At 37.6% G+C, this 288,358-nt stretch overlaps 2 protein-coding genes across 6 annotated transcripts; both read right to left on the bottom strand.

Annotated features, from left to right (window-relative positions):
- Positions 1-54,241: 54,241 nt before the first annotated feature.
- On the bottom strand, positions 54,242-204,056 carry MSRB3 (methionine sulfoxide reductase B3). 4 transcript variants are annotated; one of them, XM_033117818.1, is made up of 8 exons: positions 203,813-204,011; positions 187,141-187,208; positions 174,034-174,160; positions 157,457-157,565; positions 155,739-155,816; positions 120,646-120,674; positions 65,006-65,103; positions 54,242-56,755 (listed from the first exon to the last, which is right to left on the bottom strand). In XM_033117818.1, the coding sequence occupies exons 1-8, from the start codon at positions 203,901-203,903 to the stop codon at positions 56,591-56,593; spliced, it is 765 nt and encodes a 254-aa protein (XP_032973709.1). In that variant the 5' UTR covers positions 203,904-204,011; the 3' UTR covers positions 54,242-56,590. The 4 variants fall into 4 exon arrangements, with proteins under 4 accessions (XP_032973709.1, XP_032973712.1, XP_032973713.1 ...); XM_033117821.1 differs by lacking the exon at positions 187,141-187,208 and having other exon boundaries at positions 203,813-204,004; XM_033117822.1 differs by lacking the exons at positions 187,141-187,208; positions 203,813-204,011 and adding an exon at positions 203,104-203,215.
- A 23,078-nt stretch (positions 204,057-227,134) lies between these two features.
- Positions 227,135-286,596, bottom strand: LEMD3 (LEM domain containing 3). 2 transcript variants are annotated; one of them, XM_033117946.1, is made up of 13 exons: positions 285,043-286,596; positions 259,629-259,666; positions 255,781-255,847; positions 253,475-253,542; positions 239,824-239,903; positions 239,589-239,734; positions 238,563-238,664; positions 238,355-238,457; positions 237,037-237,215; positions 231,592-231,673; positions 229,708-229,813; positions 229,544-229,622; positions 228,201-229,319 (listed from the first exon to the last, which is right to left on the bottom strand). In XM_033117946.1, exons 1-13 carry the CDS (start codon positions 286,571-286,573, stop codon positions 229,156-229,158), a joined length of 2,745 nt encoding a protein of 914 aa, XP_032973837.1. In that variant the 5' UTR covers positions 286,574-286,596; the 3' UTR covers positions 228,201-229,155. The 2 variants fall into 2 exon arrangements, with proteins under 2 accessions (XP_032973838.1, XP_032973837.1); XM_033117947.1 differs by lacking the exon at positions 229,708-229,813 and having other exon boundaries at positions 227,135-229,319.
- Between the last annotated feature and the right edge of the window lie 1,762 nt (positions 286,597-288,358).

Raw genomic sequence — 288,358 nt, 5'->3', positions numbered from 1 at the left:
TATATCACATTGTGTGTTCACCACCCAGAGTCAGTTCTCTTTCCATCACCATAGATTTGATCCCATTTACCCTCATCTACCAACCCCCCCCCCTTATCCTCTGGTAACCACTAAACTATTGTCTCTGTCTATAAATTTTTGTTTCTTTATTTGTTTGTCGTTTCTTTGTTGCTTTCAGTTTTATATCTCACATATCAGTGAAATCATATGGCTTTCGACTTTTTCTGTCTGACTTATTTCACTAAGCATAATAATCTCAAGATCCGTCCATATTGATCGACTGCCTTCTATAAACCCTGAGTATCCATCTCTTCCATCACTTAAGAACTTTAATTTGTTCCTGAAAACCCTGTCATAAAATGAAAAACAGTTAAATACAAGAATATTTCCATTAATATTAAAAGGAAAAATTATGATGTGTTCCACTTCTATCTAAGATACCAAACAAGTTTTACAAATATAAAAATATACAAATGAACAATAAAAGAAGTATTTATAAGTAACAACTTTCTCAAGGAAATAAATGCAATGTAGTGTAAGAAGCACATTGCAGTTATTGGTGTAAGAGAATCACTCTTTGAATGGCACATTCTTTCTGCATCATTTCAATCACTAATTTTTCCAAGTTCGGGGGGCTCAGGATGTTCTTACACTCAAATTGTGCTTATAAAGAGTTTCAGCACAGAAAAACATTTTGGAAGGGGCGCAGTTTTAAAATGTCTAAACACAAGAGTACTTCGACACACACTAATATAGAGCATGCTCTCAATAGACTAAAGAGTTGTATAGATGGCACTACATCCTTCTTACTTGACTGAAGTATGGAAAGTAAAATTTCTGGGTTTATGAAAATATAGTACACGATGCTGATTTATATGAAATTTCTCAACTAGGTACTATTGGCTTGAATAATTTGGTGAGTATTTCTTTGCCCGAAATTGTAAATGTTGAAAATCACTTCTTATGGTATATTTTGTTGTATTCTTGGGAAAAAAAAAAAAATTTAAAGGCGTAACAACAACAATCCAACAATTATAGTGCATTATCTAGAGCTGCATAACAAATTACTTCAAAATGGAGTGGCTTAAAACTACATATAAAAAAATGCACATACAAACATTTAAAAATAAATATTTATTATCTCATATAGTTTCTGTGGGTCGGGAATTCAAAAGCATTTTAGCTAGACTGTTCTAGCTTGGGGTCCCTCAAGAAGTTGCAGTCAAGACATTGGCTGGAGCTGCAGTCATCTGAAGTCTTAACTGAGGCTAGAGGATTCAATTCCAAGATGTCACACTAACATGACTGCCAAACTGACTCTGGCTGATGGCAGGAGGCCTCAGTTTCTTGTCAGATGGGCTTCTTCTTAGGGCTGCTTGAGAGTCCTTATGATATGGCAGCTGGCTATCCCCATAATGAGTCATCCATGAAAATAAGGCAGAAGTCACAATGTCTTTCATGACCTAGTCTCAGAAGTTTATGCTTCATCACTGTCAGAATATCCTATTGGTTACATAAGTCGTCATTATTCAGTGTGGGAATGGATGATGCAAGAGTGTGAATAGTAGGAGGAGAGAATCATTATGGGCTATTTTGAATGCTAAATACAATAGATGGTATAATTTTTCAAGAGATATTATGGTGAAAGTTTGTTAGCTGGACAGACAAGATTCTTGCTTTTATGGAGCTCATATTCACAGTGAGAGGAGACAAAAAACAAGGAAGTAAATAAATTGGGAATTTCGTCCACAGTTGAATGTTGTGAGAAAAAAAATAAAACAAAGTGAGATGAGGCAAGGTAAGCAAGGGTCATGTTTTCTAATGCATAGTCAGGGAAGGGCTGTCTGAGAAGGTGACATGTGAACTGCGATATGGATGGAAAAAAAAGGCCAGCCATGCAAAGATCTAGGAAAGTGTCCCAGACAGGAAGAAGAAGAGCAAAGATTCTGAGGCAGAAGCATGTATGATATATTCAAGAAATGGACAGAAGAAACAAGGTAAACAAAAAGGAAAATAGTAGGAGATAAGATCAGAGGTGCAACAGGGGCTAGAGCATAGGGCCTTATAGGACAGAGTAAAGAATTTGAATTTTGTTCTATGTGTAATGAGAAGCCATTGGAGGGTGTTCAGTAGGTAAATGACATGATCTAATTTACATTTTCCATAAACCACTTTATCGGAGAGATCCTTTAAGAGTCAATTGCAATCATCCTGGCAAGATGACATTTTACACTAAGATAATAACATGGGTGATGGGAAGCTGGTAACTCAGGAGGTACTTTGGACATAGAAACATTTGATGGATTAGATGGGAATGAGGGAGAAGAATCTATGTTAAATCCATGGTTTTTGGTTTGACACCCAAAGAGAATCATGTTGCTATTTACAAAATGGGGAAGACTGGTGGATTAACTGATTTTGAGGGGAGGAATCAATGATTCTTTTTTAGCCATGTTAATTTGAGGTGTCTGTAGGTTTCCAAGTGGAGAAGTCAAGTAAAATGTTGCACAGGTCTGTATGGAGCACAGAAGACATAACGTACGTTCATGTACACAAGGTAAATCTTGGGTGTGTGATTTCAGAAGGAGAGTCTATATCTCACTGGACATGTTACTGAGGATTCAGGGAGGAAATGGTGGCACTGAGCTGCCCTTTTAAAGGAAATTCTACCGCTGGGGATAACGGAGGAAAGTTGAAAGGACAGAGGTACAGTTTGAAGGAAGGCAAGAAGATCACTTAGGAGAAGCTTTAGTAATGCATTTGAGAGTGGTGACGGAAGGGAAAGAAATGGTGATAGCTGGAATGGGAAGAAAAAGCATCTTCCATCTATTTTGTATACGTAGTCGAAAATACCATGGCAGTTGACTGGACTGGAGGAATCAAAGGAGACTGAAGCTTTGACTCACAGTGCAGAACTGTGCTGTGTTGAGGAGCTGCTCTGGGGTTCTTTCTGTGTATGGAAGCTTTGGCTGGAGAAAGATGATGAGTCTAAAATGCCACCAAGTTACCCAAATGGAAATGCCCATTTCTGCTGCTCTAGAAAGAGGATTGGAAATACAAATTAGGGATTTCACTCCCTAAAGATATTCCTGAAGGTAAGAGAAAAAGACAAGATTAGGAGACGGAAAAGGAAAAAATAGGACATCCCCAGGCTAGTGCTGGGGGGCAGGGGCAGTCCCTCAAATCCGTGGATCACAATGAGCATCTAAAGCCTGATCCCTTTGGCTCTCCATTCCCTGAGGCTCGTTCTCTCAGTACCTACCATGTTTCCCCGAAAATAAGACCTAGCCAGACAATCAGCTCTAATGAGTCTTTTGGAGCAAAAAGTAATATAAGACCCAGTCTTATTTTACTATAATATAAGACCCAGTCATATAATATAATATAATATAATATAATATAATATAATATAATATAATACCAGGTCTTATATTAATTTTTCCTCCAAAAGACTCATTAGAGCTGATGGTCCAGCTAGGTCTTATTTTCGGGGAAACAGGGTATTAGGTGCTCAATAAATAAGTGAATTTCCTGAGAAGTGACTCTCTCCTGCAGCTGCAGCTTTCACCCAAAGTCCCCTCTCCTCAGCTGTGGCTTGTACTGTTGGTCTTCCTGAGACTGGGTAGTTTCTTGTCCATCCCTCCCACCCCCCACTCTGCCCCCCTGCCCACCAGGTTGTGCTTTGCCCTCCTTTGAGGCTGCTCTCTTCTCAGAGCAGGTGTGGGGTGCGGATTCTCTCTGAGCTGTTTCCTTCAGCATGGGTGGGGGCAAAGAAACTGTTGTATAATTTGGACCCTAATGCTCTCCTATCATCTTTGTTTTCTATCTGTTTAGCTCCTATAAGCACTGGGCATATGGAGTGGGAGGGATGGTGGGGATCCAAAAGTTGAGCTGAAAAAGAGAGGCCTAAAATCACGTTAGGTCGCTGGGCAATTTGGTCTCACCTCACGGACATTAAAACGAAGCACATGCGTTAAGTGTATATGTCTGAGTGGGGAGATGTATCCCTAGGAACCCCACACATTTCTGTTGTTTACATAAAAATGAAAAAGAAAATGCCTGAGCAGGAAACTACCCCTCAGTATATCAAAAAACACCAGGGTGAATAAAGCAATTTCATGAAATGTTTTGCTTTAGAGAGATGGTTTGTGCATTAAGACATCGCAGCCCCTGCCTGGGGCGTTGGTTAGCTCCCTGACAGACACGGTTTGCTACAACATAGTATCTGTCACAGTCTGACTTGATTTGCCCCCAGGAAAGTGACTGGATCATCACATCACACCCTGCAAGTTGAAATTGCTCATGTTTCTTGGTTCTGACCCAGGGCCAATGAAGCTTTCTTTTCCAGCAATGTCAAGATGTGTTTGAGGTATCACTCAGCCCTTTTCTCACAAATTCCCATTTCAGTCTTCTCAGGGGGCAAAACAAAGGCTTTATATGAGTTGCTGTTTGGGTTGCAGTCCCTAAACGTGTCCCTCTTCTCGCCTCATTTTTCTTCCTTTTGGACTGCAGTGTGATTGATCTACTCCGATTCTTATCAGACGGCCTATCTTTATTGTTAGTCCTGCAAAATAACGTTTCTTGCTCTCCAAACGTATCTGTGCATTAAAATCAAAGGGACAAAGTGTATCTTTCCGATTTTTTGCCTTTGCGGCTTCTGAGACCTGTGTTCTTTGGTCAATTCTTCCTCATCTGGCATGACCAAGTGCTCATTGTGGTAAGCCTGGCTTTCTGCTTTTCCTCAAGACTCACTTCTCCTGCTCGCTCTCCCGTGGTCAAAGGTTAATCCCCAGTCCTCTGGGAAAGAAAAATGCCATCTTTCCCCGATCACCATTCTGTGTTAAGGTTGGGAGCAGGATGGGGCCAGATTCTATCCCAAGGAAGGGGAGAAAGAGGAGTGTAACTAGTCTGCTCCGGCTGCCATACAACATACCGCAGACTGGGGGGCTTAACCAACAGAAATTGATTGTCTCACAGCCTTGGAGGTCGCATGTCCAAGAGCAAGGTGTTGCCAAGGTTGGTTCCTTCCGAGGGCTGTGAGGGAAGGATCGGTTCCAGGTCTCTCTCCTAGGCTTGTAGAGGATCATTTCTCCCTGTGTCTCTTCACATTGTCTTCTTCCCTCTGTCTGTCTCTACAGCCAAAGTTCCTCCTTTTATAAGAACACCAGTAATAGTGGATTAGGGCCTATCCTAACGACCTCACTAATATGATCGCGTCTATAAAGACCCTAACTCCACATGCAGTCACATTCAGAGGTGCTGGGGGATAGGACTTCAACATGTGGATTTTGAGGAGGCCGTGCTTCGACTCACACCAGATTCCCATTCGGCCATGGAGGCAGGATCTGGGGTCAGGCCGAGTCCTGAGTGAGCATTAGTAGCGCCCCTAAGACGCGCAACTCGTGTGCAGGGCTCTTCCCCATGGAGGCCTCCGACTGACCAACCGACTTCCAGCGTGGACAAGGGCACGACATTTGTGCTTCTGTCACCTTGGCAAGGTGGAACGTGTCTCAAATCTATGGGATAATGACTGCCACTTTAACCGCCAATGTAAGAAGCAGTAAGAGGAAGGGAAAAGCCCATCACAAGATGTGATGTTACATCTTTTATGGGCTTCTGTGTTTCCTTTTTATTTATTCCCTGAGTCACACTAAACGTATGGGGTGAGAGGGTGGGTGTGTATCTTTTACCTGAGTTAAAATATCCTTCCTTAATGAAGTCTTTCCTGTGTTCCCACCTCCCTTCCCACACCCAACAGAGTAAAGCACTTGCTCCTCCGCATTCTTGCGTTCTTGTATTTGAGTACTAACCATACGTATACATGTGTGTCAGGGCACACCGCTTGTCAGCCCATCAGCGGAGTATCTTAGACCATTTGGACCACTGTTACAAAATACCATAGACTGGGTGCTTATAACCAACAAAGATTAATTTCTCATCGTTCTGGGGGCTGGCAAATCTAAGATCAAGCCATTAACAGATTCAGTGTCTGGTGAGGGCCTGCTTCCTGGCTCACAGACAGCTAGATGTCTTGTGACTGTGTCTTCATGTGGCAGGAGTGAGGAGCGCTATGAGGTCTCTTTTATACGGGCACTAATCCATTCATGAGGCTCCACCCTCAGGACCTAACCACTTCCTGAAAACCCCACCTCCAAATGCCAGCACAGTGGGGATTAGGTTTGAATATAAGAATGGGGGAGCGGGGAGAGAGACACAAACATTCCATGACAGCAGAGAGGAACCACCTTTATGTCTCCAGCATCAAGCATAGTTAACTCAATGCTTTTATTCAAGGTTAAGGGACCAAGTAAAAGAGTGAGCCGATGTCCATGTATCAGAGAAGTTGCCAGGACTAGTACAGTATGATAATGATAGAGTCCAATTAGTATGTGTGTTAGTTCCGGTCCCCCGAGCAGCAGAGGCCATGACAGGGACTTGGACATGTTACAGATTATTGTTGTCATTGGAGGAAGTATCTGTGGGAGACAACAGGTATGGGGTTGAGCAGAAAGGCAAGGAGAGCCGTCAGACTCAATGCAAGTCTGACCCGTGTGATGGGGTAGAAGCGTCTCAGGCAGTAGTAGCACGTGTCCTGGAAAAATTGAACCCGGCTGAACTCCTGGGGAGTCCTGGAGCTAAAGTCATTGTCGGAGGAGTCCTGGGTCTCTCAGGAAGGAGCCTGCACGGGCATCCCTGCCACACTCCATCAGTGGTTTGGAGCAGCCTGTGGGAATTGTGGCTTTGGGACAAGCATGGTGTGAACGTGGATTTAGAGCACAGCAGCTGGGGCAATGTGTTGTATAAACACATATTTTTTATTTTCTGTAAATTGTGGTGTTTTGACATATTAAAATACCTTTTTCTGGCTGGAGATTGCTGCTTCAGGGGCTAGCCAATTCTAAGAAACAGCAAAGGGCTCAGCCAGGAGCACGGCTTTGGTATGCAAACTAACCAACCAGAGCCATACCTCCTTTATCTGGCCCCCAGCACCTCAGATACCAGGCGACTAGAGACCACTCCTGTAGAGCCTGGAGCCCACCAAAATGATTCAAACTAGCCAATCCTAAACTCTTCTCTGCCTTCCTTTGCCTTTCCCTCAGAAACCCCAATAATGGCTGCAGCCCAGACTTTCCCCTGCAGCCTGTCTCCTGTCATTTTAACAGAACCTGGTTCTACCCCGTGACCTTGCATGGATGCAGTGACCTCCTCCTGAGGACCTGTGAATATAATACACGTTGTTTCCTTGTCTGTCTCCTGTGTCCCCTCCTGTGGCCACACCTGACTGACCATCACCTGGAAGGAAACAGAACAGTCCATCAGTCTCCAGTCAGTGGTCTGAATGGCACCGTTTCCACGGCAGCCACAGTATAGACTTAACAATTAATAATAATAACGAGCATGTATCGGCGTTGCGTTGCGTGTTTTCTATGCTTGATCTCATTACTGCTCACAACAATACTAGGAGGTAACCTTAGTTACCACACGAGGAAATGGGGGCGTTAGAGTTTATATCATCCCTCCAGCACTCTCCCCACTGAGCTGGGCAGAACCCAACTGGCATCCACGAATCCCTCAATTCTCACATGCCAGGAACAAACAGGAGAGCTTACATGCCTAATTGCCAGACCCAGTGTGCCCTGACAGCTGCAGCCTAGCAGCCCTACCCGGCTCCGGGTGCACAGAACCCTACAGGGGCTCAGCCTCGGCCTGAGGTTAAGCGTGTACCCTTTGGTGTCTCATGCACATTTGTGCTTCCTTGGGAATGTGCCTTTTGAGGTCCACCGATTGGGAGAGTGTGTGCTGCTGCCTGTGCTAACAGGATTTAGCTTTATGTGACAGGAAGACTAATATCAGCCCTGAGCCATGTGCTGCTGGCGATGGAGTGTGGATGCTCTTTGTTAAGCTCCCGGGGTCTGGAAGGAAGCAGCTATACTCTTGTTTAATTCCATATGAGCAGCTTTTTTATTTTTACAAATAGTCCTCTTGCTGTTAGGGAGTGAGTGAGCGACATAAATCATCATCATGTCTCTGGCAGCCAGGATTTCTTGGGCATGGTCCTCATTAAAGGCTTTAGTTGCAGGGTTCCTGGAGACCTTCCTTTGATACCTAAAAACATCAAACTGAAAAAGCCATGGTGAGGAGGAGGAGGAGGAAATGGGGGGAGGGGCAGGAAGGGGTGGAAGCTCATGAGGACCCCAGAATTGCTGTTGGGAAACAGCAAGGAAAACTAGAATGATTATTATTCACAGCTACAAAAAAAAAAAAAGAAAAGCAGAAGCACGAGCAACAGGAGCAATAAAATTTCCCTGCTGAACAGAGTCCAATCTGCCCACACAAAGAAGACAGAAAGCTACGCAGGTGGGAAGGGTGGCTTCTCTGAGGTGATTCACGAAAAAAGGGAAGAGTTTTCTGAGCCCTTTCCTCCCCAGACCTCAGCCCAGCAGGCTGGGGCAATCAATGAACTAACCTTTTCCTAAGGCCCTGTCTCCCTGCTGGGCGGGAATCCAATCTCCGGGCAAAGGTCACTGGGAATACCATCCCGCTGTTGGCAGTGGCTGTTCATTCACAAAATGAGCTCCTTTGTGATAAAAGCCGGGTTTGTGTGCATTCCAAGCTGATGGAGGAGAGCTGCCAACACGCTCGGTCAGTGGGAACCCGGCAGCACATGCATCTCAATTTACACGATTGATGTGGCCCTGCAGAGCCATGTACATTGAATTCCTATAAATCAAGTCGCATTTTAAATGCACTAGGGGAGCTGGTCATTTAAAGGAACCCAGCAGTGAATCCTGTGGAAAAGTGAAAAATCACTGCCAAATTGATCGCTTTTGCCATGAAGTAACAAATATTAATTCCGTGCTTATCGTATGCCAGGCAAAGTGCTGGGTGACATGAGCATTTTGGAAAATGGGGTGTCCCTGAGCTTGAGAAAAACACTTTAAGAGGGTGGTTTTTGTCTTTGGTGTAACCAGGATGAGCTGAGCACAGAAGTAAGAAGAAAGACTCCAGCTGGAGCCATATCCTGTCATTGCCACAGGACATCCACCAGTTGGTCTCCCTCTGAGTAACCAGGCAATATTTCTCATTCCTGAAGACAAGTGTCTTTTTAAGGCTTGAAGCAGGCGGAGGCTATGTCCAGGGAGGGGCTCCGGGTGAAGACCAGGGCCTCCTGTCAGAGAATACAACCTGAGTCAGGTTTCCAAATCAACTTCTACCCACACGGGCAATAATCTCTTTCTCTAGTTCTTTCCAGGAAACTCAGTGTCAAGTGTATTCAAGCTAGGCCCTTGTTTATAGTTTGCTGTTACATAGAATTGCATATAACTTGAGTCAAATCCTACCTCCAAGCCATAAATAAAAGTCCTAGCCTCAAACGTTTGGGGAATTTATTGTACTTAAAAACAGACTCTAAAATAATTGAGGCTGTGAAAAAAAAGCTTTTTAAATGTTTGCTTGGATGTAGATTTAACCTGGAAGTTAAGAGCACAGACTCAGGTGTTAGCCCGTATTGGAATCTCATTTCTACCATGTTATATGACCTTGGGTGAGCTATTTATCAGCTTCATGGTTTGGTTGACTTATCTGTAAAATGGGGATAAATAATACAATCTACCTCATAAGATATTTGCAAGGATTAAATCAAAGTGGTTTTATATCTAAAGGCTTAGAAGAACATCTAATATATAGCACATGCTCAATAAAGTTAGTTATCATGATGTCGGAGTACATTTTAAAAAAAAAAAACAAAACACCCTGTATCGCATGGTTTAAGAGGCTCAAGTGTCTGGTAGTAACTGGTTGTCAAGTCAATGAAGCACCATAAAGGAAGGACAATACATGCACTAAAGTCTTACCACTGTTTAGAAACATATGATGTGCCTCCAAAGGGAAAGGAACGCTAAGCAAACCAGGTATTACCTTTGCAGACACTATTCAGAGAAATGTCCCTGGCATTTAGAATGGAAAAAGGATCTTTTCAAGGGGTCATTCGGTCCAACCTCTTAATTTATAATGAGGAAAAACAAAAAAACTCAGATGAAGTAAGAGATTTAGCCAGGATATAAATCTTGGTTTAAAAAAAAAAAAAAAAAAGGCAAAAATCTGAGTCTCTGACATTCTGATCCAGGATGCATGCTTCCCAGTAAGAAAGGGGTTTTCTCCACAGCTGCAGTAGGATGTGATGTGCTTCGTCAAACAGAGAAGATGCTATCACTTTTCTTTTGGTGAGTAGCAAAGGGGAGGGAGGAGGGAAATAATAACATGCTTTGTCCAAACAGAAAGAAAAGTATATAGGTAACAGGCTCAGTGATGGAATTCTTGTTTCCAGGGGGAAAGGTTTGTTCCAAAGTTCTAAGGAGAACTTTGACAGTAACCATGTCATCATCTGCCAACAGGAGAAAAGAGTGCAATGAGAGCAGTGTGGGTGCTACTGACACAATGTTAGCATTTCCCATGCCTGGAGGAAATTTGTTGCTAGTCAAACATGGCACCATGAGATAACACTCATGGCACCACCACACCCCGGTGGTAGTCAGAGCACGGATAAGAAATCCTCTGGGGGACGTGTCTACAACAGCGCACCAGACCTGCTCACGTACAGCAGGACAGAGGTGGGTTTGTTACTACTCAGCTTGAGCCTCTTACCATGAGCACGGAAGATTTAGTGGCAATAAATCCGTGTTGGCTGAGCAACTGAGGATTTACCATGAACAGAAAGAATTCTTTTTGCCTATAGCAGCTCTGTAGGCTACACATGCTCCCTAGATGCTGCCTCCTTAAATGTTCTTTATTAAAATGGAATGTACTGAAATAACGCCTCTTGGAAACCTCTCAGGCAGAACACAGATCCCAGGAAATTCTCGGAAACCTTTCTTTGCACTTGGGTAGAATCCATGCTGCCTTGAGGAATCCCTCTTCTCAGGTCTTCTAAAACATGTATGCCCCAGCTCTGAAGCATAGACTAGAACTCATCCATAACCAATGACAGGTCATCTCTTTCCTGGGGCTCTCCCAACATTTCTTCCAGAGCATGCCTTCATCCTAATGCTTTCTCTATCCAATCGTCTGGGAGATCCACTGGGAAAGTGCCCCCCCTACATTAACTGTGTTTGAAAAATCACAGTATTCTGTATAATACTGACTGGAACAATAAAGAACAACTTCGCTCAAGTCAAAATAAGGCTTGGAAAACCTAGTCCCAGAGTGAGATAAAATCAGAGTACAGATGACAGCATCAAAAACTGGACAGACAGGGGTGGCCAGTTAGCTCAGTTGTTTAGAGCCCGAAGCTCTTAACAACAAGGTTGCCAGTTCAATCCCCACATGGGCCACTGTGAGCTGCGCCCTCCACAACTAGATTGAAACAACTACTTGACTTGGAGCTGATGGGTCCTGGGGGAAAAGCAAAAAGAAAAAGAACTGGACAAACACAAAGACAGTGCAACTCAAAACTATAAGTGATAAAACTTCAGAGATAGCTGGAAATGCCACAGAGGCCAGCAAGAAAGAAGTGAGCCTCCCCTCACGGGGGCACTAGGAGATGACCAGCATAACGGTTGAGACAGAGTAACGGTAAATTGTGTTGTTCTCCCTCCCAGTGTAAAATGATCCATGTGGGGAAGCCTGAAAAGGGAGAGCAGACGGAGGGGCACCGGGATATCACAGAAAGACGCACTATGTCAGGGACAGATTTTGGCAATGAAATGAGGCTATGAAATTCTTTGGGTTGATATTCAAAGAATGAAAATTGCTGAGCTGCAGTGGGGTGTAAACCCTGACCTCGACACTAGCAGGAGAACAAAACTTGCAGAGATACCCAGAGGGACCCTAATCTCTTGTAAAATCATGGGCATCCATGGATTGAATTCAAGGCTCTAAATTCATGGAAAACCAGACCGAGACACTCAATGGAAGGTACATGGCAGTTCTTTGAGGTTTTGCCTCTGTCTTCACCCTGCCCTCAGGAAAGGCAATGAGCCCACTGGCCAGATGACGAGGGATACAGTGCCTCATTGGAGAAGACAGTAACCTAGCTGAGAAAAACGAACGTTGAGGCTCTCAGATCCTCAGAAGGAGCTCTGACGTCCATTGGGATGAACTCAGTGTAAGGAAGGAGGCCTTCTGGAAATACCACTGGACTGCAAGTTTGAGAAAAGTAAGAGCGGTGTCATTTTTGTTTTTGTATGCCCTCGCCAAGCCTGGCTGATAGTTCATGATTCCTGAGAAGCTGCTGAATCAAACACAGTAGTGGGACACTGTGCATGGGTCTCAGAGGTAGTTCATCTAAGGATGGACTCTATCTTTGCATTTACTAGCTGGTGTCCTTAGGCAAGCTTGTTCGTATCTCTGAGCCTCAACTTTCTCATCTTCCAGGTAACAATGACAATGTCCACTGCACAGAGCTGTGATGAGGATGATAGATAAATAATTTTATTTATAGTGCTGGCACACAGAAAGCTAACGAAAGGTAGCCGTCATCATCTATATTTTCATCATTGTCATCTTCTTTTAGTTCTCGCTCAAGTTTGTTGTGGGTACATTTCCAGGTAGTAACTGATACTTCTACCCACCAAGCCAGGCAGGCAGCGTCTTCCACTTCTCCTTTAGGTAATAATGGCAATAATCATTACGTACCCTTCCATCTCCCCCAATGAGTTCTAGAATTCTACAATTTCTTTTCCTTCCAGATTGCTAATGTCTGAAATTTCCATCCCTTCTTCCTGCTCTTGCTTTGCCTTCTCTCTGCTGCCTGGGAGCCATGTCCCTCAAGCCCACACCCACGAGGGAGCAGAAGTAACAGCGAAGGGAAAAGGAAGAGAAGAAACGCACTGGAAAGGGTGATCCCTAACACCAATCCAAGTCCCGCTTGTACCCACATGGTGGAGATTCCCACACCTATGGGCTGGGCCTAGCCTGGCTTCTCTCCTCACCCATCCACTCCTATGAGGAAAGACACAGGAGACAACTAATTGACTCTGGGTTTTCCCCCAAACAGCCCTACAGGCAACTTCAGGCCTTCATGTCTCCAGAACCCTACTGTTATTCCTCAGGTAGCTCTACTCCTTGCTTAAGGGAGTCTAAGTGAAAAAAGAGAAGTAAATGGGGTCGAGGAAGAAGGCTTCTTAGGCCTTGTCTGTTTCCCGTTTTGTTAGAGGCACAAACTCTCACAAAACCTTAACAGTGAGTAGCATCGGTCTCCTCGGAGAGAAAGTTGTAGAGAGAAAGTGTGAGGCTGGCTTCTCTTCTGTTTCTCCTCACCTCAGAGTGGGGTGAGGTGATGTGAAGGCCACCTGTCTGAAGAAACAGGGAGGGCCAGTGTGAGGAGCAGCAGGCGGTTCATTCCTTGTGACCTTGAGGAGAAAATAAAGAACAGGAGGCAAGGGCTTGAGAAGGGCATTCACTGCAGCAGAATTCTCCTCACCACCCCACCCAGCACTGTCTTTGCCCCACTAGAGTTTCCACCCAAAACCTTTAGATTCATCATTTGTGGCTTCTGAGCTGACAGAGTCCCCAGTCTCACTGTCCAGTTAGGTACATCATGGAAGGTGAGACAGGAGGCTGCCCATCCCACTGACTGAACCAAGGGTAGGAGGCCCTAAGACCAAAAACTACATTCCTGTTGCCCATTTTGAACGCAGAAAGGTATTTGTCAAGGGGACATTGGGTGTCATGGTAATTACGTTCAATAGCCAGGATCCCAAGAGCCTGGAAACCCACGCATGCTTGAAACAGCACGTACTCTTGAAAAGAAATCATTAGACACTCATAAAGATTGATGTTGAAGAAGTGCAACAGAGCATTATTTGTAGGAAGGAAAGCCTGAAAACAAACTTGAAGTTTGTCAATAGGGTAATGACCAAGTAAGTCTTGGTATATCCAAGCAGTTGGGTTTTATTCAGTCAGCAACCATGGAAAAATGTTTAGTAGCACAGAAAAATGCTCAGAATGTATGGATCAAGTTGCTAATGCTACATAATTAGCGTTATCCCAATGATGAAAATGTATCCACATAAAGAAAAGACTGGAAAGAAATACAGAAAAATGTTAACAGTGATTATCTCTAAGGCGTGAGATTGGGCTGATTTTTTTTTTCACCTTTGTATTTTTCTGCATTGTAAAATTTTCCTATATTTAATATTAGCCAAAAGACCAAGAAGTGATGCATTTTTTAAATTTCCCATGATTAGCACATTTATTTTTACCAATTATAAATGCATGTTAATTTTAATTAAATAATTAGGAAATAAAGATTTAAAAAGAGAGTGAAAAGTGTCCCTTTGATGACCAAACAGGGCTTGATTGCTCTCTTTTTTCAACCACTAACCTGTTAAGAAAATAAGATCAAGTCATTTAACCCCCCTCTGTAAAAATAAGCATCACTGGCTTTACATTTTTTAACTTGATTATTTTTAAGGTCTGTATTTGAATTCTGCTGCCACGAGGAAGATTCATGATTTCCCATCTACTCCTCCACGGGAACCCCAGTGCCCAGCCACTGAGCTGATCACTGTGCCATCGTCTGTCCTTCTCCACGAAGAAGATCAAAGAAAGGCAGGCCCTCACACAGGAGACGTGGAGCGGTCCCAGGAGATGTCTAGATTGGGTCTCTTGAGTTTCTCAAACTTGATAGATTTGTCAAGGTCCAGTGTCTGGAATTCAGTTTTGTGTGGCTCAGAAATTCTGAAAATGGATCCATCTCCACAGAGGGCAGGTGAAGATGGAGACCGGTAGAGGTGAGGCAGAAGGGATGGACAGGTCTCAGAAGGCTGTGGTCATTTTCAGATGACCTCTCTTCCATCTTGCCCTTCCTCCCCGCCCCTGCTCCACCAAATAACCCCACCAACACCACCACCACATACCCTAGCCAAAACGGTTGCAATTTTCACTGTTTTTTCTTTTTCCATAAATTACCTAAAAGTCTTTCCTGTTACGACGGGGAAATTACAGCCTTAGGAACATTCCCCTGCAAAAGGGACCCTCAACATCAAAACTGTACTTGGACAACTGATATAATAGGAATGTTAATGTTTACCGGACGGTATGTGTGATTTCCAGGGAAAGTGCTAAGGGCACATCTGCAACCTTGAGAAACTCCCTGTGGGCATCAGGACAGCCTGAGTCAGTCAGCAGCCTTTTCTTCAGGAAGCAGACAATTCTAGAACCCTGAGGGATGGCAGCAACAAATAGCAACTTATTTTTACAGTTGGTGGGGTGTTAGTGGTCACTGAAAGGAAAAAAAATATTTTTTTTTAACTCCCTCTCCTTCTCTCTCTGGGCTAGGCTTTCTTAACCTTCCTCATCTACCTCCCACAGGGTGGTACCAATAAAGGTGAACCCCCAGTTAAACTTGAATTTCAGATAAACAAAGAGTAATTTTTTTAGTATAAGTATACCCAAATATTGCATAGGACATATGTATGCTAATATATATATATATATATATATATATATATATATATATATATATATATATTCCTTGTTTATCTGAAATTTAAGTTTAACGAAGCGTCCTGTATTTTTATTTGCTACACCTCACAACCCTAAGCCGCCAGGCCATATCCTAATTTTGAGAAATCACAGGAATAAAAGACTGAAGGAAATCAACCATTTGCCTGAGATACAAAGGAAAGGGAAGAGTAAAAAAAAAATAAATCCTTTGTTAGTCAGGAATGCTTGTGACTTGGTATTTTAAACTTTAGATTTCAGGAAGAGGGAGCAACAAGTTCTAATCTGGTGACTTCTAATAGCTGGTCGTGTTTAAATTAGCATTAATATTATTTTAATTTAAGGAAAAAGAACTGTCATTTACAATAACCTTAAAGTTGTTTTGTGGTCCAGCTGACACATTTTGGGCTGCTTTGAATTAATTCCTCTTTTATTAGGGGCAGAAGTCCTTCGGGCCGCTTTCCAGTTTAGAAATAATCAATTCTTGCTCATCTGTGCTCCTGATCTGTAACTACTGAGCACATGTATTCCTGCCATGGAACTAACAACAGCCACCTCAGGCCACTGATGGATGTTCTTGGAAAACAGGTAAACTTGTTTCAGAGAAACACCTTTGTTGTTGTTTTGAGTAATAACACCTTTATCCCTTCATGTACGGAAGGTTATAAGAATTCACTAACTCAGTACCAAATACGTGGAGTTCTTTGTAAGATGTGCTTGTGCCGCAAGGACTGAACAGTGTCACCTGGGCCGTCCTTCTGCTTCTGGATAAGACTGCATTCAAGTCACACTAGCAGAAGTAGATTTTCTTTAAATTTTGCCTAAGTAGAAAAATCCAATGGTACTCCAGGTAGTGGAAGCCACCATACAGTATTTTAGGGGATCAGGGTTGGTGACTGGGTTCAAGTTCAGGCTTTGCCAGGTACCATCTGTGTGGCCGTGGGCAATTTAGTTACCCATTCTGTGCTTCAGTTTCCTCTGCTGTAAAGTAAGGGTCCAGTGAGGATGAAATGAGCTGATGTTTGTAAAGTTCTTAGAACAGTGCCTGGCAAAAAGGAGAGATCCACAAGAATGAATGATGATTGCTGTTATTATTTTACACTACTGAGAGAAGTGTGAAGAGTCTCGATACTTCCAGAAAGCAATGTGTCAATGTATACCAAGAACCTTAAAGCTGTTCTTAAGCATTTGACACAGTGATTCCAATTTCTAGAAATCCACCCCAAGAAAATAATTGGAGATGCAGGCGCACACGTAGATACAAAGAAATGTGTCACGGTGTGACTTATCATAGCCAGGTACCAGCAGCAGCTGAACACCAGGGGACTTGTTAAATAATTAGGGATATATCAATTTGATAGATTATTTCCCTAGTCCCTAAGTATCATGTTTTTAAGGAATACTTATTTAATGTCATGGGAAATGATTATGATTAACTAGAAAAAGGAAAAAGCATAATAAAACATAATTTTGTTTAATTACATAACCTACAATGACAGACCCGGGTTATAGATCAAAGGCAAGAGCTATTGGCCATGGATTTGTCTTTTTAGACAGAGTTAGACTAATGGTCGATGAGAGAATACTTGAAAATGACATAAGTATATTCAGTCTAACGGAAAGGACAGGAGAAGAACAGGTGACCACGTGAGGATCACACTGACACACTCATCAGTCCAAAAGAGATAAGAAATAAAAGGTGTAGAGGGATGGGAGGATGTGCTCAAAGTGACGCTGAGACGCTGGCCGAGCATGTGGAACAACGTGCTGCGATCAGAAATGTCTGCCAGGAACTCAGGAGAGTGTGCTGGCAGTATGTGCCATAGCTATTTGCCGTCCATGGCCAACGAATCAAAGAATGGTGAATTTACCCAAGAAAAATGTCAAGGAAGTTCCCAGATCCTTAATGAAATTTGCCTAGAACATTTAACTTGTAAATATATAACATGTGACACAAAAACATGGGCAGCAGCCAGCAAAAGATTGACTGGATAAGGAAGAAAAACTGGAGAGCCAAGGAGGTTAGACAGGAGATATGAAGCAAAGGACTAGACTACACAATTCATGCCATTTGTTGAGAGGTCATGGAAAGCCAGGGCCTGGGGGATCTTGGTAGGGACCAAAGAAGGTAGTGGTCCCAGAGTCAAAACAAGGATTATCTAGCATTATCATTGGGAGCATTTAATCATCCCAACTCCCTCACATGGTAGGACTGTGGTTCCTATTTTACCAACAAGGAAACTGAGGCTCGAAGATTTATTGGTTACACAGCTAGAAATAGCGGGCCTTTTTTTAATTGCAGGTCTGTCATATGGCGAGGACTGGGGATTTATCCAAGCCCCCAGCCCTCTAAACAGTAAGGTGATTATGGGAGGATTTTGCCGTGAGGTTAACACCAAGGAAGAAACCAGAGATCCAAAGTTTCCCAGCTTGAGTTTCTCTAATTTGCTTTCACACTGTGTTTCCTTACTAATGTTACCCGATTTGGCTGAATCAATGAATAACCAATCATTTTCAAATAGTCAAACATTGAGCTAAACAGTTATCTCATTGAATCTTCACAACCATCCTAGGGGGTAGGTATTATCAATGTGCCCATTTTGCAAATGAGGCATATGATTTTTTTTGTAAAATGCCTAGAGGTGCACCAATGGTAAGAAAGAGTTTTCTCCTGAGAGAGTTTTGTCCTCCAGGTTGGGAGGTGACGTGTGTACTGAGAATGTCAGAGAAAGAGAGCCCGACATGCCCACAGGTGCTAAACAAACACAGGGTAGACCTGAGACCTGGCTCAGCTATGACTTTTCTCACTATGGACTCCACAACAGTCGCCAAAGGCCAAATCCAATTCAGTAAACACAGACTTCTGGTAAGCAAGTGCTCTTGCTTTTGCTCAGTGTCAGCTGGAGGTTGCATATGCCTCAAGTACTAACAAGTTCTGCAGAGAGGCCAAGTGCAGAAATCTGTGCCTGAGATTTTCTACTCTTACAAGAAGAATGACCATGTGGGGCGCTTAGCCAAGGTCAACCTGGCATTGGAAGACTGAGCCCAGGCTCTGAGGAGCCAGAGCCAAGGTAGAAAGCTCCAGACGCTGGGAGGGCAGGGACGGGCCGGTGAGAGTAAAAGGCCAAGTGTGGGAATGTTTATTGAAAAGAACATGCTGGGGAGAGCCCAGCCCTCACACCTCAGGGATTTGGGAACTGGCCGTCTGCAATCGAGCCCTGCCAGATGAGTTCAGCCATTTCCACTTCATAAAGTTCTTGGTACAGAAATGAATGGCAAACCCAGCCATGAATGTAATTTCTGAAAGCAGATTATTGAAAAGATGGTTCTGCTTTTTCAAAGTTCACATCTGGTGGTCAGGAGGAGGACGGTAGGGAGAAAAGTTTCTGGCCACTTGTAAATATCCCCGGCACATTCCAGAAACCAATGGCAGGGCAAGGAGGCACCATAACCTCTCAAATTTCTCAGAAGAAGAGGGCTAAAGTCTGAGCAGAAATATGGTTGCCAGAAGACAGTGAAAGAGTGGCAGGGATAGTAAAGGGGACGAGTCATACATTTGTGTCCTCATACACTGAACCCAAAATAACATGACCCCAGATTGCACTCTGGGTGATGGAACTTCAAGGCATACATTAGACAGGCAGCTCGAGGAAGAGACATACTGATTACATATCTAATTTGCTGTCACTATCCTCATGACATCACATATGTCACTGTGGTTTTCCGGATTACTCTCAATTCTGAGTACCCAAATCTATTTTCCCTGATGAGTCGGCTTGATTCTTTTCTTGGCAGTAGTTTCATCTTCTTACTTCCTGTTGCCATCACTTCTCGGATCTTTGTTGATGTTTTTGGTGTCTCTCAAACTCCCAAATCTACAGGAGCTTTTTCTAGACTGCAGAGTCTTCTGGCCTTTCTCACTCCTGATCACTCAAAATGATATCAAACCTCACCAAATTGTCTGGCACTGCTGCTTCTGGATATATATAGCCCAGCTTTTCCCCCTTGATCTTTTTCACTGTGTTCAAGGCTAGTGTAAAGTGAAGTCATCACAATTTCTCTTTTAAGCTTAAGGAATTTGATAAATGAAGTTGTGTGGGGTCCTGGCAGGCAATATGCTTGAGCTAAGTACAGTGACCATCTGTGGACCAGTCTCCTTATTCCTTTATTATCGGCACATACTCAAGTTCAAATTGCTTTGTTAAACTTTTTTGTGTGTCTCTCTTTTCATATTTCAGCTTTATGCAATTATTCCCAAATCTTCCAAACTGACAGTGAGGGAGAGTAATTTGAAAGGACTGCTCAACTTAAGTCTTTTGAAGATTTGCACCATAGCTGCATTTTTCTAATTTCCTGGCATCTACTCTGTTCTCCTGGAGTTTTCAAAAAAAGTTGCAAGTGAATGAATATATGTAGTAACTGATTCCATCAATACTCTTGGACCATCCTTTGGACTTTCGGCTTTTGGACATTTTAGATTTTAAAATGCATTTAGCATCTATTAACATTTCCAAAAGAAGGACGCGTACATGGGACATGTGCTCAAAGATGTCATGATCTAGTTAAAGACAAGGAACAGGTACCGAGTCACATGTTGTTTCTAAATATAGAGGATAACGGCTAGAGGAAAGAAGACAGTTAGAAAATTAATTAATTATCCTTATATTTATAATTACAGAATTGATTTTGTCCACTTTCTCAGCTTGGGAAGCAAAATAAAATAAAATGCCCCATCTTGCTATCCAGAGAGCAACTTTCTTTCCCCCGGAGATCCTTTTCCTTCTTATAAGAACCAAGGGTGAGTTCTGATCCTAATTGCTACAGTGAAATTGGATTTAACCACCAGAAGAGATTTGGACTCTCACAGTGCCGAGGGCATTTATCTTGCCTCATGGCCACTGGCTGGCAGACTTGCATTCTCATCTCTGTTGTAACTGGAGCTGGGGCGTTCTCCTTTGAAGTGGCAGCTCTTCTACCAACCCCCCAAAGCTTTGGGGACTCAAGTATGGCTTTACGAAGCCAAAACCTTTATCCCTCTGCCAGGGAAAGTCAGAAGTGCTTCTTGTTTTGACTGAAATTTCATTGAATTAACAGGTTACTTTGGGAAGAATTGACATCTTTTTAATATTGAGTCCCATTGATTACCATGAATGACTCTTAATTTATTCAGGGTTTCTAGCATGTCCTTTGGTAAAGTGTAACCATTTTCTTCATGTAGACCTTACTCTTTTATTGTTAGATTTGTGCCTGTGTGCTTTATAGTTTTTGTTGCTTCTGTGACTAGGATAGTTCTTTCCTTTACACTTTACACCTGAGCTTCACTATATCCCAGATATCTTCAATCTGACTATCTTGCTGGACTATTTTGTTAGTTCTAGTGGATTGTCACTTGAGCTTGGATTTTCTAGTTGGCGTTCTCTTTATTTCCAGTCTTTATACATTTCTTTTTCTTATTGAATGGCTACGACCTCACCACAGTGTTGCGTAACAGCAGCAATTGCTGGGTTCATTGTCTTATTTCTGCATTTAGGGGTCTGCTTCAGTAAACATAGTGTTTGTTGTAGTTTCATGGTAGCTACTCTTTATATAGGGGAAAAAAAGAAAAAAAAAACAGAGAGATTTTTCTATCCCAAATTTGCTAAGATTTCTTACCAGAAAAGATATTGAATTTTATCAAATGCAAAATCTCATGAAACACAGAGTTTTTACAATTGTTGATAATTCAGAATAAGCTTACCTTACCATAGCTTCTATGCTTTTACAACCTTTTCAAATTGATTTATATCATTGCAAAATATCTATAAATAAATGTCCTTCTTTGGAAAAGTGGGCCTTTCTTTATCATGGTGGAACCTCATTTTTAGAGTTGTTAGCAGGACATGATGTAAAAAGTGAATCATTGTTCTAAACGACATTCACGATAACAGAATAACATAAAAAATAATCAAAATTGTGAGTACTAAAGCTCAAATTATAATTGTCATTTCACACTCTAATGAAGAGAAGAAAACTTCAAATCCTACCTTTATAAATCTAATCAATTTCTCCATTCTGAGTCTTAAAATACATCCTCTTTTCACAATATATTTTGTTTCCCTCAAACGCCTAACTCCCCAGGCTCAGTCTCAAGAAAGGACCAGCTAGAAAGAAAAATTGTAGCTCTCCTGTATACCTAAGAATCATACTTCACCTAAAACAAACAATTGGTAAAAATCCAGACGCAACAGGGATGGAATATTCAACAGCTTTGCCTTTCATGTGAAGAAGAGGGAAATAGGCTTTTATAGAATGGGGACCAATATTAGCCAATGTCTGGAAATGTCAAAACGATTAACATGAAATACTAAACTCATGTGAAATCAGTGCTCTAACGGTGTAACTCCTGAATGCTCTCTCTACCATATTGCACACCAGGATTAAGAAAACAGGCCTTGAGTGTTTCACAATGGTGCCCTCTTCACAGCTGACCTCGTGTGCTTTCCAAAGTCCTTAATTCTGCCACTTTCAGCATCCCTGTCTTTGTGGATTTATGATGTGTTGCCAATATTATTACTTTCCCTGCTTCCACCCTTTCCACCCCAAATATTTTAGGCATTGTAAGTAACACATTTCCACATAAGGGTGCTGAAAAGTCAAGAAGCAGAATTTCTCAGCAAGAGGAGCTGTAGGTAAAGCGCCCCGCCCTCTGCCTTCTAAGCTACCCCCAAAAGGCTCTGCACACTATTTAGAAAGATAAAACAGAGAAAACAAGGATATCCCAAAAGACAGAAAGGATGCTTCAGGGCAGAGATTCGCCCCCATTTCCCAACAAGGCGAGTGCCAGGCTAGCTCTGGGAGCAAGACAGGTCCTCCAACTTTCCAGGGCATACTTGATGCCCTTAGCAGGAACTGAATGCCCATACCTATTGGTCTGTGGGATCCCGGTGGCGTTTTTCATGTCCATGAGATTTGGTAGAGTGGAGAACTAGCCAGTGCTTCCAGCCACTCTCACGTTTGTGAGCAGTAAAGCACTGACTGATTATGACATGGCGTTTCATGACCAATTCCCTGACTCTTCTGAAATAGAACTACTATTGTTACTCTTATGTCTCTTTGGTTATGTAAATCTTGGACTCTTTTGTACCCTCTCTGAATTAAGTACTTCTTGACTGATTATTTTTCCCTTGCTGATAATGCAAAGCAAAAGCGGGTCAAATAATGACTCCTGGCCTAACACTCTGCTCTCACCTGTTAGATCATTTCACCCAGAAACTATCCCAATCCCTGCGTCAGTTTTTGGTCCTTGTAGTGGATATTATAGTGACCCACCAAGAGTGCCATCCACCCCTCTAGGACCAAGACTCGCAAACCCCAGAGTGTTGGCTACTGATACTTGGTTCCTTTAGCTTGGTTCCTTTAGCTCACAGCTGAGTCTCTCTGCAGGATTTGCTGTGCACGAAAGAGAACTGCCTCACCCAAGGTGACAGCGACTCCTTGAGGCCAGCCCTATCCAGTCATTGATCAATGGAATGGGTACAAGTGTCTAGCTCCCTAGCCTCCATGGGAACAAGTCTGAGAAGCCCGCCCTGCTCCAGAACTCCCCATGGAATGGAATCCCCTGAGGTCTCTGGTACAAAATACATTGCAATTTAACTTCTTCCTTTGCCCCATTCTGCTTCTCTCACTCCTCACACATATTGATCCTATAATCACTCCCCAGTGTTCACCTGCACATAAAGCTCCATCTCAGAATCTGTGTCCCCAGGAACTAACACAAGCCCCTTCCTCCCTCTGTTGTTTGGTTGCTAATTTGCTGTCTGCTTATTGCTTCTTCATGTAAACAGATATCTCTATCTATATGTGCATGTATTTATTGGGTGTGTTTGTACTGTAGGGCCATACAGATCTTTTTCACATTTAGTCTCCATTTGGTCCAATCAAGGCTTCTTTCCAATGACAAAAGTCTGACCTGAGATGGCTTAAGGAACGGGGTTCGATCAGCTCACAGAATGGGAAAGTTCAGGAAGCAGTCTGGCTCTAGCAACAGCTGATCGGGGTTCAAACAATTGTCACCAGGACCTATGTTATTTTTCTCACTCTATCTCTTAGCCCTGTCACTACCATGTTGGATTCATTCTGAAAGGGGCTGCATCAGTTAGCTATTATCACCATGATGATGCCAAACCAGCAACCACAAAATATCAGAAGCATTCAACAATAAGCATTTCTTCCTCACACATCTGCCAGTCAGCTGATGTCAGCTGGGCTTACTCACCCCCTTTGGGGGTCAGCTAAGGTCAGCTGAGTTAGGCTCTGGGTGGCTCTGCTTCACACGGGGGTCCAGCTAAGCTTGGTTCCTTTATGCAGGTTGGGAACTCACCTTGAGGTTGGGCGGATGGGGGGAGCAGCTGTGCTGAGAGCTTCTTCTCACTGCCACAGTAGAGGCACAAAGAGCAAGCCCAACTGCACACGCCCATTTCAAGCTTCTGCTTGTGTTGCGGCTGCGACCATCTCATTGGCTGAAGCAAGTCACATGGAAGAGCCAACTCTAAGGGCTGCCCGGCATAAGGTAAGGCACACCACCAAGCCCGAAGTCAGTGCAGTGACAACTTACACTCCTCTCATGGAAGTGGGCGGAGGGGAGGAAGGTAAATGTTTGAGCAGTAATCAAACCTAACACTGATTCCTTCCCCCATCGCAATCCCAACTGCACGTAATCTCGTCAGTACATATTTTCGATCCACAGTTGAGAAGCCAAGTATGCGGAGGGCCCACTTAAATTACACGCAGATTTTCAACTGCGCAGGTGGTTGCGCCCCTAAACTAACCCCCGCGTTGTTCAAGGGTCAACTGTATTAACTTCTTCCCAGCTTCTCCTTGGGGAGAAGGATGCCTGCCTCAAGATCCAGCACAGTTATTTCTCCTGGCCCTGGTGCATCCTCGCTCATCTCTGTTTCAGTTCCTATGACAAACAAGATCACCCGTCGTTGACTAAAGCTGGGAAAGTGGATAACGTTTTTCAAACTGCACAGGTTAAACCAGGACATAGTTACAAGAATGAGAGTCAAAGGATCCCGGGAGGCAAGAAACCATAGAGTGTAGGGACCTCATTCCTCCTGCCCTCCACTCTCTTCCCCTGCTCTTGCTCTAATGTCCAGGCTGTTTCTCATGGGCTTGTATCCATTACACTTCCTATTCTGCTTTTGGGTTCTGTACATGACAGTCTTCCTTCGGCCTCTGGAGTGCTGGGCTCAGTCTCCCTTATGCTTGCGTCCGAGGCTGCCCTCTACAAATGCTCTCAAAATTGCCCTTTCTCCTGGGCTTCCTTCCGGAAAGGATCAGTCTCAGGACACCTATTTCTCTGCAGGTACCCACGCTAGCTGCTGGGGCCTGGTACCAAAGACCACCCTGGCATCACCCTTTTCTTCCCTGGGTCACGTGGACTACGCCAACCCTCCCAACCCCTGCCAGAGGCTGCAACCTGCCAGGCCCCTCACTGGCCACCCCGATGGCCAAGTCGCTGAACCTGACAGATCTCCTGCAGCTGCCCGGGGGCCTCTCTCAGGTCTGTTCTACAGGAGAGAGATTTATTTCCCTGAAGTTTTAGGGCAGGAAAAGACTCGCTTCCTGGAGGTATGCCAAAAAGGAGGTAATCCACCCAGGAAACAAACAAGACCCTTTTCTCTATAGTCTTTCCTGCTTCCCCATGTCAAACCCTCCCTGCTCCCCCCGAGTGAAAGGAAAGCTGTCAGGATCAAAGTCCCATATTTGTGATGAACTGCTGCTGGCTGGACCCGCACAGGAAGGGCTGCCAGCACGTTAACTCCTTCCTACCCACTCTGTGCTGGCTGCATATGTAAGACTGCTGGAGTCATGTTTCGGTAAACGACACATCTTTTTACGAGCAGAGAGCCATGACAACTAGAAAGTTTGAAAGAATGATTAAGGACTCAAAAGGCAACAAAGTCTGCCTCGGAGTATTTCTTGATCTCTGTGGCTTCATAATAGATGACCAAATATTTTTGCCCTGGGATAGTGAAAAAGACGAAGAATATGGACTCTGGAGGCAGACTGGTTGTATTACTCTCTGTTCCCTCTCTCTCTCTGGCTGGGAGACCTCCACTAAGATAGTTAACCTTTTTGCACCTCAGTTTCCTCATCTGTGAAGTGGAGATAAGAATTATAGGGATCTCATGGTGGTGTTACAAGGAAATAAAGAAGACAATGCACATGATACACTTAATCCAGTGTCTGGCATATAGTCATTAACTTTCATTGTGGTTATCATTATTACTATTTTTGTTATTCCAAAGGAGAAGGGGCACAGTACCCAGGCCAGCCGAAAGCCAAGTAACTTAAGATACTAGATGTGCTCTGCATAACCAAAAATCACCCAGCCTCAGAGCGTCTGGGCCTTGAGGTTCTGTAAAACAAGCATGTGACAGAATCTTGCCACGCCTCCCAAGACAATACAATGTGATTATTTTCCAAAGAAAAATGAGTTACAGCCTAAGAGTACTGAGCAACCATATGGGCAGAACTAGGAGCAAGATTACATCATCGGCCAGCCCCAGACCTTTCATTCCCTACATATCTTCCAAGGACACTCACAACAGTGAGAAATAGGGGTTTGCGAACTAATAGGAGAAACAAAGATACATATACAATGCTAAACATACATCTGTAGTAAGTGCTCAAAAATAGAACTAAAACACTCTGCAAGGATTTTACAATTCTGTACATGCTTCACTCCACAGTTCCTTGTGGACATTTTAAAGTCTTCCTTGGGGAACCCATCTTAAGTTACTTCTAACTCATGGCAGAGTTGTCAAGAGAATACCTACTCAGTGCTTTTGACATTCTAGATTGTTCCATTGAATTGTAAATGAGAACAGGATGGGACTTTGACAGTTCAGCCCGGCAATTTCCAAGAGGTTTCACTTCTTGGCAAATAAATTTTATTAACTTACTTAAATGAAGTTACAGCCATGAAGACTTCCTGATACCCACTACCGTCACCCAACCTGGATCTGGAACCGTTGTAAACCATAGCACCCCCAAGGAGGATGGCCACAATGCCTGAGGAAACCGCAGTGAAAAACGTGTCACTTGTGGTTTCTTTTCCTAGAGCCATATTAAGGAGAAACAGGGTGGTTTCAAGAAATAAACTGTTAAATTTATAGAGTGAAAAAAAATTCTTAGTTTTAATTATAGTCTAGACTGCCTATCTTGGCAACCGTCTCACCCAACACAGAGTAATTTGTGGAAATGTGGGGTCAGTAGGACAGCAAAAAATGAGGGGTAGCTTGTCTTAGCATGATGTAGGAAACCCACTTCCTCTCCCCCTGCTGAACAAGCATGTAGATAGAAAATAAATGAAGGGTAAAATACTGAGATAAGGCTCTTATCTAAAAATCCAGTAGAAATGGCAATAATAATACTTCCAGATTCTTTATTTATTCCTCTGGTATTTATATAAAAAGGAGAACTTCCATCATTACTGGACTTAAAATGCTGTCAAGTGGGAGAACATTCTCTGCCGATCGGGAGGAAACCACAGAAGGTCTATACTTTAAGGCCTTCCGATTTTCTTTTGTGCAACTATGTTTTAAAATGGTAGAGAATAAAAGCAGTTGATCTATTTAAAGAATTCTGGCAGAAAGTCAGACTCAAAAAATTTTTTTGACACTTCGGTTTTGAGCCAACTAAGGCATTGAAGAAGAGGGAAGTGGGCGTAGAGCAAAGCAAACGACATGGTAAGACCATTAGCAAGAGAAGTCTTTCCTCACTGAAGCGAAGGAGGAGGAGGAAGACGAGGAAGAAGAAATGGAGGAAAAGAAGAAAAAGAGAAGGGGGGGGCAGAGGAGGAGACAGGAAGAAGAAAACACAGAGGGCTTCAAACAGATTAATAATAAAGACACGGACTTCCTTGCTTTAATCCATTTTTTATATTGCTGATTTAAAAAAGGATGTGATGAAAAGCATTGGGAAAATTTCCTTACTGCTACTAAAACAGTCTCTTACAAAGAAAAGACCTATGATTTAGAAAAAGAGACATGAGCCGTGACTTACAATGCAAGGCCAATTGGGCCACCGCTGAATGAATGCTGCCAGACAGCCAGTCAAGCCCGCAGTGGCAAGAGAGGTGGCTTCTGGTAACAGCCACGGACAGCTCTTCATTGATGGTGTGAACCAGTGAACTCTTTGGTTGGAACCGCCTCTAAGTTGTGCAGGCCTCAAGAGTAGAAACAGAGGCACTTATACTTTATGTTTAAATAGTTTAAAGTTTTAAATCAAGCTCACAAACTCTTAGAAAATATATTTGCTATTTAACACATTTATTTCTATTTGACAAATATTCCTTCATATGAACAACATTAAAACAACAAAACTAAACAATAGAGGCCAATATATGAAAGTCAGTAAAGTAGCAAAAGACCAAAATTTCATTACTATTGTTCAGGTCTGGGTATTCTGTTGATGGCCAGTGATGTTTAGATGAGTAATACAATGGAAACATACATAATTTATAACTTATTATGTATTCATTTCATAAAATAAACAGTCCATACCTTCATTTAAGAAAAATTTAGGTTCAACTGACAGTACTGTTATGAAGGATTAAAATACAAGTAAAATTATATTTAATGTGCATAAAATTTGCATATGTCTTTCCAAAATGTAAATTAAGCTAAATGTAAACATTTTCAAATAATTAGAAGTGTTTTTCATTTGTGAATTCAAAAGTTATTTTTTTAAATATTGATATTATCTCTTAAAATTAAAAAGCAAAACAAATTATACGTAATAAATATGAAAGTTAAATCATACTTATTTAAATAAAGCTGGATTTTTATTTAACTTTCTGAAAATCTTAATTCAATCTTATTCAGTATTTTTCTAAAAAATAAAACGATTTCCAATTCTAGCCAATCCAGTGGCCATTAATTATCAATGTAAAGAATTGCTATTTTGCTTTGTGCATTTCAAGTCTAGACGTACGTGCGTGTGTGTGTGTGTGTGTGTGTGTACGAGTCTACACATTCAACAGTAATATGAGTCATTTAATGTCATAAAATGTTCCTCAGCCACCATGACAACTGTTGGGAATACACAATAATTTGTGAGTACCTCTGAAACCACTTTTTAGAACACAAAATGAAGCGAGTAAATGGACCCTAGGAACTCTGAAACGATTTTTTTTTTTAATGCAAAATCTATTGTATTCACGCAGAGAAAGAAGGGTTTGACAAGTTGGTAAAATTTGTGTTTTCTCTAACAGGATGCTTCTGCTGCCCCGTTCTTCCCACACTCAGAGCCTACCTCAATCCCAGCTGTAGAAGGAAACACAGACCTTTGTGGCATGTGGACTGTCACTTTTTGTCTACAAAGAAGGACAAAGAAATATGGAGGATCAGTTCCCTGGGTCCTAAACATTGTAAGTCATGAGAACGGGCGTACCGCCGCTACACCTCTTGCCAAAGGGAACCTCTTGTCTGATTTCTAGCTCAAAAGGGTACTTGGCCTGGTTTTGAACTTTATATAAGTGAAATGGTGTAATATGAACTCTTTTGTGTCTGGCTTGTTTCTCTGGGTGTTGTGCTTGTGAGGTTCATCCATGCTGCTGTGCAAGGTTGTAGTTTGTTCATTCTCAGTGCAGTCCAGTGTTTCAGTGTGTGAATACATCTCAATGTATTTACCCATTTCACGCCTGTTGCTAGAAGTGTTCTAGTATATGCCTTTTGATGACCGTTTCTACTGGGGGTACACCTCAGAGTGCAAGAGCTGGGTCATAGGGTACACATGTATTCAGCCAGTATAGACCACACCAAACAATTTCCAAAAGTGGACGGATGCATTTACACTTCCACCAGCAGCACAGGATAGTATCAGCATCGAATTTTAAGACACTGACTGAGAAAGGACCATATATATATACCTTGGCTTCTTGTAGTCATGGGTTTTGGGGGAGAGTTATTAATGACTTCTCTTCCAGTTCTCTATTTTGGCTTGTTAGCCAATTTTATGATACACAATGCCTTCACTACAAACCTTCTCACACCCTCTAGTATACTGCCCACCATTAGGTGTATTTAGTGGGTCCCTCTCCAACTTTCCTAAAATTGAAAGTCCTTTTTGGCTGCTGGTGCACGCTGATGGTCCAAATGGACAATTATGATTAAAACACGTATACATGCATAGAGTGGAAGCGACCTCTGCGCAAAAGAAATATTTAAGAAATATTTGTTGAATAAAGGCATTTACAGGACAATTTCATACCAAGCAAAATCTAATTTACCAATGGAGAGTAAATTTTTGCCCCAAGGTCTCCCAGTTTCCCATTCCTCAGCCACAATTTCTCTCTTGATATACAATGCCATGGGCTTTGCCGTTACTGCAGCCCCCATCAGGTTCAGGCATGACCCCAGATCTGCACCTTCTGCTATGTGGGAAATGTTGAAACAAACTAGTCATCCCTCCTCCATCAGATTCTAGCTCCTGGAGAACTGGTGACGCCAAAGCTCGAAGCTGACACTGTCTAATTGTCTCTGAGCAGGAATGTCTGAATGGCCCCATTTGAATCTCTCACTTTCATGTGGCAATGGGAAAAGCAGGCCGTTTGCACATGACGGATAGAGTGTAAGACTTGCTGTAAATGTTGTTTATACTGCCTAGGGCAGATCAAATGACTTGAAGGATTAACATATCAGAATAAAAAGACTCAGATGCATGAGGAAAAGCCAGAAAACCCCACTCTCCTCAACACTGAGTCATTTTTTGACAGATTCAACTTGGCAAAAAAATTATGTTGGGATATAGTCCCTGCTCTGTTATAGGAGACTTTGGAAACAAAATGTAAAAAGGCAACTGTTGCATGAAACCATTAGACCCAGATCTGATTCTCTTCCTCTGTCCACTCTTTGAGGGATCTCCAAGCCAGGGAGGCTTTGCAAACAGAACCTGTACCCATAGGTGTGATCTTCTCCTGGCCCATTTCTTTTCTTCTTCCATTCTCAAGGAGGTGGACACCCAGAGCTAGTACTGATTCCTGCTAATAATCAGCAGCTCGTGCAGGGATGAGCTCATTACAGAGCCACTTCCACATTCCCGCCGTTCACACACATCTACCATAACTGCTGGGAGAACAGGAGGATCACCTGGGTGGATCACTTCAGGAGAGCCATCCTTCCTTTACACATCATGCTGGTCTCTACCTCAGCAGCCAGTCCCGTAGCCAGTATTTATGTTCACTTTCAAATCCCTGTGTCATATTACAAGTAGCACTAAATTCCTACTGCTGCCTTTTGGGGTGAGGGTTATAGTATTTTTCCAGAACTGTTTATTTAAAATTCCAAGTTATTATTTCTTCTTGGTGGTTAAAAGTCCAGTTGGAAAGGTTTTCCACAAGACTGAGAATTCCTGAGAAACCCTGACAATATTCAGCATTCATGATTACCTAGACGGACATATTTTATGAAAATTGCATTGCCTTTGAATGCCTTCCCATGAATGAGCTCGAATGTTGAGATTCTATTAGATTGGATTTCAGAACATATTTAACATATTTCCATCTGGCAACCTGGGGATGTCTCTCAATAACAGGGATTATAAAAGGATTGTTATTTGGTATAAAAACATTTGCTCAGGATGGACAAGACTTCCTGAAAAATGTTGTACATCTTTATGGCTGACATTTTTGTTGCTTTGAATTAGGTGGGGGTTTTCTCCCCACCAGTTTGAAATATTTCATTATAAAATTCTTCCTATCCTACCTCAAACAAAGCTGGCAATTTTCCCTCAGAATTGTAAGAACTCAAATTAAGTCATATCCATGAAAATATTTTTATTAGTGGGAAGCCCAAGTTTCCCATACTTATATAAATATAATGATGCTTACATAGTTTCTCATTTCTTAGGCTGGTGATCCAAGGAGCTGAAACTGGGACTACTCCTTAAAATTTAATTTTTTTAATGATGGACTTCATGTTTAAAGGAAATTAAGATTTTTTTTCATTCCCAAAAGATTTCTTAATCTGTGAGCATTACAACACTTAGAAATATCCAAATAAAACAACACTGAGGACTCAATCTTTTGTGCAAAGAGGAGAAACATTGACATGGTGAGGCAAAGTCAAATTCAAGGATGGAACAAGAATACATGGCACAAAATCCTGGAGAGAGAGACAGAAACAATAGGCATCCATATTCACTCAGGCAAATATGAAAGTCTTTACTCACAGGTGTCTTTAGAGATAATCAAGCCACAGGTTAAGAAGACAGTAATTGTAGAATAGTTCCATGAAGGACAGATGTGTGGTCTGGTTTCCCTTCTGAGGGCTCTGTCTCCATGGGTCAGTTAGAGGTGTCCAGTGTTGATCGCCAATCCAAATGTCTAAAATCTCATCTATGAAACCCAAAACATACCCTTTCATTTGGCCAGCTATCTACTTCTCACTGGAAAGTTCAAGAGGTTACTCTTTGGGAGTATGAACTATGTGGAGGCTACAGTAATTCCTTCACGCTATGTGAGCAATCAATTTGGAGCATTTAAGTAAAGCAGAGTTTTAAAGATGGCAGAGTAATGCACTTCCCACCTCTTCCTCCTCTCAAAAATTACCCTAAAATTAAAAGAACTAGAAAGTGAAAACCACAGACTCCATCTCTTTTAAAACTAGAAGACATATGCAAATACACACTGCAATTTATGAAGACAGAAAGTAGATAGGGAAAGGTTAAATGACACAGCAGAATGGAGGAAAGTCAAACCTAAGGATCTTCAGAGGAGATATTGATAGAAATTGTCCTGAAAGAAAAGACAAAGGAATCGGAAGCTCTGGGAACTCATGGTGGGATTATTCTTACTGAAAGAGGGAAATGGAGCAACAGGGGAATTGGTTCAAGACTCAATAAGAGGAGACTTTTGCTTCAAGCAGTAGGGCAGATTTGATACAATAAAATTCCCTCCTGCCAAAATGCAATTAAGAGTCTAGATAAACTACAACAAAGATAATTTTAATGCATTTTGGGATTTCTAAAAAGTAAGAAAAATCTCTAATTTCCTTCCATGCACCTTCCTTGGAAGGGGGAAAAATAAGAGCTGGCTGAATCACAATAGTAAGTTAAAAAAAAAAAAAAAAGAGGATACAATACAGAAGATTGCCAAAACTAAAACTTGGTTGCTTCAAAAAATAAAACAGACAAATTTTTGGTTATTTTAGTCAAGAAAGAAAGAAGGCATGATTAAAATGTAATAGAAATGAAAGGGGTACTTAAATATAGACATGGCAAACATTAAAAACAGTTAGTGAATATTATGAATATTATGATATCTATAAATTTTAAAATAGTTTCAATGAACAAAATCTTAGAAAAATTAAGCCTAGTAAAAATGAAATCAAGAAGAAATAGAAAGTCTGAAGAGTGTTATAACCACTGAAGAAATAAAATCAGTAGTTAAAATAACCCACAAAGAAAACATGAGGCCAAATGTTATTACAGGTGAACTCTACCAAACTACTAAAGAACAAATCATTCCAATCTAATACAAACTCTTCTGGAAAACTGAAGAGAAAAATACCCTAACTAACTGTACAAGATCTGTATACTATAATGCCAAAACCAGCTAAGAACAGAATGAAAAGGAAAAATTATAGGGTACTCTCATTCATGAACCCAGATGCCAAAATCTCACTCCCAAATAAGTCTGGAACCAATTCTACCAAGTTAAGCTTATCTCAGAAACAAAAGGATGGTTTAACACTAGAGAACCCATACTTGTAAATTGCCAAAATAACATATTAAAAACTAAAAATGATACCATAATTTTAATATATGCAGAAATGCATTGAATAAAATTCAATTCCAATTCATGATAAAACTGTTATCACACAAAGAATAGGAAGAAACATCTTTAATTTGATAATCTCCCAAACCTACAACAACAGCATTTTTAGAGGTGAGAATAATTATTTTCCTTAAAATCAGGACCAAGATAGAGATTTCTGCTAACACTGTGATGTTCAGTCATGTAGTGGGCATCCTTGCCAATCCAGTAAAGTAAGAACAAAAAGCGGTAACCATGGAAGAAAAGAATGATAAACTTCACTACATTAAAATTAAGAATTACTGTTTACAAGAGATTTACTATAAAAGTCACCATAAAGAAAGTGAAATGCAACAAACCGGGAGGAAGAGTATCACATGTGTAAAAGAACAAAGATTAATATCCAGAATGCAGAAAGAATACCTATAACTAAATTGTTTTAAAAAGATAGTCAATAGAAACATGGCCAACCATCATGGATAAACTTTTTCATATCAGAAGGAACACATAGCAATCACCTAGGAAACAGGGCTGTGCATCATTAGTAAAGGGGGAACTTCCGATTAAACCTGTGATGATTTACATATACTCCATTGGCAAAAAGAAAAGTCCAATCACACAAAGTATTGACAAGGATACAGGATTTCTATATATTGCTGGTGGAAGTATACGTCGATACAAGCATTTTGGAAAACGATTTTGTCATTTTCTTGCAAAATGGAAAATGCACGTACACTATATGACCCAGCAAATTCATTCTTAGGGATATGCCCTAGAGAAGTTCTTGCACATTGTGATTCATAAAATAATGGCCCCTCTCCCAAAAATGTCCACATCCTAAATCCCAGAACCTATGAATATGCTACCTAACACAGCAAAACGGACTTTGCAGATGTGATTAGGTTAAGGACTTTGAGATAGAGACGTTATCCTAGATTATCTGTATGAGCCCGGTGTAATCACACAAATCCTTAAGAGCTGATAACAGAAGCTGTGGTCAGAGAAATGGCATGTGAGAAGGATTCGATGCTGGGTTAATGGTTCTAAAAGAGAGGCCACTAGGAGCTGGAAAAGGAAAAGAAAATGGATTCTCCCCTAGAACCTCCAGAATGGAATGTGGCACTATTGACACAGTGATCTTAGCCCAGTGAGTCCCATATTGGACTTCTGAACTGCAGGACTATAAGATAATAAATGTGGTGTTGTAAGCTGCTAAATTTATGGTAATTTGTTATGACAGCAATGAAAAACTCATACACACATGTATACCAGGAAATGTGTAAAAGACAATTTTATACAATGTTGTATGTCATAACAAAAACCTGGAAATAATCTCAATGTCCATTTACAGAAAAATCCACTTAAAAAAAATTGTAGTACATCACACAAAGGAATGGTACACAGCAATAAAATAAATGAAATATGGTTACAAACAAGAAGATGAGTGAATCAGAAAAACATCGAGTGAAAAATAGAAAGTCACAGAGGACAACGTACAGTATGATACCATTTTTTATGAAGCATAAAATTAAGCAAAGTAAGACAATGTGTTGTTTATAGTTACTTATACATGTGACACAATTATTTTTAAATAAAACGAAAACAAATACAAAATTCAGACTTGGAGGTACCACTCAGAGCAGGAAGGGGGAAGGGATAAGGGAAGAGCACATAGATCAAATTCAAAGGTATTAGCATTGCTCTAACTCTTAAATGGGATTATGGGTAAATGGGTGTTCATCTTAATATTATGCTCCAAAACTTACAAATGCATTTCACTGTTTGTTTTAAAATGCTACCTTATAAATTACAATATATTGATGTCTATACAATAAAAGTTAAACTCCCAAATCCCCCTCCCCACCTGCTGTAGCCAGGTGACTTCTCCCACTTCCAGCTCCACCAAACATAGGTGGCAGGAGGTACATTCTAGAGCAACTGAACCAGACAGACTCTAGATCCAGAGACAAGAGATTGGATGATCTTCCTCCAGGAAAACTACATCACCATAGAGAAAAAAATACCAAATTTCCCAAAGTGCTTGTACCAATCACACTTCTGTCAAAGTAAAAACAATCAGACATTTGGCATCCCACAGGGGAAAGGGATAACCCAGTTCTTCTACCATAAAACCCATCAGTCAGCAAACTTGCCTCAGGCACAATCAACAGTTCAGTGTTTCACTTTTACTGGACCTGAACAGCCAAGGATGAGCAGGGTTTTGAGGAAAACCTCCTCACAAAAGACAGAGGCCAAGACAAACAGAAAAAGAACTCAAAGAAACACATGCAGAGTGTAGAAGAAAAATATTTTTAAATTATTGTTGATTTCCTTATAGAAATGAGAAGATTTTTTTTCTTAGAGAAATGAGAAGATACTGGTTTTCTTTGAGAAATGAGAAGTATAAGAAAAGGATGTAAAAACAAACAAAACTGAGAATAAAAGCTTTTGGAAATAAAAATATATATGAGAGAGGAGAAAAGTTCAGTAAAATGTTTGTAAAGAAATGTAAGAAAATTTCCTAGAAAAAGAACAAAAGATGAAGTGGTAGAAAAATAGAAGGAAAATTAATTAAATCAACCCAAGAAGTGCAACATCTGACTAATAGAAATTACGAAAAGAAAGGACAGATACAAGAAAAAATACAAGCAAAGGAATAATGAGAAAAGTTCTCAGAGTCTCTAGATTGAAAAGACCCACCAAGTGCCCAGCAAAATAAATGAGAAAAGACCCTCACTAGGGCATATTATCTTTCAAAACTCTAATGGCAAAGAAATACATCCAACAGATCAGAATCTCCACTGACTACCTGGTAGGAAATACAGTGACCCGTGGTTCGTTGCTGCCTGCGCAGGACCTGGAGGTGCATGGGAAAGGCCAGGCTGCAAATTGAGGACAGCTGCCACCAGTACTGGGTTTGGGGTAGCTCTGAAAAAAGCCAGGACACTAGGCGGCGTGCTGCCAGCTGCTGGCTCTCATAAGGTTCAGCTACTGATAAAGCCTCCTGTAGTAGGGAGTTGGGTGTGGCGGGGTCTCAGTGAGTCACCAGGGTGGAGCAAGCGGAGCTCACCTGACCACTTCAGATTCAGATTTGGCCTGTGGGGTCAGACTCAACACAGGAAAGATGGCTCCCACCTGCAGGCTGCATGGGAGAAAGACCCCACACAGGGAAAATGGCAACTGTCCTTCCAGTTCTCCCTTGGAACCCACACAACTCAGTCTTTCTCCATATGTCTCTGATGGCCCCAGAGTCATGTCCATCTGCTGGAGCCCAGGGTGAGACTGTGCACGAGCCCTTTGAGAGGACATCTGGGTTTCCCATAGCCGTCCGTCCCACCGGGATGGTCAGCATCCCCAGTTTTTCACAGCCAGGTGTTGTGGGGCCTTCTCTTCCTGACATCAGTACTCCAGTCTGGGAGCCTGGTGTGGGACGAGGGTCCCTCACTCCTCTGGGGACAACCTCTGTGGCTGAGATATCCCTCCCGATCTTCAACTGCCACAGGGAGACTCCTGTGCGGCTGGCTCATTTCAAGTCTCCACCCCTCCTACCAGTTTCAATGTGGCTTATTCTTTTTATATCCTTAGTTATAAAACTTCTGTTCGGCTAGACTTCAGATGGTTCTCCAGGTTGATTGAAATGATTGAGGCAAACATTTTAGTTGTAATTTTAATGTGTTCATGGGATGAGGCAAACACAGCATTGATCTACTCTGCCATCTTGGATCTCCCTTAACAGAAAATTCTAAGAGGCACAGAACAATTGGAATTGTTTCAATTGATTATTGAGATCGCTCTGCATGATTTCATATTGCATGGCAATTTTTGTAGTCTCACACTACCACACAAAGTAAGGACTACTTGTGCCTGATGTATGGATTGATGCTAGTGTCCTCACTAGCATGGGGTCCAGTGTTTATAGTGGTTACACGGTTACACGTGTCCAATGGTTACATGTCACACATTGTGTCTGGGGAGAAGAGGGAGGTCTTCACCTCCATTGTTGACTAGAGGCATCTGTATGTGTGCCTGCTCAAGAAGACTGATGGATAATCTATAGTTAAGGAAATGAACCTCAGAGTATTGACAAGTGTCTTAAGACAATTTCCACTACTAAAGTGCAGAATGAAGATTTTAAAAAATGCAAACCCAAATGAGCCACAAGTAAGTGACGGAGAATTCTGATTAGAGCTCTGTATTAGCCACATTATGAGGTATAAAGCAATGATCAGATTCATCAATGAGTCAGCAAAAAATGTGAAGTGATTATGATGAGTATATGAAACATCAACTTACACTCACTACTATTAATAATGAACTTGCTCTAAGTACTCATATATATATTGTGCCTTCGGTTATTAGCAGCTGATACTGTAATATGAGACCATCACTTTGAGTTAAACATTTATTTACCAAGTACTCAAAACATGAAAACAAACTTCACAATTTTTTTTCAGTCATGTTTAGCATCACATAATAGTCAATAGACTATTTTATTGACTTTCAATAAATTTAATGCTTCATGTTTAGTAAACTATGAAAGACCACATACCAATTGTTTTTCTTGCCCTGATGAAAGTATCTAAAGTAATATGAAAAGAAGATGGTAGCAAATAAAAATGTATTTACAGAAAGTAAATGCCATTGGAAGATGCACAGAAACCATACTGAAATGTGACAAAAGGAATTATAGAATAAATTACATAGTGTGGAGGTTTACTTTGCAGTTGTATTAAAGTAGATGTGTCTATCATGTCTCAGCTTATGATATTTGCTAGATTTTGTTTCAATAATGAAGAACTACTTTTGTGAGCCAATAAAGATGGAAATAACTGACTTATTAAACATAAAGTGCTTTGGCAAACTCTGTAAGTATGACCACCAATGCTGTGGCTGCTTTGACTAGAGTATTAGGGGAAAGAACGGATTCCATGAGAAGGTGACAGAAAGAGCACTATATCTGAAAGTCATCCCCTTCACGGTTTATGCAAAGACAAGCCCTCTCACCAAGAAACTAAAGCTAGAAGTGCTACAGTATGTCATTGGTGTGGTTAATTTTATAAAAACAAGACATGAAAATATGGTCAATTTTTACAATACCTTGCAGCAAGATGGACAATAGCTATGAAAATATTTTATACTTGCTGGCTATTTCATGGGAGGGTTATTAATCTTAAAGATGAGTTTTATTTATAAGTTCCAAATTTTCCTGTATTTTCTGTGATGACAACCTCCTGTTAGTAGTAAGCTATCTAACAATTATGTTTGAAAAATACACTCAATCTATTCCTTTCAGGTAAAAGTGACATCTCAGCCTTTCAGGTAAAAGTGACATCTCAGCAATGCCTTTTAAAAAGAATTCAGGTTCTGGAGGGAGCATTTTGAAAGTGGATATTTGGAACTGTTTCCATTTTTGTGTGACTTTTATTGCCAAAAAAAAAAAAAAAAGTATGTCTTACCTTAAAGAATCTTTCACATCTGAATGCTTAAAAAACTTAGGATCAGAATTTTAAAATCTGTTTTCAAAACTGTTCAATGGATTTTCACATCTGCTAAATATTTTTTTAATATCTGGATAATTTGCAATACCTTACTGACATCTGAGAATATGAAGATTCACTAACCAAAAGTTCACAGACGCTTTTGTATACTGGAGGTTGGGATTAAAAAATGAGTATCTCTTTTTTTGAGATTTCATTGTTACTACATAGGAATGCAATGGACTCTGTACGCTGATTTTGTAGCCAGCAACTTTACTGTATTTGTTGATTGTTTCTAATAGCTTTTTGGTGGAGTCTAGGGTTTTCTATATATATATAGCATCATGTCATCTGCAAAGAGTGACAATTTAACTTTTTCATTCCCAATTTGGATGCCTTTTATTTCTTTCTCTTGCTTGATTGCTCTTTATTTACGGTGGCCAAGACATGGAAACAACCAAAATGTCCTTTGATAGACGAATGGATAAAGAGGTTGTGGTATATACACAATGGAATACTATTCGGCGGTAAGAAAAGATGAAATAGGACCATTTGTGACAACATGAATGGATCTTGAGATATAATGCTAAGTGAAATAAGTCAGACAGAAAAAGCAGAGAACCATATGATTTCACTGACATGTGGTATATAAACCAAAAACAACAAAAGAACAAGACAAACAAATGAGAAATAAAAACTCATAGACACAGGCAATAGTTTAGTGTTTACCAGAGGGTAAGGGGGGAGGAGGGTGGTAGATGAGGGTAAAGGGGATCAAATATATGGTGATGGAAGGAGAACTGACTCTGGGTGGTGAACACACAATGGGATTTATAGATGATGTATTACAGAATTGTACACCTGAAATCTATGTAACTTTACTAACAATTGTCACCCCAATAAACTTTAATTAAAAAAAAAAAGAGTATCATGAGCCATAAGTGAGCCTATGATGCACCTTTCCTTTGGGATGTCATTGTAGAATATAGTTTTCAGTTATGTCAACCACTTAAGCAAAAATTAAAATAAATTAAATTAAGATCCAGACCTTCAAACACTGTTTCACCAACTATTAAAACCAGACTTTTAAAAATCCAAAATTCATTGCAGCTTTACTTACAGTGGCCAAGACATGGAAACAACCAAAGTGTCCTTTGATAGATGATTGGATAAAGAAGATATGGTATATATATACAATGGAATATTACTCAGCCGTAGAAAAGATGAAATATTGCCATGTGTGACAACGTGGATGGATCTTGAGACTATAATGCTCAGCGAAATAAGTCAGACAGAAAAAGTCGAGAACCATATGATTTCACTGATATGTGGGATATAAAACTGAAAGCAACAAAGGAACAACACAAACAAAGAAGAAAACAAAAACTGATAGACACAGACAACAGTTTAGTGGTTACCAGAGGGCAAGGGCCGGGGGAGTGGTACAAGAGGGTAAAGGGGATGAAATATAAGGTGATGGAAAGAGAACTGACTCTGTGTGGTGAACACACAATGTGATATATAGATGATGTATTATTGAATTGTACACTTGAAACCTATATAATTTTACTAACTATTGTCACCCCAATAACTTTAATATAAAAAATGATGTATACAAATCACACTTCTTTCACTAAAAATATTACTTAAAATCTTAACATTTTAGTAGAGACAAAAATGTTTTGGCACCACTGAGATAATATTTAAATTACTTGTGTATTTGTGTTTTAAAAAATTTTTTATATCTTTTAAATTTTTCCATCTTTGTATATATTTAGAATGTGTATACCATGTTACAGTGGTGATGAATGTTATAATTGAAAGTAAATGAGGGGTTATCACTTTGTGAGGAGTATAAATGTCTATTACATTGTTTTGTACACCTGAAACTAATTTTAAAAAGTAGATGCATATACTAGGTGTTTATGCTCAAGAGTTTTTTATTTATTGAGCTGCAGGATCAAAAAGTCTCCATTTATGAGCATGAGCTTTGGAGTTAAAGGGCCCTGTCTTTGCCCTGACACTTTCTAGATATATAATCATGATGAAGTTATTTAACCTCCCTGTGTGTCAGTTTCCTCATTTGTAAAATCAAGATAATAATATTACCTAGCTCAAGGGTCATAATCCAAATATCTACAGAAAATAGGTAGGTTAAAAAAAAATATGTCCTTCATAGTCTATATTTCACTTTCTCATTTTGGTGGAAAACAGGGATACAAAAAAATTCATCTATTACAAGAAACAAAACATATGAGCACACATGTGAAGATAAACAGGATCCATAGAAAGGGGTGAGGCTTGTGGCAAACTGGAAATGTCCTATCACCTCACATATTCAGTTGCTACGCAGAACCATCTGATAATTACCCAGAATTGCCAGATTTTTCCCTTTATTCAAAAGAATCTGGAAATTTGGGTTTTTATGTGTGATCTCCTGGTTTTTTAGTATTGGTTAAAATATGGTTTTTGAAAGGTGTAGGCAAAGAAAACAAGCCTACAGTTTGTGACTTATAGCTTACCCAGAAGATCAAATGAGATGATGAATTTTAACACTGAGTCTAGCCTAATAAATGCTGGGGATAGGCAGTAGTTGTTATTTATCAGATTAAGCTCCTAACAGGATCATGAAGGGGAAAGAAGTTTAGGGACATAGGCATTGACCTGGGACAGATATGGGTGGAGTGTTAACAGAAAAGATGGTGCACGGCAAAGAAAATGAGAGGAGGAGTGAAAATGAATTTCATCATCTGATTTGTTTAGGGTTGATTCTACCTACCTTGTGTTCCAGGCATCGGAAATACTAAAATGACTTATTCAAAGTCACTTATTCAAGGCCTGTCCTCAAGAAGAGCTCCAAATCTGGTGAGGAAGACAACTGATCTAGAATCAAGGCACAGACAAAAATGGGGATTCATTTGTGCTTGGGGAGGAAAGGAAACCAGGAATGTACTTCATAAAAGAGGGGCTATGCCTTGATTTGAAGGATGACTGAGTCTACCGCTCAGAAAAGGCAAGAAGGACATTTCCAGCAGAAAGTATGTATGTGCCATGCAAAGGTGGCAAGAAGTCTACAGTGATGGGGGGTGGGGTGAGAAAGGGGAGATGAGAGATGAGGCTGGGATGCGCAGGTTGTAGCCAGATTATGAAGGGCCCTTGTGGGCCCTGCTAGAGTTTGTTTGTGCCACATCCTAGAGTGGATGCAGCCAGATGACCAGATTTGATACTTTCAAAAGATTACTGGCTGCATTTGGTGTCTGGAAGCAAGGGAGAAAGCCTGGAGACAGGAAGCCATTTTGGCAAGTGCTGCAGTGGTCTTGATGAGCTCCTGATGGCCAGCCCATGAGCGGAGGGAGTACAACAGAGGTGGAAGCAGAAAGTAAAGACTTCCCAGAGGCCGCTTTCTGCTGAGATGTCGGGACATAGAGAAGGCAGAAATGACTGCTGAGACCTCTTTCTAAGATCCTCCTCCTCCTCCTTTTGGCTCTCTCTCTCTCTCTCTCTCTCCCCCTCTTTTTCTCTCTCCCTCTCTTTCTTTCTATATATGAATTTTTTCTGAGTATAAATGTTTTAAAAAGGAGAGGGGAGGCAAATGAAGAAGTATTGCATCATGAGGTCATCTTGGAAAACCACTACTACTTACCAAAGTAACCAGAAGTATATCTGAAAAAGTTACAGCCCATACAAGTCCCTTACTGCCTGCTTCATTCCCTCTTGTTTCCCTGGACCACCTTGTTTTATGCTCTTCTATGTGAAATGTCACATACTCTTCAAAATCCAGCTTATGTTTCATCTCTAAATGAAGCTTTCCTTGACTACCACCCTCCCTGCTACGTCCCTTTCCTACAGCACAGTTCATTCTTCTCCCAACTGAGTTCTCGTATGTTTTACTCACACTTCTGCCTAACCCTAGGCAACATTCCAGTATTGTGTGTACTTTGCTGTGTGTCTGTTTTTCCACCTAACTTCAAGCATTCCTCACGTTTAGGTTTCCTGTGCCTGCACACTGCTTGGCACTCTAGTAAGCACTCAATTAACGTGCATTGAATGGATGGACCCTGTACAAGGGGATAAGCAGGCAATGGTAGAAATAGAACTTTTTCGTGCTGTTACTTGGTAAGCTAAAGTTTGTGATAGTATCTAATGGAGAACAGAGTTGGCATTTGCAAAATTTTGACTTTACCTGCAATATACATTAGAATTCTGGGATTTGGGACTGAGAAAAAAAAGTCAGCGGGAGAGTCAAAGAGATCTTGAAGTTGGTTTTTTTTTTTTCTTAAAATCTCCCTGCCTTTTCCCTAAGGGCATAAATAGAAGCCTTGGGTGTAGAGAACCAGGAACCCCACTGGCCATGTGTGGGTAAAAGGCCCCTCCTACGTAATTGGATATAAAAAAAAAGAAAATTTCTTTTAGACAGGCCAGGATTTTGGCTGAAGTTCAGCCACATACCTATTCTAAGCTGAATTTGGGTATAGCCCTAATAATTACAGTTACTCTTTAGAAAAAGAGCCCAAGAGGTTTACCTGGAGATTTTTTCCAGATGTAAGCAGGTATGTGAGAAGCGCAGTAATGAAGATGTAAACCGGATGAGGCCATTTTGTGCCCCATAGTCTTCTCTCCAATCGCCCAAATGCTAGGAGATGTTCCCCAGCAATCACCAGGATGATGCAACGCAGCCATCTAACAAACACCAGATGCCAGACCAGCCTACAGTCTGTAGTGTTAAAGAGAAGGGGGGTGAAACACCAAGTTCGAATGCCTTTGCAGTTATCAATCTGTCACGACTTGTATCAAACAGAAACAAACCCCTTTATTCCATCAGTTCCTGGGAGAGGTCCATCATATGCCCTGCAGACCTGCTCTGGGTGTGGTTGGAACCCTCGGGAATCAGTCCCCCTCCTGCAGTCTCCAACGGCAGAGTCTCAGTGACTTACTGCCATTCGTATGGACATCCGTCTCCATCCCCAGGGCTCTACATCTGTCCAGATGAGAGATTAACCAGATCAGCTGCGCCAGAAATGGACATATTTGGATCAAACCCATCTTTAGTATTGCACCTCTATTCGTCCTTTTTTTCATGTGAATCCAGAATGTGGCTTATTTGTTTCTGTGGTAGTTAGAAATTATTAGGAATATTAATGCTAGCCCTTCAAGGAAAAAATGAAACACTTCACCACTGAAGTGTAAAACAAGTAAGGCGAACAATACTTAATTAGCCCTCCCAGAAATAAGGCGGTCACGTCGCAGAATATATTTTGGAAGGGCAAATCGCAATTAAATGGAAACAAATAAGAAATGAAATAAACACATTTCCCCCCACAGTATAAAAACCTATCTTACTGAACTGAACACTATCCAAATAGCCAGTGTCTACATTGGGGGCATTTCAGTGTTGAGAAGGGAGCATAGCCTTGGAAGCCTTGGAACAAACTTGGATTTCAATTTGAGCTTGGCCGTGTACTCGCCATGTGACTTTTCTTAACTGCTCTGAGCGTTAGCTCCACCATCTGTCAAATGGGGATAAGACTACCCACCTTATATTAGACGTAGATAATGGATCAAGTGCCTGACTTACGAGGTCACTTAATACACAGTATCATTAAGGTGAAGTCCCACGGTGAGATCAAAGGCCTCGGGAATATAGCTTCACGTAACCGCACTTTAACTCTTGCTCTGTCCTGTGCTCACACACACAGCGTCTCTGCAATGTGAGCCCTGGCAGCGGGCTTTTCTTTCTGCAAAGCAAATGCCTGACTTAAGCATGGACTTCAAAGAGGCATCCGCTTCCAGGAAGGCTGTCTGGAATAAACACACTGTCAGCAAGACTACTAGATAAAGAGCCAGGACGTGCCCTCCCCCTTCACCTCCCCATCACGAGACTCTTGTTTTAGAGATCCTGGTTGATTTAGATAACTGGCCATTGGGCCACTTGGGGTTTTTATTTTTCCCTTTATTTTTCTCTCTTCCCATGCTTTAAATTCCCACTCTTATGTTTTAAATTTGCCAATGAAGAGTAAGCCCTTGAAACCCTAGACACTCAACTTTGACTTCAATAAAAGCAGACCCCCAGGCCCATGTGCTCACTAGCTCTTTCTTTCTTTCTGTCTGTCTGTCTGTCTCTCTCTTTCTCTCTCTCCCCTGCAACCTCAATGTGTGCCCCATGGTGTGCCTTATATGTTTCATTAGTTGTAAGCAATAAACTTTTTTTCTTTCCAGTTTCCTGATGATTATTGCTGAAAGGCATTTTGCAATCGTAATAAGAACAAGGGTGAGTCCAGTCCTAACACCAATCTGGAAAGGGGAGGTGGCTGTGGGAAGCTCACTAGGGCCCAGGCAAATGCCCACAGGCACTTCTAGCTGACAGCATCATCACAGGCTGAGGCTGGCGCCAAACTCTTCCACTTTGCTTTCTAGTGATTTCTTTCTATACCCTTACCCTGTCAAGAGAGTGCTGAGGCAAGTACTTAGTAATTACTAGCGGACTTGCCTTGCTGTTTCTTCCTGAAAATCTGCCAGGTTCCCGCACAGCCTGGATAATAATATGGGCGAGTATGTGTTTGCTGGGAGTTGTGGTGGACACTGCAGGGAGGGGAATCGAAACCTTGAAATAAAAATGAAGTTCCCAGGAATCCATAATCTGACAAATTGGTGTGATTCCATAACCAACCTAAAAATGGGCCTAAGGATCGGATTTGGCTCCTAAATCTCAGACCACTACAGCCTATCCTATGATAGTTCCATAAAAGCCCCTTACTCGGGGCTGGCACGGTGGCTCAGGCCGTTGGAGCTCCATGCTCCTAACTCCGAAGGCTGCCAGTTCGATTCCCACATGGGCCAGTGGGCTTTCAACCACAAGGTTGCCAGTTCAACTCCTCGTGGGCTCCGCCCCCTGCAACTAAGATTGAACACAGCACCTTGAGCTGAGCTGCCTCCCGGATGGCTCAGTTGGTTGGAGGGTATCCTCTCAACCACAAGGTTGCCAGTTCGATTCCCTCAAGGGATGGTGGGCTGCACCCCCTGCAACTAGCAACGGCAATTGGACCTGGAGCTGAGCTGCGCCCTCCACAACTAAGACTGAAAGGACAACAACTTGAAGCTGAACGGCACCCTCCACAACTAAGATTGAAAAAAACAACAATTGACTTGGAAGAGAAAGTCCTGGAAGTACACACTGTGCCCCAACAAAGTCCTGTTCCCCTTCCCCAATAAAAAAATATTTAAAAAAAGGAAAAAAAAAGCCCCTTACTCGCTTAACAGACTTTCAGGTGTTTTGGAGTGGGAGTTGCCTGATTTAGAATCTACGGTCATCTTCTTTTCCAGATTGTTCCAGGATAAGGCTAGCCTCTGGGAGACAGTGGATGGGAAGAGTTCTTGCCAGACTATTCTCACATGCCATGTGGCACTTTTTCAGGTTGTCAAAATTTATGAGACCTTAACCAAAACAGGAATCAGGAGGGCCTGTGGAAGGATCTGTCACTCTCTCTGTCGGGCACAAAAGCCCTACAGGAACAACTCTAGGATTACAGCAGCGCTCTGTGGTTACCACAGCCCTTCCCCTTCACTTCCTCTTCCCTTCTGAAAAGAACTTCCTGCTGCTTCTTGCTCCCTTCGTGCACATGGCTCACCCTGTCTGCACATGCCAATTACAATCCTTTCTTTTTCCCAAATAAATCCTTTTTTGTAGACGTAATACCTAGTCAACTTTTTGTTTATGGCTGACATATTTGGGGGCTCATCCAGGAAGACCCTCCGATAGCTCCAGGGCTGGTGAGCAAACAGGTGTTGGTTAATAAACCCACTATCTGAGCTCAGTGTTCTCTCCCCAACTAGGAAGATCAAGTTTTCTCCTGGATCCAAGCTTCCACTTTTTTCGTTATGAAGCTCTCTGGGCTTTATTCAGAAACTGGTCAGAGGTTTCTTTCCCCTCTCTCTCTCTCTCTCTCTCTCTCTCTTGTTAACTTTTTCTCTTAAAAGGCATTGCTTGTCTGTGAGCTCTCATTCGGCAATTTGGCCTGACTCCCTAGGAGATCAGGCTGCTTTTTGAAGCTACACTATTTTCCATTGGATTCAATCTGGACCCAGCTTGTTTCCAAGGAAAAAGTGCTAGCTTGTTTCCACCGGATTCTGCCTAGAACCAGACTGCCCCTTTGAACTTGTGCTTCAGCTTTTGGCCTCTTTCGAGAGCAGGCTGTCTCTACTATAACTGGCTGTTCAGCCATCAGCTCAACTCCTCTGGAATTGGACTGATCTAAATGACACTGACTGGTACTGAGTCTGCAGGCTATTGAGTTGTTTTAGACTGTTTTGGGTTCTTGCTCTAAAGAAAAGCATCTGAAAAATAGGATCTCCATAATCTATATATTTTCAGAGCATCCCTCCTATGGAAACCCTGGCTGAATTTATGTTTAAAAATCACAGTTTCTCCTGATGTGTATTTTTAACTAAATGGACTGACCTGACCAAAAGTAATTTAGAATATCAATGGTCATTATGGGGAACCTTTGAGATTCCCAAACTTTCTTTTCTTAAAACCAAACTGGACAATCATAGCTCTGAGACTGCCAAAATTGAATGGATTGCCTATTTCAAATGGTATTTTGAGGCCTTCAAATGTTACCAAAAATCTGAAGTTGCCTCTTTGTGCAATGAAGTTCTAGAATTAACTGAGACTAACAAACTTTTAAAGAAAGAGAAGATGGCTTCCAAAGCCTCATGTTCCTCACCTCTGGAGCCATATTACCTTTCCCCCTTGACTCCTTTGTCTCAGGCCCCACCTCCAGAGCCACCTCCCATGACATGCTGGCCTTAGGCACAGTCTCCAGAACCATCATGTTCTTCTTCTCCAATTCCTTTGTCTCAAGCTCCACCTCCCACCTCATCTCGTCCTCCATTCTCAGCCTCTTGCCTCCAGCTCCACTTCTGGTGCCATCCCCTTCTGGATTTTCCCTCACTCTTCCTCCTCTGAACCTATCAGTACCTGTCCCTTTAATGGCAAGCCCTCTGTAGATCCTAATAAACCCCAAGTTTCACATGTTCCCCAAAGTAAAGCTGAATTAAGGTAACTGAAGAGCCTCACAGAGTTGCTGAAGAGTTTAACGTAGTGGTTCAGACCTACAGGCCTGGGTCTTCTAACTCACACCAGCTAGTTGGTGAAGGCCAGGCTTGGCATTGGATGAGGCTTGTCCAATGGGAACACCCCAAAAGGGATTTATAAAACCTAATCTCTGATTTTGGGGGAAATGTTAGAAAACTCACTGGAGATCTCCACTAAGCAATTACAGTAACCTTTCCAAAGCCTGTTCATTGGGAAAAAAAATTCAGACCTGCTCTCAAAAGTCTGACGAATCTGCTCTTGACTATTACAATCAACTTCAGATTGTTTTTAAAGAAAATTCTGGCATTTCTCCAGATGTTGATTATACTTGAGTAGCCTTTAACTCTGTGTTTACCCATGGGCTGAACTGAGACCTTTCCCTTTTAGTTAAAAGGACCAGGATGGAATGGGAAACCATATATCACTGTGGATTTGGTTAATTTAGCGAATAAGCTTGCTTGTACCCTAGATGGGCCATCTAGACGTAAGACCATAAAGATTTTTTTATTTTCAGCTCTTTATATGAAACCGAAAGTCTCCTATCTTCTGCTATTATTACAAAGAGCCAGGATATTGGAAAAGGGATTGTCACATATTTAAGTACTTGAGGGTCGCTCATCCTTCTAACCAGCCTTGCCAAGGTCTTCCTAATCCCCAGTAATGGGGCTCCAAGAAACTACAGGGGCTTTGCCCAAGCCTCCTTCTTAATCAGCTTGGAGAAACTTTTTTTCAAATTGGAAATGAACCTGTCTGTCCTTTTTGACACCAGAGCTACACTTTCAGTGCTCAACCCCACTTCTATACGGCAGCCCCTGTGTCAGAATAACACAACAATTCAAATAGTGGGGATTTCAAATAAACCTCAACACGTTCCTATCTCTGAACCTATCCCTTTTTTGCTTGGGCCCTTTAAAAGAAACACACCCCTTTTTCCTTACTTCCTCTCCCACATTCATTTATTAGGCTGAGACTTCCTAGAGAAGTATCATGCCAAAATTTCTTTTTCCTGAAGGGGGAAATAATCCTAGAATTTGACAGTAGTTTCAAAATAGCCAATCAGATGAACTAAATGGCCCTTTGACATCTTTTATTTGACAGCACTATAGCTGAATCTGGGAGCACTGATCATTTGTCCCTATTGGATCTGCTGTCATCCTCTTTATGCGCAATACCTTCAACTGATATTGGTAGGATCCACAGTGTACCTCCTATTAAGATTCAAATAGATCTCTCAAAATCCCTTCCCAGAATTAATCACTATCCCATAAGTGAAAAGGTCCATCAAGGTATAAAGCCCGTCATAGATTATATAACTCAGGCTTTATTATTCCTCACCTGAGTCCCTCCAATTTAGCCTGTGAGAAATCCCAAGAGTCGAGGTTGGAGGTCTGTCCAGGTTCTCTGAGCAATAAAAACATTGTTATCCCTTGACATCCTGTTGCTCCTAACCCTCATGCACTACTACCGTCTGTCCCAACTGGAAGTAAATTCTTTACTGTAATTGATTTTTGTGTGTTCTTTAGCATTCCAGTTGATGAACCTAGCCAACATATTTTGCCTTCACTTGGGAAGGGAAACAATATACCTGGACAGTAGTGCCTCAGGATTTTACTGAGAGCCCTTATTTCTCACAAACCCTGAAGATTGACTTGGATGATATAACTTTCCCTAAAGGTTCTACTCTGTTGAAACATATGGGTGATTTGCTTCTTTGCTCTTTCTCCCAGATCTTGTCACAGGAGGACAGCATCTACCTCTTAGAACTTTTGGTCTAAAAAGAAATAAAATCTCTAAAGAAAAATCACAGTTTGTCCAAACCCAGGTTCGATATCTGGGGCATCTGATATCAGAACAAGGATTACCCTGGAACCCAAATAGGCTTCGTGCTGTCCTTTCCCAAGTTTCCCAAGGCCCAAAACTAAGCCACAACTATAGGGCTTTCTTGGGCTATTGCCAAAATTTGATCTCAAATCTCTCTTTTGGCAAAAACCTCTATAGTATGTTTTACTAAATAATGGCAGTCCCAATCCAATTTTATGGGGAGAACAGGACAACACAGCCTTTTACGTCTTATAGGAGAACTTAATGAACCCATTTGCTCTTGGACATCCCAATTATTAGATTCCCATTTTCCATTTTGTATATGAAAAGGAAAAATGCCCTTGAGGTATTTAACAAAAACATCGGGACCACCATAGGCCCATAGGGTATTATAGTCAGCAACTGGACCCTGTGGCTTGGGGATACCCCCCTTGCTTAGTTAGAGCCATTACTGCCACTACCCTTTTGGTTAAGGCCATAGAGGAAATTGTTTTGGGATCCCCTTTAACCATCATCATAACCTGTGCCGTAAGAGCCCTCCTGAATTTTTATCCTACCCAGCATCTTTCAAGTAGTCACCTTACCATCTTTTATGAACTGCTCCTTCCGTAACTTTTATGTTGTAGTAACTGTAACCCAGCCACTCTTCTCCCTCCGATACTGATGAAGCTCCTCACAACTGCTTACCGCTGACGCATTGCCTCTTGACCCTCCTGATGATCAGCAGGGCACTCCTCTGGGTGATGCTGATTTCTCATGCTTCACAAACGCGTCATATCTAAAAAGTACAAATGGGGGTAGACTCTGGGATGGATGGGTTGCACCTCAAGAAGGCCGCGAATCTTGACTGGCACTGCACACAGAAGCAGGCCGCCTCTGAAGGAGACAGCGTTCCCAAAATGACCAGACCATGCCTGTACAACCTTTTCTTACTGTTGCTGCTTGCTATCTTTCCCTTTCTCTTAGAAAGAAAATGCCCTTGTCTGCATTTCCCAATCTAATGTGAAAGGGGGAAGCTCTCCGATTGCTGAATCTGTCTCTGGTCTGTCTAGGACAGTAATGACCCTTATTTCATCCCTTTCAGGTTTGAGCTCCTGGTTTGGAATCATTACATAGACTGAGTTTGTTATGTTGTTTTCACTTTTGCTCTGTATTCTTTTCATTAAGCTCTGCACCTGTTGCTTGTCCAACTTGGACATGAGCAGTTCTCTCCGACGTCAGACAAAACACCCAGAAGAGGCCTTTCCTAGTCCCGAGGGACAAAAGGCCACTGAGATCAGAAGACATGACTGTTGATCAGTAAAAGCTTTCAGAGAAAGATCTCCATCAAACGAGGAAATGTCAACATTGATGACAGAGACCTTAACCAAGGTAAGAACGGAGGGCCTGTGGGAGGAGCTTTCACACCCTATGCCAATCACGAAAGCGGTTCAGGAACTCTAGGGTTACAACAGAGCTCTACGGTTATAACAGCCTCTCCCCTTGACGTTTTCCTCCCCTCTGAAAAGAACTTCCAGCTTCTTCTTTCTCTCTCTTAGTGTACATGGCTCAACATATCTGCACATACTAGAGTAACATCTTTCCTTTTTCACTTTTTCCCTTTCTGTGGACAGAATACCTGGTCAAATTTTTATTTATGGTCAAGAAGGTCCTACATCAAAATGGTTCAATTTCTATCAGTTATGTTGCTCAAAATAAACACTGGTGAGAAGACAGTACAGGATGCTTATAAGCCTGCCCCCAGGACAGTTTTTAATTCAAACATTTTCGTATGCCAGCATCTTCTAGGAGTCATTTCATTGTGAAGATCTGGGTAATACAACAGTTTTCTGACAGGAGAGTCATGATTCGGGTGCATGGTACCTTTGTAAAAATCTCTTGGTGGGTTAAAAAAGAAACGATGATGATTATGACGATGATGATGGTGGTGGTGATGATGATGATGAAAGGTACAGGTACAAGGAAACAAAAGATATGGGAAAGCTTATGATGTACATTTATGCACTGAGATCTATTTTCTAGTTCTTGGAAATGCTGAGATGAACCCTGCCATGAAACACTGTGGCTCATGTCCAACGGACCCCAGAGCAGGCCACCACACGTAACTGAAGTGACATGAGAAGGCCTGTGTGTATCCCCGAGGGACAGTGCTGAGCATCAACGTGCAGCCCAAGGTCAACCCAGAAATGCAAACAGGAGTTAAGGTAGTTCTGGGTGATGAGGCTCAGCTAGTCCTCCAGAGCAAGACAAACGGGCAGTGAAGGACAAGTATGGCTGAAAGACGTGAAGCTTTGGGAAAACTGTTTGACCCATCTCTATAGGAAGACAACCAGTGACGACAAAACAAGTCATTTGGGGGGGGTCACATAGAAATTCTTTTAAAATTAATGCTAATTGAGGTTTTCTCCCTGCAAGTTCCAACGCAGCGGTTCTCAAACTTGAACAAGAACCAGAATCACATGGAGGGCTTGTTAAAATACCAATTGCGAAGGCTCCACCCCAGGATTTCTGATGCAGTAAGTCTGGGAGAGGGCCTGAAAATGTGTACTAGCAGCAAGTTCTCAGGTGATGCTGGTGCTGCAGTCTGGGGACCACATGTTGAGAAGCACTGTTGTAAGATACACTACATGAAATTGTGGGCCTCTGAATTTTACGGTCCCAGGAATATGACTTCAAGAATTAGTTGAAAAACAAATGTCCTCATCATCTCACTTCTCCTTCCCAAAATAAACAAGTCAACAAAATGAACCAAAAAAATTAAAAACTTTCAACAAATCATACTACAGTCATGCATCACTTACCAATGGGAATACTTTCTGAGAAATGTGTCATCAGGCAATTTTGTCATTGTGTGACCATCACAGCATGCACTTACACAATCCTAGATGGTATCGCCTACCACACACCTAGGCTGTATGGTACAGCCTATTGCTGCTAGGCTACAAGTCCGTACAGCATGTTACTGTACTGAATACTGTAGGCAATTGTAACACAATGATAAGTACCTGTCTATGTAAACAGAAAAGGGACAGTAGAAATATGGTATAAAAGATAAAAATGTGGTGCACTTGTATAGGGCACTTACCATGAACGGAGCTCGCAGGACTGGAAGCTGCTCTGGGTGAGTCAGAGTGAGTGGGGAGTGAATGTGAAGGCTGAGGGCACTGCCGTCCACTGCTGTGGACTTTGTAAACACTTTCCACCAGCGTCACCACAAACACGTGAGTAATGCTTTATGCTACGATGTCACTAGGTGAGAGGAAGTTTTGAGCTCCATTATAATCTTATGGGGCCACCATTGTATATGCAGTCCATCACTGACCTAAACATCATTATGTGGCACGTGAGTGTATACAGTAACTCTTCTGTAGAGATTAATTTTAAAGGTTAATTCATCTGTGAGCAATGGGGAAACTCCTAATGTATTTCCCGAGAGACCAATTATTGACAACAGAATAAGTTCCCTGTCAAATTTTTTAACAGAAGCCTGGGCCTCAGCACGGTATCATTTCTGTATTTTTATCCATAGAGTTACCATGATGAAACTCCCCAAAGTCCACGTTTTTATCATAAAAAGTATATATTCAAGCTGCTGAAGATTTTGCTGAGGTGAGGTGAAGGTTGAGTAATTCTGCAAATGTTTCCCTTTCCTCCAATCTTTCAAATCCCTGGAGGCCTTTCCTGGGGACTGGGGACTGGAGAGCTGGGCTCAAGCATACTGTCAGAGCCTCAGCTTGCAAAGGCCACACCCGATAAAAAGTCCCTGCATAAACTAAAGGCATGTCAGCTGGGTAAGGAGGTAAGCAGAGCAGCCCACGGCCATCTCCAATGGATGGCCCATTATCTGTGCCAAGAATAAGAGGAGTCTTGAGGAATCAGGCAAGAAAACATTTTTATAAAGAAATTTTATTTCATAATTCCTGTATACAATAAACATAGGAAAAGGGTTTTTTTTAATGAAAATTTCATGTCGTTTTCAAAAGTTTTAAACTGTCTGAAGAAAAATTATTACAAAGCTATCTAAGGCAAAAATAATACTTGACCTTCAGAACAAATGATGACCTCTTTCATCATATTTTATATTTAAAGCAAGACATTTTCAATTCAATCAATATGGAAAGGCCTTTCAATTACTATGTCATTTGCATTAAGAATTGAAATGCATCTAAGAAGTGAAAAGTTTAAACACATAGAAATGTTCTCTAATACAATACATACTGCTGCTTTCTTCAGATCCATTCTGCGTGGCTGTCTGGATCTACTTTTTATACACCAGCAGAAACCTGCATCTCCTCATGGTACAGTAAGGGCTGGAGTGCAGAGAGGGAAAGTCCCATGCATTTCCTATGCTCAATGGCATAACTCCCACAGATCACATACACCTCGCCATATTGACTCAGTTCATTGCACTCCATATCCTGCAAAAATAAATCTAGTGCTCGACAGCTGACATTATTGCTCACTGACATTTTAGTAATATATTTCCTTAACATAAGACAGAAATATACTGAAATTTGATACCACTTAAACTCAAAAGCAATCTGGAATTAAACCACATGCATATACCCCACTTTTTTTCTTTCTTTTTTTTTTTTTTTTTTCCCCGATGGATGTTACATTTTTCTTAAAGTTGATGCTGGAAAACGTGGTAGAAGAAAAACTGCCTTTCCGTGAAACAAAGACCAAGGATTAGAAAAAGTTTTTTTTGAGGAAAATGTTAAGCCCTACAATAAAAATGAAGGAACAATGAGAATCCAGAGTCTGGGGAGAGGGAAGAAGCCCCTCATTCATCTTCCTTGTCTACCCCAACACCGTGGCTGGTGTCCAATGGGCCCCGGGGCAGGCCACCATCCGTAACTGGAGTGATATGGTAAGTGCTGTGTGTGCCCGCAAAGGGCAGACTTCACACTGTGACAGGAAATGCCCCGAGAGACCCACTTCTTTATCTGACTCTACATGGGTCACTGGGGAATGTTGGGGCTCCCTCTGTGAGGTTGGGAAAGGCTTCTAGGATGGTCTGGATGCTGAGGCTTAAATTATTTTAAATTTTATACTCATTTCTACAGGGGAGTGAAGCCTGCAAATTCCAGGGTGACCCCAGGGCCTGAGGTGAAACATCCTGGAGCTGAAGGAAGAAGAGCGTAACTTAACTGGAATTGCGCAGTTGTAGCATACATTACAATAAAGTCACTAGGACGCTAGGGCCTCACCAGGATGTCTGTAGAGACGTAGAAGAATGTGGACATGACCACACTGACATTTTGATTTGTCACAACTTTTCATTTTAATTTCTCCTTATTTCTTTAAAATTGTCAAGTGTCCCTCTTTCTTATTTTTGTCTCAGTGTTTATAAGATGTCAATTTTCATAAACTTTCAAAGATTTACAAAAAATAATATTTAAAAAAAGCTACATTTCAGGATTAGCATTCAAGGCTACAGATGCAATCCACATCACTCATAAACTGCACCTTCACACCTGGCTGCAGCAGTATCTACTTGTCTCACCCTTGCTCGTAGCCCCGACAACCTCCCTGTGCACGATGACGTCCACTCCTCCAGACTAAATGCTCTACGGCAACTGAGCAGAGCTTCTCAGAGGAAAACCAGCCACATTGCTACAAAGAAAAATTTCTGGCTCTTAGCCCAACTGTTTCCATACCAATCAGCTAAGTCAACCTCTTCTCCTCCGTTTCTTTCCATTTCAAATGCCTGGGCTTTGGTCTTTGAGGCAATTAGAACCAGATCAGTTTAATTTTACAACACTGATCTTAACTGTATAGCAATATATAATAATTTTGCCCTGAGTGTCAATTATTTTACAAATATTATAAGTCCCAATTTATACAGGAAGAATAAGCATGGAGGACTAGGTGGCTTGTCCCTTGCCACACAGCAGATTAGTGTCAAGGGTGGGACTGGAGCTCGGGGCTTTTTCTATTTTAAGCCCCATCATCTGGCCAGAGTTCACCTGTGCACAAGGTCCCTCCCTCTGGGTTCTGTTTGTCACTTGCGGTGCCTTGTCAGTCCTTCTGCACCGTACTGGATATTTCAGGGCCCAGGACTTCCTCTTTGGCCCTCTCTGCTCTCTTTCTTCTGTGGCCTTGATGAAGTACGTTGCTCCCGATATTTTATTGTATTTAATACAGTGGAATCCGCCACAATACCCTTCCCGATGCAGGTGCTATTAAGTGTGCAGGGACAGACTTATAAAAGGCAACAGTAGGTGTTGTTCTTTGTGAACTTTGGACAAAAATGGGGCTCAACATTTTACAGTTGTCTTACATTCCAATGTCTCCAATGGAAAATAATATAAAATAAAGGCCTAACCGTGAGGTAATGTTTACTTCTCTGCCACAACACTCAGTATGCCCCCTCAGATCTGGCAACAATTTAACATAAGGAAAGACTTTAGACCTTCACACCCTTTTAGTGAGAATAAACGACCTTAGCTCAAACTTTCCACAAAGCTAAGAAGTCTCATAAGACATCACTCCATCCTTATCTTAGGTAGATCTGCCCAAATGCCTCAGGCCATGTGTCTCGCAGGTCTCCATGTCCTGCACTTCTGAGCTCTGGTCTCTACATTGTATAGGAGAGCTCGATTTTCACGTTTGAAGAGCAAGCACCTTCTGCCTCTTAAGCAAGGGGGTGGGGATAAATCTCAGAAGAAGCTATGTGCGTGAAGAAAATAATGCCAAATGGTATTTAAGTGGCTTGTGAAGAAGTTTCACAAAGCTATCTCCGCTCGCTAAAGTTATAAACAGTTCTGGATCTAGTCAGTAGCAAAATACATTGACGGCCAGGGCCTCTATTTAAGCCAAAGAAGAAATAGATCAATAGCACAAAACCGCCCTTATACTTTTTGGAAAAATATATCTAAGATAGACAAGTTTGAAGTTTGTTAATAAGCTGTGTATTAAGTACTCTTGTTTCCATGGTTCCCCAGTATGCTACAGCTCCGTCTTATCTGCCTGGGCTGGGCTGCCGGCCCCACTGCCCCCATCAGCGCCACGGCTATCTGCAGGTGTGAAAGACAAGGAGGCCGAATTTATGCAGTATCTTTTGCCGGTTGGACGGGGTCCGTCATCAAAAATGTGCCCGAGGTGAGCACCACACTGAAAGAGAAAAGCAAGATGTAAGCGAAAAGCGTGTACAAAGCAGGCTTTGAGAGGAACTCACATTAAGCAGTTTAAATGGATGACCAGCCTGTAGAGAAATGATGGAAACCATCGTGGATGATTTCTAACCCGCCTGTCAATAGCTGCAAAGATGGTTTCTGGCAGGCTCTGCACCACATGCTGAGAAGAAAAAACACTAGAATTGTGCATATCAGAAATCATTTAGGAGCCACTGTATTTTTTGATCTGTGAAGTCTCTCAGCCAGCTGAAAAATGACTGCAGTAATTTTATGAATTGAGTTGACCCTTGATCTTCCCTTGTAAGAAACATGGCAGAATAAAATCTCTTCCCCCCACCGGCATTACTTTTAGCTTTGGATGGGTGCGTTTCAGATATGCAGAAGTCCACTATAAAAGATACTGTTTAACTGGCCATGACGGAGGTGATGTTTGCTTTCATGGGCAGTAAAACTTAACATCAGAGAAGTATTGGATGTTCTTGGAACCCAGCAAAGCCACGGCAAGGCTCCGCAGATTTGTCATGGTCACCGGAACAGCAAGTGTGGCGACGGGGAACGGCGCTAGTCCACACGATTGTTTTCTTCTGGCTTCCAATAGGTGGAGTGCCATGCTGACTTCTTCCCTCACATGAACTGGATTATTACGTGGAGAAGAAATAAGCAGCTTAGCTCAAATCCATGCTACTGACTATCCAAAAAGCTGGGGAAGGAGAAGACGCACAGAATCCAGACAGGCAGGACGGAAGGTTGGTTTCGACGGTATTTAAGAGAAATACAGCCCGGAGAAAATGTCTCCAAAAAGGCTTTCTCACTGAATAAAGCCCTGCACTCTGAGGCTGGGGACGGCTCCAGGCGACGAAAGCACACGTCACACGTACCTATTGCCCACCCTTTCTCAGCAGGGATGGGGTGAAGGATATGGAGACTTTAGTGCATCACATCTAACCATCCAAACTGTTTTATCTGAAAACAGACACCCAAACCTGGCGGAATGACTTCCATTCATTCATCTGACATATACTTATGGAGCACCTGCTGTATGCCAGGCACAGACTCTGGAGATAACAGGCTACAGTCCCTGGCCTCCTGGAGCTTATATTCTAATGGGAGAGACAGACAACACATACACGAGGAACTAAAGGAACTGCAAAGCATGGTAGGTGGAAATATATGCTAAGAAGGAAAAGAAACGTGACATGAAGTGCCAGGGTCAGAGGCTGACCTTTCAGGTACTATGGTCAGGGGTGGCTTTCCTGGGGTGACTTTGGTATAAGGACCCGACGGAAGGGCAGGAGTGGGTATCCAGGGAAGAGCATTTTGAGCAGACGGAAGAGTCAACATTTCGTGAAGAATATGAGAGAAGAGGCATATGGAGGATTTATTAATTCTTCTCACTGCTTGTTTGGTGTATTAAAAAAAAAAGACTTACAAACTGCAGGAAAGGAGAGTAGGAATTGACGAGGGAATGGGGCTAAGATACTAAATGGAGATGATGAGAGAGAAGTGAGGGATGGTGCTCATTTCAATGGGAAAGAACTAGAATCTCAGTTTCCCTATTGAACGTGTTCGATTCAATTCTTAAGGGGTTTCTAGTTATTAATAAATAGCACAAATAGCAAATTTGGCTATATGGTACTTCCCTGTTAAAAGTGTCTTCTTATTTTACTGCCAGCATACTGTGTCAGCTTATTAAAGAACTAAAAATGAACCCTGAACTGATTTGATCTATTGCCTGGAAAATATGAAACAGGCCTAAAAAACAAATCTTGCATTATTTTACCACATTCTATGCAGGTTTAGGTAATATCAAGGCTGACAGCTCAGATTGCTTTTCCTTTCTATAAACAATTGAGGCCAAATTTTCAGGCATCAGCAGCTAAGATGCACCAGTGAAAAATACATATGCTTACCCAATGGACACAGGAAAAGACCTATTTCTGCCTGCCAAAACGGTCAGGCCAACAGGAACTAGCGCTCTCGGTGACCAGTATGTGTGCACAATTATCGATCTCACATGCATCTCTGGCACTTTGATCACTCAGCATCTGAGAGGTAGAGTTTTCACATAAAAGCCTCAGATAGTTTTATTTTCTTTTTAATGAGTGAATACAGCTATCTGGGCAAAATAAATGATATTGCCTTTATTAATCATCTCTTGGACGTATTCAGAAAACAGTTCTATTTACTCCAAAAATAAAGGATAATAAGGATATATTTGAAGCCATATATATGGAGTATTTGCGTGATCTTCATTTTCTAAATCATTTTTTAAAAATCCAAATTAGAGTAATTTAATCGGTTGAACTGAGTTGGTTATTGATCTGCAATTTCACTTGCTAACTCTGGAAAGGAAGACACAGATTCTACATGTCTGTAATGTAGGCAAAAGAAAACATGAGAGGGGCTAGGAAGAGAAATTATAGTCAGGAAAAGACAACAAAAATCATTTGCAAACAACTGTGTGGGTTGTGGATGGGGTAGGGAAATCCTCAGAAAATGGTGTAAAAATGACAGTGACAGCATCATCACGCTTGCCATGAGGCGTTCTGGAAGATTCACACCAAGCTCAGATAACTGAGGGAGGAGCAACGCTTCAAAACAGCAAGCTGCTCATTTATACCCGTGCCACCATATGCACGTCCACCCCCATTGCCTGCAAAGCTGCCAGGCCATTTGTATGAGGGAAGCCTTAACCACACAGCGCCATTTCTGCTTCCTCCCAGGTACCTCTAGTCTCGCATAGAAGACTATTACCCGGTTTCTTTTAAAAGTACATAAGCCCTAAAGGCTCCTCCCCCAGAATGCACATGGAGCCCATTCTTTCCAGCTTCTACCCCTGGCGGAAGGCTGGGATGATGAATGGAAGTTGTCAGTGATGCATTGTTTCTTTAGCCGCCTGCGAGTTCTGCCTCCCCGGCCCCAGCCAACTGGCAATGTGTTGGGATCTCTCAGCACACCTGGTTGTAACTGAAACAAACTAGTTGCCCGATGAAGAAATCTCAGAAACCTGCTGTTAATGATTTATTTTAGGGTAGAATCTTTGGTGTGCATTTGGAAAGTTGTTTTAAAGTGATTATGTATTTCTATATTTTACATGTAAAATACAAACTACGACTCTTCTGGCTCTCATTCTGAACAAGCATGAGCTACGTGTTCAAAAGAAAATGTTTTAATTCCCACAAGAATCCTTTATCACCAAAGCCTCCCTCTCAGAAAAGTCGACGACTACAGAACCTGCAGAGAACCAAGGGAAAAGACACCACCACCCCTCAAAAAAGGGGTTGAGCATCAAATTTAACATAACTCCTCGGATGCCGACTGCAATTCTCATCGTGTGCATAAGAAACACAAACAGTGCATTCAACGTAGTTACATACCTCTGCACTGATGTTATTTCCCACTGTCCGAGAGGGTTTTCTCCCAGCTATTCCTGGGATGTTTGGGGCTTTATTATTGTCATTTTCTCTTAAGTGTTTGATCTATAAGATGAAGCAGTTTCAAAGCAGGGCTTTTACACTTGGGCACATGGGGCAGGATGGGAAGGAGAAAGCGTTTTAAGAAGAAAAGCAATTTACTTTGCCAGTAGTATCCTGTTTTCTCCCACCGTTATTGAAGACACTTGTGTGTAAGTAGGGCGCTTTTCCTCTGTGCTTATGATATTAATCTTTTGCCAAGGAAATGATTGTGAAGTCACCAGTTTAGCATTATGATTTTACTGAAAGATCAAGAAAACGAGAGATGGGCTGTGAGCCTGAAACCCTATTGTAACACATGGGCATCTTTAATCACCAGCGATATATGAGTTGTCATCTGCAAAAGATTAATAAGGTTTGGGGTTTTACCAAAAACTGCTTAACTTTTGAAAAATACTTTGTATCAGTAGATATTTACCTTTACGTTGATTTGGTTGGGTTAGAAGAAATTAATAATGATCTAAAACAAGCTTAAGGGACTCTACCATAGATTTAAGCAGTAATGGCAGCAGTCATAAGTAGACTCCAACTTGGGTAAACTCAGGGATCTGATGGTTTCCTTAAAGATTATTACAAAAAGGTAAGTGAATTATTGGTCTCCCATTTGCTTCAGATGTCAAATTTTCATCTACAGAAAAAAGAATTTTTCCAAGTAGTTCCAGGAGGGACTGACTTCTCTGAACCACAGCTTAAACCATGCGAACCTTACTTCTTTGCACTGAATTTAAACTCCTGACAAAATGTTGCTTAACCGGCTGGGGTTGGAGGATTAGGGAGAAGATGTCAAACAGTGATTCGTAGTAGTCAGTGAAACTGGACTAGAAGCAATGTATTTTACCACTAACTGAAAAATGTTAATTAAATACAATTAAGGAAAACTCTTTATAACTGAAAATGGTTAGGAAATTGCTGCAGCCAGGAGAAAATACATGTGCCCACCAAAGTGGGCAAATATAAAATAAAGATCCTCTTTGGAAGGGAGAAGTGGAATATAATTCCTCATTCAGTAGGTAGAATAGTAAAAGAACAAATACGGACAAATACGGTTGCCACAAAAACCAGAATGTAACACAGTAACTTATTTCCTCCACCAGCAGGAATCCTAAGGAAGCCAGTGAAAGGTCTCCATCACCCTTGCTCATTTTCTGAGCTGTTAACTTAAAAATTGGGCCATGTGCGAGGTTTCATACACAGCAATCCTTTGGCAAGGACCCGATTGCAGTATTTCTCTGAAAAGTGACGATAGTACTGAATCAAGCTTAACTTTCTAAATAAAATTTTACTAAAATAATCTTACCTAAGAAGTCACTGGACACATGGAAAAACTACAACGTAGTGTGAAGAGGTGGTAGGTTATGGTTCCCAACAAGTCCTGTCCAAATATGAGGCCTAATTCACTGCAGAGTGTGATCCATGGTACAATTAAATATATATATATATATATATATATATATATATATATATATATATATATATATATATATATATATATATATATATATAAATACTACAACAAGGATGAGGGAACAAGAGGCCAAAAAAAAATATTGCCATACTACCAGACAAGCAGGTTGAGTCTACTGGTCTTGCCCATGGAAGTTCAGTTTATTTACTGCATCGTTACCACAAGGAAAGAAATAATCCACATAACATGTCCAACTGAGAATGTCTATGAGATACTAAAATCATCTAACAGATTCTTCATAATACAAACCACGTTGATGCAATTCAGTCCAGAGCAAGGATAAGCCATGTGAATTCAAAATACAACAAGAATTTTAGAAAGAGAAGAAGCAAATCAGTTTCCCACACTATCACCATCAAAAAGGAAACAAAATTTTTTTTAAAAAATGGGAGAAGTTGCGAGAAGGAGAAGTGACTATATAAACTGAAAGAATGGAAGACAAAAATGATAAACTGGTAATGAAAAATAGTGGTAAGAATGGGAAACTAGGAAGTAAAATACAAGTGGTTACTCGAGCATGGAAAACATTAAATCGTTTTTGTTTTTTTTCAAGTCAAGATAAAAAGAACAAATGAAAAAAATAGAAAAGACAAAACTAAAGAAAAATGCAAAACAAAAGAAAAATAAACGTGTGTGTGAAACACACAAATAAAAAGACAAAAACATTGAAATGAAAGTTACCCAGCACGTTTGAATTTAATGAGCTACTACTGCACCTGTGTGGCAGCCATCCCCTGCTCGGTCCACATGTGAGAGAATCCAGCAAACATATTATTTTGGGGGCTGGATCTCAAGTATTTTCTACATGGATCTTCGTAAAGCATGCATTTTGACACATGCCTTCACGGAACAAATTCCCCTCCCTCTTCTCGTTAAACTTAGGACTTTTATTTAAGGAAGAGTCAAACACTTTCTAAAGATCAGTAGTAAAGCTGGTGGCAAAGAAGCTGAAGAGGAGCCGGTGGGTGTTGTTCTTCACCCCACTGCTGTCACCTCGGCCTCTAACTATAGGCTGAGAGGGCTTGGCTTCTCTTCCATGAAAGTTGTCTAATTTGGGCACAGTGTGCGGGTTTCATGTGTCTGATCACTGCAGGACACCTTCATCATGGTCTTTTCTTGACTACTGATGTTATCTCTGAGGCCCGCAAGAGAGGAAGGAGTTTATTCAACTGTGAATTTGAAGAATTAGTCACAAAGCCATCAGAGAGTGGGGCCTCAAAGAAAGTTATCTTATGCCTCACTTTTTCTGTGCCTTTTTTGTTTGGTTTTCATGGGACTCAACATTTGAAAGTGGGTTCTAAACAAAAAGGAGAGTAGCAATCATATAACAGCCTCTATGGCGGAAGGAAAGAAGGAAGGAAGGACTATTAGCCTTAAAAGAGGCCAACTAAGTATTATCTATATAACTAAGTTATAAATTACTATGTACCATGCCACCCAGTTACTATTTTGTCAAATATTTTAGATTCCTGGGTAGATAATCATAATTAGTTTTTGCAGCAGTTATAAAAATATCAATAAAATTCAATTGGATTCAAAACTGAATTGAATTTAACTAACTGCTGGGGCATCTAGGATTCTTCCCCCTTATTTCTTTTTTTTAATTTATTGGGGTGACAATTGTTAACAAAATTACATAGATTTCAGGTGTACAATTCTGTATTACATCATCTATAAATCCCATTGTGTGTTCACCACCCAATGGAGAGTCAGTTCTCCTTCCATCACCATATATTTGATCCCCCCTTATTTCAATGTGACTCTTTATCTATCTATCTATCTATCTATCTATCTATCTATCTATCAATCATTTATTGTAAAGAGCTCTGGACCCAAATTCAGTCTCAGTTCTGCCACTTAAATCTATGTAAATTTACATAAGTTTAATTGCCCTCCTGTGCCTCAGTTTCCTCAATGGTGAAATGAGAGAATAACAATATGTACCTAAGAAGGTTACTGTGAGCATTAGCCAGGGGAGCTTTTAAAATGCTGATGTCCAGGCCTCACCCCAACCAATTAAATTAGAATCTCAGGGGGTGAGAGCCAGCATCAGGCAGTTCCACTGTCTTGCTCAGGCTCACATATCTGAGAAACAAGAGTGAACTGAAAATGTGACTTAGATAAAATATGAAGTCTGCTTTTCAAGGGAGAGAGCAGTTCTCATACTTGCAAGACAGTAAACTTGCCAGCCTTATTTTAAAAAAAAAAAAAGAAAGGAAGAAAACCAATTCATCAGATGGTTAGGGTCAAACCAATCTCCCTCCCTACGTGGCAGTAAATATGCCACCTACTCCCTAAAACTCCTGTGCCTGATAGAGGGGGTTAAAGGGCAGGCAGAAGAATGCTGAGGGAGGCCCACGTGGCAATCACTTTGCTTTACAGCTGCCTGATTGTGTCCCCTTTACCTCTGATTTGTGCAACAAACGTCCCCCAACAAAATACTCTGTGGTACCAGTGAATTTCAGTACCAGAATACTCACAGACTTTACATTTCACTTATTTAAGGCAGGTAAGAACAGGACTATCTACTATAGAATAGAAAGTACAGTTGCTCTTCTTCTGGGTGCCAGAAGGTTCCGGCTCTGTCTCTATAGGTTAAGCACAAAATACCCACATATTCAACTCTCTCGATCAGGATGACAGATTAAGTATGTCTGCCTCCTCCTCAACACACGCTCATTTCCTCCCTTAGAGCCAGCACGAATTTGGTGAAGGCAGAGTAAAAGGAACTAATTAGAACATCCGTGGCCATGGGGATACGTCTGTATACGAGAAGTGGAGAAGGAACTGCCTTATCCCGTCTTCTCACTCTGCACTCAGACAGCCTACCACTGAACTTCGGCTTCTGACTGCCCTTCTCCGCCCGCCCTCCTCACTCCCACCCAAAGAAAGCTGTTTCTGGGGTCTTTGTTGACTGGCTTTGGATTCATTCCCGTTAGAGGTATTCTGACTGCACAATGAGTACACAGAACCACAGGGAGAGGAGTCTGTAAACATCAGATGCCGTGAGGCCCCACAATGACATCTTCAACTGAGTCAGCTGAAGATGATTTTTGTTACCAATGGTTTTGTCAAACCGTGTGGAAGCCAACGACTGACACTGACTTGGCCTTGCTCAACACCTGAAGACTGAGATGTCATTAGGACTTGAGAGAGATTTCACTGTGGTTCTCTGTCCCTTGTGTGATCGGCCAGTCACTTGGCCTTAGTGGCTCACCACCAGGAGCCTTGGGAGTGTCTGCAATGCAGATGGCGCAGCATACTGGGTTTTCAGGTGGGGCTCACTCACCTGAGAGCAGCTTGTTTCCACTCGGTGCATCCCGTAGGAGAAGTCATCTGTGAATGTGATTGCGTCAGCGCTGATCACATCATGAAATGATGGCCAACCTGGGGCAGGACAGGCACAAGCACCAAGACAGACAGGGGAGAGAGAACAGCCTCAGGTTAGAACACAATGTTAAAGAAACACTACACAAAGAATGCAAGTACTTAGGATATGAACCCTGCTTAACTTTTTCAACCTGGAAAAAATACTGTCACAAGCTGAAGGATAATATATTTTGCAAGAGTGCAACTATTTTTGAAGAATAACTTTTTCCTCACATTCAGATGTTGCATCGGGATTTTCTGCTCCATGAGACAATCTTAGACCGACCTGTAGTTTTCTAGAGCATCCCTGCGTTTATAAAGCTCTCTCTTACCATTGTCTTTCATCTCTCTTATCTTCAGAGTCACTGGGCACAGCCCTGAAGCACTCTGAGTCTTACAGTGTGATGTTTTCCAAAATACAAGCCAATTGGTCTGGCTGTTAGCTTTTCAACTATTCTACTCCTATTGAGGAAGAATGCTTGTTCAGTACTTAGTTTGCATGGTCAAAATACTGAAAAAGGAATATTCTGTTGTTTCCATCTTAATCTAATTTCTTGGGACAGGAGAATCTGGAAAGCATTGCTTCTATCTATTTTATGGGCAAAAAGGCTTGTTCACTTCACAGGAGAAAGTCATAGCACAGAGTACTCTTCAGGCATCTCTGGGTAGCACCTTCTCTCAAATAGCATCTTGTTCCAATTTTCATGTATTCTAATGATTTTTAAAATATGCACACAGCTTTAAGAAACTCAATGGTAAATGGACCATAAGATTGTACAAATGTTCGTGAGTGTATAGTCAGGTTTTATATTCAGTACTTATGGGCATGTTTTTCTATGTTTCCAGAAAATATGTCTGCAGTTACTGAGCTGAAGCCTGCATCCCCAAAATGATGAAAGAGGTGCGATGTCGCTGAATTGCTGTTGCGATTTTTTTTTTCTTTTTCAGAAGCCAAATTTATTCCTGCAGAAAGGAGGAAACCCTTTAAAAACATGGTGCTTTGTGTTAATACACCCACTGAAAGAAAACAGAATGCAAACTGCAACAATATGATTTCCAGTTTCAAACAAAACAAATTAGCTCAGGCCAAATTTTTGTAAGAAACTCCCTGAAGCTCTCCGTCCCCCACTGCACAACAATGTAGCTTTCACTGTCAGTGCAAGACTTGATTCCCCAGAATCTGAACACTTTCCAATTCCTTGGTTTGAGTTCAAGATTGCTGCAAATCGCCAAAAAAAACCCTTAACCTTCTAGTTATAACATTCCACAAAAATTAATTATGCTAATACTCACCAGTATTCTTTAGAAAACTTCGCTTTTCCCTATTGTCTGCACTCTAAGGAGAATCTGAAAATATTCTAGGCTATACTTATTTGGGTTATTAATGATTAATTGACACATGTAGGTGTTCTTTGTTCCATGACAGAAGTGCCAATTGCTAGTAAAGAGAGGTTTCATGGTGATGTTTGAGGACATTGATAAATAATTTATCTATGAAAAGAAAGAGAACATTCTGTATTTTTTTAACCTCCCATGTCAGAACTCATTTGATTGCAGTTTATGGCAACTGATATTATGGGGGTTTGTAAGTGGGAAGAGTGGATGGTAGGGAGCAGGATAAGACTTGCCAATGTTACACAGACAGTAAGGGCCAGAGCCAAAACCAGAATCGGGAAACTCTGACGTTAGTCTAGGGCTCTCTTCTTATCTTCCACTTTCTCCCCCAACAAAAGACCGAGAGGTTGTTCATTTGAACACTGTAGCAGAAAGGAGGTTGCAGGCTTTAAGAAATATGTTTACTGCAATGTCTGGATTAGTTGGTAGTTACACAGTTACACTTCGGGACCTCCGGGTATAAATGTATCCTAACCGATACTGATTCTCCCACCTAATGACCAAACTGTTCAAAGCGAAAGTCCAAGAGTAATGATGTGAATGATATAATCTAATTTGGGATTTAGATAATTTTTATTCATTTATCTAAAACAGCAGCAAACAACTCAGAAGCTCACCCTTGGGCAGTAAAATTGAGAAAACTGTCAATTCTATTTGGGTTTTCGTCATACTAATTCTTTCCTAATAATTGTGAATCATTGCCAACTAAAGACTTTGGGGAGGAAAGGGGACTGCTTTCCAATGAGCTATTAAACCATACAGCTCTACGTTTTGTCTCCATGACTTAAATATTTATAGAATTTTCCAGAAGAGTATATTCAAGAACAGAGCAGGGTGATGTGGAGTTACATGGAGTAGAAGTTCTCAAAAGATTTCAATATTTCCAGGAAAACTGTTGACACTTCAATAGTTTATTTGTTGTTTACCGTGGTGCATTTAAACACTGGAAGAGACTCTTAAAAAAAAAAAAAAAAAAGACATTTCAAAACTCCCCAAATTCAGTGCACCTTTGCAACTGTAGAAGAAATGCGATTTTCAAGATGGAATATTCGATCTGTCACCCAAATCTTAATTAATGGAGGCTAACTAGGAAAACCATGTGGAAGAAACCATGTGATGGGACACAGTTCAAAAGAGAATCATGGCCAACTTCAAGAAGGCTAACACAGGAGAACGCTGAGTTCTTTTGCTAGGTCTCTCAAAAAAGCAAAGTTATAGAAAGATCTATCAGAAAGGTAAGTCCTTATTGACAATCAAACGAAGCAGGACCTTCACCCAAGAATAAATGGTCTTATGGCAGAGAAGCCACAGTGATGACAGCACTTTGAAAGCGGAATTCCCTCATGTGAAAGTATTTAAAGGAGGAACTCTTCACTGCTGTAAAAATCCTCAAAGGAGACCCTGCCCCCACTACTAATAATAAGGAAAGTGCTTCAAAGGGTGATAGGCAAAGGCTGAAGCAATCTGGGTCTTGTTGAGAAAATTATCTTGAGCAAAGGGGGAGGGGGCGGTGTTTATGTCAGTTTTGACATTAAAGAAAGATCATCCATCCTCCTTTCTTTAGGATTTCCCTTTTGGTCTTCTCATCTAACAAAACATTATTTGTTTTGGATGCATTCCATGCACTTTTTAAAAGAAAAGTCTATTAAAAACCTGTATAAACAGAGTTGGCTCACCCCACCCCCAATAGCTCCCTTTGTTTCTATTTGATGAGGTTGGATTTGGGTGTATTAACATTTTGTTTCCAATTCTAAGAATATACACTGTACTTTCTAGATATTAGCCTATTATTATCAAGAATATCTTATATTCAAGAAATAGCTTCTGCCCTCAAAATCTTCTCCTCCCCAGATAGCAAATAAATACAGGTACAACTAAAGCTGGAATATGGCAGTTCTGCTTCAGTTTGATCCAACCGTCAGGCAAAATCAGCCTGCAGACATAACTTAATACTGCTGGTATGTGAAGCAAATCCAAAATATGTTCATTTACATCTCAAATACAAGAGAAAGTGATCGAGTTTATAACTAGTAGATTTTCGGTGCTTGCTACCACATACACTAGAATAAATATTTTAGATCACAGTAAAAAGAATTATTCCCTCTCACTCATGTAGCTTAATAAAGCTGCTCTGAGTCTACTTGAACCCATAATTGAATAGTGACATAGCTCTCCACAAGTAGTGTTCTGTTGACAATTTTTAAATGTTTCACTCCAAATGCCTCCTGAGAAAAACTTTCTCAGCTCTCTATCCCAACCTTTTCCTATTTCCTTTCAAAAATCTTTGAAGTTGTTAAAACGAGCAACAGATTATAAACAAGTTGAAGACAATTCCATCTGAACCATGTCTAGAAAATGTGGCCTTCCTTCCCCTACTCTTCATTTTACAAGGATTTCTGTACAGCTTCACTTCCCCTATATGCTCCCAAACCTTCAGATAAAAACTAGAAACCTCACCAAGTTGGCTGCATGACCCATCAGCAGAACATAGCAGAAACTACCTATGACCAAGAATTCATTCAACTGAAATGTGATTACAAATATTTTGTTATCTTCAAATGCAAAATACATTTGAGCACAGTAAATCCCAGTTGGGCTTGGGTGATGGTTTAATAACGACGATATACATTTCAGCATGGATTCGGTGAGGCGAGCTGGAGATTTGCAGATCTCTATTTTTGTGTGTGTACCAATTCTCACAGCTCTATAATTCCAGGACCATATTTCAAAATATGTAGCTTTCAGTTTCTCTGAAGCTAGAATCTGTTCATCTCACTGACTACAATTCACCTTATTAGCCACCTTAAGCCAAACAATAAAACCCACTAGGAAGACCGCCTACTAAAAAGAATTATTTGAAGCTTAGAACTCTGATTCTTGACCACTTATTCACTCCAACTGATACTTCAAGTACAACTTTTATCTCATCTTTAAAAGGATGATTCTCTATTCCCCCTCAAACACCCAAGTGTACATACTAATCAACCAACGACACGCATGTGGTAGAAAATCAAATACTGCAAAAAGGACACACAGTGAATTATTCCTTTTCAATTCTCCAGTCCTTGCAGACAGCCATGTTAACAAGGATTTTTGTTTAATTCTAAAGAAATATGCTTATGCTGTTATCTCTTGATTCCTTCATTTTAAATCTGTGCTATCCAATGCAGTAGCTACCAGCCATGTCACAATTTAAATTTAAATAAAATTAAATTTTCAGTTCCTTGGTCACAAACTCACCACATTTCAAGTTCTCAATGGTTACATGGAGTTAGTAGCTACTATAGTGGAGACAGCTACAGTTTATCTGTGTATATATTTCCACCATCATTTCCACAGAGACAGAACATTTCCACCATTGGACAGTGCTGTTTTCGATATTAATGATTGCTTCTCTCTTGTGAATGATGAAGGGTTAGTATTTAGACTTACACTAACCTCCCATCTCCTTTCCCCTTCCAATTTCTGATGGTTACATCATTTTTAATTCTTTTAAAACCTTGTTTGCTAACGTCTGTCCTTGAACTAAGTTCAGTAAGAGCAAGGAGTTTGTTTTGTTCACCACTGTATTGCCAATCACTTAAAACAGTGCCTGCCATATAAGAGGTGTTACAGAAAGCTATCTGATGAATGACCGAATGAATGCATGACTCTCATATCGCTTAGTATCAAGTGACTCCCTGCTCGGTAAGATTGCCTGACAGCCCCTCCCCCCACCAATTCCTTCCTCCACATTCCAATGCCCGAGCATAATTAAGACTTCTATGGTTTTCTACAGATTGATTCTAAGAGTTGAAACCTAGTAAACAACATTTGTATCATTATGGTTATATACAGAGGTAAAGAATGCTGGGATTATATTTCCATTTCCAACGGTCCAATCAACATAATCCCAGGCTGCCTAAAGTCAAACATATTTTCCTTTTTTTTACACTGCATCACATGTTAAAAGGCATGTCATGTTTTCTTCTATACTTTGTTTGCACCATGACTTTATTATATAATTGTACAAAATTTTTCTGTAATTCAACATTTTAATTTTTGATTTTTTAATTACAAATATTTCAAACATATGCTAAAATATATAGAATATAATAGGCATCCATGATTTGACAGATATTAACTACCAAGATTTAACAGATAATAACGTTTTTTCTATAGTTGCTTCAGATTTTTGTTTTTCTAATAAAATGTTATAATTACAGCCAGATCTCCCTCCAACCTTCTCCCCTATTCTTACACCTCCTGTTACCCCAAAGATAATTGTTTATGTACCATTCCCACACTAGTTTCATTCACTTTCTACATATGCCTATACCTAAAACAACATATTATGTTGCAGACATTTAAAAATTTATGTAAATGTCATTGCATCATAAGTATCTTCAGGCAACTTATTTTTTCATATTATTTGTGGTGTCTGGTTGTTTGTTTGATGTTTACACAGCATCATCTTATTTTATAATTGAAATATTTCAAATATCTCTGAGGATATGAATTAGAGGATAGTTTTATTTTAGTTTTTCTATGATTCTCTAAAATATTTCTGCTTCCTCTGGGGCAACTCTTTTCTTTATCTTGATTTGTGTCTTTCATGCTGTTGGTTTTCTTTGTATGTCTCTGCTGATTCTCTGGTGATCCTTGATCAACCATCTCTATTTAAGGATGGAGGTCTGGGCCAATTTTCCTGTGCAGCTGATGTAGGCTTCCTCTGCTGTCAGATACTGTATGGGCTTGTTTCCTTCCTGCGTTTTAGCTCTGAACAGAAAAGCTGACTGGGAGCTCTGGGAACACTGTCATCATTCGCTGATGGACAAGGCTTTGTCCTAGGATTGGACCGTTGGAGAAGGAAATAGCATCCAGTCAACACCTGATGGAGAATGGTTTACTCTGGAGTACCACACCTCAGTAGCTGCCCCAGTTCTCCCAGACAGGCTGTTTAATATCTTAAGAGAGCAGTCTTCCAGTTATTATTTTTTTTCCTGTAATTGATGACCTGTCATTCTAAATAGGAAAGTGAGGAAGATGTAAAACTGGTCTAGCTGTTCTTTAGACCTTCAGTTGAACACCCTGTTGTCAGACCCCCATTTTCCTCTTGACAATTCTGTACTCTGAGCCTCTTTATAATTCTTCTGGGCATCTCTGCAATCATTCTTATACAGATTTTGGGCTACAGCTTTCTTTAATCAGTGCATAATTAATGCATTTCCACCCACTTTTTTTCTTAGAAAAATTGGTTAGAATTTGTCTGCTCAAGGCCCCTGCCCCCACTCCAATTCTTTTTGCAATGTGTTTCTTCTTCTTCTCCGCCCCTCTTCCGGGGGCGATGAATTGAACTGGGCCAGTTGGTTTGTGATGCATTGGGCCAGTTCTCTTCCTCCTTCTTTTCCTCCTCCTCCTCCTTCTTATTCTTGCTCTCACTTTACAGGGGTCTCTTGGGAGAAAGGGAACAAACGGTATGCTCAGCCTATCATTTTGAACAAGAAGCTGAGATTTCTTTTTAATAAACTGCAGATTTTACTCTCTCGATCTAATATTTTATGGGAGGAAGCAACAGTTTCGGGCATCATAATTTTTCTACTAACCACAACTATATTATTTTTTTACCTTATTGATAAAAATACCAAAATCAGTGTACGGTTTAGCAGGTTTAACTGGTTCAGATTTGTCTCTGAGTAAAAAGTGATTATGGGCTAAGTGTGTGAGATTAACACTTACACTATAACATCTGCCACGGCCTCTGAGTTAGAATCAAGGCAGGTCAGCATAGTCTCCTCCCTGATTGGTCCGGTGGAAGGAAATTTCTTGGACTACTTCTCAACTTTATATTTGATTGTCGGATACAGTTTGAGGATTTATTGTATTTCTGCCCTCCTGCCATTGCAAATATAAGGACAAGTATCCCCCTAAATGCTGATGACACGATTTCATTACTGCAACCAAGCAATAGTCTCAAGAGGCAAACTATTCTAGTCAAGAAAAGAGTGTAACAGAAATTATGACACAAAGAAAATCACTGGTTTGGGCAAACAATCTCCCATGCTTCATTCAGCCTTATTAACCAGAACCTCAAATAAAAATGATACTTATCTTAAAAAGCAGGGAGTTTAAATATATGTATTAATTAGCATAGATCTACATAGACTCGAAAAATTCATGAAGATAAGAAACGCTAATTTAAGTGCAATGTACTATTCAAGCATCAATTTGATTTTGGTTACTATTTACCTTGCTTTTTCCTCTTGTTGTCAAGTAACCCAGTGGTTCTAAGTGGCAGTGGCACTGCTGCCAGGGACATTTTGAATGGCATGATGATTGGGGGCCAGCTGAAGGCTTTCAAACAGACTGACATGATCAGACTGACATGATTAGGAAGATGGTTCTGGAAGCAGGCTGGAGGGTGAGGGATAAGAGGAAGGATGGGGACAGGTATATCAGATGGAAGACCATCTATGAGAACAGAATTGATGGAGCTCTAAATGAAGACATTTGCAATGGGACTGGAAAGCTGGGGAGAGATTATAGAAACAGAGAGCAGAATTCACTGCTTCTGATGACTGAGGTACCTGTAGGGGAGTGGAGGAGGACAGAAGCAACTGATTCCTGGGCGTGCAGTTTGTATGGCTAGCTGGATCGTGCTAGTCATACATTCCTTCCAGCAAAAATAATGAAATCAGGTTAGTGTAGAGCTGTCTAGGAGCAGAGGGAAACAGGGGCTCAAACCTGAGACTCTGGCTAAAGGTACAGATGTGAAAGTCATCAGAGTACAGAAACAGTAAGGTGACGGATAGGGAGACGTAGGAGGTGAATATAGCCAGAGTGCAGAGCCAGACAGGTGTTTAAAAAGTAAACTGAGGAATACGAGTCGGTGACGGAAAATGAAAGGGAGCATTTCAAGAAATAGGAGGAACAAAGGGGAAGCAGGACAGAGTCAGATAACAGAGAGAAAAGCATTTAAGGTTGGAGGGCAGACGTGATCTACAGAAAAGACAAGTCAAACAATATCTGAGAGGAGACTGCTGGCTGTAACCCTGAGGAGGTCTCGGGGTCTTTAGAAAGAGCCATTTCTAATGCCATGATAACAGAAGTAGAACTCTGTTGGGTTGAAAGGCATATGTGAAGTGGAGCGAGTGAACAAAAGTCTACTCTTTACAAAGAGTAGGGCAGGGAAGGAAGGGAAACTAGGTAGGTGGATATAATGTTTGTGCTAAAATATTTGGATTCTGGGGGTCCCTCACACTGACCCACCTTGCCCTGTTCTCTGAAGCATTAAAAATGTTACAACATTACTTTTCTAACGGAACTTCTGCAATAAAATGAGTGATATGAAAATATTTAGACATGTTAAAAAATCTTAAGCGTTACTCAAATGCTGCTCAGAAGCTATATTTGAAGAAAGACTGAGCGACTAAAATAAAATTCCATCCCTGGAATCTTTTTTTTATCTTTATTTATAAGTTGTCTGTTGTTATTATTTGTAATATCTTTTGGTCTACCAAACTGAGTCATGAGTGCAACGTTTTAAGTGACCATGGTAATCTGTTTTGCTTTTTGGCACAAAGTAGGTACTCAATAAATATGGTTGAATAAATAAATCCAGAGCTTTAACGCAGGGTCAGGTTCCCATCAAGCATGTTCACAGCACATATTACTTTCTCTCCAAAGCATGTACCACAGTTTGCAATTACTTATTTATATGGACAATTTTGGATTAATGTCTTCTCTCACTAAGCTCCATGAGACCATGATTGCTTTGTTTACTACGATACCCTCAAGCCCTAGCTCATGAAAATATCTGTTGGATGAATGAATGAATAACAAAAATATCATAATATATATCATTATTTAACAACAAACTTGGACTTATTTAAAAGATTATCACTTAGTTTGGATATGCTATCACTGGGCCAACTGAAGAAATTAAAAATTTAAAAAAAAGGCAAAGAATCTCTACTCGTTTGCTTCAGGCGAATTGTTTTACAAATATCAAATTTTAAATGTGGTTCTTTTCCTGCCTATCAAATATAGTGCATTTCTTCAAACTGATTATTAATAATTTCCTGTGTGGAAACCACATCACCTTATCACCCATAATCATTGCAGGCATTTGAATCTATTAAAGGAGACTGACAGAAGACTATCAAGAGCACTGAGGTGTCCTTTGGGCAGTGTGAACATCTGGTGTCTATTCTCTTTGGAGATTAATAACGTAGCCATACTGCAGCAGGCTTTGCTGGTTCCTTTGAGGCCTGCACAACATTTTTAAATGGTTCCAAACACACAAGATCTCTAATTGGTATGGATTTCATCCACAGTTTCCTCACGATCTCAGAATGTCTCAGAAACTCCTAAGCAGGAATTGACAGGGGCAAGCTTCTCTATTTCCCTTTTTGGAGGCTGCTATTAATAATTTTTTTTCAGGCTCAATAAAATCACTGAACTCAAACCATTTCAACCGAAAAACTGGGGAGCGGGGCTTTATTTTCCCTGGCCTGAACACTGTCTCTTGCTACTTTAAATCACAGTTAATGTTTTAAAAACTGTATCTTACACATAAGTCAGTTGTAGACTGCTAGCATCAAAGGATCTGAGCAACATCACATGTAACGGCCTGACCTTTAGCCATCATTTCTAAGTGCCATTAAAAAATGTCTCTCAAACTGGTCTTAAATTTAGTGTTGACCTAGTCACCTTGATCCAAAAACATTCAACTTTAGATGATTATTTTATTTTGCTTCCAAAAGCCCTTCAGTCCAGTGAGGTATCCATTAGGGAAGCTTCACAAAGAGTTTAGAGTTTGTGCTTAGAATTTATTAGCTACATCGGACAGGAAGATGGTGATTTGGGTTGCTTGCTGAGTGAAGATTATTTACTGTGCTTAACTGACCTTAAGAATACCAGGAGGGATTTAGGATGGGGAAATTCGAAGAAATACAGGTTCTATTCTCAGCGACATGCAATTCAGACTAAAAGTGAAATAGTGTTCCATTCAACTGCAGTCCTGAATTAGGTCTATTCATTACACAGCATCATTTGGGACTGTCAAACTATTACTTACATTCTTTCGTTGGGTACTTATCAAAATTTTCAAAATAATTCCTCTCCTAAATGCATGTGCCTGATAAAAATATATGATTACTTCTTCTAAGAGGGAGGTAAGCCTTGAAATTCTTTTACTTATCTAAATTTTCTCCTGATATTTTTCTCGAACTGAAATCTCTCTAAACTTCTGAATAGCCTTTAGATCTTTATTGTACTATATATTTTTAAGTACTACTGTCTCAAATAAAATATTTCCTTGTTTTCATAAATCTATGGTTCTTCACTAGTCTACATCAACTTTTTATGATGCATAAAAACTTAGTTATACCTACTATGATTTGAATGTCTGACAACCCATCTTGAAAAAATATCTTGAAACACAGCAGATTGCTCAGAAAAGCTATTAAACACAAATATTTTAGAAGAAAATAATTGCTTAGAGTTGTTTACACAACAAAGGATGTTTTGCCTTTGTAGCACACAGGGCAAGATGAAGCAATTTATCAAACACTGTACATTTCCTAATATATTCGATGTTTTAATACATCAAAAAGGCATGAAGCAAACTACGTAAAACCAACTACATAACTATTCACTCTTTTTAAAACCCTTTAGGGAAGTCTTTTGCTAACACCCAATCCCCATTAGTCTGTTCTTCTTTTTCACATATTTAATCATATTCTAATTATAACTTACTGTTTATAATGTTGTTTGTTTGTTTGCTTCTTGCCTGTATTCCCCCGACTAGAATGAAAGCTCCATGTGGTGCTTTCATTCTGTTTCATAACTGTTTAGTTCCTGTTTAGCTCCTAGAAGAGTGTCTGGCATTTAATAAATTTTGGTGGAATGCATTTTCTATATGCACTCTTGTTACTCTAGAAGTCTAGGATTTAAAAGTAATCCTTGCTTTGCTTTTAAAATACACAGTCACAAAAGTCTTTGTTATAAAATTAGTTATAGAATCTCTAGGTCACTTCCTAATATTTATGAAAGATTTTGGTGCCTAGTTGGCAGTCTTCTCTCCACCCCAAACTCCCACTGATATGCTAGGGGTCCCCATGAAGGTAACCCACTTACCGTCCCTCATTTCAACAGTTCTTTGAACACCTGAGAGAGCTGAAACTAAACTAGCCCACGGAGCCAAAGTCCTGTATCAAACAAGACCCAAGGGTACAAGAGGCTTTTTGCAAGTCGAAAGTTTCAATGGCTTCAATTCTGACCACTGAGAAGCTTAATGCATTAAAAATTAGATGTCATGGCATGAAGAAAGATGAACTTCAGATGGATGAATTTGGCTAACGTGGTAGGGTACGGCACACATATTTTAATTTGGCACTGAACTACCATGACAAAACAAGAGGAGGAAAATTCCATAAAGGTCTAAACGGATCCACAGTATATTCCGTGGCCTACAGGCTGACATATCATTCTGTCAGTGGTGCAGCAATATTGGAGTCCCAGTTGTAAATGATGCATAGTGCAGGTATAAGACTTGGCTCCTGAGTTGTCGAGTAGGCACTAAATAAATATTTGTTGAACCAAATTGGGACTGAAGCAAATATTAACAAAAATTGTGAAAATGATATCACAATGAATCAATGTATGTATTTCAGACATTTTGATAAAGGTCACCTCTCTAGTGTGTATGGCTTCTTATGTCACAAGGCCACAGTCTATAACAGTCCATGGATTACTATCTCTTGGTAGCATGTCATGGGGCACCTATGCAATATCTTTCTTCTTTTCTGATGTGAGGAGCATAAAACTTTGAAAGGCATGATCAGCATCCATAAACATAAAGCACTCTAGCACTGTTGCCACAATATATAGTCGCCTTTTATTTGGGTATTTGGCCTCCTTTTAGTGTAAAATAAAATTTTTTTTAAAGTTTCAACCATGTATTATAGTATTGTATAACAGCCAAAATTATGGTCTTAAAGGCTAGGTAAAATTAATTTTTAATTACATTTCCCATATTAGAAAACTCCCTTAGGGGAAATTTTGTCAAGGTATGATGCTATATAAAAGATTTTTTTAAATCATCTACTTTCACTTAAGGTGTAAATCAAGAGCCAGTATAATAGCTCTTTGGTCTTGAATGGTTTTTATTTTTGTGCATTATTATTTGTAAGGGCTCTCTCACACAAATAATTCTGACCTCTCAATTAATCTCAACTTTTTGCTCAGTTCTAGGTATGGGCCTGGGTTTCTGACTTCAGAGGTATCTTAATGTTATTACTCTTTTAACACCTTGTTGCTTAGCTCCTGTTGCTTTTTAAAACTGTCATACACACATTTATTAACCATATGTAAATGCATCCATGTGAATATATCATACATACTTTAAATGCGAAGTTCTTTCCCCTATTTTCTTGGCCCTTTTCCTCACCCTGCAGGAAATCTATGCTAACAGCCTGAGAAGGGTGCTACGGCATTTTTACTTCTATTATCATAGTCTTATAAAATCATAAGACTCCACACATATCAGCGTAAATGTTCTAGTAGCTGCACAATATTACCCAGATAAGGTAACCCAGAAAGTCTGAGATGTCGCATCTAGCTAGGCACCAAGGCAATACAAACGAAGTAGACATCTGTTGTCGGGCTGCGGTGTATGGGTCTGAGATATTCTGGAGAGAAACAAAAGCAAAAGCCAAAAAAGCAGACTCTGGGAAAGGAAGCAGCATAGATGAGGACTTAACAGTCCCCTTGGCAGAAATCTAACGAAATAAAATAAGTTTTTGAAAAAGCAAAGAATATTTTTTCAGTCCTGAAAACTATTAACATTGTACAACAACTTTTGAATTGCTATCAGTAAAGCAGCAGAAAGGGTGGTGAAATTTAGAAATACCCCAACGGTGATAAAATTCAGAAAGACCCCAAATACCCCAGTGACAGTGCCCAGGCCTGTGCGCTGTGGCATGAGGGGACGGAAGTGTACAGCCAGGGTCTCATTCTGTATGTGATGGGTAAAAGAAATTGGACATTACAAATTTCTGGTGAGGGTAAGGGGGACTTGGAGACCAATCTGGAGGTGTGAGTTATTCTCACTGACAAAGGCAGGGTGGAATGGAGAGGGAACGAATAAGAGGAAATCATTCTGCCCAAATATAAAACCAATGGACCACATTAAATTTATCACCCAGGGGCGTTTGTATCAAAGCATGCAAAGGCTCTACTCTGAAGTGGGAGAACAGTTTAAAACTCGAAGGTGTCCCCGGAGTCAGTAAGCGCCAAATGCAGAATTTTCCAAAAAGATGAAAATAAAAATAAAATAAAATGGATGCAGAAGTCTAAACACAGGCTTCAGTCAGACAGTTAGGACCCAGTGTTGCTCCTAAACTGCCGCCAGGTGAATAATCTACACTCCTCGCGCTCATGCGGGCATGTACACTACAGACAAAGCCCAGGTGAACAGGGAGGAGACTCAAGGAGAAACCACCTACCACTGTTTTGGGACCAAAAAAAAGCATTAGAACTTCCTTTCATAAACGAGTAAGCTAAGCAAGGAAGGAAAAAAGTTTCCAATAAAAGAAGTCTAAGTTCTCAAAAGACAAATAACAGGCTTTTTTTCTGGAAATTTTATCACAGAAAACAGAGAAATTAAACTACAAACACTTCACGACTCTCAAGGAAATTAAAGAGAATATAGGCTCTGAGAGATTTTGAAAGGAGATAAATGGACAACAGAATGAAACCAAAAGTAATTGGTAGAGTCAAGGAAAAAAATCCCTATTATTTCAGAAATAAGAAATGCATTAGAGGGCCGCTCGGTGGCTCAGACGGTTGGAGCTCTGTGCTCCTACCTCTGAAGGCTGCCAGTTCAATTCCCACATGGGCCAGTGGGCTCTCGACCACAAGATTGCCAGTTCGATTCCTCGAGTCCCGCAAGGGATGGTGGGCAGCGCCCCCTGCAACTAAGATTGCCTGCAACTAAGATGGAACATGGCACCTTGAGCTGAGCTGCTGCTGAGCTCCCAGATGGCTCAGTTGGTTGGAGCGCGTCCTCTCAACCACAAGGTTGCTGGTTTGACTCCCCCAAGGGATGGTGCGCTGTGCCCCCTGCAACTAGCAACGGCAACTGGACCTGGAGCTGAGCTGCACCCTCCACAACTAAGACTGAAAGGACAACAACTTGAAGCTGAACGGCACCCTCCACAACTAAGATTGAAAGGACAACAACTTGACTTGGAAAAAAGTCCTGGAAGTACACACGGTCCCCCATAAAGTCTTATTCCCCTTCCCCAATAAAATCTTTAAAAAAAAAAAGAGAAAGAAAGAAATGCATTAGAAATATCTAACAGCAAAATTGGCACAGAATAAAACTAAATCTCTGACAAGAAGAAACAGCTCAAGAAAACTGAATATGGAAGAAAATAGACAAATGAAAGTACATATACATATATGTGATGTATTTGGAGAGCAGACAAAATATGGAAACTTTAAAAGAGAAAGCAAAATGAATTAAAGACAAACATTTTCCAAGTTAAAACAGAAAGACTATGAAGAATGAAGAATTAAATCTATAAGTTATGAGTTCAAGGTGTTTCAGGAAAAATTAATACAGATCATCAAAACAGAATTATACTGAGAAAATTACTTAACATTCAAGATACAAACTCCTGAGAGCATCCAGGCAGAAAAATCAGTTACCCACAAGAAACAAAAATTATGTCATTTCTGTTTGCAAACTCCATTCAAGGGTCATTCGAGAAGTTCTATTTTTTTCTAAGTTGTTGGGATTTTTGCTTCTAGTCCACCCTTATCTGCGGTTTCACTTTCCACAGTTTCAGTTACCTGCCATCAACCACAGTCCAAAAATATTACATGGAAAATTTCAGAAATAATTCATAAGTTCCAAATTGCATGCCATGCTGAGTAGTTTGATGACGTCTCACAACATCCCCACTCCCACCTGCCCAGGATGTGAACCATCCCTTTATCTAGCACGTCCATGCTGTATATGCTGTATATTAGTCACTTAATAGCAGCCATCTTTGTTATCAGACTGACTGTGCAGGTGTCACACTGCTTGTGTTCAGGTCAACCCTATTGTACTTAATAACGGACCCGAAGCACAAGAATAGTGATGGCAGCAATTCAGATATGCCAAGAGAAGCCGTAAAGTGCTTCCTTTAAGTGAAAAGTGTGTATGTATGTATAGGACAAAACATAGTATATATAGGGTTTGGTCCTATTCTTGGTTTCAGGCATCCACAGGAGTTTTGGAGTGTATTCCCCAAGAATAAGGGGGGATTACAAAGGGACTTTAATATTAATTTTGACTTTCCTATATTTTACTCAGAGATTATGATTTGTACAGTTTTCTTTGGACAACTTATTATGGTTTTATCAGTGATTTATACTATAAGACTTACACTTTCTTAACTTTTCCTTGGATACTTGAAAAAAGTTATATGTTTTGTAGGATACAAAAGTTTATGTACATCTATGTACTATGTCAATCTGTGAATTACATAGAGTAGCCAGATCCCCATGTCTTTATTTTTGCCAATTTGATCTTTCAAACTGAGAGACGTTAGTCTCTCACTACACTTGTGTTTCAATTTCTTCTATGTCTAGCAATTTTTACATGTATATTTTGAAGCTATGTTAATTGGCATATACTGTTTCAAGATCATTACATCTTCATCATGGATTACAATCTTAGCCAATTTAAAAACAAAAAGTTACCTTTTACTTTTTTGCCTTCAATTTCATTTTGATAGTAAAACATGACTCTTACTTTCATTTAATTTGCTCTATCTTTGCCATCCTTCTATTTTTAACTTTGTGTCATTTTGCTTTGAGTACGCCTTTTAGATAGAGTATCCCTTTAAAGAAAGTTTGATTCTTTAAACTAACCTTGAGGATATCTACTATGTCTTAAATGGAAAGCTTATTCCATTTAAATTTATATAAAAACAAATGTACTGCATCTCAACTTCCATCATCTTATTTTCTGATTTTATATGTCATTGTTATTTCCCTTTTCCATAAAGTAAATGTTTCCTTTGACTTTTTCTCTAGTGCATTGGTAGACATATACAGTATTTTTAATTTAGAAGGGATTACCTTCCATTTTCAAACGCATTTTAAGTTTGCTTGCATTAATTATATGCAATGAAACAGTATTGAAAACTTTATGTGCAAGGTGAGGAAATCAGCACACAGTTACTTATTCTCATACCTTTCTTAATTCACTTTTTTGGTTGGCTTAATTTGGGATCTTTGACACATGCTATTATTTGTGAAACTATCCATTTTGACTTGATGTATCTGTCCTTTCAAAAATCATTTTGACTTTACATTTTGTGGTGGTACTATATTTGAAACAATGATTTAACTTAATTCTATGTTTATTGTTTCACGCTCACAAAGAGTCTCTATATACCACAATTTCCCCATAATTGATTTGGTTAATTTCTCAACTGCTTGCAATACTTCAGTAAATAATTTTTTCAAGAAAAGTTTGTAAACAATACGCTTCCTAAGTAAATCTGAGAATATCTTCCTGATTCTTTCCCAAAGAAGTGGTAGTTGACTGAATATAGAATTTAAGAGTCACACTCTTCTTTTTCTCATGACTCTAAAGCCAAATTGTGTCATCGTCTTCTGATCGATAAGGCTGAGAAGATGTCTAAGACATGACTGATTTTTGTTCCTCAGAGATTTTTTTTCTTTTTCTGAAAGCTTAAAAAATATTTTGTGGGTTTCATTTTTTGAAATTTAAATATTTCACCAGAATATGTCTAGATACTGGTATTTTTTTACTAATTCTAGCAGGAACATAATAAATGTGGTCTTTAAAACTTGAACTTCTATCTTCCTTAGTATATCTCTTGTTAGTTTTACTGTTTTGTTTACTGTTTACTGTTATGTTTTTTTCTGTTTTCTTCCTGAGGGACAGCAACTATCCATTTAGTTGGATCACTGTTTTCCATCTTCTCCATCTACCTTCTTGTTGCTGACAATCTTCTAATCACTTTCTTCTCCTTTTCCTCTGCATTATGGGATAGTCTGTTAAGCGGCTCTCCAGATTACTAATTATATTACTAATATTTAGCAAATTCAATTTGTTTCTTTACTGCTTTAATGAATTTTCAATTTGGTTATAGGATTGTTAGTTTCTTTGAAGGATTTTCTTGATTTTACCAGTTCTGTTATATTTTAGTCTGTGATCACATTTCATCTTTCATCTCTTTCATAGAATTTTTTTTATCTTTTATTGAGTGCAAATATTTTTTCTATAAAAATATTTTTAACATGTATACTATCGCCCAGCATTTTGTTACTTTTATTTGCTTACACTGCAGATTATTTTGCTCATTTTCTACTTCCCATATCAATCGGAAGTATACTCAGGCCTCCTATGAGCCCCAAATTAATACCAGCTTATTCTCCTTCAATCCTTTCACTGTCCACCTATGTGCTGTTGTAAGTCTCCTCTTACATGGAGAGCTGCAGATTTGACGAATTTATGTTTATATTACCAGTTCAGTGATCCAGTACATTGAGGGAAATAGAAGGGAGCAGGTGTTACAGGTTGTCCTCATTGAGGACGTTTGTCTCTGTACATCTTTCACTATGTTTGGCAAATCTTCTACGCCAGGACCTTTTTCCAAGTGTAATTTACTCTTTTTCCTGGCCTCCTCGCCACGTATATGATGGGACTATATCTGGTTTCCATCTGGTTGCTAGCTACTGTCTGGCCCAGTACGAACAGGTCCAAATTCCTACCTATGTTGTGCAATGGTAAGTGCCTTTAGCCCTCTCCAATTAATTGCTTCTGAATATAGTTGTTCCACAGTGGTGAAAGGATTTCCAGAATGGAAAGTTCCCCACCTGTCCCAAGAACTAAACTGCCCTCTAAGCTCTCAACGCTCCAACTTCAAAAGTATTATTTGGGACCTGTGAGGAGCAGCCTAACTTACAACTATAGCACTTTCTCGTGAGGGAGAATGACAACTCTTCCCTCAGCATCATCTATTAATCACATCCTAATCTACCTTGTCTGGCAAGAATTCTCAAAGTTTCAAAATTCTTATATATTCCTTTGGTTATTTTCATTGGGACTTGGGAGAGTAGGGGAGAAACAGATGTCTTTTCATTTTGCCATTGTACCTCAAAGCCTAATTTCCCCACTCTTTAATCTCTAGTTATCATGGTTTGAAAAAATTCTTATGCAGGCTTTTCAAAATAACTATTAAATAAAAGTGAGAGTAAATAACATTAGATACTATATATTTATGTATTGTGATTTATAATAAGAAATATATATTTTGTCTTCATCCCTGTTCTTGACAAAATCTCAGTGGAAAAGCATGCAAGCCTATGTGGCCTCTGGGACACAATTACATGTGATATAATAATGTACTAGATAATTATTAATGACTTAATGAGATTCTAGTGATGTGCCAGTACCTTTGACTTTTATGATCGTCTTGCTGTAAGGAATCTATATTTGAACACTGATACTGTGAATTTGTGATAAGAAATATATATTTGTTATTTTCCCCCTTCCTGGCACCGACTCCTGAAACCTTGGAATTTCCTAAGTGATTAGAGTGGAAAAAGGTGTCTTTTGTTGTTCATAACAGGACCCTTTCAACCATCCCTGAGTTTATGTTAATGAGGTGACTTTTAGAAAGCTTCTAGGCAATATAAGGATATGGGTTGGTTGCCAGGAATCAACCACATGAGGAGAGGATTGGAACTCCCCAACTGCCTGGGAGGCTGAAGATTGAGTTCAGTCTCCATAAAAACCCAAAAGGATGGGTTCAGAGAGCTTCCTGGGTGATGAATAGGTGACGAGCTGGGAGAGTGGTGCTCCCACAGGGGCATGTAAGCTCTGCGCCTACCTCCCACGTACCTGCCCTACACATCTCTTCCAACCAGCTGTTCCTGAGTTACATCCTCTATACCAAACTGGTAATCTAGTCACTAAACCGTTTTCTTCAGTTGTCTGATCTGCTCTCGCAAATTAATTTTGAACCTAAAAGGGGGTACTGGGAACTTTTGCTTTATAGCCACAGGTCAGTCAGAGGCACAGGTAACAACAGGTGACCTTGCAAGTAGAGTCTGCAGGGAAGTGTGATAGGCAGTTTTAGGGACTGAGCCTTTAACCAACCTGTGGGATCTGACACGACCTCCAGGAAGATAGAGTTAGAATTGAGTTAACGTGTAAGACACCCAGCTCGTGTGGCAGAATTGCTTGATGTGTGGAAAACTCCATGTCTGATATTAGAAGTGTAGTATTGTAATAGAGTATGAAGAGTATAGAAGACACACACACAGAAGTGTGAGTTTCCTATACATACATACATACATACATACATATGTGTGTATACATATAATCATTGTGGTGAAATATACAAAACATAAAATTTATCATTTTAATCATTTTTAGGTATATAGTTCAGGGCATTAAGTATATTCACATTGTTGGGCAACCATCACCACCAGCCATCTCCAGAACTTTTTCATTTTCTCAAACTGAAACTCTGTACCTATTAAACAATAATTCCCCATTCCTCGCAGTCCCTTCTAACCACCATTCTACTTGCTGTCTATTTTTCTAAGTCTTGATGAATTTGACTAGTTGAGGTACCTCATGTAAGTAGAATCATACAATGTTTGTCCTTTTGTGGCTGGCTTATTTCACTTAGCATAATGTCGTCAAGATTTATCCATGTGGTGGTGTGTATCAGAATTTCAGTTTTTTCTAAGTCTGAATAACACTCCATTTTAGTTTTATACCACATTGTGTTCATCCATCCTTCAATGGACATTTGGGTTGTTTCCACCTTTTGCTACTGTCAATCATGAGGCTATGAACACTGGCACACAAATAACTGTTTGAGTCCCTGCTTTCAATTCTTTTGAGTATATACCTAGAAGTGGAATTGCTACGTTTAATTTTTTTGAGGAACGATTATACAGTTTTCTGTAGAGGCTGCACCATTTTATATTCTCACCAGTAATGTATAAGAGTTCTCACTTCTCCACATCCTTTCCAACACTTGTTATTTTCTGTTTGTTTGTTTGTTTAATAATTGCCATTCTAATGGGCTCAGAATCCATGTTTAATGAGTCACTCTCATGTTGACAAATCCTCCTATCTTGAATTTATATAAATTTATGTAAGGGTGAGGTGAGCAATATATGTCTGGACAAAGATCATTTTCACTGACTGAAAATACTCACACTGGCAATCAAACATGTGGCCCTAGCATCATTAGCAACCTGCTACATCATTGACTGATACAGCCCTGTCTCTAATTGTTGGAAAAACAACTGTTAAGGAAGGGCCACATAAGAGAATGGGGTAAGAGGCTGGGGAGAAGTTACAATGACAGACACTTTTCCTCCTGTCTTCACCTGCTAAGGGGGAAGTTAGTTCTTTTGCCTACATCAGGATCAGAAGAGCCAGAGGAAAATATAGATGAAGAAGGGAATTAGCTGTTTTAAACATCAGCTTGTACTAACATATTTATCTCTAAACCCTCATTTCAGCTCTCCTATTTTATTGTGGAACCATTAAGCTCTCAAAAATTTTTTAAAATGTTGGAATCCATTCATCTTTCCTTACCACAAACCTGTCCTGTGCCAGTATCTGGTTCTTTTCTCACAGGTCTACATTTCAGTTATATAAGCACATAGTTATAGATTATGCAATGATAATGGGTGCTATACTCCAAGGACTTATATTTTCTGTATATATGTGAACATCGAGTAATTAATGCATTGATTTTTATCTACTCTAAAATAAATAATATACTAATCAACCAAGGAAAACACTAACCTGGCACATATATTATTTCATGATTTATAAATAGAATCTCTTCTTTAATTGAAGCAAAATTTTTAAAAGGTCCTGTGCTGAAAACTGAGAAAGCGGCCATCAAACAAATATTATATAAGTACCTAGTTTTTTGGAGAAAATGCTAGCTTTGTCCTTAAAGATATCAAACATACTGAAGTCTAGTAAAATATTTCCTGGTACTCAACTTCTAAATAATTTATCTGTGAGTGTCGATGTGCTCCTCGCCTGACATTTTTCATGTGTCTCATGCTAGATGAGTCTTGCCAAATAGCATATCCGAACTTAGACTTCAGTCTCCTGTGTGCGTGCTCACCTGCCATTTATTATCAGAACACGGTCAGGCTTTATCTTTTAAAACACACGAAGACATGCACATACAAATGAAGCTCTTCACATAAGCAAAGTGTGTAGTAACAATAAGCACCAAGAATTTCTGAAACTCACATGTCAAAAAGTATCATCTTCACGTCCCTGGACCTTACAAACCGGAACACACAAGGGTTCTGGTTTTCCGCTGTAACCTGACTTTCACCTTCCAAAAGAGCTTAAAAAAAAATGAGGGAAAAGGATATCCAAAGGCACTTCTCATCAATTGCTAAATGGTCCAATATATTTGTAACTCTATCTCCTTTTCCTTTACACCAGTAAGTGATGAAAACCTGATGGCACAAGCGAGCGATGCATGACCATCAGCCAGTGGGATGTAGTCACAGAAACAGAAAAAACAGGCGTAAGTGGGAACAAAAAGATTAATGCTGGGAACAGCATAAGCAGCAAGTAAAACCATCTCCATCGTGAGAGGAAAAGGTTAAAAAGTGTAAGAAAATTTCTGAATAAAATTACTAGGACTAATGCAGTGAAAGGGATTAATTTTTCAATTTTGTCGAAAAACAGAAGTCAGTCTGTGACCTGCCTCCCCAGGTATTACATACAGACCTCAAGAACACAGTCATTTAGAAAGTAACTGCTTCAAGGAGTCCAGCTAAAACTACAAAGACGTGAAATTCCAGTCAGACACAGGAAATTCTTCAGGGAATAAAAGAATTTTATGACTCATAAGATTAAAATCTCCTGAATACTCAACTAATGTAATCTAATGAAGTATTGTCACTAGGAAAAGAGTTTGATGAATTTATGTGTTGTGCAGGAAAATTTTAAGCAAGACGGGAAATTGGACAAACTTAAATCTATATTCCTTTGTAATGTTTCATTTCAAGGTAAAACTAACTTCAAGGACACCAGGATTTCTCATATGGTGAGATATTGTGTAGAATGTCTTTTGAACTACTGGGATTTTAAGCAAAATTTCATATCCATAATTTTAAAAAAATAGATCAAGTCAGCCCAGGAGTAGACCCAGGATTCAAATATAGGCCATTTCGAAGGTTCTTGGTCTTCAAATTTAATACATTTTGAAAAAGGTTCTAAGAGTTGAAGATAAAGGCTTGAGCCAGATGCCAATGTAAAGAAAACAAAGGAGGTCAAGTTTTTCCTGGGGACATCAACAACAACAAAAACTCGAGAGCATTATTTTCTTGACTTGAGACAATCCTTAAGCATAGGTGAAAGTCAGCATCCAGGAGGCTATCCTTACCTTAAAACATTTCCCATGTTTTTGTAACTTAATTCTAATTCAAAATTTTGCCTGCTCTATGTGAAATTCCCTTCTTGTAACAGGTTGTAAAAACAAAGCAAGCAATGAAAGCCCTCTGTTTAATCTTTCCCAGGGACAAACACAGTATAATGTACAATATGTAACTATGCGTTAAGATTGCAAATTACTTTTATTTAATTTAGACCAGTGCTTAGCTTCACCTCTGAAATATCAGTCTGCATCCTTCTATTTTGGTTTGATTCTATAGTCCACTTAAAACAGTAAATGTTTACATTAAAAGGACAAGAGAATGTGTGATGTATTTTAACTGTCAAAAGTGTTGTGAACAGCAGCAGCTGGAAGAAGAATGCGTAGCCCACTTCTCCGTTATCCTGAAGCCTTTTAGATTGTTCAAATCAGCAGTTACATCCTTCAGTGCTCGTATTAAATAAAAAAAGAAAGAAAAAGAAACTCAACTGCCATACTGGAAAAATGTACTAAAATTTTTAGAGTTCACTTGTGATCGTCGCACTAACTTTCTGCTGGCGCAGGGACTGAACTGGTCACTGGACATGGAGCTCTCCTTTCATCTTTGAGATCGCCAATTCAGATGAAGATAAAAGCCAGGAGCAAATGAAAGGAGTTCCATCCTGGGTGTTCATCTTAGAGGTCGCTACAATCTGTGCTTAATCCAGTTCCTCTGCAATCATCATTCACATTCTCCTGAATTCATTATGATATGGCTCCTGTCAAAAGTCTGCTCAGAAGACTGAACACTGAAAATAAGTTGATTTCCTTAATGTTTCCAGATCTGATGAAATTCCACCAATAAAATTAAAGAGAGAAATGTGTAACACTCTTTTTCTCCCTGTAGTGATTTCAGGCCCCGTGGGAACACAGCTTGGGAGGAGAAGCAAGGCCTAAGGCTGTGTTGGAGAAGGAGGATAACCAGTGCATGTATGACAAGGCTTCAGGTTTGAAATATTGGAAGGTGGACAAAATCCTACATGATCCAGCTCCTACCTGCCTCTCCAAACACATCCTGAACCACTCTCCCATTTGTGCTCCAACCACACTGGTCTTCTTTCAGTTCCTCTAACATATCAAGTTCATTGTTGTATCGGGTTCCACTGTATTTTCTTTCTCTTCTGCTTACAACATTCATTCAAACTCTTTGTTTGGATTCTCATACTTCAGACCGTAGCTCAAATATCACCTACTCACTGAGGCTTTCTCAGAAATCCCTACCTAAATTAGTGCCTGCCCCCGACCCCCTACCACGAGCACCATTCCCTATCATCTGACCCTTTCTATTTCCTCACACCTCTTACCAGATGTCATCATGTTTATTTGTTTACTTGTTTAGTGCCAGACACATGCCAGCCTTAGAATGTAAACCTAAGAGCCCTTCCTGTCTGTTTACCTCTGTTACTACTATTCCTAAAACAGTAAATATTTAAATAAATGTGTTTAACACTCTACTAGAGGCTGAGGGTAAAACAACATGAAAAGATACAGGTTGAATCTCAAAAATCTTGTAAAGAGAATGAAGACTGACAAGTAATCAGAATATAGTAAGATAATTGTTTTACAGGGAGCACATAAGTCTCCTAGAAAGAGCTTCCATATGTTTATCTTAACAGAAAAAAGAAATCTATTCCAAGGGAGGGGACTGTGTATGCAAAGACACAGAAGCAGCCATGACAGCACAATTCTGTGCTGGGGGAATTCTTTAAGGTTTTATAAAATATAAATTGGTAGGGGTTGGGATGAGGAGAGGAAGAATTAAACTTGGACAGAGAGGGATCCAGGTGCCTCTCATCCAATGAAAGCCCTTCCTTGCCACACAAAGGGAGAGAGATTTCATACTACAGCCAATGGGAAGCCAATAGGGAAAATTCTGGGCATAAAGGTAACATGGTCAGATTTCCATTTTAGAAAAATAATTCTGTAACCGATTGAGGGGATTCAGAAAATGAAATCATGGCCAGGTAGCAGAGGGACAGCCAACAGAGTTTCATAACATACAGGTACCAGAGAGGCAGAGAGATTCGGTGAGAGAAAAAGCTCCCACAAATTTTGCTGAATATCCACCTTGTCTCTGGATGGGTTTATTAGGCCACATGCGATGGCATTCACCCACGGAGCAGCCCTGATGTGAGTTTCTGGATACCAGTGTCTATTTGAAGAAGTGCTCTCTCTAGGGACTGAACTGCTCACTGGGCAGGTAGCTGTTCTTTCACCTTTAGGTTTGTAACAGTCCCAGACATTCTCGCTCCTGAATATAAGCTTGGTTTAGAGGTAGAATACTGCCACTAAGCAAGGATTTCTGTTCCATGGGTGTATGGGCATTTCTCATCCTTTGAGCCCAAATTCACTAGTTCCAGTGTTAGCAGGAATAGTGTGATCTACACAATGTATTGCCGTAAACTGCAAGACGTGTGTGCAAGACCGAAAAGTAGAAGCACGTGGATTGGAAGTCCTACCAGGCCAAGCACAGGAAAACTAATGAAGTGTAGGGTGTGGCAGTAGCTTCAGGCACTTGAGTTTGCAAAAAACTGAACAGGTTAAAAGCACCAGGCGCCTGTCACTGAGTTTCTAATATTGCCCAACAGACTGGAGATGAAATGAGATAATGATGGAACCTCCAACTTGGAGGAGAACCCTCCAGATTCGTGACCTGTCAGTGGTGATCTTCCACACTCACAGTCTTGTTCAACCAGAGTTCCCCGAGAGAATGAAGCTTGAAAGGGCCTAACCTAAGGTATCCACTGCATGTAATTAATTTCTCTAGAAGCATCTAGAGTGGAACTAGAAAGGCGACAGGGGGTTGCTATGTTCTCTCTTCCCGCAAGACCTTCACTCAGTCTCATTCCATTGCTCGGGATTGTTCTCAACCCGCCCATCTTGCCTAGCTCTCTCCTACACATTCTCCAGGTTTCAGCTTAAAGCCAAAGGCCTTGCTTGACCTTTTAGACTAAGTGAGTATGCCTTGCACGTGGACAGAGAGGAGTCCAGGTCATGAAAGCCCTTCTATGCCATGCAAAGAGAGAGATTTCATGCTGTACCAATGGCAAGCCATCAAAAATCTCTGGGCATTTGGGCAGTGGGGTGATATGATCAGACTTGCTAATTGCAAAATCCTCATCTTTGTAATTTTATTTTAAAAACTCATTCAATTAGGGCAGGGCCTGAGTCTACATTGCACCAAATATACTCAGTACCCATAAGAACATATATTGAACTGGTGTTTAAAAGAGTGAGTGAGTGAATAAAGCATGATCTGATATTTGAACAAATGTGCCTTGATTGGAAGGTAAGAAAGAGGGTATTCCCACCGTTTTAAGAGGCATTGTTAATACATACATGGGAAACTACCAAGTGCTACTTACCAGAAGGAGAGCACTGAATATCTCACAAGGAGTGGGAAAAGAAAATTAGTATTATTCAGGGGTATCACGACCAATGCAATGAGACAGAGCTAGCGGGACTTTTAATCTGTTGTTTCGTGGAGAGGCACAGCCATTGAAACATCATTTTCAGTCCTAACTATTGAGCCTATCCAGTTAATTATAATGGTCTTGAACTACTTAGGAAGCTTTGAACACAGGATACAATTTCAAAGCCCATAATAGGCAGAATGAAGGGCACAGGTGAAGGCAAAAGAAAGTAACCACTTGGTCTTCTCCTGGAGCTTTGAGAGGAAAACATACAGGACATGTGGTAGGTACTGGGCTGGCTGTTCTCAAACATTTTCAGTGAGCGCAACTTTGCCAATTTTATTTTTTATTTATTTTCTAGTAGCTTTAGTGGTTTCTCATAGCCTGCTGCCTAATATGGTGGCTCTTGTTTAAAGGAAAGCTGCCAGATTACTGACCAGGAATAACTGGAATGGGCTCAGCCATGCAAAATAATAACAACAATAATAATAATTGTGAAATTTTAAAAAAATTAAATCAAATAAAAAGGGTTTGGAATTGAGTGAAAATATGACTATAGTAATGGTATGAGGCAAACAGCCCTGAATTCTTGACTAGGTTCTCCCACATGAGACTTGGGTGATCCAAGTGCTGCTTTGCTAAACTCACATCATTTGTAAAATGAGAGCACTGGACATTCTCTTCAATGTTCTTTTTAGCAACAGAATGTTGCTAACATTCTGTGCCTATAAAATCATATCACATCATCTGTTTTATATATGTATATAGATTTATTATATATTACATATATTGTATATTTAGTATGTACTAAATATAAATCTATAAATATAAAATCTGTAAATGTAAATAATCTAGTTCACAATGACTACATCAATAAATTATAGAATAGAAATACAACAATGATTCTTCTCTTTCATCAATAACCATATATATGTAGATATATATCTATAGATATATAAAGAGATATCTATATATCTATATCTATAGGTATAGATATAAATATATATACATATATACGTGTGTGTGTGTATATATATATATATTTGTCTTTCTAAAAGGCACCTACAATTAAATATCTAAAAACTGAAAATGGCTTATAAAGGGAATTTTGTGAGAATGTAAGCATTTGCCAACCTAATGATCAAAAAGATATGGTGATCATTACAAATTTTTCAAAGGTCTAAGGAGTACAGAGTTTGCATTAATTTGTACATGTGGGGTTTTAAGAAGGAGATCTAAGTATAATGGGTAGCATATGTATAGGAAGGTTGCACCAGTGACCATAGAGTGGACATTTTATTCACCCACAGAATAAACAGATACATAAAACTTATATAAAAAGAAACAACACAAGTGAGACTTCCCCATGGAAAGCTCATGCTCCTATTCCTCCAAGTTTTTGAGAGAGAAAAATGCCACTGATCAAAAAAGAATTAAAATTTCGATAGCATACTCAGAGCCAGGAACACCCTTTTGTTCACACCATACGTCTTTTACTTGTACAACTGCCATTGTTATATAAGTAAAAAAAAACAAACTTAATGAAGTATACACTGTGTCTGAAAACAGTACTCTATTTTGCTAAGCTTTATTTATTTAGTAAAAAAAGTACACTTAATTACAAACATAATGAGTACCCAACAGATTCTCAAGTTGTTGAAACAAACTAAGGACAATATTGTATATCAAGTACGCTACTTCATAAGAGGGAAGGCAGGTCCACTGGCAGTAGTTCTGATAAATAAGACCCAAATGCTACAGTGTAAAAAGCTCTCCAGCAAGTTTTACCTGGGGGAAGGTTAATGGAAAGAAGCCAGACAGAGCAGCAAATATAATTCATACACTCATTCATTCCACATCATTCTCTAATCCTGTTTAGCTGTTAAAAAGATGAGCTAAATGTGCTAAGAACTCAAACAATAACAGCCAGAAATGACTGAGTGTTTACTACATTATGACAGGTATTATGCTAAGCCCTTTAAATCACTTAATCCTCTCAACAATACCATGAAGTTGGCACTATTGTTTTATATCAGTTTTAGCAGAAATTAAGAGAGATTAAGTAATTTCCCAAGATTATGCAATGAACAAATGGCTGAGCTGAGATTCGTTCCATGAGTCCAATCCATGCTCTTAACCATCTCCCTAATGAAATCCTTGCTGTTGATCTGATGCCAACCTCAAAACTAGTAAACTGAATAAAATGTCAGCTGGGTAAATTATTTGTCACATATGATGAAATCCTTAATATATAAAGAGAATTTACAAAGCAATAAAATATATAAATACCCCAACAGAAAAATAGGCAAGTGACATAAACCAACAATACATAAAAGAAAAAATATAAATATTCAATAATTCTATTTAAAATTTGAACTCATAATTAATAAATAAATAATGCAAATTAAAATGTTAATGAGATACTAGGTTTCAAATGTGACATACATTATCAGGTATTAAATAGGAGGAAAAGACTCAATATTGAAGAAAGAGAGCATGGAGAAATGGCAACACCCATGAAATCTACATGGTAGTTAAATCAGCACAAATTTTCTGAAAAGTAACTTGGCAATAACTACCACAGCTTTTAAAGTGCACATAACAAGACAAGGGAATGTATATCATCTCTATTCTATTATAGTTCTAAACATCCTGTTCTTTAAAAATTAGAAAATAAAGTTCAAGGTAGGGGAAGACTACAGTCTAAAATAACAGATGTGACAAACAAAACTTACAAAAGTTATTTTAAATGCTAAATCTAAATAACTGTTGACAATATGATTTGAAGTATAATGTAACATAAAAAAGTTTATAAATAGATGAGGCATTTTTTTAAGAAAAAATTACTAATAATCTCAAACCATAATTTTCAATTATTTCAATGAACCTGTAAAGGTGGAAGGAAAAATTGTACTCATATATATGCTATATATATTACATTTAACATATATGTTAAAATCATATATATATATATATATATATATATGCACACACATATATATATATACCTATACCCATTAGCAGTCACTCCTTATTTACCCTCAAATTCCCCAGCCCTAGGCAACCACTAATCTACTTTATGTCTCTATAAATTTGTCTATCCTGGATATTTCATATCAATAGAATCATATAATCTTCTATTACTGACTTTTTTACATAAGCTAATGTTTCTGAGGTTCATTATGTTGTAGCATGTATCATTATTTTTATGGCTGACTATTATTCCATTAAATGGATATACCACATTTTATTTATCCACTAATTAGCTGATGGATATTTGGATTGCTTCCATCTTTTGGCTATTATGAACAATGCTACTATGAATATCTGTGTACACATTTTTATGTAGACATACATTTTTAATTCTCATGGTTATTTCCTGGGAATGGTAGAGTGGTATATGCCAGGAGGGTCATATGCTAACTCTATGTTTAAGACTGGAAACATTGACAAACTGTTTTCCAAAGTACCTGCACCATTTTATACCCCCTCCAGCAATGCACGAGAGTTTCAATATTTCAACCTCCTTGCCAGCATTTGTTATTGTCTGTCTTTTCTATCGTCTGTCTTTTTTTTTTTTAAGGGGAACAGGACTTTATTGGGGAACAGTGTGTACTTCCAGGCCTTTTTTCCAAGTCAAGTTGTTGTCCTTTCAATCTTAGTTGTAGAGGGTGCCGTGCAGCTTCAAGTTGTTGTCCTTTCAGTCTTAGTTGTAGAGGGCACAGCTCAGCTCCAGGTCCAGTTGCCATTGCAGGGGGCGCAGCCCACCATCCCTTGCAGGAGTGGAACTGGCAGCCTTGTGGTTGAGAGGACACGCTCCATCCAACTGAGCCATCTGGGAGCTCAGTGGCAGCTCAGCTCAAGGTGGCGTGTTCAATCTTAGTTGCAGGGGGTGGAGCCCACAATCCCTTGTGGGACTCGAGGAGTTGAACCGGCAACCTTGTGGTTGAGAGCCCACCGGCCCATGTAGGAATCGAATCAGCAGCCTTCGGAGTTAGGAGCATGGAGCTCGAACCGCCTGAGCCACTGGGCCGGCCCCTTGTCTGTCTTTTTTATTATAACCTTTCTATTGGGTGAGAACTGGTATCTCAATGTGGTTTGCACTTGCATTTTGCAAACAGCTAATGCTTTGCATTTTTTCAAAAGTGCATGTTAGATATTTGTACAACTTCCTTGGAAAAATGTCTATATAGATCCTTTACTCATATTTTTTCTTCTGGTCAGTAGACGTTTATTTTTCTAAAATTATGAAAATCAAGCTAAGTTTGTATAGTTCTTGAAGTTTTGTTTAAATTAGTTTTAAAAGCAGAATTATATGCAAGTGACGAGCTAAGAAAAATTCTTTTTGAAATTCATTTTCAGTCTTTTTTTATTTTTTATTTTTAATAACTGTTAGTTTTTCAATTACAGTTGACATACAATATTATATTAGTTTCAGGTGTACAACATAGTGATTAGACATTTACATAACTTACAAGTGATCACCCGAATAAATCTAGTACCCATCTGACACCATAGTTATTACAATATTATTTATTATACTCCTTATGCTATACTTTACATCACCATGAGCTTTGTAACTACCAATTTTTACTTATTAATCGCTTCCCCCTTTTCATTCATCCTCCCCAACCCCCTTCAAATCTGGCAACCATCAAAATATTCTCTGTATCTATGAGTCTGTTTCTGTTTTGTTTGTTCATTTATTTTGTTGTTTAGATTCCACATATAAGTGAAATCACATGGTATTTGTCTTTCTCTGACTACTCCACTCAGCACAATACCCTCTAGGTCCATCCACGTTGTTGCAGATGGCAAGATTTCATTCTTTTTTATGGCTGAGTAACATTCCATTGAATATATGTACCACCTCTTCTTTAGATACTCATCCACTGATGGACACCCAGGTTGCCTCCATATCTTGGCCATTGTAAATAATGCTGCAATGAACATATGGATGCACATGTCCCTTCAAAGTAGTGTTTTGGATTTCTTTGGATAAATACCCAGAAGTGGGATTACTGAGTCTTTCTTTGTCTCTTGTTATAGTCTTTGTTTTAAAATCCATTTTGTCTAAGTATTGCTACCCCAGATTTTTTCTTTCATTTCCATTTTCATGAAATATCTTTTCCCATCCCTCTACTTTCAATCTGTGTGTGGCTTTCGATCTGAAGTAAGTCTCTTGTAGGCAGCATTTGTAAGGGTTTTGTTTCCTTATCCATTCAGCCACCCTATGTCTTTTGATTGGAGCATTCAATCCATTTACATTGAAAGTAATTGTTGGTAGATACCTAGTTACTGATATTTTATTATTCATATTTTTGATATTTTGTTTTTTTCCCAGCTTAAAGAAGTCCCTTTAACATTTCTTGTAATACTGGTTTGGTGGGATTTCTTTAGCTTTCCTTTGTCTGGGAAACTCTTTACCTCTCCTTCGATTCTAAATGATAGCTTTGCTGGGTAGTAATCTTGGTTGTAGGTCCTTGCTTTTCATCACTTTGAATATTTCATGCCAATCCCTTTTATGGGAGCTCCCTTGTAGGTAACTAATTGCTTTTCTCTTGCTGCTTTTAAGATTCTTTCTTTGTCTTTAACCTTTGGCATTTTAATTATCATGTGTGTCTTGGTGTGGGCCTCTTTGGGTTCATCCTGTTTGGGACTCTGCACTTCCTGGGCTTAGAGGTCTATTTCCTTCAACAGGTTAGGAAAGTTTTCAGTCATTACTTCCTTCAAATAAATAATCAATTCCTTGCTTCCTCTTCTCCTTCTGGTACCTCTATGATGTGAATGTTGGTACATTGTCCCAGATGACTCTTAAACTATCCCCACCCTTTTTTAAAAATTCATTTTTCTTTTTGCTATTTTGATTGGGTGTTTTCTGCTATCTTGTCTTCCAAATTGCTGATTCAATCCTCTGCTTCATCTAGGCTGCTGGTGACCCTTCTAGTGCATTCTTCACTTCAGTTATTGTATTCCTCACTTCTGACTGGTTCTTTTTTATGGTTTCTATGCCCTTTTCTATGTTTGCTGTCTCCTTGTTGAAGTTCTCACTAAGTTCCTTTAGCATTCTTATAACCAGTGTTTTGAACGCTGTGTCTGGTAGATTGCTTATCTCCATTTTGTTTACTTCTTTTTCTGGAGCTTTGTTCTGTTCTTTCATTTGGGACTTATTTCTCTGTCTCCCCATTTTGGCTTCCTCCCTGTGGTTGCTTCTGTGTAGTAGGTAGAGCTGCTATGTCTCCCATTCTTAGTAGAATGGCCTTATGTAGTAGGTGTCTTGTGAGGCCCAGTGGCACATTCTCCCTGGTCACCTGAGCAGGGATACCTTGCTCCTCAGGGGGAACCCCTGCCGCCAATTTATTGCTCCTGATTTTTAAACTCCACTCATTGGTAAGAGGACCAGCCCATTCCATGTGTCCACCCTTCCTACCAGTCTCCATGTGGCATCTTCTGTATGTCCTTAGTTCAAGGACTTCTGTTCAGCTAGACTTTGGGTGAGTCTCAATGATGGTTGTTCTGTAATTTAGTTGTAATTTTGTGTGGTCATGAGAGAATGCAAGCACAGTGTTTACCTACTCTGCCATCTTAACTGGAAATCCTGTATTACCGTTTTAAAAAAATAATTAGATCCCCAGAGTTTATTCATCTTATAACTGGAGGCTCGTACCCTTTGGCCAGCATCTCCCCATCTCCCCCACCTCCTAGCTCCTGGTAACCAGCGTTCTACTTTCTGTTTCTATGAGTTAGGCTTTTTCTTTTAAGATTCCGCATATAAGTGAGATCATACAGTATTTTTTTTCTCTGTCTGGCTAATTTCACTTACAATAATGTCCTTTAGGTTCATCCACATTGTTGCAAATGGCAGGATTTCCTTCTTTCTCATGGATATATATGGCATATTCCACTCTACCACTCCCAGGATGTAACCATATATATACATATATATGTAACAATATATAAAACATATATATATAAAATATAAATATATGTAAATATACATATAAAACATCTTCTTTATCCATCTATTCATTGATAGACACTTAGGTTGTTTCCATATCTTGGCTATTGTGAATAATGCTGTGATTAACATGGGGGTGCAGCTATCTCATCCTTCAGATTGCTGGATTATATGGTAGTTCTATTTTTAATTTTTTGAGGAAACTCCATACTGTTTTCCATAGTGGTGTACTAATTTGCAATCCCACTAACAGTGCACCAGTATTCCCTTTCTCTACATCCTCATCAAGACCTGTTATCTCTTGTCTTTTTTATAATAGCCATTCTAACAGATATGAGTTAATATCTCATTGCAGTTTGGATTTGCATTCCCTGATGATTAATGATGTTGAGCATCTTTTCATGGACCTGTTGCCCATTTCTATGTCTTTGAAAAAATGTCTGTCCAAATCTTTTGCCTATTTTTTAATTCGATTGTTTGTTTTCTGGCTATTGAGTTGAATGAGTTCCTTATATATTTTGGATATATACTCCTCATCAGACATATCGTTTGCAAATATTTTCTCCCATTCCTTAGGTTGACTTTTAATTTTGCTGTGCATAAGATTTCTAGTTTGATGTAGTCCCATTTGTTTCTTTTTGCTTTCGTTGTTTGTGCTTTTGGTGTCCTATCCAAAAATATCATTTCCAAGACTCATGTTCAAGAGCCTTTCCCCTATGTTTTCTTCTAGTAGTTTTATAGTTTCAGGTCTTTCATTTAAGTCTTTAATCCATTTCAAGGGAATTTTTGTGAGTAATGTAAGATAATGGTCCAATTTCATTATTCTGAATGTGAATATCCAGTTTTCCCAACACCATTTATTGAACAGACTATAATTTCCCCATTGTGTGTTCTTGGAGCCCTTGTCAAATGTTAGTACAATGTGGAATACAAGACGTGAGAGTGAACATCCTTGTTTTGGGAGAGAAAGCATTCAATTTTCTCCCATTAAGTATGTTATTACCTTTCAGTTATAAAAGAGGTTTTTAATAAAAAACTAATAATTCTCAAAAATGTAACACTCATGAACTTTCTGCCCAATTAAGCAGTAAACCTCTAAAAATACAAAGAAACCTGGTAATCTTAAATTATTGTGGGAGCTGTTAATGCACATCTTTCAAAACAAAAAATAAAGGTAAACAATAAATAGGGATGAAAAAAATGGTATGAATCATATAACTGACAAGCCTCACTGAATAAAAGAACTGTGTCTGTGCATTTACAAACTACAATTAGTTCCAGAGCAAGAAAGAGTTTGCAATGGGAGAGAATGAGCACACTGAGGGGGAATCTGGGGGGAGTTGTACTGAAGAATTCAAAATGTCAGCCAAACTTACAGACCCTCAGCTGTCTGGCTGAGATTCAAGGGCAATATTCTGGGTCTTAGAAGGTGAGTCTGACTTGAGAAGGTCACAGTTCTTGACAGGTTCCTGACAACAAGGACTGAGAAACAGGGACCAAGGGAGAAGACGTGAATTGGGGTGAACAAAAAAGTTTCTAAAGAATCAGAAGATCAGTTGTCTGAATTGAGACAAGGTCAGAAAGAGACTAGCTACAAATGCAACCTAACGCTGAAGTGTAATATGTGGAATTAGAGCTAATTAAATCCATTCATTCTTTATTCATTGATTCATTCTTTCATTCAAGCAAATACTGAGTTCCTATTATTAGTCAAGCACTGTGCTGGATGCAGAGGTATAAAGGTGCACCAAACAGACACCCACTGTTTCTACCCTGTGTAATTTGTTTCTGACTCTAACCCAACAGTTCTCCACTCTAGATCCACATTAGCATCACCAGAGAAGTTTTCATAGTAACGGAAATGCCTGGGCTCCAACTGCAAAGATTTTGAGTTAATTAATCTAAGATGGGCTCAGGCACCTATATTTTTTAAAAGTTGCTCAGGTAATTCATATGTGGCTAGGATTGAGAAACACTGCTCTAAATGAAATTGGACCTGGTAACCAGAGCTAACGTTGGGCTGTAAGTGAGTGTAAATAACTCCTGGACTAGGTAACAGAACTACTGTGGCTAGAGAATTGGGCAAGCTTTGTCGAGCTTCATCATTCAAGAAACACTGAGTTTGAAGTTTTCAATTATCCTCTTCCCACCTCCGTCTGTAGGTTCCTAGAATACTCTCCCACTTTCTTTTAGCACCTGGCTCAAATTTTCTCTCTCTAATCCAACTTTTCAATGATCCTATATTACTTCCACAAGCATGTCGGTAACTCTTCCAGCAACCTGTCTTCATGCTTCCTCAGTCTCCACAACTCCAAAAACATTCATTTTCAGTCCTTTGTTATTAATGACTAGCTTGGGCAAACCTTGTAACCAATCATTTATAAAAACTGCTCAAAACTCCTGTGGGAGCTTAAAGCTAAGTGAATCCTTCTTTTTTTTTTTTTTTTTTTTTAACTTAAATAAAATGGTGGAATGGGAAATTGATTCTGGATATCCCAACCTGAAATTCTGAATAAATGTTTCACTGAAACTGTTAAGTAATCTCAAGTACATTAAGTAATCTCAAAACACGTTTGGCGAAATGGCCTTGAAATCTAATTTTTCTATTATGCTATTTCTATAGTAAAATACATGTTACATTTTTTAAAAGCCAACCTACAAATGAACTTTTAATAAACAACCTATTCATCTCTTTGAGAACGTTCTGTATACCATATTCTGGGCAGTGTTTGATGTGACAATATCACTTTTATGAATATGAATTATGAGCAAAGGTCAGAGCCAGGGGATCCACACAATAAGTTTTAGTCTACATATACGTACGTTAAGTCTCCAACTAGAAGCATAGATCATGAACACGTTTATTTAATCAACAACGGCTTCTAGCCTCTGAAGATTACACTACCGTCACTAGTCATTTCTTCTCCTTTGCAGGGAAGGAGCCAACCCATCCTTACTTTTAACTAAACAACATTTTGGCTTTCAGTCTTAATATTCAGTGAAATTATTATGGGACAACCTACCCAGCACTGATGTGTACCCACTGACTATTAGCTCGAGTTGATCTGGTTCCTTTGTTTCCAATTGGTTCTTCCTTCTCGTTTAATGTTTCCACACATCTTTCACTGGTGAGTTCCTCTCCTCCCTCCTCTAACATTGTGTGCAGGTCAACATGGTCCTATCATTGTATAAACACTTGTGGGAAAATCATGTTCCCTATCCTTTTCATAATGTACTCCAGTGTTTCATGAAAGTAAACAAGGAATAACTGGAACACACTGAAAGTGTGTAGATACGTAAACACCTTTCTACAAAAATCTCTATTCTTTGTCCAGAGGCAGAGATGGACGGGGATATATACGCGTAAAACATTGAGGGGCATAGCAGATGAGAAGAAAAAGAAGGGGCAAGGACACGGAGATGAAAGAAACCTGGTTGTTGACTGAACTGTCCACATGGTCACTGAAATCACCCGTGAGGATGGCAAGAAGTAGAGTGGAAGACTAAACTCCTCGATAATTGAAGGGCATTACCAGGAAGCTGATAGATCACAGCCATGATGAAAGGCATTAAGTGTTTGAACAAGATGGCAAACCTCAAAAGAGGAGTTCTTACATGAGAAAGGAAAACAGGCTCTGAAAGAAGTATGAAGAGCTACTTCTGACACTGCCTCTAGGTGTCGGGAAAAATTTCAGTTACAGGATGGACCTTGGTAATGAGATACATCTCCAAGCAAGGAAATGAAGGAAATATTTTGTGAAGAGATTTAAGGCTAAAAAAGAATGTATTTACAATGTAATGAGAGCTCTAAGGAACACAGCAAAAATGGCTGCAAGGCTAGTGAGAAAATCATGAATAACACACTACACAGGAATACAGGGGTAAGAGGAGGGCACCATAGATAGGATGGTTAAGTACAGTTAGAGGGTGGGATTTCTGCAAAGCACATTTTGCTGGAGACTCAACATAATACCTATCAATTTTCCCATAACAAGAAAAGCATTCAAGAATACATGACCTCGGATGGGTCATTAACATCACTGTTTACTAGGAGGTAGAAATCAACCCTTAAGAGCACATGAATTAGTGCCCAAGGTAGAAGAATCGAGGCTGTATGATGGGTACCAGTGCTCTCTTATTTTTTGCTCACAATATTCAAACAAAAAAGCTTTTCTTTTCTTTTATAAAATTACCTGTAAAAAAGCTTGCTCAATTCAGAATTATAAATGTGGATTTAGATCAATTAATGATTAATTTCCCAAAATTAATCTTATTTCAAAAGTCATTTTGTGATAACACTGAAACATGGGGCCATCTCATAACATGGTGCAATCTGGGCAGTACAAAGACAACAACAAAAACAAAAAATCCTGGTGGAAGAGACAAGAGGGAGCTCAACTCCTCATCCTCACCTCACTCCCAGGCCTGTGTATTTACCTTGACCCAGAGAAGTCATTCAGCTGTGAGGGGTGGGGAGGTTGCTGTTCTAATATACTGGCCCAAGGACAGAGCCATTTTCTAATGGACAAAAAAGCATAGTATTAAATAGCAGAGAACCTTCCTAAAACTACAAAGAATCTAGGGGAATGTATTGCCAAAGTTAAAAAAAAAAATTTAAACAATAACTTGTTAAATATGTGAACTAATGTTTTCTGAATATTTTTGACAGAGTGAATGCAAAGAAATAACAACAAAAAATCACATTATCAGCCTACTTCCTTAGTTTGAGTCACTAAAATTAATGATTCCATTTTCAACTCAGTCACATTAGAAAATACTTCCATATTTTTATAATATTGGGAGTGAAGAACAATTTTCTTAACATAATACCAAAGTAAATATTATAAAAGACAGATACTAACAAAATTTTTAAAATTTCGATAAGAAAAAAACATTTTTGTAGCTAGACATCAAACAAACAATTGGAAAATATTTAACTCATTATTTTTTATCAGCAGCATCATTAATATATACCACTTTACTAAGTGCTTTAACTATATAATTTTATTTCGTCCTCACAGCATTGAGGTAGGTATTATAAGTATTCCTGTTTTACAAATGAAGAAACTAGGTTCAAAGAGATTATATTACTTGCCCGAAAATACACAGTACTTAAATAACAGGGCCAGGATCCAATGACAGTCTGTCTGACTCAAGCCCTGCTCTTACTCCTAGCCTCGCCAACAAACAAACAAAAAAGTTAATAAGCAATTCACAAAAGAATTATAACTAATCAATACTACGTAGGAAGAAACTGTTAAATCTCTCTAGTCATTAAAAATGCAAATTAAAACAATGAGAGTCTACTTTTCACCTATCAGATTGGTAAAGAAAATAAGAGACTAGAAATACTCAGAGTTGGTTAGTGTGTCCAGAAAAAAACACAACAACTATATACAGCTGGTGAGCAGGCACAATTTTTCTAGAAGGCTACTTCACAGTAAAACTCAAAAGTCTCAAAAATGTGCAAGCTCTTTACTTTTATTTTTATTTATTCATGTTGCCAAATTTCCTTTCCCCCTTATTTCCCTTTGTTCATAGCCCTGTTTTCTCAAATGATATTCTTTGTTGTGTCAAACTAACTCCCTGAATGCTTTTAAAGTAAGACACTGATGTTGTACTATAATGCTGTCATCCATTAGCTCTACAATAGCCTTACATAAATAAAACCATAAGTTGAAATAACGAGATAAGGTTGAGGAATATCAGAAAATATAGTCTATATTAAAGGTATATGTAGCTGCATAACAGATAATTCTATTCCTTCCCTTATAACAAAACTGACATGAAAGGTCTTTGCCACATTAATCTTTGTGAACTAGAAAAACAAAGTGAAGTTCCCCTCATCCCTTGAATTACTCTAACGTGTTGTTAATTTAGCTGATGATCCAAAAAATGGATAATGCCATTTAAAAAGGGGTGCAACTTATACTCTGATTTGGTCAAAGATAATAATAATATATCTTTCAATTTCACTTTTCATGTGTTTAATTTAAAAATACTATTAAAGCAAAACTCAAGAATTACAAAGGCCAAATTTAAGCTATAACATGAAAAATGCATATTTTAATACATTTAACGAAGTGGTGTATTTATTATGCTCCTTCTCAATACTAGATATTTTTTGCATAGAAAGGATGCTTATTAAGTATTTTTAAGTGTGTAGTTTTAACTGTATGATAACTAACAAATTCCATTTTTTCCTCCAAGAGAAAATTCTTAGCATATGAGTTATAAACTAAATTCAAATCATACTTGAAAAAAGTTTAGCATTTAAAATAAAAATTAAAAGTCCACCGTTAATAGAAACGCACACAAAGATCTCAGAACTATGTTCTCTTCACTGATTTTCACACTTGAAGAATAAATGCACAATGGTGTCTTTCTGCCTTGAATCCTTTTTGATATCAAGAGAAGTGTGAATAAATAATCTACATATAAAGTAACTCAGAGTTTGCTATCTAGAACTATTTCTGAAAGAATATCTAAAGTACTACAACAAAATGAAAGACTAGCTCTAAAAAAGATCAGGACATAAGAAACAGTGATGAATAAATAGAGGTAAAACTAAATAAGGTCTAAATAGTAGTTAACTACGTGGCTCTAATGCTGAATCAAATTCTTAAGAAATGATTTTTAAGAAAGTAAAAGCATAATGAGAAGTATAAAAATTCCAGATTGGAGGCAGCTTAAGGGCATAGGGTCAGAGACAAATTAAAAGTACTAAAATTCTTATATTGGGAGAAGTGAAAGGAAGTTACAGATATTTAATTAATTCCCAACATTCACAGAAAAATATAAGGTTAAATATGTTTCTTAAAATTAAGTGGTAGACAGACAAGAAATAGTATGTTAACATAACTAGCCACTTTTAGAACAGGGTAAAAATTTAATCAATCCAACCAAAGGAAAAAAAGGAAAGAAAAAAACAAAAAGATCATAAAGAGAAAACAAAATGGCAGGGACAATACCAAGTATATGAGTTTTCATAATAAACATAAGTGAGCAAATATAAGCAATTAAAGATGAATTCATTTGGCATTAGCTTAGTAAACATTTATTCAGTCATCACTTGTGAGCTACTTGTACTTAGTACTGGGAATAAATATAATAGAGAAATTAAATAGGGCCTTTGTCCCCCAAAAGTTCACAGTACAGAAAGTTAAATAAAGTTATTTTATTCCATTTTGTGGGGTTTCAAAATTAGAAATAATTAAAATAAGGTAACATATTCCTTTTCCTATATGGAATTATATATTCACATACATGGTTTTCTAGAGTATTGTGCTATAAAATATCTGATTAAAGATCCGCTTCAAATTTGTATCAGAAATCAATGTAAGTTTTCGTAAAGTATGCCAGTGGTGATGGAAGTTAAGCAGCACGGAAACAGTGGGGAGGGGGGCTTCCCTGAAGTAGACACAATCAGAAAATTTTATCCAATTTCTAAAGGGGTTTCATACCAGTTCTTGTAATTTGCAACATATATTTGCTTTGGTCTTATCCATCCTCCTCCTCTCCCACCAAACAAAACTCCTATCATTATGCTTTCAAAGACAGACTGATGTGTTTGTTTAAGATGAATGGTATCTTTAGACAAAACAGACTTTCTTCCACTTGCCATTTTATGTAGTATTTACACATAACCTCAGTAAAGGAGAAAAATGAGGGATTAAAAAGACTTCCTCTAGGTAAATATGACAGAGACTGAATACACATCATTATCTCTGGATAAAAAAGGCAGAACGACTAGAATCAATGGGCAGAAGTCCAACATTAATAGTCATACTTGCCACCTACTTATACACACGTTTCCTATACATTTACCGTTGAACTTTCTAAAATGGCCTTGTTCCAAATGATGAAGAGCTGGCTGGTTGTAAGGATAAATGTAAAAATTACATACTGACTGAAGTGCTACTCTGCCTAATTGAAAACAATAGTCTTAAATAGTCTTAGCTCTTCTATGCTGAACCTAATAAATATTAGCACTTTAATGAATGTATTTACCGTGTTTCCCCGAAAATAAGATCAGGTCTTATATTAACTTGTGCTCCAAAAGACGCATTAGGGCTTATGTTCAGGGGATGTTATCCTGAAAAATCATGCTAGGGCTTATTTTCCGGTTAGGTCTTATTTTTGGGGAAACATGGTAAGAACAGAACAAAAGCTATGTTTTAGTTAAAATTTATTTTTAATTTATGCTGTTTGGGCTAAAATCAGGCACAATTTCATAAGGTAAAACACAATTTCAAGTAGATTATGAATGATATGTTTTTCCTGTAATGTTTTACTAGTTATAAATTTTAGAGTAGAAACTTAAGATAGTGGTCATTAAAAACAGAATCTGAAAATATTTTAATCTTCTTCAGTCATTAATCATGTCACTTTTACCAGATTGCCCTGCTAAATTATTTGAAACAGATTAAAACATTTCTAAACCATAGCTTTCCTGTTTCTGATAATCCTATATAAAACCATCCTATTGACTCTTTAGTAAGAAATGCCGATAACAGATAAAATACAGAAGCTTTCATCTCTTTGTTACATAGCCCCATGACTTGTGTGGTAACATCATATATATCAAGATTCATATGAAATGGAAAAATATTTTTGAAAAATTATGCCAAAAGAGAAAGATTATTAAATCTAGCAGTAAGAAGAATAAAGTAGAAAAGTTCCTACCACCAATCATTTCATAAAAGTAAGACACAGTGTCTTGTAGATTTCTAATGGACAAATTTGAAGTATTTTGAGAGAATATAAAAGATTACTTTCTTACAAACTGGTTACGAGAGAGATGAGAAATAATCTAATTACTTTTCAAATTAAGGAATTTCTAAAAGGCAATTTTAAAAAATAGTTGCTAAGACATGATATGCTTTGGATTTCTACAAAACAAATTAAAGTATTTTGAAAAACCATAAAAGATTATTTTCTTAAAAAGTGGTTACAAAATAGAGATTAGAATTAACCACATGTAAAAATATAGTTAAGCTGTCTTTAAATATTTCCCCCAAATCTATACTTAATAAAGTTGGTTATTGTTGCGCTGTATATCTTTAAATTTAAAATAACCCTATTAATGATGCATCTTTGTTCATTTATATAATTTCCTACTTTAGGAAAAAATATTATTACTTTATTGTTGTACACGCCACCAAGACTTTTACAAATACTAAAATATTGTGAACAGTAACTAGCTGTTGAATCAACAGTTAAATCAACAGTTAATTAAACTGACACTGGGATCTGTGATTATTTTTAACTTAGGTATGTGTAGGCACACAAACACAAGATAATCAAAAGCCTCCCTGGCATTGCTAAATACAAAATAAACAGATAGGCAGCAGAGAGAAGCGACTGTCTTTCATGCTTATCACAATTATGTAAGAATACCCTAACAGTAATATATTTTATGCAGAGAGTTATTTTTGTTAGATACTAAATTATTCTAAAATAATTTTCAAATAGCTTATTCAATGCAATGTGCAAAACTTAACCTGATTGTGTAATCAACAAACATTTGTGGAACTGAACATGGTTACACTTAACTTCCCAATTGATGAAATGGTATTCATTTTGACATGAAATTTCCCTTTTAGTAATTCATGCATTTATAAAAATTTATATTATTTTAATCAAACATCATAATGTGTAGTTCTTTCCATAGCTGACATGACTATATTAGCCAGTTTATAAAATTCTTAGGTTACACAAAATGCATACTAGCGCTACACAGGACACTTTTAGGACAAAAAAATTGTATTTCATCATAAATGAATTTAACATGTTTTTAAAATTGGATTTGGGGGGAAAACTTTTTATTATTTTATGTATATACTAAAAACTATTGGCAATTTTAAGTTCTAGATATGCAGTATTTTCCTGCAATCATGAAAAAATTATAAAAACATATAGCTAGAAAAATAAATATATTAGTACATTGCTTAGAATTTAAAAAACCAACAAATTTCCCAATAAATAAATCAGCAAAAGGCACATATCTAGAGAATATTTTTTAAACTATTGCTAACTAAAAAACAGATCATGATAAAAAAATAAATTTCCATATAGTATAATTTAAAAGGCAATTATGTATATCAAAATTAACATAAAGCCAGGCACAAAATACAATAAATTTGAATAAATTCCTACAAAGAAAACTCTAATGTACTACATTTTAATGAGTTTCAATGCCACTTTCATTTGTACAATAAAAGCATATTTTACTGATGAAGAACATAACACAGAGAAAAAGGTGAATTAATTTTAATAGAGTATTACAGCATAGAAACAAATTTAAATCTAAAATATTAGAATTATACCCAAGACAATTCTATTTTTGATGGGCTGGGAAGCCTGAAGCTTATTATTTTCGGTAGAAAAACTTCTGTTAGGCTATAAATCTTGAACTTTTGCATTATTGTTTTGTGTTCCTAAAAATATTTTCATTATTACTGAATTTTCTTTACTTTACATCTCTCATCTTCTACATAATGGCCTTCTATCCCTAATGTAAATGATTTGGGTGAAAGGAAAGTTATAGAAACATAATTTGAAGACAAATATAATTTTTATAAGTTGAAATACCCCACATTATTTTGGAAATCACAAAATACATTTTGCAAAACTCATCATTTCACTTATCATTCACTCACTCATCACTTACTCAACAAACATTACCGCATGCTATTGTTTGAAAATATAATGTTGATTAAATTATATATGTCATATATATGACATATTTTATGTCATATTTTATGTCAATTAAACATATCTTTAATTTAAACAGAAACCAAAAAAGGTACAACTAGAAAATTACTAATTTGCAACATATGAATACTGTATAGGCCATCTAGCCACTTAAGTTCTTAATTAAGGAACAGTATTTGAATCTCCAAAACATATATATAGAGAAAGTTCACTAAAAGACTAATTAATGGTCATCAAGCAAATATTTACTTTAAATTTGATTTCCATCCAGGGAAATTCATGAAAAATCAGAAGAACCTCTTGTAAAATGTTATTTCCTATAGCATAGTTCTATAATACAAAAGACAGGACCAAAAAATTATTGAGTCATAAAAAGAACTAAAAAGTCATTGTCATTTTAAACTATTTTTAATAGAATATTTCAATATAATGAGCAAATAATTGATAGCTTGCTTACTACATTTGTACTTGTTCCTTAAATAAAACATTTTCATACTGGAACAAAACACAAAAAAATCTTAAGCTTTCAACCAACTAACGTATTTATAGCAAAATTTTCTAAACTTTATAGTTGAATGTATCTTATTTCTGCCCAGGAATGAACAAGATATGTCAATTAACATGAATGGATAAATAATCCATGTACAGTCCCCAAAGAAGGTAATGATGATCACCAATTCATTCAACTTGATGAATACCTACCAATATAAGGTAAATACTTTCACTTGCTATCAAAAGTACAGTGAGCTGTATTAATTGAATTATATTAATTTTGAACTATATTAAAAATAAGGCATTGTTTCAAACCAAAACAATTATCTATTCTCTGTAGCCAATTAATTCTCTATCATTTCTTTACAACAAATCCCACGTGTTTTCTTTACAACAAATCACCTTTTTCAACCAGGTGATTTAATGCTGGTGGAGATAATCTGCATTGAGGAATTAAAATACTACATCACTTGCAAGATCCATTTCTCAACAGACTATTGCATCTACTTTCTGGGAGAGATAATTTCTACAACCTTGTGTGGCTGTGTAGACAAGTATGTCACATGTGTGCATAAAAATTGTCATGTATAAGGGCATGTGAGTAAAAATTCATAAATATTTATTTCGTCACATCAACTCATATTTTAGGGTTTAGGTGTTTTTTGCTTTTCATTTTTTTTAATTGCATAATGGTTAAGACTATGGGCTCTGGAATCAGGCTACTTAGGATCAAATCCCAGTTCTGTCACTTACTAGCTATATGACTTTGGGCAAAACATCCAACCTTTCTGTGCCTTAGAATACTCTTTTATAAAGTGAGATTAATAATGTATGATTTGTACAGATTAAATGAGTTAGTAAATATAAAGCATTTTATACAGTGCCTGTCACATAGTAAGCATAAAATCAATGTTAGCAATTGTTACTACTATTATTATTATCTACAGAGTCAGCTCCAAATTCTTTAACCTGTGGTCTCCAAAAGACTTTCAATTGTACCATTACTCCCCAACAAAAATCCTCCAGTTCTAGCAAGTTGGTTTACTTACTGTCCTCAAATATATTTTGCAACTTTGCCTCTGTGCCTGACTTTAAGTGGCTTTCTATTTTAAATGATCTCCCTCTATATTTATCCAAATTCTACCCTTGAGGATCCAAATTCTACCTTCAACAAGGAACCTTCCTAATCAATCACCATAGGCTAAACTAATTTCTCTTCTTCTAAGTTTTAGTAGGATTCCATTACTGGAACCACTCACCGTGTCCTGCACTTACAGATATCTTCGTGTGTGTGTGTGTGGTGTGTGTGTGTGTGTGTGTGTGTGTGTGTGTGTGTGTGTGTGTGTGTGTGTGTTGTCTCTCCAATTAGATTACAGTATAAGCTCCATGAGGGCAGGAACTGTGTCATACTCATATACCCTCTACCACATCTTAGATAGAGTAAGTGCTCTACATACACATTCATCTTGACTGACTGAGATCATGCAGAGTCAAAATAAAAACGTCTACAAACTGGCTTTATGCGTTAGCAACAGTATTCTGGGCTGTTAGGATGTTAGAAACAGACTGCTCAGTAACCACAACTGCATGAATGGTAGCCAGATTTGAACCAAAATATGTATCCCAACTTACATTATTAATACTCAGTTATAACTCCTGGTACTTACTGATAACATGAATAAATCTCAAAAACATTATACAGAGCAAAACATACCACACACAAAAGAGTACATTCTGGATGATTCTATTTATATGAAGTTCAAGAATGGACTAATCTAATCAATGATGATTTAAGTCAGAACAGCAGTTGCCTCTGGGGAGGGGGACAGATTGAAGAAAAAGATGAAGGAACCTGGTAGGATATGGAAGTGTTCTATATCTTGATCTATATATTGAACTTGTTCTGTATTTTAATTTTAGCATGTTGAAGTGGTATGTTAAACCATTAAAATTATAACATGTGCTTCAATAGCTAAGAAACAGTTAAATTTTAACTTTTAAGTTCTGAAGTTACTACACATGGAATCCTGCTCCAAGAACTTGGAAACAAAAGTCTTAGAGATTGAACCTGTAATTTGTTTACCAGGCCCAATGCCAAAGCTGTCTTTTACATGCATGGATGAGTGGATGGATGAATGAAGTTGAAGCCGGTGAATATTAAGTTACGGAACATCTCACTAGCCAGGACCATCCCTACTTTGAGATAGATAACTCATGTTAACTTAACCTGATGAAGCTAAATAGTATCAATTTGTCGGTTTCCCTTTGTTCTTATTCAGTGTTCAACAGAGCAACTTTCTGGTTATGATCTGCCTCCCCATGTAGGTTTGCCTTTAGGGTGATAATATACTATAATAGGGAAATTTCGGCCCCAACCTGAATGATTTATTTTGGCAAATTGATAAAGTGAGTCCTTATTGTGATTTTGTGAGTAATGTGGCTTGACTACGTATAGAGAAAAAAAAATACTGACCACGCAGGTATACGTATTCCAAGCCATTGAAAATTCTATTTCTCATCATAAGCAAATACATAGGCATTCTAGCTTCATCCATCTCAGTCTTCTAGGTTTGTCAATACAGGTCCATCCCTCAGAGATTCTGAGTTATCTAGGTTTCTGAGCCTAAAAGTTTAAGATCAGATAGTAGAACACAGAAATTCACCACAGCAATTAATGCTATCTTTTGAGGCCTCTTGGGAAACTGCCAGAAACCTTTTCAATGGCCTATTAATGGCCAGTCGTATATAAATCTGTATTACATTTAGTAATTTCAAGGAGTATTTATAATCACATTATCATATTAAGTTTGAGGAAAAATTTTCATAATTTATAGTATATAATAGTTTAATAAATATAGTAATTATAAAAATTAAAAGCTAATAATAGAAAAATAAAAACAAAAGTTGCTTATTAAAATAACTATCTCATGATCTAATAAAAGGACACGATGTTTGCAACTTGGAGATCTGAAGTCCAATCCCAGATTGGCCATTTACTAGCTATGTGGCCTTAAGCAAGTCTCTTAGGCTTTCGGCATCTTAATTCCTTCACTAGTGAAAATATCCTTGTGTATCTTATTAAGATTTTTGTCAGTCTTTAACTTGGTAAGATTTACTAAAGCACTTTTTAAATGGTAAAGCATTATACAACTATTCTCATCACTATACATCCATTAATATCACCTCTGAGGTTAGGCACCAAATAATGCAATTATGAAGAAACTGGAACCACCTTAAAAATATAATCATTCTAACTCTACAAATATTTTTACTAAATAACTGATCTAAGTACATGATGTTCTAGTGGTAGATTCAATTACTGGCTCCCATTCTTCTCCCCTTCCTATCTCTACATCCTTTACTATGTCACTCGGCAGCTCTTCCCACTAGAGGGAAGAGAGAATACTTAACATCTGCATGGTGTTGGGAAAGATAAAGTTCTTTCCCACTCCCTTACTTTGAACTTGGCCATGTGACTAAGTAGGTCTACTTGCTAGGAAACCTGATGCAAACAGAGGCTTGAAATGTGCTTGTGTAGTTGCACTTGCCCTCTTCTCTTTCATCATCAATGACAAGACGCATGGAGTAGACGTGGACCCAACCTGTGACTAGCCTATGTCAGCCAACTCCCAGTCAACCCACACACATGTGAGCATGAATAAATTATTGCTGTTTTAAGTCACTGGTTTTTTAAGGTGTCCTGTTATATTGAGTTATTTTGACAATTGCTGATAGGCTCGGTGATTATATAGAACTTAACATAGTATATTTGTATGATTCTTAGTTTAAAATATCACCTTCAGGCTACGTAACAAAATCCCTAGCCATTAATTTAATCATTTATCCAACAATAATCAATGAGTACTAACTATTTGTCAGGAAGTATTCTAGGCCCTGGGCTACTCACGATATGCAACACCAGCTGCCATAATAAACACTGGCAAAATCTCAGTGGCTTATTACAATAAAAGTTTATTTCCTTCTCCAAAAAACCCAGTGAAGATGTTCTTGGATGAAGGGCTGTCCTGAGTGGATCTCTTCCAAGTATGACTCAGAAGTACATGGTGAACATGTAACGTCAGAAGAGGAAGAGGGATGTGGGAAAGCACGGTGAATACTTAACCTCACTAGCCCAGAAATGACACAAACCCCACTAGGAGAATTAGTCATATGTCCCCTCACAGATGCAAAGAGGCTGGAAACTGTACTCTCTGGCCAACAACACTTCCCAACAACTCTACACTATGAAAAGGGAGAATAAATCTATCATCATTAGTTAAGCATTTCTATCACAATTAGGGGACAGAACAGAACAAAACTGCCACCCTCATAGAATTTTTGTTTATTCACTAATTATTCTGAATCAGATAAAAGATTAATAAGATGTGGTTCTTGCCTTCAAGAAACTCACAAACTTGGAGAGAAAAAAGAGATCCACACAAGTAATTATAGCTGATAATAAATGCCATAATAAACATAAGTACAAGATGCAATGTTTGTACAGAGAAAGGGATGACTAACTGATGGAAGGTATTAAAGAAAAACATATTTATTTGAAGTCACAATGATTGAGCTGAGCCTTAAAAGATAAAAAGAATCTTGCCAGACAGATGGAGTTGGAGTAGGGGAAGATGCTAAGTGGAGAAAACAAAGGTTTGCATCACATACTGGCTCAGAACCTCTTTTCTTCATAAAGCTATGGAGTAGTGTTGAGGGCAACAGGGAAGGGGGAAGCACTGGTATTTGCAGGTGGTAACACAACCTCTTGCTTCACATATGAATTTGGAATAATTTAAGTTACCTATTGGAGCGGCCTTCATGACCATGATCACGGCTTTGGTGGCCCAAGCCAGAAGCTAGCGCCAGAAGACAGAAAACATGTGGAGCTGACAACACAGAGATGACAATATCTACAGAGGTAGAATTCATGTAAAAAACATCGAATGACAGACTATCTCTCCTCCTACAGTTCTCACCAGATAAAAAAGAAAACCAATAAATAATTATATAAATCATGAATCAGGTGGATCTAATAAATGTGCATTAAACATTTTAGATTGCAGAGAATACAGTTTTCAGATCACTCACAGAAGAGTTACAAAAACTAAATACATAGTAGGTCAAAAAAAAAAACTTTAATAAGTAGTGAATACTAGTCTTACTAGAATGCAGGAAGGCTACATTCTTGACCACCAAGCAATGAAACTGAAAATTACTAACAAAAGTAGAAAGTAGAAAAATCTGGAAATTTAAAAACACTTTCCTAAATTATCATTGTGTCCAAAAGAAAATCAAACACTGCAACTATTTAAAATATAATATAAAAAAGTCTCTGGGATTCAGCTAAAGCTTTAATGAAGGAAATTCATAGCTTTAAAAGCTCTAATTCTAAAACAGAAGGAAAGAAAATACAAAATTTAACTATGTGACATAATGGTATACATGAAATCCAAGAAAAGCAATGAAAAATTGTTAAACGTAAGGAGCAAGCTCTTTGAGATCTATCTGATCCCAAACCTCTGCACTTAACCACCATGCCTTGCTGCTTCCTGGTCTTTAAATTAGCTTATAAAAGGACATGAAGGGCTATGTCCCCTCTACGTGTTTCCACACAATCCAGTAAGATATTTAGAGAGAAGGTTGCCTGAACTTTCAGGCCAACCTTAAATAGGATCCAGTGACTGAATGAATGAATGAATGTGAAGAAGAGAACAGTACCCGCAAACATTTGCCATTCTTCTCTTCTCAGTTAAATTCTATGACAATCAAATGTGAAATGCCACTCCTTATTAAAAGGTATAGAAAAACCACACATTAACCATTAGCATTATTAGGACGTTCTCTTAAAAGTCAAAGTAGAAAACAAAAATGGTATGATTTGAATAAATTAAATACAGGTGAATTTGTGAAAATCTAAAATATATTAGCTTATAGTTAAATATCAAGAGTTAACTCACATCTGGATCTAAATTTAACCTTGTTAGCCCTTCTCAGCTAAACATGCTAAGAAATCCATGTGAATTTGTATAATGGACCAACTAGCTGTAAGATTCCAAGAGAGAAGGAATTGTATTATCTACCCTGTTCACAGCTCTAAGCTCCACATCTGACATATACTATTCCTTAATAAATACATGTTGAAGTAATGAATAGATGAATAGTCAATATATTTCTTATTTTTATTAAAGAATGATGCTCAAAGACAGATTTCAATATTCTTATAGTGATTTATATTTTATTTCCTTGTTCTTCACTGTTACGAGACCTTCACAATTAAGAAAATTTAAATGACAAAATTGATCTGGAGCAGTTAAAATGTACTGTCAACATATCCTCACATTTATAAGATTGGAAAATGGTTTCCTTATTAGTATTTCTTGAGAAAGACTTACTATGTTAGGCAGATTGTCTCATTTACTCACAAGTTTTCAAAACTCTAGTTCTACTGTATTCAAATTCCTCCTTTCGCTTCAACTTAGTGACCACCGTTACCAGCCTACTCTATTTTTCACTGCCCTTATGTTTTTTTGCCTCAAGCTTTAACTGGTTATATTCTTTGATTTCCTTACCCTGGTGTAGATTCCTTTTTAACTACAGATCTTAAAAGCGACACTAGCTGCTTTTTGTTCCTTGGAGGATTTTTCCCCCCTTCAGAATAATTATATTCTGTTGTGCCTTTTATTATCGTGTCTTTTAGGATCTTCTAACCTTGTACACTCTTGGGCTTTATTTAATAGTGAGCTCCCTCCTCCACTCTCCATACTAAGCCACGCTCATTAGCTTTCTTAATCCTCCATAATTTGCTTTCATGAAATCTTATACCTTTCAGTCGCTGTCTTCTATGAGCCCTTTTCCTTAGTATAGCTATTCCAAGCAGCCCAGAACAAGCACTAAACATAAGTTTATTCACTTTCTAGGGCAACCTTCTAGTCTTGTTGACTCGAGGGAAAAAAATAAAAATAAAAATCTTTGTTTTGAATGTTTATGGACCATGGAACTATACCATGTAACTTGGTATTTCATTTTCTCACCCAAACATTGCCTGAGAAGGTTAGGACCACAGAATCAGACGCCAAGCAGTCCTTAAAATATAGTTATAGGCTTCTGGTTTTTCTTGGTCAGAAAACTATTCTATTTTAATAGAATACAAGTAACAATATCCTGATGTTATGTAGTGACTAGTAAATTCCAGCTCTAACTTTGTGTCATACCCAGAATTCAGAAGAGAAAAACATCTTTTTTCAGTTATTCTGTAAGAGCCTTGCTTTTCTAAATGGGTTGTTTTCAAAAGACACGTGTATGTTCTTGAACTTCAACGACACAGCCACCTCTGGTCTTTTCAGCAGTTCATTCTCTGCTTTCTCTTCCATTCTACTCATCACTAGCACCTTTGCTGATGAGTGTGTACAGAAGGGCCAAGAGAACATATATTTTGTTTTTTTGTTTTTAACTTCCTAGGGACTTTGGTTAAATTAGAAAAACAAACAAACAAATAAAAAAACTTATTAGTGAATTGAAAGAGTTAATGAAGTTTCCAAAGGTGCCCAGCTTATTCAAGCAAAGTTTACACTTGAACCCTGCTCAAGTTAACTTGTGGTCCTCCCCATCCAGATGACAGAAAGCAAAGCCAGTAAGTTCTTTATTTAATTGGTTTGCATCCACACACTGACCTCCAGGGCTCTGTTTACATAGCCTATCATGCAATATGCTCCACAGTTCTCTGCCTCTTTCAAAAGCATGTTTCTCCTGAGATTTGATATATGGCTTTTATGTTTAATCACTACATTAAACTCAAAGCTCTGCTTCCTCCAGCATCAACTAACTTCCCTTCTTGGGAGGTGGGGAGAAGAGCACAGCTTCTTGCTACTCTGAACATAAAAGGAAGTCTGTTTTACTCTATTAGTAAAATCACCAACTAAACACAATCGTAGGCAAGCAACACCAATACATCAACGAGGAAACAGTATTAAAATGGAAACCTTAAAACTCCTTGAGAAAGGAGGGAGGCTGATTGTTCTCAATTAGCAAAGCCAAAAACTTCAGGTGATTGAATTATACTAAACCAACAGAAACGGAGTTTAATCAATATAACTCAGTACACAGAGGACACGCTTAAATGATAGCTAAAGTTTTCATCAAATTAATAGAGAACAGAACATGCTTTGGGTTCTCAGGTCAGAATTAATTCAGCACCTCTGTCTTCTGGTTGGAGGTTTTCTTAACCTTCACCACAAACAGAACTTTCAGCGTCTCTAACTGAATGTGGACATGGTAATGCCACAATCCTTTCCATAAGAATTTGTATGGGACCCAAATTTCTGAAATAGACGAAAACCTCAAAAAATGAATTCACCTCTTTCAATAAATCAAGATAATCTATAATTTTCAGGTTTAAAAAAATCACGAGATGTATGCATTTTACTTTAAAATATTTGAAGCAAAAAAAAGTGAAACAAATATGGAAAATAATTAACAATAGTAAAATCTAGATGATGGAAATATAGGTACTATACCCTCTACATTTATATATAGTTGAAAATTTTCATTACAAAAAAATTTTTGACACAAAAAAACACAAAGAAGTCTATGGATTTGCTTTTGAAGAAAAAAACTCATACAATTTTAATAAGAAAAAAATTAAATCACTTTCTAGGTTTTGGTATATATTCAACAAATGATATTTTTTACCATGTGCTGACAATGAAAATGTTCCTTCCTTCCTCCTAAATCTCATGCCACAGCCTGAAGCTCATGTACACAAACTGCAAATGTGTGGTAAGCTCTGCATAAGTTGGATTCTTTACTTGAAAAGAAAATTATACACATACACACACACACACACACACACACACACACACACGTTGTATTTTTTTTGTTTTTTGGGTTTTTTTACTTTGAAATACTTTCCCTTTTGGCTAGTCATTGACCACAGTATTTATTTCTTAAGGGTCTTTTTTTCCTTAGTAAGATTGGCATCTTCATTTAAAAATCTTAATTTGTCAGGAACACTGGTACAGCTGTATACAACATTAAACAGAGTTAGTTTACTTTCTGTATTTGATGAACAATAGAGAATCTGAACCTATTAAAATCATACATTTAATTGTTTCAATATGCTACCTTATTTCTAACCAAAATTTGCATGCTATATAGAATGCCAAAGAATACATTTCTAGCTATCTTTGTTATGATTTCCCCATTTGATAGTAAGCTAAGAATTTATAAGAAAAAAGTAACTATCTGTTTCTTGAAACCATCTAAATTCTTTCCACAACAATTTAAATTCAAAATGTAAAAAAATAAACTTTTAATCAGTAGTCACTATTTTTCACAGTACAGAACTTTATAGTTTTCAAAGACATGCAGATGTTCTCCATGATAGACATTAAAAAAGTAATAGGACTTGGAAAGAATAAGAATCATGAACAAAATCTTTGCTCACTAGAGTGAAAGATGTGTGTCTGTACAGATGTTTTAACTATTTTCATAATAAATACTAACCTTCACTACAGGAATTTAGCAGCACACTTTAATTTGGATTTGAAAATTTAACATAAATTTTCCAACTTTGACAATAGCTGCCCAATATTTCAGTTTTGTCCGCTATTTCCAGGTTTTACCTTGAAAATGAACCTCGTGGACATTTTCATTTTTAAAAGCTATATTCCAGATCCTGTAGCCCAAAACTAGTTTCTGACTTGATGTTTAGGAATTAAATCAGATTATAACAAAGTGGGTTCTTAATAAACATTTAGTGACTAACTGGCAATGAGAGAAAGACATGCAATTTTTATGTAAACATTCATTCTCCATCAATTTCATTCATTTATTTTTATTACACTTAAAGATTTTAACTATTAAAAATGACAAGGATCTTCCACCCTATTTTGAGTCACCTTGTGTGAATTAATAAAACATCAAATAGCTGATACAATGCCACCACGCCTTTAGGCTCCATATAGTCAATCTTGTAAACTAGGAAGGTTTATCTTACACTGTCACTGTCACATGTGATTTAGAAGTCCAAGAATACACAGAATGGAAAGATTTCTGGAATCACAGTTCTCCAATTAGGTGAAACTGTTAACTCAAATGTAAAGACTTCAGATTTAAAGAATCTCATGAAACTGGAGCAATTCATACATCAATACAATAAAAGAAAGATGGGGCTTCTCAAGAAGGAGAGCATGTTAGTTTCCTAACACCATTATAGGTATAGTCTTGGTTTCTTTGTGAACACAAGAAACAAAACCATTTTTTTAAAGTTAAAACATAATGGAACTCAAACCCGAGTACACGTTACTTTTAAATTCAGTAAGTTACATATTTTCCTGTAAATCATTTTCTCCTGGAATTAAAACTTAATGTTTACTTATCTATTAAAAGTTCACTAAAGAGCGTAATTCCTATACATAAGGTAATTTTTGTGGTTTAATAGTAAACTCCATCAGAAACTCAGAACTCACAAATCTCAGCAAGTGACATACACAGTCAAACATAAGGATTATATGACAACATTCGTGCTTAAGAAGAAAACATCTACTGAGGTTGATATGCCAGTGTTTGTGAGAATGTAAATTTTGTCTTAATAGATATAAAATAATGGCTTAAGGTGACCTTAATTTTTCCAGTACCCCCCAACAAAACAAATAAAAAATAACTAATACGTCACAGACAGGTAACTATTTCTATTGGCCAAAACTCTCTATAGTATGCTGGATGAAATGTATCTATTACCCACATTTGATGACAAGTCACTTGCAGAGAATCTTCAAATTATTCACGATGGTTTATCCACTGAGAGAATAATATTCTGTTTTGAGCAATGATCATGTACACCCCCCACCTCTGCTTTTAAAATAAAACTGCAGACAGAGAGCATTTAATGCTTATTGCAGAAGTATCAAGAATCCCAGAGTGAACATCTCAAGTTATGATTCCAAGCAGCTAATAGCCCTGCTTTGAGGTGGGGTTCATGTTTTGAAAAGAGACTGCCTCGTCTGTTTAAAATCAAAATGGTTCTTGATCTGATGAATTACTCCTCAGAGAATAATGTAAATAAAATATACTCAGAATAACATTATTAATGTAAACATACCTGAACCAGAGTCAAATTTGGTTTCTGACCTGCAAAGGGAAAGACATTTTTTTACAATACAAAAATTGCTTGTTAAACAATAACTGTTATTTTATGGGAGGGGGGTGAAAGGGGTGAGAGGCAATAGTTATAGATTTCAGTGCATTGGTCACCATGTAAAATAGCTTTATGAAATGTAAATATATATTTATTTTAACCATTTTAAAAGCACGCATTACCCTAGGTCCCCTAAACATGCACATATCTATAGAGACAGCACAGTATGGAAAAGATATTAACTTTTTAGCTTGTTCTTGAAAGAGGGTAAATTGTGTAAAAAAAAAAAAAATGCACCCAATCTGTACAGATTAACTTGTTTCAGTAATATAATAAAGCAATCAAAAAACCTTAAATTTAAAACTATCCTTATTATTAAAGATTTTCAAGTCTTAAAGATATTCAACACCAAGTAATTTTTCACTAAGTTCTTCACAAAGTAAATGAACCTAGTAACCCCATACATTTAATACGTAGGAGGGAAAAAAAATCTGAGCCCTTGTGGGAACATTATGTTTCAGATATAGGTTAATACTGGTTGTAAATTCAGAAGCCTTTGAAGCTCTCAGTGCGGCTGTGGGAAAACTTGTGTTGGGTAATTACTCTCAAGATGCGGCTGAAGTGCTGTCAAGCAGAATTAACCCTGAGACGAGGCCTATCTACACAAGCTTCTCTGAGACAGCATTGTCTATTTCTAGCTCTCAAACCAATTAGTGAGCACGCTGCAGTCGGATTTATATCACACATTAACACTCAATGGTATATATGTCCACAGCTGCCACCCCAAGATACAAGAACCGACCAGCAGGAGTCCTGTTAAAGGATGTTACATTGACAGAGGAGACTTTTTTTTTTTCCTGGGGAAATGTAGTTAACTAAGTGGGAAAGGAGATTTCTTTGAAATTATGCCAGGGTACCAAAGCACTTTTGGAAGCCGTGGCTTTCTTTACCTAAATTAGCTTCGAGAGAAGTCATCAAGGGTGGGGGAGGGGAGGGGGAAGGGTGAGCAAGAAGCAGCTCCCTTTGTCAAAAAATTCATTTTCTCAGGGATTTACAAATGAAGTTTCACCTGAGGCTTAAACAAAGTCAATCAATTGTAAGAACAGAAAAATTATTATTATAAACAGGGTTATGAATAATCACTGCTGTAATTCAGGTCCACATTTTCCCAAATCCCGGGCCCACCACAGTCCTCATCTCAATGCTTCTCGTAGATGTCCATGAGGCCTATTGCAGGAGCAAACCCATTTTCACTTTTTGTCCTCTCTCCTGTTCTGGAAAGCCTTGCCTCACGCCTCTCCTTTGTTTCCAGCATCCCTGAGCATAACTCTAGATGACACTGACCACACGTCCTGCTGGTTTCCTTGCCTATCTCATCTTTCCCACTGGACTAGGCCTTATTCACCTCTGTCACCACAGAACCGACAGAGCGCCTGCTGCTTGTCTTTTGAGGGGAACTTCTGCCTCCACACACATCCTGATCTCCTTCTTACCTGTATGAGAGGTATTCTTCCTAAAATACATTCTCATTTCCCCTGAAACCAGGCTGTATGAACTACTCCTCTCTGCCGTACCTTCAGCATCTGGGTCTCCCCGGGTTTCTCCTGTCTTCTCCAGAATTAAATAAGAAGGCTTCTTCAAACCCGTGCCCTGCTCTTGTTATCCCTCTTTCTTCTTGGCTTTATAATCAAGTTTATTGAAAAGACAGACTACATCCTTTACTGTATGTCTTCCCTTCCTTATCTCCCAATATAGTCACTCTTTGAACCACTATGACCTGTCCTTGCTAAGGTTTCTCAGTGGCTTCCTGGTGTTAAATCCAAAAGCCGTGTTATAGTGCCTACTTTACTAAAACTCTCTCCACCTAACACATAATATTACCTGAATGTTACACCATGACCTAAAATGCCACAGGTCTCAAGCTGAACTTATTTTGTTTTCCCTCAAAACTTATTCTCCTGCTATATTCCCTATCATTTAAGTTGGAAATCATGACATTATTTTAGCTTTCTTCTGCACCTCCAATATCTGCACCAAGACCTACTGATTCTACGACCTTCCCCTCCTCTCTAGCCTCACTCCTACCGTCTTAAGGCCTATCTTTGACTCAATCATCTCATAACCGGTATCCCCCCCACCCCTTTCATTCTATCATTGAAACAGATAGGTGTTTCCAAAACACTAATCTGATCACATTACCACCACCCCAACCATTAGAGAAGAGTTTTCCAAACTTGGGTTACAAATTGACCCATTATTGGATTATAAAATCAATTTAATAGATCACAGCTAGTATTTTTTGAAAACTGAAATAGAACAGAAGACAGAATGAACTTCACATATTGAGAATATACACCTTTTTGTACAACTTTGAGGTAGGGGTGTGTGTGTGTGTGTGTGTGTGTGTGTGTGTGTGTGTGTTCACAAATGTGTGTACCGGCCAGTACTACACTTACAAGTGAGCAAAAAGCGTCTGTCTGGCCTTCCTCTGGCTGCACCCTCCTCTCCACCAGTCTTCTACCTGAGGCCCCAAGCACCCAGGTCTCCAGCATTCTGTCCCCTCACGGCCCTGAGCTGGCCTCCTCAGCCTATGTGGGCCCTTCTTTCAGTTCGGGTTGCGCTACTGCTATGTGTGTCCCTCCAGCCCAAGGTGTGGCCAAAGGCTGTAACTTGAAGGAAGGAGCTTGGACCTGAGGACAGAAGGGGGGACAAAGAGGGCAAGGCAATCTGCCTTCCCCCCTCTTCTGTGTGCTTGCTCAGAGAATGGTAGTTCAAACCCTCCTGTGAGAGTGGGGAGCTGAGAGCAGCTAGGCGCCAGACACGGCCCCTTGGACCGGACTCGTGGGGTCTAGATGGCCTTGAAATTCAGGTGCCTGGCTGGTGTGGATAGGGAAGGGGTGACAGGTAGAAGGACAGAGCCTCTGGCAAAAATGAAAGAGCCTCGCCCCCAATAAAGATAAGAAAGAAGATGTCTCTCTTACGGAGCCCATAACCCATTTGGCGTAGTTGTCTCTGCATTTCCCCAGGGTTAATAACAACATTTGGGTGGAGGTCAAAATTACATCTGATCTAGCATCTCCACTAGACTGTGGTGGAAGGCCAATCACTGGACGCAGCAAAGACTTAATGTACAATTGGAGGATGGTGACGGGGAGATTATAAATGTTAGGTTTGTATTACTCACCTTCCCTGGGCATTGTGCCTTCTAAAATTTAGTGACTAGAAATTCCATTCCATCACTAAATATACATCCAGTTCTCTTGAATTTTCAGTTCTCTCAAAATTAAATCCGCACTGTTCTCAGTTATCTGGCATCGATGAAGACACACAGTCTTCATTGTTTTTGCTATAAGGTATATATATATATATATCTGTCAAGGTAGATTGGTATATCCTTTTCTAACAGTTTATTGCCTTCACTGATAACTTTTAAAATAATTAGCTATATTGTATCCCCATTTGATCTCTTGCTCAGGCCCTGCAAAGGTGAGGGCCAGGCCTGGTAATAAGTCAGAACGTAAAAGGTGTGTTTTCCTATGGGCCATAGAAAATACTGACCCAGGGACATGCAATTGCACTGCTGTGCGTGGTGTGTGAGGGGCCCAGCATGATCCAGCCCTCCAGCTCCCCCTCTAACCCACACTGAGTCCTTCACTTTCACCAAAATGAGCTGCTGCTGTCTTATTTCACAGCCTGCATCCAGTATCCTCAGCTTCTGAATGCCCTTCCCACAGCGCATCACTGACAAACTTTTACTCAACTACCAAGACTCACTCACCTCAATCGACTCAGCGCCTGGCCTGCCCCTTGCCTCCCAGAGCTCCTTGCTCACCCCTCAGCTACTCTACGGTGTGAGGCGTGGCATGTCACGCCGACACCATGCTGCCCCGACACTATCCTCCCTCAGCGAGGTACACACTGGGTCACATCGGCCTTTATTCCCAACACTTAGCACAGCCCCTGGCATTTAAGAGTTATTAAAAATTTGTAATAGGAACTAACACATGAGCAAAGGGATCTATAAATTAACAGAAGGCCAAAAATAAGACATGGCGGCCCAAAACTCTGTAAAATGTCTCTTTGAAGATATGAAAAATCAGATCAGAAAATTTTTATTCCTCAGACCATCGTATCTTCTTTAAGGGGAGCTGATCAATGTGTAAATAAATACACACATGAAGTACAGAGAAAATATCTTCACAAACAAATTAATGACCATATGTATCAGCTTAAAAACAAGAATATTCAGAATTCTCACAGTCCTGAAGCTTCAAAAAATACAGCTACTCTATTAATAATGAAAACATAAACATAACAATCGAAGTTAATACTGTCAGTTTGAGAGGTAGCGAAAATTGGTCCTATGGTATAAATTAATTCAGGTTTCTATCAATCTACACACTTACATACACAGGGACACAAAGTACTCCTCTATCATATTATGGACTCATCTCTATACATAAATCCTCTTTAAGAGAGTAAGTAAAATATAGAGTGGGACAAACAAATGGCAAGTTTAAAAAAAAAAAAGAATTCAAACAATACAGATTATACAAAAAAAGCAAAGAGTTCATTCATTCCAAATACATTTCTCATGCGCTTTTCAGTAGTATACTAAGCTGGATGGTAGGGATATAAAAAAATGCATAAGGTAAGGTTCTATGGGGTATAAGATGTATAAATATAATTGTGTCTCCATTGACACCCATTTTAACCCTCATTACATACTTACATTCAAGCTTAAACCTATTCAACCAGTTCCTTTGGCAATTACCAAAAGATGATGAATATAACACAGACTATTACTGTCTTCCAATATCCATTCTCCCCCTTTTTATTTTAGAAATAGAATCTCTGAGTTTTAGATGGAGACATGGCTGCCTTAGGTAAGACAATTTTCCCCACTTCTCCTGTAGCTAGTTGTGACCATGTAAACTAAGTTCTTGCCAAAAGGACACAAGCAATAGTATATAACATCTGAATTACACCCTTAAAGGGAATGATGGCACCCCCACCACTTCCTCCTCTCTTCTACCCACTGGCTGGAATGGAGATGTGATTCCAGGAGCAGAAGCAGCCAATTAAGCGAGAAGCCAAGCCTAGAGAAACAGCCTTTGGCCATTTCTTGGGCTGAAGGCACACACACACTGGTAGCACCGTATCAATCCCAACTTTTATCACGTTTAAGCCACTATTATTGTGGAGTCTTGTCAGAGTAGTTGTAAGAATATTGCCACATTAAAAAAGGCTAAAACCAAAACTTTCAAATTTTTAAAACCTGAAAAGATTTTTTGAATTTAAAAACCATAAAGGGTAGATGGTAGGAGATTTTAAGTATTATTGTTACTGTTTAAATCATTAAAATACATATTACATGCATTCTTTTGCTAATAGAGTTGCAGATTTTCAAAAGAGGACAGTTTTAGTCATTGGTTAGAGTTCTATAGTCTTGGTCAAATTTATAAAATTGCCGTTCTCTGTTGATAGGAAATAACCCAGTGTCCATGAAAGTTCTGTGTGTACTGCAGTCAAAAGGCTTTATTTATTTTATATTAAAATTTCTTATTGTCTCTTATGAGGAACCCATAAAATCTCATAGAACACTGCTTTTTGCTTCCTATTCAATTGATTTTTTTTTTAAATGGGAATCATCTAAGTATGAACTACAGGGTAATGAATTCAGTGTTCCAAAAGGTTTCAGACAACATGTAGAAGAGTGTGGGTGCTATTCTTACTGTTTTTTAATTGATATCAACTAAAGATTCCAGCTACAGAAAATTATTAGAGGGAAGGAACAGGAGGGGCAGACTTATTTTTGCCTGTAAGTGCATTACATGTGACAACTCCATATCAAGGATTTTCTAGGACAATCCAGGTCAAATAACCTGTTCTGTTATCCCCTCAAAGAATGGAATATTTTCAGAAATTCCAGTATTTCAGGATCCTACTTACAAGTCTACATATTTCTTCTTACTGCGACAAGTAAGTCAAAGACCTTCATCAGACCAGAAGCTAGTAATAGTAGCAGTGAATATTTATGCTCCTCTTTTCATCACATAAACATAATACGCTTCCTCTGCCTGGAATGCTCCCTTCTCCTCCCCCTCCCCCACTCATAAGTATCCCTTAACCCCTTTGCCTACTTAACTCCTAAAATTTCCTCCACATATCACCTTAATTATCAATTCTTTGAAAAAGAGTGGCCAGACTAAATTAAATACCTTTCCTTTATACTTTTACATCACCAGTCGTTCCTTCTTTGTACTCATCAGAGTTGTCATTCTACATTTGTGGATGTGGTTATCTGATCATATTACAAGAGTTCAATAATTGTGGCAGACACTATTTGTTGCCTATCTAATGGCCATGCTCTCTTTTCCCTGATAACAGAATTCCATTTTTTGAAGGGTGCTAAAAATGTGTCCAACCCAGGGATGAATCGTCAGTAGACTAAGCCAGTCATGGCAAGTCTATCCTCCTTTGTCAGTGATTGGTTCAAGGACAGACATGTAACCCAGGTCTGAGCAGTAGGAGGTCCCAGGAAGTGTGCTGGGGATACTTCTTGGAAAGGTTGTTCTCCATGAAAAGGACAGGAGTGATTTAGGGAGAAGGTCCTTTTTCTACTCTCTCTTCGTTTCTGCCTTTGAAGTTACTACACATTGGGAAATGACACTTAGAACTGCCGTAGCCATCTTGTAACCATGAGGGTTAGGCCAAGAAAATCACAGAAATGCCAACCCAGAACTCTAGTATCATTCCAATTACAGAACAGCATTTCTGTAAGTTCTCGCTGAGTTAGACAGTCAAGTTGGGCATTGTTAGGCCACTTTTACTTGGCTATTTCTGGTACTCTTAATCCAACACATTCTAACTGATATTGTTACCATAGCAATACTAGGTTATGAACTATCTACTTACTGTACTTAAATTTTAGGTCTCTATATTTTTATGATAATGATGTGATTAAATACAAAAGACAGAAAAATACACAGAAAGAAAAAAAATGAGTGTAAATGTTTAAAGACATGTTTGCCACCACAACTAAAAACAGAAAAAGTTACAAATAAAAGGTGCCCATTAACTGCATGCTTAATTTTTTAAAAACTGAAAAACATAAATCAAAAAACCAGAAATTTAGAAATCCAGGCAATCATGAGCAAAAGAGCAGCCAAGTCCCCCTATGTTGCTGGAAGATGTCTTCCATAAGCCCATTAAAGAGAACCTTCAGGTTCGGTTACCAGGAGGCATCTACAATGTTTCCTCTTCCTTCATTGACAGACTCTTCCATTGGGCTCCGTCAGGTACTACAGACAACATGTCTGTATAAACTCCTCTCCCCATAGGCACACTTCTGCTTCCACCGACACTATTGGTTTGGTTTGGTTGGTTGGTTGGTTTTCCTTTTAACCAGGCCCTGGCACTTTCACTGGGGTCACTGTCACCCTGATATATTGGAGATGATGCAGCAGGTGGTGTGATCTATGAAGCATTTACTGTTGAGGTAACAATCATGGAAAAGGCAGCCAACGGAGACAGACAGACCGGAGCACAGTCCCAGGCCTTCCGCTTTACACCCTACGTGACTTTAGAGAATGAATTACCACTCTAAGTCTCAGTTTCATTATCTACAGAATGGGAATCATTTATTTACCTTTTTAAAGTTTGTGTAGATTAAATGAGATATTACTATAAAGTGCTTAGGTTAGGACCTGGCACATACTAGAAATTGAGTAAAAGGTAGGTTTTATCGAAGCAAGGATACTAAATAAAATTTACCTATGGCTACAGGTACAATGAGCAATATTTTAGCTGTATATAAAAAAATAATAAAAATTAAATTAAATTAAAAAACCAGCACTATATTATAAAAACAAAGAATGTTTTACTCTGGTTGAGATCTTGCTTGTGGTGCAATTTTAATATGAGTGTCAAATGATATAGAAAACACAAGAGAGAACAGCAATAAAAATAACTGAAGAAACTAGAAATATTTAAGAGGGAAGTCTAACGGACAATAATTAATCTGATTATACAATACAGAAAAGGAATCTTAATTTTCCTTATAACACAAATAAAACATCCTCTAACTAAAACAGTCACACAATGCACTCTAGAGCATATTGGAATAAGAATCTGGAGATCTAGATTCTCGTTCAGAAACCAGGACAAGTTATTTGACTTGTAAGGCCCATTTTCCTCATTAGCTACATGAGGCATTTGAAACAAATTAATGTTGCTCCACACAAACTATCCCAGAGAGTGGTAAGTTATCTAAATTTTGCTGCAATTCCCAAGAACGAAGAGAAAGGGAGAAGAGAGAACAGAGGAAAAGTGAATGTGAAGTAATAAAAATTTGCATCTATAGAACTCGAAACTACAGATGGATAAGATTGAAAAAAACAGCTAACTGTTAAGGCCATTTTTGGCTCCCAGGCTCCACAGGTTTTCTCTAGGCCATACTGATAACTGCCTTCATTGAATTCCAATATCATTTCCTACTTGTATGATGTATCGCACTTAGTCCATGTTTCCTTTAAAATCATCGGTTTCTTGTGTATATTTATATCTCTACAGAGAATAAGTTTTACAAGTAAAAATCCGTCAGTTATTGAAAATAAATTCATAACACTGAAGACAACAGTGTTAAGGAGAATAGAGTATATTACAAGCTGAACTGTGTTCTCCCAAAATTCGTTTGTTGAAGTTCTAACTCCTAATACCTCAGAAGGTGACTGTATTTGGAAATAGGGTGTTTTTGTTGTTGGTTTTTTTGTGTGTGTTTTTTTTTTAAAGTTCAGGTTGTTTTCGTCTAACTTTTTTTTGTTTTTTTAAGGGGAACAGGACTTTATTGGGGAACAGTGTGTACTTCTGGGACTTTTCCAAGTCAAGTTGTTGTCCTTTCAGTCTTAGTTGTGGAGGGTGCAGCTCAGCTCCAGGTCCAGTTGCCGTTTTTACCTAGTTGCAGAGGGCACAACCCCCCATCCCTTGCGGGAGTTGAACCGGCAACCTTGTGGTTGAGAGGACGCGCTCCAACCAACTGAGCCATCTGGCCAACCGGAAATAGGGTTTTTAAAGAGGTAAGTAAATTAAAATAAAGCATTCAAAGGGGCCCTAATCCGATACGACTGGTGTCTTTATGATAAAAGGAAATGAGGACACAGACACAAAAAGAGCAAAGACCATGTAAAGACACAGAGAAGACAGCCATCCACAAGCTAAGGAGAGAGGCCTCAGAAGAAGCCAACCCTTCTGACGGCCTGATCTCAGACTTCCAGCCTCTAGAACTGTGAGACAATACATTTCCGTTGTTTAAGCCCTCCAGCCTGTGGTACTTTGTTATGACGACCCTAAAGAATACTTCATTCTTCTTCAGTCAGATATTTAGCAACCTCAAACCTCCAATAAAAGCCAAAAACATAGACATTAGCTGAAAATAAAAATGTCTACAGCTCTTATACACGTTAACCCATTTTAGTACAAAATATATTTGATGTTTCTGTTCTTCCTCATTATTTTTAATCATATTCTGCCAACATGCTTTACCTACATTTTGACCGCTGGGCAGCTGCGTCTGTGAATTGCCAGAGACCCCCAGTAGGCATACCATAAGATTCTGATCAATGGGCTCTCTGTCTCTTCATATCGCTGTGGGTGAATGTTTCTAATGGTTTTGCCTGGTCCTTTCCACAACTGGTGTTGTGCACGTACTTGTCATGTGTTCTCTGGGGGATGAGGCAACCTCGGGAGGTAGTAACATTTACGACCCTACGTCCGTTGTATACACAATATTTTGTTGCCTATTTTCCCTGGACATGTTCATTTCTATTCTAGGCTATAATCAAAAATCGAACAATAGAAGTTGTGGCTAGCAGCTTAGTGCTAGACACAATAATTGGCTGATCAAACATTTTAGAGAGACAACAAAAGAAACTCAAACAGGAGCCATCCAGAGTGGACTAGCGTAGAGGCAAAGACTAGATACCTCAACAGCCTCTGAGGATGCCCATGCGGATGAAAAGATAAAGGAGGATCGCCCTCTGCACTTGGGAGAACTCTATAGGAATCCTTTAAAGCAACAAGTAGAGACCTACGTAGCTCATTAAGGCCTAATCGCACCACTGTTTTATAACGCAGTTTAATAAGCAATATTCATAATGATAGCTGCAAGTCAAGAAAGTAATTATTTAATTATGCCACTTAGTAAGACATGGAAGTATATTATTTAGACAGCATTATATTTCAAAAATCATTAGTTAATATTTGTAGTGTTAAAATAGATGTCCTGGTTGTCTAGAGAATACGTTTACCCAGAGCCCTTCACTTCCTAGATAGCACTGTACACGAACAGAAGAAGCAACACAAAATTTAAAAGAAAAAAATCATAAATTGGGAGTAAAGAAACCATGGAGAAAAGATCGAATTTCCAGTCTTAAGTCTACTCTGTTTCTACGAAGGCCTGAAAAAAAGCCCTTTAGATCTTAAAAAGTCAGTTGTGTTTTTTATGTGCAAAGTAAGGCTAATAATATCTGCTATTCCATACAGATTTTGGGAAACTAAGTAGATAATGGTTGAAGCACCATTATCTTACGCTATAGGAATGAAATTTCCTTGAGAATTTTAGGATTATACAATTCAATAATTAAATTGAGTATAGGAACTAATTTTCATGAGACTCTTAAATTCATTTCATGTTTCTTAAATTCATATTTCACTCAAAATTTTAGCATTTCTAGTTGGAGCAATTAAACCTAGCCTAAGGCAAACTTTCAAGGGCAAAATGTATGAGAAAGTCATTGATTCTTTTTTCCATTCATCCATTAAACATATGTATTGAGCACGGACCATGTACAGGTACTGTTCTAGGTTCTGGGATACTAAGATGGAGTTCACATTCTGGCAGAAAGAGTCAGACAGCAAACTACACAGATTACTTCAGTTAGAGGCTCACACAGAGTGCCTTCTGCAATAAAATCTAGAGGGTAATGGAATAGACAGTTCCTTGGGTGGGGGTGGGCGAGCTATTTTAAATAAAGTAGTCAGGGATTTGCTTTAGGAGGAGATGACATTTCAGCTGACACCTAAAGAATCAGAAGGAGCCCACATGCAATGTAGGTACAAAATGGAATTTTTGGCTGAGATTCCAAAGCAAAGACAAATGCAAAAACCCAAGCTTGGCATGAAAAAGAAGGCAGAGAAGGACACAGAGAAGACACAGAGAAGGCAGAGGGAAGGGAAGAGAAGAAGGAGCAAACAAATGCCAATGTATCGATAAAGAAGTGAATGAAAAAAAGAATGGTAAGATATGAAGTCAGAGTAGACAAGGGCCAGATCACAACTTTAAAAGCCATTGTAAGAAGTTGTGATTTTTTTTCAAAGATACAATAATAAATTGTCAGAAGTTTTAAAGAACAAATTATAATCTAATTTAAGTAATTTAAATCTTCACCCTGTTTTGTGAAGAATGAACTACAATGGGCCAACAGCCAAATCATACTGCCCACCTAACACCCAGATCTTGGTTTTTAATACTATTCTCTAATATTAGGTTGGTGCAAAAGTAATTGGGGCTTTTGTAATTATTTTCAATGTTTTAAACTGCAATTCCTTTTCCTCTAACCTAATAAAAGGAATCATGGCCCCTTGCAGAAATAGCTGATGCTAAGACTGGGGCAGAAAATATACAAGATAAGCCTAGAGCATCAGGTAGTGCCAGAAAGTAAGAAAGGGCTCAAAAACAAACACACACACACACACAAACCCCTACACTGCTGGGGATATGTCAAAGGAACACAGAAGCCAAAGGAAAGAGTTCCCAATAGCCAAAGCTGGAACAATATGAGAAACAAAATAAACAAAATAGCATTGGATTATAACTCAAAGTATAAAATAAATATCCATGAGTCCATACTGATACAAATAAATGATTACTTAAGTAAATAAGTGAGAAATAAGACACAAATCTCCCTTGCAGAATGCAGAAGAGTTCCAAACAATTTATGTAGATACTCTGCCTTCAAGATGGGGAGCGCAACACCCCACTCCTTAAGTGTGGGCTATGCATAGTGACTTCCTTCCCAAGAGCTCAGTATGGAAAGGGGATAAAAGACTAACTTGACAGTGAGGAAACCTAATAAACACCACCTCAGCCATGTGACCAAGGTCAATATCAAAAGTGATGTCACGTTGATAGTATGTGCGCCACACCTGATAGGAGCTAGTGAAAATGGCACTTTATCTCTGTCATCTTCCTCCTCAAAACCCATAACCTCAGTACCAGCACAAGAAAAACATTGGACAAATCTAAACAGAGGGGCATCCTACAAAATACCTGACCAATACTCCTCAAAACTGTCAGGTCCTCAAAAATAAGAAAAGTCTGAGAAACTATCACAGTGAAGTGGAGTCTAAGGAGACAGGATGACTGAATGTAATGTGATACCCTGAATATGATCCTGGGACAGCCAAGGGACATTAGGTAAAAACTAAGGATGCCTGAAAAAAGAATGCACTTTAGTTAATAAAATGTATTGACATTAGTTCATAAATCATCACACATATACTATACAAATGTAAGATATTAACAAGAGGGGAAACTGGATAAGGGAGTATTTGGGAAACTCTGCACCTGTACCATCTTCTCAATTTTTCTGCAAATCTAAAACTTTTCAAAAAATAAAGCCGACTAAGGAAAAAAAAAGCCAAAGTAGAGAGACCATCACAGTAGTTTGGGTGAAAGATGTTAAAGATGACTGTGACGCAATCCGTATAGCGAGGAGCCAGATTCAGAGGACATTTTGAAAGTGCACAGTGCAAAACATGGTGGTAGATTAGAGACAGAAGGTGAGGGAAAGACTCATCAAGGATGACTTTCAGGTTTTTTGCTCAAGTAACTGGGTAGATAATAAATAGTACCTTTATTTAGTAAATGGGGGGGAAATGAGAAAAGAGTAGGTTTTGTTGTTTTGGAGTCATTTTGCCACCTCTTTTGTTGCTAATTCCTGATTTATTCTTGTAAGCTGTAGGATCAATACGAAAGTTTCAAGCTGTATGGTCCCATAATTCTCTTGAGTTTTTTTAAATCATAAAGATACCAAAAGTCTACTTTACAATAGAAAAGTATTAACTGTCTTGAAAAGAGAAGGTATAAAATGTTTCTTGACGCAATTTTGGGACAAAAATTAGTACCAAATCACTGGTTCTCTAGGTCCAATTCAATAATTTTAGAGGATGTAGGATTATCCAAATTACATCAAGCTTTTAAAAAGCAGAGATTAAAGAGTTCAGAAATGTATACTTGTAAATTCTCCAGACAATATGAGAACCATGACCTGGATGGCATTCCTTTAAAGCAAAGAAGACTTCTCCTACTTAAAATATGAAAGCATCCTGCCTCTCTAATTATTTCAATTTGTTTATGTTACCTATTATGTTACCAAAGGAACTTTTTGCCCAATGAGGAAGTAAAAAATTTCCCGTCACATGGTGCAAACTTCCACATTCACAAGTTGTTATGAAGTTATCTTTGTGGGGAGCACTAAACTAAACACCAAACAAGTAAAAACTCTGCAAGAAAAGACTCAGTACCAGGGCAGGTAAAAATAATACATTTGTACTTTCTTGGTGAACTTAGTAAAGACATTTAATTTCATAGCTATTGTTTCTGGCCACATGAATCCAATGAGGAAATCTTAGGTTCCATGAAATTACCCGAAGTAGGCCAGCAAATCACCTGAAAAGATTCACCACTAAAAAGATGTGTTTTGTGTGGTCAGTAAATATACGCTCCATTAAACTCCCAAGCAACAGTAATATGAAAGACAAACATTCAGGATCAAGAAGCCTTCCCTCAAATCTGGAAACCATGAAAAGAAGGTCACCAGAAGATTTGAACTCTCATTAAGGCATAGCCAGCCATGAGCATTTATGGAGTGCTCACTATGTGCGAAGCACTCTATTTGAAGGAAGAGATCTTGTTTAAAGTGGCCATAATTCAGCCCATAAAGCCCTTTATAGTTTAAGATCAACAGTTTGAACCTCAACCAGGAGCAAATGGGTAGCTGGTTCATCCTGAAGGACGCAGATGTAATTTGGTCAGTGCTGCTAAGCTTCTTAAACTGAACGGGCCTTTGCCGTTCGTATAAATTCCACCTTCTGGGTGGTCTTCCAGAGCAATCTCAAAGAGGGCACACCACAGAGGTACTGAAGTTAATTTATGCTCATGTAGACTATGAGTCATGCAACTGCCATTAACACTACACACTGAAGTGAGTCCTTAGAAATAAAATGTGAAAATCTCCAGCAGCCAAAAGCCAACTTTCCTTAAAGAAGAAAATCTGCAACTAGAATGACCACTGGAAAACAAATCAAGACACAAATGAACAAAAGTATAAGTGTGTTCCAAGTACAATGCAAGACAATAAACTATAGGTAGCGGAAGGAATCATGGGTTACAGCCAGCTAATCCACCATCATAAAATATAGGGATGATAAACGGAACACAGTTATCTGGTTTGACTTTAATTGACTCTCCTTCCTTTGTCTACTCTCTGGTGGTGCTACAATGCAGTAAATTGCCCAAACAGTGGGAACAGCAGCAGTACTACTAAGAGCTGCTACGTGTTGAGTTCCCACTCTACGGAAAGCCCACTCCCACACCTACACACAAGAACCAATCCAAAAAAAGAAAATATTAAACTCACCTCATGGATAAACAATTACTAATCTAAAAAAATCTTTCACCTATCTACCAAAAGGAGAAAAGCTCATCTTTTTTACTAGAGCTTCTTCTAGCTGTCTTCTACCTGTCCTTTCCCTCATTTCTAATACCTTAAATATATCCCAAATTACACCTTTCTTTAATTTATCCAAAAAGTAAAATTTCCCTTTGAATTTGCTTTCCCTCTAGTTATAAGAGGTTAGTTAGCCTTACCCCTCCTACCTTACCTATAATAACATAGCTATGATGACAGTGTTTTCTGGGATTATTCCAACGTCTGATATTTTACCATATCATCTCCATTTCAGCTTGTGGTTTGAAAACGTGAGATTGTATCCTAAAATCTTCACAATCTGACGTTCACTACTACTTCTACCAAACTTGTTCTCTAACATTGTCAAACCCAACAACTGGTTCTTATTCTTTTGAATCTGTGCAGCATTGCATAGTCTCGTTCATCCCTTCTGTACATCTGCACATCTAACTTCAGCCTTTATACTAATACAGGCCTTATAGTTCTTCCTTGCCTACTTTAGCATTTCCCAACATGTGTTGTCAGTAACATTAGCCTCACCGTATGGTCTTCAACTAAGAAAACATTCTGTGGTCAAAATTTTCGAAGTTGCTAGATATAACATCCGACCCCTGGAGCATATTAGTTTACTAATATTCTAATAGACGCAAATACTAATATAAATCTACGCCTTGATTTTTATAATAAAGAAACCATTGACTTATTTTAACCAAGTGTTTTCCAATAAGCAATCCTATGTGTTACTAGTCCAAAGAACTCTTTTTTTTTTCATGCAACACATATTAACATGTCATGGAACTAGCATTGTGTAGGAGGAGGAGTCTGATGAAACAGTCAATATAACACACTGGAGACTATTGATGTACCTGAAATTTTAGGTTAAAACCTGAAACCTATCAGGCTTCCAAAACAATGTATTATCTTTCCTCCCAAGCCAGGTTTAAGCATCAAACTAATCATTAGTAACAACTTTTTCACCAATCTCACATTCAGACAGTTGATAAATCTTTTCACCTGTCTATTGTCTGTAATGGTTGTTCCCTCCCTTACAAGGCTTTCACATCATCCGAAGGCAAAATCTTCCTTAAGCCTCACACATACTCATGATAAACAAAAATAAGAATTAGGAGAGAGCTGTAAAAACACACACACACACACACACAAAAAAAAAAAAAAAAAACGGATTCTAGACTCCACCACAATCTTGCTAAATCAGAATTCCGCAGAGAGAGGCTTGAAATCTGTGAGCCTAATACACAGCTAGATTTGCAAACCGCTGAAAGAGACCATGAAGGCTCCATGAACCCTCCTCCCCCGAACCAAGCATTTTCAGTTCTCTTACATCATCACTCACAGTGACATGGTTTTGCATCTCCTCACCATCGGTTGCTCTTCTCTGAATGTGATCCATTTTGTCTATCAGCCTTTTAAAGTGAGGGTCTTATACTGAACTACAGAGCACTCCGGATATATGCTGGCCAATTTGTAAGAGAGTAGGACTCTCAGTTATCCTCAGGGCTCCTCTAGACTTGCCTTTATGCTGGATAAGCAAAATCACTCCCCTCCCTTTTCCACCTGCATGCGGCAAATTACTACTCATTATCCTGAACATCAATCTGCAATAACCACTAGAATGGGAATCGCCCAGCACACTGACGAATTTTCCCAGAATTTTAAAGCATTACTTACTTAATTGACCTTCTGGTCTCTGTTCTAAATAAATGGCATGCCTCCCTTTCTCTAATGAATTTTAATTCTGAAAGCTACAATTTATGCCAATCCTTGTAATGTTTTAATATCAATGCTTCACATTTACAGTGTTTTTTTTCCCACTTACAAAACATTTCAACATTATTTACTTAATCCTCTCTAAAGTTCTTGTGACATGGGTATTATCCTTACAAATGAGGAAATTAAAGCTCATAAAGGTTAAGTAGCTTATTCAAAGTCACACAGTAAGTGGGAAAAAGTTGTAACTTTAACCTCACATGTCTCATACCTTAATCATAGCTTTCTCCACTTTAAAATCCAAGTATAGTCACTCGGCCATCAGAAAATTAGCACCAATTAACACCAGAGTGTGATAGCTACCAGATGGTGAATTACTCAGACAAAAGAATAATCAGCTTGAATATAGGGAGGTATTAAAATATAAGAGCTAAGGAGCAAAGCCTTTTGGAGACAGACAGACATGAATCTGTGTCCTAGCTCCATCTCTTATTGCCAGTGTCACCTTGTGTTAATTACATATCCTTTGTGAACTTTGATTTGTTATGCTGAATAAAGGAGATGATTTTCTTTTAAAGTGTACAAATAATGCCTGGTATATGGTAAGTCCTAATGTGTTTTTTTTTTAATTCCTTAAACATGATAAACAGTTTATTAAAATACATTTGTTTGAATATCAATACAAATATTCTGACCTTGGTGTCCCATTCTTTTTCAGTTACCTCCAGGTGTGTGGGAAGGGGACCATGTGAGAATTATAGGAAGATAGAAGATAGTCATAAGGAGGGAGAAAATTTTAAATGATGCTTGAAGTGGAGGCCAAGAGAAGGTATGTAAATAGAAGCTTTGAGCTAAAGTTTAAGCTCCCAGTGGCCAACTTTCCTGGGTTTAACATCACCATTACCAGTCACTTAGTGATGTGAGAGAGAGAAAGAGAGAAAGAGAAAGAGAAAGAGAAAGGGAGGGAGGGAGGGAAGGAGGGAAGAAAGAAGGGAGGGAGGGAGAGAGGGAGGGAGGGAGAGAGAGAGAAAGAGAGAGAGAGAGAGAGAGAGAGAGAGAGAGAGAAGGGAAGGGAAGGGAAGGGAAGGGAAGGGAAGGGAAGGGAAGGGAAGAGAAGAGCAGAGAGAAAAGAAAAGAAAAGAGAAAAGAGAGAAGAGAAGAGAAGAGAAGAGAAGAGAAGAGAAGAGAAGAGAAGAGAGAAGAGAAGAGAAAAGAAAGGAAAAGAACAGAAAAGAAAAAGAGAGTAACAACTTAGAAGAGAAGGCAGTGGATAAAGTATCTGCTTGGGATGTGAGTAGATTAATAAACAGACAGGATGACTCTGAGCTCTTAAAAATAAATTTGGAATTTCATTCTTTCAAATTATCACTGGGAAAAGATAAATTTGGGGATAGAAAGATGTTTTTAAAGAAAGTTTTTAAAATAAATTGTTCAGTGTTTGTAAGACAATGAGTAAAGGTAACATTAAAATAATATTAACTATTTCCTTATTACCCAAAAAATACATGTTCCTGTTTTAAAAAAATAAAAATCTTAAGCAAAAAACAAGAGGGTGGGGATGGGGAATCACCTATAATCCAACAACTCAGATATAACTACTGTTAACATTTAGTATATAACCTTCTACATTGTTTTCTGTTTATACATTTATAGATATGTGTATTTTACAAATATGGGGTCATATGTAATTATTGCTTTGTAAACTTTAAATGTTATAAATTTCTTTCCAGATCATTAAATATTCTTTTGCAATTTGAAATGCCATATGTATTTTAACTAGATAGTTCTGTTAGCTAGACACCTATTTTGGCTATTTATTTAAATTGTTTTTTGCTATCATAAAAAGAGTGATTAAAAATATTCTTGTGAGAGAGAGAGAGATCCAAGATGGCGGAATAGATAAATACTGTGCCGGCTTCCTTCTGTGAACATATTAAAATTACAACTAAATTATAGAACAATCAACCTGGAGAACCATCTGAAGTCTAGCTGAACAGGTTTTATAACTGAGGATATAAAGAAGTCACGTCAAGACTGGTAGGAGGGCCAAAGACGTGAAACGGGCTGGTTCCAAACCTCCGTGTGGCAGCTGAGAATCAGGAGGAATATCTCAGACATTCCTCCTGATGAAATGAGGGACTTCAGCCCCACACCAGACTCCCCAGCCCAGAGTGCTGGTGCTGGAAGAGGAGCTCCCACACATCTGGCTGTGAAAAACAGCGGGCATTCCCACTATCCCAGTGGGGCAGACAGCTGCGGGAAACCCAGACGTTCCCTTAAACAGCTCACACACAAATTCTCTCACTCCCAGGCACTCACCTTGGGCTCCAGCAGAGGACAGTGACTCGGGGGGCATCAGAGGCATAAACAGGGAAGACTGAGGCAAGGGCTGGAGGAAGTCACTATTTTCCCTGTGTGGGATCCTTCTCCTGCACAGCCAGCAGGTGGGCGCCATCTTTCCTGTGTTAAGCCCGCCCCCTCAGGCCAAATGTGAATCTGATTGGCCTGATGAGCTCCTCTGCTCTGCCCTGCTGACTCACTGTGATCCCGCCCCATCTAATTCCCCCAACGTCATAGGCACTTTCTTAGGGAGCTTCCAGTCCTGCCCACATTACACTCTTTCTTGGAAAACTCTCAGAGTCCACAGACCCCAGGTGGGTGGCAACTGGCCTCCATGTGCTCTGAGACTTTGGCTGAGTAGCTCCAGGCTCATCACGGGCACCAAACCAGAACCTACATTAACCTGGTGAACACAGCTCTTCCCACTCTAGTCTAGTGACTCCCTGAGACCCTGCCTCACCCAACTCACATACCACATGAGACTTTATCAGTGGCTGAACCTTAAGGGAGCTGGCAGGTGGCAGCACACCTTGGGGTGTCCTGGCTTTTTGTGGAGCTACTGCAGGCCCAGTACAGTTGGCAAACATCCTCAATTCACAGCATGGCCTCTCCCACATGCCTCCAGGTTTAGCACAAGCAGCGAACAAGCACAGATCATTTTGTAGCTCCTACCAGGTAGTCCCGACCAGTCACAGGCAATGAGTGACCTCAGCCTGCACCAGAGCCCCTCCCAAGAGGCCCCAGAACCAACGTACTTGGAGGTTGGCTTCAGACCACAGCAGAGTACCACCCAATTAGCCCCACAAGTGGCACAGCCAAAGGGTGTTCTCAATAGGCATCAGAGCCCACTGGGGCAAATCCCACTCATTGGGTAAGACCTCTACACAACAACACATAAGTTGTGGACATGGTCAAACCCCATAACCAGTCAGTCTAAGGGTCAATCCCACCCACTGATATGCCAATAGCCATCAAGACTCCAGTGTAACAAGAGGGCACATACAACCCACACAAGGAACCCTCCTGGAGCACCCAGAGCAGGTGACCATGGAGACTGTGCCAGGGCCCCACAGGGCATCTACTACATACAGCCACCCAGCCAAGAGTGGGAGACATAGAAAATCTATCTACATAATACTATAGAAACAAACAGAGAGGCAGCCAAAATGAGGAAACAAAGAAATGCAACCCAAATGAAAGAGCAGGAGAAAACTCCAGAAAGAAAAATCTAAATAAAATGGAGGCAAGCAACCTACCAGAGACAGAATTCAAAACAATGGTTATAGGGATGCTCAGATAAAGAGCTCCCCAGACAAGAAAAAGCTAAAGGAGTTCATCACCAAACTAGTATTACAAGGAACGTTAGAAAGAGTGAAGATGGAAACAAAAATTATGAATAATAAAATGGCAATAGCTAACTATCAACAATTACTTTCAATGTAAATCGATTAAAAGCTCCAATCAAAAGACATAGGAGGGCTGAATGGATAAGAAAACAAAACCCTTACATATGCTGCCTACAAGAGACTCTCTTCAGATTGAAAGACACGCACAGACAGAAAGTAAAGGATGGAAAAGTTATTTCATGACAATGGAAACAAACAAACAAACAAATGTTGAGGTAGCAACACTTACACCAGACAAAATATTCTTTAAAACAAAGGTTATAACAAGAGACAAAGAAGGACCCAGTATTCCCACTTCTGGGTATTTATCTGAAAAAACCCAAAACGCTACTTGGAGGGGATGTGTGCTTATGTTCATTGCAGCATTGTTTACAATGTCCAGGATGTAGAGGTAGCCTGGGTGTCCATCGATGGATGAATGAATAAAGAGGAGGTGGTATTTCTATACAATGGAATATTGCTCGTGCATGGAAGGGAATGGGTTCTCACCATCTGTGGCAGCATGGATGGACCTGGGGGGTGTTGTGCTGAGTGTCAGAGAGAGAAAGACAGATGCAATGTGATTTGACTTATATGTGGAATCTAAAAAACAAAATAAACAAACAAAACAGAAACAAACTCATAGATACAGAAAACATTTCGATGGTTGCCATATGGAAGGGGAGTTGGGGGTGTGGGTGAATTTTAAAGGGGGAAGGGATTAAGAAATACAAATTCGTTGTTACAAAGTAGTTATGGGGATGTAGGTTATAGCATAAAGAATACAGTCAATAATATTTTAATAACTATGTATGGTGTTAGAGGGGTACTAGATTTATTGGGCTGATAGATGGGAGGGAGGTTGGGTGGCAGGGTGAAAAGGTGAAGGGATTAAGAAGTACAAATGGGTAGTCACAACATAGCTATGGGGATGTAAAGTAAAACACAGGAAATGTAGTCAATGATATTGTAATAACTAGGTATAGTGCCGTGCAAGTACTAGATTAGTCAGGGGGATCACTTCTTAAATTATATAAATGTCTAACACTATGCCGTACACCTGAAATTAATATAAAATAATACTGAATGTCAACTGTAATTGAACAAATTTTAAAGGGCGGAAAGGTGAATGAGAATAAGATGTCCAAATTTCCAAGTATAAAACAATTAACTCATGGGGATGTAAAGTAAAGCATGGAGAATATAGTCAATAATACTGTGATAACATGGTACAGTGTCAGAAGGTTGCTGGACTTATCTGGTGATCACTTCTTTAGATATATAAATGTTGAAGAACTATAGTGTACCCCTGAAACTAATGTAATATTGTATGTTAGCTATAGTTTTAATAAAAATATTTTTTAAAAATCCTTGCAGCTTTATCTTTATGCATAAACATGAATTTAGCATAAATTCCTAAAAGTGTATTTGCTAGATTAAAGGCATGCAAAATTTTAAGACTTTTTACATACGTATTAAATTGTTGTCCTGAAAGTTATTACCAATTCACACTCTATCCAGCATTATTTTAAAATGCTAATTTCCCAGATCTCAACTAACACTGAATTTGATGATATTGAAAATCTCAATCATCCATCAAAGGACATTTAGGTTGTTTCCATGTCTTGGCTATTGTGAATAATGCTGCAGTGAACATAGTGGTGCATATATCTTTATGAATAAGTGTTTTCAAATTTTTCTAGTAGATACCCAGAAGAGGGATTTCTGGGTTGTATGGTAATTCTATTTTTAATTTTTGAGGAAACTCCAACCTGTTTTTTATAATGGCTGTACCAATTTACATTCCCAACAACAGTGTATGAGTGTTGCTTTTGCTCCACAATTTCTCCAACACGTTATTTCTTGTTGTGTTGATAACAGCCACTCTAGCAGATGTGAGGTGGTATCTCATCGTGATTTTGATTTCCATTTCCCTTATAACTAGTGATGTTGAGCACCTTTTCATATACACACGTTGGTCATGTGTATGTCTTCTTGGAAAAGTGTCTCGTTAGGTTCTCTGCCCTTTTGTTAATTGGGCTGTCTGTTCTTTTGTTGTTGAGTTGTATGAGTTCTTTATATATTTTGGATATTAGCCCCTTATCAAATGTATCATTGATGAATATCTCCTCCCATTCAGTTGGTTACCTATTTTTGTTTTGTTGATGGTTTCTTTTGCTGTGCAGAAGCTGTTTGTTTTGATGTAGTAGCAATCATTTATTTTTGTTTTTACTTCCCTTGGCTTTGGGGTCAAGTTCACCAAACATACGATTGAATAAAGCAGATGTGGTACATATGTACAATGGAATACTACTCAGCCATGAAAAAGATGAAATATTGTCATTTTCAACAATTCAAATGAATCTTGAGAGTATTATGCTAAGTGAAATAAATAAGACAAAAAAGCACAAGCACCATATGATTTCATTCATATGTGGGATATAAAACAAAAGGCAACAAACAAACAAAAAACCAAAGGCATAAACAACAGAATGGTTGTTACCAAAGGAAAAGAGGACTGAGGAGAGGACGAAGAGGGAAAAGGGGGTCAAATATATGGTGACAGAGGGAGAATAGGCTTTGGGTGGAGAGAACACTATACAGCATACAGGTATCATATTATAAAGTTGTATACCTGAAATTTATATAATATTATTAACCAATGTTACCCCAATAGATTTAATTTAAAAATAAATAAAAATAGTAAAGAAAAAAATGTTCACTAATTTGGTAGGTAAAAAACGATTCCTCTTTTTACTTTATTACTAAGTGGAAGATTTCCCCTATGCTTATTCTCTTTATTTCTTATTTTCAAAAGTATCTGTTTATATCTTCTGCCCTTTTTTCCTGCTGTCTTTCTCAACTGATTTGACTATTAGTCCTCTGTCACATGGGTTGCATATATTTTTTCCAGTTTGTTTGCCAGTTTTTTAAATAGTGTTTTTGATCTGTAGAAATGTAAAATATTTAGGTAACCCGACCAAATATTCAGTTTTTCTTTTTGATTTCTGCTTTGAGAATCTTGTTTAGAAAGGCTTACCTCATCCCAAAGCTATACAAATTTCCCACTTATATTTTCCCTTAGGACTTGTATGATCTTATTATTAATATTTTAAATTTTTATTTAACCTAAGCTTTACTGGGGTATAAGATACTGGGTTGTGAGATATTGAGGGTAGGATCTAAAAATTCATATGTTTAATATTCAGGTGGTTGCCCCAACACTATAGTATTTCATTGATTCTATTGGGTACTTTTTATTTTTAACATGTTAACATCTCTGAAACCTAAATGTGCCTATGATCAATAAATAGCATTTCACAATTCATTTGGCAGTTTTTTCCTTAGTGTTACTTGAAGTAATAATAAATCCTTCAATCAATGGCTTCTCAGATTTGATGAAACACAGTATTCAGTCCTATTCCTATTTCACTAAGAGTCTTTTTTTCTAATTAAAAAATACACTTTCGATTTTTATAAAATCTTTTCTGGGCACACATTAAAATGATATGTTTTCCTACGATGTCCCACTAATGAACTATTCGTACATGCCCGAAATAAACCCTACCTTGTCATAGCATATTACTCATTCAACACATAGCTATATTCCTTTTACTATTTTATTTAAGATCCTTAAATCTATTGTCATAAATCAGATTGGTCTGTAGTTTTTCTTTGTTTGTAGTGTTTTTGTCAGGTTTTGGTTTTAGAGGTATTTTACATTTGTCAAAGACGTTAATAAGCTTTCATCTATTTTCTATGATTGACACAATTTGTATAGCATAGAAATAGTGTTTTTTTCTTTTTCTGTAAAAGTCTAAGCTGGTCTGTGGTAACTCTCAATTTCTTCTAGGGTTACTATCAGTTTAAGTATTAGAACTTCTTTAGTCAAATTGTGTACTTTATTTTTAGAAAATTACACTGAGATTTTTAATTTATTAGAATAGGTTTACACGCAGTATTCTCTTACATTGAAATATTTTTTCCATATCTTTGGTTTTACCCCATTCTCATTCCTAGTGTTTTGAACCTATGTTCTTTTCTTCCTCCCTTTCTTTCTTGATTAGACTTGACAGAAATGTTCAACTTTGTTTTTTGAATATCCACCTCTTAAGATTTATTTAAGTTCTACTCTTTCTTTTTTTTCAAGTTATTTAATCTGAGTGCTTTTAAGATTTTCTCCTTGCCTTTGATTTGCTGTGATGTGCCTAGATCTGGTTTTCTTTGTATTCATCCTGTTTTAGATTTGTAGCACTTTTTGAATGTGTGACTTAAGCTTTTTTCTGTTTGCAAAAATTCTTGGCTATTATCTCTTCAAATATTGCTTCTTTCACATTTTCTTTTCTTCCCTTTCTGTGGCTGTAATATGTTAAACCTAAAACTGTGTATCACATATTATCTATTCAATAACTTTCCATTTTTTCAGCTCTCTTAGCTTCAGTCTGGATATTTTCTACTAACCTGTTTTTCTGTTCACTAATCCTGCCTTCTTCTATATCCAATGTGTTTTTAAATTCATCTCTTGTGTTTATATTTCAGTTATTGCTTTTTTCAGCCCTAGGACTATTTTATTCTTTACAATAGATTCCAGTTCTCCGGTAAAATTCTCCAACTTGTCATCTATTTTCTTGAATATATTAATCACAGTTATTTTAAAGTCTGTGACTGATGGCTTACATATCTGGAGGTATGGGTCATCTATAGACCTATTTCTTTTGTCAATTTATTTCCCTTGGTCCTTTACTTTGGTATGCCTTGTAATGGTTTTTATAAATGCCAGATATTGTATATAAAAAATTGGACTCCGGATGATGTAATCTTCTACAGAGGGTTCATCCTATCCTCTGATAGGCAGCTAGAATGGGGAGGAGATGGGAAAGGTTACTGTGATCAGAGACTGAGCTAACTTCAGTCTGGGCTGCAGTTTTTGATAAATTTGGTCTACACTTGGTTTGCCCCCATTACATTGGTGTGCTGAAGCTCAAGAGAGCCTATTGTTAAAATTTAAGGAACTTAAATTTTTGTGTTTGGGAGCCAGTTGCTAAACACAGGCATTATTAAAAATAAATTATATGAACTTTCAATTAAATAAATCAAAAACAAAGGTAATACTCAAAACTCGTCATTTCTAAATATTTAAACTAACTTTAACTATGTTATTTACACCTGTTGTATCTGTATTATAGAAACACTATATAACAGTATTACTACACATTTCTTCCCAACTCCACATTCAGTGATGTCACACGTGTAGATAGATGTAGCCCATGGTGGAAGCATTTGCACCACAGAAATCAGCAAACACTACAATCAGAGCTTAATTGTCTACATCAGTTGTTCTCAACTGGCAGTGACTTCTCCCCCACCGTAGGGCATAGTTGAAAATATCTGAAATTTTTGTCACAACTAGGGGTAATGGGGAGAAGGACAAGGGCCACTGACATCTAATGGATAGAAGTTACGGATGCTACTAAATATCCTACAATGTACAGGGCAGCCCCCTACGACAAAGAATTATCCAGCCCAAACGTCAGTTGTATTAATACTGAGGAATCCTAGTCTGCTGGTATCTCTGTTTCTGAGTGTCGCAATCTTTCCCTCTCCTCCCATGCCTAGAATTGGCAAATGCCTGCAGGGGAAAGAAAGGGAGGCATTTTATCCCAGTTTATTTTATTGTTTTTGTTGTTGCTTTTTTTTTTAGCATTTTGAGTTGACAATTTAGTTCAGTTATTTTTAATCTTTCTTGTATTTAAGAATAAAAATACTTGACTGTGAACTTTGCTTTTGATACATCTTTGAATAGCTGACCTTTTTTTGGTCACTTTTTGCTCTTTTCAATGTTTCCTTGTAAAAGGTGCCAGCCACTGACATTTTTATCTCTTTCCTCAGCTGGGATAGGTGTACCTCAGCAGTTGCAAGCTATGCCATGGTTGAAATAAGCAGCCATTGAAAGTAAGTTCCAGGAGTAGTCTACGGAAGACACTTTGGGAAGTGTGGTAGAGGATGATAACTAAGGGAGTCCATAACCAAGTATCTCTTTATACTTCCACCATTCTCACATCAATTTGAATCATTTAACTCTGCTGTTATTCTGGATTTACTGGAATTAGACCATTTATTTAACAAATAGCTAAGTACCAAGGATGTGCAAAGTCCTCTGCCCCTGTACTGGGTGGAGATGGGGGTTACAAATATCTTAAGTCATGACCCATTCTCTCAAGAAGTTTATAGACGTATTAGGGAGAGATTTGCAAATAACTGATATATTAAAACTCTCAGCTACTCTTCTAAGTCACATTATTTGGGGAAGTTAGAATCCAGACTTAGTTTTTTAAAATTATTCTACAGAAACTGAAAATATTTTGGATGAAATGGATCACTGGGTCAAATAATACATTATAAAACATGTGGTAATGTTGGAATAAAAAGCAAACTATACTGACTTAATTTTGAGAACTTTAGATTTGCATGCTGTTTATAATTTACCAGGTAAATTTATTTAGAGCTGCACAATTTTTACCAACCTCACTTTATACTTTTATCTTTATGTCTTTTAGCACATGCATGTGTAATTATTTCATTTGATATGGTAGTGCTATGAGTCAGAAAGCACTGATGTTAAAAATGATGGAATGTTTAAGTAACTTGCTTATGGGTATGTAGCAAGTCTGTGCTGGAACTTGACAACACTATGTTTCTACTTGGTACTCTGGATGGCTTCCGCACTTTTCTTATTTCTTTGATGTTATGTGATGGGTCAGCATTGTAAGTATGTATCTGAATGTTTATGCAATTCTTAGTCAGTGACCACGTTTTGAAAAAACAATTATTCCTTTACAAGAAGAGCAGCTTTGTGGATTGCCTCAGAAGTACTTGCCAAAAACTTGTACCTTATTTTTCATAAATTGTCTTTAAGTAATTTCAGTCTGTAAAGTAGAATAAATATTCATGAATTTTCTGATTCATGAATTTTCGGATTATACAAACAAGATACATGTACATGAATTATAGATAGAACTTTTACCTATTATGTTTCTCAGTTTATTCTAACTATGCATTCTAATTCACTAGGAAGAATCTAAGCTATTTCTGCGTACATTAGGAAAATTAACTGAAGAACTAGGATTGTGAGTTAGGTAATGTAAGGCGAGATTGTCTATCCCCCCCTTTTCTTCCCCCTAAACACACATATGTACACACACACACACACACACACACACACACACATGCTCACACTTTCAGGTATCCAGGGGTTTTATGTGTACCTATTGCTTCAATTTTTCCTATATGTGTGTGTATATAACTTTTAAATAGAAAAAGGCAGTTATAATAATCTTTGCACATTGTGAAACTTTGAATCATGCCTTTGCCATAGTTTTCCAATTTCTCAAAAATGGAGATGTTCTTTCCTTTATTTTATGTTATACTTTTATGCCCTTTATGCTTTTCTTTCGTTTTTCCTGGTAGTTTACTAAGTCAGGCATTAGCAATGTTTGTTGTTCCCTATCTTTGTCAGTAACTCCAGGAAGTCTTTCAATATAGCTGTGATCTTACCCTGAGCTTTCAGATGAAATGAATATAGGAAAGTAACTCCTCTGTTCTAGATACTTTTCCTGAAACCATTGTACATAGGCACAAGAGAGGAAATGGGATGAGAGGAGTCAATTTTATATTCTCTTCAAAATAATATATGAGTTACTTAGGTATAATGAAACTTTAAGCCATTACTCAGAAATCTAGTTCATTTCAGAGTGGTTTCACTGTACTGGAAAGACTACTTTGTTAAAGGATTTAGAATGAGGTGAAGGGAAATTCAAATCTTTTAAATTCAAGTTAAATGCATTTTGTTAACAGTTAAGAAACATTTGCTGGAATTATGAGCCATTTCCAGCTCGAGTTCCATAAAAAGAAAACCTGAAATTAAGTTCATGTTACTCTCCCTTGTAGAATTCCATAGTGACTGCAATGGTTTGTGAGCACGTATCATATGGATAGCGTTAAGAAGGGTCGAGAAAATGGGATTGGAATAGAGAGTAAGAATGGAAAACTCTCTCCCCCTACTCCCCTCCTCTTTCCCCCTCCCTGCTTTTACATTCCCCCTCTGCCTCCAACACACACACACACACACACACACACACACACACACACTCACACACACACACAACATTATATCAGAAGGGGAAAAGATTGTGTGGGACGTCTCCTTTAGTAGTAAATGGAGCAGCATACATGGAATAGCATAGTTGAGTCAATTGTGTGTGGCACTGAACTGGAATTTCTTCAGTGAAAGGGCTTATGTTCTTAAAGAGCTGAAAAGCGGCTTAAATATTCTAGTAGCCTATAATAAAATTGCACAGGAGGCTCATGTGAAATGTAGCATGTGTGAATACTTTCGTAGCAGAGTTCCATTTGAAATGTAGCAACACAGCTGGAGCAGTGACTCATCACGCTAATATATACTGTTAACCGACAGACTCTCTCTAATAAAGCCTGCACTTTCTCACATTATAAGGAATTGCTTGGGCTGTTGTGATAGCATGGTATGTTCCCAAAACTTGGTCAAGGGCACTTGAATTTAACAGTTGTAGAATACCTACCATATAGGAACTTTTCTGCATTTAGTTCTTACACCTGTGTGGTTTTATTTTCCCCATTTTATAGGTGATGAATCTGAGCTCACACATCTGGACCAATATTCAACTGTTTCTACCAGTTGCTGTTTAGCCCATGCGTGTTCTGATGGAAGAAAATGAAGATAAAGAAATGTTAAGACGGAGAGAAAGATATTTACAATCACTTACATATTGGTTGCCTCTTCTCCCCCCCAATTTTTTTTTTTCAAAAACAGTGGTGAAAATGTGGAATACAGCCACTTGAGAAAATGTAACAGAGAGTCAATAAGTGAAAATAAAATGATCTTCTAGTTTGAATAACTAAAATCCTGCCCATAAATCCAGCCGCTGCCCTACCTCACAGATGCTGAAAGGCTTTCCGGCTTATTTAACATTGGCTGCTTCTTCCGGTCAGGATTCCAAGGGGTTTCCCTGAGCGCCACAAGCAGCCGAAGCCCAGGCCCTCCTGATGACCTGAGGGGTGGGTCTCTTCACTCTTCGTTCAGCCCTACCTACATTAGAATGATCTTCAATTTTCAAACTAAGTACTACGACAAATACAGATTTTTTCAAGGAATTGAAGGGTGTATGTGTGTGTGTGTGTGTGTGTGTGTGTGTGTGCGTGTGTTCCATTTGTTCCAATTGTGCACAGCAAAATATTACCAGACTAGAGTGACCAAAGAAAATAGTAAAACTTTGTTTTCCTAAGATTCTTTAGCTTTCCTCTTTCCTAAAAGTTTGAGTGTTATTATTCTAAATCCATCAGTATACTGGCTGTGTGATCTTCACCAGGTACTTATCCTCTCTGTTTCTTCATCTATGAAATGTGTTGTTGTGCAGATTAAAAAACTTAAAATACATAAAGCACTTAAAACCATGCCTGGCATCTGGTAAGTGCTATATAAGTGTTAGCTCTTGTTTATTATTATTATTACATTAGAGGACCTATATAAAAGGAGCTATTAATTCAGTGCAAGGCCCAGTAGGTAAATGTGCACAGAATACAAACTATCCTGTGTGGTTCTTCAAAGTGTTAAACAAAGTTCTCAGGAGCTGGTTACCCATAGATACTGAGGTTTATCGGCTAACAAGGAAAAAAAAGGTCGCATTGAAGCTATTATACCCCTATTTCCTTCTCTTTTCAAAAGCCCCAGAAATCTATCTTGTACGCTATGATGGCTTACTCCCTGTTTTCATCATGCTATTGTCTTATTCAAAATTTCTCCACAATGTTCAGACATGCCTCTGATCAACAAACAATTTCTTAGTAATGATGACATGCTAGGGACTAGAGATATAAACATGACTCAGACATGGTCTTGCCATAGGGGATTCACGTACTAGTGGGCAGACCGGCCTGTACACAGATAATCGCAAAACAAAGTCAAACGCGCAATGGTGGATGTGCACACAAGATGCTACAGGCGCGACATGAGGGGCACCAAAGTTCTCCCTGGCTTTCTGGAGGAAAAGATGCCAGGGCTGAGATTTCAAGTAGGAATTGAAACGTCTCCTCTGGTATCCAAAGGCTTCCTTAATGGGTCGCCTTTAACCTCCAGCCCTGTCTCCCGTTACTCCCAACATAACTCACATCCCCACTCCTACTGGACCAGTCTCCTAACTATTTCCCTGAAAAATCCACTTTCGGTCCGATTTCTAATTCCTCTTCTCATATGGCATCCGCAATCAGGCATCTCCTACTTGGCAAAAACTAAACCCTTCTCTGCCTGGTAAAGTGTGGTCTTATGTCCTCCACAAAAACGGGCCCTGCTTTGATGCAGTCATATACCTTCCTGTTACAATGACAGCATTTCAGACAGGCACAGTTGGATAGATACTAACATTATCTTTGCATATTGTATAAGTGTTTGTTGTATTTTTCTTATGCCTCCAACAAAGCTATAAGGACCTTAAGGAGAAAATGGTTCATAGATTTATTTGTTTCACAACACCTGGCAAAGTGTCAGTCAAAGCAAAATAAAAGTGGTGAAGTATACTTTCTGAATTAAAGTATTTCACCAGTGCCTTCTCTGGTTTATCTGATATGCAATAAATTCATTTTATGAAATTTTAGAAGTTCAAATAACCAGAGGAAAGAACATTCTTACTTCTGTCAGTTAATTTAGTAACTGAAAGTCAGCAGTACTCTATGAGAAATAAACTAGCTTGGTAGAATTTGTGAATGTAAAGAAAATGTGAACCATGGAATAAATTACACATTTGGTTTATAAGCAGTCTGTGAATAAGGTTCTTGTACTTGCTAAGCAGTAAGAAAGCAGTATATTGTTGAGAGGGAATGCATTTAGGGTAAAGTATGAAAATGCAATAATAATTGAATGGCCTTTTCTGTAAGGAGGCAAAATATATATATATATATATATATATATATATATATATATATATATATATATATATATATATCAGTCAAGTAAATGAAGAGATCATACAAATATGTGAATGCACACAGACACACACACAGAGTGTGAGTAAGATAACAGAAATGGCAGTTAGGAAAATAACCTTTGCAGACTGCTAATGATTAAGCATTTTCAAATTCAGCACTTTTTTCTTATTTCGATTTATTTCCTAGAAGTTTCCCTCCTACTTTATTGATCATATTGTCCCGCTATTTAGTATTTTCTTCCCTCCCTCCCCGCTCTCTGACGACACTCCACACAATTTCCCACATTCACACACACACACACACACACACACACACACACACCCCTACCTCAACTGTTTCCTACAATTTGTGTTCAAAGTATGAAACCAGCTATCTCAAGAGGGTGTCTGATAGTGATCCACTGATTCACTAGACTAGTGAGTGATTTTCAAATTTAAGCACAAGAATTTTTTGGGGAAAAAAAAAAATATATATATATATATATATACACACACACATACACACACACACAGATTCTGTGCCAGTTATCAATTTACTGACTCTCCCCTCTAAATCCATCTCCCCTACCTGCTCTGCTAATATGGTGCTGGGACCTTTAAATAGCTTTTTTTTCTTTGTCAGCTGACATTAAACTTTTTCAGAAGAGACAGGAGAAAGATTGCAGGAGAGAAAGGTTGGTCCTTCCTGGTTTCAGTAAGCTTGCTCAAGAGGCTCCTGCACAGCTGATGGCTTTTCTAGCATCGGGCTCTTGCAACACACGGAGCTTCTCTACTTCCAGGCCCTGGCAATGTGGGCGGCTTGTCCAGTGCCAAGCTGCTGCAGTATGAATGGCTTGTCCCGCGCCCAGCTCCTCCAGTGTACACAGCTTCCCCAGCACCGGGCTCCTGCTGCAGGCCGCGTCTCCAGCATCCAGCCTTCTGGTGGCAGGCTCCTGCAGCCAAAGCCTGCTCTGGGGCACAGCCAGCAGCTGCCCCTGGCACTCCCTTCAGGTTGCTTTGTAGTGGAGGGCCTCCAGTGAGACTCCTCCCTGTAAACAGCTTCCCCAGCACCCCAGAGGGTAGATTGCCAGCAAATTCCAAAAGGCGGATTTCTGGAAAGTTGCATTATCATGACCCCACAGTGACTTCTGGGCTGTTTAGTAGGCTACAGACATGCCCTCTCTACAAGGTCTAGATCTCAGCCCCAGGGAGAGGAAAGTGGGAGGGTGGGGGTTGCAGGAGAAACGATTCCTTGGGCTGCATCTCAGTCCTAGGGGTCATGATGACTTCCTATTTTTGCTATTTCTGTATTTTTTAGAATGTCTATTTACTTCTGGCTAGACAATCCCTCATTACTGCAATCCTCTGTTATAGGTAATAATTCTTTATATTAAGCCTTCCTGTTCAAATTACTGTGAGGTTTCTGTATCCACATTGGGTGCTAACTGATAGATACTTACTTCCTCATATATTTTAAAGTAATAGCTAAAATTTCCTATCAAAAATTTAAATAATTGAAAAAGACGAATTTTCTGGTGTTCTATGTATAGATTACATGCTTCACATATTTTTTTCAAAACTTTAGAGCTATATTTTTAGATCATTTAATGAATAGAGAAGTCCACCATCTAATGTAATTTGCAAAGGCAATCTTATCTGCATATCTATCAACCAAATCAGACTTATTCTCTGTCCAAAAAAGACTTTCATTTTCTCAATTTGAATAAATTTGTAAGTATGTTGATAAAAGTTCTCATGACAATCGTCTCACTTAAATAGACTGGTAGAAAATGGAAACACGGACAACATATAGCGATAAATAAGCATACGGCAGGCGGGCAGACTGAGCCTTGCCCAGGTGAAATACTATTTCAATATTTTTTTACCAGTTCAAAATTTTTCAATATTTTTTGGCCTGGCTTTCATGGGTCTCTCCTTCAGAAGGAATGCTGTCGTTTTTCTGGATACCTTAGAGATTTTACCCTGGGACAATAAATCATAGTAAGATTTTGGATGAGTAAAAGGTATGATATCTTTTGTGAAGTGGGAGAAGGATGATTATGACAGATAGGAAGGAAGAAGTGGCCACTCACAGACTCTCTCAGACACATCAGTTTCAGAAAAGTGTACATACTCGTATAGAAGTTGAGAACCAGAAAATGGATTCCCTCAAAACCATGCCGTGACCCCTAGAAAGTTTTGTGGACACCAGAGTACAAGTTCTCAGTATGAAGAGAGTAGTACCATATCAATGAAGAACCATTCTCTACAGTAGAGGCTAAAGCAGGGGTACTTTCCCCCGAAAATTGACAGGAAACCAAGTAAGGAGAAGAAACAGACAATTAAAAGAAAAGGTAGAATAACCATATTAAACCATATTCCTTAAAAGCTCAGAAAAGCTTTTCCTTACAAGAATGCTAAAGGAAATCGAGGTAATATCACATCAAATGGGAAACTCCCTGACCCCCGCCAGTACCTACGTTTGGATAAATGTCTTGCTTTTAGTTTTTGTGACTCAAAATCTCATATGGGTTAAATCCTTCATTTACAGTGGTTCTGTTTCTTATTTAAAACAGTTTTCCTTAGATCCATTACTTTAGTGATCACATGATAGGAAAAGAGGTGGAGAATCTTAAAACAAAAAGCAAAGAGGATATGGCCAATTTTTACCATTTGGGATATTAACAAGTTGAACATGGCTCAGCAACTATCTCAAGTGTTACATCAACTATTATGACACAAGCTAAAGGTGTTGAAATATAAAGGATGTGTGTTTTCTGAGAGGAAATGGGTGACAATTTGAAGGGCTGCCTTTAACGTGAAGAATAAATACAAAAGAAATCAGAGCAGATTCTCAACCAACACTAATGTGCAATAAGGTTATGCAAGTTAAGAAGAGCTTAAAACTTGAAAAAAAATTCAAAGAAACTTATTTGCTGTTATTTTGAAAAATTTGTAAATGCTAGCATTTTCAAAAGGAAACATTTATGGAGACATAGTAAGTATGCTTTATATGCTACATGTATTAGATTCTTGTTTGTTCATTTCCCCTAAGAAAATTGTAATTCTGTTTTAAATAAATGATATTTACTCTCAGTTAAGGTTTTTGTCTTTTTATTCCCCCAAATCAGCATTCTCATGGGACGTACAGGGCTTCTAGGATTTTCTCCAGCTAGATAAATAAATTTTTGGTAAAGACTTTCCTTTCTTGAATAAGATCCATAATCTCCAGAATACACTGTCTGAATTAACTATTTTGGTGGAAAAGTCTATATACTGCCTGTTTTATAGTAAACTATCGGGATCTTTCAAATAAAGTTTTTTGATGAATGCAGAAACTGTTAAACTCCTATTACATAATTTGCTTCTATATGTGTACGTATTTGTTGTAATTCCCATGTTGCCTCCAATCCGGGTAGTGCCCTTCATTACAGAAGTATGAATAATCAACTTGGTGGATATTATTCAGTCTGAAGGATGTACATGAAGAACTTGCTTTTAAGGTCCCTCCAATAAATTAATTTAGGACCATCATTTGCTGATAGAAAAATCAATAAATACATAAACATTTTTGTGCTCACCAAAATCTCTTTCATAGCTCTGCTAAGCACCATGGTTATTGCAATGAACAAGTTAATGTTGAGTATTTTAAAGATACAAATAGTGCAATATCAACCAGTCTACCAAACTGGTAATTTATCATGAACGTCAATAATTACTTTTGTTTTGTGGGAGAGGAGGAAATAGAAATAATAGAAATAAGAAAACTGAATAATGTAAAGATTCTAATATGAACAAGCGATAAGTAGTTTGTTGCCATCTGTGATATGTCCATACCCACAGGTTTTTAACATACTTACTTGAACAATGGAGTACCACAAACAACACATTTATATATTCCAGGATCTTTGTGATGTGTATATTCTCCTTCGAAGGCACTGATAAACAATAAAGAAAGCATTAAAAAATTAAACTTAGCATTATTTCTTACAGAATGTATTTGCTTAAAATATCTTTCTCTAATAAATCTTTCAAGAGCTTTTTGTCCTATAATGAGAATAGACCAAACAGATGGAAATCTGAACATTACTGATATATTTCAAATCTATATACTAAAACGTACATAGAACTTATCCAAACTACTACAGGTTAAATAAAAAATTTTTTTAAAAAAATCAAGCCATATAGTTACGTAATGCTTATGAAAAATTTTCTCCTATTTAAAAAAAAAAAGCAAAAAAAGCTTGTAGCTCAGAATCACAGGGAAAAAAAAAAACTTATTACATAAGATTTCTGCTACTCTACAGTGTCCAAGAGTGCGTATACCAGAAAACACAGAAGGATCCAAAGACTTCAAGTGGAAGGAGTCTTATTTTTTGGTTTGAAAAGGAATATTGCAGCTTTAAGGGAATATTTTTCTAAGTTAACAATCTTAAAGGGTAGGAGGTCATTCAGCTAATACAAATCAGCTGTGCTAGCCCAACAAAACGTCTATGTGCTCTGCAGCTTGTTTTTATTATCCTTTCACCCTCTTTATGAGGTCCAATTTTTTTATAAACAGAATTTTTAAGAATGACCTAATCTCTAGTTGTTTGCGTGCATTAAATCATTTTGCGAGTCATGTACACAACGGGATGGGTCGAAGTCCTGGGCTGAGACTGAAGTGCACGGCTAACTCATTGTGCAGTGAGGGTGGACTTTGTCCAGGGATTCAACACTTGGGAAATTCAGTAAACAGTATCCACTGTGACAGGAAGAGAGTGTTGCCTATTAACAAGAACCCCATGTGTGGTAAAGAGCTCTTTCAGTTCATGAATGAAAACAAGAAGTTACATCATTAATAAATTTGGATCAGAGGTAAGTTACGGCCTTATGCCAAGCTCCATGGTATAAATTAGACAACAAAATGGTTGGACCTTGGCAAGTTACCTTTAAGCTGGAATCAGCTGAGAGAGACTTTATTCACTAAAAAGAGTCTTGGAAGTGAACAAACTCTTTTTTCAGGACTTAGGGCGAACTTCCAAGGACCAAAGCCATGTGAGGGCAGTTATTGAAAATTTTTGACATTCCAACCACAAATGAGCCAATAAATACTTTCTCCACATGTGCTTCAAAAAGAAATTGGAGTGGGGTAGAAAGGAACTAAATTATGCTACCTTCTTTTTGCAGCCAAAACGTCTATACTTACAATGGCCACCTTCACAATTTCAGCATCCTGGCACAGTGCCATGTCCCTCATGGTTTTGCTTACTGTGATGTCTTCCCAAAAAATGTACCTAAATCGCTATTACTTCCACACATTTTGTAGTAAACTAAAAACAGGCCCTTAATAAAAGCCTTGTGACTTTACATAAGATAGAGTGTTCATTAAATGGGGGAAAGAATAAATAAAACTTAGTCTTAACCTAAACAATACCATTTTCAAACCTTTTCAAGGATATTAATTTGTAGACTTTAGCAAATAAGTGTAGAATTCTGTAAATTAAATGTCAAGGAAGAGGATTCAAAGGCAGAGGGGGTGGGGGAGAATGAAGGAAAGAGCTCTTGCTTAATGACTTTTTCTTCCAGCTCACCTTACCTTTCGGTCCCTTTCTCCTGAGTGACATGGTACTGCAGGGGTGTCAGCCGCTTCCTCAGTTCCTGCTGAGAAAAGACCACCTTACAGGTCTTTTTATCCCTACATGACCCTGGAAAGAGAAAGGATATGGGAGAAGGAGGATTTTTAGCTTGAATCCTAAATAATTGCTTTGGCTGGCCGCCATAACACAGTTTCTGCAGTCACTTGTCAGTGACCAGATCAGTCCGTAACGTCCAAACTTACCTGAACTACAGCTGATTATTTCTCTGTTTAAAACACAGTGTTTCTCAAGATTCAGGTGATCCCATTGGAGCACTGACAATGTGCTGTAGCCAAAACTGCTAGCATGTAATAAAAACTCACTGGCCATTCACAAGTTGCTAGTACATCCTTTCTGTCTTTCAATACCCTGAAATTCTTTATTTTCAAACGAATTTAAAAAGTATAACTATTTACAAGTATTTACACTGTATATATAAGATGATGGGCATATTATGTTAAACAATAATTCTCCCTTCAATAATTTCGCAACTTCGGTAGTATAATTTCAAACCTTCATCATTCAGTTTCCATTCTGGGTGATTTAAATACCATCTTTTTCTTTTTTTAAACCCTAAAGACATATTTTTGCACGACTAGCAATTTTTGTTCTCTGTGATTCTATCAGCTACTTCACTAGGTTCTGTAGAGTTCTTAAAAACAAGTATCTCTTTAAAGACTGTATCTTACCATGTTAAACAGGCAGCAAGAAACTTTTCATAGACTCCAGAAGGCATTTACACTAATGCAGATTCAAGAAGTTCCAAAGAAAGGGTGAGAAAAATAGGGAGGGGGAAAGACAAAGAGAAAAGGAAAAGTGAATGTGATTTTATTTAGAGACCTACATTTTCTTTTTGCAAAGTATATTTAGGAACACTTCACTGATTAAGTGTATTTGAATGGTGAAATAATTTTAATGTGATTCTAATAACAATGGCAGCTTTTATTTCAACCTATACAGACTGCAGTAAAAGGTTCAGACAACACCTGTTTATATGTAGTATTTTATTTTACCTGCACAAATGAGCGAAAAGAAATATAACTCCAGGACAAGGCAACCCTTACTCGCTGCAGTAAAATCGCTTTTCTTTGCCATCCATCACAGTAAGAAAGAGGCTTACAGATGGCCCTACCTGCAAACGTTTCCTATCATGTTTTGAAACTGCTAAAAGAAAACTTGCTTAGTTTCCTGAATATTAATCTCAACTTATTTTGAAATATAAAGAAATATGACTTAGGAGTAGAAATGCTTTCTACTTCTTTTACTGTTAAGGCACCTAATGTCACAGTATGTGAGATCACTGGAATTAGACGAGGAGAAAACTAACTGGGTTTTCTCCTCGTCTAATGGTGGGCTTGAAGGAGGTAGCCTGATGGTAGGCTTGAAGGAGGTTATCAGCTTCCAGAATCGAAGCCACCAACACAGAGTGGTTGATTCTCTAGGAGAAAATATGGAGGCAGGAAAAGAGCACCCCAGAGGCAAAGAGAAAGGTGCACTTCAACGGAGGCCTGTGGGTTGTCAAACAGCGCCTCTCTTGATGCTACACAACACATTGGGCCTGCTTGGGCCTGGAAAGACCCACAGGAAGAGCTGGCTTGTCACCAATGGCATGTTGGTCTCTCATCTCACTGGACCCCATATTACACTAGGCTTTATCCAAACACCTACTACTTACACGGTTAATATTTTCCAAGGGGTATATAGAAATGTTTTCCTGAGAAATGTCTGTCATGTCAGAACAGGCCTCTCCACAGCTTGAACACAGAATGCTCTTTCTTAAATAATCCATTGACTGTGATGGGCGATTTTCTGTTCGATTCACTATGGACTTCTTGAGAATTATCTTTTTGTTTTTCTTTCTTTCTTTGTTGGAAGGGTTGCATCTTTGTTGAGTTTGTTCCAAAAGAATTATTAATTGCGAATTTAACACGACAAAATATCTTGGTTAAAATGATTCTTTCCAATGGCACGGCTAATTAAAATCTGTACAATTAGAATTAAAACATTTCTGTCCAAAATATTTTTGTTAATACATGTTCATTCATACAAAAAGACCAATTGTGTTCCCAAAGTTGAGAGAACTAAGCTACCCATCTGTATGTCATTTAGTACAAGAGAAGCAACTGCAGGTTTAAATTACATGGTATTGGATTGCAATTTCCTAACATTGGATGCTTTTCTGCTTTTTTACCTTGAGTCATTTACTAAGGAGTGTTCATAAAAAGTAGCTTAAAGCACAGATGCTTGCAAATCGTTTAGGCAAAGATGTTTCTCTCTTTTTCATTCTCTCTCTCTCTCTCTCCAAAATTCTCTTTTCTGAAGAAAATGAATAAAACTGTTGGTCAGTATTGACAAACCATGTCAAGTATTTGTATAAGGAGAAAAGGTAAAATTGAAAACATCTGATTGAAGTAAATAATACAAACATAAAAGCTTTACTGATGAATGAAGGGTATTGAAGAGACTTTATTTCATAGATTAGAAATTACTTTTGATCTAAACATTCTTAAAAACAGATTATTTTCCACTATGAACCATCTCATTAACTGTGCTACAGAGACCTCGTTTTAATGGCAAGCTTTGAAAGAGTGCTGCTGTACTCTTTTGTTAGTCTCCATCTTATTTGGGAGGGGGATAGAGGTTTCATTCCAGCTTTCTTTGTTTGTCTTTCAAGAACCACTAAAGCAGTATTCACACAAATTTTGTAGGAATGTGCCCTATGTCATAGCCTACAAATTATTTGGTTTTGGTGCACTTAAAGGTCATCTTCCAAATTAGCAAAATTTTCCTACATCCTGGCTTTTCAACCTTAAATATAAATATTGTTTCCTAACTGTAAGTGAGGTTTGTTCCTTAAGAAATACTAGTGCTTATTTAAAGTTGTCAACTTTGTACATTTTTATTCTTTGGTCATACTGTGTTCTCAAAATAATTAGGCTTTTAAAGTGTACCTAATAGCAAAAGGAAGTATATATAGACTAGAAACAACTATTGTGATTTTTATATTAAACAACTCAATGAGAAGTTAGTCAGATTTTAATAAATTTCTTGCCACATAGTTTAATAATAATAATATACTTCCTGGACAATTGAAATCTATACTATTACATTAGCTCTTTAGCATCATAACCCAAAATTGGCATATATAAACATGGAAAAGTTTCACTTTTGTTTCTGATTTCCCTTCTTCCTATCAGACTCACTTTTCTAAAGTCATATGGTGCCACTGTTAATTTTGAAGAAATCATTGCATTTTGAAATTCTAGAATAATTCGTTGGATGGTTTCCCTTTACTATCTTCACTTAGGTACTGTAATTTTCTTATTACACAGGGTAATTTAACATTAGTATTATATGACATCTGTTCAATGACCTCTAAATTGGCTTAGAAGTATGTTACGGAAAGATTTTTCTCTTTATTTAAATGTTTAATGGAGTACTTTGAAAACAGGAGTGCATGTATGTGTATACACATGCAACGAAAGTATATTTGAGGGGGCAATATTGCCACTTTGGTATCTAATCATAACACCATTCCCCACAAAGTAACTTTGGCCTGGATAAGATCTATCGTGAACCCAATACAAGGGTGTTTATTCACTGATTTACTGAAATATGCCCAAAGTCTCTTTCTATATTGAGGCTTGTTCCATGCTGTTGCCTCAGAGCCAGTGTTCAAGTTCTAATGGCAACCTCTTTTCTTTTTGTCTTTTTAAACAAATTTAGTCTTTTTAACATTTTTTATTGGGGAATATTGGGGAACTCTTGCTCTAAGTCATAATAAACTGACAGCAAGAGTTCACATTCTGGCTCTGTTTCCAGTCACCGTAGGCAAGTCAGTCTCTTTGACTTTGTATCGCTACCCCCACAGGTTTGCTATAAGGCTCACAGCAATTATCACTTAGTAAACACTGGCTGAATAAATGCAAATCACATTATCATTCTGATGACAGTAAACTCTGAAGTTAAAACTGTATCTTGCAATGTAGCCAGGTCAGGTATTTCAGGTGCTGCAATATTTTATTGGTAATTATTTTTCTATAATAATTCCCTCAGAAGAATATTTTCCTCACAAGTTATCTCTAAAAATGATTAAAATAGGAATTGAAAGAAAACTCATTAGTGCCTACTATGTGCCAGGCACATTTATATAACCACATTTAAACCTCTCAATAATTCTAGGAGGTAGGTGTCATACCCATTTTACAGATATAGAAACTGAGGCTCGGAGAGGTTATACCATACTCTACTAAGGAAAATAGCAAATAGACATATCAACTCAAACCTAGGGCTATCTGATTGCAAAGCCCATGGTCATTATATTTTCTGTGAGGAAAAAAAATATGATGCAACTTTCTTCTTTAATTATGCAATAACTTTCAGCTTAAAAACTATCACTAACTACTTAAGATAACAAGGGCAAAAAGTTATGATCGCCACAGTACATCCAGAAAAAATAAATACACTTGTCTATTAGCTAATGTCTGTTTTCCCTGTGTTCATTCCTTCAGCACTGGGTCAGTGACAAGGTTCAAACAGGATTCTCACAAACTCTATAAAACTTTGAAAGGCTTTTTAACTTCCTGTTAAGAAGTAAATCAGATCTGTTACCTAAATCTTAGAGCACTTTTAAGTCATAAATCTTATATTTCAGTGCAAAAAATCAAAACAAAAACCTAAAGATCCCATAACTTTAATTTTGCTTCCAGGATCAGAAAAAAATGAAACTATTAAATATTTTCCCAAGATAATAAATGAATGAGATAATAAGACTATCTTGTTTTGCTTTGAGTTTACGGAGTTAGAACAGTAAAATTCATGTTGAAATATCTTGCCACTATATTTTAAAATGGTATACTTTAATTTTCACAAATAAATTTCAATTTTCAGTTGGTCATTAGTCTGTCAAATTGAAAATCTGAACAAACTTTTATTCATATAGTAGTGTTAGGAATTTCTAAATAAGTGGGCATTTATAAAAGCCCCATCTAGTACATTTTTAGAATAGAATGTAAAATATATCCCATGAACCATTTTTTTCATGTTTGTTTGTTTTGCATGCCAGTAATTCATAAAAGGCCTTTAAGGAAAAAAAAATGCAAAGCACAGGGAAGAAATGCTCCGTGCTTGTAGAGAAATATAACCAATTCTTCTGATTTTTTTTCTCTCAAAGTAGACCTATATAAAAAAAAAAAATTCCTGAGATTAACATAAATCTAAGATGTCATGACACTTGCTTCAGTACTCTGGTTTCCATGAAACTAGGGTTGCAGGGCTTACTTTGAAGACCATCAATCCGACACTTTTCTTACTATTTTTTTTCTAAGTCATCAAAAATGTTGAACATGCCAGGCACTGCGCTAAGTAAAATATACTCATTCATTCATTCATTCATTCATTCAATAATTATTTATTACCTACTATATGCTGGCATTATTCTAGGTACTTAGGATATAGGTACGTAGGATATACTGGTGAACAAAATTAAGATCTTATTATCATGGAGCTCCCATAAAAGCAGCCGGGGTAAGGGAAGACAGACGAAACACAATGAAAATAGGTAAATTACATAGTCTCTTAGAATGTGATAAGTATATAGGAAGGATAAAAGCAAAACTGAACAAAGAGGATTGGAAGTGCCAGAAATACGGGCTGTAACCTCAAATAGAGTGGTCACGGTAGGTCTCACTGAGAAGGGGACATTTGAGCAAAGCCTGAAGGGAGAGAGGAAGTTGGCTGTGCTGATAGCTGAAGGAAGTGATTTCTGAACAGACGAAGTAAATGGCCAATGTAAGAGATGAATATACTTAGAGGTTCATACTCCGGTGGTAGAGACACAGACAGGTGTCGCAATACAGGTGCTAAAACCTGAATATGAATGGAGCACACAAGCAACCATTTAAACATGTAAAGAATATGCTTTTAAACCACAAAACTTAGAGTTACGTACCTTAGAACAGACAGTGTCTGACATTACCTTTTTTACTTCCAAGAGAAATCTTAGTGATCACTATCTCCTCTTTTTAGCCAAGTGCTATACTCAAAACAGCTCTCAGAGAGTATTTGTCTGGCTGAACTTGAACATGGAATCTGCTAATTTACTCCTGGTACCCAAAGTCATCCCTTTTAGACGCCAGATCATCATTCCCAACCTGGAGCCATGTGTAAGAGGATCCTCAATAGATAGCTATTCGTAATGAATTTTTGATGGGCCTGGAGAGCAAAGTCCTCTGGCCAAACAATGCTGTTACCATTCTGAACCACTTCAATAACCCTCCCCTTCTGATTAATCTTGTAGGTGATGGGAGGAAACATGCAGAACTAAAGCAAGTATAAAAACAGTACCTCAACTTAGTTTCCATTTTTTAAAAAACATTCTTAATTTTCACATTTAGGTCCAATTTAATTTCATCTGTCCTCTAAGTCCTAAATATAGCACAAAGAAAATAAAACTCCAGGTTTTAGGAGTCAGAAAGCAGACAACTGTTTATTTTTACAGTAAAGATTTTTCTTTTCTATATGTAAGACAAACCGTATCTTTGTCATAGTAATAATCACATTTCATGCCTTTTCGCTGTTTTCCTATTCACATAAAACCGTTCTACAGATCACTTTCAGTTATATTCTACGGATGCATGCAGAGTTCTAATTAACATCAATGAACATTACGCCAAGGCAACCTACCATTTTAAACTTCTTGAATTAAACAAGACCCTGTGTTTTAGTGGTGCATAGTTGAATGATAAAATTGGTCTTCTGGTTTCCATACTGAAGGTTTGAACAGATAAACTGAGAAAATATTTTCAAGAAAGTTTTCCTTCCAAGTAAATACCCTGATTAACTCACCACTACTCTGCTCAGTCTTTTCATCTATATACCCTTAGTACTAGTGTATTTATGTGCAAGGTACTAGTTACACAGGCTAACATCGTATTTTGCAATTATTCTCAAATGTCTTCAGTTGTTTCTGCTTTATTTCCCCCGGATTATAAATTCTTTGAAGATATAAACTGTTGAGCCTAATATTAATTCACACTTTCTACAACAATTTCTTAAACTTTTACAGTAAATCAAGAACTGTGATGAGCACTGGAAAGCCCCAGGAGAGTATACATTCCAGAAGGAAATATAAGAAAAGCAATCAATACAGTGTGTCCTACAGTAAAAGTATATGCAAAGTTTTGTGTAAAGAGAGTTAACAACGAAGACATTAATACTCTCAAACTTTACTAATCTAGACTGACTCGGTCCAGTTATAACTGGGACATAGAAAACGCACAGTTTGTAGAAACAGAACCTACAGGGTAAGAGGGCCAGAGGAGATTCAAATAGCGAAGAGAACTCCGTCTAGACAGCCTGAGAGATGCAGTGTGATCAAATGTGTATGTCGAGGTGGTAGGTATCCTATCCTAATGAAAAGAATGCAAAGAATCTTTCTTGTAAGCGGTATCAGCTGATTTAACAAAGCAAAAATAGCCAGGATAAAATGCAGACTCAGACTGGGAAAAGAAGAAATTGGGGAGCTGATAACTAAGGCAGTTTTAAAATTAAGGGTTTTTAAAATGTGCAAACGTTTTCTCACTGTAAGCAAAGGTTTTCATACTGGGAGTAAATTTATTTCCCATAACATCTAAAGCCTACTAATGACTTAAAATTCTAGCCTTTAATAGTAAGTTCTCATTTGTGAGGCTGTATGATTTTTCTTGAGACACTGGAGAGGTTTGCTACTATGTTCATCCCAATGAAACATTCATGTAAATGACTCTGTAAGATAGAAATCACATTTTACATTTCTATCTTTTACTTGTGTTACAAATATTTGATTTTTGAATTCATTTATCACTGTAGTCATTTTATCACCATTCTTTAAGTATCAAAAAGAACAAAAGAGTACGTATCAACTCTTCAAAACCTAACGCAAATACCAAGAGCAACGATTTTTACATTAATGTGGACCATAAAGACTAGAATTTAGGAAAATATTTAAAACATGTCTTGATCCAAAAAGCATTTTCTTTCTTGAAAGCATATAAGTAAAAAGAGAATTTTTGTCTTTTAGTTTTGGAAGCAGGGCCAATTTGGGTTTTTTTTATTACTTTCAGGTGTACAAAACAACATAGTGATTAGACATTTACACCCCTCACAAAGTGTCTACTACCCATCTGACACCATACATAGCTATTACAATACCATTGACTATATTCCCTATGCTGTACTTTCCATCCCGTGACTGTATTTTTTTAAATTATATTTGACATTCAATATTACTTTACATTAGTTTCAGGTGTACAGTGTAGTGGTTGGGCATTTATATAATTTATGAAGTGATCCCCACGCTATGTCTAGTACCCATCTGACACTATAAATAGTTTTTACAATATTATTGACTATATTCTCCATACTGTATTTCACATCCCCGTGATTACCAATTTGTACTTTCTCACCCATTCATCCAACCTCCCTCCCATCTAGCAATCATCATTTTTTTCTCTGTATCTATGAGTCTATTTCTGTTTTGTTTGTTCATTTAATCTGTTCTTTAGATTCCACATATAAGTGAGATCATATGGTATTTGTCTTTCTCAGTCTGACTTATTTCACTTAATATAATACCCTCTAGGTCCATCCATGTTCTTACAAATGGTAAGATTTCATTCTTTTTTTATGGCAGAGTAATATTCCACTCTATATATGAACCATTTCTTCTTTATCCAATTGTCTATTGATGGACATTTTGGTTGTTTCCATATCTTGGCTATTGTGAATAGCGCTGCTGTAAACATGTGGATGAATATATCTTTTCAAATTAGTGTCTTGGATTTCTTTGGATAAATACCAAGGAGTAAGTAGAACTGCTGGGTCATAAGGTAGTTCTAGTTTTAATTTTTTGAGGAACTTCCAAATTGTTTTCCATAGTGGCTGCACCAATTTGCAATCCCCTCAACAGTGCACAAGGGTTCCCTTTTCTCTGCATCCTCACCAACACTTATTTGTTGATTTATTGATGATAGCCATTCTGACAGGAGTGAGGTGGTATCTCATTGTGTTTTTTATTTGCATTTCTCTGCTGATTAGTGACATTGAGCAACTTTTCACATGTCTATCGGTCATCTGTATGTCCTCTTTGGCGTAATGTCTATTCAGGTCCTCTGCCAATTAATTAATTGAATTATTTGGTTTTGGGGTGTTGAGCTATATGAGTTTTTATTAATTTTGGATATTAATCCCTTATCAGATGTATCACTGACAAATATCTTCTCCCATTCAGTAGGGTATCTTTTCATTTTGTTGATGGGTTCCTTTGCTGTGAAAAAGCTTTTTAGTTTGATATAGTCTCATTTGCTTATCTTTTTCTTGTGTTTCCCTTGCCCGAGGAGATATAGCAGTAAAAAATATTACTATGGGTAATGTCTGAGAGTTTACTTCCCATATTTTCTTCTAGGAGTTTTATGGTTTCGGGTCTTACATTTAAGTCTTTAATCCATTTGAGTTTATTCTTGTATATGGCATAAGAATGTGGTTCACCTTCATTTTTTTGCATGTATTTATCCAGTTTTCCCAACACCATTTATTGAATAGACTGTCTTTACCTCAATGTAAATTCTTGCTTCCTTTGCCATAGATTAAATGACCACATAGGCATAGATTTATTTCTGTGGTCTCTATTCTGTTCCATTGATCTATGTGTCCGTTTTTATGCCAATACCACACTGTTTTGATTACTATGGCCTTATAGTATAATTTGATATGAGGTAACGTAATACTTTCAGCTTTGTTCTTCTTTTTCAGGATTTGCCATGGCTAATCAGAGTCTTTTATGGTTCCAAATAAATTTTAGGATTATTTGCTCCAGTTCTGTGAAAAATGCCATTGGTATTTTGGTAGGGATTGCATTGAATCTATAGATTACTTTGAGTAGTATGGACATTTTAACTATATTAATTCTTCCTATCCATGAGCATGGTATATGTTTCTATTTATTTGTATCTTCTTTAATTTCTCTCTTCAATGTCTTATAATTTTCTGAATACAGGTCTTTTACTTCCTTGGTGAAATTTATTCCTAGGTTTTTTGTTTGTTTGTTTTTTGATGCAATTGTAAATGGGATTGTTTTCTTAATTTCTCATTACTACTGTATAAAAATGCAAACAATTTCTGAATATTAATTTTGTATCCTGCTACTTTACTAAATTCATTTATCAGTTCTAATAGTTTTTTGGTGAAACCTTTCAGGTTCTCTACAGTATCATGTAATCTGTAAATAATGACAGTTTTACTTCTTTGTTTCCAATTTGGATGCCTTTTATTTCTTAAAAAGAGAATTTTTAAAGGCACTTCCATCACCAAATGATAGTAGAGAAAGTCATTTAACTTCGTCTGATTGTCTTGTATTCTTTTTTTTTTTTTTAATTTTTGAAAGTTCTTTTTTTTAACAGTATTTTGGCACATATTTACTGTTTATCACTGATTGTCTTGTATTCTGTATAGTCATTACTAATTAGTGAATTTCTCAAACAAAACTAAAATTTGTTTTATTTTTTGTTCATGCTCATTTTCTCTGTTTTTACTAGATATTGTTATGTATTTTATAATTACTAATATATAATATGAAGACTTTATTTCATATTTAGCCAAAAATTAATAAAATCCTCATTTAACAAACCATATGCCCAACACCTTATTCATACGGATGAATTGTTCTCTAATAATTTAGCCTTGTGCACAAATAACTTTTAAAACTCATGTAGAAATTAGATGCTGTATAGCAACTTTTCAACATTAACTAAAACTTTACTATATCATAGAGTTACTAAAACATTTTGTTTTAGAAAAAATATAGCTACATCAGAGTACTCATTAAACATTTTAAATGTAAATTTTCTTAGTTCCCAAAAACATTTTAATTCATGCAAAAACCGACTCATGCTTAACAGTCAATGTGTTAAACTAATAACATTTTCAAGATTCTATAAAATTCAAAACATAGCAAAACACAATGTGAAATTTCTTTAATTCTTGGGTGGTCTGCTGAAGAAAATGTAGTTGCATAAAACTATAAATTACTGTTAAATCAGCTATTTGGATACAAGATAAGTTAATTTATGAAAACTTGTTTTAGTTTATAAAAAGTCTATACACTTGAAAGACAATTTCAATGAGATATCCAACCATAAGGGAGTTGGAATCCTATTGAAAATGGAAAAAGGTTTTGCACTCCACAAATATTGTTTGAACATAATATAAGCAGAAAAATTTGTAGTTTGTAAATCCATATGTTCTTAACTGGACTTTACATACTTTTGTGTAAATTTTCACAATGTACCTATGTGCTACTATCAGTACCCTTTCGTGCTGTGAAAGAATGTAAATCTAGTGCCATCTACTGGAAAAAGTGGGTACCATTCAATCAATCAATTGCAAATTATTCTGTGAATCATGTGAGTTGAAATTTGTTATGTCTATTTTTATAGAACTAATTGTTTCTTTAAAAAAAAAATCTTCCCCAAAGGATTTTCAATACAATCAAATAAGTTACGTAAGACAAACTTGTAAGAATGGTAAAACTGGAGAATAGGGGTATTAATCTAAACACGGGGGAAAATTCCATTGGTGATATCAATACAAGAATCAGAAATACTTCGTTCTGATCAGAGTTTTTAAGTTGGTTTCATGTGTATCTTTTAGAACGCCTATGGTCAAAGAGCCCGCTATGAAGAGTTTCAGAATACCTGACAAAAAACTTGAAATTATAGAAAAATTGTATGTAGGTGCACATATGTATTTTCTGGAAAAGGAGAGTCCTAACTTTTATCAAATAACCATGGAGATGGTTCATCCTTTCATGAAAAAAATCTAAAATAGAAATCCAATCCAATCAGTAGGTGAACAGCAAACTGATGACTTCAATTATTCTTTAAAAGGTAAATATAACATCAGATGCTATTAATGAACTATTGCCAGCTGAAACTTGAATGGTACTTCTTACTTATGGATGTTGCTTTGGTACATATCTCTTTACCAGTATTTCCTCTTTATAAATGGAGAATTTAAAGTATAATAAACAATATTAATTTGCTCCAGAGAAAAGTGATCAAAAAAGTCAGGATTCTTAATTGTCATGATAAATACAATATGCACTTATTCCCTTCTTTATACAGTTTATTTACCAACAAACCTCAACTTGTTTGAGAGAAAAAGTAAAAGCAAGTCTGGATAATATACACTGAATCTGTGGTACCATTTTTTTGTTGTTGTTTAGCTACAATGTGATTCATACCTAAGATATTCACTATATTAATGCAATAAAAGGAGAAAAGAGAAATTGTTTCTCACTCAAAAGGCAACCAAACTATGAACTTTACTTTTAATCTTCCCATATAGAAAAGTCTCAAATAAATTTGTACTCTGTTATTGCTATCACTTCACCTACATGTAAACTTTCCAAATGTTTATTCATTCATTTAACAAATATTTATTAAGTGCCAGGCACTGTGCTAAGCTATGGAGCCACAAGCCCCTGGTTCATAAAAGGCAGTTATTATACAGACTACACTCTACAACTTGCAAACACCATTTGCAAAATATCTCTCTTTAAGACTTCTAATTTCTACATTAGAATAACATGGTGTCTTTACAAAACTGCGTAACAGCCATGTGGCTCTTCAACCCATGGAGACTGTTAGATATGCCACTGAAGTCAAGCAAGAGTAACAACCACGTATTATGTATATAATGTTAGAGAAAAGTATAATTAATCACTGTAATTAGTACTATTTAGATAAAGACTCTCACTTGGCTGAAAGCTATGATGATATCTAGTCTAAGCTACAATTAGACTTAATTTTTTCAAGCATTGAAACTATGTATAAAATTGTGCCTCTAATCCCTCCTCAGATAATGCTTCAGTCTTGGCTTCGAGGTAAGGAATTCTAATGTTCAAACGCAGAAAATATTTCTGTCCTCCCACCACAACCTAGCAGACTTTTCTGTAAATTCCCGGCCATTAATTAGTGCTGAGTTTTAAGATTTGATTAAGCCAAAGCCAAAAGTAAAAGCAAATGAGTTAATAAAATCAAAATTTAATGTCAGAATTTAATACATTATCTAATTTGCATTTCTCATTTTAAAGCTAGATAAAGAGACTAAGATCTGGAGAGGCTTACTGATAGGTTCAAGGTCACAGAAGTTAATGACAGAGCTGTGGTTAGAGTTTTCTGACTCCTATTCCAGTGCTCTTTTTAATACATAAAAGGAACTGTTATAGGAAATTAAGAAGAAATTCTGAAAGAGAGAAATTACCTTTAATTACAAACATGAGTGAACCATAACTCAGATGCACTTAATAAGCTCTAAATTAAAATTATGCTTTATTAAAAAATAAGAAGTAAAGGAAGTCAAAGCTGAAAAATGATAGATCACTCTTTTGGGATATGGCCTCATACAGGTCAATCCGGTTATAATCAACTTTAAGAGCCTGTTCCAATTATTTTTTAGTTCTGGAATTATTTCGTATTGAATAATACCTGAAATTAGTAGGGTACCGGCTAGGGAGCAGAAATCTTTTTGATTTACAGAGATTTTGGTTGTAATGGGTTTTGACCAGGGAATATAAATTAAAGCAAGACTTCAAACTTTCACCTCAATTTCCTGTATCTCCAATTTTGACCTCTTCCTTCCCAACTTGTACAAAGTAATAAAGACTAGAATCCCCACTTGAATTTTATTTTTCAAAATTTAAATAGTTTGTTTCATTACTGTTGAACAATTTCTTCAACAATTCTATATTTCTTCAAGTAAAATTCTGTTAGAGAAATAGATGATAAAGATTTTGCTAATATTCATTATAAAATATGTAAATACTGGAAGATTGACTTTCACTTTAAAAAGTAAGTGGTGCATGAATGGCTAAGGGATTATGGAATACTATTCTAGCCAATTCATTTATCAAATTAAAATGGGTTTGCAAGCCAGGAAGACAGAGACTTTCTCTGGGCTTCCATCAATACTGGGTAAGAATAAAAGAAATGTGTTGTATATTTATAGGACTTGAATTCTGGTTCAGCAGGATATATAAGTAAAATAAAGAGATCCAAACAACATACTGAGATGGTTATTCCTCAAACATAAGGTGCATTTGTGGTTCCTATTAAAGTAAAAATAGTTAAGTGAAAGATGGGACAAATGTAAATGTTTTTAAAAGTCTATTATACTAGAAAAATACAAAAAGTACCTATTTTGATAGAGCTATCTACAGTAAACCTAGTGAACATTTATATATGGTGCTTACTATATGCCAGCCACTGTTCTAAGCAGTTTTCACATCCTAATCTATATCATTCTCACAGCAACCCTTTCAAGTGAGTCCTATTTTTATTACAATAATACAAATAAGGAAGGCAAAGCACACAGCTAGTTAAGTGGCAAAGCCAGATTTAAAATCCAGTCAAACTCCAAAATTTGTGTGCTTAAGTACTGTATTATAATTGGTTACTTCTTAAAAATTGCCAGCTTGTTGAATTTTATCTTTGAATCATTCTGATATAAAATTTATATCTATCTCAAGGAATACCCTGTTAATTAATAAATTGTGTCTGTGAATACTTAGCCTCCTCTATGTACAGCAAACTCATGTTGCAAGAGCTATGCTGGTGCTCTCACATGTTCAGGTATTTTTCAGTGGAAAACATGGTTGTGTATAAATTAAATAACTTTCATACTCCAATTGTTATATGTAACAGGTAGTTATGAAAAAAGTTCCACATGGCACAGGGACTACATTGGTTTACGTTCTCACTCAAATTAATATAAAATTCAACAGATAAACCTTGTCAGTTCTACAACCTGAATCTGCCTCTAATCCATCCCCCTTCTTTGCAAACCCACGGATCCCACTGTTGAGGCTCTCAGCACTTCATGAGTCCCTCCAGTCTCAAGCGCCTCCAATCGACTCTATGATCGCAGTGCAAAGGCACTGAGAAGAGTGACTGGGCCCCCCAGGCATTAAGCTTCATTAGCCTCTCATGTCACCACAAATAAACGTAACATCTATTTTAAAAAAAACCCACCAGATGTTTACTATTTAAATACACCTTTAAGACAAACGCCCTATCCTCCCTTCTAATCAAGTTGCAATCCCAGCCTTCTTATAGAAACATCTGGAATCAGCACTGACCTTCCACCATACTAAAATCGATAATCATAAAATGCAAATCAAGTCACGTCATTCCTTCTTCAACCCTCCCCCAAGGTTTAAATTCCTTAAAACATATAAGGCGCTTCCTGATTTAGCTACCTTCCTTCCTCACCTCCTCTCCTTGCCCTCACCCACCCAAGCTAGCCATATTAAATAACCTGCATTTCTCGAACATACCTTGCTCTTTCAAGCCTTCTTGTTTTGCCCACGCTACTTACTCCATATATTAGAAATGTCCTTCCTCCTCTTTAAACGCCTGGCCGTTGCTCAGAGACTGAGATTCAGCTCAAACACTCGTATTCTCCATGAGGTTCTCCTGAAGCTTCAGAGACCTTTCCTCCCTCCCAAAATTTCTTCCCCTAAGCAAAAAGCTAGGACCACGCTTCTCGGGCTTCCCCTAACATGCCAGGTATAAATACGCTTAGTCTAGTCTTAGCACCCTATGGTTCAATGGTCCTCACACAGCTCCATCTTCATCTTGCACTAGTTAAAGAAACGGGCTTGATCTTGTTTACCATGGTATCCTCCCTGCTTCACACAATGCCTGGCACTCGTAATTGTCAACGAATGCTGAATGAGTTAGAATTAAATTCTCTATACAAAATAGTAATAGAGATACATGCATTAGTAGAAAGTATAAATAATATTGACAATAATGTTCACAGAAAATATCTGACCATTGTGGTTTTCATAATTAAAATAATAAACTTATGATGCTACAGTCACATAATGAAATTTTGGACTTTCACGCCTCATGTGTTTAAATGCTTAAAATCGTATTTTTTTAAAGTATGGTGGTTCTAATGTAAAAACCAATTGACACAAGCTATATTAGTTCTGTTTATTTGGCCATTAAGCAGAACATTTTTAAACTACAATAACTAACTAGCTTTATTATACTAAAATTCTTCATTTTAATTTTTTATTTCCTAAAGGAATGGCCACATGTGAAATGAAAAGCATTTCCATTATCGTTTAACAAGATCGATGTCCTATTTTGTGTGATTTGGGACAGTTTCTTATCAAGACGGCCGGCCTCTTATGAACGATATTATGATTTTCAGATGTGTAGGGTGCATTAAAGAACAAGAAGATATCATGAAATATTAGTGACAATTATGTACCGAGCAAGGAAACTGAACAATGTTTCCAAGGTTGTAAGGATGGTGAAAATGAATGTTACTCAAAGTAGAGTGGTGATTAATAACCAATTTCCGTCTTCAAATTAGGACCCAAGTAAAAGAACACGAAATTTAGGAGAGCATGATGGTGTATCATTTCCTGCAGCAGAAACACCCACACGGACCAGTGCCCTCACTTAGGTACAGTATAAGAAGTAGCAACCTGAGGGAAGCGCACAGGCTCGGAGGGCTACTGGCTGGCTCTTTGTCACCAAATGCAGCAGGTTGAATGCAGACATCACTGTGCTATCTTCACGAACAAAACGACAGGCAAAGAACAGGGGCAAGAGCTGAGTAGGAGAAAAAAGAGAAAAATTAAAACATCACAAATGTTAAAACACATTCATTGCTCAATGGATGGTTACAGTTTTTACGAGTGGAAATGAAGACACACACACACATTGCTAATAAATTTCAAATGCCTAGTTTTCAGCTGGTGAGCTTACTTTCAACCCAGGCTTATTTACATCTTATGAATAAAATATACACAATATAATCGCGTAATCTGTGAACACATTTTGCAAGAGGTTCAGAAAAGAGACGAAGTTTAAAACAATTTAAAGGAATGAACATTTACTGAGTTGGTACCATGTGACAGGAATCGTCTGGGGCCTAATATACACATGGTATCATTTCATTCTTACAATAAACCTAGCAGGTAGGTTTTTATCCCCCAATACATATGTGAATAAACCGAGGCTCAAAGGTCCAAGGGCACAAAGCAAATAACCAGTGGAAAAAGGATTAGAAAACCCTGTTATATCTCACTGCAAAGCTGTATTCTTTCCTTACACCAGGCTGCTTTCTTTCAGCAATTATTTGCAAATCTCCGTCCCTGGAGAAGACTGTAAAATATTGTAAGATTAAGAGAATTTCTTTTGTCAGAGTTTTGTTTTTTTGTTAATAGCCAAATAACCTAGGGTCAACTTAGGAGACTTCACTTTAGAAACAGCGTTAAGTCTGAACATAGCACAGTGCATTTGAACTTTCATTTGATTTTATGATTTATAATGTCTAGGTGAGTTCTGTGAAAAATATTCACAATCCAGCCTTAAAAATGGCATATAAATATATAAATTTTTTTTAAGCTTCTGGAAATGAATCATGAGGAAGAAGCTCAAAATTGTGTGACTGACTGATAAACTTTAGAGAAAAGTTCTGCTAGGATTTTCTTTGAAGTTTTGTATAATCTTTCAGTTGGTAAGGATTAACTTCAAATGAAGATGGAAAATACTACATGAATATTAACTTCTAATATTTTATTTAAAATTAGCATTGGAAGTGACCTTATCCACTAAATGTCCAAAAATGGAAGTAAAATTAATGTCTAGTTCATTTCCTGACCCTCACCCCCCCCCCCAAAAAAAAAAATAAAAGTCTGTTCCTGGGTCTCTTCTGACCTCCTGGAAGAACAAACACATAATAAACAGTAATATATTTTACCAAATCACTCTGGAGTATATCTGACAGAAATCTGCTTGTATTAACATGCCTGAACTCTGACTTCTCCAAACTAAACTCAATACAAAACTAAAACATTTTCTTGTTACTAACTGGAGACAAAAGGGAGGAAGAGGGAAGGTAAGTATCGCAATGCACAGCCTGAAAGAACCATTAAACGTAAATAAACATGCCATTTTCACGAGTGACTGCAGAGCAGGGAAAAGAGAGCATTCCTTTGGAGCAGACTACTGACTAATAAAAGATCAAAGGTCTATACCTCACAACACTATAAATAAAAATGTATTTTTTCCTCGTGACCTTCTTTGTAAGGTATAAAGTGTGCACGGTAAATGTAATTACTTAGCAAAGCCGCAGCCTCACTGTGCTCCAGCAGCTGATCATAAAACGTCTTCTTCCTATTCTGCTTCATCAATTGCTGTACCAGGCGGCCTGCGCGCCTACCAATGGCCACGGCCATCTGGCTTGTGTCAAAGCCAGCGCACAGGAAGAAAGGCAGTGATGTCACTCTGCAGGTCAGGCAAAGAACAAAGATGCATTCTACAATTAAAAGCTGCGGGCCTCCAATACCAGGGCCCTCCAGCACCATATGACTATGTGATTTCATGTTCCGGTTAGGTTGCATTTATTTCTACCCAAATAGCCAGGGCTCCATCTAGTGGCAAATTAGTTTTGCCCATTTTTCTTTAAAAGCAAACCCTGAAAGTACTACATTCTCACCAATGAAGTAGAGCAACCAACATGATCAATAACTTTTAGAATAGTATGGTCTTTTCACCCTGAAGAATACAAAAAAAGCACGATTTGTCACAACATTCTCCATTTTCAAACCCTACCAAGCATGCATTTCACAGGTTTGGATTTGATATAACTCTAATTGTTTTAACGTGTTAACCCTAAGTATAGTGAAAAAAGCAGCTATTTTTGCAAAGTGCATGCAAAATGGCATTCCTTACACAAACTACTCTGAAAATATGTGGCTGAGATGTAAAGTGAAAAACAATTCTAAAGAATGGATGCATGCATCTCGATGCCTTGGTGAAATCAAACTCATAATCTTACATTTCCAAACAACAAAAGAATCATACTGAAAATGGCTCTCACATGTGACACCAAGAGCAACTCTTTTCCTAGAACAGAAAAATATTTTTAGGCTGAAATGATTTCACAAAATTAATTTTTCACTAATGTTTTGCACTTCGTTTATGTTTGTAGTGAATAAACACTGACAAACCAATCTAAAGCACAGAATACATGTGCATGAAGGATGGGCTATCATAGTGGATGCGCGTGAGCTATGGAGTCAGACAGCCAGGAGTGGAATCCTGGCCCTGGCCCTACCTAGTTGTGTTCCTTTGGGTAAACCACTTACTCTCCCAATGACTCAGTTTCCTCAACTCTAAAATAAGTTAACTGATAACAAGCGCTTGGAAAAACTCCTGGTACATAATACATGCTCAGCAAATGTTAACTGTTATTAATAATTTAAAAGTACAAATATTTGCTATATTTTAAAATTATATGCATTAGAAATTTCTCGCAGTCCATTTACACCCAATCCTATTTAGAGTTAGCAGGCTATTCTCCAAATACAGAACCCTATTTAGGCCAGAAAACTACTCCTTCATGAATTTCCACAGTGAATCATCCTAGTGAAAACAGTAGGACAGAGATATCCTAAGGATAACAGTTGATGAAACCCTTGGCATGTACTCTAAGCACTTCACATTTATTAGCTCTTTTAATCCTCATGATTTTATGAGATACATATTGTCATTTTCCCTTGTTTAGATGAAGATTGTGCTATAGGGAGATTAAATAATTTGCCTAAAATCTTACAGCTAGTGAACAGCAGAGCCCGTAAGTAACTGAACTGCATGCTTTAATAGATTTGAACCCATGCCATCTAGCTCCAGGGCCAGTGTTCATGACCACTACAAAATTGGAGATTAAAAGATTGAGATTATACCAACTCACTCTAGATACTCTGATTCTCTGCTTCTCTACTAGATAATGTGGCTGATAATAAACACTTAAGTATTCAATTAATTCAAGAAGATTATTTAAAGGGCCGGCCCGGTGGCTCAGGCGGTTAGAGCTCCATGCTCCTAACTCCGAAGGCTGCCGGTTCGATTCCCACATGGGCCAGTGGGCTCTCAACCACAAGGTTGCCAGTTCAACTCCTCAAGTCCCACAAGAGATGGTGGGCTGTGCCCCCTGCAACTAGAAACGGCAACTGGACCTGGAGCTGAGCTGCACCCTCCACAACTAAGATGAAAGGACATCAACTTGAAGCTGAACGGCACCCTCCACAACTAAGATCGAAAGGACAACAAATTGACTTGGAAAAAAGGCCTGGAAGTACACACTGTTCCCCAATAAAGTCCTGTTCCCCTTCCCCAATAACATCTTAAAAAAAAAAAAAAGATGATTATTTAAAGATCCTTTCCCTTGACATTGAGTGAAAAAAGTAGGTAGTTAAATGAAAAGTCTGAGACATACTCAGATTTCTACATTTGATCTTTCTGTTTCACCAGACGCAACTTTCTCTTTCACCTTCAAAATTTTTCTCTAATCTCCTTGGATGCACCTTTATGATATATCTACAGACTTCACTTGAATCTACCAAAGCTTCAATAGGTTGATGATATTGGTACTTCTGAAGGCTAAACAAAACGACGTCTACTCCTGCCCCCCCCCCCAAAATAAGTCAAGTTTCAATTTGATAGCTTTCTTCCCATTGCATGCTCTGAGCTAGAGTCCTGGAAGAGGGCTCTAGCCAGAAATGATCCTAGCCTCAAAAAGAGGCAAAAGAAGCCCATGCTTCTGACTGATGACAATCTTTTGTGAAAGAATTAGCATTCAACACCCTGTAGAAACCAGCACTGCGCAAGGCGCCACCCAGAACATGTCTAATTCTCCAAGTTTACCCTCAATTTCCTCATTTTTGTATTGCCTTTGTCTCAAATAATTGCATAGATGAATAATATCCATAGATAATCAACATGTTATTTTCTAAATCTCAGATATATGGCTTATGCATCTATTTCCAAGAATACCTAGTACATCATTTTGAAAATACTTGGTGTTAAAAAAAATACTGGTTGAACAATCCTAACAAGCAGTATCACACTATGTGTTGAGAATAAAATTAGATTACATAATTATCTATGATTTCCTGCTTAAAACTTTTTAGTAACTGATTCCCCACTGCATATTTTGAGAAACAGGAAATACCATTTCACACAAGTGGAAATGCTACCCAATATAAAGTGTCTGAGAGGCTTTGCAGTAAGTACACCTGCGTAACTTCGCCTCAGTTGGTACCTCTCCAATAGTTCTGACCACACAAACCCCGTCTTTCCTATCACCATCCCACAGAACACATTCCGGTAAATCCTTTGGATAAAGTCCAAATTCCTAAACAAAGCATACAAAGTTCTCGGTCTGGTTGCTGCCTAAGTCATCTTTTCTCTTGCCGTAACCGCACCCCACCCCACGCCATGCTCCTGCCATACCCATGTACTTGTCATTTCCCCCCAATAGGTCCACTGTTTCCTACTTCTGCGCCCATGTCTTTCTCCATCCCATGTCCTTCCGCTCCTCGTCACAACTCCTAACTGCCACCACTCCTGACCTCCCTGGCCTGGTCCCCACTGAAGCACCAAGCATGCTAGCACCTCCCCTGGAACAATCTTCAGAGCACTGATTGGCGTATGTCTCCCTCTTCTAGATTATAAACCTCCTAGGCACAGGGATGGTGTCTTTTTCATCTTTGTATCCCAGTACTGGGCACTTAGCAGCCATTCGTTTATTGAATGAAAACAGTGACGATGTAAATGACTGAGTCCATGGAACTGATTGCTCAGGAACATCATGTCCTACCCTGCTCTCCCTGCCATCTCAACGGCCAATCGTGCTTAATGGTAATAATTCCAATTAAAACCAGTTTGCTCCTCCACAGGAAGCAGCAGTTCCGATGAAGAGATGGAAAGTTGAAAATGCAATCTGACTTGAGATCCAAAGATAATTCAAATGCCCCATTTTAATAAAAAATTTTACTTCTTCATCTCCCCTCCCACCTCACCCTACCGCCGAACTCTGATATCCAAAAATTTGATTAATGCCAGTTAGTTTGTTTTAGGTTTGGGATCATTTTTATTTCCTTTTACTTTTTTCCTTGCGATTGAACAATAAACTGCCAAAGAAAGATGATGTTAATGGGGAATCCAAAGAACTCACAAAGTTGATAATTAGCTCTAGAATAAATACGCTGGTTGTGCTATAGTTGATTTAGAGTGGCAAACCTAAAAGTCATTCTTTTCCAATAAATGACAAAGGAATATCTGTATCAGTGGTTTTCCTCAAGCTGGTAGAATGCCCCCCCAAAACTGCAGGGGTCAAAAGAGAGTTGACAAATTTCAATTTTGTCAATTAAAAACAAAATAAAAACAAAAAGCCCCAAACTCTAATCTCTAGATAAAGAACATTCTTTGGAACAGAATAGATTTAGTTTTGCGGGAGAAAAAAATATCATTGTTGCTATTGTTCTCATTTTATTACTAAAGAAGAAAGTTCATCATGGGCCAGCATTTGGGAACCACTAATCTAATTGTTTACTATAAGGTTCTTATAAAACCGTTTTTGTTCTTACCAGCACAGTGCTTAGCATCCAGTTTATGCTCAATTAATGTTTGTTGAATGACTTGATCAATCACTCATTTATTTGTTGAAATCGAAACGTCATTAGCCAGAACTGGGGATCCATATGTGCCGCAGAGATCTTTTTGTATTCGTTATAAGAAACAACAGCACGCTGGCTATTCAGAATCTTCAATCTTCCAAACCATTTAGAGATAACACTTTTAAGACAAGGAATCTTAAAAAGTTACTCAGTTCATCTATACACAATCGTCCTTCTTTTTCCATGGTTTCACTTTCCACGATTTTCAGTTACCCATGGTCAACCACAGTCCAAAAATATTAAATGGAAAATTACAGAAATAAACAATTCATAAGTTTTAAATTGCACACTGTTCTGAGTAGCATGATGAAATCTCTCAGAGTCTTGCTCTGTCCCATGAGGGATATTAATCATCCCTTTATCCAACGTATTCAAAAGAGAGAAATTTTCTATCTTATTTTCAGTTATTGTTCATCTTATACTGTGTCTAATTTATAAATTAAACTTTATCATAGGTATGCATGTGTAGGAAAAATCACAGTACATAGAGGGTTTGGTACTATCCGTGATTTCAGGTAACCACTAGGATCTTGGAAGCAATGCCCCACAGATAAAGAGAGGGTTACTATAAATTCCCACTACGTGGAAAACAATGCTGACAAATATGCAAAGATGTAAGATATACTCTTTGCTGTCAAAAAACATATCAGCCTAGATGAAAACATAAGATATGTGCTAACTGCTTTAACAGAGATAGAAATAAAGTACATGGAATTTCAAGGGAAGACATATAGCTTCCAGCTTTGGGATGGAGTGGCACGGCTATGGGTGTGTTGGGAATCAAAGAAAAGCTCTGTGAAAAAGGACTTTTCTTTTTAATATATACAGGGTTAGCTATTTTTAAACTTTTTGATCTCAGGATCCCTTCACACTCCTGAAAATTATCAAGGACCCCAAATGCCTTTTGTTTATGTGGTTATTATACCTATCAATATTTACTGTATTAGAAATTGAAACTGAGTAACTAAAATATATATTTGCTTATTCTATTACAAAGAATAATAAAAATATTTACTATATATTACAAAAGTTGTATGTTCAGTGAGAAGGAACTACATTATACAAAACAAACCACATACATGGCTTAACAAAAAACAGCCATATTTCCATCTCCGCTTCTGCATTCAATCTGATGTGCCATGTTATTTTTGTTGAAGCATATGTACAAATGAAATCTTGCCTCATTCAGATAAGTAGTTGGTAAAGGGAGGAGTACTTTAATAACTTTCCAGGTAATTGTAGATATTCTTCTTTAATATTACACCAAAACTCAACAAATGATATTGTGAAACTACTATCAATGAACTTTTCACACTGTTACATTAAAACTCATTGGGGGCCGACCCGGTGGCTCAGGCGGTTAGAGCTCCATGCTCCTAACTCCGAAGGCTGCCGGTTCGATTCCCACATGGGCCAGTGGGCTCTTAACCACAAGGTTGCTGGTTCGACTCCCGCAGGGGATGGTGGGCTGCGCCCCCTGCAACTAGCAACGGCAACGGCAACAGCAACAGCAACAGCAACGGGACCTGGAGCTGAGTTGCGCCCTCCACAACTAAGACTGAAAGGACAACAACTTGAAGCTGAACGGCACCCTCCACAACTAAGATTGAAAGGACAACTTGACTTGGAAAAAAAGTCCTGGAAGTACACACTGTTACCCCAATAAAGTCCTGTTCCCCTTCCCCAATAAAATCTTTAAAAAAAAAAAAAAAACTCATTGGTCTATCTTGTATTTTGAATGAATCTTCCAACTTTGCATGATTTTGTAACTGTACATTTGGGAAATACTGGTTCACTGGGTTATGCAGATCTTTCATATATTGACACATTTCATTATCAATATCAAAATCATATTCATTAATATCACCACTGATTTCATCAAAAAAGTCTTCAAATACCGACAAGCTGTCAAGCTCACAGTGGCAGATACAAGTGTCCCCAAATTTTATTTTTTAAACTGAAAGCTTAATTTTGTCATTGCTGATAAATATTGTCAGTTTTCCTTAACATGACAGAATCACTTTGTGCATTTTTGAGAAAATGCCCAGCAAATATCCAAGTCTAAATAACCCTAATTTGTCTGTTGGTCATTCTGGCAAGTAAAATGGTGTTTCAAACAATGACACGAATGCTTTTCCTGGAGACAACCACTGCACTTTAGTATGCAGAAGCACTTTATAAAAGTGCATTTCCCATTTTTTCACATGGAATATTAAAAAGATATATATTCAAGGTCAAGATTTAATAAAGTTAGTATAAATTTCACTATTTCATCAAGGACATTCTTAAGTGAAAACGGCTTTTTCCACCATGTGTATGTTAATGAAGAATAGGATGACTGCTAATGAAGTTCATGGCCACTACCTTGATTCATACTAAGATACCGGCAGTTTTACCCACTTTTGCTTTTGCAACATCAATGCAAACATCAACACAGTGAAAAAGGAAAATAATGTCCTAGTACTAGTGTGAAAATAGTTTCGACTTTGTGAACCCGTTGAAAGGGTTTTGGAGATTCCAGGGGTCCACTGCCCACGCTTTAAGAACTGCTAATCTGACACATTGCTTGGCATATAATAAGCACAGTAAATATTTAATAAATATTTGTTGAATAACTGAACAATGAACAGAGAAATACATTTATAAATTATTCCATAATGTTTAGGAAACCACAAATGGTTAGAAAATAATATCAGTAGTCTTTCGACTTACAACTTCTAGAAGTAATTAGTATACTACTTATTTCATTTGGTCTGTGGATAAATGCAAAGTTTGAAACTATTTTATCAAAACGAAGAGGAGACTTATGACTGATTTCTGAAAGTAACAATCAGAATGCTACAACCCAGTTTTCTCAGTACCACTCTTTGAAATTCACAAAAGTATTTCCTGTTTAGGGATAAGAAAACAAATTCTGAATTAGTGCTATCTCCAGAAAAAGAAAATTAATTTGTTGATAAATTCACTCAACATGTATTGAATCCATATCATATGTACAGGGTACTATTAATTCATGTAATGCCTACTAATAAGAACCTGATAGCAGAATAACCAAGGAATCAGACCTTTTGGAAATGCATGAGAATAACAGAATTTTATCTTAAATAAGTTTAGAACTAGAAAAAATCTTGGAGAACGCCTAAGATGTCAGTTTTTGAACATGAAGTCACCGCCCACCAGAGGTAGTTGCGGGGTGTTTCACAAGTAATTTGTTAAAAATTGTCTTTAGATGCCGAAGTTTGAGAATAATGTTTTTAGGAAAATAATGAGGATGTATTTCGAGTTGTCGCTTTAACAATGTCACCTTCATTTACTTGTTTTCTGACATGTTTTCCCTGAGTAGGAGAGAACGGAGTGGAGTTTGAACCAGCGCCAGGAATATGCAGTCTACTCTTGGGGCTACGATCCTAATCTATATCTGACTGTGTGAGTACGTTGCTCATGACACATCACCCATCACGTGTATCTCGACAGAAAAAAGCGGAAGAAACAATGAATTGAATGAATAAAATAATGAGTAAAAACCTCTTGTTTTGTAAATAACAAAATGGAGAAAAAGAGAGTAACCAAAGACCAGACAGCCAGTTGGAGAAAATATGAAGCTAAGGCCCCTCTCGTCTACATGTTGCAGCACCTATGTTTTCTTTATTACTCAGTTCATGTAAAAAGTAAGAAAAGGACATAGAGAATTGCAGCTCATACTGACAATGCTATGGTTAAACTGTGCCCACTAAGAAGGTACACACCAATAGTATAACTAAAATAGAATTATGGATAAAAGTCCATCTTCTTCTGGTGCTAATTGGAAGTCTCTCAAATGCTGTATTTTCTTCAGGATTCCTGTTTTATAAAGCATCTTGTGAAATTCAGGGATTTATTCAGTCTCATTAATACTTTAAAACTTCCATCATCAACATAATACATAAATCCTTTTCTTCTAAATTGTAAATTGATTTCACAGTTCATAGCTTCCACATTACATATGTTTCATTTTCCCAATATGTAAAAAGTGCCAACAAAAAAGCAAAACCCACATAAACAAATCATTCTTGACTACTATAAATAAATTCCTTCATAATTTTTGAAGTTTTTTGCCTGTTTCATTTTGTTGTGTTTATATAGTGCAGTTGGTTTTGATTTCCTAGGACTTGAAGATCGAATTCAAATTCAAACTTTCTCACTGACTAGTTAGCTCTTACTTGTCAGGTTTTACTCTGAACTTTGAACGCTCATCTGTAAATACGGAGTTTATAACAGTTTCCCCACAAGATCACTACTAGAGGAGAACCTGGCACATACTCGTAGACACCTCTAAATTAATACTACTTTTCCTTTTTTAAGTAACATTCCCCACTGATTATTTGTTAATACTCCCCCCACAGAAGTCACAGAACTGAGGCTCAATGCCTCTTAGTGACATTTTATATGGTTGATTTTCCTTATCAAAAACATTCTCCTCTTGACTTTTCTATGATACTACAAAGTACCACTTTCTTCCTCCCTTTCCAGAAATTGCTTCTCTATCTCCCATGATACTTCCTTCTGATTTCCAAACTGTGATTATGCTTCTGAGCTACCCTTTCAGTACCCTCTGTATTTCTTACCATTTAATCTCTTTCTTTCAGATCTCACCTATTCTTACAACTTCAACCAGCATTTCTTGATAGATAATTATAGAGATCTACCTCTAACACTGAACCAAGCTCTAACGCTGTGGCTTCTAGTATCTTATTGGATAATAATAATGTCCACCTGCATTTGTATAGTACATTCTAATCTATAAGGCACTCTCAAATACATTGTGATATAGTCTCCTGTAGCTTATAAGAAGGTGACATTGTTGAAATACCTCCTTGTTGTTTTCAAAAGCCTTACTTGGTCCCACTTCATACTGTTATTCAAATATTTTGCATGTGTCCATCTTACTATGCTGATGTTATTGCTAACGAGAATCGTTTCCGAGCTCTTGCACGAGGTGACTGTATGTGTGGACACACTATCACTTAATCCTCACATGAACCCTGACAGCATTCCTAGCGGTGGTCGCCATTAGCACTTTCCCCCAACATCTCTGGCTCTCCACTTTCAGGCACAAGGTCGGGATGCACTTCCTGGCTCCTGTGGTTAGTGAGATCATGTCACTAATGCTGGGTAATAAGTTGTGACCAGAAACGATAATGTGTGTCCCTTCTAAAGCAGAGCACTTAACTGTTGGTATGGGACACTCCAGGACTTTCTCTGTCTCTCTAACAGTGTCCAGCAACGTTCTTTAATTAGATGGTGGCTGCTCCATGACCCATGATCCTGGAGTAGGCGACGTGGAGCAGTTTTCCCATCTGACGGACAATGAACATGCATTACAAGCAAGAAATAAACCGTCAGGGTTTTAAGCCATTGGGATTTGGGGATTATGTGTTCCAGCAGAAACTAAGGTTCAGACCATAATTTGCTTGAAGTCACATGGCCAGTAGACGATGGAGCAAGAGTTCGAACTGAAGTCTATTTTAATCTCTTCTACTACATTAAAAATTCCTCAAAGACAAGAACTCTTGCGCCCCAGATTGCTGTCCTTGTTTGGGAAAACAACAGGGTCTGGAAGGATGAGAACTCCCAGGCCAAAGACAAAGAGAACACCTTCAAAGCCCAGAGTCTCTCTCTCATTACATCCCTTCTATTTCTAAATATCCCAAAGAGATTCTTACCTTGGTCAGAAGACATGGCTCCCCTTTCAGACATTAAAGGTGGGAGAAGACTACCTCACCTTGGATTACCTGGAGCTAACAAACCATCCAAGCCTTTTGAGAACCAAAGGTTTCAATCAGCTGCAAAACTGAGTGGCTCCTGGTCACAACAAAAAGACTGAATGTGCAAATCTCATTTCCTTCAGTGACTGAAAGCACCCTGGGAACTAACCACATTCACTGCAGCTTCTCTTGTTGATCTAACAAGTCAGTGTCCAGAGACAGACCTTAGAAATAAAGTGCCCTGCGTTTAATCCATCCATAAATATAAGAAAAAACTATTCATTTGTCATGATGCTGGAAAAATGTGTATCCTTTCCAGTGGCCCAGAGATTATGACCCTGGACCTAAGGGGAAGGAACTGTAGTAATGACTCACTTTTTTGACTTGTACATAAATAATATGTATAACTATATAAGATTTTACAAACAACCTATAGACAACCACAGATTTGGCTGTGGTTTCAGAACAGAATGTAAACATTAGTAACTTCATAATGTAAAACAAAAAGAAAATGCATATAGCTAATAAAATGTAAAGAAGGCCAGAAAGAAAGGCAGGGGAAAGGGTAAGAGTAGCAGGGCCCTCATGTTACAGAGATTTGGAGATGACTAACTAGACTAGAAAATGTTAATTGACCTTTAGAATCCATGCTTCCTTCTTGGTCTTGGTTATACCTCTGACATTGTAGCTGAACATACAGCTACATTTCTCAGCCTCCCAGAGTGTGTTGTGAACATGATACTAAATTTTGGCCACTGGAATATATGTTAATATGATGTGTGACCTTTCAGGTCACCTCCTTTAAAGACAGTCACTTGCTTTCGACTTCTTCTTCCCCCCTGGGAAATGACAACAACTGTGGCAGCACACTTGAACACTGAGATGGAAGCTACTTGAGGAAGGCAGATAGAACAGGTGATGAAGCAAAGTTACTCACCAACCCAACCTTGGGCTATTACCTTCCTTGGGCTATTCTGGGGAAGATAAATAAACTTCTGCTCATGTAAGTCACTCTCCTTGGAATCTCTGTGTCACAACAGCTTGGCATTGTAGCCTTTCAAAAGCTGATGAACAAATATTTATTTAATGTTACAAAAGTGAACAATACAGCAATTAAAAACCAACAGAACGATAAACAATGGTGGACAGAATGGAGAAGAGAGAGCAAATAAGTCCTTAGTTTTTCATAACTGGATATTATCTGAAATTGATGAATCAAGAATTAGTGCAATAACTATATTGACTATAATTAGGGAACTACCGAAAGGATGATTTAAAAATATTATTTCAAGAAAAATAAAAATAAAAATGAAGACATTACCTGAGAGGAGTGGGACAGAGACGGGGAGGGGTGGAGTTGGAAGTGGTTGCTTTTCACCTTCGGTTCCCCTGTACCAAGAACCACGTGCAGGTTTTTTACTAAGATAAAGGTCATACGTAGAAAAAAAGAGGCAGTGCCTCAATGCACCATTTCATCTAAAGAAACGCTCGCTAATACAAGCTGACTAACTCCTATTCCTGGAGCTATAAACTACAGTATCCAGCTCTGTCACCAAAAAATTATTTTTAATTTTTTGAATATAAGCCCTAAAAATATGTCTCCTTAAATGATGTTTCAAATATTTTAAATTAGAACTCTGCCACCATTCCAGGAATAGAAAGTTTTAGCACGGGAAACTGCAAATAAATACGTGTTCTTGTATCAGAATTTTAGCATTCCTCCCCTCCAAGTTTACTTTCTGTTGCAGAATGTAAGAAAATTATGAAACGAAATTCTCACGATGGGGTGTGTGGTGGCTTGTATCTGACACAGCGAATAAGAGATGCCTTATGAGAACGGCCTCCTTCTCACCCACTGAAAGGTGAATCTTACTGGCCTCTAACAACTGTCCTTGGTACCATGTTGAACTTGGGAGGGAGGAGAGGCCCTGGGTGAGATCATAAAGTGAAAGCAATGAAATATTTTGCAAAAAATGCTCTTTCTACTTCGTCCTACAGTGGTTTTCTTTATTAATGTTAGGTGATTAAATCATGCTTTTAAAAAGAAATTGTGTATCACACATGGAACACCTCAAACTATTTATCACATCCAAAACTCAATTTGTTTCTTTCTTTCTTCACCAACTTCTTCTTCTTTCTGTACTCCTGATCCTGTTAAAAAGGACTCCTATTCCTCCAGCCACTAAATCTCAAACTTGGGAGTCACCTTTAATCATTTTCTATCTTAGCCATTCACATCCAATCCACACTAAACGCGGTCAATTTGATTTCCAAGACATTGTTCAAATGCAGTCTTTTCTTTGCCTCTCTCCTCTAGAATATAGTAATGGCCTCTAGCTGTTGTCCCTGCCTCTAACCTGACTCCCCTCGTGACCACCATCCACACGGCTGCACAGTGCTGTGTCCTAGCTCTGACTGTGCCATCACCCTGCTTCGTGTGTTTCCACAGCTCATTGCGTAGTAACTCCAAGGGACATTCACCCAGTCTCTCCTGGCATTCAGGACCTACCAGGTCCGCTTCTTTTCCTGCATGCACAACTTCCATCCCAACACTCTCTGGCACACTCTACGTCCCACGGACTCTCTTGTCCTCTCCCGCAAGTCCCTCACACAGGGCCTCACCCCAGGAGGATTCAGTAAGTGTCTGTTGAATAAAGAAACATTTTCTGACGAGAGTCAACTATTTGTCATTTCCCACCTTTTCTACCCTCCCCACACCACCCACATACTCCATATGATATAAAGAAAAAACTCTTCATTTTTCACCTTCGAGACCCAGTTTAAATATCATCTCCTCTGGGAACCTTTGCTCCACAGCTGTTCCCCGGCCCTTCTCCCCATCCCTTCTATTAGAAAAAGGAATCAATGCTTCCTCTATGCTACTTCCTACTTCAGTACCTCTGTTGTTTTATCTATGTTTGCATGTTATACTTTTCGGTTTATATATCTGCCTCTCCGATAAACTCCTTGAGAGTAGTTAGTAGGATGTCAACTAAAGGCTCAATAAATGTTTTCATAGCACTGAACTCAAATGTCACTTCCTCTGCTTCCCCCCATTTCTGTGCAGAATGTCTGTTCCCAATGGACGACAGTCCTACCTGTAGGACTGCCTGTGTCCCTGTGGGCAGTGTGGTACACAGGAAGGAGTCAGAACTGGGTTCCAGCGCTGACTCCATCACTGAACCAGCTGATAAAGCTTCAGCTAAGGAGTTGCTCTTGATCATCGGTTTCCTTACCTACATAATGTAGGTAAGCACTTACTTACTTCACTTTTGGAAGGATTATAGGAGATGACGTCTTTGAAAGTAACTAGCAGATTGCTCAGAGAATTTTACTTCCCTTACTGGGGAAGTAAAAAGCAAGAGGTCTAAGAAAAAGCAAGAGGTCTAAGATATCATGTAGAGAGAGACACAGACAGAGAATGAGAGAGAGGGAGTGCATGTACGTGTGCATATGTGTACGCGTTAGTTTAGTTTTGAACAGGGTAAGACTTAGGTGATTCTCTAACAGACAACTCAGCTAAGATTAATTTAAGATTAATTTTTTCTATGTCAGCAATTATGTTTTATTGACTGTCAAAAAATCATTATCTCTGAGAAAATAAAGAAAACTTTCAAGTTTTGTAATTGACTGTTTCAGTCAATCATATAGAGTGATTTAACCTTTGCACACATGAGGCAAATGTACTAATAGAGAGAAATTTGACAAAGTAAATTTCTGGTCAACTCTAATTTAAACATCTCAATAGGAATTATAAAATACTGTTCAATTTCACTAAAACTGCCAATGTCACTCACTCTGATTCAAAGATAAAACGGTTCTGGGACCTATCACTAATTTTGCGTCATGACCCTGAGAATTATCTACAACATTAGAGGTACTGAATTCCTAGTAGATATTGATTTGTCATCTGAATACAAGTAAATTCCATTGTTCCTAGGTTCTCCTTCCACAGAGAATGCTAGCAAATTTTTATATTCCATAATTACACTATACATACAATAACATACAATAACATACATTCAGGTTATTCTAAAAGCATTTTCCAGCCTCCTAATTATGCTCTTTTGGATTCCTCTTATCAATAATTGTTGTTTTACAAGGAAGGGTGAACATGTTATGTAACAGTCTGTAATTCCCTCAGATAACAGGAGAGCTCAGGAAATGTGCGGGCATATATCCTTCCATACCAGAAAGAAAAACAAAAACAAAAACAAAAACCCACATCAACTCGAGGATAGACGGTAGCCAAATGACTTAAGAATCAAAATCCCTAAGAATGGTGAAGTTAAGGTATAAAAGGTATGGTGGTAATCACAGAATGAAGTAGATGTTATTATATAATTACATGAAAAATATTAAAAAATAATCCTTAAAAGAGAGAACATATAAAAATAACAATTCAACAATAATCACGTGGCTCTACTGGCCCCACTTTAGTTAACAAAGACAGAGCAGAAAAAAACAAAAGAATCCAAAATTCCTCCTGCAGAGTCAACAGCTACTGCACGTTTTTCTTTTTTTTGAATTTAATAATTAAATAAGTTCAGGCTCAATGATATTTTGAAACACTTTTTCAAGGTCATAGCCCTAAAATATGACGTTAACCTTTCGAATCCTACGAAAGATAAAAGCAAATAAAACAGAGAAACCATACGGCAAAAGATTGAAAACCAAAGGGTAAAGGTCATAAAAAGAGGATAAAACAACAGGACAAGGAGTGTTATCAGGTATGTCCACAATAACATAAAATATAAATGATTTAAATGCAACAACTGAAAAATGACTCTCGTATAGACTTACAAAAGAAAGAAATGGGAGGGATCAAAAAAATAGAGGGATCAAAAAAAAAAAGCAGAGAGCAAAAAAGTGTACACACACACACACACACACACAAAGGTAGCAATACAAATAAATACCTTTTAAAAGAGAACTCATTCATGTTCTCCTTCAGTGAGATCGCTACCAATTCCCATTAAAATGGTGACTAGAATACAAAAATACAGGAAAATCTACAGTAGCACTGGAAACTAAAATAGGATAAACCCAGTTTGAAAAATTTCTGCTAGATAAAGAGCAGAGAGGATATATTGAAGAAAAGGCCAGCTCCCAACTCATCTCACAGGCAAACACTGTTCCTGCAAGTTAGTGAAAGACAATCCAGCCGATTCCCTCTGGGATTCTAAACAGAAGCCCAGGCCAGAGAGCAGGCAGGTCACAGGTGTGGAGAGCTGAACAACCGGCACAGGATACACACATATCTGGATCCAACGGGGAACTGGCAAGCACTTGCGCCACAGGAAGCCACACTTCCAGGGGTTCTGTGGCAATGTTCACGCCTAGGTGCCAAGGATTTGGGAAGCACTGCCATGGTTGACTTTTAAAAAAACAGGCAAACGTGGGAACTACAAGGGGCACTCCTCTGGAAATTCCGGATGTCCTTCCAAACAGCAAAAAGAAACATCAACCCTAAGGCAACTCTTTTTTCTTTTTTTTTTTTTACCAGCAACACTGCTTGATACAGTCACCTCCAGTTCTGATGCTGCTTCCCTTCTCCCGACCCTGAGGCCATGGGAGTCTGAAGGTTAAACTGCAATAAACAGAAACTTTCCCCTTCTCCCTTTCATTACCTTGAAAGATGAAGAAAAACACACACCAAACTCAGAAAGGAGGCCTCTCATTCCCCAAACTGGGCAAACTCCTGCTGCCTTCATCTCTTAATCTATTTAACAAACAGATGCTGGGGACGAAGTGAGAAACAAACAGATGCCACAGTCCGTTCCACCATGAAGCTCACATATTCATGAGAAAGATATTATTAGCAAGTGCAATGAGAACCACAGAGACACAAAAAGGGAATATAGATCTTATATAACAGAGAAAAGCAGTCTAGTTTGGGAGACATAAGAAAGTCGTATTTAACATTTAAACTAAGAATGAAGGATAAGACAATGCTGCCCAGATTAAGAGTCAGGAAAGAAGTGTTCCACACAAAGAAAAAAACAGCAGTGGCCCTGAGATAAGAGGATAGCCCACTGAAGGTTATAAAAGAAGAGCAGTGTGGCTGGAAGGTGTAAGTGAGGAGTAGAGGTGGAGTGGGGGTGGCTGACAAACTAGACAGAAGCAAATCTTGGAAGCTATTGTATATATGAATTTGAAACTTTATCCTAAAAAGAAAGGGAAGTAACCAAAGCAAAGTAATATGATTAGATGGACCAATGAGAAAGATTACCGTGACTGAAAGGTGGAAAACGGATGGGGATGGCTTAAGACGAGAGGTAGCAAAACTAATCAGGAATTTACTGCAGAAATCTAGGCAAAAGGTTGATACAGGGCATGAGGTAGGAAGAGAAAATTTAGGAGGACAATACCGTTTACTGAGCTGGGTAACAAGAAGAGAGGCTTCAGCTCAGGAGAAGAAGAAAAAAAAGTTCCGTTTTTGACATGTTGATGGTGCCTAAGACACAGCCATCCAAATGCAGGTGATGAGAAGTACGTGGATACATAGGACTGTGGCTTAGGAAACAGAACCAGGTTTATGGGCAGATGTGGGGGTAATTTTTATACAGACAGAAACCATGGATTAAATAAGACTGCCTAAGCAAATGTGTAACATGAGAAAGAAAAAGTCAGAGGCCTGAGGAACGTCAACATTTAGAGGTGACCTGGAGGAGAAAGAACTGGCAAGAAGGAGCAGTGGCCAGAGAAGGGAGAGGTCCAGAGAGGCCTCGTCCCAGAACGACGATGACCAGGTTGATGACGACGATGCTGCGTTTGCTCGTTCACCAGGAATGAACTCTGTGGAAGACACTGCGCTAAGTAATTCACATGTATTATTTCATTTCATGATTACAACCATCCATGCCAGGGGTGTCCAAACTTTTTTCAACGTTTTTTACCAAGGGCCATATGCAGTAAAATACACAAACAGCCGGGCCACTCATTCGAGGTGAAGTACGTATTGCCTCACCTGGTTTATTTAAGTAAACTAAATATATTTTTGGAATTTGCTACGGGCCAATTAACAATGGATTGCGGGCCGCAGTTGACCCGCGGGGGTAGTTTTGACACCCCTGACTATGCGCTCGAAACACTATCCATATTCTATGCGTAAGTACACTGGAGCCCAGATAATTTAATTCTTTAATTCTTTTGTCTAAGACCACCCATCTAACAAAACAGTGTTAGAATCCAAGAGAAAAGACTCTCCAGGCGTGAGTGGTGCAAGTGTCAAACGCCGTGACGTCAGGAACATAGGGAGTCCACGGGGTTTGATTACACGGCCACCACTAGTGGCTTCAATGAAAGCAGTTTCTGGGGAATAATGCGGGTGGTTCTTCGTATTTCCTTTGACCCTGGATCCAATCCACCAGCAATCCACCAGTTCTGCCGCCAGCACCCTGATCCAAACTATTATCAACTCTTATCTGAACCACTGACCTGGCCCTCCATGGTTTACCTGCTTCCACATTTGACCCCTACCGTCCATTCTCTCCACACAGCAACCAGAGTGACTTTTTAAAAATGCAAATCAAATCTTGACAGTGCCTGCCTAAAACCCCCTAATGGCTTTCACTACACAAAATAATTTTGAAACTCCTGATAATGGTCTAAGAACCATGTATGAACTGACCTTACTCTTTGCCCTCAACCCGAACCATTCTCTCCTGCTCCTACCACAGAATGCTCTTCTCACTTTTTCTACAACAGGCCATGCCAGTTCCGAACTGAGAATGACAGTCCCTAACCTCTCTGGTTCATACTGCATCCCCAGAGATTAGATGAATTAGTACCTGACACAAGTTCAATACATATTTTTGGGTGGATGGCAGATAAACAGCAAGAATGTAAAAAAAAAAAAAAAAAAAAAAAAAAAAAGGTAAAATAACTTGGTCACAGAGAATGATGGCAGGTTGAGTAGGCTTTTTGTTTATTATTTAAGATGAGAGAAATTTGAGTATGTTTAAATAAGGGGTAGTAGGAGATCATCCAAGAGTTTGGGAAAACTTGAAGACATCATATAGTCACAGAATGTAAGAGAAAAGAATTAATCAATTAGAAAATTAATCAATTTAGGAAAAAATTAAAGTTACCCAAGAAAGTTATGGTACAAAGGCATTTTATCTCTCTATGGCAAAGTTTTTTGTTCTATAATTTGAGGGGCTGGGGAAAATCAGTAGTTTCCAACCACTCACTATCAAGAACTCTCCATTTTATCATTTTCCCTCATAATCTCCCTTGGTTACTTAACACTGAAAGGAAGTTCTGATTAGCAATTCCATATGTCTGATTAATAAAATAATTATACTACACAAATGCAACTTAGTTGGGAAATTCAAAGCTCAAAAGATTAAGTGATTCATTTAAGGTCACACAAATATGTTTAAAAAGAGGATGTCATTCTCTAAATATGAAGAAACGGGTCCAAATTAACGCAGGAAATCGATGGAATCAATTCCAAACCATGTACCAAAGTGAAAAACTGAAAGTTTTAGAAGGATAATGAAGAAGGCATATTTTTTCCTTCTAATTAGAAAAAAAAAAAAAAAAAAAATAATAAATCCCAAAGAATTAAAAACAAACAAACAAAAAACCTGTGTAAGAAACTCATGGTCTAACCATGAAGCAAGTTAAACCGTAGCATGACATTAAGCAATTGACATTGTACAGGAGAACCAATTTGACCATCATGGTAGGGTCATTCCTTTTCGAATGTCATAGGAACATTTATTATCATCAAAAGTTAAATGGAAAAAACATAATTCAAAGAGGAGACTGCACAGGAGTCGGAATGGTACAATGATTACGAGCATGGACTCTGGGGCCAGTTGGCCTTGGTTCAAATCCCAATCCCACAAATTACTGAACGCCTCCATGCCTGAGGCCCTAATCGTAATATATGAGTTATCATGAAACTTTGTACCTCCTGGTAAGGCTGCCATGAGCATTAAATGAGCTAATACATGTAAACAGTAAGTAATCAGACTAGCGTCCGGGTCATAGTAACATCCATATGTATTTGCTATTATTATCGTCATTCTCATTATTATTTGAGATGTGGATGATGAAGCGTAAGAGCAACGGGAGAAACACAAAGATTTACTCCACAGGAAAACACAAGAATCCCAACAGATAAATGTGCAAGGAGCACAAATAAATTAAAAATAGAAAAACATAGAATTGAAAAATGCTAATATTTTAAAAATGAGTAACATACACCAACATGGGTAACACAAACATAACATCAAGGGGGATGAAAAGCAACTCACTGAAGTTACGCAGCAGATGATACCATTTACAAAGAATTTCAAACCATACAAAACTAAACAATAAAGTAGAGATGTAGAGATACATCTATGAGAAAACTATAAAGAAAGCAAGAGTCAGTTATCATTTAGGTGATAATCACCAAATGCATGACGTGGGTACCTCTGAGCAGAGGAAAGATGTGACTGGTGAAGGTGGTCAGCTTCAATATTCCATTTCTGAAGCTCAATGCGGTACCCAAGATTTTTTAAAAATTATTCTTTATACCTTATGTATATGTCATGCATTCTTTTTGTGTGTGTGAAATACTTTAGAATACAGAAGGGCAAAAACTTACTGATACATTTTAAAGCCAAGAGAAGATACTTTTTTTAACCTGCCAAATTAGTAAAGATTTTGTTGTTGTTGTTCTTTAAAGCTCAATGGAGAAGGTTTTCTTTAATGATAAAACCAAATTAACTAGTTTTAAGCATTAAACGTATTTCTAGGATAGTCAAAGGCAAATTCTACTGGCAGTGTATCTTGATAAAGGAGGACTTTCCCCATCTGAGATGTATCTTCAAGTGCAAATAAGCAATTCTTAGCTGTACATTTAGAACTGACATAATATCCAGTGCTTAATGCCATTACTTCAGATGGGATATTTAATATGATGCTTCCAATACATTGTAATCTATCCTCTAAATAAATACTAAATCTTTAAAAGGGTTATATAACTTTGCTTATAGATCAAATTACTGGACACACAAAGCTACAAAGTTCAAACATGAGACCTTAGTCACAGAATAACATTTATATTTAGTTCCACAAAATAGACAACTTGAACCCAACATAACAAGAGAGAACATAATCTTGTATAATTTATCAATCATGCATTTCCATTAAAAATGATGAAAGCTTCTTGAAGACTTTTAGACAACCTGTAGATTACAGAATCTTATAGCAAAAGTAGTATCAGGTATTACTGAGTCCAATGCGTTCCTTTTGCAGATGTGAAAACTAAAGCACAGGAACCTTAAATGCCTTAGACAACAACCCAGGCTTCCAATTTGGTATCCAATATTCTTTTCATACACTGACTCCCTTGCAATTTGAACAAGAATGCAAGTAAGGTAAGGAGCCAATTTTTCAACTGGCTCTGCACGTAGGTAAACATCCTCTTGCCTTCAAGCCATCCTCTTCCCGGCCCCCTAAAGCGGTCTGACTAGAAGGCACAGAAATCAGGAACAATGACTACAGGGCAAGCACTTTTTCTTCATGCACTTTTTCTTTTTCACTGTGTTGTTCCCCCACCCCACCCCCAACGCCCCACTGACCTATCTTATCTCCTGGACTCTGTACAAAGAGACATGGCCTACGTTTCCTTATTTACATACCACTAATCTAAGAGAAAAACTCTAAGATAAAATAAGTACCCATCTATAATAGTCAAAATAGATCTCTCCCAACCCCAACCGAGCCCAGATTCTCTGACAACCAAACACAACATAAACAAGAGAAATGAAAGAACAAACGTAAAATTAGGGCTCTCTGATTTTCACAAGGGCTGGCCTCGTATTTTTTAAAGACTAACATGTAACACGGGCTTATTTTCAATTTTGCCTTAAGTTTAACATATGTACTAAAGGATTGGCTGGTTTTGTTTTGTTCTGAGTTTTTGTTTATTTGTTTTGCCTTTAAAATAAAATAGCTGACCCAAGAAACCATAAAGACTCATTGTGTAATTTATAGTAATAGAAGGTAGTTCTGCCATGGCCGTAATAGACTGCTGTTGGTATATACTTGTATGCAAGTCGTCTACTCAATTTCAGCTTGAAAGTAGCACTGTAGTCCTAAGACCGATGCTCATATACCTGAAAATATAATTTTTGAAAGTATTCGTCTACTAATTCTTGAGACAGTTTGATAGGCCGGTCTCAGCATACAGTACACAGCCTGGCATAAAACAAGCAATTGTTGTGAGAGGATGTTGAGATGGAGTTTTCCTGTCATTCCAAAATTTCAGTTAGCGCTCAGATTTTCAAAGTCTCTCCCACCTTCTAATATGAGACCCCAATGGGCCACTGAAAGCTGAGATGTGAACCTCCCTGAGTATCCACCAAGCAAGAAATAAAGTATTGTCTACAGATGCTATAAGTCATAAATTCTACATACGTGTATTTTCCAAACATGTGAGAATGCGTTTTCATTTTTAAAAATGCATTTCAAATTTTATAGTGGCTTTTGCTATTTTGTGTTTTCTCAGTCAACAGCTACTAAAAGCACAACCAGTACTCTATGGGAGGGTCACTTTTTTTAAACTGAGTTAGAAATTACTCTAACTCCTGCACACTAAACATAAATATGTCACTTTAGGCAAATTTGTGAACAATGTACTATTTTTAAAAACTTAGAATCAGGATTTTCCGTTGGTCACGAAGGCAGGCCCTAAGAACACACTTCCTTACACCAGTCTTTCTCTATTTCAGCTCCATGTTTTACAAACCAATACAGTGTGCAAATGAAACCCTCTCGATGAAGTAAAGTGACTCCCCTTTCCTTTAGGAAGTCAGGTATCAAGAAATTGCCCCATGGTTTCCAAAGCAGCACGCAGCTGGGTAACCCAATCATAAAACGCCAGGTAACAAGGCCGCTCCAGGCTACCAAGGCCGAGTGTCAGAGGTCAGGGTACAGGGGCCAGGGTGGCCGACTCACGTGTAGGGGAACCTTGCAGGTGACACTCGAAGAAAGAACAGGATAACAACCTGACCCTGGCAACAAAAAATGCCCATAAAGGACAAAAACAAAAAACAACAAAAAAAAGAGTACTCCATCTGGCAGGAATCACATCTGCTTCACATTCTTGGGGAAGGTGAGGGGAGAATGGGGAGGAGACGAAGCCAAGTGAACAACTTGTAGGAAGCCTAGAGTACAGAGGACGGCAAGGCTTGGTGACGATGAAGACATTTAAGAAGTTAGTCCTTTATCATAAGACAGAAAGACACCCAAGGAGGTTAAGCACGGAAGTAGCAGCAACAATTTTGCAGTTTAGGAAGGTCATTCTGGCTGCAGTATCCTTCATTCAATGTTTCCCATTTGTGGAGTGAGTAAATGTGCTGTCCCCTAAACACGGAAAGCTCAGGGACAAAATGCCATACCCTGATGGGCATTTTTCAAAGCCAGATCAAACTGTATCTTCTTTATGATGCTTTTCCTGTGCCCTTCCTCTTACTCCAGAAGAAAACAAATGTTTTCTTTCTTAACCTTTCTTACTCACACATGTTTATCTCCATCCCTGCTAACCCATCTCCCAGGGAATCTCACATTTCTGACTCTACGACACGTCTCCACGTGAATGTTCTACCAGCACCTCAAATGCAGTGGCTCGAAAGCAGCACTTATTTTTTATCACCTCCCATAGCCCTGCTCTGAGTTCCCATTCTCTCAATCGCCCAGGCTTAACCTCTTACCATCACCTGTCCTTCACCCCTCTCTTTCCCCATATCCAACTAATTGTTTCTGTCCAATCTACCTCAGCAACACTTCTCCAATCCTGCGGCCACTCTCCTACTTCAGGTCTTCCTTCCCTAAGAAAAACTGTTATGACCCCTCTTTATTGGTCCAATGGTTTCTTTCCCAATTCAATTCATCCTCTGAATTATTAGATAATATATCCTATAATTCAACTCTGATTATGATATTTCGAGAACCCAAAAAACTCCAATCTCATAGCTTACTAACCCAGTCCAAATTTCCTAACCTAATTTTCCATCTTTAAACTTTATCTTCACACTACTCCACCCTTCATATATGCTTCAATTTTTTTCTACACCTGCCCTATCTATATGATTTGGTAAATATTGGGTGCTCGACAAAAGTTGATTTTCTTCCACATGAGTCTGCTATACTTTCCTTCCCCATGCAATCTCAACTTACAGGAAAATATGTTATCATTCTATACAGTCAATCCTCCCACAGGAAATTAGGATATTCACATACTTGTATATGAAACTTTTTTGTATAAATTTAATGGTAACCACACAAAAAAACTATTCACAGAAAAGCCTGTAAAACCTTGAAAATAGATAAGGACTGAGAAACAAGGGAGGTGCGACCGAGCTCCAAGGGTCAAAAGAAGGTGGAAACAAGCTGGATGCCATAAAAGCTTCAGTACATTTTTAAAAGCTGGAATCATTATACCTGTAACAATGGATGCTAACAACCTATGAGAATTCTTCTAAATGATTCGTGGGCCTAACAGAATTTACAGTCTTGTGAAGAAGATGAATACATATGGACTTTATAATGCAAAATCGTAAAATCATGCTCCAATCAAGGTACAAAACGTCTTAGAAGCACAAAGAAATGCAAATCCTAAGAGATGGAGAAAGTGTCACAAAGTACCATGGAACAGAGGCCTTCAGGACTTAACAGGGTTCTGAGAGAAAAATATCCCAGGCAGCAGACATGGTCTAAATGCTAGACACATAAAAGAAATAGGAAAATAAATGATGAACTCTTGATCGTTAAACTACTGCTACCGTGTTTCCCCGAAAATAAGACCTAGCCAGACCATCAGTTCTAATGCGTCTTTTGGAGCAAAAATTAATATAAGACCCGGTCTTATTCTACTATAATATAAGACCGGGTATAACATAACATAACATAACATAACATAACATAATATATAACATCGGGTCTTATATAAGACTGGGTCTTATATTAATTTTTGCTCCAAAAAACTCATTAGGGCTGATGGTCCGGCTAGGTCTTATTTTCGGGGAAACACAGTATTCTGAATGTCTCTAGTTATCAAATATAGTTTTAATGAATTTACCCTTAAGAGCTATCTGAGCTTAGCATTTTACTTCAGCAAATTCCTGAAAATATGCAAATGATTATCTGCAGGATGGATTAGTTGTTATTAAACAGGATTTTCACAACTCAGTTGGATCCCAAGCTCTGTTATTCCTAAATGTGGTGCTACACTCACTTTATTCCCCCACAGAGCTTGTCTCCAGCACTTCTGTAGGAGTCCCGGGATCCCACTAACGGTGTCACACTCTTTGACACACACAATGCAATCAAGAGAAAAAAATGTATTTTGAGAATAACCCCATAATAGAAAATGTAACAATGTACAACCAAGCCAGGTAAGTGCAGTTCACACCACAAAGAGCTCTCGAATAAGAAGAGATCTTAGGGAAATCTAGATTAGTCATTTGATGCAAACTATGCCTTTCAGGTTCTTTCTCTCAGGAGTTTAGGATCGAGACTAAATGAGTGAATCTCTCCCTGTGCTTTGGACTGGGGGACATGTGAACACTCATGAGCTGCTGAGAAGCCACATTCAACCATGAACACAGGCAAGCAGGAAAAAAGGGGCAGCAAATAGAGAACAATGAAGCAAAGCAAAGACCAGAGACTGGGAAAGTTGCAGGTTTCCCAGCCCCTAATAAGGTCTGTCTGCTTTTGGCTTCCATCAAATTCTTTCCTTTATTTTTCCTAAAACTTGTTCATTTCTGTTACTTGCAGCAGATGTTTAAATAAGGCAATAACCAAAATCCCCCATAAAGTCGACTGGTTGATTCATTAGTGGTCTAGGTCTACTTTTTCTATACTTTGTTTTCTCTTTGTATTTCCTTACTAGCCATAAATAGGACTTTGGTATGCTATAGAGGCAAATATGTGAACAGAGATCCAGGGTTGTGCCGAGCATTTTAACAGGAAAACGCATCCTGCCAGGAAGGAATAAACAGGAATATTCAAGGTAAAGCCTTGAGATATCTGTACAGCAATCGGAGATGCTCACTAACAACTGACCAATTAAATAGCTATCTGATTACCCTCCTATACAACGCCAATTTAATTCTGAATAAACCAGACGGGTTGATCCAATTCAGTCTCCTCCGAGGTACAATCAAAAGGTGAAAACCCAATACAGGGCATTTTGTCTAGAATGACCCCAAATAACTAGCCACCGTCCTCCCAACCACGAAAGGTTTGGGTGCTCTCTCGTGGCATCCCTAACCTACACCCAAATTCCAAAACTGAATACCAAACCAACCGTCTTAGGTCCTGGGCTTAACTATCCCCAAACAGCAAGGAGGCATTTACCCATGACATAACCAGCCCTTTCTGGTATCAGGAGAGGGAAAGAAATTAACAGGTGTGTAACATTACAGAACTCTGTCCAGGTGTGTGCATCTGTGTGCCCGTACCAGGTATCAAAATGTTCCTGAGCTGGACTGAGGTTCCCCAAAGCTGGATCCACACCCATCAGATCTGACAAGTAAACCAGTTTAACATGCATGGCAAGTCAGTTGACAGTCAGAAGCCTGAACCAATGTAGTGGGTGGCTCTGCAGGATTACATAAACGAAACCAATGTTATAGGACCCTGGAGTTAAAAGGGACTTGGAGACGAATGTCCAACTTCACCTTCATCATTTTACAGAGAAGGAAGCTAAACATGTGAACCAAATTCATCAAGCAAATCCCTAACTATAATAAGTAACACAGGTGAGATAAAAGTCAAAGGGACTGTGACCAGACTATGATAAAACCAAAAAGCACTAGTTCCTAAAGTTGCTCTTTAACAGCCGAAAATTCATTCATTTTTAATTAAAAAAGGATAAATGTATTAGAAAAATCTTTAAAAACTATTGTTGGGATATCTTCTAGATATTTTTTTTTCTTACTTGATCTTAGCAAAATAGAGATTTCTAACCTAATGGGTTAACATTTTAGTTAAGGTATTAGAACAAGCACCTTTTAAAGCCGCGTATTGACTTAAATCTAAATGATGTTGTATTCTTGCAACCTTGGCAGACAAGGAACTGTGACAAAATTCTAAATGTCAGAGAGTTACTTATTTTAATATAAAAAAATTCCAGACATTCACTTAAGGCCCTAATAAAAGTCACCAGAAATTAGACTTATATGTCAGCTGGGACCAAAATGAAAAGAATAAGTGTTTAAATGGTCCAAATATAAACTTGGTGTTCAAAACTGCTGGCAAGGGGCCACACTATGGTGGATTTTGGTCTTCAAGAGCTTCTTTACCACAAGTATTAGTTAAGTGAACACATCACGGAAGGGAAAAAAAAACATACATATAGTCCCTGGATAATCATGGTGCAGCACAGTATTTTTTTAGAAGACCACTGATAAAATGTGAAGTTAGAACCTGTTGTGTTTCCCAAGAAGTGCTACTAAAGTTACTCCTAAAATATGAATCTATAAAAAAGTAGGGTTTTTAACAAAACAATATTAATCAGAAACAAATATGAAATTGAAATCATTATTTAAGCTAATATTTATAAACTGCACATTTAATAAGTTAGATATCTTTCAAATCTTCCATTAATCTGACCAATTAAATAGCTATCTGATTACCCTTATAAATTTTATAAGTTACATGAATCCTGAGGATATTTTATAGAATAAAAACTATCTTTTAAAATCTATCTTGCCAACAATACTACAAATGAAAACATGAAGAGATAGACCAGACAGTGCTGAATATAATCTATGCTTAATAGAGTCAGCTTTCAACTAATATATAAGTCCTAGTTTTCAGCCGTATCTTATTTTGAGTTTAGTCTATTGGTGAGAAAAACAAAAGCAAACTAAAATTTCCTAAGAAATTTTAACTGAGTCATTATAATTTCTGTTCATCTAGGCCAGATAAAACGAAGAACTGAGAAGTTCTGATGACCAGTTAGATATCATCCCATAAAAGTTCATGCAATTTCACAATTACCTTAAACTCTACTTTTGTCATTTCAAATAATTAATTTTTATAACCTTACGTAAAACAAAATTCTTCACTGATATTTTCTACATGAGTCAAAGAAAACACTCTTTAAAAATCATTCTAAGACTTCAAAATTACCAATTTACAGCTTCTAGTCCTTAACCAAATAATGGAACGGCACCTTTCGTTTATATAGTTTGACTTGCAATAGCCCAGTGTAAAACTTAAAAAACAGACTTGGATGCTTTTTTCCACTTAAAAAACAAAACAAAACTAGTACCTGGCAAACTCGGGGTTTTGTTCGGTGTTGGCCTATTAAATGCCAGCCGGCCCGCGGGTGCCGGAGCCGGAGGCGCGGCAGGCAGACGCTGCAGGCAGGCGGCGGGTGCGCCCCTGGGTGCGCCCCTCCCCGGTGCCCGCCCGCGGGTCCCGGCGCTGCCCCGCTCGCCGCCCGGCGCCCCACGCCCCTCCCGGATGCGCGATGGGAGGCGCTGGCCTGGCTGGCACATTCCCACGCGCTGGGGCCCGTTATCTGAGCTGCCACCTCGGCGGGGCCGACCTGCGCGCAGCAGGGGGCTCCAGGGGTCCCCGCCGAGGGCCCCGCGCCTCCCGAGCAGGGGGCGGCGTCCCCTCTGCCTGCTGCCGGCCGCCCCGCCAGGCCCCTCCCTCGGGGGCCCGCGCCGGGCGAGAGCCTCCTGAGGGCTCAGGTTCGCTCCGGGGACGGGATAAGGTGTCAGCCAGGCAGCCAGACGCCTCCCGTCGGCGGGGGCGAAGCCAGCCCTGACCTCCTTCCAGCCGCCCCACACCGCCCGCGCGGGGCGCTACCGTTCCGCACGCCCCTCCTCGGCTCCAGAAACGGGGGGGTCCCCGCAGGAGGCTGAAGGGGATGCAGACGGCGCTCGGAGGGGAGCCGGGGTCGCGGTCCCACGTCAACTTGGCACGGTCGGGGTGGGAGGGGTGGGGGTGCCGGGGAGGGAGCCCAAACTTACCCGACTGCGCGGGTCCTCGCGTCGCGGCAGCGGCCAGACAGACGCAGAGGCAGAGCGAGAGGGGGCGCGGGAGGGTCCGCCGCGGGCTCATGGAAGGGCCCGGGAGCCGCCGCCGCCGCCGCTGTCCGAGACTCCCTTCCTCCCTCCGCGGCTCTGGGCGACGGACGGGGCGGCGGGAGGCATGACGGGAAATTCCTGGGCACGGGCAGCCGAGTCCAAATATGAGCATAGGAGACGAGCGAGGGAGGACGGCGGAGCGCGCCCGCCGCGGATGGGGCCCGCTGCCCGGCCTCGGCGGCCGCCAACTCCCGCCCCCCCCCAAATCCTCCTCCTTCGGAGTCGCCCCGAGGCCGCCGACCGCCAGCCGCGACCCGGAGATGGAAGCCCTCTGCCAGGGTCATGGCTTTCCACTGTTGGGGCCCAAGAGCAGAGCCAAGCATCCTCCCCACAAGTCCCACCTGAGACCCCTCAAGAGGAGGAAAAAGAGAAGCCACCGCTAGGAGACCGGACAGCGAGCCAGGGACCCGTAGGAAGACGTTTGAGTTGGAGGAGACTCTAGCGCTGCCCCTAAGCAATTGTGAGCTTTGGTTCTGAGGAAATAAAAAGATCTGGCAAATAACTTCTCTAAGTGTGGGAGGGTGAGGCTGGAGCACCACTGCCAGTTATGCACACACTAATGTGAGCCATCCGATACACAATAAGCAGGCATTATAATACATAAAACCACCTCCTTCCTGCATTCCAGGTGAGTAGGGCCCTCTACACCAGGTGTGGAGGGGGGGCGGGGAAACGGGGCGGGGGGGAGTCGCGGTGTCCTTAGCCAAAATTACAAAGGGGCTCTTCCCAAACTTACATTTGAACACCATACATGGAATTGAAGCAGGCTGAGTGACAAGTTTCTCACACCACTGAAATGCGGATGTTCAGCCCTGTCATTCCACCTTCAACCTCTCCTCGTCTCCCTTACACTCGTTTTTGTATTTACTGTAGATTGTCTAAAGAGCAACGTTGAAATTTACTCAAAAGGTGCTACTTCTGATGATCATAATGTCAGTCCCAGATGTGTAATTATAGGCCTAAGCCAGTAGTTTCCCTGACTTTTCTTTGGCACTGATAACTCTTCCAGGAATCAAGTCCAAATGACCCTTAGCTTTTCAAGACAACATAATTATGTCTTAATTACTGTAATTTATTTTTTTTTTACTCACACTAATGGCACAGGCCCTGGGGACGTAGGATGTTATGTGATTACTTATGAACATTTTAAGATGCTATAGAAGTGATTTATTGATGCAAAATACTTCAGGGGTAAATGTCAAACAGATTTAGAATGTGTATTATTCTAACATGAACTAAAGTATGGTAATTTGTACATCACACTATTTGTTTGAAAATGCTATATATATTTGAAGATCAGAAACTTTATTTCAAAACAAATTCACTTCTGGCAAAGTATTAAGGCCCATATGCCAAAAACCAGTCCATTTACAAGTGGCTCCCCTTAAATCATCTGGTACTGAGAAACACCACATCCTTGGCAAGTGGGCAGATTTCACCCTTAATGTACTAGCAGTGATAACGGGACTAAGGACAGATGGCCTAAGTAAACTAATGGTAAATAAACTGTAATACAGTAAACAAGGGATTTAAAAAACACAGAGCATTATTATTCAATTTAGGTACCTAGAAGCTGGGTGGTTGGAAGGGAATATACAGGAAACTACTGAGTATTACCTCACTTTTTTTTTTTTTGGTATATTTAATCATGTATTATATAAGCAGCTGTTTTTCTTACTTCTCCCACAACACCTAGCATAGTTCTTTTCCCATAGTCTAAATATTTATTCAAAAACAAAAGTAAAAGGAGCCCAGTCATTTGTAGATTGACATACAGGACCTCCCTAAGTGTAGAGAGAGCTTGTTTCAAAGGTTTGTAATAATTATGGCTCTAACTAAAATATTTCAGTTGAACTTAAGTACAAAATGTAAAATTATAAAGGATGCAATATCATTAAAACCTAAGTCATGTTAATACAAGTGGACAGTTAATTTATCAGCTCTGCTGACTTGACAGCAGTACCAGGAGCTGTTCGAAAGGCTTGAATAAGTATATTAAATGGGAGAAAAGAGCTGAAGTTACTGGGTGCATAGTATGCTCCAGGCACTCTGCTGGATGTCTTACACATGGTATTTCATTTAATCTTCACAAACATCTCTGAGTTTATTTCTTATCCCTGTTTTACAGCTAAGGAGACTGAGACATAGATAAGTAAATTATGCTTCCAGGACGGGGTGAAGTAGTGTTGGAATTCAAACCTGATTCCAAAGTCCATATATACTCTTTGTACCCATTCTAATCTGTCCCATTTTTGTCTACAATTAAAATAAAAAAGTGGCATTCAAAAACTGTATTCATTGGGCTCTTGTGGTTTTAAGTAACTGGTGTGCACTCAGGTTACCTCACGTAATAGGGGGAAAGAATACACATGGAAGCAAGACCAGAGGCTTAACTGGCTTGTCAAGTCATCCTTTGTGGGCCTAGGGGGTGGGGACCTGTGCTTTGACAGGTACCAGGAAAAGGAAAGGGACTGCCCTCTGACCACATTCCTTGGAGTTTTGTAATTTAACCACTGATAGTTAAATCATATATTTCACAATGTTTTCCCTCATGTCTTTTTTCTTATAATCGATAGTTAAGTCATATATTTCACAATGTTTTCCCTCATGTCTTTTTTCTTATAATCTTAATAACAATCATGTTAGCATATTACCTTAAACGTTGTTTGTTTTCAAGACACAGGACCCCCAGGAGGTAACTGCAACCCCTGCTTCCTATATACCATCCCTCCCCCACCCTGGTGGTGTGCCAGTAAATGTTTAACAACTAGATGTGGAGAAGGGAGACCTGAAGTGTAACCAAAAATGATTGTGATGTCAGTACTCCTACCAATACTCCTGAGTCTCTGAAGGCAGAGCTGGGCCGCGATTCGCACAACCAGCTCTCAGGCCTGTGAGAGCCTGCCTCAGCACACCACTTACCCAGCTCCTCATGAAATGTCTCAGAACACAGCAATGTTCTGAGAACACAAATGTCTCAGAATACAGGTTGCGCAACCACAGCCCTTCCACTTCTGCTCCCACTACACCTGCCATTTCTCCTCTGTAGCCTGAGAGCAGGGAATCCGATTCTATCGCCATTGACCCTCGGGAAGTTCTTGTATCTCATAAGCCTCTGAGCAGCCTATAGGTTGGCTACCTCTGAGCCAGGTGTCCTGTTCTACTTCTTCAACCGTGTCTAAGATAGAAGACTCAACATGTTACACAGCATAATCGCCTATGCTAAAGAAACAGGCTGTGTTTCTACCTTTTTAAGGTGTGGCAGTTGGGGCAGCCTCTTTCATAGGAATCCATCAAGCTGTAATCGCTCCAACATACTGTTCTCAGCTACTACACAAAGCTTTGGGGCAGCCCCCACTCCACATTCCCCAAGGAATATCTTGGGTAGATACCAACAACTGCAAACAGGAAAATGGACATCTTAGGACTAGATACTATTCAAAAGCCTCCAGTCATGGTGAGAAACCCTTAGGTAATGCTTACATTCAATGAATATTTATCAAGTGTCTTTGTTCTAAACCAATAATGATCAATTGGAGAGTAAGGGCATTACCTCTTAGGAGGATGTAACAGACTCTCCAGAAGAAAGTTTTTCAAATTATACTCAATCCAAACTCCCAAAGTTCTGCTTTCCTACCCTGGGAAGTAGAATGTTGTCACTGTCACCCCTGCGAAGAACACTGGTTTATACTGATGGAAGCGTGCGCCTTGCCTCAATGTGCTGGAGTGGGAACAGCTGGAGAGAACTATTCTCTCAGCAACATGAGGGAAACAAACTCAATGTTGACTAGCTAAGGGAGACACCTGACATTTTCTCTCAGACTCTGAAAAAGGATTTCCATTTCCATGACACCCTTCCAGCTCCCAGTCACCAAACAAGGACCCTACCAGTACATCAGGTGGGATTCCTAAGAGGGAAGACGGAAATAAAGTGAGTATTTTCCTTCTTTTCATGATAAAAGGGCTTGCCTGCATCTCAAATGGCATGTTTTTATTTTAACCCATTGAAGTCATTCCTTTTGTTGATTAATTCTGGAGACACATGAAGTATGTAGTCCCATAATTGATGTGCTGCTGATTCTCCCAACTTTAGCTGTGGATATGCTACAGTAATAAATACTCATGTTTAACAAGATTTTCAATAGTGTAAAGAATTAAGAAATCCTCTCTAGACTAACAAAACTGCCTGACTTTTGGCAAGACTGTATCATATACAGTGGTATATGCAAAATCAACTACATACACACACAGAATATAAAAGAGGAGGAAAAGGAGTGAGAATGAACTTTTGAAGCAGTACAGGAAGCTTCTGATGAGGGAATTCTACTCTTGCACTTAGTCTTTATCCCTAAGTGCTTCGTACAGGACTTACAAAACGGTGCCTCCCTACAGGAGTTTCCATAGTTGCACCTCTGCCGAATTTTCACAAGCTGCTCTTGTGAAAGCTGCTCTTACAGTCCAATCTCAAAGTAAGATGGAGCTCCACTCAGTGGTCAGAGCCTTGGGCTTTGGCGTCAGACAGATCTAGATTCAAGCGGGTAGCACAAGGGGCAAGTTACTTACCTACCCTAAGCCTTGGTAGACTTTCTTCTCTGTAAAATGGAAAAACAAAGGGACCTACCACTTATGAGGCTTAGCACAAAATGGGAAATCATTCATAAATATCAATAGAGTACTAATATTAACTGTTATCACTGCTTACCAACTTTCAATCATCACAAAGTCACTTTCCCTTTAAGCCTTATCTGATATGATTTCCTTTGTCTGAAATGACTCATAGTTTCTCTTCACAACTCAGAGTCCTACATTTGTATTCATAATCACTTCTTACAGAAGTCTGTTCAGATTTAGTAATCTGTTCAACACATATGTTCTTCAAATTTACTTTTTATATTTATACCCAAGGTTACTATGTTTTCAAATACGTATTCAAGTTTTAATTTCCTCAAAGTAATCAATTAGGAGGATACCCAATATATGAATGATTAACCAAACCATTTGTGAAGACCACTTTTAAAATTGCTGTCAAAATATGTAATGCAATTTAAAACATCTTCAACACAAGAAAATTACCTTTGCACTCATTCATTCATTCATTCACTCAACAAATATTTACAGAATGCTTACTATGTGCTGGATAGACAATAAATAAACCAATAAAATATTTAGTGTGTTAGAGTAATAACTGCTAATAAAAGAAATGAGGCAGAGAAAGTTGCTAAAAGTGTTGGGGAAGTAACATTAAAGACAAGAAAGAAAGAAGAAAGCCATACTGGTTTCTGGGAGAGGAGGAACAGCAAGAGAAAAGGCCCCGCCCAAGGCAGAAGCAGGCCTGCCCTGTAGGAGGACCACGCAGGAGGCTGGGAGGGGGAGAAGAGGGTGAAAAGGAGCGGTGGGGGGAGCATTAGAAGATGTGACCCAAGATACAATCATGTAGCGTCACACAGGTCATTGTAAGGACTTTGGCTTTTATTGTGAGATGGGAAGTTATGACAGGGATTTAAACAGAAGACTGACATGATCTGACTTACATTTTAACAGAATAACTGTGGCTGTTCTGTTAAGGAGGGCAGAGACAGAAAAGGAGACCAGGTAGAACGTTCTCGAAGAAACCGAGGTGAAAGATAATGGTGATTTGAAGTAGGGAGGAATTAGTGAAGGAAGTGAAAAGGGATCAAATTGGATCTGTCCACAGGATTTGCTGACAGATCAAATGCAGGGTGTCAGAAAAAGGAAAATTAAGAATGCCCCTATGTTTTCTAATTTCCTTTTGCCTGAGCATTACAGAATTGCCATTTCCTGATAGGGATGATTTAGAAGCAGGTGGGGGGGTAGTAATATTAGCAGCTCAGTTTTGGACACGTTAAGTTTGAAATGACTTTTAGACACACAAGATAGTGTTCATCTGGACCATTAAATATCAAAGTATGGGGGGTATCTGGGCTGCAGAGAGCATAGAGATATTTAAATCGTGAGAAATCCATGGATTGATTAAAAAGGGAGGACAGCACAGGACATTAAGAAGGCTAGGCTACAGAGGTAGGAGGAAAATTAGAGAAGTGTGGAGCTTGGGAAGCAACTGGAGCTTTTGCTGTTTTGTTTTGTTTGAGAATGCATTTGATTTATGGAAAAAGACAAAAACACAGAATAGTTGAATAACCGAAGTAAATTATATCCTTTTTATGCTTTTAAGGGAGTAAACATAAAATACTAAAAATGATTTTTTGTGACTTAAAAATCGACTCTGATACCTACCCTTAAAAGATAGTCAAATATCTGAGGAACGGCAGCACTGGAATACGGTTAGAGCCTACTACTACTGTGACTGCACTGAAAAGCCATCCCTGTGGGTCAGATGGCCAAACACCCAATATTTGTGGTGTATAAAGGATAGCTGAATGCCAAGATCCACCACATGTCCTGGGAATAAGGACAGCTCTTCAGAGATGGAAAGGAACCTTTGTGAGGCTCAAACAGATCCAAAGCAGTTTTAAAACTATTATTTGAAGCATTGTACAAATGTTGATGTTTATATATTTTTTTAAAGCTGGCTGTCATAAAAGTGGCGAGAAAAATAAATTTGCAGGTGGCAGGCTTCTATTCAAACTCCAGCTATGCCATACGACAGTTGTGTATGATTTTGCAATTCACATCTCTTGTTACCTTATCTTTGAAATGAAAGTAATAATACCTGTTTTGCCTGTTCCGCATAATGTTGGTGGAGGTTGAACACTTTAACGAGGGGAATTTCGAACTAATGATGTCTAAATTGAGGTGAGGGGCATTTTTCTAAACTCACCCACTTTTGTTTCTTTGTATGAGCCACAGTTCTTTACATATCTCCTTGAGATTCTGATTTTAAAAAAAGTTCCTCCAAGGAAAAGGCATATACACAAAAATTTGGTATACAACTGCACACTGATTGAAAGCCACTTTGGAAAGCAAAAGAAGCCATCATAATTTCTTGTGTGGAAGATAAACTTGAGGAAAACAGCATTTTTTAAAAAATTCAGTGCGTAGAAGACTGTCAGGTAGATCAAAAAAGAAGAGCCGTGCTGAGAAGGAGCCCCACGCAGGTGCAGATACCCAGGCTCGAGGTAATGAGAACCTACAGTGTAAGATGGTAGCTGGAAGAATAAAGATAAGCAAGAAGATGTGGTGGGAACAGAGTTGCCTCGATAAACTTGAATTCTAAATAAACACCAAATAATGTTTTAATATATCCTAAATACTGCATGGGGCATACTTAATACTAAAATATTATTCATGGTTTCTCTAAAACGCCAGTTTAACTGGGCACCCTATCTTTTTATTTGCTAAATCTGGCAACCTTAGAGAAACTGGTGAACTTATTCCTACCCTCATCCCCACATTTCTCTGAGGCAGATTCTGAAACGAGCAAACAAAATTGTGTGCGATGTGACCACTGTGAAATGGAAAGTCATTAAGAGTTCGGCGAGTTCTTCTGTAGATCCTAAGGAGGTCAATATAGATGTCAAATAGTTCTTTACAGACCTATTTTCCAGCCAGCACATGAGGCTTACTAATATGGTGGCTGTGTTCTGCTCTCGATATACGGGTTTTGTACAATCCAGTACAAGCTACATGGATGTGTGTGCACGCACATGTGTGCTTAATGTAGGGGTTACTCAGCAAAGGAACCACCGGCTCCCAGTGGCCCTGGAGAGAATATTGAATAAGAAAGATGAATTGGAGGACCCACGGTCAGCTCACCCACCATCCCCCACCTACACATACATGCGCACGCACATGTGAGGCGGGGCAGGGAAGCTTCTTCCCTAGGAAGCCCACGCCTGTGGCCTTACTTGATTGGACAGTGTGTGGTGTGGGGGAGAAGGAAGAAAGGCTCAGATAATGAGGTCCCCTTCGGTGGAGGAGTAGGGGAAGTGGAAAGATTCAAAGAAGGAAATCCATTTGAGGTGGTAACACCAACCTGAAGGCAGGACAGGTGAAAATCCAAAATAGAGTTGCAGAATTTTAACCCTTCTCTCTCATACTTTGTAATTCTGGTCTGCAATTCCCTTCACCAGGCCCTGCTGTTTCATTTTGTGGAGGCTGAAAAGCCAAGACAGTGAGGAGAAAAGGGACTGGTTTCAGCCCACTTGTCTCGTAGATACAGGAGCAGACCAGGATTCACAGTTGATGATCAACAGTGCCCATGAACAGTCCTCAGGGAAGCTGGAGGCCACAAAATGCCCTCAGCCCTCATGCCTGGGGAGCATTTTGGAGAAGACAGGTGGAGGAGAAGGCGGGCTGTCATGACTGGCCTGTGGCTTACTGAAATCTTCCCTGGGGCAAAAGTGAGCATTGCAGATTTTTGAGTAGTAGACATATGGAGCAAGACTTGGCAGGACGTGGATACTGATTTCTCAATAAAGTACTTTGAAAAGGAGGCTAGATTCTTCTTTTGCGACTCCCCACAGTGTTATGAGTGCTTAATGCTGTTTACTGACCCTTTAACTGAGGGGTGGTAGAGGGTGGGACTGAAGGGGGAAGGAAAGAGATGGTTAAGGAAGAATTTATGTATGTTCAACTGTCATAGAGAAAGCAAACAGACCAAATAAAACTAATCTTTCCCCAGTGGTATAAAATGAAATAAAAATCAAATAGTTCCTTCCAAAAGCCATTACATTCTGCTCCCTGGGGTAACAGACAGTAACAACTAGAATTACAAGTAAAATTGGCTCACATTAATGAAAATACGTAACTGTATCACCACCAATGCTCTGAAAACTCAAGGATATTTAGTGGGAAAAAACCCTAAAGAGACATTTACTATACTGTTTGAATTAAAAGCAAAGCATGAAAACAATAAAACCACCTTTGAGACGAATCAAATGATGTTGATCTAACTTCATGTGACTACACATCAATAAGAAAAACACATTGGAAAATCTGTATGTTAAGTAAGCAAAGATGTTATAAACATAAATGAAATAGCTCTGTACTGTTTCCAACTTTGCCAAATTCCTTTGGTCTGACAGCAGGACATATTATTTCCTGTTCCTGTACTCTGTGGGAAGTTAGCACACCCATTTCAATCTTTGTCACTTTTTTCCTGTATCAACATTCAGGAGAGGAATTATTTTGGTGCTGCCCTGATAATTTTCCCTAGGTCTGTATCTCAGATCCAGAAGCCATCTGGCAATGGGTCTCAAAATTAAATATCAGAATTACCTGGAGAGCTTGTTACTAGATCTTTCGCAGATACAGTGATTCAGCAGGTCTGGTGAAGGATTCAGGAATCTGCTTTTCTAACAAGTACCTCAGATGATTCTAAGTCAGGTGGTGTACAGCTCAGTCTTTGGGAAACTCTGGTTTAGAGTAACCATGGTAGTTTTCAGGTGTACTTTCCAATTGAGGGGGATACTTTTTGACCTTTCCTTTCTATAGTGCCTGTAACATGGGTGGAAAGGAAAAGACGTGAGAGTATATATGACACAGCTTTCATACCTTCACAAAATATATATGCTTGCTCATAATCCAAATAATCAGTCAACTCAAATAACTAGAATTTTCAGTTTTTCCCTATAAGCGAGGTTCATTAAAAATGAAGCACTCCAAGATTGAGTTCTTCCTGAATCATCAGTGATTAAATTAAGCTCCCCAGTTTTAGCACTGAATACTTATTACATTCTTTGAAAAGGGGTTATTTTTGAATCAGGTTATAATTCTTAGGTAACTGAAATATTAAATTAAGACATATCTTTAAAAATTACTCCTGGTAAATAGGAACTTTCTGTAGATCTAATACTAGAATATGACATACCTTATTGTAGTACATATTTTTTCCTGAACTTAATGCAAAGAGCATACTTCTCTAAACATTTCAATTACATGGGGCAATATTTATTCCATCCATCTCCATATATGATAAGGTTCTGTTTTATAACTAAATAGTGTTTTAAGTATATTCAGCTGTCCTTAGGGAAAACCAAGAAAAGCAATTTTGGTTTTCCCATGTTATTTAAAGCAGAATGGAAAATGAAAATGGTTAATTTGTATATAATACTGCTTTTTGTTTAGATATGATACATTGTACTTTTTGAAAATGTGGTTTTATTTAAATGTGATGTGCTGAAATGTGATTTTCCTAAATGTGAAACAATGTATCACTGATAAAGGTGAATAACAGAATGAGTGGCCAACGAACCGACAAGGCCCATGGCGTGTGTGAGAACAGGATTCACATGACTGCTCCTAGTCTCTCGTTCTTACTGCCTGCTTCTCAGCTTCTCTCGACTGCTGTCATCTTCCAGGGATGTGTTAATACACCACACAACAGAGCCTCCTTGTTACTTGCTATGTATCACAGGTAATGAAATTAATTTCTACGACTCCTACAGATAAAAGATTGGACCAGCCTATATGTCTAGAGTCACATTAAGGAACATTTTAATAACATAGGACTGATTATAGACTATCATTTTCAAGATTTAGCACCTTCCATTGGTGAAGCACACAACTGGTTCATTCCAGTCAGGCTGACAACACTCTGACTGACACTCCCCTAGTCCCAATTATGGTAAGTCTCGAACACTGTCACAGATGGGATCTGTATCTCGATGGTACTCATACTGAGAAACAAACTTACATTTAAATGTTCCGTCTTTTTGAAGCAGAAACACAGAGTATAAAAAGGAATTTTGGAGGGTGGCTGGTTGGCTCAGTTGGTTAGAGCACAGTGCTCATAACATCAACACTGCCGGTTCGATTCCCACATGGGCTAGTGAGCTGCACCCTCCACAACTAGATTGAAAAAAACAATGACTTGACTTGGAGCTGAGCTGCGCCCTCTACAACTAGATTGAAAACAATGACTTGTCTTGCAGCTGATGGGTCCTGGAAAAACACTCTGTTCCCCAATAAAATTTTTAGATTAAAAAAAAAGGAATTTTGGGAAACTGTTGGGAAAAAATAACAATAATAAAATGAAAACTTTGAGATGAAATACTAATCAGGTATACTGCTTCAAAGTCAAATAAAAAGGGAGAATATATTAGTTTCATAAGAACAAAAATAATTAATAAGAAAGGACAACCACCACCACCAGTTTAAGAAATAAAGGAAGGTGTCAAATCTTCCAGGTGTTCAAAACTGCACCCAATAGCAATGTACCAGAGAATTCCCCATTAATCTGTTTACTCCAGATCTTTGGTAAGGAGCTTTTATCAAATTTAGAAAGTTCCCTTTTAGTCCTAGTTTGCTAAGAATTACTTTTTTATGGAAGGATCTATGGATGGTAAATTTTATCAGATGGTTTTACAGCATCTTTGTGAGATGATCATATTTATTTCCTTTATTTTGTTAATGTGACAAATTATATTGATTTTCTAATGTCAAAACTAACCTTGGAATAAATCCTTGGAATAAATCCAACGTGGTCATGACATGTAATTCTTATATGTTGCAGGATTTTGTTTGCTGACCATTTTGGTTTGTTTGGGAGTTTTCCATCTTTGTTCAGTGAGGTTGGCCTATAAAATTTCCCTTTCTGTTGGGTTTCTGCATTGAAGTTATACTATTCAGGAGTGTAACTTTTTTCCTATTTGCTGGAATATGTCATTTAAAAAGGGAAGCACTGAAGACATAGATTCTCAAAGGTCTCTCTTACGTGTGAGCATTGTTAAGGGTGAATACAATGAAGAACAGCAAAGGGATATAAAAAATAAATCACATTATCAAGTCATTGGTCTCACAGACCCTGAATTAGAAATGGTAACATTATATGATATTTTACATTATTTCATTTAGTTCTTGCAGCTGCACAATTATTATTGTTTTAAAAATGAGGAAACAGTCCTAAACTACTTAAATAATTTGCCTAAGGTCACACAACCAGTATGCGTCAGGGTTAAAATTGGAGTGTAGTTCTCACTTCAGAGACTGTGCTCTTAACCATTCCCCTTCTACTCTCCTCTTGTCCCTCCTCCCTCCGTCTCTGCAGGGATTTAGCCTTTTTGGAAGACCTTTAATACAACTGTTAACAGTAACAACTCACAAGTCAAAAGCCAAAATAAACAGCTCTTTCCCAAAGTGCTGAAATTATAAAAAGTCCAAAATGTCTGAGTTTCATTATCAAAGGCTGGGGTGATTCAAAATACACTAGCATATACAATCAAATTTTTAAAAAATGGAGTAAAGACAATTATGGGAATCCTAATTAATGTAAACATTTAAATCATGTAAGAAATGTTGATGGAGAAATTTTGTAAAAGACATATGTAATCCAACAGATTGGGCCACACTGCTAAATTCTGGTCATATGTATATAACGTACTCCTTTCACTCTAGACACACGATTTTCACTTATAACAACCCTGATATAGAAATTCACTTTAGAATCAAGTGTCTTTAAAAATCATTGTCAAAGTTACAAAAGAAAATAATTACTGTCTACCCGCATTACATCCATTTTTTGCCAGGGGATTGCTGTTTGCTTCTGTGTAGGGGAACTACCCAGTGTGAACACTTTAAATTCTTCCTGCTTGAAGATTTTGGACTATGCTTGTGGCAGGCATTGAAACCACAATCTGAATGAGGACCAGCTGGTTTCTTTGCTGTCCCCTTCCAGGGACAAGTCTAGTTCTCACTTAACCTGACTCTAGGGTTGTTCTAGTTTTATGTCGAAGTCTTCTATCAGAATCCACATGTTGGGTGTTATTTTTGTTTTCCTTCTTAGTGCCAGAGAAAATGGTGCCTCTTCCAACTAACAATATCTTAGATGAAATATATTTGAAATTATGTACATGCAATTAAAGCAGCCCATAGACAGTATTTTCCACACCTTAAGTATTCTTCAAAGACATTAACTATTGCCCATGATTCCATCACATGATAATCTATAATCCATTGTTTATTTCCTTTTGTAGATTTCAATTGCTTCTAATTTTTATCAGTTATAAAGCTGTAATGAACATCATTTTCATATAGCTTCATGTCATCTCTGATCATTTCTTAGAATAAATTCCTGAAAATTAAAACAAGGTCAAAGAGTAGGAAGATTAAACCCTTTTTAATGTATTGCCAAACTGACCTATAGAAATGCGCATCAATTTACATGACTACCAGTAAGAGGCCTAGTTTCCCTAAAAGTAAGTAAAATCTGTAAGCTTCATACGTAAAAAAATTGTCCTCAATTGTTAATTTGCATTTATTTTTATGACTGAATGTTTCATATAATTTGTTGACCATTTGCAGCTGTTTGTGGAACACCTCCTGATGTCATGACTATTTTTCTACTGGGATGTTAGTCTTTTCATGTTAGCATAGTTTTTATTTGTAGATTATTGCATATCATTTATCTGCAAGTATCTTTCCATTTCATTGTCTTTTCATTTTTTAGAATTTTTGGATGTACTGATCATTTTCATTTTAATATAACAAATATGTAGCATTTTCATGATTTGTTTCCATGTTTAACCCTGTGTCAAATGTTTTCCTCTGATCTTTCTTTTGGTTATTTTGTTACTATTCCTCAACTCTTTATTCCCCCTGGAATTTATCTGGGCATGTGTAGAGAATTATTAATGAGTAAAAATTGCAGCAGGCTGATACTAATGTAGACATCGTATTGATAATATAAAGTCTAATGTGAAAATAGAACTGGAGTGAATTCAAAGTCAGAAAAAGTCTAAACTGCCCCCTCATTTTCCGCTACAATCTACTATTCTCTTCCCTAAACCAAATGACTCTATGTTCCCAGTATTACTCATGTTCTCATTGTTTCCAGCTAATTGTTTAGAGCAGCACTCCCCAGCCTTTTTTCACATTGTGGCACTAAAGAAAAGGATAATTACTGCGCAGTACACTGGTTAGATGGAGGAGGCTACTCAACATCCTGACAGAGGTCCCAAGGCCTTGGGCTCTGCTACTCCAGTTTCTGTTGCCACTGCAAAGGCTGATATCTTGGTACATCTGTAACCCATTTGTGGCACACCAGTTGGGAATTTCTATTCCAGAATAGCTCTGCTACTTGTGTTCCCCTGGTACGATCCCTTCTTCACTGACATGTTATTAGAGTTCCATCAATCAGATGTGGGTAGTAATGTAGAAAAGCCCGACTGTAACTATCAAATAAAAGGAGAGCCCTGAACAAAATAAGCATCAGGAAACCATCCTCCTTCCACTTTTGTAAGGAGAGGAGACTGGACTTCAAGAAGATAACTGAATGTTTATTGTGTTGTTAGGACATATGAAATTTTTGTGAAAGATATCTTCTCTCAGTCAAGGTATGAGGAAACTCAGTGACTCCCACAGTGTGGAAGTATCTGCTCATTAAACTCTTCTAAGTTCCTACAAGCCAATGGGTCTGCTTCTTCTAAGGAGACACAGCTGTAGGAGCCACAGGCCCAGGCACTAGTTACATTAACGCTTTAACTTTTTCTATTATTAAAACTTTTATTGAATGATCCACTTCCCCCACTCATTTTTAAAGCCACCTTTAGCATACAATGAATTCTTATATACCAGAGTGCCCTCATAATTCAAGTATATTCATTAACCATACAACCTGTTATGATGGTGAATCAGAACGTAAAATATTTATAGACCATAGTCAGTGCCTCCTCAAATACCTTCTCTGCTTCATAGCACCATCTATGTTGTCTGTGTTTGCCAGCGTCCTGCAGATTGTCATTAAAAAATATACTACAAGTGCAATGAAAATCCACTACAGAGTGAACTAGCAAATCCTGCAAAATATGTAGGATTTTATGAAGTTGATAAAGATGATGGAGAGCTATTCAAATCACAAGCACAGCCATGAAATGTGTGAGTCAATCCAGTTAGCAATTCAGGGAAAGTTGCGGAGAACAAGACACAAAAAGTGCATAAAGGAATGATTTGACTAGAGAGAGACCCTATTAAAAATGGATAGAGTTTGGGATATTTTTGTATACTAATTATGGAGAAGTGAAAATTATCATTTCATGTTTCAAATAATTTTAAGGAAAAAAATGTCAAAAATTTCTAAGTTAAAATATTTATAACTTTGTTACACAGAAAGTTTATTTTAACTTTCGCAAAGAATTTCAAGTTAAAGTTCTAATGCACCTATTTAATATGAAAAATTGGTCTCTGATTTAAGTATATTTAAGTGACCTTCTGGTTTCAATTATGCTCAGGTAAGTATTTGTTTCAAGGCATTTAATGTCTGCCTATATATTTGTGTAACAGTATTAACGCAGATTTAATTTGTTTTAATATCTGATAGGGCTAGTTTCTCCTTATTAACCATGTTTTAATGTAAAAAAATTACTGTCTTTCTTATCCTTCCAGCTGGTATCTTAGAAATCCATTTAAAATCCCTAGAAATCAATTTACATCTATTGGAACGTTTATTGGAATTGCATTAAACCTTCTTACTAACTTAGGAAGAATTAGATAGCCTATTTGCTATATTCGGTTTATCAAGGAAAAATGGTATAGGTCCCCATTTATTTGTTTTCCTCGATCTCTTTCAGGAAAGTTTCCTCATACAGTCTTACATATTTCCCATTGTTTTATTCCCAGGTGGTATCAGTGTATCTATCTATTAAAGCACCATCTAAAACAGAATATCCCTATGATGGAACAAGACATCCTGAATAAGTCTCCCATTATAAAATATCTTTCACACTGGATTAAACACGAAAAACATTTTTAAAGTGAATTATTGACCTGGCAATAAAGTAAGGGAAATCCTTAGGCCAAAACCAAAACAAAAGCAGAAAATTAATGACATAACTGAGTGTGGGAGCCAGTGGTGGACCGAAGAGCATCTGCTGATCCCTGGTGACCTGGAGTTTTTAACAGCAGAATATATATTCTCCAATTCACATGGAACATTCTTCAGGATAGACCATTTGCTAAGCCATAAAATAAGCTTCAGAAAGTTTAAGAGGACTGAAATCAAACAAAGGTTATCCATGTTAGCCAACCACATGGAATAAAATTAGAAATCAATAACAAAGAAATAGAGGAAATTCACAAATACGTGGAAACAAAATAACAAACCTCTAAATAAACAATGGGTTAAAAAGAAAAATTAAAATACTTTGAGATGAAGAAAAATGAAGTAACAATATACCAAAACTTATGGGATGCAGCTAACGCAGTGCTTAAAAGGAAATTTATAGCTGTAAATGCCCATTTTAAAATATTTAAAGAGGAAAGATCTCAAATCAACAACCTAAACTTTGACTTGAAGACACTGGAAAAATAAGAGCAAAATAAACCCAAAGTAGAAGGAAGGAAATAATAGACTAGCATGGAAATCAATGGCACGGAGAAAAGAAAAACAATAGATAACATCAACAAAACCAAAAGTTGATTCTTTGAAAATATCAAACAAAAATGGCAAACTTGTAGGAAGAAAAAAAAGAAGACTCAAATGATCAAATCAGTAATGAAAACAAAGACATTACTATGAACATTACAGAAATAAAGAGGATTATAAGGGAATACTATGAACAACTATATACCAACAAATAAGATAACAGATGAAATGTAAAAATTCCTAGAAGTACACAAACTACTGAAACTGACTCAAGAAGGAATAGAAAATCTGAACAGACTTATAACAAGTGAAAAAATTGATTTAGCAACCAAAAACTACCTACATGATCTACGCCTGATGATTTCAATGGTGAATTCTACCAAACATTGAAAAAATAATACCAGTTCTTCACTAACTCTTCCAAAAAATTAGAGAGACCATTTCACATCTGATTCTGAGACCAGTATTACTATGATGCCAAAACTAAACAAAGACCTCTCAAAAAAAGAAAACCACACATCAAGTATCTCTTGTGAATACAAATGCAAAAATTCCACAACGTACTAGTGAACCAAATACAGCAACATGTAAGAAGGATTATACACTGATTATCATTTGTCTCAGGAATGCAAGGTTGGTTTAGCATTTGAAAATCAATCCCTATTATCCGTAAAGGACAAAAATCACATGATCATCTAAACAGACACAGAAAAAGCATTTGACGAAATCTAACACTCCTTCATGATAAAAACAATCAACAAACTAGAAATAAAAGGGAACTTCCTCAGCTTGATACAGCGAAGAAAATACTTTTGAGATTAATGAAAATGAAGACACAATATACCCACAGCTAGCACCATACTTAATGGTGAAAGACTGAATGCTTTCCCTCTAAGATCAGGAACACGACAAGGGTATCTTTTCTTGCCATTTCTATTCAACAATGTACTGGAGGTTCTAGCAAGGGCAATTAGGGGGGAAAAGCCATCTAGGAATAAGTAAAATTATCTCTATAAGCAGATGACATGATCTTATATATAGGATATTCTAAGAAATAAAATACCTAGGAACAAATTTAACAAAAGAAATACAAAACTTATACTCTGGAAACTACAAAATATTGTTGAAAGACATTAAATAAATGGAATGACATCCCATTTTGATGTATTGAACACTTAATATTGTTAAGATGACAATATTCCCCATGTTGCATGTTGAAGCATGTTGACTACAGATTGAACAAAATCCCCATCAATACACACACACGCCGGGCATGCCAAAAAAATGTCTACAAGTGGACATTTTGGTCAACGTTGCTCAAGCAGTAGTTTGTCGTAATCATAAGTGTCTGGACGCTTATGGCAACCACTTTGAGCACCTCTTGTAGTTGCAGAAGTCAAAAGTGACTTGTATTCATCTTTTGTTATTGGTAATATATTAGTACAATTTTAAAAGATTTCCTTTCTTAAAATGTGTATATGTTTTTTTTGGCACCATTTGTATATACCTTAAAATGGATGAACAACCTAAATGTAGCAGTAAAAATAATAAAACTCTTGAAAACATAGGAATAAATCATCATGATCTTAGACTAAGCAATGGTTTCTTAAGACACCAAAAACGCAAGCAACAAAAAATAGATATTAGACTTTATCAAATGCAAAGGTCTAGGCCCAGAGGAACAACATTCCCAGAGATACAAAGTATGAAGGCCCAATGGTGGGACATATATGGAGAAATAGAAAGTAAACCAGAGTGGGTAGAGAAATGTAAGTGAAAAAGGCATGATAGGAGAAATATTTGAAGAGACGGGCATAGACCAGTTCAGAGGGAGCCTTAAAAGCCACGACAAGAAATTTGGACTTTATTCTAAATGCAGTAGGAATCGTTGGGGAATTTTATCTTAGAGAGTGACATGTTTTCATGTTTTTGAAGACTACTTTGATTCCTGAATGGAAAATCAATTGCAGCTGGGCAATGAACAAGACCAGCTTAGGTTTTTGTAGCAATCCAGGCAAGACATAATGGGGGTGTCAAGAGAAAGGATAGATTAGCGAGAGCAAGAGTGGGAGGGAACATGAGCAAAAGAACTTGTTCATTGAATGTAGGAATTGAGGAAAAGAAAAATAAGTAACTTCTAGATTTTCAGCTTACACAACTGATGTATGTAATTTACCGAAAAGGAAAGACTAGAGGAAGAATGAGTTTGGATACAAGGAGGCATGGAAATCAGAGTTTTGTTTTTGGTACATAAATTTAGAAAAACTTTAGGCATCCAAATGGATATATCGAATAGCAAGCTGAATATATACAAGTCTGGACCTAGCGGAGGAGTCAAGGCTAGAGATAGAAATTTGGGAGTCATTCATTAGGCCTGGGTCAGGTCACCTAGAGAAAACATCTAGACAGAGAAGAGCACAGGAGCTCAGACTCCCATATTAAGAGACTCAGCAAAGGAGTGGCAGAGGAGACTGAAAAGAACAAACCAGTTAAGTAGGAGGAAAAATGAGATTGTGATGAGTAAAAGAGTAACTCAGCGATATTTAGTTACCTCCATGCAAGTTTAGTCACATGAGGTAGACAGTCAAAAACGTATTAAAGAAAAAAGACCAAAAAGAAAAAAAAAAGGTAAAAGAGGTGAGAAAAGTGAGGGAACAAACTGCAGACAGTTTAGGAACAGTAAATCCTGTTTACAGTTTTAGGAGTATTTCAAGAGTATGAAAGCCACAAATTGCAATCAGGAGATGCAAATTAATCTCACTAAAGGTAACTTTCTACCTTTCTGCCAAAGGTTCTCAAACGCGAGTGTTTACCAAGATCACCTGGAGCACTGGTTCAAACAGATTCCTAGGCACCAACTCCAAAGTTCCGGACTCAGTCAGTCTGGGGTGGGGCCCAACACTTTGCTTTAGATAAACAAGTTCCCAGGTGATGCTGATGCTGATTTGAGAACCATACTTTTTAAGTATCACTGACCTAGAGAAACTTGAATATGTACACCAGGAAACATGTTGAAGAAGGAATGTTCATAGCTACCTTATTTATAATAGTAAAAACCTGAAAACTATCTAAATGTCCACAGATAGCAGAATGAATAAATTGCAGTGTATTTTATAATACTATATAGCCATGGCAAAGAATGATGGCTATATGCATCTAGATAGATGAATCTCAAAACCAATGTTGAGCAAAAATGTCACTGAAGTATACATACTATTTGATTCTATTCATTGAAAGGTCAGCAGCAGGAACAAGCAAACAATGTAGTATTTAGAGATACATAACTATGTGGTAAAACTATAATGAAAAATAAAGAATCAACACAAGTCAGGATAGTGGTTACCTGGGAGTTGGGAAGGAGAGAGAAGCATCAGGCAAGAGGTGCTTCAAAGTCAATGTATATCTTAAACGACGGTGTACTTCAAAATATACGTACCATGTTTCCCGGAAAACAAGACCTAGCCAGACCATCAGCTCTAATGCATCTTTTGGAGCAAAAATTAATATAAGACCCGGTCTCACTTTACTATAAGACCGGGTCTTATATAATATAATACATAATATATATTACATAATTATATATGTATTATATAATTATATAAGACCAGGTCTTATATAATTAAAAAAACTGATAACTGATTAGTATAGGAAACATTTTAAGTATGCTTGGAAGAACTTGGGTATGTGAATCTACTTTTTCCCAACTGTAGATTTTATTAAATCTAAATATGTATCAACTATTTTCAACGAAAATGTAGCATTTAAATCGAGATGGGCTGTAAATAAGTGACCAACTACACAAGTTTTAGCACTTAAGGTCATAAGGCACAGGGTCATCCTGGCTCTAAGTGTAATATGTATTCTAGATTTCAAAGCATGTAAAATAGCTCATTAATAAAACTTGTAATTACATGTTGAGATGATATTCTGGATATATAAGGTTAAACAAAATGTATTAATTTCACCTGTTTTTTTGCTTTTTTTTCATGTGGCCATCAGACAATTTTAAATTACACATAATTGAAATTATATTTCTATTGGATAGCAGGAGGGTCTAGTTAAGGCCCTAAACACTAACTTAAGTTTGGCTTTTATTCAGCAGGAAATAAGAGCCACTGAAATCTCAAAATGTACACATTTATTAGCTTTTTTTTCCTGTTAAAAGTATTGCAGCATTTGGAAATATAAAAATAAAACTATCCTTTAAAAGTTAAATTTTTAAATTAACTCGACAAATCCAAGCAGAAATGAAGTCGCCAAAGCAAAAAAATGGTTTCCAGGCCTGTAAGACTTGACTAGTTTACAAAGGCTGTATAATACACAATTTCAAACAAGTTTTTAGTCTTGGGTACATGGCAAAACACTTATAAACAGTCCTATTTAAAGGCCAACATTTTATTAATAATTTATTCCTTCTGTTGATAGTCACCGGTTTCTGATCTACTCAACATCTTATTTTTCTACAAACCAGGACAATTTCTAATTAGTATCAGAAAATCATGGACAACTCTAGAACATTATTTAACAATTCTGTTTTTTGGAGAGGACAGATTCTCAGAGACAGTCCCCTCTTTCCCTTCCTACAATAGAAAAAGAAAAGTCAGAAGGATTATTCTGTTTAACTTCCGCAATTCTAGGAAGTCTTATCTAGCACTCTGACTGACTTGGACTCCCTCCTCCAGTAATTCATAATTTAGGAAATGAAACCACCATCTAACGAGTTGCCCAAGCCAGAAATGAAGTCGTTGTATTAACTTTCCACTTTAACTTCACCCCATTCAAAGACCTTTTCAAATTCCACCTTCTTAATTTCTTTCCTATTTTCCTTAATACTTCCCATTGCTAACCCCCACCTAAGGGCTACAAGCTAAATGTCAGAATTGGGATTAAATTTCTGTCTCCATAGGGACTCTCTCTGGGTCATCTAACTTACTTTTGCGGTTTTCAACTCCTAAATAATGTCTTTAGCTCAGATCTTTCTCAAAATACCCCAAAATTAGAAAACCAATCACCTGCTAGAATGTTCAGCTGAATATTCCATAGGCATCCCAATCTCAAAATATTCAAAAATTCAATTTATCATCTTTCTCATCCAATTTGTTACTTATTGCCTATTCTCCAAATGCTGGGACTGTTAGTTCCCACAATAAAAAATTGGACATCGATCTCTCTCAATACCTAATTACTCAAGTCCTTCCCATTTTGTCTTATTCTTCAAATCCTTTCTCCATTTTCATCCCAGCAAACACTCACCTGAACTCCTTTAAACCACCAACATGCAAAAACTTCATAATGTGATCTATGAAAGCTTCAATAATCTGATGATTGCCCACCTTTCCTATTTTATTATCTTGTATTCAGTAATTCAATCATAAGAAACTGCTTGTAGTTTACACATGCTCTAGGTTGTTTCTCATCAATCCATCTTTTTTCATGTGCTCTCTATGTATGCCTCAATAGCCTTCTTTCCGACTTCAGGAGCCTGTGCAGGTCTCCAACGTCCATCCATGAAAGAAAAAGTAAATCTAAATACACATGTCCTACTGGTTTTAAAATCTAAGTATCAACACAATGTGTCTATCCCCTAGCAGAGGTTCTTAGGTGTAAAAATCTGACATTGGGATGCATTTCTAATCATGTAGTTTCTCCAGTAGGGCTTAACAGCAGTAGCTAGTCACACGTACTGAACCAAAATGAACATCCTGGACATCTGGTTTCTTTAAATCATACCTTTTGGTTTCTAATTATTTTCAGTTCTTAAGTACCTGTTCTTCAGCATCCTTCCCAAAAGAGTGGCTGCCAAAATTCTGCTTGATTTAGCATCCTCTGTTGAGTCATCTGAAAGAAGTGACTTGCCGAGATAAGTCTAGGAAAAAAGGGCGAAGAAGCCACGTAGGTGACCTACAGTAAAGGGATGTTCCCAGGAGCAGGCAGTGCCAATTGCAATGCCAGTTATATTAAAGGAAATGTTCTGGGCTCATGACACATCAAAACATTGTTCACTTGGAAATCACAGCTCATTATCCAAACAGTGAATACCACACAAAGAAAATATAACAAAGTCTAATATCAGGCTTCAATAGTCACAAGACATTTAGGAATCCATAGACCAATGAGTATGAAAATGGATTGTGTAATAACTCAGGTTCTGTACATTAGTTTTTATGATCTCATCATAAGAAGCTCCCCTGAGAGCTCAAAGGAGACTTATCATTAGTATCTATGCTAATTAGGAAGAGTTTGAATTAAAATATGGTTCTGCTGTTACCTCATCTGCCCTGATGTCTTCTCCATCTCTAAGATGCACAGGTGCCTCTATTCTCCTAGAATTTCTTCTACTTCTTTCTCTCAGTTTTCCACGCCACCTTTTAACTTACCCACCCTATGTTCTTCCTCTAGACTGTGACCATCTTGACTGGGCCATGTCTTTTTCAAAATCCTTGCATCCCTAACACACAATGTGCTAAGTCTACCAATTGACTGACTAATCAAGTCTTCTTTATACTTCATTAAACCACCAAAAAATCTAAACCAATGCTACTAAAAGTAGCTAGCCCATAAACTAATTACTTATGATGAGATAAGGAGTTTCAGCCAGAATGTGTAAAAGAATGGCTTCCTTTTCTGAGAAAGCCTTGCTAGAAAAAAGTCTACCTAAATGAAACAGTGCTGTAGTGATGCAATTGAATTACATTCTTGCCCACTTTGATTCAAACACTTAAGAGTCAGACAAAGATGTTTTCATAAAGAAAAGTAAGACGCTGAGGAATGGATAGTTAAAATTACCTTTAGGCTCTTTATCCACCTTTAGATACATATGTATTTACAGATCCTCCAAAAGATTTTAAATAAAGCACCTATTTTCACTGGTAAAAAAAATAAAGACACAGGGCACTTAAAAAGTTTTTTTAAAAGCCAAGACGCATTTAAAAAAACCTAATAAATTTTTAATTTTTTTCCTTTTTGTAACAGGACAAGTAACAGATTACATCAAACTTCAGAACTTCTCAAATATCTAGTTATTATACATATTTCCCATCTGTCTTGCAGGGAGGGATCTTGGTCGGCTTAACAGTTTCAGGTAAAATAAGCTGCATAATAGTATATATTACAATAATAAATGTACAATGTTTACATGAAATATGTTTTAGAAGCAAGAAAAAGATGCAGCTGCATCAAAAGGTGACCTTTTAAAAATGCTACAACTATTTTTTACATTCACTCTTGCAACAGGTCACAAGATGGGGGTCACTAAGCTCAGATAAATCACTATGATGCACATAAAATACAGAAAGATTATTTTATATATTATATATATATTTATATTTTCACACTTTAGCATCTGAGACAAACTGAGAATTTAAAATTTATTCTCTTCAGATAACAAATCATTTTTTTATTCTTCATAAACATGGTGCCCACAAAAGCACATAGGTAAGGCACAATAGGGTTTTCTGTTACAGAACAGTGTGCATCATGTTTACTTAACCAGAAAACGTGCATTATCTGTGCAAGTTCATGCTGCAAACCCAACATATATACAATCAAAACCAAAAAGGAAACTGAGCTTTAAACAAAATCAAAATTGGTACAATGCCAGCTGTTTCACATATTCATTTGGACTGACAATGATATATCAACAGGTTATTTTTTTAAAAGTCAGTTGTTACAAGTAAACTTTGCTCCACAACTATTTTAATCTGAAATAATAAACAGTAATAAAGTAACTTTACTGAAACAAAGTAAATACCGAGGCACAAAGCAATGGCCACTCGTGCATTTACTATACAGCAAACTTTCATGACCCAAAACTGTAAATATAATTTTTCAAATACACATTTTGCTGAAACAATGTGCCCTGCTTTAAACTTGACATGTAACAGGGGAGCTAACATTTCATTAAATTATAAATAGATTGGGAAATTACTTAATCCCAATGGTACTATATCATAGCCCTAGTATTTATAATAAATACACCTTTTCACAAAATACTTTTCCAATATCTGCCAATTGTTTCTTTATTGCTCACATAAATTTGAATCCATTACAACTGATATCGAAACTTTCACACAAAATCATATTCAAGACATTTTATATAAAACCTATAAAAGATATTTGAAACTTGTATCTAATACTTCCAGGTGTTTGGCTGTTTGATCTATGTGATAGTTCAGCCGTAGGTATATATATGTGTGTGTATGTATACACATATATGTATACACATATAAATACACACACATATATACATACACACATATATACATGTACATATATATACACATTAGATTATGAATAAAATAGGAAGCTTATTTTACTGCTTTAATGCAGACATACTCACAAAACAAGACTACTTTCGCCACCACCAACATTTATACATATATACATAAGCCAGTTTAAGTACATGTACATCCACTTATATGTAACCACTAAACCCAAATTAGTTGTCCCATGTTCCAGCTGTAGCAAATAAATCTCTTACAAGCAATAGAAACCTAAGGTTAAATTGGGAAATGAACAGTTTTACCACATTAGCCTGTAAGGAACTATGCAGGTGACTGTATACAAAAATTCACAACATTAGTTCACAGGAAATGATAGAAATACAAGCCTCTTCACCATGCTTTTGTGTGGTTATCAAAACACTTCTTGGTGCAAAAGTACAACCACCACATCTGAAAATGCTTAATAAAGTCAATGTTCCTCATGCAAAACTCTAAATGCACTGGCTTAACTGAGCTCCAAAAACTGAATGAAACAATTATTTATCTACTCAGCATTGCTGCCTCACTGCTAAGTCCCTTTGGAACCTTAAGATTTCTGGAACGTTCAAACAGAGCTGTATTCAATAAAAATATTACATACAAAAAGCATTTAAAAAGGAAGACAGGAAGCCAAACAGGAATTTTCCTATTGTAAATAACAGTCCTAGGAGTGGAAGAAAGTCTTTTCAGGAACCTCCTTGAGAATTGGCTAGGCCAGTCCGAAGACGAAGATGAGACATAGAGTTCATATGTGTATTTGATGGCTTCAAGGGAGTGTTGCAAGTAAGAGCTTGGGGAAAGCGATGGTGATATCTATCTAGTCGTAAATATTTTACTGTAACCAATTTCCCTGTTGTAAGATAAAAACAATATTTTAGATCTGCAAGAATGTGCTTAATATTTATAGAAACACTGTGGTAAAAAAACACATAAATACAAATTGCAAATAAGATAATCTCAAATTATTACTCTAAAAATGTGAACCTAAAACTCTTTAACTTAAAATCTGGTCTAGTTTAAATAGTAAGCCATAATATATCTTTTCAAAATGTTTATAATACTCAAATTTCTTACCATCAAACCAAGAGCCATGCAATGCCTTAAAAGCTTTACCAGCATACTCTGGAGACAGACATTTAACATATACACAACCCTGTGATATTAAAAAAAAAAAGAATCGTCTTAGTTTAACAGCAACAAATCCAAACTGTAGAATTCAATAGTAAAAGTTACTTTACCTCACGTGAATTTTTGTCTACTGCAATATGAACAATGCCATCATTATCACAGCATTTTTCTAAAATTGCTTCTTGAATTGCCAAATGCCACTGATCCCCTATTTCCCTAAAAATTAATGAAAACAAAAATTTAAAAATAGCAGATACTTTTTATTCGATTGCCTACTGAGGTAAAGAATGTTGGCAGACATGACTTACAACCATGTGCCTACTCAGTAAGAACTCTTTATTGTGTCTTACAACATATATATCCTACTAGATGGGGACAGTTTAAAAACTACATGTTGTTAAACGCAGTACTAAATAAATGCTTGTTACTAGCAGTAGGTAGATTTTAAAAAATATTAGCATTTGGAAGTCTCAGCTGTTCTCTCACTTTCCAGTGTAAGAACGCATAGAGCTGAGGCAATGAAGGATTAGCCTCTCATAGCAGAACAAATGTGCGGTCATTTTTATGTTTAAAATCCTAAATACCTATAGTTCTTTCATTTTCTTTCTGCACACGTGTTAATAAGCACTTTATAGAGAGTTGTAGTAAGCTGATAAAAATTATTTTATTTTTAACAATATTATCAAATTCACAAATTTAAGGAAAAATGTTAGTAAATACAGTTAAGTCCTCACTTAATATCGTCGATAGGTTCTATGACTTTAAGTGAAACGACATATAACAAAACCTCCTTTACCAGAGGTTAACTGATATAAACAAGAGTTAAGGTCCTACACATACTCTCAACGTAACGAAATAACACTGAACGAATATTATTTGAGGACCTCCTATAGTGTATTCTGAGCTTCTCTTCTCCAAAATAATGAAAGAGTGATACAGGACAAACATTTTGCACAAATAGTCACCTCTCTATGAAGAGAGCTTTAAGATTTCCTGCTGCAGTAACGTGCATGTGTTTTACTTATGAGATACAGATCGTGGGGGCAAGGCAGCTACACTTTAAACGGTAAGTCTTCATCTTAGGTAATAAAATACTGGGCTGGCATTGATTTCCTAACCCCTACAGTATGAGGTAAGATTCCCAAAAGGGGGATTACCACTTAGCTAACTGTTTCTATCTCTGCAAAAATGGAGGCTACGTGTGTATATACTGACAGTTCTTCTCCACATTTCTGATTTTGCTGTTACTTATTTGGAATCTCATCATATTACCTATTTCTTGAAATAAATGAGTCATTAGATAGGACTTATGATATTTTTTATATGTAAACAATTTCCACTGAGGATTTTTTAAAAAACAGAATTTGTCATATTGCACAGATAAGCAGTCGCCTCTAGGAAGCAAATTCTAAAGATTATTACAGCCTATATGTGAAATATTATGGATTCTAAGGCAATAACTTAAGACGGTGCTATTCTCTGAATGCATGTGCTGCTGTAATTACATAGACAGAAAAGTTTCTCAAATATTACATAGACAAATAGACAGGGCTTGTAGAAGGGAAGGTATGTACATCTTTGTAGAGAATTTTTACCATTAGAGATTGGAAATTTAAAAATAGCAGATACTTTTTATTCGATTGCCTACTGAGGTAAAGAATGTTGGCAGACATGACTTACACATTTAATAAAGCGTACTGTTTGTCATCATGTGTGCCATTCAATTGACTCAAACATTTATCTGCTGTGGGGATTCACAATAAATACCAAGATTTATGAAAGTTTTACAAATCATTATACATCTGTGTCTTTTGGCCAAATGGTCGCTTGGAATATAACAAAAGAGAAGAAAGGAGGAAATCATGATACTTCCATAGTTAGAGATTCAGAAGTAATGGAGATTTTTCAATTGCAGACATAGAATTATAAGAATATCATGCATTTTCAGCCAAATAATCCATATAAAAATTACATGTGCCTCTGATAATACTTACATAACTGGATCAAACATATTTCGGATCTTCAGACATGGTGTCAAACTATTTGGTGGTGAATTTCTTCTATCTAAATGAAATGCTATAAAAAGCAAATTAGTTTTACTATTTGCCATCGTTCTATTTTGTTGAAAAGTTATGCAGTCATTCAGTTCATTCAAAAAATATTCACTGCATCCTTTTACTCTGAGCCAGACGCCTGGATGCTAAGGTGAGTAAGACAGGGTCACTGCTCTCACAGAGTTTACAGTTTAGTAGGGGAGACAGTGTCATCTAAGAAATAATATTAATAGTTGTGGTAAGTCAAGGAAGAAGAGTACAGAAAGCTGTCAAAGTAACTTAAGCTTAAGTCTGGGAGTATCAGATAACACTTCACCAAGGAAATGAAATTTATGCTGGGACCTAAAGAATAAATAAAAATAGGCAGAGGGAAGAGAGGTGTAAAAGACATTTCAAGCAAAGATGATAGCTGTACCTAGCCCCTGAGGCCTATTCAAGGAGGTCTATTCAAGACAACGGAGAGGTAAACCTGAAGAGGGAGATGTCAGATTATTCAAGGACACATAGGCGCAATTAAAGTATTTAGACATTACCATAACAACACCAGAAAGCCTCTCAAACATTTTAAGTAGAGGAATAATATGATGAGATCTGTCTTCTAAAATTACAAATTTTAAAAATCGACTGTCATGTGAATCAATTAGATGAAGGCAAAAGTGAATGCAGGGAGACCAGTTAGAAGGTTATCACAGCTCTGTAAGAGGGAAATGGTAGTACTGTGGATAAGACAGGCCAACAATGCAGATGGAAATCAGTGGACAGAACTGGGGCATATTTTGGAGAAGATCTGATGCGACTCATTAAAAGACTGCACATGGGGATAAGAGGAGAGTATGGATGACCCCCCGATTTATGGCAGAACCAACTAAGGAGGGGTATGATTAATGAGACAGGAACACTGGAGAAGAGGTCCCTTTGGGGAGAGAAGATACTAAGTTTGTGCACATGTTAAATTTGTGGTGCCTATCTCCTAATACAGAAGATAAGTATATAGCTGGATATAAGAATCTGAAAACCAGAACGCAAGACTTAAAGATACAAATTTGAGAGTTATCAACATATATGTGTAAATGAAGTTGCAGTATGAGGTCATCTAAGGAGACAGGTAAAATGAAAAAAGATGGCCTTGAGAAACTCCAATACCTAGAAGTCCCGGAAATGAAGAAAATCTAGAAAGAAAGAAAAAATTGAAGAAATGGTCAGAGGTAAGAGGAAAACCAGAAGAAAGTGGCATCCCCAAAGCCAAAAGAAGAAAAGTTCCTAGGCGAGCTCAATTGTTAACAGAGCTAAGTAAAATAAGGACAGAAAAGACAAATGTCCACTGCATTTAGTTAGTAATACGGAAGTTTGGGACCTTTTTCTTGGAATAATGGGCATGGAAAACAGATTGGAATCAGTGAGGAATATAGGATAGTTGAAAAAGTAAAGACAGTGAGTATAGTAAACTGTTTAAACTATTTGCCTGTAAATAGGCAGAGAGACAGGGTGATAGCTACAGGACAAGGTAGCATCCAACACTGTTTTAAAGATGAGAGAGACTACAGCACATTTAAGTGCTGATGAAAAGATGCAATAGAGGCAAGGATTAAAAACATAGCAAGGGAAGATACTACCTGAAAAGACTCGAGGGAAGGGCTTGGGTCTTTGTTAAATGAGACAGCTGCTCAATTGCAACAGAAGGTCAGGATGAATGTGGATTTGGATAATTTTATGGATCTTGTGGTGGAAATTTGAGGCAGGTACGATCTCATTTCCTCTATTTGAGTTATCAACTGAGAATTAGGAGAAGGGCAAAGGTTTGAAAAAAGGAGAAATCTAAAACTGTTATTGAGTAGAACAGAAAAGTGAAGTGACTAGTAAAATATGGTAAGAACATGAAAGTCCAGTAGTGCTGAGGGCCGAATTGAAGTTAACTATTTATGAAGATGCCAGTGAACAAGTTGCATGACTTCCTCCTTCTACGTTCAGCCACTTGCACAGAAATAAGCATAGATAAAAGAATTTCATAGACTGAGGGGAACTAGCAAGAGTGATTGGAAAGATGGATACTGGGAACTAAGATGCATAGGAAAAGAAGTAAAGATAGGAGGAAGAATTGGAGAAAGTGGGTGCACTGAAAAACTGAGATTCTGGGGAGATTATATATCAGCAAAGTTGAAAGGATGAGTTTATGGCTAAAGACCAGAGTATATCAATTAAAGACTTCAGAAGGATCTAGAGATAAGAAACGCCTGGGGTGTGATGTTCCCAAACAGTGCCTTATATGGGGAGGAGAAATGGTCATTGGACATGGAAAATCTTTGCCAAACCCCAGATCGATAATGTCTGTGAACCTTTAGTACCTTCTAGACTTCTCAATTAGCGTAGACGTTCTGTTCTTAGATGACCTTTTAGCTGCAAGCAATCTAACTTCCTTGAAATTCTAACACTGGACTGGGCCTCTGGGGATGAGCCAGAGAACACAAAAGCATTCACATCACCTTAGTCTAGTCTAGACCCAACTTTCCACAAAATAACAGATTTGGGAGAAACAATTCCTGCCCAATTCTAGTCAAAAATTAGTCCCAAAGATCTAATTGATATTTAAAATAGATGCTTTGTCTCCCTAACTCAATTGTAATCAGCTCCTGGGATAAGTAGAAATGCTGTAGTTGGTGAATGAAACATTTCAAATACCTCAGGAACTACCTTTGGATCCTTCAAATGAATGCTGTTTATTCCAAATTCTACATCTGTCAGAAGCATAAATAAAACTCTGGCTGCCCAGCAGGTATTGTTTGATTTTTAACTGGTGCTTTATATTACCTGTAGAAATACTATTACGTAATCACCTAATTTATATATAACTATCTTTTAGTACTTGAAGTAAACATTCAATGGTAGATTACTTAAAAATTACTTGGGAAAAATAATATTAAATGACAACAGCTTGTAGTGGTAGTTAATACAAAAGACTATTATAATTATCAACCCTCCAGGCATGTACCTTTTAATTAAACCACCGCATTTATAAAAGGAAAAACATTAACCTTGTTAATAAGTTAAACTATCTTTTTACCTAAGCCACCAAAAGCCCTCAGTATGCAGCCATATTTATGTAGCACATTTGTGTTCAGATCTATTTAAACGAAAGCAAAACTTATTTTATGTATTGATATTTTTAAAAAGCTAAATCAGAGTCATTTAGTTGTATTTAGATAGACTATACATTTAATGGCATAAAAATATAAATAATGTTAAAACTCAATTCTCTCTATATTAGAGCTATATATTCTTAAATGAGGCAAAAGATGTACCATTAACATTAAGGAATATTCCAACAACTTATTAGCCTCCTGTAACAATTATCATTTTGATGAAATTCTTAAAAGAACTCAAATCTCTCTTGCTAGAAGTCTATAGACATTTGCTTTATCATCACAACCAACCAAAAACTGAACAAGTATACTTCAAACAAATAGCTACTAGGTTCTACCTTAGGATTTCCTGCCTTCAGGCTAAAATTACCTCAACCATTACAGTTTTTTCTAAGTAATAGGTGTTTGCTAACTAAGTAATAGGTGTTTTATTTACTCTTATTTCCTTTGTAGGTTCAGGAACCCCTAATCACTGTAACTGTTTATCAAGGACTGTCAAGTAAAGGGAGATTAAATTTACTATTCTTTACATGGTCCATTTTGAAATATCCTAATTAAGCTAGATCAGTACTTCGCAACTTGGCATACAGTTTATAAACATTTAATGCCCTGAAACGTTGATGAAATACTAATATAAAAAGTAGCAGGACATTTTCAAAATATTTCAATTCATGTTGAATATTACCACTACTACAACTGACGTAAAGTTGTATTTTATCGGGGAGGCCTGTTAGCTCAGTTGGTTGGAGCATGGTGCCCTTAACAACAGGGTTGCTGGTACGATCCCCACATGGGTCACTGTGAGCTGTGCCCTCCACAACTAGATTAAAACAACTACTTGACTTGGAGCTAATGGGTCCTGGAAAAAAACACTTAAATAATAGTTTTTTTTAAAAAGTTGTATTTTATCACACTTGAACAGTCCCATCTAAAGAAGATAATAAAGTCAAAATAATAGTCTGACGTTTTAAATTCTAGAATTTATAGAGCACCCAATGCAACACACTTGAAGTAAACTGTACCATTACTAATTTGTAAGGACAATATGGATTATACCTAGGTCAAGAAATTGTCTTTAGAGTCATCTTGAAAATCTCACATTTTAAAAATAAAACAAACTACAATGATAAAGAAAAGCACATGAACAAAATGGCCTTTTCTAGAACTTCAAATGCATACATGAGTACCAATTGCTAGTTCTATGAAGACATCAGGCTAAGACTCCATACCCATTTATAATCAGGCACTAAGGTAATCAGATCTGACTGGCTCTGAATTCTCTGGTTCCAGTTTCTTAGGGCCCTTCCATATGAACCCTTTACAGCAAACAGTTTATTGTTTAGTATTATTTTTGGCAACATCAAAGCTTCATATTTATGCCATGATTATATAAGCTTATTATTCAAGCCCTTTGAAAGTGAAAATTAGAGAAAAAATGGAGTGATTAAATCTTATTTTATTTCAATTTCAAAATAATTTACTTATCATTCCCATAAACACGATGTTTAGCAAACATTCATAAATATGTTTTTATCCAACAAGATTAGAAGAAACTCAACTCACTTCTAGTCCTGAAATGCACATTATTGAGCATGAGATTTTTATTTTGCATCTAATCATTAGGATCCAAAAAAATTTCAGTGAGGTAACAGTTATCACTAGTAGAGGTTTGGGTACATAAGGCAACCAATCATCAAATGCTCCTATATACTTACACATACATATGTTTTGCAACTATGCAAGCATTTAAAAAAATATGGATACCCACAAAAGCTACCTGGCATGGGAGATATGCAAGTAGAACATCTCAGTAAGAAATAGGCAAGTAAAAATTGGAAAAAAGAGAGGTTAAAAAGTTATGATTTTACTTATACATGTTTTACACACATATATAAAACATAAGTTATATGTGTCTTATTTGCATAAACAATTAGGGGAAAAGCATAAAGCTAAATCTATAATAACTAAGTTGCTTTGCCAAGTGAAAGGAAAAAAATCAAAGTAATGTATATAATATTCTATTACAGTAAAGACAAGCCATTTCAGTTTATGTTAGCCAGTAGGAAAGTGGAAGCATATGTAAGATGCTAACACTGTTTTCGTCTATGGCATGAAACTGGGAGGGCAGCTTTGCCTTCACACGCCTTTCAATTGTACTATCTTACTTTAAACAACATAAGACTATTATAATTGAAAACTATTAGAAAAAAATTTACACTTGTATTTTTTGTTGTTTAAGAATACATACCTTGACCTTGCCATACTTTAGAAGGTATTACTAATATCTTGTCACAGGATGCAGAAGGTTGGATCCACCGCCAAACCAGAAAATCTACACCGCCTAGTCTTCGTGTTTCGGTGCGAACTCTAGACTCGTTAGCAGCAAGGAAGTCAACAGCTCTATCCCAGACTTTCTTCAGTTTTTTCCTTTTATGTGAACAAAATGACAAATTTATCATCTTGGATTGTGATCTTTTTCAAATGATCTTTTTCAAATGTTGGATTGTGATCTTTTTCAAAAGTAGTGGTTATTGTTAACTCTGGCTGTTCTTATCACTGCTTACGGAGGTTTTTTTTAATTAACTGTAGGGCCAATTTTAAATAATATTTTACTTTTTAATGTTTTATACTCAAACTTGTGCTAATGATTTCTATTATTAACATTTAAATTTAGTATCCAGATAAGTAGAGGCGGCACGACAGAACTGATCTGTAGACTAACCAAATAAACATATTCATGCCGACATACTCGTTCATCCATCATATAGTGTTACACAAACAAGTAGTATTGGAAAAACATTGCCAGGATGCTTTAAGCAAACATACCAATATTTATACAATCCAAAAAGCAATTCTATCTTCCTTGAAGCAATGTTTTGGAAATCTGTACACTTTATTTCAACAATCACACCACTGTTCAAAACACTACTCAGATCGTCTTCTGGAACCGCCTTTAGAATCTATGGGACTTCCATGTTAATAGCCTTAACACTGGCAAAATTTTATTAAGTTTTTCAAAAACGATTTAGATGTTTGTTTGAATCTCACCTCAGATTTACTGAATTTTGATCTCCAGAGGTGGAGCATAAATATCAGTATTTTTTCCCCAAAAAAACCTCCACTAGTGATCCTGATATGTTGCTAGGGTTAAGAATGCTGCTTTAGCATACGGCATCATCTTTTATTTTCAAGTTCTTCAGTTCTTTATTTAAAAAGCTTTGTTAACAAAATAAAATATTTAAAAACATTACTAGTAAAACATCACTGGCTATTACCTGTCTCTTTCCTTATCAAAAACAAGTTTAAAAAAATTATATAGAGATTGACAACAAAGAATCAACAATGTACAGGGATGAGAATGATTTAGAAATCCAGTTGTCTATTTCACCACTCAAAATCAGTAGGGTATTAGAAGAGGATTTAGAAAGGAGAGTTTAAAGTACAAAAATAAAGCCTGTACAGTAAAACAGAGCTATTTGAAGAGTCACAACTCTCAATCTAATTTTCACAACTATAGAAAACACCAACATTCTGATTTACTTCCATTCATAATGCTTTGAACACACCTGTCATGAGGCTGTATTAAGGAATCTCGCACATGTGGAATAGGCATGTAAGGTTGTAAATCTTTATTTTCCTGGCAAGCTTCATTATGACTTCGTAAAACATCTGAAAATAAGCAAATTTACAAATGAATCAACCCCTGGACATCATGTTGTAGTTTATTACATAATGACTCTTCTAGAATAGCTTAGATTTTTACAAATACTATACCTATAATCTTTACCACCATATCATACATCTGCCTTGTTTCCTCTTCCTCTTTTGTCCAGCGATATTTCATGTAACGCAGAACGACACAAACCATCACTACACCTGCAATATTTATACATTTTGTGTTTTAAAAATTGTGGTCAATGGCAATCAATAACATTCATTGCAAAAAAAAAAAAGAAAGAAAGAAAATTTATCACAGTTTCTACAATGATTATTTTAACTGCCATAATGGGATAATGGAATGAGCCTTCAAAACAGTGGGTTGAATTAGCTACATAATTAAAACTACACAGAAAAATTTAATATTAAACATAACCCAGAGTTTCATTTAATCACTCTATAAAACCATTTCTTCCATTATACTGACAACTGAACATTTAAATTTAACTACCGTTTTGAAAACAAAATAACTGTATTTCACGCATTTTCCTTTGCAGCATTAAACTACTACTAGAAAAGTGAGTCTCATGAGACTGTAAACATACTACACCTTACTTTTTTAAGTAAATTGTTTTTAAAGGACTCGGACAGGAAAAAAGTCTCCTAAATTACTATTATTAATCAAACAGTCATATAATCTAGGAATCTAAATGAAAATTTTAATTCAGGCAAATAATATTTTTCAAATTAAAAATAATTTTAATGAAATTAATTTATACTATTTTATTATTTAAAAACTAAGCTTAATTTTTATATTTTCCTGTTCCGTTTTCTGAAGGAAATTTCCATCTATGCATGATACCTGCATAGATATACCTGCATAGATACCTGCATAGATATCCTATTTTTCCTTGACATTCGTATTACAAAGTTTTCTTCCCACCTTCCCTGTTTTCTAAGTTTTTAGATTGATACTGACATTACAAAAACCTTCAGTATTATTATACCTTAGTGGAGACTCCTGGATGTGATTCATAATGGCAACTATCACAGAAGTAAATTCTCAATCTTGGCATTTGATGAAACACAGACATAAAAATTCTAGACCACAATGTGATCTTCTTTCTCATCCTAACAACTTACCTAAACATAATAACAATAACCTGTGGGTAACAGTAATAAAAGCTCGTCGAAAACGACACCAGAAAGACATCTGTGGTCTTGTGGATTGTAAAAACTGCACATCAGTTATATTTTTCAATTCTTCCTCAGGGCCATAACCAACACACCTATTTAAAAGTAATTAAGGGAGAGTTTAGAGGCAAAATATACTATTCTTATATTACAAAATGATCAAAGTGGAAATCAAATCCTTTACCTTATTCCAACATCTTTTCCATTTTCTAAAATCCACTGCAATGAGGTGTTAAATATACCTTCATATTCAGGACCTAAATCCTAATAAGAAAAACAGAGAACATAATTAACTATACTTAACAATTCACATTCACTTGACTCTACATGTAAACTGCCCTATAATTAACATACTTTATATAACACTTTAAAGTATATAGTATAACAAAACTGTATTATTCATTACAGAAAAATGAAAGGGAAAAAAGTCATTTCCTTAATACCTTACGATAACCACTATTAATATTCTGCTATGTTCTCTTTTTGGTTTTTACATTTACAGATTTGGGTTGGGTTTTTCAAAATTTGTTTTTTAACTATCATCATAAGAATGAATTAGCTACTTTTTTTTTATGGAACACTGTTTTTTCAGTTTAAAAATATTTTTTTAAATTAGTTTCAGGGTACAAAACAATGTAATAGTTAGACATTTACCCCGCTCACAAAGTGATAGCTCCCTCCCGCAATCTACTACCCCTCTGACGTGGTATATAGCTGTTACAATTCCATTGACTCTATTTCCTACGCTGTACTCCACATACTGTGACTACATATATATTAAATTATAGTTGACATTCAGTAATATTCAGCTTCAAGTGTACAGCACAGTGGTCAGGCATCTACACCGTCCTTGAAGTTCTCTCCCTAATAAGACAAGTGTTCATCGGATATCCTACAAAATCTTTACAACCTTATTGATTATATGGAACACTATTTTTAGATGAACAAATTACAAGCTATTCAGACTTGACTGTTTCACAGACATTTTCTCAACAAGTGAATGAAGTAAGCCAATAAACTCAAGAAAAACAACTAACTATATTACCAATGATAAAATTCAAGCTTTCAAGTGATAAGCAGAATTTGAGAAACTCGCATCCATTACTATGAGCTTTGTAGCTTCACAATACTTGCAAACCTTTGCAATGACATTGATGTGATATTACTGAATATGATTTTTGGGTGCAGCATATGACGTGTAATCAAACGTGTCAATACTTGGAAGATCTGCATAACCAGTAAATTAATATTTTCCAAATGATCAATGCATGAGCTATAAAACACTGCATGGGTAAAAGATTTATTCTAGTGCAAAACAGACCCCAGAACATTAGAGACTATGAAAAAGTTCAGTGATATGATTTCAAATTCCATATTGTGACTTATCATTAAGAAACTACGACTTGCAGAGTTTTAGTGCAGTATCAAAGAATATCTACAATTGTCTTAAAGTGCTTTTCCTTGTTTTGACTACATATCTGTGTAAGGCTAATTTTTATTGATATACTTCAACCAAAACAACATCACAACAGATTGAATGCAGAAGCACATATGAGAATCTAGCTGCCTTTTATTAAGCTAAACATTAAAGTGCTTTGCAAAAAAGTAAAACAATGCTACTTCTCACTAAATTTTTTCTCACTAAATTTTTTATGTTTACTTCATAAAAATACATCACGTTAACAAATAATGAAGTAAGCCAGTAAACTCGGTAACTTCATTATCCTTAAGTAAATTTATATTTTTTATTTTAATTTCTAGCATGGTAAATGTGTATCTAAATATGTGCGTAAGTGTGCGCACGCGTGTGTGTGTATCTCCCACAAACAAAAGCCATTTAGGGTCTTCAGTAATTTTAGGAGTGAGAAAGGGTCCTGAAACCAGAGAGTTTAAAAACTGCTGTATGTACCGTGTTTCCGTGAAAATAAGACCTAGCCAGAGCATCAGCTCTAATGCAAAATTAACATAAGACCCAGTATTATATTATATTAATTATATTATATTACATATATTATAAAGGCTCGGTCTTATACTAAAATAAGACCCGATATGATATGATATGATATGACATGACATGATATGATATATGATATGATATGACATTATATTATATAAGACCGGGTCTTATTTTACTTATTTTACTATAATAAAATAAGACCCGGTCTCATATTAATTTTTGCTGCAAAAGATGCATTAGAGCTGATTGTCCAGCTAGGTCTTATTTTCAGGGAAACACAGTAGCTATTGCATCTTATCAAAAGATTCTTATACAACATTGGACATTACAAGGTTTTCATTTGATCAGTATAATTTACTTCATAATATGAAATTGGTAATTTTAATATATCAAATTTGATAATGTAATAAAAAGTTTTATGAAGCAGAACTAATCCTGCTAGGAATTATTACTTATGTTTCACTACTACCAGGATTTTTCAGATGGTGAAGATAACTACAGGCTATCTGCTATTAAAAATAAAAAAAAGTGTGAACATTTCAGCATTATTTATTAACATCAAAAAAATTGGTAGGCAATGTAAATATTTAGTAACTGAGAAATGGTTATATATGAGATCATTTCAATGAGATATTATGAATTCAGAAATAATCATGCTGAGAGCTAAATAGCTATATGTTTAAAATAGTAAAACTACAATATTCAATTTATATATATTTATAACTATAAGAGATATGGACTCATGAGTAAAAACTAGAAAAGAATGATAAAAGGTATTTTTATTTAAGTTTTAATACTGCTTTAAAATGTTATACAATACAATTTTACAAAAATAATTTCAGGAAATTGTTTTGTATAAATATACTACTAGAAATCACTTTATGTATAACTAAAAATCAAACAGAATTCATATTCACTTGCTCTAAAATTAGTGAAGGTAAAAGCTCTCATGAATGAGTATCAAGAGAACATACTTCTGATTACACTGCATGAATTAGGGTTAGATAAAGCATAAGCTACAGTCGTCACCCTTGTCCTTGGATTTGCTTTCCTTGGTTTCAGTTACCTGCGGTCAATCACGGTCTAAATATATTTAGTAGAAAATTCCAGAAATAAATAATTCAATAAACAATTCATACGTTTTACATTGCCTGCCATTCTGAGTAGTGTGACAAAAATCTCACAGAGTCCCCAATCTGCCCCACCCAGGATATGAATCATCGTTTTGTCCAGAGTATTTGTACTATATACACTCCCCACCATTAGATACTTAGTAGCCTTTTCATTTATCAGATATGCTGTCATGGTTTCACACTGCTTGTGCTCAAGTAACCCTTATTTTACTTAGTAATGGCCCTAACGCGTAAGAGTAGTGATGCTAGCTAGCAATTTGGATATGCCAAAGAGAAGCCGTGAAGTGTTTTCTTTAAGTGAAAAGGTGAAAGTTTTTGACTTAATATGGAAAGACAAAAAACTGTATGCTGAGGTTGTTAAGATCTACACTAAGAACAAATATTCTAACTGTGAAATTGTGAAGAAGGAAAAATAAATTTATGCTCGTTTTACCGTCACACCTCAAACTGCAAAAGTGATGCCACAGTGTGTAAGATGGGCTTAGTAAGATGGAAAGGCATTCGATTTGTGGGTGAAAGACGCGAACAGAAAAGGTCTTCTCACTCATGGCAACGTATTGAGCCTGAAAGCATCGAATCTATAGGAAGACTTCAGCAAGGGATGCCCTGAAACAGTGACTACATCCACATAACTTTTATTACAGTACATTGTTATAATTGTTCTATTTTATTACTAGTTATTGTTGTTACTCTCTTATTGTCCTTAATTTATAAATTAACCTTTATCGTAGGTATGTATGCAAAGGAAAAAACATTGTATATATAGAGTTCAGAAGTACCCGAGGTTACCGGCATCCACCTGGGGTCTTGGAACGTATGCCCTGTACATGAGGGGCCAGTACTGTATACAGGACTTTCAAAATCCACAGAGCAGGGTTAATATGGGTTATGCACAGAGCTGCAGACATTGCATTGATTCTTCTTTGTAATATATAGGTTTTTTAAAAGGATTTTGTACTCACTGAGATCCTTTCAAAGACTTAATCCTTTAAACACAGACACTATAGCAAACTTCAAAGATAAGTTTTAAAAATCAATGAAATATATATGCTATATTTACCTGTATTTGTATATATGTATTTCAGCTTGTATTACAATAAGCAGAATATTATGACATCTTTGCATTACTATATAAAACTTTGAAAGCTAGACTATAAACACAAGTTTCAAATAATGTTAAAACAAATAAATTTCCAAGTTTACTAGTTGTATATTTTAAATATAAAAATTTTCGAAGTCTGAAGATATTACGACTGTCTTCATTAATTGTCCATAAAAATGCATATAATGGTTCAAATTAACAAGGACATCCACTCTAATAAGCTGAGCATATGGAACAATGAGCTTAAAATTTCTACTTATAAAATAAGGCTAAGAAAAGGGTATCGATTGTTATTTTCCCATTTTATGTTTTCCTTTCCCATGTTAATACCACTTGATATCCACTCACTATCTGTAATACAATAGAACCATAGAAAATTCATTTATAAGTACACATTTTAAAAAAACAATTGATAATTTATTTAAAACCTCATTAAAGATTTAACAGGGTGTTGAAGGTCTTAAATAGACCATTACTTCCACAAATATTCTATACAGTCCATAGAGTTCTACAGTATTATAAAATTGAATTTTTGCAGAAGTTAAGGTTTAATTTTTTCTGACTTATGCTAAACAGTGTATGCTATCATTATAGCATACACAGCATCTACTTTAAGAGTCTAAGTGTTTTATTATGCTGTTTTTGTAACCACCTGGAAAACTGTAAGACAGGGGTAGGCCAACTTTTTCAATAAAACGCCAAAGTAAATATTTAAGCTTTGTAGCCATATACATTTCTGGTCTCTGTCACTTTTTTTTTTTTTAAGCAACCTTTGGAAACATAAAACCACAGCTAGCAGGCCATACAAAAACAGGCCCACAGGTTATCGTTTGCCAGCCTCTGAAGAAAGGCCTTTCTGCTTCATACATAAAACACCCATTTTCTAATCACTGATGACAAAAATCAAGAGGAAACTAAGTTTTTAATTTTTAAAGCAGGCCTATTATTATTACTGCTTATTACTATTTACTGATAGGCAACAGCTCAGTCAACATACTGCTGACGGCTTCATATCAATCTTTCTAAATTCAAAGCATGTTTTTTCCTAAACCTTTAACAAATCTATTTTAATACATTATGTGTATACATGAGTGTGTGCATGCACGCACACACACACACACACACACACACACACACACACACACAATTCCCAATCCCAAATTTACCTTATTTTCAAAATAACTGGCCAAAAACATGTATTTTAAAACTCATGTCAGATGCTTTGAATCTGGATTACAGTTTCAAAGTACAAAAATAATACTCTTTCTGTAAAAGACTCAGCTCATTAAAAATAAAGCAACAAAACATTAGTAAGAAGGGAAAAAAACACTGGTATAGGGAGAATACAAGCAAAAATTAAAAACCCACTGGGGACAGTTCACAAAGTAGATAACTTACATGGTAATAATAGCTATGTGGCCTTCCAGATACTGAATATTCTGATTAATTTTGAGGTGATATATGCTATACATCAGATGCTACCTTTCAAATTAATTACAACACACAGAAATCAATACAATAGTGAATATGATTTAATTCTTGATGATTCAGTGGGAATTTGATCTTTCACCTCCAGGAATAATGGCAAGTACAGTCCTTAGAATCAAGCAGGCCTGGGATCAAATCATGACTTCCTTTTTGACTAGCTACTGTATAGCCTTCAGTGGGGACAAGGGAAAAATATGTCATTTATGCAGATGCATCTACTTTGATCACTTCTTCAGATCCTAACCCATATTCAGTCAACCCCTCGTCCACCCAACAAATGGAGTTAGGGGTTATGAAGCCAGTCCTTCTATCTAAGAAGCTGAACAGTATAGTGAGAAGAGCAAGTACTTTGATTCTATTCCCAGTTCCGTCACTTACTAGCTGGATGACTGAATCATTAAACCCCTCAAAGCTTTAGTTTCTTTATAAAGCGGGTCTATGCCACCTACCTTGCTGTATCATTGTGATATTAAAAGGTAACATACAGAAAGTACTAATATAAATTGTACATTAAGTCCTCACTTAACGTCATCATTAGGTTCTGTGACTTCAGGTGAAATAACATATAACAAACCAAGTTTACGACAGGCTAACCGATATAAACAAGGGTTAAGTTCCTACAGCATCTCACCAACTTTATAACAAAATGACATTGAATGAAACACCATTATTCCAGGACCTGTTGTACTTCTAAATTATAATTATTATGAAACGTCTCCCTCATTTCATTTCTTAGCACATTTATTTTTCCACGAAGACTCAATTTTATTCAATTTTATTAGCAGTGATTAGCATTCCAAGCTAGGCCATAAGTCTATCCAGCCCCGTAACCTGGCACACTTGTAACTATCTTCTTTCCCATTTTTCTTCACAAATCTTAAAGATAGTCTTTGTTTTAAAAATTAAACAGGTTTTCAAAGCGACCTATGAAATGAACCACCATTTATTACAACATTCTATTGGAAAGTTATCATACAAAGCTCCCACCATATAACTTAAACCCTGCCTTTTCATGAAAATATAATGCTATGTATTTCCGAAGTGTTCCACCAGAGGGACCTCTTAACTTTTCACGAATCAAGACAAGCTTTCAGTCTCAAAAAATTGATGAATAAAAAGCTCAAGAAAAACATTGGGGGTGTTAGAAAAACAGTGGTTAAATTATTTAAATTAACTGTTATGTTTATTTAAATTTCCTTTGAGGGAGAAAGTAGAAATAAGAGTGGAATGTAAAGAACCAAATTCAAGAAAATAAAATTTTACTGAAGCTTACTTCATTCACTCATTTTATTCCATCAAACATTTACGAATACTGTGCTTAAAATGCACTAGATGTTGGGGGAAATACCTACAGGAGTTCTACACATTCTTTGGTTCATTTACTCCTGAATGCAAAAACCTGACTGTGTTGCTGGTGAAATGACACGACAAATACATGAAATGTACATCAGATACATCCATAGCACAAAGTTTACAGTATACCTATTAGCGTCACTGTTTGATACCAGCTTTGTAATGAGGTTCTTCTATATTTATGCTAGAACTTAGATAAAATAAAATGGCCAATTTTGGCTAGATTATACTAAATCTATATTCCAAATTAGAAAGTAATTTGGCAACATATATCAGAAATACTAGCAAAAGTTCATGCTCTTTGAAAAAGCAATTTCCTTTCTAGGAGTATTTCCTCAGGAAATGATCAGAAAAAACAAATACTATATGCAAAGATTAGAGTGCTTTCATAATACTGAAAAACCACAAACTAATACAATATAATACAATCCTATAAAGAAATATTATCCAGTGATTTAAAGTTTTTAACAACCTGAATAATGACATAGGAAAATGCTCATAACTTTAAGATAAAAATGTTTATATATATACTGATACTAATTTTAAGGAAAAAATAAGACTAGATAAAAATGGACCAAAATGAATGGTTAACCTTAGATAGTGAATTTGAAATGCTGTTTTTCCTTTTATTATCTATATGAGTTAAACCATAAGCATGAGTTAGAGTTATATTGAAAAAAATGTGTTATTAAAAACAGTACTTAAAAGAGTACTTTTATAGTACTTTTATAGAGACCTTAAAACTTTATTTTTTGGGGAAAATTCCTCTTTCATGTTCTTTTAGTGGCAGGCCAAACTGCATCTTTCGTGGTGACAAGCCATACCAGGTCTTTTTTACAACATTTGAAAAACTGAAAATGGAATTCTAAAAAGAAAAGGTTAACACACACACACACACACACACACACACACACACACACACACCCCTAAATATAAAAGGATATTGCTATTCTACACAAAATAACTTCACTTAACTACTGAAGAAATAGAATCGATCAATCCAAAATCTTTCGTAAATGTATACGTTATAAATTCTACTGAATCTAACAAAAAAGAAATCATATCCAATTAGAAACATACAATAATTCCTGGGAAAAGATATGAAAATCTTTTAAGACTGAAATTCATTAATATCATTTTTTTAATTTAATACAAGCAGTTCCCATCTCAGCTCACACATGGGTGCTTTCAGTAACTCCTTTGCTGTCAGTCTTTAGTACAACTAATCTCTTGTACCCTACAGTCGCCTGCCTTAGACGTCAACTTGTCCCAATCCTGGTTCTGTGTCCCGTCTTTTTACCTCATCCTATTGCTGATCCACAGCTGTGATCAAATGGTTGCAGGAGGTTAGTCATCTTTCCGCACCGACCCCGGCCTCCTCCTCGGCTCACTATCAGGCTAACTGCTCAGTCAAGCCTCGTCCTGTCCCGACGCCCCCCCCCACCATCCTTTTAGTCCTTCAAATATAGTATTCAGTAGATTTTAAGAGTCTCATGGTTCTTCCAAAATGTGTATTAATCTTGCTGCAGGAATTTATGGCCAACGCATATCTTTGCCATCACCTAAGAGATTTAACTGGGGGAAAAAAAAAGACAAAGCAGCGAGGAAGCATTGGTTGGGATCAATTTTTCCTACTACCAGAAGTAAAAAGACTTTCAATTTTCAAGTATCTCGTAAGGAAATGCTTGCTTGCTTTGGATTCCCACACGCTATGCCCTCCTCCTGGAATATTTTATTCTATGTCCCCTTTGGCCTACTCAATCCAATCCCTGCTTTGCCCACCTCCACAACCCATCTAGCAATCCTTCTTCCATCCCTTAAGATAGAGCCCGCCCCAGAATCATAATCCCCCCTTCTTGAAGATCTTTTTGGATCCTGATTCTTTGGCTCTCCAATATTAGCTATTACGTTGTCCACACATTTGTCTGTTATCTAGGTCAAAACTGAAAACGAAGAAAAAAATAAGGTTGAGAGACAAATTCTGTAGTATGTTATATAGGAACCTGTCTCCAGGTAACACTGTTTTAATTAGTTAGGAAACACAGAAAAATAAATAAAAACATACTGGGAAGCTACTATAATCATCAGGTACTGAGTTACGTACTTTAATATACTCACTTAAGTCTCCCAACAACTCTGACGGGAATTAATACGACTCCCACTTTCACACTCAGAAACAATACAGAAAAGTGAAGGGACTTTATCAAGACACACAGCTTCTACGTGACAGTGCTACAATCTGAATCCATATCTAATCTCCATCATATTACACTGTCTTAACATCTTTTGACTATCTATTAACACATGTAAGTCAGGATTAAGTTAAAATCTGAGTCCATAGTTCTCTTTTCTGATAAGCATATCAAGGGAGATTATCAACAAAACCTTGATGGAAGCCTTAGAACTATACTACATTCTAAATTTTTTTAAAAAGGGAGGGAGGGGGATGAGTCTGTCTGATGACAGAATAGGAAGTCCCAGATCTGCCTTCCCCAATGGAGACAGAAATTCGACAACACACAGACCAATTCCCTTTGTAGCAAGTTCAGAAATCAGCTAAGAGGGTCCTGCACCCCAAGCAGGCCTGAAACTAGCTGCATGGAAACTGGTAGGAAAATTTGTAGCACTCACACACCTGGCACAGTCTGGTGCAGTTGAGGGAAAATTCCCAATTCGTGGATTCTCCTTGAGGACGGAAAGAGAAGACTGGCCCATACGTCTAATGTTCAGACTTTGCAGGACGCTACCAGTGGGACGGGTTTCAGTCCCGCCTGAATCCAGGCACTGACAGATAAGGGCACCTCGCTGGTGGCCGGCGAGAGCAAAGGCAATGAATGGTTTAAACTAGCACACACTCACTCACCATTGCCCCTCCCCGCAGCTCAGTGCAGAATGAGTGGGAGAAATTCCCCAACTCCTCATCTCTCTCTGAGGAAGGGAAGAGTTGGAGCGTGCGTCCAATGTTCCAGTTTCTCAGGGAGCTGCCCCAGGGACTGGTGTCTGTAGCACCTTCCTCAGAGCACTGACAAGACCCAACATATTCTAGATGCGTGAAGGCTGCTGAGAACAAACCAGAGCTGGACAACTTGCTGCTGCTCCAGAGGACCTGCAGTACAGCGGACAGGCACCAGAGGGAGCAAAGAGTTACAAGCTCCAGAGAAAAGAAACTTGCAAAAACTCTCGAGCTGGCAATTTATACCGGCAAGTCCAGAGAAGATGCATCCACAGGACAGGTTTGGGAGGACACCAGAATCTCTCTCTGAGCTCACTGTTGAAGGTCTTCCCCTGCATGAAGATAGTCCATAAAGATGGCGAGATGTGGCTGTGTTTTCAAGTGCATATATCCCAACCCATAGTAGCAAGGCATGTGAAGAAAGCAAGGAAATACGGCCCAACTAAAGGAACAAAATAAATCTCCAGAAACTGACCCTAAAGGAACTGAATATGAACCACCTGACAAAAAATTCACAATCACTGTCACAAATATGTTCTACGAGCTCAGGAAAACAATCATGAATAAAATGAGAATATCAATAAAGAGAAAACATTTTAAAAAATGGAAATTTTGAAGCTGAAAAATATAATTTAACTAAATTGAAAACTTCACTAGATGGGTTCAACAGCATGCTTAATCAAGCAGAAGAAAGAAGAAAGAATCAAGAAATTCAAAGACATTATTTGAAATTACCAGTCAGAGGAACAAAAAAGAACAAACAATAAAGAGTGAAGGAAGCTTAAGGAACCTTCTGGGACATCATCAATCAGATCAATATATGCATTATGGAAGTCCCAAAAGGAGAAGAAAGGGGGTGAAAACATATTTGAAGAAATAATGAATGAAAACTTCCCAAATCTGGGGAAAGAATGGGACATTCAGATTCAAGAAGCCCAACAGCCTCTTATGGGATACAACAAAAGCAGTACTAAGAAGTTTATAGTGGTAAACGCGTACATTAAAAAAGAAAAAAGCTCAAACAAACAACCCAATTTACACCTCAAGAAACTAGAAAAAGAACAAACTAAGCCCAACATTAGCAGAAGGAAATAATAAAGATCAGAGCAAAAATACACAAAATAGAGAAAACGAAATCAATGAAACAAAGAGTTGGTTTTTTGAAAAGATCAAAAAAATTAGCAAACCCTTAGCTAAGAAAAAGAGAAGGTTCAAATAAATATAAAAAATAAAAGAGAATATTACGAGTGATATCACAGAAATACAAAGGATCAGAAGAGACTACTATGAACAATTATTCACCAACAAATTGGATAATCTAGAAGAAATGGATAAATTCTTAGAAACATAAACTACCGACACTGAATCACAAAGAAATACAAAACCTGAACAAACCTATAATTAGTAAGGAGATATAACCAGTCATCAAAAATCTCCCAAAAAAATAAAGTCCAGAACTCAACGATTGCACTGGACAATTCTACCAAACATTTAAATAAGAATTAACACTAGCCTTTCTCAAATTCTTCCCAAAAATTCAAGAGGAGGGAACACCTCCACATTCATTTTATGAAGCCAGCATTAGTCTGATACCAAAGCCAAACAAAGACACTACAAGAAGTACAGACCAATATCCCTGAAATATAAATGCAAAAAATCCTCAACAAAATACAAACAAACCAAATTCAACAGCACATTACAAAATCATACACCATGACCAAGTTGATTTGTTCCTGAAATGCAAAGATGGTCCAACAATTTTGAGTAAGAACAAATAAAACTAGAGGCCTCACACTTCTGACTTCCAAACATATCACAAAGCTATAGTAATCAAAACAGTATGATAGTGCTAGCATAAAGACAGACACATACACCAATGGAAGAAAATAGAGAAATTCATGCACATATAAGTCAACTGATTTTTGACAACGGTGCCAAGAACACACAATTGGAAAAGGACCGTCTCTTCAACAATTAGTGTTAAAAAAAACTAGATTTCCACATGTAAATAAATGAAGTTGGACCTTTATTTTACACTATATACAAAAATAAACACAAAACGGATTAAAGATTTAAACCTAAGACATGAAACTATAAAACTCCTAGAAGAATATACAGGGAGAAAGCTTCATGACATTGGTCTTGGCAGTGATTTTTCTGGACGTGACACCAAAAGCACAAACAACAAAATAAAAAACAGACAAGTAGGACTATATATCAAACTAAAGAGCTTCTGCACAGTGAAGGAAAGAATCAACAAAGACAACCTACAAAATGGGAAAAGATATTTGCACATCATATATCTGATAAGTGTTAAACAACCAAAATAAATAAGGAACTCCTACAACGCAGTAACAAAAAAATCAAAAAACATGATTTAAAAATGGGCAAAGGACTTGAATAAACATTTCTCTAAAGAAGACATACAAATGCCCAATAGGTAAATTAAAAGATGCTCAACATCACTAATCATCAGGAAAATGCAAGTTAAAACCACAGTGAGACATAACTATTAGCCTGGTGGCCTTTATTAAAAAACAAGTGTTTTCACGGATGTGGAGAAACGGGAACACTTGGAAATTATTAGTGGGAATGTAAAATGGTGTAGCCATTATGGAAATCAGTATGGAGGTTCCTAAAAAAAGTTAAAAATAGAACTATCATATGACCCAGCAATCCCACTTCTGGGTATTTATCCAAAAGAATTGAAAACAGGGTTTAAGAGACACCTGCATTTTCACCACAGCATTACTCATAATCGCCGAAAAGTGGAAACAACCTAAATGTCTACCAACAGAGCAATGTATAAAGAAAATGTGGTTTACACACACACACACACACACACACACACACACACACACAGAGGAATATTATTCAGCATTACAAAAAGGAAATCCTGCCATATGTTACCACATGGATGAACCCTGAGGACATGTTAAGCCAGTCACAGAAGGCAAATACTGCATGATTCCATTTATATGAGGTATATACTGTGGTCAAAGTCATAGAAACAGAAAGTGAAATGGTGGCCAGGGACTGGAGGAGGGGGAAATGAATAGCTGCTGTGTAATGTGTATAAGATTCAGTCACCCAAGATGAAAAAGTTCTAGAGATCTTAATTAAGTACAATGTTATGCATATAGTTAAAATACTGTACCGTACACTTAAAACTTTGTCAATAGGGTAGATCTCATGTTGTGCTTTTTATCACAATAAAAAAAGGGGGAAATGAAGTTTGTATGACATGACATATTCTCAATGAACCCATGCCAGCTTCTAGGGATCAGCATTTCCACTGCAAGTGCTCACAGCTTTATGGAATTATCTTTATAGAACTGGACTGAAATCAAGCTCATCAGTATGGTTTTCAAAATCCACTCTCTTCTTTTTGGAAATCAGAATGACACTTGTCCATCTTAACCTTCAAGTACCTTTCCTCTCATCTAGGATTTCCTAAAGATTACTACCAGTGGTTTATAAAATTCATCTGCAAGTTCTCTTAGTACCCTGAGATGAAATTTATCTAGGGCAGAAGATTTGAAGTAAATGACAATGGATAGACGATACTTGCTTTCTGACATGCTACTTACCTATCTCAATTTCTCTCTCACCACTATTGTTTTATTTCCTTTACAAATTAATGTGCATTCTCTCATAGAGAATGCTTCAAAGCAAAATAGAACAAAAAATGCTGAGTAATTCTGCTTTATCTGTTCATATCACACCAAACAGCAGATCCAAGCTTTTAACAGTGCAATTAATCAAATGCATAGTACTTTTGATATAAATTGTAATGATTTATATAAACTTTAAGAACATAGCTATTAAAATTCTAATTTCACTGCTTACTTTTAAAAATGCAGCTGCCTCCTGGACAGAAAGTGTTCTCTGACTAGAACTGCCACATTCATGATCTCCTGAAAAGATTAGCATATTATTAATTTTGAATCAGTACTATGTTCAACAGAATAAAACAAATGTTAATCAAAATATTTTACAAATTACAACTATTGGTTATATTATTATAATCAGTAAAGAAAGATGAGCAATATTTATAATTTTTAGAAAAAAATTCCTGTGAGTAAACAATTATTTTTACATAAACCACAACCTTTAAATGCATTTCAGTTTAAATAAGAACATACCTTCCTCTTATATTCCCAACGAAATTGTTAGCCATTGTTAGTCACACTAAAGTCTATACACAGATCTTGGAACACAGAAGACCCTCCATAGATGTATTATTTTTCAAGCGGCAAAATTTACTGTGCTAACTTACTTATTAGTTATCACTCAAACTAATAATTCAAGTGTTCAAATAAGGTTTAATTAAAACATACATTTTCAGAGTATAACTAAGCCCTTCTTTAACAAGGGATGTACGTGCCCTAAAAATTATTATACCACAGATCATCAGGGAAATTAGATAGAAGCTTCTAGCTATGATCTGGTGTCTACAAAGGGATGTACTACATATAAAAGTTCAGAAAACGACATTTCCCTTTTCTTATAACTATGTATAAAAGAATACAAAGCCTTTTCTTTCAGGCTATCCATGGTTATTAGAGATCAATTATCCTCATATTGAACTTTAAATGTAAGATTTTCCTGCCCTGTTTCTTTCAAGTAATTAAAACAATTTTTTTAACATAAAAGTACAATACTTAAAGTAAAATCCTTGGCAAATTTTTCTATCCTAAACGAAACCATGTTCCTATTTATAGGTTTGCTCAAATAGCCAGATTTTAGTGGCCATAGCCGTAAAAGGGGAAGAAATACCTATTAGAAGAACAAGTAAGTCTTCAAACTTTATCATGCATCCTCAGAGATTCAGATTCCATAGATCTACAGCAGAGACCAGCAAACTACAGCCCATAAAGCAAATGTGGCCTACCACTGGTTTTTATAAATGAAGTTTTATTGGAAGACAGCCACACTTGCTCATTTATGTATTATCTATGGCTGCTTTCATGCTATAATGGCAGAATTGAGTAGTTGCGACAGAGACAGTCTAGCCCACAAAGCCTAAAAAATGTACTATCTGGCCCTTTCACAAGAAAAAGTTTGCCAACCCCTTCACTAGAGGAAGCCATCTACATCTTTAAAAGCACCTCAGATTATGCTGATCTAGCACACTTCGTAAAACAATGCTACAGAGACAGCTGTAGAACCTTGTGGTAGCAACATCAGGAATTCCCAGCTACAGTATGTTCTTAACCTATTTCTGGGTGTTACAGCAGACCAAACACATGTAATTAGCTTGCAGTGAGTATGACAGTTCGTCAGTGAATACAAAAAAAAGGACTTTAGTGATATACACAGAATTATAAGCCTATAAACTGACCAGAATTAAGGACCCAAAGGAAAAAAACAAAGACTAGTGAGAGGATGGGAAACTGTCAGGATCCTAAATGCCACTATGGCAAGCACCACAGGAGTTCCACGTTTACCTCCAGGCTACTCCAATGACCTGATTTCTACAAAAGGATCTGCTACATACAAACGTTGGGAAAACTTCGTTTTTCTTTTCTTGTAACTATACATAAGAGAATCCAAAGTCTCTTCTTTCAGATTGTATGTGAAATAAGAATAACTACAAAGGTCAAAAGGTAATAAACAGATAAGCTGCTACCCATAGGTGCTAAACTTGATACCAATTCACCCATGTTATTATTCTAGTTGCAGACATGTTGATACCTGAAAACTCTCAAAGACTTAGTAAGAGAAGAATATAAAGAAAATGCAATGAGTCAGGAGAAAATATTCTAGAATATATTTACTTTATGACAACCATTAAAGGAAAATCTGCATTTTTATATTTAATCTAGGATGTTAGTTAATTTAATTCATTGCTTACCCAATTCAATTGATACTTAAGCTTCCCAAATTTTGTTACTATTAATGCAGTAAAGAAATTTGACTTCAGTATTATGTTATATAATATACATATATATTTCATCTAATACATATGGTAGGTAGAAAAAAGACACCTGATTGGGAAAATAAAAACCCACTCCACATAGGCAATAAACTTCTAAAGAAAAATATTTCACAAACGTGACACTGGGAAAAACCATTTCTACTGATATAGCATATTACATATGCAAATTAATTTTCAAAACATTTTCAGAGATTATGATTGTTAAAACAATTACCTGCAAGCTGTGCCAATCGATCATGAAGCTTGTATAAAGTGTTCATAATAAGATTTTTTTCACTTTCCTAAAATTAAAAGAAATTATTATAAAATACCTAATTCCAAGAAAAATACATATACCAAATAATAATCTTATTCAAAATGAAAAACATAAAGAAATGTAAAATCATAGAACCTACATAATCTAAAAGACATTCATATTTAAACAATGGCTACCATATTCTAAGAAACCTAAACTTAAAAATCTAAATTACTACTCTAAATATTTTACTTTCTCAAGGATTGGGAAATGGGCACTAAGTTCAGTGCTAAAATAGGTTTCATACACAATAAAATCTCCCAACCACCAAAACAATACTCCCAATCCCCCCCGCCCCCCCCAAACAGTTGCATGCTCATGTATATTGCTCTTATGACACTGTTTTCTTCCAGGCTGCCCTTCATGTTTTGTTTAATCTGACTCAACCAAATAAGTGAATGAGTATGGACACTTGGATTGACCTTCAACTACCGCTAGGCTCCCAAAGTGACCCTGTATAAATTTATGAACCATTAAAGTAAAACAAACATTTAATGAATATCTACTAAGAATTAAGACAGTTCTCAGCAAAGCGAGACACAATGAACAAGACAGTTCCTGTTCTCAAGGGCAAAATACATATTAAGTGTTATATTAAAGTTGCAAACAAAATACAATGTATTGTAAGTACAGAAGAGGGAGGGAAGGGAAGATCCATTCATGGAAGAGAATATCTGAGTTGAGATTCACAGGAAGAAGGGAACTGACCAGCATTCAAGCAGAAGGAACAGCATGAGCAAAGGCATGCAGGCATAAAACCACTGGTTCTATTTCTTACAAAACCAGTAACCTACTTTGACTCAGCAAGCTACTGGAAAAGTAGTTTGGAATAAACTGCTAGAGAGCCCTAGATACCAAAACAGACTTTTACTTCATTCTGGAAATTTAGGAGGAAGAAAGTAAAACAGACTTGGGCCTCAGGAATATTACTCTGACCGTATATATGAAAGGAGACCAGAGAGGAGACTGTTGCAATGTCTGTGCACACTGCCAATGAATCTAAAGCAATGAGACCCTCAATGGAAGAGCAATCATAATGAAGAGACCAACCAATATAAGTAACGGGGAAGGGTAGGTTAGGAAAAGGGCTAATAACAGCTTATTACACTACTTGAAATAAATTCATGATTTATGAGGGGGCTGTGTCTTTATTATCTCCTTTCTTCCTGAAGTGTCTACAAAACAGGATTACTGGATGAATATGGCCAGGGGCAAATTCAGGGAAGCTGTAAAAAGCTGGGAAAGTAATAACACATATGCCCAATAACATGCAACCTCATCCATTTGTTTCCATGCTGTATGTTCAGAGGCAGAAGTCTGCACACTGTGAGTGGCATGCTTTTGTCAATGACGCTTTACACAGCAACACTACAGGAAGAAGAAAACTCATCAAAGGCTCCATGACGCTACCACCAAAGGCCCTGGTTTTATGTGAGATGGTTGACAGAGACTAGGGACGTTCCTTCCGCTGACTACTTCTCCAACCCTTTTGCTTTTTACCCTTCTCAACTTTATCTCAACCAGATTCTAAATCAAGCCAGTCCTTATCTTCACATAAGCTTAAACACCCAAACTGTAAAAATTAGACTTCAAAAAGTAACTGCAGGGACTGAACACCAGGATCCTGAAAGCTATGCATTTGTGATACATAAAACCACAAAATCATTTTTAATAAATATGTTCAATATAATAGCATGAGAAGGAGTTCCAATAATAGTGCAGCTTGGGAACTTGATCATAAAACCAAGGTAAATCTGATTAAGTTCTGGGATTAAAGTAGTTGAGAGATTTGCAGTTTGTTTCCTATCTCACCTGGAAAAGTGACTGATTTCTTTTTGTTTTATATACTCTGATCACGTCCATCCCCACTCTCCTTTCGAAAATAAAACTAAACCCAAAAATGTGACACTTGCCCTCTGTGATTACCTCTTTAATGAACATCAGAGGCCTGGGAATACAGTTCATCTTTTAATTGACAGATATTAACCCTGGACTAGTTAAGTAAAAGAAATAACAAAACCTGATCAGATAACTGCATCTCATACTGGGTAAGATAACATACATACTGTTATACTCTCAGACAAAGAATTTAAACACCCAAAAAGCTCAACTATAATTTTTTCAAGAATTATTTTTCCAATGGCAACTCATTCAAAATGAATATCTATATGTCAAAATGATCACCTAAATTATAATCTAAATAGTTTTTATGGACTATGTTATTAACGTAAACAAATCAATTTTGAGAAAAAAAGGAATTTATCATCAGTATACTAAACTAGAAGAACATCTGTAAAGTAGACAGATCAAAATTGAAAGTTACTTTCTTTATAGAAACTTACATTGGCTTGGAGTTTCACCCCAGTTTGCTTTTCAGATTGTCTCCTAACATTCAGCTCGAAATGTGTCTAACCAGTGGCTTTCCTAATCACCCTGAAAGCAAGTTAAAGATCTACCAATAAGTCCATACTTAAAGTAAGCTTTCAAGTAACCTTTCATTAAACAAAAATAATTTTATGATTTGAGACAGCTACCTTTTAATTGTTTTGGCAAGGTCCAGGTTTTCTTTTAGTAACACATATCATTCATTCTCTGAAGCAAAGTTCTTATTCTTTTGGGGGATGGGGTTGTAAATCAAACTGTGGGGTGGCTGTACCCAATTTTCTGATACACTGTCACCTTTAAATATTTCCCTCTTCTATCCTCAGCCAATTTTCTCCTCAAAGACATTTTTAATTGTTTGTATCAAGTCTCTGATGAAACGATAATAATGGATTTTGGACACCTAGCATTGTGCCTGGTACAGAACAAGTATGCAATGTAAGTGAACTGCCATCATCTTTTTACAATTATTACTATTATTTAGAGGTTCAGAACTTTAGCTTCCCCAATGGGGAAAATCACACAGAAGCAAATAAAGTCTTGTATTTCCCAATATTCAGTGAGTACATGTACAAATTTAAATTATGATACCAGTAGCAGTGTTGCACATAATACTGTAACTGATAAAGGCAACTTATTTGGAAAACAAATTATCACCACAATAGAGTATTACTATAATCATTACAAAGTCTCACTCTAACAATCTAAAGTTAATATTCTGTAGATGTGATTACACATTATTATACACTCTTCATCACAACAAACAATGTTTACTACTGTATATTACTGTCAGTTCCTATAAAAAAAATTAATAACTAATTATGTGTAATATAAACTCAAATATCATAAGGTTTGAAGTGCGTATAATGATGTATAAGTGAAAAATATTTTCATGTGAGTAAAATTTAGGTTAAAATATTATAGATCCTTTAAAAAGCAAAGGATCATAATCATACATAGGAAGCCTGAGGGATGTTTCTTTCTAAATCCTTTTCCTCCCTAATGGCTGAATGGACGTGCCAATGAGCAAAAAAATCCAGAGAGAAACAAGATGAGGTCAAAGAAGACAAAAATCTACTAGGAGATCCAACAACTGACGAAAACAGGCATACCTGTAGGGGTAAGACCAGGACCCCAGATGACATACCACTGCCATTTTACTGGACAGTTGGCTTTTACCTTAAAGTGATAAACAGTTCAGCTCTTAGGAGAAAATCTGCGTTGGATTTAACTATATTATAGTTACGGAATACTCAAAATAAGAAAATTTATTATTTCAGCCTAAAAAAACTTTTCTAAATTACTATTTTTATTTGATAGTCATCCTAATACTTTTATCACATAAAACACGAAACAAAGTATCAGTATTATGACCTTTTACTTACTTGTATTTTTCCAAATGTTTCATCAAAGGGGTTTTTTACTATCAAGAAAAGAAAAAAGAGAGAAAGAGAACTATTAGCATCATTTAAAAATGAGAATTAGAATCCACCTGAACAAGTCGTTTGAAATGCCAGCATGTACTTTGCTAAAACAGAATGTAAATATGCGAAATAAAATGTAAACAAACTGATGATAAAAGGCTGGGGAAGTGATTTTTCAGACTTACTATACTTACCATGCTCACTTTGAAACTGCGGTATTACTATTTTCTGTAATAACTGAAAGAAGGTGCTCCGGTGTCAGAGCAGCCAGGTTCAAGTCCCAGCTCCATCACTTACTGTTAGGTGGGTGCAAAAGGAACTGCAGGGTTTGCAATTATTAACCTTTTAAACCGCAATTACTTTTGCACCAACCTAACAGCAACATGACCTTGAACTAACAACTACTTAGCCACTCTAAATTGTAGTTTCCTCTTCTATAAAGTAAGGATGTAACAGTGACACCTACCTTACATTGCTGTTGTGAGGATTAAGAGATAAATCAAAAAACATGCTTGGCATGGCCTCAAACACTTAATATGTGTCACCTATTATTGTTACTGTTAATGACTGTATCATTTGTTTCCACCTTTACTTGGTTTCTCTTCAAAAAATTTCTAAAAGCAGTTACTACTTGTGAAAATCTACTTAATTCTTAGCTATTTTGAATTAAAATTAGATCCTATCTTAGATGCTTTAAAACTGAATAATTCATTTAGAATTCTGACTCCAATGATTTTTTTTAAAAAACCCTTCCTGATCCTTGCTAAAATCTGGAAAAGCGGCAAGAAACAAATAGATCAAAATAGCTAAGAATTAAGTCTCAGTATTAAACAACTTTGAATTTCCAACAAATATTATATTATAAGGAAAGGATTTACCACTTTCCATCCAACCTCCTTATACCCACCCCATCCCGCCAAAAAAGATACAAGTAAGTTTATGGCTGAATATGCAGCATCTCTCGTGATTATTATTTCGAATCTCCTCCTTATCATCTATTTTTAAATGGGAAAATATTCAAAGCTTTGATACCTGGAGCTCTATAATCCAGGTCACAACTGAGACTGACTCAGCCTACAAAGTACTTCACACTGACTAGGTTTCCTTTCTGAGGTGCTTTTCTATTTTTATTTGAGAAAACAGGAAGTCCCATAGGAACTAGGAACTGCCTGATTCTAAGAAAGTTCATGTGTGAGACCAGTTTAACAAGGTACAGTAAAAAAGCAAGGAAAAAAACATATCCTCCTATCATCTAAAGCAATTTTGCTAATGGATTTTTAGACAACATTTTTCTATAGAGCAACAGAGTTTTAATGCTGGGAAAGAAAAATTTTTGAAATATCGAAAGTACTCAATAGGGGAATAGGAAGAAGAAATAATGTAGCTTAAAGATTAAATGAAACGTTAAGAATCAGAACACTCTTGGCACTAAAAAGATGCTTTTTAGTAACATTAATTTTTATTAATGTAAAATTTGAACAATTTAAAATAAAGCTATTTTTAGTTAAATATATTACCAAATAATGTCTTGTTAATCTAGCTAAAATAAAAATCTGGTTAAAATTGGTCAAACAGTACTAAAAAACCGGTATTTTATTTGCTCTTCATCAGAAGAATAATTCTAAAATATGTTAAAACATGCAATTCTAAAACACAGGTTTTAATGTCTATGAAGAAAAGCCATGACAACATTACTTTTTGACTGGATACAAAATTATTTTTTTTCCAGATTATTAAATGGAAAACTAGCTCGAGTATCACTACGAAAGTACTGCTGTAGATAGACTGTGATGCTCTCCCACTAGACTGCTCTACTGGAAGCCTCTCTCAACAGGGACCATGTCCTTTACGTTTGTACGCACATGCCTGGAGCCAAACATAGCTCTGGACATACTATCAGCACCTGAAAAGTGCTGGTTATGCTATCTAGGCTAAATCCACCCTTTATTCTACACTGTGTGTTAGCACTGAAGTGAAAGTGTTAAATTCTGCAGGAAGTTGGAGATGGTATGTTCTGAGCAACTAGGAAGGGAGAAGGATAAGATAACAAAGTGAAAGCCAAAGAGCAGAACAATAATTCTGTTGAAAAACAGCGCTCTGTCCTTTGTAACGTTCTAGATTTCTGCCTCTTGTCTCCTGGGCTAAGATATCCAAGAGTATAACATATTTAAAAAGCCAAAAATATACTTTCCATCCTACACATCTTCTGTTAAAAAGAATTTTCCCCAATTTCCTATGACAACTGTCACCTATTAAATTAACAGACAAATCTATTGAATTGACAACATAAGTAAAATGTAGCCTTGAGGTTAAGTTTTAGAAAGGAAATGCCATCTAAAAACAGTAATTCTAACAAACCAAAAGCCCTCAAATTTTCAAAAGAAGTACCTTTATACATCTAACTTTTCTTCCACCAAATCATTTCAGTATTTCTAAAACCACATGAGTATCTTTTATCTTATCCAAATTACCTACAATCTTTAATAGAAACAACACATGTTTTACCCCTAGTGAAAATATTTCTCCCTTCCCTGCCTACTAGGCAATTGTAGAGAAGAAACAGTATTACAAAAGCATTCCACAGCCAAAAATTGCCACCTCATTTATTAGCCTCTTTTCTAAGGATGGACCTGAGAATAAGTTATAGTTCTTATCCCTTATCCTAAAGCAATGATAATGCCAAGTTGTTATTTCAAACTTTACACTTCCATCCCTAAAAGGTACAACCTTGAAGCCATTTTAGACCTGGTATTGTCCTCTTTTATACCCTACACCACTGACATTACTACTTTTTCTCAAATTCTCCTTGTTTGGCCATTTCTCCTTAAATTTTCTTGTTCAGATTATTTCAAACTTCAAATATACCAAACTTTTCTTTGTAAATGTCCTTAATATTTTGACTTCTCTTTCCTTTAAACTAAATAGACTGTAAAAATCAAACTCCTAAAAATGTTTCTCTTTAATTATACTACTAGACCCCTCAAAACTGTCTGATGATTGCCCATCACATTTGCGTCAAGGAACTAATTCTCATCTTGTGATCCTTTCCTACTTATTTATAAGACACATTGTTGACTCTCCAAATCTCTCTCTCCCACATCAATTCCAAAAATGTTACTAGTTTTACTGATCCTTTCTGTCAAATGTAAAGTTTTGTTTTATTCTCTTAGGCTAAGATCAAATTTATCAACCATTATATATAAATTCCCAGGGGCGGGGTGGGGGCGGCAGAGTGACGTATAACAACCTATAAATGTAGTCACAAAGTATATGTTTAATGTTGACCAAATAAATTGGTGTTCTCAGAAAGGCTCCATTTTGGTCACTTGATGGCAGTAAACGAAAAAGTCTGTGGTGACCAAAGTTCTAGTACAATTCAGAAAGAAATATAAACATTTAACAAATATTTATTGAGTACTTTGTGCACCAGAAACGTGGCCATGAATAAAATAAAAAATATATCTACCTTCAAGGAGCTTATGTTCTTCAAGGGGTTATAAGAGACAACAAACAAATATATTTTTAAAATACAGTAGTACCTCAGTTTTCAAACATCTCTGTTGACGAACATTTCGGTTTACGAACGCCGTAAATTTTATGGATCTATGGTATCATTAGACAGTAAAATTCATGCTAAATTTGCAGTTTTAGGGGTTGATTTTAAAGGTCTGGAACAGATTAATCCATTTTGCATTACTTTCTATGAGGAAACCGTGCCTCGGTTTTCAAACGTTTCAGAACTCGAACGTCTTTCGGAACGGATTATATTAGAAAACCGAGGAACCACTGTATATAGCATGTCAAATGGTCCTAAGTGCTATAGAGGTAAAACAGCAGGAATGGTACTTGACATGTGAGGGAGAGAAGCAACATTAAATCAAATGGTCAGAGAAGGCCATACTAAGAAGACTGCATTTGAATAGAAACCTGAGGGAGCAGAGGGAACAGCCATGTGGATGGATACCTGAAGAAAGTGGTTTATAGACAGAACAAGAAGTGTACATACAGGCTGTGAAGTGAGCAGGCCTGCCATGTTACTCCTGGATATGGAGCAGAGTGGATGAGAGGACAAGTAGCAAGAAATGAAGTCAAAATGGTAAGATTATTTAAAGGGAGTCAATAGGTACCGATAACATAGGGCCTTGAAAACTTTTATTAATACATATTAGTCTGAGTAAGAAACCTTAGCAAATTTGAAGCATGTTATCTGGCTTATTCTTTATAAGGAAGACACACATAGTAGGAAGGGCACTCTCATGATTAAGTTTAAGAGTCCTAAGCATTTAGAGAACAAATAATTTGCTATTCATGAATCAGGAAAACTGAGGAAATAGTTCATTCAGGATGCTTTCCCTGAATCAGCACAGCAAGCTTCAGTCAGCCTTGGTGTTTTTCTGTTCTGAATACTGGAAACTACTATCAATTATTAGTAAACAAAAATATTCTGTTAGGAGGAACTGAATAGACGATTTTCTCAAGAAGACATACAAATATCCAACAGGTATAGGAAAAGGTGCTCAACATCACTAATCATCAGGGAAATGCAAATCAACACCACAACGAAACACCTCACACTTGTTAAAATGGTTATCCTCAAAAAGACAAGGTAACAAATGCTGGTAAGGGCGTGGAGAAAAGGGAACACTTGTGCACTGTTGGTGGGAACGTAAACTGTGTTGGTGGGCACATAAAAAAAACAGTATAGAAGTTCCTCAAACAATTAAAAAAAGAACTACTATACAATCCAGCAATTCCACTTCTGAGTAGAAATCTATAGGGAAACAGAATCTTGAAGATATCCGCACCCCCATGTTCACTGCAGCATTATTCACAATAGCCAAGATATGGAAACAACCTAACTGGCAATGGATGAATGGATAAAAAAAGGTATGTGTACGTAAACACACACACACACACACACACACACACACACACACACACACGAATATTATTCAGCCATGAGAAAGAAGGAAATCCTGCCATTTGCAACAACATGCATGGACGTTAAATGGGCATTACATTAAGTGAAGTAAGTCAGACAAAGGAAGTCAAATACTGTATGATCATTTATATGTGGAATATAAAACTCAGAGAAATAGAGAGTAGAATGGTGGTTACCACGGGCTGCGGAGTGGGGGGAAATGAGGATATATTGGTCAAAGAGACAAACTTCCAGTTACAAGATTAGTCAAGTCTGGGGATGTAACGTGCAGCATGGTGATTACAACTAACATGGATATTCCGTCATTCTTTGAAAACTTCAAGTCATCTAGGCAGTTAAATACAGCTGCCTAATGATTAATTCTCTCTGTGAGTTGTACCTTTTTGTAAACAGACATTCAAATTCTCAAATCCCATCTTCTAGCATTAATGGTTTAAACAGAGCATAATTATAGTGAAGAAGTGGGAGGTGGGGGGCAAATGTTTCCAACAGCTGCAGAACACTGCACCTGTGTGGCCAACACTTCCGCATTACGCCAGCAGCCAGACTAACCTAAAAATGGACAGTACACGAGGCAGTACATTCCTCTGCCACACAGCACGTTGCCCATGTGTTCTCTGCACCTTGCCAGTTATTTCACAGCTCTATAAGACGTATGTGTGTGTGTTATGGTCATTCTAAAAGACAGGAACAAGTCACTTCAAGTATTCTTAATTAATTACTATGAATACTGACATTAAATCAACAATCAATACAGAACAAGTTTCATGGACAAAACTGTCTACTGTATAGCTGGGCCAGGGTCAACTCTTGTACCACCCTTGTTCTAATCATAAATAACCTTTCCATCTTAACTCCACCTGTCTACCTAGATTTACAGAGGTACAGACCTCGACGGGGATAATGAACGAAAAAGGGAAGGAGGGAAAAATTCAAAAGCTTCTCCACTTTTCATATCCTATAGGACTCCCAGATTTTCACTTGCCCTATTTTAAGAGGCAACAATCCCGTGCTACTTCCAAATAAGCTATTTTTAAAAGATAACGGAACATCCATAATGATTCTATGAAATAAAAATAAAAGGGGCTTTAAATGTGGACATCAAAGTAGGAAGAACATAATGAAAACTGAAGTATGTCCAAGTAAATAAAAGATCAAAACTCATAATTAAATTGGTAATAGCCTTATTATTTGGTTGGTTCTTATTCTTCATCTTTTTATGATAAAGAACATTATGGTCTCCTTCGACCTTTTGGTCATTTGAAAGTCTGATATTTACTCACTGTAAAAATGATTCCCTAGGGAAACAAAATCGGTAACAGACTATAATTGAAATTTGTCTTTATTCAAAGGCTAATTCACATTATAACTGTACCCCAACTTTGGGATCTCTGTAACAAAAGCTGTAAGAAAGACTTCTAACCACAAACTGTTCAACAAGTATTTACGGAGCATATTCTATACACCATGTTCTGAGAGCCTGCTGCTTAAGTAGTTAGTAGTGGAGATAAATGAGTGATGTGTAATGTAATCAATACCTCCTTGGAGTTTAGTACAGTGTGTCTTAAGAATTCAGGAAGGAGCAAATAATTTCTGCCTAAAATACATTTGAGCCTTAAAAATAAACCAAGAATAATAAAATGGAATGAACTACTGGAAAAAGCAACACTGATGAATCTCAAAAATATCACGCTGAGTGAATAAAAAAGCTTTATAAAAGAGTATTCTATGAATCCACTTACAAGTTTTAGAACAGGCAAAATTAATCTATGGTGAACAAATGAGAACAGTGATAGAGTAGTGACTGGATGTGAGAAAACTTTTGGAGGTGAAGGTAATGTTCTATATTTGTAGAAATGTAGGTTACATAGCTGGATGATTTGTCAAAACTCATCTGATGGTAAAGATTTGTGCATTCTGATTGTATGCAAATTTTACTTAAAAAAAGAAAAACCTCACTAGAGTTAATAACATGCATGAAGTACGTAAGGGTAAAGTATACTAATGCCTTCAAATTACTCTGAAATATATATTTTTTAAAGACAGACTAACGGATAGAGGATGGGCTAGTAACTAAAATTGAAGTTCTCATTCAAAAATATGTTTAATCCAAGAGAAGACTTTAAGACTTTAGACTTTAAGAAAATAGCAACAGCTTACTATAATATAAAATATAAAGTTAACAATGAATCTCTCCCCATCCCAACACACACACACACACACACACACACACACACAAGTCTTAGTGGCTCAAAACTTCAGAGAGAAGCGATCAGGCTAATGTCTCCATCTAATTCAGGTGAAGACACTCCCTGTCGTTTACCCAACAGAAGAACACATTCAAATAGAGGCAAAACAGCGTGTCAACTTAAATTCTGGGAGCTTTATCTTACTACACTGCTCAAGGTCCAAAAGTTTGAGCGATCTGCTTTTTCAGTACTTTCAAAGATCTCTTCTTGAAAACTAGTTTTGCACATACGCCAGTTAAATAATTATGCGACTGCACGGTGAAAAGTGAATAGAAAAATAAAAGCAAGTCAACCCACAAAGGTTAGATGCACACCTATAAATAAAACCAAGCATCTGTGCAACAGATAACTTGGCACCCAAAGGAATTTATGCTAATGCAATACTGGAATTTATTAAACATGGTGACAGCTCACTGTATTAAGAGATCTTAAACATTAACCATTACACACTGGAGGCTAGGCTCTAACACTTCCTCAAGGTTTACATTACCTAAGAATACAAGTAAAACTGCATTACAATGAGGTCTGTTCTGAAAGAATACCGTTAAGTGAAAATTCAGAGATCCAAAAAGGCTCTGGGACACACTGTACAACCTATCTCCGAGGCAATAAAGCAACATGTATTTCCCACACAATTAAATGTTGCTTAGTAACATTTTCAATTACAATGTATGTTTTCAACATTTTCAATGACTAGAGATAATAAATACTACCACCAGTTTAGTTTTGCGTAGCACAGACACTATGCAAATAAGAAAGCTGGAGAAGCTGCAGTGCAATGAAAAGATAAACAGAACTAAAAAAATTCTATATGATAGTTGTTTTCAAATAGGGCTAAGGAGTATAGCTCACATAAAAGGGAAAAAGGGCATCAACATGTACAGACAAAGCAGAGATTGAAGCATGACTGCAACAAACATAAAAACTGAATTTGGAGCTAAAAAGGAAATCCCCATCACTGACTTTATGAGCAACGTACTTAAAGTCACATCTCGACGTTTAGCTCAGGAAGAAACAAGACAGAAATGAAAAGTCACTTGGGAAATAAGAGGTAAAAAATTAGGTAAAAAAAAAAAAAAAACCACTGGATGAAACAAAATGTAAGCATTTACGACATGCAGTAAACTAGGCTAAATAAGAGTTTTTTTGGTTGGTTACAATATATGGAACCCTAAAAGTGAAACCCATGCTTCCACATGAACACAATGGACAGAAAGTACAACACCTACTGGAATCATATCAGATTTTCACCTAAGGTCTATTTCTAACTTCTACAACTTCTACTTGCAGCAGAGCAGAATACGAATAAATATGTGTGAATGAATGCTAAAAAATGATGCATGCAATTCCCCACAATCATTCTATCGGCTGTTATGGTCAATTAGCATGTGACCTAGACAATCTCTGAGATGGGAGATAAGACGATGCTATTCCCTCACCTGCTCTGTTTCCCTGTGGCTCTCATACTGTAAATACTTCCAACATTGAGTATCATGTTCAAGTTTAAAGATTTATGGTCCTTAATGCTTCATCAGGTACTAAAACAGTCTACTCTTACACTGGAGGAAAAAAACAAACAAACAAAAAACTGGTCTTTTTGAGACCATATGGCAGCCTCTAAATCTATGGCACTTCTCAATGGCATTTTTAACCACACTTAATTTTTGTTTTATGATCTGACTTCAGAAACCTAACTTCATAGAACTATATACCGTGTTTCCCCCCAAAAAAGACCTAGCCAGCCCATCAGCTCTAATGAGTCTTTTGAAGCAAAAATTAATGTAAGACCTGGTCTTATTTTAATATAAGACTGGGTGTAATGTGATGTGATATGATATGATATATGATATGATGTAATAATGTAATATATATAATTCCAGGTCTTATATAACACTGGGTCTTATATTAATTTTTGCTCCAAGACACATTATAGAGCTAATGGTCTGGCTAGGTCTTATTTTCGGGGAAACATGGTACTAGAGTTGGAAATTTGAACCAGTCAGTAACAAAACATAAAACTGATGCTTTAATAATACCCATTTAGTAAATATTCAAGGCATCTTAAAACTCCCAAATTATTACTAATTTCAAGCTTATTTCCCCACATATCACCTTTTATTCATTAAATTCTGTTCAACAAAGATGAAAACTCACAGTCCCTTCCCTAGAGCAGAGAGGGTCATAGACCCTTTTGAGAAATCGAGAAAAATCTATGGACACTCTGCCCAGAAAACCACACACACATTTAAAAATTTGCATGTAATTTCAAGGAGTTACTGTTCACCTAGAGTCTACTTAGGGCTTTTTAAAGTTTCATGGGCCATTGGGGTTAAGAACTCCTGGTCTAGTAGAATATGACCTTTTTTTAAAGGGGGAGGTGAGGATAATTCCAAAGGAAAACCCAAAACTAATACACTGAGATGATACAAAACTATGTAGACAGTATAGTATAGGTACCAAGATCCATGTTGGGAGTCAGACTGTCTGTATTCAAATCTTCGTTTAGCCACTTACTGACTTTGGACTAGTTTCTTAACCCCTCTAAGCCTCAGTTTCCTAAAGGAAATGATAATGACACCTCGCTCTTAGGATTGCTTTAAGAATTCCATGAAAACATGCTGCAGAATGGAGCGCGTACTGTGATGGAGGCACACACACAGGTACGCCCTGGATGGAGTCCACCACGTTGAACTGACTCCTAAAGTCTTCACAGTATCAGGCCACACACACCCTCAGAGCAAACCATCAGTTTTTTAAGACTGTTTTTATGACCAAAGAGACCAACTAAAACGTCGTCTTTTCTCAAACCCCGTTGCCCAAAGTAGCTACTGACTTCTAAAACTCCTTGAACTCTAAGATCATCTTATGAGCCAAAAATGTTGACTTTATCTTCTTTCATTCATGCAGTGTGACCTCCTGGAACCAATATTTATTACCAAAAACAGGCAAAAAGAAAAGGATGGCAACAAACCTGCAATGAATTTGTTTTTTAAAAAAAAAGCTCTTGTAAATTAAATCACAAGATAATATATTTCTTTACATTCATGCTCTAGCCACTTGATTGACTAACAAGAATTTTGATTTACTACTTCAAGCTGTTTACTCCCTTTTTTTTTCAAATTGTTCACCCCTCTTATAGGCTATTCTTCCTTTTTAAATATATGTATGGATTTTTATTTATTTAGCTCCAGTACTTATACTATAGTTCTTCATCACTAAGCAGTTATTCATGAACTTCAGTATCTTTTATTCCACATTATAATCCCAACAAAATTTAACCAGAAAACAATTTTAAAGAAGAGATGTTTGCTTTCAAAAATAAATAATAAAATAAGCAATCTAAATCAATCCAACAGAATTGTACACTCTTATTTTTTAAAATGCTTTTGGACTGATATTCTGCCTACAACAAAAGCCAGGCAAGGACACCAAATCACCCTAGTTTCTCTCATTTTCTAACCCAAAAATTACAGAATTTTTTAAAAGGTACCAAATATTTTCAAAGTAATTAGGCGCTATTTCTTTTTTCATTCTTGGATGACACAGTATTAATATCATTTATACATATTTTATATTTATTTCAACCTACTACAATTTAAATTTATATTACAAATTAAATTTTTAAAAGTTAACTAAAATACAAATTTATCTAAATACTGCTTACTTCTGAAGTTATGTCATTTAGATAAATGCAAAGTATCCCTCCCTCCACACTGAAAGGCAGTGGGGTAAAATGAAAAAAAAAAATCTCTGGAGCAAGGAACACTAGCTCTAACATTTATGACTTGTGATCTTAGGCAAGTCACCTTCTCTGGGACTCGAATAACTTACGTAAAATAGGATGCTTTATGACTATGTATAGCAATATAGAGGGAAAGGAATTAATAAATCTTAGCTTTTTCTTCTTTTCCCAATCCTAGCATGAAATTAAAAAAAATATATAGCACTCAGTTTATAAACAACAATATATTACTACTCCATTCTTCATTTGTCTCTGGCATGGAGGTACTGAGAAGAAATGACAGAGTTCTTTGAAAAACCTGTTGAGTTAGGAAGATATGGAAGGGGAGACCCTAAGGCAAGGCTCCTGCCAAAAACCTTTTATAATGCCTAAATTTTCACTAACAGTCAAAAATTTCACTAATCAGAGCTAGAATCTGGGTTAATAAAGATCTTGTATTTCAAGTACAATCACCTCTGAGATAAAGGGCTTTACCAGTTGGTAGTTTGGTCAGTCAGTCAATTAAACACTGTAACTCATCCCCTGACATTCACTATGTTCTTGAAAACAAATTTTAAAATATAACCAGTACATATAATTTCCTTACAGCATGCTTTAAGCAACGGTTCTCCACTTTTTAAGTAAAAGAACCTTCATTTACATCAAGATGGTCAGATCCAAGCAATAAATAGTATTTTTAGTATTCACTTACTAAGAAATTGTGACAAAATTCTACCATAAAAACAAAAATGTTTTGCATTCTAATCATAGCAATACTGATATACAGTTGAAAAATAATAGCGCAATATGAGAAGGGCAAATCGTTTGTTAGGTCTTCAGACAATACTCTGTAATGTTCTCATCCCATAAATCAGAACTACTAACATAAATTCTAAATTAAAAATGTAGGCAACCCAACTCGTACTATGAAGGATGATTTAGAGAAGCTGGGCTAAATTCTGGATCTATAGGGTTCAATCCTTACTAAAGATTATTTTATCAAATTTTACCATAAACCCATAATTTCTATTATAAGAATTCTACAATATTGTGAAATAATTCAATCAAATGGCTTTCCCTAACATTTAGTTGAAAGTAGCTGAACTGAGGAGATAAAGGAGTTGGCATTTGGTAAAAGGGAGCGTATATGAAAAGGAAATGCATAATAGTACAATGGTTAGAGGATGAGCTTTCAAGTCATACTGCTAGGGTTCAACCAACAACATAACTTCATTACCTCACCACTCTGACATATATAACCTTGGATAAAGTGATTAACCTAATCCTCCATTAAAATTCCTCATTTGTAAAATGATGTAAAAAAAAATGCTTAAGAAGACTGAATGTTGTACTTGCCAAGCACCCAATAAATGGACCGACTTATTTATAGGGCATTATGCTAAGTGAAATAAGTCACAGAAAGACAAATAATGACCTCACTTACATGTGGAATCTAAAAAAAAAAAAAAAAAAATCCCCGAACTTATAGATGGTGGTTGCCAGAGGCAGGGGTAGGGGATGCAGATGAAACACATGAAGGTGGTCAAAAAGTACGAACTTCCAGTTATAAAATGAAAAAGTCCTGGGATGTAATGTATGGTGACTATTGTTAACAATACTGTATTGTATATTTCAAAGTTGCAAAGAGAGTAGATCTTTAAAGTTCTCATCACAAGAAAAATAACTGTAACTCTGTATTGATGGATATTAATTAAAAATGTATTGTGGTAATCATTTTGTAATGTATACATGTATCAAATCACTATAGCTAAAATTAATAGTGTTATATGTCAATTATATCTCAATTAAAAAAAAAAAAAACTATTCAGCACTTACATGTGTGGCCAAGATTATAGAACAGCAGGAAGCTTAGGCCAGTATAAGAACAGGAATTAAGAGATGAAAAGGTATAAGAAAAAAAAAAGAAGCCAAAAATAAACTTGTTTCCTCCTATCCAACTCCCACAGAACATGATCCACTGCTCTGAGGACCCAAAACTTAAGCCAATACTACGTAAGAGCTAAAGCAGAATATGGTTTTAAATAGCCTCCTATGGGATAGCCTGGGAACTTAAAAACAGTACAAGTAGGGTTAAACATGTTCTAAGTTCAACTATTTTACACATGATCTGAAGACAACCCATTCAAAAATTAATAACTACCCGTTTTTCCTTTTGGAAGCAAACAGCTTGTCTTTGTGAGCAAACATTCTCTAGGAACCCAAATGTAATTCAAAGAATTATTCAAATTCATTAGGAGAAGTATAAATCCACCATAAAAGAATTGAGGTAAAAGAATTTTACCAGGTAAAATTGTAAAAGAATTGAGATAATTTTTATAATTCAAAGGGCATGACGCATAAGAGTCACGCCCTTAAATTTTTTTTACCACAAGTTTTCTGTTCTCATTTTTCTCAACAGAAGCTGACTTTTCCCCTTATTTCCCAGGATAGTCATGTGCCAGAATCAAAAGACCATCCCTCCCGCCTACATGTAGTTTGAAGAGCAGTACAAAGCAGTTTACAATAGGAAATGGTGAAAAGAATATACAGGACTATTCCCAGTAAGAAATATGAGTCAGAATTCAGGGGCCATCACTTCTACTTTAGGCTAAGAAACCCTGTATATCTTAAAATAAGGAGTAATGAAATCATAAGTCACTTCAGTGAATCAAAAATAGCTGAGCAGTGGCAGAACTAAATCTCACTCACCTACTAACCCGAGGTAAGTGGCCATGTTTTAAAACTGTACAGTACAGTGAGCAGGACGGGATTTTAGGGTCGGACTTAGTTTTAAATCCCTAGTCTGCTACACACTACTTGTTTGACTTTAGACAAATTAACATCTCCATACCTCACTGTACCCATAAAATGGGAACAAAACCTGTATCACGGATTTACTTAAAATTATTGATTTATTTTTTAAGTTATGTAAGATTTAAGATTAACTGAAAATATTACAGAGAACACAATGTATGGCACATTGTAAGATTCAAAAATTAGTAGCTATCAGATCTCATTAAACCAACAATATTAACTCCATAACTCAGGGCAGTCCAGAGCTGTGCAATCCAATACAGTAGTCTCTTAGCCACACGTGGCTACTAAGCACTTGAAATGTGGCTGGTCTGAATTGAAACGTGCTAAATATAAAATACATACTGGATTTTGAAGCCTTACCACAAAAAAAGAATGTAAAATATCTCAGTAATTTTTATACTGATTATATGTTGAAATGACAATATTCTAGCTATATACTGGATTAAATAAAATCTATTATTAAATTTAATTTCACCCGTTTCTTTTTACATGTGGTTTTTTAATGTGGCTACTAGAAAAATGAAAATTACACGTGAGGCTTGTATTGTATTTCTATAAGCTCTGGCCTAAACAAATCACATATTTGATAAGTTTCAAATGAAAAATGGTTATGAAAATTTCATTAAGTGCTTCATATGAATTGTTTAGGAGACTGAAGATCCTAATGCACTTTAAATTCCTTATACTTTAGGTAGCATGATTTTTAATATCCTGTTTATCAAATTCATGTTATTATTTTATACCCACAATCTCTGGATTACCCCCATTCGATCTATTGCCTTTTCATAGGCACACACCTACCTCATCTTCCCACTTTACCAACAGTACTTATGGCATCTTACAAACTACTAGCTGAAGAACAGTATGTGGCAGGCTATCGTTCTCTACCAGCTATATATGCACTGTCTGTCCTCCAGATAATGTTAACAGAAGCTTACTCTAAGACCCACCCACATCCCTAAGAAATGTCTTCCTGTCTGAAATTCACACTGTATTTTGGATTAAGACAACATATCCCATCTCTGAATTTCCTCTCAGCACATCTATTGTCGGTGAGGCTAAAATCGAATTTCAAATTGTGCTTCTTAACCTATTAAATTAATGTAACTGCAAAAATAAGAATATTCTTTTTCAGTGCCTTTGTGTAGAGATAAAGCACCAATTAAGTAATACAAAAAGATGATTCCTTTTATCTGCTCGAACAGCTTGAGAGAAAGGTTTGAAAATACTAATAAGAACTATAAATTTAACCTACTCTTCTATTACTTATTAACATTACTGACAGGACATGTCAGCGCTGAACAAGTGTTGCTTAAATGGGACTACTGCAGCTGGGAAATTCTAACTTACAGTATTAAAAATATACAGTTATGTATCACTTCAATTTTTTCTACATCATCTCCACGGACATTATCACATTAGTTCCCTACAAAAGTCAGTGGCTAGAAGTAGGTGATTTTACTATCCCCTCATTTGACAGATGGAAAAACCAAGACCCAGAGGTTATGAGTGACTTACTGCCCAAATCAAGTTAGTAAGTGAGAAAATATGCGTAAGAAAATCTGCTGCTGCCTGATGGTTAAGATTATGGACTCTGAAGTCAGCAGATCATGGATTCAAATGCTGGTTCCAAAACTTAGTAATTGTGGGATCTTGGACAAGTCACTTGTAACCTTATTCCCTCTATATGTCAGTTTTCTCATGGAGATAATATGAGTAGTTGCCCTCATGAAAACTAAGATAAAGTGCTCACACATAGCAAGTTCTTAACAAATGCTTGTATCATTTCAAGCTTTAGTACCTGAAAGAAGGGACATTTGGAAATGACATTTTTTAAAAACAAGACTTTTTGTCATAAGCGTAAGAGTATTTCTAGAACATCTTGAACCATAATCATAAATACTTCATATTGATAACATTTTCATTTTTGGCAAACTCATTCTGCATGCCTCTTCCCTTTTTTTACTTCTTAAATTACTTCTAAAAACCTGTAAGAAATGATACTATTTATTTTGTGTAGAGTACATATTTGGGCATTCTTTACTATAGGGCATACTCCAATTTGCAGAATCTAACTTTTAAAATCACACTATACAAATCTGAAACAGCGCTGCGCTGTCACCAACTCTCAGTTCTGGAGGCTAGCTAGTGCATAAATATATAAGAAAAAGAAAGAGAGGGCTACCACAATGTAGTGGGAAGGGAGGCACTGTACTGTGCCTGAGGGAAGAATGTCATTCCTATGGTTCTAGAAAGTATATACTCACATCTGGTATGACTTGGCACATAGTAGGTGTTTGATAAATAATTTATGAGTGAGTGAGTGGATAGATGAATAGGAGAAACTTAATAAATGGTTCTTCAAGTGAATGAAATCAAACAAGAAAACATTTGTGAGAACTGTGGGAGGAAGGTACCCTTATACATCTAAGAAGTCATTAATAAGGCTGACCAAGGCTCAGCCATAGCCCAGGGACTAGAAGATACACATATTCTAAAATTTCCCCTCTCCTAATTAATTTCAATGGCCCTCTCTATATATTAAGCTTAAAAAAATTATACCTCAGTCAATTCCTACAGAGCAAAAGCTTCCTTTGTAAGTAAAAACTGCTTCCAGGAATTAGCCACAATCAGCAAATTCCTTTTGTACATATATACATATAAAAGGGGTCTCTAACTGCAAAATAAATTCATGTTCTGGTATGTGTTAAAATGCCCATTGCTACTAAAGGATTTTTTTTTTTTACTATTCACGTCACATTCAAGGCAGGAGTGCAATTGTTCGTGCATATTTATCCCTCCATTAGTTCAGGACAGCTGAACTAAACTCTTGCATAGTTCTGCACCCAAGCCTTGTTCTGAAATGTTAGCTCGCCATTTGATATCAACACAGCTGTACAGATGAATTCAGAAGTCATCTTGTAGAAACATTTCAAGCAAAAAGCTACGGGCATACAGCAATAAATCTGCTACGAAAACAAACGTAGTGGGATAATTTTAAACTCTGTATCTTTAGAAATAAATTTTAAAAAATTAAGACACCGTAAAAGTAATACATGATGGCTTCCATGTGACAGATCTGTTATCCTATTTGAAGACATTATCACCTGTTAGTATAAATTTCTAATCTTTTTGAAAAGCTAACTTCCTTAGAAGTATTATTTTCAATGGGACGATGTCAAACATGCAAAATTTAACTATGATAGATAAATATTAAACCCTAAAAACTTTCTTCCTGGTCAACTCTTCTTTAAAAATTATTTTTGACAGTGTTACTAAAGATAGATCAAGTTCTTTGTTTTGTTTTGTTTTTTAACAATTGCTTGTGTGATTCAGGTTAAAGCATGCATTATTAAAACAACAAAATCCAAAGGTTACTTCTTCAATATACTGCTACTGGTTCACTTTAAAATCTGTTAAAAATAAATTCTGAGTATGAAAGTCAAAATCTAAAGTCATGAAACAATAATTAACAATTTCCACAATTAGTATTGGGCTGGGTTCCCAAATTAAATGGTAGCAATTTTTAGTGTACAATAAATTAATACAGGATTAGAATAAAGACATATCATTAATAATATAATTTTCATAAAGAAGTTACTACTACTTGTTTACCATATATTTCAGAGATTTCCGATAGTTTAAGGTATACTTCATTTTTAAACTACTTATAAACCAGGTTAAATACCTCTTTGCACGGAGGTTCCTTTTACTTACATAAAAATATTTTTCAGGTAGGTAAAGTTAACACAGAATAATCAATGAGCAAGGAGAAGCTAGTTTTAAAACATTACAACTCTACCAAGGAATTATGGAAATATCTAATTTTTGAAAGCATCCCTGGAATTATAGAATGTTTCATTCCCATTGAAACGACTGTATGTATAGGGAAAATACATATGACGTTTACTTAAAAGGAGTAAAAGAAGGGGAGAACAAATGCACTATACTTAAAGGTCTTTACATCTTCAAAATGAACAACGGAAAACATAAGTTTTAAAATGGTAATGTAAATCAGAGGACTACTTTCCACACCAGATTTGAGACTGTGTAAATCTCTTAAAAATTAGAAATTATATCATATATTTTATAGTTTTACATGTTGTATATTATCGTTTGTAATATATCAGATTGCACACCACATGTATCAACAAATAATCTAAAACCTTAAGAATAAATAGTTCCACATAATTCCACAATGTTGAGAATACCAATTTGTACTTTCTTGTCCTAAAGTTGTTAAGTCTCATAGATTATTCCTGGCACTTCTAGGATTTCATGCATTAATCTGCTTCACCCACCCATATCTTTCATAATTTTCTGGATAATAGAGAACATATACAGAACCTTTCCGTACTTGCACACATTACTTGCACACAATCCGAACTTGCACACAATCTTCCTAGCAGAGTGGTTGCAAGCCATTATCTGAGTCCAAATACTGCCTCTGCACTTACTGGCTGGCTACATGACCCTGGGCAATTTACTTAACTTTTCTGTCTGGATTCTTGACCTACAAAACAGGAATACATACCTGTCTCAAGAAGATTAAGTAACAATTACAATTGCTTAGCTCAGTACCTGGTACACAATGCTACATAAGGGTGAGCTAGTATTATTACTATGTGTCATGTACTGACCCAAGTAGTTTACATGCATTATTTCATTTAATTCTCACTTAACTCTAGTTTACCGATGAGGATATTGAGGTTTGCAGTGGTTCAGCACCTTGCCGTTAATAAAAACACTAACACGTTGAAGGGCCAATATCCAAACTGAGGTCTGCCTCCTGAACACAAGCCCTGAGAGCTATGCCTATGTTTCTTCAAATTAGGCTCCATGGATAAACTCAAGGAGAATTCACAAGTTTTCACTCTGATTATTTTTATTTTAAATTATTCTAGACATAATTTTCAAATGAAAGACATTTTCACAGAGTAGAGCTCAATTTCTTAAATCATCTAACTGAGATGTGCAAAAATCCCTGGTGCTCTCAGGAATATTCATAGAGGTCTAGGTAATTTTTTTTTTCTTACAATGTAGTCAACTTTGAAAAACTTCAAACAAAACACTCAACTTTCATTCTTCAAGAATGAGAGCAACAATTATTTTTCAAAATCCTTATGCCTATTTCATTATAGATACCAAGTACTGGACCTTCTGGCTAGTCTAATTACTTGAAAAAGTTAAAAACAAATACTATGGTACACCTCTGTAACACTTGGTCTTGTCTTTTCAAAAGAACACACATCCATTACAAGAAACAAATATTAAAAATAGTAAACAGTACTAGTATTCACAATGAGCACCAGTCTTTCATCTTGAATCCAATTATATAAACTACGATAGCCTACAGGATATTTCTACTTGAAGAACTCAAAAAACAAGCCCCAAATAAACTCATTTTGTCTATAGTACCTTTTCCCAAACAAGATCCCTTTTCCACATCTCTAACTCCTGTCAATGGTATCACTATTCTCTTACTCAGGCTCATGACCATAGAATAATCTTCGACTGTTCTCCTTTATTCTCTGTATTTAGTCACCAAGCATTATATTGCTTCCTTCAAATGGATTCTCTTAATCACAGACCCTCCTCCACACTCAGAGTTATCAACCTCTTTCAGGTTTTCATCACTCCATGTGTTTCTAGTGCCTTTCACCCCATTCCTTCTCTCCAATCCTGTCACTCCATTACCTACCTATACCACCACCTGTTTATCCTTCTTAAAAGATCAATTTGATCATGCTGGTCCTCTGCTTTAAAACCTCCGTGGATGCCCACTGCTCAACCTACAGAATAAAGATCAAATTTGGAATCAGGGCTTTTGATCATTGGAGACTGATCCAGCTCACAGTGAAGTCTCCCCTTTTATAAAAGTGTGGCACTTATTACATACCTCGTATGTTTCTTAACAATTTCCAATATTAGTGAAGTGAAGGCTTCTGTAGGAATGAGATTCCTTTTGTACCCTTCCTATTACTGAGTATTAAGTTAGGTACTGAGTAGTTAGGTACTGATCACTGAGTTAGATGTTAAGTTAATCAGTGCATGTATATTGGGTACCTAACAGGTGATCATTTGTTCAACAAATACTGAGTAATGAATATGTGTCAAGTATTTCCATCTACTACATGATTTCCATATGCCAGGCAACAACATTGAAACTTTATATACATTATCTCACATAATGCTCAAAGCTACCCTGAGACGGGTATTATTTTCATTTTTAATGAAGCAACTGAGTATCTAGTAAAGTCATACAGCAGGTGTGAGAGAGAGAGAGACAAAATTCAAACTCAGAAATGAGCAAAAAGCCTGTGCCCTTCACCAGTGTATTCAATTCCACCTATAGAAACATTACCTCAAGAGGCTGTAATCTACCTGGCACAGTGAATGTACACGATTATAATACACTGTAATAAATGCTCTGAACAATGCATAAGATCTTATTTAAGCAGAGAATGATGGGCCAAACTCTAGGGTAAAGAGGACAGGCAGAGAAGACATCCACAGGTGACACTTTAAGAATGAATAGCCGTTAGTAGAGAGGAAGAAACAATCTTCCCAAAGAAGGGAATAACGTGTACAAAGGCAAAAAGGCACAAAATTTCAGCATCAAGTAGTGCTCCAGAAAGTTCCAGTTTTCCAGGAAGTAAAGTGTGATAAGAGGGACTGAGAGGAAATGAAGCTAGGAAAAGCAGGCATAGTCAGATCACAAACAGTTTAGCCAAGAAGTTTGGATTTCATCCATGAAGGGAAAGCCACTGAGTAATTTTAAGCAAGAGAGTGGATTATTGCATTTACGTTTTAGAAATATTGCTCTGGCACAGAAAAATGGACTGGAAGAGTTACAGCCTAGAAGCAGGAACTGAAGGCTACTGAAACAGTTCAGGCAAGAGACTAAGCAAGCGCAGTGGTGATGGAGAGAAAAAGATTGATTCAAAAAGATACATAGGAGGTAGAACTACAGGACTCGGTAACCAGTTTGATTGAGGTTTGAGGTTTGGTAGGAAGATGAAGGAAAGGAAAGAATCTAGTCAAATTCAAGATTTCCAGCTTGACCTCTGGGTAGATGGAAGTATCATTAAAACAGGGAACAGAGGGGGGAGAAATAAGCTGAAAGTAAGGAAAGCTGATGATGTTGGTACAGATGGTGGTGGTACTTTTGGTACATCCAGAAGTAGCTAATAAACAAATAGGTAAGTCTAGGCCTCAGGAGAGAAAATCTAATGTGACGATATAAAATTGGAAGGTATAAGCCAGAAGAGTAGATGAAACTGCCTAGGAAAACTGTACAAAAGGATAGAGCCAAAAATAAGAGTTCCAGAGACAACCAGTATTTAAAACACAGACAGGAGCAAATGAAAAAGAGGAAGGTGAGAATGGTGATAAAGAAGTCTGGAAAGGAGAGGGTTTCATGAAGAAGGGAGTTCTCAACGTATTTAATGTGTCAAAGAGGTGAAGACCAGAACTTTAAAGCCTCTCTTAAATTTGCCAATTGAGTAACTGGTGACTTGCAGCAGAGAGAAATGGATGGTAAAGAAAACTAAACCAGACACATGTTGAATATTGAATGGCAGAAGAAGAAAGAGATATTAATCTTGGCTGAGAATAGGAGAATGGAGGGTTGAAGAACAACATTTCTAGGATGGCAGAGATTTTAGCATTTTTATAGAATGAGAGAAGGAGCAGTAGAAAGTGAGATTTTTAAATTAATGCCTTTGTACTTAAACTTAGCATATGGAAAGTTACCCATGATGCAACGTTAAGTGAAAAAAGAAACACAAAAAACACGTTGCAGAATAGATATAGTATGTCACTTACAATAAAATTCAGACTCCTCTCTCCGGCCATCAAGGCCTTTAGGTCCTGTATGACCTGGCCCCTGCCTACTTCTGACTTCATCGTGCAGATGCCATGCCCCAGCCACACCGGCCATTCTATTCTGATGCTTCAACATGCCCACTTTGTTCTTGCCGCAGGGTCTTTACACCTGCTGTTACTTCTGCCTAAAATGCTCTTCTCTCTGTCACAGATCAAGTCATTCAGATCTCAATTCTCCTCAGAAAGGCACGTCCCACCTGTATGTAACATTGCATTGCCCTCGACCCCAACCCCAATGTTACCATCATTACCTTGTGTTAGCAACTATCATTATCTGAAATTTTTATTTGTTTGTCCATCTTCCCCCCTAGAATGTAAGCTTCATGAGAAGAAAGATTTCATTTCATTTGCCTTGTTCACCACATATCCCTGCTGCTTAAAGTGCGTGGCACATAGTAGGCACTCTGTTGTTGAATGAAAATGTACACACACACACACGTATTACATGAATGTATGTATTACACGAAAAACATTAAGAAAGTTCTGAAAGGATTATTATTTGAACATACTTATACCAGGGGTGATTATGAGACTTAGGAGGAGAGGTATAATACCCATTCATTTTTTTGCTTCATAGATCTCTGTTCACATTTTGTACAAAAATCGTGTCTTCTGTAATCGAAAACCAATTTAAAAAAATGATCATATGAGCCTAAGATAGTAAATCTATTCTGCCTACTTTTTTTTGATGGGTTGTCATGATCTAATGTGACTGCAGGCTGATCCTTGAGTTGCTTTGGTAGGGCAGTTCAAAATTAGAATCGTAAACCTTAGAACTGGAAAGAACTTAGAGATCATCTAATCCAACCCCATAGTTTTACAAATGAGGAAGCAGAGACTCATAGTAATTTAATAAAACTAGACATTGATGAAAAAATTTCAAAGACCAAATGATTAAGAACTACTTAAAAGAGCTAATCTATTACATGTTATATATAATTTAAATAACTAATAAAAGCTTACTAAAGCTTACTCACATATAACCTACAATCTTCTGGTGAAATCATTACTCAAAGTAAAACTATTCCCTTAAGCACACTATTTAACCAATGAACCCTATGGTTAAGCATCGGTTAACCATTATAATATGACAAAGGATCAGAATACATAAATATAGTGAGTGAATTATTCACCGTTAGGTGTGCAGACTAACTGAACTAGCATGCACGTCTTTCAACCAGGGTACATAATAAGTCAAGTATATAATACGCTTAAGGATTCATTACACTTTGATTCAAATTTCTGTATCAATGTCTACAATGTGTATTTAATGGAATTTAATAAAAATAAATGTTGAATGGTAAAGAAATAAACTAAATGTCACTTACAGAAACACTTAACTATTTCTTTTTACATATGAACTGTAAATTACCTAATACCATTTGGTTTGTTTAACAAACTACCTCATTTGATCCTAACAACAACTCCACAGACAACAGAAATTTTTACTCCCATTCAATATATAAGAATGAAGCACAGAGGTTAAGGAACTTGATGAAGGTCATTTTGACAAGTCCTAAAGCCCAGATCGTCTACCTCTTAGCCACTGGTCTTTCCACCCCTCAGACTACCTCACATTTACCATGTATTAAAATGCAAAACACCTGATAATTTCCTTCCTTCCACGTTGGTGGAGGTGAAGAGGATACCAAACCCCTAGCAGTCCTAGCCCTTTCTATTCCATTTGAAATTTTAGTACCTAAGAAAATACATCATTTTTCTTAGTGAGGAAGAACATGTGACCGTCACTTTAATTGACAGCTGTGTTTATCAGGAATTCTGTATGAAATCTTACCAAATATTCAATTACTTTCTTAATCCTAATAAAAGTACCCTCTTTCTTAGAAAGCTCTCTACAAACAATGCCCAAAGTAGTGTTAAGAATATGGGCATTATAAAAACAAAGAAAAAAAAGAATATGTGCTTTATAGTTGAAAAAGTTTTTGAAACAAAATCTTAGTCCTATCACTCACTAGCTGTTCAACTGTGGGTACATTTCTTAACTTCCTTGAGTCTCACTGTCTTCATCTATAAAATGAGGATAAACACCATCTGCCTCTATGCATTGTGGGGAAAATTCAGTGAGTTAATAGGTGCAAAGCACTTAGCTCTTAGAAAAGGTCCAGGTTATAGAGCTGGTGTTGTTACAGAAACAAACAGATGCAGATATGTACTGCTGAAAAGTCATGTCATTTAATTTATGTGAACTTTACTAGTTTAACTTCTAGGGTGACCTTATTTCTTTTTTCTCCCAAGTATCTGGGACAGGACACAATACATCAATCACTCTTGCTCCCATGGTACCAATTAAAGTGAGTGCTGTATTTCAGTCCTCTTCTAACCCCTCTATTTAAGTAGTATAGTAACAGTAAATAATCTATTATTTGACTATCTTAGAATTGGCTACATTCAAACAAAGCTTACACGATTCTCACTCCTACTCTTTATCTAACTGCATTGTCCACTATTCTGAAATAAAATAACAGTAAGCCAGTTTTAGAAATACAAACCATGACACAGTGAATGCATGTTTGGTGAAAATTGGAGGAAGTTTGAGGGGGCACAGGGAGAGAGACTTAAACTAAGAAATTATGTAGTCAGCAGTACATCACGCATTTAATTTACTTTCTCTTTTTTAATCTTCACAGGCATTATTCTAATCAATATTAGCATCATTTTACAGATTAGAAAAGGGAAGCTTAAACTCTTGCTCACTCCCGCTGGCTCAAAGTACTCCAAGCACTCTAACCTACAAGAAGACTCTTGCTCAACTCAAGGCCTTACCTCTTACAATCTCTACCCAGAATGCTCTTATCTCCCTTCAAAGCTGTCTCCTGCTTCAGGCCTCACTTCAAATAGTGCCTGCTCTTACCAACTCTAAAGTTGCATACACCAATTACTCCACCCTTACTTCCTTCTCAGAACACAAAATAATCTGTATTCATCTTCTTGTGTTGAAGGACAGAAGTACTTTGATTTATCACTGCTGTATCCTGAGCGCACAGCACAGAAGATGATGCTGGCTTAATGAATGAATGAACATACAGTCATTTAGCAAGTAAATGGCAGGGTCTGGAAACCAAACAAGATAAATCAGACTGCAAACTCCTGCAAGGCCTACCACTACTTCTTTTCACTGGTGAGAGAGGAGATGCTTTGGGCTGGGAAATTAATTGAGAGATGTGCCTTCCCGCTTTCTATATTCATTCACTTTTTAAAATTAATCAGGGTGACATTGGTTAAAATTCATTCACTTTTTTAAAATTACAAAACTACCTACACGTATACTTAATACAAAATATTTAACCAGAATTTCAACAGATCTTACATTGCCTTTCAGAATCACAATTCTCCTTGAAAAAACACTGCACTTAACATGCTCCTTAACAATTAAGATACTGCAAAACAGTTGAGCAATTGACATGTTACATATAGTTATTTAAGGCTAAAGAAAATGTAACGTACACATAAATGCATTTTACTCACGGGCTTGCAATATTTTGTTCTTTTATAAGGTGTTCTGACTCTCCCAATACACCACACAGAAAAATGTTTAAATCAGCCATGGCATTATCATTCTGACAAGGGTAACAACGTTTTTTCTTAAAGATGACACAAATGCACCCACTCTGTTGCCTTTCACTATTCACCCACGTTCTTGCAGACAGAGGTCACCTCATGTAAAATGGCCAAGTGCAGTTGGAGCAAATCACTACCGCCATTCCCTTTGTTACCTTTCCCAGGGGATTTAATACTTACTGCCGAGTCCTCCATCCTCGGAGACGCCTGTCCCTCTCATTCCTAGGTAAGTCAGTCCCAATATGAGGAAAAACAAGCAGGCAGCAGTTAAGAGAAACATTGACAAGTAGTGGGCACTGAAACCCCCGGTTGGGGACACCTCCTCCCGTTTAAATTGCTGGAGAAGTTCCTCCTCGGGTTCGGAAAGCTTCGGTTTGTTGTATGTGTTTTTCAGGTAGGTGTGATTGGAGCCCGTATGATTGGAGTGATTGATCCTGAGTGCCCCAGACGCGGACATTGCCACACTGGGAGGGAGGCTGTTGGCAAAAATCCTGGGGGAGTCCACACCGAAGGCCCCACCGCCGATATGATTATTGGTTTTAAGCAGGGCGCCTGTGGACGAATCCAAGGTTGCGTCCATGTCGGTCAGTGGCGGCGGCAGGAGAGGGGCCAGTTTCTTAGCGTTAACACGGTATCTAGGAGCGGGGCTGGAGTCCAGGGGATCACACACTCCTCCCTGCTCCGCCGCCGTCACCGCCGCCTCTTCGAGGTTGCGGCTCCTGTCTAGACTCCCCGCGGCCGCCGCCCTGTCATTCATCGCGATTCCTCCCCCTCCCTGAACGCAGGGCTCCAGCCGGCCGCCCGCCGACTTCGCAGTCAGCGCAGGGAGAGGCTTACTATGGCTCCGTCTGGGCCGATGTCGGCAGAAGGAGTCCTCCTTTAATACCTGGCGTCCGGAGGCCACGTCGCCGTCCTCCTCTTCCTCCGAGTCCGAATAGTTTTCCCGGCAGCTGTAGGAGAGCAGCCGGCTGCCGTTCACGGTCCGGCTCGCCCACAGCGGCTCCTCGGCCTCCGGGTCCCTGTCCTCTCCGTCCTCTCCCTCCTCTTCCTCGTCCTCAGCGGTTCCATCTCTCCCCGGCGGGGTCTGCAGCTCCGCCGCCGCCGGCCTCCGGGCCCCCCACCACGAGTGGGGCTTCCTTCGCTCGGCCGAGGTGCTGTTAGTCACCTCGCTGGCGGCCAGGGGCGCCGACGGCGGTTTGAGCCCGCGGTACTGGAGCGAAGCCCGGTCTTTCCTCCCGCCGCCGCCGCCGCCGGCCTGGTCCCGGGGACTGGCCTCCACGTCCGACTCGTCCGAGCTGAAGCCCAGCAGCACTTTGCTGCCAGCCGTGGGGGCGGCCGAGGCGCCCCCGGGCCCTCCCAAGGGGCTCTCCGGGCCAGAGGCCGAGATTCGGCCCAGGCCTCCAGGAGTCCGTAAGTAGGAGAGGTCTCCGGAGACCGGCCGGACCCCCATCCCCACGGCCGCCGCCGCCGACCCCGCCGCGGCGACCGTGGCGGCTGCCGTGTTATTGTTATTACTGTTCCGCGTCTTGCTGCCGCGGCCCCCGGATCGGTGCTGCTGCTGCTCTTCCTCTCGAAGCTTCTTCAGCTTCTTGAGGTAGACCGGGCGGGTGCTCTCCGTCACTGGGCCGGGAGACAGGCCATAACGGCGGAGCTGAGAGAAAAGCTCCTCATCCGAGAGCTGCTGAGGCGCCGAAGCCGCTGCCGCCGCCATTTTCTCTCCAGGGTGTTTTACAAGCTCCGCGCTACCGGAAGTGACGCGCCGCCCTAGACCCTGAACTAGACCGGGCTGCGTCGCCCTCCCAGCGCCACCGCAGCCGAGGCCAATGGGAGGCGCGGGAGGAGCTCACCTGAGCGGGAAAGGGCCACCTGAGCGGCGCGCGGCTCCGCGGCGGAGTTTTTCTCCGCTCTCACCTTGAGGTGCCAGCACGCTCGCCGTCTCCTTTTTCTAACCTTTCCCAGCTGTTCTCTCCTTTTCCCGCTGTTCTCTGCCCTGACCTTCCAAGTGCCTTTCTCAGGAGCTGCCTCTTGCTAAACCACACCTTGACCTCCTCTTCCCAGGTTCCGGCCACCGGAATATTTGAAATCTGCCTTGAAGTTCTTGGCATTAGTTTTCTTTCCATCCCGATTCCCGCTGCCGTGGAAAGCCTAGCAAGACTCAAAGAAATCCCGATGGCCAGACTAGGTTGGCAATTTTTCTGTCTGACTCCACGTCCTCTCTTTTCACTTTGTCTTTATGCTTGACTTACAAAAAAGAAAAAAAGGGAGCTTCACCCGCTGCTTTTTTTTTTTTTTTTGAGATGCCTCTCCTCCGTTCTAAGGAGTAGACCAGTCACAATACAATTTTCTTCAACAGTACTGGCTATTCATTCCTTGGTTGTAAGGTATTATCATTTTGTCCCCCTTTCAAAATCTAATGATCTCGATAAGTCGTTTTTGGAATTGGGAGAGCCTATCATTTGTTTCAGTCTATGACTGAAGAAAAACAACAACATAAAACGCCATCCTACTTATTTCCTTCTTAGCACCTTTCCCTCCTATGGTTATTTATTTATTAATTGTTAACGATTATTTTTATGCATTTGTTTTTTAAATTATATTTCTTATTTAATTGTTTATTGTCTTATCCCTTTGGACTGGAAGCTCTATGAACAGAAGTGGCTTCTATGACTCATAACTTCAGCCCTATGGTGCCTGACACTAGAAGTTCAATAAACATTTGTTGAAATAATTAATAAATTGCAAAGCTACGACAGGAGATGAATATTTTGACATGGGAATAGTGGCAGATGAGGAGGAGAAACTTTCACACAGTCAAAAAACCAGAAACAAAACCTAGATATCCAACCCCCTCGTTTACAGAACAGGAAATGAATCCCAGAGAGGGAAACTTGCCCAGTTTGGTCAAGATTGCTTCTCTTTTCCTCAAACTTTGGCAGAGCTGACACTTCTTGAGTATTTAAACCCTAGTAGCTACACAGTAGCTAATATCTGGTTCACTGTCACAATTTTTGGTTGAATGAATGCTTTTACCCTGTTACATTATACAAGGCTGTACAGAAAAAAGGTAAACGTTGGCTACTAGCTTTTCAACAACCTGAATCGAACAGCAGAATAATATTAGTAACCTGAACTTTTGACTTCTCTTGGCAAAAGCTTGCCATCTCCTAAACAAACAAACAAACAAACAAAAAACCTTTTATGTGGAGGAGCACTTTGTCCTTTATCAGGAGACTATAAAATTTACAAATGTTCCTGAATCTATGACTGTTAGCACTTACAAGGTGTTTGATACAGTAAATTGTAACCACTATGATGGTAATGACCCAGAATTTATTACTATAATTGTCTGGGTGGGGAATCAAATTATTACAAACTTACCAGACATGTGTCTCAGTGTAGCAGAGTGGTTAAGCTGTGAGCTTTGGAGTTAAACAAAACCTGATATGGACCCAGCCCTGTCTCTTACTTTTATTCTTAGTTCAACATTTGTTCCACA

Source organism: Rhinolophus ferrumequinum, chromosome 10 (assembly GCF_004115265.2).
Source record: "Rhinolophus ferrumequinum isolate MPI-CBG mRhiFer1 chromosome 10, mRhiFer1_v1.p, whole genome shotgun sequence".
Classification (NCBI taxonomy): domain Eukaryota; kingdom Metazoa; phylum Chordata; class Mammalia; order Chiroptera; family Rhinolophidae; genus Rhinolophus; species Rhinolophus ferrumequinum.
Note: the sequence above shows the minus strand (reverse complement) of the source record. Positions and strands in the feature narration are given on the sequence as shown.

Coding starts and splice junctions, on each gene's coding strand:
- MSRB3 (XM_033117818.1), bottom strand. CDS start 203,903: ATGAGCCCGCGGCGGACCCTCCCGCGCCCCCTCTCGCTCTGCCTCTGC. Junction 174,161..187,140: donor CTCTGTCCCACTCCTCTCAG/GTAATGTCTTCA, acceptor TCTCCTACTCAG/CTCTTGCCCCTGTTCTTTGC. Junction 155,817..157,456: donor CAGGAGAAAGGGACCGAAAG/GTAAGGTGAGCT, acceptor ATTGTTTATCAG/TGCCTTCGAAGGAGAATATA.
- LEMD3 (XM_033117946.1), bottom strand. CDS start 286,573: ATGGCGGCGGCAGCGGCTTCGGCGCCTCAGCAGCTCTCGGATGAGGAG. Junction 239,735..239,823: donor GGAAAAGATGTTGGAATAAG/GTAAAGGATTTG, acceptor ACTTTTAAATAG/GTGTGTTGGTTATGGCCCTG. Junction 229,623..229,707: donor TAGACAAAAATTCACGTGAG/GTAAAGTAACTT, acceptor TTAATATCACAG/GGTTGTGTATATGTTAAATG.